General features: G+C 45.4%; 1 protein-coding gene and 1 long non-coding RNA gene across 6 annotated transcripts; one reads left to right on the forward strand and one right to left on the reverse strand.

Moving 5' to 3' along the window:
* The first annotated feature begins 38519 nt into the window (after positions 1-38519).
* Positions 38520-214660, forward strand: LHFPL2 (LHFPL tetraspan subfamily member 2). Of its 4 annotated transcripts, XM_075590912.1 has the most exons (5): positions 38520-38732; positions 81914-81975; positions 117448-117517; positions 183542-184273; positions 214087-214660. In XM_075590912.1, exons 4-5 carry the CDS (start codon positions 183853-183855, stop codon positions 214341-214343), a joined length of 678 nt encoding a protein of 225 aa, XP_075447027.1. In that variant the 5' UTR covers positions 38520-38732; positions 81914-81975; positions 117448-117517; positions 183542-183852; the 3' UTR covers positions 214344-214660. The 4 variants fall into 4 exon arrangements, with proteins under 4 accessions (XP_075447027.1, XP_075447016.1, XP_075447049.1 ...); XM_075590901.1 differs by lacking the exon at positions 81914-81975; XM_075590934.1 differs by lacking the exons at positions 81914-81975; positions 117448-117517.
* On the reverse strand, positions 101714-107036 carry LOC142469175 (uncharacterized). 2 transcript variants are annotated; one of them, XR_012788983.1, is made up of 4 exons: positions 106696-107036; positions 104723-104948; positions 103317-103571; positions 101714-102008 (listed from the first exon to the last, which is right to left on the reverse strand). It is a non-coding gene; the product is annotated as an uncharacterized LOC142469175 (long non-coding RNA). The 2 variants fall into 2 exon arrangements; XR_012788982.1 differs by having other exon boundaries at positions 106599-107036.
* Positions 214661-283631: the final 68971 nt, after the last annotated feature.

A 283631-nucleotide genomic window follows, 5' to 3' on the forward strand; every position in this document is an offset into this window, starting at 1 on the left:
TTCTGTCTCTGGCTGAAGGAGTGTCAGTGGGGGTCCATCCCCTGAAGATCTGCAGGGGATCCTCGCTGGCTGGAGGCGCTGTGCACCATCAAGAGATATCAAGGTAATCTGTCCCTCCTGTTCCCTGTCCTGGCTCTCCCCACACCACCGCGGAGCCCTCAGTCCTCCTATTGCCAGCAGGTCACAGCACCAAAACCACCTGAAAGTAGCCGAGAAGGAGTGTACCCCAATCTCACTTAGGGGGGGGTATGATAAAAGGGTTACACTAGTGTAACAAGTGGACAAGAAGACATAGAAAGTCTCCCACAGATCCCTTTTAACACTGCACAACCAGGCTATTGAGGAGTATTTATAGGGATATAGTACTCCCTGGTATATAACCATGAAAGCTGTAAGGGGTACCAAAAGTAATCGCACCCAGCTCTGTGGATGGACGGTTACCAGTAAAAGCCTGATATAGGCAAAACAATAAATTTTTATTAATTATATATCACAACGACGCATAGTAGGCATAAAAACATTTAAAACACAAGGTGTTGGGTGATGACAGAAGGGAAAATAATGTATAATTCAATGATTAATATATCAAATGAACCCTCCTGATAGTGACCGAAATCACTATCGAGAGGGAGCCTTATATGCCTTATATGCTTGATATTTGATGTGTACATTGGTGTGCAATATTCTGGATACAGATATGTGCTATACATAACATAACTGTCCCCCCTATGTAGGACACCCACCTCCTACCCTACTCCCCCCCCCCCCGTTCCGATTTCGGTCACTATCAGGAGGGTTCATTTGATATATTAACCATTGAATTATACATTCTTTTCCCTTCTGTCATCACCCAACACCTTGTGTTTTAAATGTTTTTATGCCTACTATGCGTCGTTGTGATATATAATTAATAAAAATTTATTGTTTTGCCTATATCAGGCTTTTACTGGTAACCGTCCACCCACAGAGCTGGGTGCGATTACTTTTGGTACCCCTTACAGCTTTCATGGTTATATACCAGGGAGTACTATATCCCTATAAATACATCCCTATATACTATACTATATACTATATCCCTATAAATAAATAAATAAATCCCTATAAGTAGACAAGAAGACATAGAAAGTCTCCCACAGATCCCTTTTAACACTGCACAACCAGGCTATTGAGGACAATAGCCTGGTTGTGCAGTGTTAAAAGGGATCTGTGGGAGACTTTCTATGTCTTCTTGTCTACTTGCTATGCTAGTACTATTCCTTTGCACCGGCTATCTCTTATGAGCTATCTCTTGGTGAGTGGTCTACCATTAGTTATATTTATATTACACTAGTGTAACCCTGTTTCCCCCACCCAATATCACATAGGGCCTATCTCTGGGAAACTCACTCTGGTTACATGGTATAGTGTGGTGAAACCTGCTGGTAACAGGGGGCCCAGGGTCTTCCGCATGATGGTATAGGGAAATGACAGGACAGGCTTCTGGGGTCTTTCTTGAATAGTACTCACAGGTGCAGCGCCTCCATCTCTTGCAGCCCTTCAGGTGTATGGGGAGAAGTCTCTGCATGAGAATCTCTTTCACCCTCTTCCAAATAGACTTCACTCTCAGGCAGGAGGTGTAATAAAACACAGTGTCCTTTATTGTCTCTCTGTATTCAGCAGCCCAGTTGATTAGTAGCTTGTAGGGTGTCCACCCTCAGGATGTTCCTGAACTCACTCCTAGCCAAAGGGCACCGAGAGCAGTCCCATCTCTTCCCTTACTCCCTAATAGAGTAAGAGGAATGCGGTTTCCCTCCTGCATCTTAACGGCCAATCACAGCAGGCGTTACTGATGCGCCCCCACTCTGCTTCTCCCTCATTGGTGCCTGTCTCCTTTTATATGCTCAGCTGTCACACTGGCAATTTGGCTAATCAGCTGAGCATAAACCTTTGTTGTTTCGAAGTGTTCACTGCTACCCTTGCCGCCACAGTCTTGTCTTGCTCCTCGGTTCCAAGCTCTCTGTTCTTGACCTCGACTCTCTCTGGACTCCGCTCTTCTATACTCCTGACCCCGGCTACCAACGATGATCCACACCTCTCCAACCCTGACCTCGGCAAAGTACCACGACGATCCACATCTCTCCAATCCTGACCACGGCTATAGTATCTGCAACGATCTGCACTTCTCCAAACCAGAACTCGGCAAGTATATTTGACTATCCTTACTTCCTCAAACCCGACCCGGCAACCTCGACCAACCTACACTCCAGACGCGCCCCCGCGGCTGTGGATGGCGTAATATATCTATCCCCGCCTCGCGGTCACGCCTTGTTTGTGGTGAGCACTCCGTTACACTGTTTTTGTTCTGGGAGGAGCTGAACACAAGCTGCCCCCACTTCAGTTCCACAGAGCTAAGCAAGTGAAAGGAGTTACAGTGTGCAGCTGCCTACAATCACTGTTCTTCTCAAATATAAAGGTAAGTGAGGCATACAGAGGCCTTGCGTGTTCCCCCGGCATTTTATTTAAATGTTGTGGGGAACAGCGCAGGGCCTCTGTAAGTGCCCCCCAGTTTGCCCTGGTATAGACAGCCCTATAAATCAGACTAAAAATGTCTGGGGGGTGATGTCTGTGACGATAGCCTGTCACAGGTATTAAGGTTACACAAATCACTGGGTTGAACTGAACGAGGCTTAGATATAATAAAGTATATTTATTCCTTTGGATAGGTGAACACACGAAATAATACAGTAACAGACAAGAAGTACACTTACTTTGGGGATGGGGGATGAGAAGTATGAAGCATAGCAATTCTCTCGCAATCAGGTAACAATTCAGATGATATCAGAAGACAAAGGATAAAGGGTGGACAACAGTTTATAAGCCTTTTGTGCCCTATCCTTAGCATTAAGTACAGGTGATTGGTCTTCAATTAACTCTAACCACTCATTAACGTGGGAACACATTTTGACACATGCCCCCCTGCTAGTTGGTACATGCGCAGTAGAGCTCTGGGGTCTCATTTCTGTAACCCCTCCTCTGCATCAGGAATGCCAGCTAGTCTACCAGATTGGATTCCTGGCAGGATATTCTTTGTTGTGAGGTGTGAAATGGAACACTTGAAGACTGCTCTGGTTTGAGTAATCTCCGCCCTCATGCAAACAGTGGAGGTGACAAAATCCTTTGAACCATACATAAGTCCTAGACATTGGGTCGCCTTTCTGGCCATATGCTACCCCGGTATGCAAAGGAATTTCCTCTGGGTTTTACCCATACCTTGGAACACAGTATGAAAGATAAAACACAAACATATTAAAATATCCGGGTCCGTTGGGTCCAGCAGGTCCAAACTTCCCAGTTCTCAATGCCGGAACTGGAACACCCAATGGTCCAATTTGCGACTTGCTACGACCTTCGGAACCGGAGATACACAAATACACTTAAAACCGTTTCTCATTTTAATACAAAAATCTCCGCTGTAAATTAAATCACGGTTTTTCACTAAATCCCCATTGAAAACAACGGGCTCCGCCGCCATAGACTTTCAATGGCAAACCGCCGCCGTTGGCGGCTATGGGAATCCGCCGCCATAGACTTTCAACGGGGCGACGCCGCCGTTGAAGTCAATGGGGGTTTTCCGCCATAGCCGATCAATGGAGATTGTCCGCCATTGGAGTCTATGGGAAAAGTCCCGAACTTTCAAGGGGGTCCATACTCCGTCGGGTTGGTCCAAGAGGGTCAAGGATGGTTCTGCAGCGATGCCGGAGCAGTGACTACAGATACCCCAAACCCTGATCCTCTGGACCCTCCGGAACCGGAGCTATGGATTACCAAAGTTCAGCTTTTGACACTTAGCCATTTTCCTGAGCCGTTTCTGCCGCCGCCATTGGAACCTATGGCGCGACCCGCTCTTCTCGGTTCGACCCTTATCGGGGGTCCAGGATACGGGGACCTGGTTGTGGTCGAGTGGGGGGAGGTCTAGGAACTAGGGGCAGAAAGAATTTTATTTCCAAGGGCTCTAGAACTGTTTATTCCCACGCCACTTGTCGTTGAACTTGACTTGTTAAGTGATCAAAGCTCTCCTATTGAAAATGTATCCGCTTTGCGGTTTAGCGGTTTGGACGGCAGCCAACTCGATCCTGGAAAGCTCTTTCGAGGATTCTCCATTGAAGTCAATGGGCCCATTGACTTACAATGGGAAACCGCCGCTCTTCCTCTCGGACGCCATCTGCTGGTCTTCTCAGGAAACAGGACTCAACATCAAGATTCGCCATTGAAACACATGGAGCCTCAATGGCGTCCTATGGGAGCCTGCAAAATTGTGCCTGAAAAGGCGGGAAAATTACACAAAGGGCTATAATCACTAAACAACTATTAACCCTTGTGCTCCCGGATGGATCCTAGTGAGTGTGTGATGCAGACACTGATTAAACCAGATGTTACAATAAAACAGGGGAACAGGGGAATACACATTTACATGTCATAACAAGGGTTAAATCACAGTACTGGACCTCAGCCCAGTTAACCCCTTGTCTCCCTGGTGAGGTCATGGGATGGCCAAATGGGGTGTAACCCCTTTTATCCCAGGCCACCCCCTCTCTCCCTCTACAATGTCCTTAGACGGTAGTGCAAAGGAAACAAAAAAGGGAACCCATCTCCCCAGATACAGTAGTAATAACAAAAAACACTAATGGTTCCCAGCACTCAAAAATGGCAAAGAAGTATAAAGACAAAATTGTTATGAGAAACAATATTTTACTTGTAGAATAGATCAAATAATCTGAATTACACGGCCAGTGCAATACACATCATGAAAATGTAATCAAGGCTTATAAATGATAGTATTAGTGCAATACAACAATGCACATATGCATATTGATATGCTCAATCAATATACATGCAACCCAGCAATACACATAAGTACACAGATAAATAAATAATACATATATATATTTATTTTTATTTATTTATTTTTCTCCTGTTTTATCCATAAGTCCCTGTGTGTTCATAGTCTCTCTTCCCCCCCTATTTCTCTATCTGAGGATAAGTATTATTTATTTATCTGTGTACTTGTGTGCATTGTTAGTTTGCATGTATATTGCTTGAGTCTATATATGTGCATTGATACTACTTTGCCATTTTTGAGTGCTGAGAACCATTTGTGTTTTTTGTAGGATTCAGCTTTGGGGGACAACAATAATTTCAGAACAGTATAAGATTTCTATCACTGTGCCCTTTTTACCTCTGTGTCCCCTTATGTATTTCTCTTCCGGCTTGGTCACTTTTGTTTCTTCTTTACTTGGCCCTATTATTTTGAGGCCTTTTCATGAGTCAAAAACCAAAATGACACCTCTACTGATTTGCAAAACATTGGGGAAATGTCACTATCAAGTTCACTATCATGATGAGAAAGGGAGAGTAAAGACAATGTAAAAACTAGAACAGCTCAAGGAGACGATACCCTAAAGGCGACTGTGTCTGCAATGTGTCAGCAACATTCTGAAGACAGTCCTAAAAGGGCAGAAGTATCATATATCTACTGAAACAATCAATGAGAAATGACTGGGTTTAAGCAGCAATAATTCATGTCAAACTAAGTAAATCAATCCCTTTGATGTGGCACGGGCAGTGAAACTATAAATGGATGAAAGTGAGCCCCCATTTATCCACGGTGTTCAAAAGCTTTTCATACGATGGAGATGTAGCAGATTTCACAGGCATTGTAAACGATGACGTTTATAGGGAACCATCTGGCCTTAAGAACCGAATGCGGCAATCAAAAGCTCGTAAAATAATGTTTTATAGGTTGAAGAATTATTTCTGTATTCAGACAATGGTCTGTCGTAATGTACAATTCGATACAAGGAAAAGAAACATTCAGAACTGGTTTTTTTTTTTACATCTTTATGGCAAGAGAATTATTAACTCGCAACCCCTTTCCAGCCAGATGGCCTGGGCTATGTGGTTTTCCAAGCTATTTTGATTATTAAACATATACACTCCAATTCATGATCAAGATGGTGGTCATTTCTGTGCTAACTTATTTATTTATAAAATGTTTTACCAGGAAGTAATACATTGAGAATTACCTGTTGTTTTCAAGTATGTCCTGGGCATAGAGCTATGTTGACAAATACTGTACATGGTTACAAATACAGTTACATTAAGTGAACAAGGCTATACATTATATACAGTATGAAGACATTGCATGCACAGTAAGAGATAATGGGGCCGATTCACTAAGCTACGTTAACTAGCGCTAAAATGGGTTATATCGCTTGGCCGCAAAAGGCTGAAGCCATAATCGCTATTCACTAAGGCTGGTTGGCGTGTTTACGGCCTGCCTTGGCCAAAAGGGCCATAGTGCGCGATCACCTTTCCCCCCCCCTGTTATCGTGCTAAAAGTTATTTAGCACGATAACTATTATAAACAAAGCAGCCTGTAAGAACTGCATGGAGACGCTGCGTCTCACTGCACGGCTCTTACAGGCGATCATGCTGTCCAAATATGATTTTTAATACTAGTGAACATGAGCAGGGGGTCTCCTGAGCTGAACCGCATTGGTTTCAGCACCGAGGACCCCCTACTTCAGGAGATATAGGCCCCGTTATGGGGTGCCGGTATCCCCTGCACTTTAAAGCTCCTGCGTCACGTGACTGAGACATTTAAATTCTGCAGGGGATACCGGCATCCCATAACAGGGCCTGAATGTCCTGAAGTAGGGGGTCCTCGGACCTGAAACCAATGCGGTTCAGCTAAGGAGACCCCCTGCACATCTACACTATTATTAAAAATACATTAAAGCAGCTTCATTAACTTAGCGGCTAACCGCTAAGCAATGAAGGGGTTGAGGCATAATAGCATGTTTATTGGGGACAATTGCCCCCAATAAACATAGCAATATACCACACACATCCCCCCCGCCCCCTAACACATACAGTACTGTAATGGGCAAAATTACTATTATCCACATATGGATAATAATGCATTTGCCCATTAAACATACATTAATCACAATAAATACATTGTGTACTCACCCTTGTCTGGCACCCACGATGAAGGCCACCCTCATCTTCCTCCCCGTCCATACACTGGGGTGCTGAAAAATATACACAATAAGAAAAAGTGGCAAACTAATGTCCCCTAACCCCTTAATGACATTAGCGGTTATTAACCGCTACAGTCATTAAGGTGTTAAGCCACCCTGACCCGATACCCACCCTTCACCCATTTATTTGTACAGTGGTTTCATCAATGCTGTAAATCACTTCCTTATAACCAGGGACTGTAGATTCAACAGACATAATGCGTTTATTTTGGACTTACTCCGCGTTGTGCTTACCCACAATTATTTTGTTTTTGACGGGACCTATTACCACCAGACCCAGGGTACAGCAATGGGGACAGCATGTGCTCCCACATATGCTAACCTGTACCTGGGCTGGTGGGAATATGTCCATGTGTTCAATGAAGAACTATCTATGTATACTGACCATATCTTACTATGGATCAGATACATAGATGATATCCTCCTTTTATTGGACGGTCCCCAAAATTGTTTGCTTGAGTTTGTGGAACGTCTTAATAGCAATATATTGAATTTGAGACTAACAACCGTACTAAGTACCACGTCAATTACCTTTCTTGATCTGGATATATATGTTAACGGTGACAGGAACATCCAAACCAAAGTCTTTAGGAAGAGTACGGCTACTAATAGCTTGTTATTGGCACAAAGCCAACATCCCTCTAGTCTCATTTCCGGTATCCCTACTGGGCAATACCTTTATTTACGTAGGAATTGTTCCACAACCCAACAATTTATTTTACAATCTAAAGAACTACGTGATCGGTTCCTCGGTCGTGGGTATAAAATGAAAACACTCAATAGAGCCTATCACAGAGCACTGCATAGTGATAGAGATTCTCTTTTGTCCTCCAATACACCTAAGAGGAAGGATAACATTATAAGATGTATTGGTACTTATAACAAAAGATGGTGGGCAATAAAAAAAATATTTGCCCGACATTGGCACCTCCTCCTATCCGATGTTGATCTGGTTAAGGTTATCGGCCCAAGACCAACTATCACAAGTAGAAGATCGAAAAACCTGCGTGACAAATTTTGAAGCTAGACGCCGAGGAGGAAAGACCTCCTATGAAGAAAGAAGACCAGGGCGTGGCGGATGAAGATAAGAAGACCCCGGAAGAAGACGGAGAAGACAGAAGAAGACGGAGAAGACCCCCACTATGGACTACAAATAGAAGAAAGAAGATAAAGACACTTGTGGATTGTATTGGTTTATTATTTTATGGTTACCTGGTTCCTGTTGTTGGATTAGCTGTTCCAGTGTTCATCTAATGGTAAGTTAAAAAAAATGTATTTTATTTTAATTTTACAGTTTTTTTGCCATTTTTTTCCTGACGTCCATTTTTTTGTAATGTCCATTTATTTACCCTGAATGTATGTATGTCACTATGGGTATACATACGTACAGGACAAATCAGTGGTTGTATTGTATGTTGATTTTGAATGTGATTCTATTGTTTTTGATGCTATTTTATTGCACCTGTATTTATGTCTGTAAACTATAGATGGACATACATACAGGTATAATAAAAACTTGTTGGCTTGCCTTGTTTGGATGTTTTTTTGCATTGCAATTTGCTGCTTTGTGTAAAAATGTGTTGCTAATGTACATTTCATTTTTGCAAATGTTTAGTTAAAGGCTGGTTGCTATAAATAATTTTATTGGCTTATTTTTGGAAGATAGATTTTGTTTGATGGTTACTTTCACATAGATTATTTTTCACAATGGTTTGCTTGTAGGATTTGAAGTGTGCAATTGATTTGGATTGTAATTGATTAATGATTGGATTAATTGATGGTAATTTAATTGTGTTGATGCTTTGTTTTTCTTTAATGATTGTATTTGTATCTTGTCTGGAATAGTGTATTTGATTTGGAGCATTGGCTTACATAGTATACATGATGCACAGATTAACTGTATCATGTACACATTGTCAAATTGAGTGTTTGTATTTTGATTTAGTAGATACAGATTTTGCTTGTTGATGTTTGATATTTGGAGAGATTTGTATTTGGCCACGTACAAACCCATCTAAACCCCCCCCCTCCCCCCCCCAGTCGCATATCGGACCCCTAGGGTGTACTGAGGGCTGGCTACATGTCTCTTGGTGGTGCATACCTGTGATGAACAGGAGGGCCTGAGTCTCCCGCGATGGTATGTAGGACAACAGGGACAGGTTTCTGGGGTTCTTGCCTTCATTTCTCAGTGGTGATACAGCGCCTCCATCTCTGGAAAGCCCTATCAGGTTAGGGTAAAATCCTTCCAGAGAACCCCGGTCTGGGGCGAGAGATTTCAGTCTCACTCAAGTCTTTATAAAACAGCAGCATCTTATTTATTGTACCCAGCAGCACACAGCAACAGCACTCAGGTACAGCAGATCTCCTTTCTCCAGACTGTACCCCTTCAGGATGGTCTGGGGGCTTCCAGTTGTTCCCTGCCACCACCCCAAGTCACAGGCACTCAGGGTGGGGCCAGCTCTTCCCTCACCCCCTAAGCAGGGTATGGGGCATTGGTCCACCACAGTTCTATAAGCTCTACTCAGGGCCTGCCTGAGCTCCTCCAATGTAACACACTAATCCTCTGCAACTCATTACTCAGAACTGACACTCTTGAACTGACTAAATAGGCTGTGCACTGCCCTTTATGACTTTGGCAGGCCCATCCCCTATGTCTTTTGCCTTAGACACAGAGTCAGGGGGCCTACCTCCACCAATCAGGGCAGGGCTTGAAGCGGGGGAAACCCATGATAACTACTGGCAGCCTGCCCTTAACAGGGCTTACACCAGTAGGAGGATAGACGTATAGCCCATTTTCTTACCAGGGCTACAAGTGAAATTTGCACTTAAACAGGGTAGGTGATGGGACAGAAGCCACCAGCAAGGCACTGACTCCTCCCCCACCCTGTCTGGAGAGAGCTCCACACAGGAGAGTGAAGGGAAAGGCTTGTGTGTCTGTTGAGTGTGTTTTGTGAGTGTAAAGGGGGCAGCAGAGTGTTTTATTTGTGTGTGTCTTCTGTTGGTGTGTGTTTTGTGGGTGTAGAGGGGGCAGCAGAGTCTTGTTGGTGTGTTTCTGCTGTGTGTGTTTTGTTCTTGTAGAGCGGGAGCTGCAGTGTGTGTTGCTTCAGTGTGTGTTTTGTGGGTGGAGGAGGGGTGCAGAGTGTTTTGTTGGTGTGTGTCTGCAGTGTGTGGGTTTACAGGGGGCTGCAGTGGGTGAAGAGGGGGGCTGCTAGTGTGTGTTTTGTGGATGTAGAGGTGGCAGAGTCTGTTTTGTTAATTTGTGTCTCTGCAGTGTGTGTTTTGTAGGTGCAGAGGCGGGGCTGCAGTGTGTGTTTTGTGGGTGGAGGAGGGGTGCAGAGTGTTTTGTGTGTGTGTGTGTCTGCAGTGTGTGGTTTACATGGGGGCTGCAGTGGGTGTAGAGGGGGGCTGCAGTGGGTGTAGAGGGGGGCTGCTGGTGTGTGTTTTATGGATGTAGAGGGGGCAGGTGTCTGTTTTGTTAGTGTGTGTGTTTGCAGTGTGTTTTGTGGGTGTAGAGGGGGGGCTGCTGTGTGTTGTGTGTGTTTTGTTAGTGTAGAGGGTGGAGGAGGGCTGCAGTGTGTTTTGTGGGTGTAGAGGAGGGGGGCTGCACAGCTTCGCCTCGGGCCTTCAACTCTTCCAGCCAGGGCATTATTGGCCAGTAATGCCCTGTTCTTCAGGCATTATTACTTAAATATGCTTCTGTGCATTTATTTCTAGCCACACTTTATACATAGCCCCTATTACTTTTTTTATCTCACTTGTAGAAGTCATTCATTTTGTTTTCCATTAACATTCCATTATTATTAGTAGTAGTAGGTGATAAGCATCTATTTAGGAAAAGGATATGTATAAGGAAGTCTATACCCTATACACTACCTAGGAAAGGAGGCAGATGCATTGGAACAGATAGAGGCACGAGCACCCGTTTTAACAGTTTATGATTATTTTTCTATATATTGTATAGGGATTTGATTAAAAGTTAAGTTTTATTGAAATAAAAGTAAGATTCAGCTGCGGCTAAGCTTAATCTAAAGCTTAACCGCATTTTTCTTCGGGTTTTTTTTCCGGCCGGATTTGGCCGCGTGCCAGCCGCATCACACGGCCGCGCGCGGCCAGTTCTCCAATCAGCGCCTAATGGAGCTGAACAATAGAAGCGCCTGCGGAGCCGAAAGGGAAAAAAAAAAGCCCGCGTCTGCACGGGGTTTTAAATTACCCGCGGTTTCAGCCGCTTTAGATTAAGCTTGGCCGCTGCTGTACATTTGTGGATAATTTTCACTGTAAATCACTAAGATTTTCTGTCACCTTTTTTGTGTGTGTATGTGTGTACACACACACACACACACACACATATATACACACACACACACACACACCCACACACACACACACACAGGTATGAAAAAGAAAGTTGTGTGAAAAGAAAGTACACCCTCTTTGAATTCTATGGTTTTACATATCAGGACATAATAACAATCCTCTGTTCCTTAGCAGGTGTTAAATTCAAAGAGGGTGTACTTTCTTTTTCACATGACTGTATGTATATGTATGTATATACATACACACACATACATACATATACATACAGTCATGTGAAAAAGAAAGTACACCCTGTATATATATCATTATAATATAATAATATATATAATTAACTACTTTAGGTCCCCAGTGAAGTGGCTATGTGTGTATGTTTTTTAGATGTGTATTAATATGCTGCATCGCTTTTCACTAATAGATACATGTGTGCCCTGTTCTTAGAAGGGTTTCTGCCTCTGATAAGGTGTTTAATCTGGTTAATTAAAGATGGACGTTTGGTATGCAGGCTTACAACGCTTTGGCCAAAGGGTTTAACTAAATAACCAAGTAATTATAATTATTATTGAAGTATTTAAACTTTATACTTATTACCAAATATGTTTTGTCAATTGGATGTAGCATTGGGCACCCCTGTCTTTTGTTGTATACATTTGCCACGCTCAGTGCACTCTTTTTGACATAAATATATATTCATGATGTGGTGGGTGTTGGGTTTCAGCTACCTGGGAATGTGTGTTAATTAATTAAAGATGGAACAAGATCATCTTTTGCTGTTTTATTACCTACCATTATTTGACCAGGACTCGCACATCTCACTAATGTGGGTCCTTGGGGGTTGGCACATCTCACTAATGTGGGTCCTTGGGGGTTGGCATATCTCACTAATGTGGGTCCTTGGGGGTTGGCACATCTCACTAATGTGGGTCCTTGGGGGTTGGCACATCTCACTAATGTGGGTCCTTGGAGGTTGGCACATCTCACTAATGTGGGTCCTTGGGGGTTGGCATATCTCACTAATGTGGGTCCTTGGGGGTTGGCATATCTCACTAATGTGGGTCCTTGGGGGTTGGCATATCTCACTAATGTGGGTCCTTGGGGGTTGGCATATCTCACTAATGTGGGTCCTTGGGGGTTGGCGTCTGGTAGTACATTTTTTTGTGTCTTCAAATGTGTAACCCATTCACTACCAAATTTTCTAGAGACACAAACTGTTGTAGATATTTTGGGTCCAGGTCATGTGACTACGATCCCAGAAATAATGGCTCCAAATCCCCTCCTACCCTGTAGGAGGAAGGGTCCCTTTCCATTGCCAGAATGGCATAAAATTGAGAGTCGTTTCAGGGAATAGACTAGGCGGCTGAAAAGAGCTCTAATGGTTAATTGCTATTTTTGTTAATTACAATAAGCACCTTCCACTTAAAATCTTAGGTTGTGCTTGTAAGCCACCTGTGAAGATTTACAGACCCCAGCAAGAGAAATCATCTATCTTTTACACATGCAATAGCACACATGATCAAATGAAACCAATGTCAATATATAATATTGACAGAAGATATAAGATATGTTTAACAGAGGTGATTTTTGGAAGATAGATTTTGTTTGATGGTTACTTTCACATAGATTATTTTTCACAATGGTTTGCTTGTAGGATTTGAAGTGTGCAATTGATTTGGATTGTAATTGATTAATGATTGGATTAATTGATGGTAATTTAATTGTGTTGATGCTTTGTTTTTCTTTAATGATTGTATTTGTATCTTGTCTGGAATAGTGTATTTGATTTGGAGCATTGGCTTACATAGTATACATGATGCACAGATTAACTGTATCATGTACACATTGTCAAATTGAGTGTTTGTATTTTGATTTAGTAGATACAGATTTTGCTTGTTGATGTTTGATATTTGGAGAGATTTGTATTTGGCCACGTACAAACCCATCTAAACCCCCCCCCTCCCCCCCCCAGTCGCATATCGGACCCCTAGGGTGTACTGAGGGCTGGCTACATGTCTCTTGGTGGTGCATACCTGTGATGAACAGGAGGGCCTGAGTCTCCCGCGATGGTATGTGGGACAACAGGGACAGGTTTCTGGGGTTCTTGCCTTCATTTCTCAGTGGTGATACAGCGCCTCCATCTCTGGAAAGCCCTATCAGGTTAGGGTAAAATCCTTCCAGAGAACCCCGGTCTGGGGCGAGAGATTTCAGTCTCACTCAAGTCTTTATAAAACAGCAGCATCTTATTTATTGTACCCAGCAGCACACAGCAACAGCACTCAGGTACAGCAGATCTCCTTTCTCCAGACTGTACCCCTTCAGGATGGTCTGGGGGCTTCCAGTTGTTCCCTGCCACCACCCCAAGTCACAGGCACTCAGGGTGGGGCCAGCTCTTCCCTCACCCCCTAAGCAGGGTATGGGGCATTGGTCCACCACAGTTCTATAAGCTCTACTCAGGGCCTGCCTGAGCTCCTCCAATGTAACACACTAATCCTCTGCAACTCATTACTCAGAACTGACACTCTTGAACTGACTAAATAGGCTGTGCACTGCCCTTTATGACTTTGGCAGGCCCATCCCCTATGTCTTTTGCCTTAGACACAGAGTCAGGGGGCCTACCTCCACCAATCAGGGCAGGGCTTGAAGCGGGGGAAACCCATGATAACTACTGGCAGCCTGCCCTTAACAGGGCTTACACCAGTAGGAGGATAGACGTATAGCCCATTTTCTTACCAGGGCTACAAGTGAAATTTGCACTTAAACAGGGTAGGTGATGGGACAGAAGCCACCAGCAAGGCACTGACTCCTCCCCCACCCTGTCTGGAGAGAGCTCCACACAGGAGAGTGAAGGGAAAGGCTTGTGTGTCTGTTGAGTGTGTTTTGTGAGTGTAAAGGGGGCAGCAGAGTGTTTTATTTGTGTGTGTCTTCTGTTGGTGTGTGTTTTGTGGGTGTAGAGGGGGCAGCAGAGTCTTGTTGGTGTGTTTCTGCTGTGTGTGTTTTGTTCTTGTAGAGCGGGAGCTGCAGTGTGTGTTGCTTCAGTGTGTGTTTTGTGGGTGGAGGAGGGGTGCAGAGTGTTTTGTTGGTGTGTGTCTGCAGTGTGTGGGTTTACAGGGGGCTGCAGTGGGTGAAGAGGGGGGCTGCTAGTGTGTGTTTTGTGGATGTAGAGGTGGCAGAGTCTGTTTTGTTAATTTGTGTCTCTGCAGTGTGTGTTTTGTAGGTGCAGAGGCGGGGCTGCAGTGTGTGTTTTGTGGGTGGAGGAGGGGTGCAGAGTGTTTTGTGTGTGTGTGTGTCTGCAGTGTGTGGTTTACATGGGGGCTGCAGTGGGTGTAGAGGGGGGCTGCAGTGGGTGTAGAGGGGGGCTGCTGGTGTGTGTTTTATGGATGTAGAGGGGGCAGGTGTCTGTTTTGTTAGTGTGTGTGTTTGCAGTGTGTTTTGTGGGTGTAGAGGGGGGGCTGCTGTGTGTTGTGTGTGTTTTGTTAGTGTAGAGGGTGGAGGAGGGCTGCAGTGTGTTTTGTGGGTGTAGAGGAGGGGGGCTGCACAGCTTCACCTCGGGCCTTCAACTCTTCCAGCCAGGGCATTATTGGCCAGTAATGCCCTGTTCTTCAGGCATTATTACTTAAATATGCTTCTGTGCATTTATTTCTAGCCACACTTTATACATAGCCCCTATTACTTTTTTTATCTCACTTGTAGAAGTCATTCATTTTGTTTTCCATTAACATTCCATTATTATTAGTAGTAGTAGGTGATAAGCATCTATTTAGGAAAAGGATATGTATAAGGAAGTCTATACCCTATACACTACCTAGGAAAGGAGGCAGATGCATTGGAACAGATAGAGGCACGAGCACCCGTTTTAACAGTTTATGATTATTTTTCTATATATTGTATAGGGATTTGATTAAAAGTTAAGTTTTATTGAAATAAAAGTAAGATTCAGCTGCGGCTAAGCTTAATCTAAAGCTTAACCGCATTTTTCTTCGGTTTTTTTTTCCGGCCGGATTTGGCCGCGTGCCAGCCGCATCTCACGGCCGCGCGCGGCCAGTTCTCCAATCAGCGCCTAATGGAGCTGAACAATAGAAGCGCCTGCGGAGCCGAAAGGGAAAAAAAAAGCCCGCGTCTGCACGGGGTTTTAAATTACCCGCGGTTTCAGCCGCTTTAGATTAAGCTTGGCCGCTGCTGTACATTTGTGGATAATTTTCACTGTAAATCACTAAGATTTTCTGTCACCTTTTTTGTGTGTGTATGTGTGTACACACACACACACACACACACACACATATATACACACACACACACACACACACACACCCACACACACACACACACAGGTATGAAAAAGAAAGTTGTGTGAATAGAAAGTACACCCTCTTTGAATTCTATGGTTTTACATATCAGGACATAATAACAATCCTCTGCTCCTTAGCAGGTGTTAAATTCAAAGAGGGTGTACTTTCTTTTTCACATGACTGTATGTATATGTATGTATATACATACACACACATACATACATATACATACAGTCATGTGAAAAAGAAAGTACACCCTGTATATATATCATTATAATATAATAATATATATAATTAACTACTTTAGGTCCCCAGTGAAGTGGCTATGTGTGTATGTTTTTTAGATGTGTATTAATATGCTGCATCGCTTTTCACTAATAGATACATGTGTGCCCTGTTCTTAGAAGGGTTTCTGCCTCTGATAAGGTGTTTAATCTGGTTAATTAAAGATGGACGTTTGGTATGCAGGCTTACAACGCTTTGGCCAAAGGGTTTAACTAAATAACCAAGTAATTATAATTATTATTGAAGTATTTAAACTTTATACTTATTACCAAATATGTTTTGTCAATTGGATGTAGCATTGGGCACCCCTGTCTTTTGTTGTATACATTTGCCACGCTCAGTGCACTCTTTTTGACATAAATATATATTCATGATGTGGTGGGTGTTGGGTTTCAGCTACCTGGGAATGTGTGTTAATTAATTAAAGATGGAACAAGATCATCTTTTGCTGTTTTATTACCTACCATTATTTGACCAGGACTCGCACATCTCACTAATGTGGGTCCTTGGGGGTTGGCACATCTCACTAATGTGGGTCCTTGGGGGTTGGCATATCTCACTAATGTGGGTCCTTGGGGGTTGGCACATCTCACTAATGTGGGTCCTTGGGGGTTGGCACATCTCACTAATGTGGGTCCTTGGAGGTTGGCACATCTCACTAATGTGGGTCCTTGGGGGTTGGCATATCTCACTAATGTGGGTCCTTGGGGGTTGGCATATCTCACTAATGTGGGTCCTTGGGGGTTGGCATATCTCACTAATGTGGGTCCTTGGGGGTTGGCATATCTCACTAATGTGGGTCCTTGGGGGTTGGCGTCTGGTAGTACATTTTTTTGTGTCTTCAAATGTGTAACCCATTCACTACCAAATTTTCTAGAGACACAAACTGTTGTAGATATTTTGGGTCCAGGTCATGTGACTACGATCCCAGAAATAATGGCTCCAAATCCCCTCCTACCCTGTAGGAGGAAGGGTCCCTTTCCATTGCCAGAATGGCATAAAATTGAGAGTCGTTTCAGGGAATAGACTAGGCGGCTGAAAAGAGCTCTAATGGTTAATTGCTATTTTTGTTAATTACAATAAGCACCTTCCACTTAAAATCTTAGGTTGTGCTTGTAAGCCACCTGTGAAGATTTACAGACCCCAGCAAGAGAAATCATCTATCTTTTACACATGCAATAGCACACATGATCAAATGAAACCAATGTCAATATATAATATTGACAGAAGATATAAGATATGTTTAACAGAGGTGATGTGAGGGGATGCCTTTAAAAAAATAGATATGTGTAATTATTTTTAGGTACCGCATCCTACAGAGTATCTAAATCCCACTGAAAGTTTATCGTCGCTATGTAACATTGTAAACAGCATTTTAGGATGGGCTTTACTGTCCTTACGTCTGCATTATCTCTCTCTCATCCTGCCTCTATGTTTCTACTGATATTTTCCCTTACAATGGGGGCACCTCATAGGCAGAGAAAATATTATCAAGGCTGTTTGCGTCACTGAAAAAGTAATCAGATTTATTGCCCACCCCCCTCCGGATCTGAGCATCAGGTAGGTAATTTCATAGGATGGTTAAATAAATATAAAGCTCATATAGGAGCAGCAACCCTCCCGCTAATCCTCATGTTCCAATGTTTTAACATTTTCATGAATAGTCGTGCCAATAATTATTTTAAAATAATTCTACTTGCTTGATTTCTAAAAGACATCAACCATCTATTTGATATCTGTAGACATACAGTATCACTATCATTAGTTTAATTTGGTCCCATGTAGCGGGAGGGGACTGGGGGGCGTGAGATTTTTTTTTGGGGGGGGGGGCACGGCGCTTACAGACACTCCGCGCTCTTCCCCAATGCATTTAAATGAAATGCCGGGGGATCGCACGCGAGGCCTCTAACTCACTTACCTGGTCTCCAGCGGCTTCTGGGGACGAGTGGCCATGGCAACATTGTGTGAAATGATGACGCGGGGATCACATGATGCCTCGACGTCGTGACGTCAGAAGATGCGGACAAAAGGTAAGAAAGGAGCAGGGAGGAGGGTGCAGGCAGGGGCGCGAGTAGGGGGGGAGGAAGAGCAGGCAGGGGGGCGCATGTAGGGGTGGAGGAAGAGCAGGCAGGGGGCGAAGACTAAAAAGTTTGCGCACCCCTGCCATATAGCACTGTACCTTTAAGCTTGTGTTAGCTTTCTAATGAATACACTTAAATTGAAAACTCTCACTTAGATTGTAAGCCCTTTGGGGCAGGGTCTCCTTTTGCCTTATGTTGCCATTTAACTATTGCACGTATTCCCATTGTTTGTAATGACTTTACTTTATATTGTAATTCTGTAAAGCACTATATTAGTGTAGCCAGGTCTCCCCAGCCTGTCAGCACCCCCCTCACCTTACTGACGATCGCGGTTGCAGCCGAGTCAAATGGCGGCACCGCGCGGCGATCTCAGGGGTGAGGGCGGTCAGGCCCCGGCTCGGGGGTTGCCAAGGCCGCACGCGCGTTACAGGGCTCCCGGCGCTCTCGGAGCCGGGTTGTAAGGGCGCCGCCATGTTGCGCCGGTTCGCGCATGCGCAGTAGTTCCCAGGCAGCCCCGATAGCTCGCGCATGCACAAGGAGAACCCTAGCGCCAGGGAACAGTTGCGTGAGGGCAGGGAAAGCGCAGGAGAGTCGCTCGAGAGTAGGGATAGCGCAGGAAGGGTTGCGGCGGCCATTAGGAGTTAGTGTAGGCAGAGGGGAGGAGCGCACGCGGCCCCAATGTTATTGTAAGTGCCCCGGGACTACAATTCCCATGAGGCTTAGGGCCAGGCACACCAGGTGGTACAGTGTGGCCAATGAGGGCCAAGAGTCTGAGAGGAATTGGATACATTTCACGGGCAGAGAGCTGCTTGAGTCAGTCAGAGACCGGAACAGACACGGGAAGGAGGTAGGGTGCAGGAGAGAGGGACTCCCCTGTATTAGGCCAGCACCCCCTTGGTCCAAGATAGCTCAGCTCCCCAGTAAGGTGAGTGTTGCCAGGGGCAGCCCTCAGGTTAGGGACCCTGCCACTTACATTAGTGGGAGCTGGGAAAGGAAGTCTGCAGTTAAGAGAGTTGGAGTCAGGGAGCTGTAGGGAAGGAAGGGTGCGGGGAGCAAGTGCAGCTTCTGCCCCATATAGGTACCTACACTCCAGGTAGGCCCCAACTCCCCACTAGTTGGGTGGGTAACTGCTTAGGGAGGTCCTAGAGAGGGACGCGGCCCCTAGTTTGGAGTGCTGCCTTGTCAGAGTCACAGCGGGCAGTGCTGTGAGGTCTGACAGGCAGGCACCTTGTTGCGCAGCACGTTGGCTGCAGCCTCCAGTGAGCTACAGCTTGCTGCTGTAGGCGCTGGGACTAGTTAGAACGTAGTGAGGCTGAAGGGACTTGGGTAGTTAGGGGAGTGGGACAGGTCATTACCCCCTACCAGCCATAGGAGTTCCCCAAGCCACTACAGGTTGCTGTACTACAGGGACAGGCCCTAGGTGAGGGTTCCTGTCACGTTAGTACCACTTAGATAGATAGGGACACAGCGGCTGCTGCTGTTCCTGTGGAAGCGGTTGGACCCACGTTGGGGTCCACAGAGACGATTCCAGAGTGGGACCGCCCTAGCGGTCCGCACGTGCAAGGAGTTCGGTTGGAGGATCAGACGGATTCATCACACGTCTGACCCTTTGAGAAGATTGTTGCTGACCCGAGCGCCGGAGTACTCGGCAGGTATTATACCATCATATGTGCACCAACAGGCCTAGAGGTTCTTAGTGACTGCGCAGTCACCCATTGACTATCTCTGTAGGAGTACGGGACATTGGGTGGGGTTCTTGGGACACTGGGTGGGATCACCTAGTGTTTGGGAATCGTCCTGCGAGACGTCACGGTTAGTGTCTCCTAGTGAGAGGGACACAGGTTATTAATACATGTTAGTAAAGTCATTAGTTATATAATCACTGTGTGTGTGGTTTCTGATTGGGTTCCTATGTAGGGTCATTCTACACTTCCCTAGAATCCTACATAGGTGGAGGCGCTGAAAGAAGATACGTTCCAGAGGATTCACCCCAGGCTCTCACTAGCGGAGGCTCAGACCTCCTGTGAGCCTGCAGGTATACGCACCACACCGGTAACACCGCACGTTCTACTCACCCACACTATATATGCGATTGGGTGGGGTGGAATACCCGTTACATTAATAAAATGACACATTCAGAAATTATACATAAGCATGTGTTGGTGTAGCAGTGTAACAATACAATATGTTGTCTGACAAATTGCAGACCTGTGCTTGATTGCGATATTCCAGGAAGTGGACGTAAAATTCTAAGAAAAACTAATGTGATAATGAGGAAGTAGGATCAATACTGAAAAGTCGACCAAAAAAAATATAAACACAGGAGAAAAAAAAAAGTATGGTGAGAAACAAAATCAGGCAAAATAAAGGGTGATAAATGAGAACGGAAGGAGTATAAAAGGTTTGTAACAAACTTGGCCTTCCTCAAACTGTTACTATAACCCATTTATTTATTCTTCATTTATGTGCAAACTGGAAGTAAAATTAGTGGTCAAAGTATTTTTTATATTTTTTTTACAAACATAAACGTTCACATCTTTTTATATAGAGAAAGGGATGTCATTCTTGATATAAATAAATATCTAATAAAATATATGATAAACTGTTGTTTATGATTTTATTTACATTTTTTGTGTCTATAGGGTTCGACTATTGTGGGTTGTGTTTTGCTGCAGTAACATAGAGTAATTTTTTATGGCACTTCAGACAATAAGTAATATCTGAAAGCATCTAAAACGAAAGAGCTAATTCCATAAAGAGCAAAGCTACATCAAGGGGGATTTACAAACGAAAATAGCCCGAACGGACGCTTCGGTCTTTATTGAATTAGCTGCTATGGGGCTTATTTCATAAGCTTTGATACTAGGATTGGCTGAACTTTCATTCAAGGCAATGGGGGGTTTCTGCCTATCGCGGTGTTATGGAAATAATAGAACAAGCCCCCGAGTCAGAAATTTAGATGGATATTTTTTCAGTGCCCATGTCAAAAATATCTGCTTCTGATTTGAAGTTAATTGCAATAACAATCTGATAATCTACTTTTCAGAGGAAACTGAGACATATAGCTTTAATAATAATTTAATTTATATAGCGCTTTTTTCCCAATGGGACTCAAAGCGCGTCCCCCATTTAAAGATAGCGGTCACACAAAATAAAAAGTAACCATTTAAAGCTATTAAAATAAACAAACACAAGATACAAATATAGAAGGGAATGATTGAATGTCAGCTAGGTTGTGGGTCACTCAGCATATGCCTTGGTAAAGAGGTAAGTATTGAGCCTGTTGTAAAGATTTCCAGAGAGGTGGCCTCTCGAACTGTATGATGCAGAAAGTCCCAAAGACTGGTAGCAGTGTGGCTAAAAGCTTGAGCCCCAAAAGAAGTCAGGGAGATTTTAGTGCATTGTTAGGAGTCCTTCACCTGCGGATCAAAGTGAGCGAATAGGAGTCTAAGGAAACAGGAGCTCTTTCAGGTAGCTGGGATTTACCAGTTCATAGGCAGCCAGTGCAGAGAACGGAGAACAGGTGTCATGTGGCAAGAACGGGTCTGGTTAGCTAACAACCTGGCCGCAGGATTCAGCAGCAGCTGCAGGCACTGTTGTCTCCGGAAGTCCCAGGTGTGAGGACACACTGGCATGAACCAGTATTTGGAGATTTTCTGGGGGCATCAACTGCGTATTCCTGGCTATGTTCCACTGCTGAAAGAATGAGGATTTGATCTCAACTGCCACTGACAGTTAAGTGTCAAGTTTATAGCATGAGATTTTAGATTGCACAAAACAACATTGGTATCATCAAAGGGACCTCATCTAAGATGCATAATATGGTTTCTTTAATCGTGAAAATAAATGTGATCAATTTTGATGATACAGTAAAGTAAGACCTCAGATTTCTCACCTTGGGGAAAAAAGGCCTTTGTGATATTACACTTAGAAACAACATTTATTTGCCTAATCATTATTTTGTTATGCACTGTACTTACAGATTAAACACTTCATATTATCGTCATTAAAGTTGCATTAATTGTTTTTTCTGATTATTCCTCCGGGTGGGCGTCAGTGAATATAGGGTTTAAAACCAATTTAATCACTGATTTGCTGAAAAGCTCAAATAGTGAGAGAATAAGAGATTACATTCTTAGCAAATGGCAAATTGATTTTCCAGATTTGAACTCTATGGATATAGCACAGGGACCTACTTTATAAATATTTCACCCCGATGATATAGTAGATTTAAATCTGATCGATAGCACTGCAGATACAATTCTTACTGTATATCTTTTAGAAAAGTTTTGCTTACTGACGGGATTTCGCCTTCTTGAGCCACTATATCATACTGCAAGTAGAGACAATTCTCTTTCCGTTGAGGTCACTGGAAAACGTATTAAAATGCATCTAGATTAATTAAATTCCTCAATTAATGGAACCTATAGGGATGTAGCCAACGTTACTGCGCCTGTTAAAGGGGGACAGCGCGTCACGTGTAGCGCACCTATGCTCTATAAAGGGCGGAAGAATATCACGTACTGTAAATGGTAATATCAAACAATGTAGAAGTAATAACAAAAATTCAGGTCTGGGAATGTTTGGGAAACAGTGATCATAACATGGTCACATATAAAATAAATGATCAAAAACCTTATTACTTGGGTTCAACAAAGACTTCAAATTTTAGAAAGGCCGATTTTAATAAACTGAGGACTAATCTACAAGGAATAAATTGGGATGATGTTTTTGCAGGGAAAGATGTAGAAGATAAATGGGCAGTCTTTAAAACATTGTTAGAAAAGCACACTTATCAGTGTATACCCTTGGGTAATAAATATAAAAGAAACAAGTCTAAACCAATGTGGCTAAATAAACAGGTAGGGGAGGAAATGGAAAGGAAGGCGTTTAGATTGTTAAAGCCAGAAGGGACGGAGGCATCAGATCAGAATTACAAGGAATGTAACAAAAGTTGCAAAAGGGCAATCAGATTAGCAACAATGGATAATGAAAAAAGGATTACAATAGAAAGTAAGATCAACCCTACAAAGTTCTTTAAGTACCTTTAATAACAAAAATATTAGAAAAGAAAATGTAGGAACTTTTTAGCATGAGATGTCCAGGCAAATTATTGGAGATAAGGAAAAAGCAGAGGTATTAATCAAATTCATTTTTTTTTTTAGGTTGGGCTAAAGTCGTGAGTGGAGTACCTCAGGGATCAGAACCGAGACCCCTGCTTTTAATTTGTTAATTAATGACCTTGAGGTTGGCATAGAGAACCAAGTCTCCATCTTTGCTGATGACACTAAATTGTGTAAAGTAGAATCGGAGCAGGATGTAATTTCTCTCCTGAAGGACTTGGAGAGACTGGAAACTTGGGCAGGTAAATGACAGATGAGGTTTAATACAGATAAATGTAAGGTTATGCATTTGGGAAACAAGAATAAACAGGCAACTTACAAATTAAATTGGGATAAATAAGGAGAATCCTTGATGGAGAAGGATTTAGGAGTGCTTGTAGACAGTAGGATTAGCAATAGTTCCAAAGTCATGCAGTAGCTAAAAAGGCAAATAAGATCTTATCTTGCATTAAACAGACAATAGATGGAAGGGAAGTAAACATAATTACGCCCTTTTATAAAGTGTTAGTAAGACCAGACCTTGAATATGGAGTTCAGTTTTGGGCACCTCTCCATAGAAAATACATTACGGAACTAGAAAAAGTACAGAGAAGAGCCACCAAATAAATAAATGGGATGGATAATATGATGTAAGAGGAGACGATAGCTAAATTAGATTAGTTTAAATTAGAAAAGAGGCATGCGAGAGGGGATATGATAACTATATACAAATATATTCGGGACAATACAAGGAGCTTTCAAAGGAACTATTCATCCCAAGGGCAGTACAAACGACATGGGGTCATACCTTAAGGTTGGAGAAGAGGAGATTTCACCAGCAACAAAGGAAAGGGTTCTAGGGTAGTTAAAATGTGGAATTCATTACCCATGGAGACTGTGATGGCAGATACAATAGATATCTTTAAAACAATGTTTGACATCTTTTTAGAAAGGAAAGGTGTACAGGGATATACCAAATAAGTAAACATGGGAAGGATGTTGATCCAGTGAGAAATCTGATTGCAATTATTTGGACTCAGGAAGGAATTTATTTATCCTCCTTTTGAGATATCATTAGATGATATTTTACTGGGGTTTATTTGTTTGCCTTCCTCTGGATAAATATACTGTAAGTACAAATATAGGATAAAGTATCTGTCTTCTAAATTTAGTATAGGTTGAATTTGATAGAGGTATTTCCTTTTTCAGCCTCATCTACTATGCAACTATGTAACCATCCACTTGGCTGAAAATATGAAAACAGTGGGGAAAATTGGGGAACAAGGAGGTGAAAGAGAAATAAAGAAACACAAAAAGGGGGCAACGTTTCGGGGTTTGGAAGGCCCCCTTCTTCAGGCCTGTTCCTGCGTGTTGGATCGGACGTAGTGCTTCCCTTTCTCTGTCTGAAAAAGTTCACAGAAATATGCTCAAAAAGCCGTAAATTCAAACATCCTCTGTGGATCCTGAAAAGTCAGTAGCAATCAACCAGAATGAAGGATACATGTCCTCCATCTTAAACGGTGCAGGCTTCTGATGTCTGTCACTCATGTGACCTGCTCTTAGCCAATCCAGACCATTAGCTCCTACATATTGTTAGACATGCTTGTGGAGTCTGCACAGTTTACTAGGTGTTCGATTACCACGATGACAGAAGGACTCGATCCACGCCATGTCATGTATCATGAATGGTCTGGACTGGCTAAGAGCAGGTCACTTGAGTGATGGACGTCAGACGCCTGCACCATTTAAGATGGAGGATGGATGTCCTTCATTCAGGCTGATTACTACTGACTTCAGGATTCACTAAGGACGTTTGAATTTACTGCTTTTTAAGCATTTTTCTGGAAACGTTTTCAGAGAGAAAGGAAGTACCACGTCCGTTGCAACACGCGGGAACGGGCCTGAAGAAGGGGATCTTCCCCTCAAAACATTTCCCCCCCTTTGTGTTTCTTTATTTCTCACCCACCTCTTTGTTCCCCAATTTTTCCAACTCTCTTCATATTTTTCAGCCATGTGGATACTTATGGTTAAAGTTCCTGCAGCTTGGACTTTTGTCTGATTTTGCTGCCTCTGGATGGGGGATAAGTATCCATCTTTTTTGCACATATGTACAGTATATAGTAGATTCTGTGTTTCTTATATGTCTTGACTAATGTACATTGTCTTGACCATTGTCTATTGAGCACTGTAGACCTTTATACAGATGCAGGATGTAGCTTTGTTATTAACATTACACTGCTTTCGATATCTTTTCGGCTAGTAAAGGATTCATATAAATGCTACCCGTGCTCATGATGCTTCTTGTCTGATGGGTTGTATATACATTTGATACTTTTTTTTGTTCACTATTAAATATATGTTATTTTTGGCTTATCCTGTATTTGTCGACTTATTTTTATTTGAGTGCTGGGGACATCCCTTTGTTTTGTTTTTTAAAAAGCATCTCTAGTCATCAATGTAATGTAAATTAATACTGTGTGAAGGTATATGTATGAGAAATCACATAGGCACAAGAACTATCATTATTCAGAACTGTATGTATTCTTCTCTTTTCATTTCCCTTTAAATATTTGTAAGTTTTTTTTCCCTTTTATTGAAATTATCCTATTTTCCTTTTATTTATATTATTTTCTCTGTCTTCTGTTTCCATGTCTTTTTTCTAAGCTGCCTTTTTAACCACCTTAGTGGCCTAATGACGTCTGGTGTACGTCAAGAAAAGTAGCATTCAATGAGGCCTTATGACATACACCATACAGTATGTGATTGGCATCTTCTGCTTGCTTTTTAGGAGCTGTACAGGATCGCCATCCGATCGCGTACCACACTGTGGGGTCTCATCACGTGATCGTTCCGAAGAGCAGTCACTAAATGCAGAAGTGCCGGGGTCCGTGGCTACAGAGGTAGCAAGACCCTCTGACACTGAAAGGGTGAAGTCAAATGTAAAAATTGTAAAAAAATAAAATAAAAAAATTACTAAAAAAAAAGTTTGAAAAACAAAAAACATGTAGCTTTTGATGCTGAAATCAGTGAGAATTCCTTCCAATTGGCCAAATCCACTAAATAATGTGGCAGTACGCCTGTTAAACTGACGTTGAGTAATGGAATATTCATACAAAACTTTTAGTGTTATAGTTATAGGTCCTCAATATAATAAATATCAAAGAAGTATACATGTCAATATTTTGTCTGGAGAGGCAGAAACTGAAGAGCATAATGGAGCCTAGGGCTTTCAGAAATAGTTCTTGTAAACATGACCAGGTTTTGCATATAGACACGCTAGCTACAATTAGGGGGGTTGCTAGCAGGTTTTCCAGGTCATGGGCCTGTTGTTGAGCAGGGGGGGGGGGAAAGGGAGTGCGCAAGGGTGTGCGTGAATGCAGGTAGAGTCCTGTTCTTTGGTGAGGGTGAGGAGGTGGGTAAGAGGGTTGTCCGCAGCGTTCTTGAGTCGGCAGAGGTATTGTATGTGCACAGAGTCTTTCCAGGTTCACTGTATGAGGGAGGAGCGGGGCCCAGATGAAGGAAAGGTAACCAGCTTTTTTTAAGGTTAGTTTGTAAACATGGTAAACTGTGACATGGGAGGCATTTGATATCCCCTTTTGTCTGATGTCACTGTGTACTCAACAAGAGTTTGCACAGCCAAAGACCCCCTCTTCCCTCTTCCCCTTATCTTTACTGGCTCTCAGATAAGGACAGAGTAAAGATAAGACATGATTGACAAACACTCTTCCATTTAGAGTCCCCTAAAATATGCGATTTGTAAAAAGAAACAAAATAAGCCAAATTAGATTGTTAAATTGTTTACAATAGGTGTTTTTTTGTCCGGCTATATGGGATAGCACCATCCAATTTGAGACGCCTGGTTACTAATTATAGAGATTATTCAGAGAAGGGATCTCCATCTCATCTAAATCCATATTGCATGTTTGTAGTGTGTGTGTGTGTGTGTGTGTGTGTGTGTGTGTGTGTGTGTGTGTGTGTGTGTGTGTGTGTGTGTGTGTGTGTGTGTGTGTGTGTGTGTGTGTGTGTGTGTGTGTGTGTGTGTGTGTGTGTGTGTGTGTGTGTGTCTGTGTCTGCATAAGGCTAGTGTACTGTATGCTGCCAGTGCAGATATAAGAATATAATAGCTGATACATGCTGAATGTGCTTGTCAGAAAACAGAATATAGCATGTTATGCAAATACATTGTGCTGAACCTGCAAATGATTAATTATTCATGTAGCATGAAATATCTTCAGGCAATTGAGGTTTCCAGGAATGCTACCACAGTTCTTGCTGGGAAAAAAAATCCGTTCTAAAAGCCTTGGTTTTCAAGCCACTGTGCTTAGCCACAATTTACTTAAAGCAAACTAGTTCTGAAAGAAAATATTGCCATAAGCTTAAAGTAACAGAAATCATTTCCACATTTATTATTGTATATCACTCTCACCATAGAGTGTCACAGAAATGAACAAAAATGTTTTTTCTTTTACACTGGTTGTGTTATGGGGCATACACACAATTGTGACTTAGTTTAAATCACTGATTCTGAAACTGTGAGCCCTAGACCAGGGGTGCGCGGGGGGCGAGATTTTCATGGGGGGGGGAGGTGCGGTAGTTACTGAGGTCCCTCGCTCTCCCCCAAGGCATTTAAATTAAATGCCGGGGGACCACGCGAGGCCTCTGTAACTTCTCCTACCTAGCTTCAGATGGCTTGGTAGTGTCTTCGCCATGGTAACGTGACATCACAGAACCCAGTGATGTCATTTGAAGCCGAGCGGTGGGAGGGGGGGGGGGAGCAGGGGAGTAGAGAGCAGGCAGGGGGGCGCAGTCTACCCTAGACTACTAGTAGTCCCTGAAGAAAAGGTCTTTCGAAATTCATGTCTCCTTTAGTGTGAGCATATTCTAACTGCTAAAATGCTGATTATTATGTACCGATCATGTGTATTTTAAATATATGTTTTACATATATATCAGGCTGAACAGAACTAAGTGTAATGATGGTGGTCCTCCAAACAATTTCAAATGGTGAACTGTGAAGTGGTCCACAGTTTGATAACGTGTGAGAAACCCTGGTTTAGTTGATGATTTATTGATTGCATTGTTGTTTTTAATCATTCGACATATGTTCTATGTGTACATGGGATTCAAGTGATTCAGAATCAATTTTGTCTGTTAGGATCCATTTTGACTTGTAAGGTGTCAGAATTTGTTTAGTAAGGAAATTGCAAAATCTGCTGACTTAAGATAAGAACAAGGGAATTGTTTATGGAACACAGAATGGTACAGAAAATATTTTCAAGGCTAGAACTCTTTGCCCAGACATTGTTAGATAAACGATGAAGGACAATATGTTGTTCTGCTAATATTGTGTATTATCGCGTATTGCTTCATACTAACAAAGCCAGGCATAGGTTAATTGGTAGATGGCTATACGAAGCTGTTTTTTAGAGTACAGTAGATGTGTCAGAACGAAATATATTGAGCATCAAGTCAAAAGCTTGTTAGAAAAGTCATTCCTCTACATTCCCATGGACCGTTACAAAACTTTATGGGGCATTTGTAAGTGGGAGAAAGTCCCTCTGCAAATCCATGCTGCCTTGGATAGCACAACCATCGAAGATGGAATCAGATGAAAGTAAAGACTCCACTATCTTTCCAATACCCCAAGCCAGGTGGTTAGGTGTAATTTGTGACTCCTGTCTCCTTTATCCCAAATCCTATCATATTCACCTCCGCAATATTGTTAAAATACACCCCCTCCTCACTGAACAACCCACCAAAATAAATATTCCCCCACTCATTATATCTCAATTGGACTATTGGAACCTGCTTTTAGTTGGTCTCCACCTCAGCCACCCTTATCCCTCTACAGACATTTTAAATGCCGCTGCCAGGATCATTTACCTCATCCACTGCTCTTCCTCTGCTGCCTCCCAATATAAAGCCCGACACTGGCTACCCATACCCGTCAAATTCGAAATACTTGTGCTCACTCACAAAGTTTTATATAACATTTTTCCTCTCTAGATCTTTTACCTAATTTCCAAGTGCTCTCCCACACGCAATCTATCTTCAGGTCATGATCTACATCCACCTCCCTCAATACCTCCTCTCAGTCCCGTCTCCAAGACTTCTCCTATGCAGCACCCCAACTCTGGAATTATCTACCATGCATGATCAGATGCTTCACTACCATATGTGTAAAAGCTCCCTTTCTTTTACACACACACACACACACACACGCACACGCACACGCACACATGCTTGGAAATGCCCTTTTAACTAGTTGATGTAATAAGAGGATGTCTTAAGTCTGGCTAGGAGTCCAGCGAGTGTTTCAGCACCAGCTCACACGTGACATAATCAGGAATCCTGTTTTGTTTTGCGCTGCTGGCTGATGGTCGTTAGTGTAAAATAGCATCAATGGAATCCATTGCAAGTGTACTGACCATTTTGCAAGCTAGAAATGCATAGTTTATTTTATTTATAAAATGTTTTACCAGGAATTATTGGCTAAAGCTGTAAAATTCCGGCATTATTGAAATCCCTGCTCCCTGATTGGTTAAAATTCCGGGCCTTATTCATTCAGTAATGCCCGAATTGTTGGCAGCTTGCAAAGTGTTTATTTCTAGCCAATCAGCTTTTCCTTTGTCAGAACAGCTCTGAGACAGGGCAGGGGTCTGGTCAGGAGGCAGGAACAGCTCTCGGACAGGGCAGGGGTCTGGTCAGGAGGCAGGAACAGCACTCGGACAGGGCAGGGGATTGGTCAGGAGGCAGCAGCCAGGCAGTGACTTCTCCCCCTTCCCCTGTGCACAGAGCCACACAGTGAGAAGAGGGAGAGTGTGTTTGTAGCTGCAAAGTAAGTATCTGTCAGCAGAGTTTGTTTGTAGCTGCAGTGTGTGTGTGTGTGTGTGTGTGTGTGTGTGTGTGTGTGTGTGTGTGTGTGTGTGTGTGTGTGTGTGTGTGTGTGTGTGTGTGTGTGTGTGTAGAGCTGCAGTGTGTGTGTGGTGCTGTTGTATGTGTGTGTAGCAGCAGAGTTTGGGTGTAGCTACAGAGTTTGTGTGTGTGTAGAGCTGCGATGTGTTGTGTGTGTAGAGCTGCAGTGTGTGTGTGTGTCAGCAGCAGCAGCAGCACACACACTGCAGCTCCACACACAAACACACATATACACACACACTGCACTTCTACACACACAACACATCGCAGCTCTATACACACACAGCAGCTCTACACACACACACACACACACACACACACACAAACTCTGTAGCTACACCCAAACTCTGCTGCTACTCACACGTACAACAGCACCACACAAACACTGCAGCTCTACACACACACACACACACACACACACACGCGCTGCTGCTACACAAAAACTTTGCAGCTACACCCACAAACACTACTACTAGTAGTAGTGTTTGTGGCTGTAGCTGCAGAGTTTGTGTTTAGCAGCAGCGTGTGTGTGTGTGTAGAGCTGCAGTGTTGGTGGTGCTGTTGTATGTATGTGTAACAGCAGAGTTTGGGTGTAGCTACAGAGTGTGTGTGTGGAGCTGTTGTGTTGTGTGTGTAGAGCTGCAATGTGTTGTGTGTGTGTGTGTAGAGCTGTAGTGTGTGTGTGGGGGGGGAGGGGGGTAGAGCTGCAGTGTGTGTGTGGGGGTAGAGCTGCAGTGTGTGTGTGTGTGTGTGTGTGTGTGTGTGTGTGTGTGTGTGTGTACACAGAGGGGGCGGCAGTGTGTAGAGATCTATAGATAGCTGCAGTGTAAGTGTATATAGAGGTGTTTTAATGTATTTACCATTTTATTTTAATAAAAAAATCTATATAACTATACAAAAGTGTCTATTATTTATGAAAAAAGCCTACAGTTAGCCTATAATATTAATAATCCCCTCAGAACAGGGCATTACTGGCCAATAATGCCCTGGCTGGGTTAAAGTCCCTCGACTTCACCTCAGGCCTTCAACTCTTCCAGCCATGGCATTATTGGCCAGTAATGCCCTGTTCTGAGGGGATTATTACTTAAGTAATACATTGAGAGTTACCTCTCGTTTTCAAGTATGTCCTGAGCATAAAGCTATAACAATACATGGTTACATTAAATCAGGGGTGGGGAACCTTTTTTCTGCCAAGGGCCATTTGGATATTTATAACATCATTCGCGGGTCATCCAAAATTAACAACTTAAAAATTAGCCTGCTATATTTGGTCAAACATTTAATTAACTCACCCCTAATGTGATGGCTGGAACTGCTTCTCTTTGGTGAGGCGTGTGATGTTAGCTGGTATTGATGATGTTGCTACTCGCAACTGGTTTTCCAGGTAAATCGGAACGGGGGGCGGGGGGGGGGGGGAAATCACACACTCACACACAGGGGGGGGGGGAAATCGGAGCAGGGGGGTGGGGGGGAAATCACACACACACACACACAAACTTCCAGCCCATGCCCATAACAGAAGAAAAAACCGAATATCAGCTCAAGGAAGGCAGTGAAAAATGTAGTGTGTATACAGGCTGAGTAGCGCAGCTTCCGACAGGTAGAGAGATATTGAGTCAGGAGATAGGAGATATGCGTCTCCGATAGCGATAGGTCCGGGGTCCCTTTTTTATGTAGTTTATTAAACTGATTTTATTTTTAAACGCTGGTGAGTTTCCATTATTTTTCCTACCTGGAGCGGCCGTCCATTCGATCCATCTACCTGTCGCATGCCCATAACATTTAAAAAGATTATAAAATATTGTGCACTTCTCTTTTCAATTGCATGCATATGATCCTACATTCAATGCTATCTAGAGCAGGGGTGCGCAAATTGGGGGGCGTGAGATTTTTTTGGGTGGGCAGTTGCAGAGGTCGCGCGCTCTTCCCCAAGCCATTAAAATTAAATGCCGGGGGACCGTGCGAGGCCTCTGCAACCTCTACTTACTGAGATTCAGACGGCTTCAGGACGCGTGACCATGGCAACGCAGCGTCAAATGATGCCGCGGGGTCATGTGATGGCACGGTTGCCATGGAAATGTGACGTCAAATGACATCGCGGGTCACATGATGTCACGCGAGCCAGCGGTGTCATTTGATGCCGTACGGGGGGAGCACAACAACGGAGGAGAGCAGGCAGGGGGGCACAGCTAGAAAAGTTTGCGCAACGCTGATCTAGAGCATATAGTGCATCTAACATAGGGAATGCTCTTTAACCACTTACTTCACTGTCAGAGGAGCCATTGCTTTCAAATACTTTGCTGGTCCCTAGTCGCGCATCTTCCTAGTATTGGAAGTGTACAAGTCCAATCCCATCACATATTATATGACCTTTTGCTTCTCTGCCTGTTTCTCTACTCCTCTTTCTTCTGCCTGACTGCCTTGACATAATGAACATGAGTCCAATTAAGGTCCTTATTGGTAAATTCGGTATGCGGTGCTTATGCAGTGAAGCCACTTCCCAGTGCTGGAGAAGAGTTTGGCTCCATTGAAAGTAAAAGGGACTAACATTTACTACAGCAACATATTGAATAAGGACCTTAGGTGGAGATTTACGAAGTTCTGATAACGGGTATAGGAGCTCTTTGACAAAAACAAGAGAAAGCGCTAATTGTCCCCCAAAAAAATTATAAAGTCAGGCAAGAAAAAGAGGGACGGAAATGGAGCTCCATTAGCCATTCAAGTCAAAGGCACTAACACCAATGGATCTTCGATACCAGTTATCAGAGATTTGTGAATCCCTCCCCAAGTGTACTACCGATGCAATATATACACACACACACACACACACACACACACACACACACACACACACACACACAGCTTTCTAGTATAATCTTGTAAGAGGCCAATAAATCACGTGCTTATTTAAAAACAGGACTTGGAATTTTTTGTGTGGGTTGAGAACATAGGGTTGGGTGGAAATGCTGGTGGTAGAGAAGAACAACTGTTTAAGCAGGAAATAATGAATTTCACAATAGGAAATTGCAATTGGAGGTCTTGTTATAGTGCTATCAGGAGTAGAACTGAACTGTTACAGGACATATTTGAAATAAATAGTCTACTTTTCTATCCCTCTGGTATAAACCTTTTGCAAGAGGAACATAAAGAAGCGTCTCTGCTTGTTGGCCAGAATTAAGCTCTCCAGCACTGTTGTGTCATTGTTGGTTAAAATGCACTTTAGCTAATGCAGGCCACACTGAATGAGGAAATAATGACTTTTTGAATGTTTCTGAATAAGTGAGTTCTCTTTAGGGTCAGTTGTTTCCATGGTACTCTACTTCAACAATTTAGCTTCAGTTTTCAGAGTACACAATGGCTGCCCTGTCAAAGCATTAACCCCCAGCTTGCTTGAAATAATTAATGTCTTTTGTCTAAGCCCCCAACATTCCATTGATCCATTCACACCCTCTTGCCATTTCATTTGACCACAAAAACTGATGCTTGTCCTTTATTGAACTGTAACCTAGGGTCAGTGCTTTGTTACAACATGATATTAATGGCGCTATATAAATAAAGACATACATACATATATACATATATACAGTGGTCGACAAATCACCAAAAAATCTACTCGCCGAACAAAAAAATCTACTCGCCACCTAGTACCACACGTGTGCTGCTTGGGCCAATAGGAGCTCGCCACGATGTTAAATCCACTCGCCCGGGGCGAGCAAATGTATAGGTTTGTCGAACACTGCATATATACATACATACATACATACATACATACATACATACATACATACATACATACATACATACATACATGCTCAGGCCACACTCCCAATCCAAGACATAAAGTGTACTATGAACATGATCTTTGTAGGTTTTTTCTTCATCAAGATTGTAGTGCTTAAAAGTAGCAGGAACCCTAACACAATGTATGTGAAGGTGTTTATAGGGCTTCTTACACACTGTATGACGCATGATTCGTTGTTTGAAATGACATCTGACACATTGCATCGTGTTGCATACCTTGAGTACAATCTTAATTGAAACAGAATAGTTTTTTTTTTTTGCTACTAGTAAGTATTCATTTTTAGTTTAATAGAGATATCCATACTTTGAAAATATTAAATTTTGTGACTGTACATAAGGAAACATCCGTGCAGCGTTAAAACAAATGCCATTGATACACAGCAACGTGAGAACCTCTAACTCGGCGCTAAAAACATAAGCAGACTTTGCAGGATCTATGTCAGGTTTAGCTTCCCTGACGCATTTTCGACAAGTTTTTTGACGCACACACAAATTATTTGAGTTACACTTAAAGGGGGAGGGTAATTCCACGTAGTTGAAGCGGCTGGTTGGGCCATTTTTTCGGACGCTGTAAAATAAGGGCTTTAGTATTGGATAGACCGCAACGCAGTGGGACCAACTAAAAAAACATAGGTATGTAGACATAGTCTTTGCTTGTCAAAATTCAAGCTTTTATTAACCCATTTGCTGCCAGAAGGGGGGAGAGCAACACATTGCAATGTAATGCGTGGCAAACCACTCTGTAGCCATAAATGTTCATTTTGACAGTGTGTACAAACCACTGGTTCTGGTCCCCTTTTGCATTTCCCTCACTGACCTCCTCACCTCTAGTCTTCTCTGTGAGAAGGAACCCCATCTGTCCCTCACTATGTTCCAGCACTAAACAAAATATATTGCACTTGTGATAAAGTGAAAGCCGCAAACGCATGTTCAGCCCTCTCTGCCATTTTTGACACTTCTTTTAGAAATGAAGTTGTTTATTAGTTTCTCAAACTGAACCCAAAGAAGACAACAGCAAATCCCATGGGTCATGCAGTACATATTGCATATGTTTGGGTGTAAATGAGGGATCATATCTACAGTACATGAGGTAAGAATGCTTCAAAGATGCAGTAATTTGGGCTGAATTAAGACACATTTCCTACTTTTATTTAAGAGGCCCCCGCAAAATCTAATTCCCTCTGAAATTGGCAACTGGTGGAGGTTTTGTCAGTGAAATATTGGATATTTAACAAAATAAAAATGGTAAATTATCTAAATCAAAGGAAACTAGAACCGGCACAAAATAAAAACAATAAACAGAAAATTAAAGGACTAGAATACTGAACAAATTGCTTTTGTTGTATGTAAAGCCACAATATTCTCCTGAACGATGGCTGGTTGTTGGTAAAATGCACTTTTCATTCATTGTAGTTTCTGTAAAAAAAAAAAAAAAAACTACACATATGACCAGTGTCACCAATAGAAAGTCATCTGAAGAATTTGCAACGTTGTATTGGCCGCTGAAGTGAGCCATGACTCCGTGGCCATTTAATTTTGTGTCTACCGGAAAAGAATCCTTGAAGAAGAAAAAACGAATATACAGGCATACCCCGGTTTATGGACACTCACTTTAAGTACACTCGCGAGTAAGTACATCTCGCTCAATAGGCAAACGGCAGCTCACGCATGCGCCTGTCAGCACGCCCTGAACAGCAATACCGGCTCCCTACCTGTACCGAAGCTGTGCGCAAGCGGGGAGACTATAGAGCCTGTTACACATGCGTTATTTACATCAGTTATGCACGTATATGATGATTGCAGTAAGGTACATGCATCGATAAGTGGGGAAAAGGGAGTGCTTCACTTTAAGTACATTTTCGCTTTACATACATGCTCCGGTCCCATTGCGTACGTTAATGCGGGGTATGCCTGTAACTAAGAAAGCATGGGCTGCTGCTTTCAATTTCTTTCCAGGAATCATGTGATCGACATTTTAGCCAATGTACATCTAACAAACTAAAAAAATCATATCAGACAAAACAGAAGCCAAGCAGATAGCTTGTAAGTGCTAAGACATCAATATGTCACTGCAGAAGGTGTCAACAGCTTGTTGAAAGGGCAGATAGATCATTCCATTATCAACTAATACATTTCATTTGTGAATAAAGGCAGCCATACATCTCACTGCCAGGACCAGGTAGTGTCCAACCAGGGCCGTCAGCAGCGGGGGGAGAGCCGAGACAACTCGGGCATCTGTTGCCTGTTGCTCTTTCCCCCCCCCCCCCCACCGCCGACAATCAGTTTCATTGTTGTGGGAGAGTGGGCGACGCCTGTTATCACGGGGCTCAGTGCAGTGGCACCGCCATTACGCCAGCCCTGCATGGGAAAGAGAGAGGTGAGGTAGGACCGTGAGGGGGAGAGAGGGAGAGAGAGGGAAAGAGAGTTGGGGCTGTAAGAGAGGGGAGTAAGAGAGGGAGGAGGGAGAGAATGAGAGGGAGGGGAGAGATGAGGGTGTGAGAAGGTGGGGATCTCGCAAATCCGCTGACACTGGGGGGCGGGGGCAGTGGAAACTCTAGTCCTGGTCCCCGGGAAAGCTGTCTATGCCCTGTGCCCAATAACAGGCATTAATGTGCGAATAGCTGTATACTTAGTGTATGAATGTGAAATGACTTCATTTGGGAGAAATCTGTGTCGCAAAAAAATGAAAACACTCGCAGAATTTACCTACTTTCCCTTTCTATATCCTCACAACACACCGGGATTTCAGTCCACCTAGCAACAACTTAGCAATAAATATGGTCTGTAAACACAGAAGCGAAAACTTCAGAGGAATTTATAGGGTTGCCAGGTGTCCGGTTTTCACCCGGACAGGCCGGTAATTCTGATGCCTGTCCAGTATAAAATTGGTGGTATTTCCATGTCGCGGGCTGCGGCGGCAAGCGCGAGGGCGGCAGAGAGGGAGGTGGAGGCAGCGGCAAGCGCGAGGGCGGAGAATGCGGTTGGAAGTGCTGTGATGCGATTGGAGGGCGGCCCGCAGACGGTGGCCGGGCGCATTCAGGAGGACTCGTGACTGTGTCATGTGCTGTCCCTGACTGGAGGAGAGGACGGCCAATTGGAGGACAGCGGAGGTGGAGCCAACACCCCGGCGGCCCATAGACAGGTCTGGTGATGTCTGCGTCCTGGCCCTTATGTGCAGCCTACTCACAAGATAGTAGTAGTGTAGGGGCAACAACAGGTGACTTGGGTCTGTGAGTTCTTCTATATGTAGGCAGGTTAATCCTCTCACTCAGAAGTCAGATCGGTATAGGCACAAAAGGATAAAGAAAAATCTCCATAGTGCAGATCAATGGTACAAAACAAATGCTTTATAGTACTGCTAAAAAATGCACACTTACAATATAAATATATAAAAACAGCATATATCACCCAAGGTGAAAGTGGAATGATTGGGATAGTGCAGCAGCTCACCACACCGTCTCCGTTCTGAGGTCTGCTCCCATTGGCGAAACGCGTTGAGTTGAATCGCCCAGGAAGAGAGAGGATTGGTGCCGAGCAGCTGTCCATCACAAACCATAACCGGAAGTGACGTGACGCATCAGAGGCCGTGACGCAGCGGAGTTCCACGAGTAGACCGGAAGTGACGTGTCACACTAGGAACAGCGCCGGAGCGGAGCTCTGAACTCTGCAGCGCAGGGGAGCTAACAGACGGCCAGGTGCGAGCAGACCTCAGAACGGAGACGGTGTGGTGAGCTGCGGCACTATCCCAATTAATTATTAAATTAAACAAAATAAGCACAATTAGGGGATATCGACAGTTTTTTTAAACAACCTATTCAGTAGGCTTTTTACTGCAGCGACATTTTTGCAATATTTTTAACGCAGAGCATGCATCCGAGCTTGCAAATAAATTAGTGGCTACCCAGATATTGTGCTGACTTGTATCTATCCTCTTCGATATATTGTTGCAAAGTGACGCAATTTAACCTGTTTTTCAGAACAATTCTGCTTGATACACATGGACCACAGTGAAGTGAATAAAGAATCTGGACTCTAAACACTGAGTTTCAATCAGGGGAGCCTTGTTCAATTCCTGGGGGCAGCGCCTTGTGACTTTAAATAAGTTTCATCTCCCTGTGCCTCAGGCACCAAAATTGTGGATTGTAAAAGCGCGTGGGCAGGGACTGTCAGTAAAAATCTCATATGTTGTATACTGCGCACTATACTGTAAGTGTAAAGCGCTTTGAGTCCCATTGGAAGAAAAGCACTATATGAAATACCGTTTATTATTATTATTATTATTATTACTATTAGTGTTAAAAGGCTGCAACAGGCTTTTAATGGGGACCTACTGTACTGTATATACTTGTATGGAAAATGCTATGAATCTATATTAAAAAAAAAAAACGTAATTGTCTGGACTATCCTCCCCTAATAGCAGCCAGATTGGAAGATATAACCACTGCCAGAAGAATGGATAATTATATATTTGTAAAAAAAAAATCTACAACCAAAACAGAGAGGGCACTGACTGGGAAACCCCCTGCAAGCCCAATGCAATGACTCCGTGCCCCCAGCTCCCCAGGGACTGTCTGGCCTGGAGTCTAGAGGTGGTGGAGGTGTGATGACGTCACGGGGGGTGGGCGGTGACAAGCTGGGCTGCTGCCTGCAGGACTCTCACTGCACGTTCAGCGAGTGTGGGGGGAGGGTGCGAAAACTGCAGGGGCACCGGATTTGCAGGAGCAACATAACGGGGATAATAAAGGAAGCAAGAGCCGTGAAACGCACAGCTCAGGCATTGCACGGACAGAGGAATATGCACATCACCCGCGGCGAGAAACAGTCTTCCCCAGTCACAGTGTGAAGCCAGCTGGAAGTTGGATGCATATTCTGGTAAGTGGTCGCAGGGAAGGTTTTGCCTCCTTGGATTCATTCATTTCACATGCATGTTGCTTTTTTTTTTGCAGAGAGTCGTGGGGGGGGATGATCACGTTTGCATCCATTTCATGTATCCCTCCAAGTCGTGATATGGCATTTGCATTGTCGCGATGTGCGATGGAGAATGTTTGCATGATTAGAGCTGGGTGACATCAGTTCGCGGTGATCGTGGCAGTGACATGGACAGGAGAGAACACCATGTATATCCCAGTACCATACTCATTCAAACGTATGGTGCGAAGTAGTCCCGCGAACCCACCCCCCTGGGTGCAGAACTTGCATCGTTTTTCACCCATCCTCGGAGTTTCCCAACGTGTCCTCGGGCAGCTCCCATTAAATGTGCATTGTTTATTCAAGGCCCCCTTGGAAATGAGCATTAATACAAAGTAAAGTGTGTTGGTACAATATAAATATGGAGTTCCCACTAACTTGTATCTGCAACAGTAAAACTACACAGTAATGCAAATGGGGTGTACATGAAAGTACAAATCTGCTGTCCTTGGCTGTTTTGAAATGGGGACTCAGGTCTTATTTTTAACCCCCTGTCTTCAAGGGGGGGGGGGTTCTGCACCACATTGAAGTCGCTTGACACAATTCTGCATATAAAATCATGTACAGGGGCAGTACTTTTGAAAGGTACTGTAACTAATGCAATGCCTGCTGATTGCACCACCAGTGTGCAGGGAGGTTTGCTGGGGTGAGGGAGACAGCCTGTGATTAAAGTAGGTTTCCTGGCGGCTCTATCCTCCTACTCTTTCTTCATCTTGAGCCTTTTTAAAGCAAAATAAAACTGCAAGTTCTTTTGAAACCATCGCAAGAAAAGCTGCCATCACAACGGAGGGGATTTCTTTTATGTCCACCAGGGACAGTAAAATACTGGTCTCATAATGGTCCAAATGAACTCCTTTTTGATGACAATTGGGATATATTTTATCTGCTATCCGTAACTTTGATATCATAATAATAAATGATTTGCAAAGCTCTGGCATATGGGGGACCCCATTTTGAGTTTACCCTGCAGCATGTTAGCTTTGAGTTTGATTAACATTGGAAATGTGTTCACAGAGCTAAAGCAGTTGGATGGTGATTGAACTCCAGGGCAGGCTGGACCACCCAGTGTCATATGGAGTATGGCACGGCTAGTTACATTAACCTTCAGATGGGGATTCTGCCCTCTGTGTTTATTTTTTTGCAGCTTATGCTGCTTCAAAACATTTTTATTAAAAGTTGTCCAGTTCATATTTATCAGAATTGAAAGATGGGGGAGGGGAGTTTCCAGACTTTATGGCCATATGCACATAATAATAGAATGGGGTGTCCATATGTTTCATATTGTGATGAGACTTTGCTTCCTAGTGTTCATGTTATTCTATTTTACTCTCTCTATACACAGAGCTAAACTTTTCTTGGTCCCGCCTTCCAAGCAACATGAATTTTAAAATGATGCACAAGCCCCAAATACTAACGCGTGTAGATTTTGTTCTGGTACAGTGTTCTTCGTCTAACAAATGTAATCTAATAAAAAAAAATTACGCATTGTGTTAATTTATAATTGGCATAGCTACTAATATGGCAAATATCGACAAAACAACACGCTGCAATAAACTTTTATATTCATACATGTAGCATAATTTAGCGTTCAGTATAGAACTCCATTTGCAACAACCATATTCACATCAATCTCACAATCCAGTCCTTTGTATTTTCCCCAGTAAACTAAAAGGCAAAAACGGACATGGAGTTTGCTACATTGTGAGTAATGGAGCGAAACAGAAGTTTTTCATCTTCTAATAAAAAACTGATGTCCCTAGCTGCTGCAGTGCTGTATGTACTGGAATAAAAAGGGCACATCGTGAAGTACTTAAAGCTGTGTTTTCTCAGGTCAAAATTGACATAAAGGCAGAATATTGTTCTCACTTCGCACTGTAGCATACACTTTTTTTTGTTTTTGGATTGTAGTTGTAAATCGTATGTTTCTAAGATGTAGACTTGCTGTTTTCATAACCCGAGGGATGCTGTATGACATGGGAATTCCCTCCGCGTGTTTCCTCCCTTCCTATTACGGGGGTTAATAATTTTGACCTCAACGGGAGTTTCCGTGTGGTAGTGCCCCGATTGGCACTATCACAGTTAAATGAATAAACCCCTGCATGTCTCCTGATGTCTGGTTTCTCCTTTCTTGATTAAGTCAATCCGCAGAGTAGTGCAGATAGAGGATCCTTATCACAGTGTGGCATTGCTGAGGATGGTTGTTACTGGGACTGATGTGTAAACCAAAGTTATCCAGAATAAATGATTCCCTTTTAACCAGGATTTCTCAGATCCTTCAACATTTGTAGATACTGTATCAACTTGCGTATGCCTTCCACACTAGTTACTTCTCTTCTTTGGTTCATGTAATACTTTATTTTTTACAATGGCTTTAAGATGCCTCATCCAAGTGGTAGATATCCTAGTTTAGAGAGAATAAAAGTGCAGAAGTGAAAGCGTAGGCCAATCAGGTTGGACACGCACACATTTTGTTCGCTTGTGACCATAAGGTGCGTTAAGTCTTGGCAATGTTTAGTCAATTTGGGCTTTATCTTCCTGTACTTAAAGTGGTAAAATTAGATTGTAAGCTCTGTAGGGCATTGGTTGTATTGTTGTGAAATGTCCAATGCTATGTCGGCAGTACATAAAATAAAGGTCACTGAATTGAACGTGCTGATGTAACTGCTTTAGATAGGACACCTGCAGGGCACAGCAATGTGTAATAAACCTGTTCAGAACTAAAGTGACGTCTTTACATTTTGCATTTGCCATTATTTGTATGAATTATAGGGTGTCGATATACTCAAACTCTGAGTAATTTATGGAGCAATATATTAAAGACGTGTCGGACGTATTCTAAGGGGTGACAAATAGGATACTTTTTTTTTTTTTTTAATATATCAGTACATCTAATAGATATGTACAGTACTCAATCAGGTGAAATATGCATATGAAAGTTCGGAATACTTGAAGCCATTTATATTGATGATGCAATAAAGTTCTGTTTTATGGTCCAAGTTGAATTTAAACCTCCATGGATGGAAGCAGGGGGTTCATGCAGCTGAACCTAGTTTATTTGACCTCTGGCTAACCCCCTTGTTCCCGAGATACATACTGAGAAATTTAGCACATTTTTAACCTCCCCACCCCCCCCTCGTTTTGTGGACCAATAGGAAACCTCAACGGCTGAGGTTGTGGCTTTCTGTTGGCCTGCATAACACTGCAGAATTAAACCACCATTTTGTTTCCGCTTAAGAGAGCGGCACTGCTGCTACCTTTTTACAGGTATGTTTGTCAGGAACCAGGGAATCCTTGGAGCTGAAATTAATGTGGTTCAGCTCCAGGGACTTCTTGCTTCCCATCCGTGGGAATTAAAAAAAAAAATGTGGCTCTTTTTTAACCCTTTACGTTCCATATGGGCTTCAGCTCTTCGATCATGTGACCACAGCATCACTGATGACGGAACGGAAGAGGTGTCGTCTTCCTCTCTTGTTTTACAGTAAGCCAGATCGCGTTCCACCGGAGGGCAAAATGTGGTCTCCCCTAGCGAGCAAGTAAAATATGACGCCGCTACTAATGTGCTGCTGTATGGTATATGGAAGATAACGTGGGATCAAAGTCGGTCGTATCTTAATTTTCTAAAAAATCCTTTTTTCTTTCAAAACGCATACATTGCCAAGACTTAACGCACCTTATGGTCACAAGTACAGTGTTTCAGGCGATCTGCCGCTTAAGTGGTTAATACAATTATGTTTATACTGAGAATCAGAAGTAGGCCAAATCCTAAATCTAATATCCCTGTGAATTAGATTCCCTTGAGCTGCCTGGGGCCCAGTGCAGTTGCTGAGCCGGCTCATGCCTTGCACACCACTGTTTGAGGAGGAAATGCTGGGTTTATTAAGTAAACTGTTGGTCTGGCAGAAATCCAGCCCACCAACATGAACTATCAAAACACACTGTCGTATAAACACCAACTAATAGGCTGATTGTGAATTCATGATGTGTTCTTGACCAGCGATAGAGCAGATGACCATTTTTATCACTGATTTGGGAAATGGTTAGTGCCTTTGCTTACTGGTTCTGTCAAAATGGTGTTTGATTAGCAACTGGATATAGATGAGGGCAAAAAACTCAAAATGGATTTAAACCTCGCTCTGCCCTGCAGCTTGGTGTCTCCTTCACTTTAGGCAATGTTAAGTCACCACTAGCTATACTGCAGCTACTCTTATGTTCTCAGACAGCTGCAAAGGAGCAAACAGTTCTTGCTAGTAGAAAGAAAAGACATTGGAGGAACAGGCTGCCCCCTCACAGAATAAATATTACTTGGGGAAAAATAAATATATATATTTACAGTTAATGAACCCTTTGGATGACCCATGACAAGGCCATCATGTCCTGGGGTTTGGCACGTCATAGTGATGAAGTGTCTACGTCATGGACTTGGTCATTTTCGAAGGGAGATCGCATTCTATGGAAAACTGAAAGTGATAAAGCCAACATCAGTGAAGCCTCTGACACTCAAAAGGTTAAATTGTCATTGACTGCTCTTTTATGCCGGGATTCACTAAGCGATAATGGATTGAATGGCAGTTAATGCGGGATACCCAGCAACATGGCTTAGACTTCTACTTCTCAAGTTGCTCATCTTCATTATACTAGTTCTGACATCAGTGGTGGCAACTAACACAATGCATACATTTATCTGAGGTGGAATGAGGACCGAAGAGCAGGAGGTGATCTGTTGACCAGCAGTGAGAGTGGTAACTGAGGAAGAAAGGGTCCGCCTTTTGTGGCACTACCATGCCTAACCTCATCCTGCTGCAGCAAGTGTGGTGGAGAGACAGCCCCGCTTGGCAGCCCTGCTACCCGCATGCAGATCCACTGGGCATGGTCGGGAGGGCTGGCAGCACCTGTGGTGATGCGGTCACTAAGACCTCTCCCGGCAGTGTGTTTGGGATCTGGCTCCGGAGACAAGACCGCCGTCTATGGAGGCCCGGTTGTTCCATGATGAGATGGGGACTGGCCTGCTATTTCAGGTCTCTCCATTTGTATTTTGTGGTGCTCAGCAAGATGGGGCCTGGTGTTAGGCTTCTTGTCCCCCTGGGCCTACAGTCCCAGCTTTCCAGTGCAAGGCTGCCGGTTCCCCAGACACCAGTAAGACCTTGTCAGCTGCCTAGTTCACATATCTGTTAATCTGGCCCTGTATGTGAGTTTGTCATATACACTATATATTTTACATGTTCATCCATGTTTTTTTTTTTCATTTTGAGTATGCCATGTATACAGATGTAGCAGATGTTACTTCTCCCATTGATGTGATAGACTGCACCATTCCTGGCTCAATATTTAACGCAGCTCCACTGAAACACATGATGACGCTCGTTATTTCCCTAATGCATGCAATATTTAATGGGTTTTTTTTACTCGATGCAATGTAGCGAAAAGAGTAAGACTCCAAAAAGTTGGTCAAGTGGGTATTTATTCATCCGAGGTTTTGGTCCAACACTGCAGACCTTGAGATAGGTCTTGAGGTAGATCTGCTGTGTTGGCCCGAAACGTCCAACTCTACTACTTGCTTAATTTCTGTGGGATTTCACCATTGAGTTTCAGCACCTGCAAGTATCTTTTCATTTTTGAGTGCACGTATACTTTTATATATTTTGATCTACTTACTCCATGCAACACATTAACATGTGCAATAATGTGTGCTACATCTGTACCAGTTATCTTTCTCCAGAGTAACAGTGTGATAATACAGACCAGTCTTTGCTCAGGTCTTCAGCCCTCTATTATACCAAAGTTGCAAACAGCCCATGAATGGGCATATGATGGGTACTATGACGATGGATTAAAATGGGCCTTAAAATGTTTACTAATAACAAGATGGTATCTTAAATGACCCACAAAGTGCGAGAGGGAAATACAGATTTGAGAGTCCAGAAGACTAACAATGACTGTATCCCCCAGGACGTGCTGGAATAATTCCTTGCATTAGTATTTCTTTAGAATGGCGTTTCACTCTCCACAACAGAAATGTAACACATGTAAAAATATGATTTCCTTCATCTAAGTGCTACTTCAGTTTTCAGATGTTCTCTGATCTGCTGCCATCAACATTGCCGCGCTCACTACTAACCTCTACCATTTATTTATTTATAAAATGTTTTACCAGGAAGTAATACATTGAGAGTTAACTCTCGTTTTCAACTAAGTCCTGGGCATAGAGTTAAAATGACAAATAGTACATGGTTACAAATACAGTTACATTAAGTGAACAGGGTATACATTATATACAAGCCATAGCATGCACAGTTGCAGATAATATATATTATTGGCGTATGTAACTGTTACAGACCAGATTAAAATGTGAGACAGCTTTGGTTTTGAAAGAACTTAGACTCGTGGTGGATGTGAGAGTCTCCGGTAGGTTGTTCCAGTTTTGGGGTGCACGGTAAGAGAAGGAGGTGCGGCCGGATACTTTGTTGAGCCTTGGGACCATGAACAGTCTTTTGGAGTCTGATCTCAGATGATAAGTGCTGCATGTGGTAGGGGTGAAGAGCTTCTTTAGATAGACGGGTAGCTTGCCCAGAAAGTATTTGAAGGCAAGACAGGAAAGGTGAACTTTGCGCCATAGACTCGAGTGATGACCAATCTAGTTCTTTGAGCTTCCCTTAGCATACTCCGAACATGCTTCCCAGTGAACAGGCATTTTGGGGGTAGTGAGGATAAAGCATGATACACAAACATGTTCTATTTATTTTAAAAGATTGTAATGTAAAATGATGAATTCGCAGTACTTTTGACCCATTTGAGATCAGAGGGACTTGATATGCAATTGAAAGAGTTGGTCGTTTCAAATAAATTAGTTATAGCAACCTACTGTACAACAAGAATATGCTGTTTATCCAGTTACAGTGAGGTGACAGGTCCTAGCCATGAAGCACCTGCTCTTGTAATTTTTACAGTTTCAATTGATCTGTTTTAAGGAATACACTATAACAAATCGTATGTACTAAAACACATATCTAAATTACGCAAAGACAAAAGAATTAATACCTTTTTTTTTAAATTGCTAACTTGTCGTTAAAAAGAGTGCAAGCTTGCAGAACCACAAAGGTCACTTCTTCAGCCAGATTTTGTGGTACTGAGAGCTTGCACTCTTAACACGGGTTGGTTATTAAAGGTATTGCTTTTACCTTTTTCTTTCTGTATTGTGGAAGTACCATCCTCCTATTATGCAAAATAAGTAAAAAGTTAAAATCTATTCTGTACAATTTCTGCCAAAAAGTTTTTTGTTAAAAACTAATTGGTAATAGCCATACAATTAGTGCAAAAAAAAGTTGTGTGTGCCGAGCACATGCATTTTAAGTGAAACTTCTTTGTCTTTGTCACAGAAATTGTATTTGTGGTGATGTGTTTAATAAAAATCAAAACACAATTTCAGTGACAACACAAAGAAGTTTGACTTAGAACGCGTATGCCCAGCACCCCCCCCCCCCCTGTTTTAGCTATTTGCAGTTTAATATGTACAGGCATACCCCGGTTTAAGGACACTCACTTTAAGTACACTCGCGAGTAAGTACATATCACCCAATAGGCAAACGGCAGCTCACGCATGCGCCTGTCAGCACGTCCTGAACAGCAATACCGGCTCCCTATCTGTACCGAAGCTGTGCGCAAGCGGGGAGACTATAGAGCCTGTTACACATGCGGTATTTATATCAGTTATGCACGTATATGACGATTGCAGTACAGTACATGCATCGATAAGTGGCGAAAAGGGAGTGCTTCACTTTAAGTACATTTTCGCTTTACATACATGCTCCGGTCTCATTGCGTACGTTAATACGGGGTATGCCTGTATACTAACTGTGAATTCCTTGTGTGTGTGTCTCTCTGGGGTGTGTGTGTGTGTGTGGTCTTGGTCTTTGTCTCCCAGTCTTCCAGCCAAGTTTTGTTGCTGCTGTGTCGGAGGTCTCTGCGCATGCGTGCCAGAGGTCTTCTAACCTCCGTGAGTTCTAGAATGCTGAATTTATGCGCATGCTCGCGCGACCACTTTTGTGGTGGTTTTTCGTTACAAGACATTTTTCCCATGAAAACACTGTAGGTACCAGCAAAGAAATTTCACTTCAAAAACAGCACCAGCCTATATAAATGAAATCTTTTTGAGAGCAATTGGAGTTTTATCTTTGGTCGTTATGGTGCTGTCTTTTGCACTAGTTTTGCTGCTGGTTGATTTTGGTAAATAACTCCCTTTACATTTTTTGTTAGGCCGCGATTATAGTACGTGCGGCGCGAACAAAATACAACAGCTCTATCGGGCCGGCCATAGTGCGCGCGCGAGGAAGAGCGACCGCGAGGTCGAATTTTGAACAGACAAACTGTTTTTTGTTTTTTCGCGCGACGTCTGTGTCAAGCGGGTTCAGCCAATGAGGGCGAATCAGCCTGGTGATGTCACAGCCACGCCTCCCCATCAGTGCACGGATCACTCAGGCGACAGGCGCACGTGATGCCATGTGCTCCGTCGTACACGGGCGCGCCTGCACTATAAATTAAGCCTTATTCTGAAAATGTAGTCACAGAAGCTTGACTGCAAAAAACACAGTAACAAAAATCACAACGCTCAATCCATTACTTTTGTAATTTACAAATTAGAGGCTCCTTCCTGAGAAATGAATCAGTAGCAGTTCCATTGATCGGGGCTCAGTTACAAAACCAGTTTGTAGAAACTAAGGGCATGGCAACGTTTAGATTTCAATATAAACTTTAATTTAAACCATGCAAGATTATATATATATATAAAAAAAAAAACTTCAAAGTACAACATGGCGTCTGCAAGACCATCAATTTTGGACTTAAGTATGAAGGCTTTCAGGACGTAGGTTGTAGTCAAGTACCACAAACAGCATAGCATTTTACCCTAAACAGTGTTATTTGGTGAGATACATAAGGTCATATTCCATGCAGGCTTCTTGGCGCCATCTGTCTGTATTTCGTCTGCTCTGCTGAATCTGTTACACCCGTCATGTTCTGCTTATGTGCTCAACACCGTCTCGAAGGTAGCGTTGACAGAGACGCATCATGTACTGTATGGTCAGTGTGTTTTGAAGAAGGGGGGGGAAAGAACTTTGGCCAACTGTGATAAAAACTGTTCTATTCATTGCGGTTCCAAGCCACAGAGCCATGCAAATTGAATGCAGAGCAGGATATGCATTTCATTATTTCCATATTACTACCAATTGTCTAAGCTTTCTAGACGTGTTTTGTTATAATTCTAGATGTAGATGATTCAGAGTTTAGCAAATATAATTTAAACCTTTGACAATCTTTAATGAAACTTAATTTGTTTTATTATGTATATGTTTATATAGCACCCACAGCGTACTCTGCACTGTACAAGAGAGACTGTACGATACAGGGAATTATAATACAATAAGTGCAGCAAACAAAATTTGACAATATGAAAGGATTTCCATGCCCTGGAGAGCTTACAATCTAAGCGGTATGTTGGCAGACTTAGGCTGCGTCCATAGTGCAGGAGACAACGCTAGGACGCCAATGTGCATGCCTAGAGTGCGCATGCACAAGTGTGACGGGGTAACTGGTATTTCACGTGACAACCTTGCTTCAATTTGCGGTGCGACGGCCGGGTCACGTGAGTGGTTCGCCCAATGAGGTTGCCCCCTCCACACACTCAGGCACGCCTCCCTGTCGCCTCTGCCTGGCAATGCAAGGTGTTTTTTTGTTTTTTTTTATATATAAATACGGAATTGAAGCAGGGGGTCTCTGGAGCTGAACACCATTAATTTCAGCTCTGGTGGGGGTACCGGTAGCCCCTCCAGGGTTTACTATATGTCTGCATTTCAGAGCTCCCATGCCCAGCGGGCCAATAGGAAGCTGTGACATCATCGGGTTCAGCTTCCTGTTAGCCTATGGGGCGGAGGAAGCTGAAAACGGCAGCAGATACCAGCACCCCCTTCAGAGGTAATTACCTTCGGAATCAGGGGGCCTTGAAGCTGAAATGAATGGGTTCAGCTCCGGAGATTGCTTGCTTCAATTCTGTATTAAAAAATGGAAGAAGGAAGAAACAATGAGCTTGGATTGCTTCTTTAAGAAGTTAGTTTTAAGCTTTGACTAGCATTAAAAAAAAAAAAAAAAATCAATCTTTAATGTAAAAAGATAACGTATACATTAGAAATGTATTGATTATAACCACTTAAGCAGCAGAAAGAACTGGGAGAGAAATGTCATAAGTGGAAGGCAGTTAGATGCAGTCATTAGTAAGTTAGATTTTGGAAAGACTGCCACATGTTTAGGTTCCTATTGTAACAGTATATGCTATTGTCATATTATTTAAGTATTTTGTTTTACTTTAGTTTTGTGTTTCCCACCCATTGTACTATGGAATATGATCATGGTAATGATGATAAACATAACTTTATAAACCTGGTGAACTGGAACAGTGACACTGCACGTGTGGCTGTTCACTTTCTGGAAGTACATCACCCATGTTATAAATGTGCAGCTCAATTTATGACATGGTTTTCTGGAATCACGTATTTCTTGAGAAAAGACTTATAGGCAGTTACCTGCTTTTGTAAAGTCAGCATCTTATCTGTTGGGGAAATCCATTTAGCCAATTGTTGTGGAAAGAACCTCCTGAATGCAGTGTGCATAATGTATGTACAGCAGGGCCCCGGGTATACGGCGGGTTCCGTTCCAGAGGCCCGCCGTATAGTGAAAATCGCCGGAAAGCGGATCCGGCGATTTTCAGTGCTGCGCATGCACAAACCGGTATTTTTGCTGTTCTGCGCATGTGCGACCGGCGGTCTGCGCATGCGCGCAGGGCACACCCACCCATTCTGCGCATGCACGATTTTAAATTCAACATGGCGGTCCCCTTCTCGGTGCCGCCGTATCAGCGGATCGCCGAGAAGCGGGGCCCTGCTGTATAATAATAATATCTTTATATAGCACTGTGTGTTCAGTGCTTTACAAAAGAGACAAAAAACAGTACAGGTAATTATAATGCAACAAAGTCAGACAATTGGAAAGGAAATCCCTGCCCTGGAGAGCTTACAATCTAACTGTATGTTGGGGACTTAGAGACAGCAGGTGGGGGAATAAGTACAGTAGATGGCAGTGCTTGGCCACAATTTGTCCCTGCTTCAACACCAGTGGCTCAATCAGAGACTGAGCCTCTGAGCCACGTGCTGAAGCTGGGACTGATTGAACAATCTGTGCTGAAGCTGGGATATCCTGAATACCTGACCTGTTGGGGGGCATGAGGGGTGGGGGGGGGGGCTTGAGGACTGGAGTTGAGCACCCCTTAATTACAAGTGGGATGTAGTTGTTTGCTCTTTGCTATTTTTCTTGACAATTCTGTACAGCCACAAAGCCCGACCTTTGGCACTATATGTCAGTTGATGCATGAAGCAAACAAAGTGATTCTAAGTAGCGGCTGAATAGTTGAAGTGCCAGAATCATGTTTATATTCATGTACATCATTCACGAATGTCAACAGTTGATTGACAAACACTTCCCAATTTAAATGCCCCAAAGAAAAGAAACCTTGTTGAATTTCCTAGAAACAAAGCAGAACATGCTCTGCAATGTTGCACTCGTGATCTAGATGTATGATTGCGTTAAAGCTGCAGTTCAAGCAGTATCCTTCATGTGTTTTGAAGTGAAACTTCTTTGCTGGCGCCTACAGGGTTTTCATGGGGAAAAATCCTTGCGTTGTAACGAAAAACCGGAACGCGAGTGACTTCACGGTACTAATAGGCGCGCGCCGTTGCGCGTTGCCGTCGCACTCGCGCATGTGCAAAAAAACAGTATGCTGGTTCTCGCCGCACATGCGCAGTGGTGGCGGGACTCTGGCGCAGGGGCGGCCGGACTCATGCGCGCAGGCACACGCACAGGTAGGCACACAGAGACAGTTGGTATAACTATATAAGTGCAAATACCTGAAACAGGTGTGTGCCGAGCATGCGCGTTCTAAGTCCAACTTCTTTGCGTTTTGCCACTGACGTGTTTTGAATTTTAATTAAAAATATCACCATCACAAATACAATATCTGTGACAAAACAGTGACCAAAGACAAAGAAGTTTCATTTAAAATGTGCCTGCTCAGCACACACTTTTTTTATTTATTTTTTATAAATCAGTTCTGTACTTTGAGAAAATACTTGTAGCATATAAAAAAAGAAAAAAGAAACAATTTTAAAGACAGTTAATCTATTCTAATGTAACAGGCATTTTTGTTTCTATAGAAATCCTTTACAAAGTTGCATCACCTTTTTGAGCCCTTCCCTCTCTCTAGCAGTGAATTAATTGAATCTGGTGCCTGCCTGGTCACATGACCTTCCGCACAGAACTTTGGCTGTCAGATCGATCAGCAGCTTAGCTGTTGTCAGTGTGTAAATTGTATTGATGCACATATTGAATGATTTTTTTTTTTTTTTTAAATCGACATCTTGAACTGCAGTTTTAAAACGTACATTTTTAATAGGTAATACAATAAACAATTGATGAACATATATACAACAAGCAAAAATTAAAACTAGTCTTGGGCTGGTCCAAAAATATTTATGGACAATGGACGTGGTGGCTCAGGCTGTATACTGATTGTATTCACATTCATTCTCTCTATCCGTTCAGTCGAGTACGACTCTCTGCCACTCTATGGATGAGTGTGACCCATGTCTTTCGATCTCTCACGGCTTCTTTCAATTCTGCAATGTTCAGTCAAGTATCTTTCTTGATGGTATCTAGCCAGCGAGTTCTTGGGCGGCCTCTTCCTCTTTTACCACCGATCATTCCAAGCACAACGTCCTTCTCAAGCAACTTGCATCGCATGATGTGATCAAAGTAGGAGAGCTTTTGCTTTATTTTGACCTCCAATTAGATTATCGGTTTGGTCCGTTCCAAGACTTCTTGGTTCGTTAGTCTACCTGTCCACGGAATTCGTAGCAGACGTCTCCAGCACCACAATTCAAATGTATTGATCTTTTGCCTATCTGCCTTTCAGAGAGTCCAGGTTTCGCAGCCATACATTGCTATTGGGAAAACGATCACACTGACCAATCTGCATTTAGTTGCAAAGCTGATGTCTTTACTCTTCCAGATGTTGTTCATACTGATCATCGCATTTCTTCCAAATGCCAACCGTCTCTTAATCTCGGGGGTGCAGTACCATTGCGATCAATTTTGGAGCCAAGGAAGATAAAATCTTTAACCACTTCAATTTCCCCATTATTGATCTTGATATTAGCGTTCACATTTTTTTGCTATTGTCATGATCTTTGTCTTCTTAATGTTCAGGCACAGTCCAACCATCTCACTTTCTTCTTTGACTTTCATGATCAGATGTTCAAGAGCCTTCTTGTTTTCAGCCAGCAGAGTAGTATCGTCGGCATATCGGAGGTTGTTGATGTTTCTGCCTCCTATTTTCACGCCAATCTGGGACTCATCCAGGCCTGCTCGCCGCATGACAGCTTCTACGTACATGTTGAAAGCTGCTGATGACAGGATGCATCCTTGGGGTGTGCCCTTTCCGATCTTGAGCCAATCTGTGTCTCTGTATGGCATTCGGACTGTAGCTTCTTGATCTTGATAGAGTGATCTTTTAAGTTCGGTAAGGTGTGGTGTTGTGCACATTTCCTTCAGGCAGGTTCAGAGCTTGTTGTGCTCAATTATATCAAACGCCTTTGAATAATCGATGAAACACATGTAGAGATCTTTTTGATACTCCCTGGGTTTTTCCATAATCCATCGAAGCTTGGCAATGTGATCACGAGTGCCTCTGCCTTTCCTGAAGCCAGCTTGCACATCTGGCATTTCCATATCGACGGTAAGACTGAAGCGTTGTTGCATAATCTTCAGAAGGATTTTGCTTGCATGTGGTATCAAGGCTATGGTGCGGTAATTAGAGCAATCCTTCGTGTCACCCTTCTTTGGAATTCGGATGAATACTGCTCTTTTCCATTCTTTCGGCCACTCACACGTGCTCCATATGCGTTTACATAATGCTGTTAATGTTGCCACTGGTATGGGCTTGAGCAATTCTGCTGGTATGCCATCGATTCCTGGGGCATTTCCGTTGGCTAATTGCTTCATTGCCCATATGACTTCTTCCTCCATTATATCTGGCTCGAGTTCCAGTATCTCATTCTCCGTCGGATGGTTCTGATGTTCACTTTCATACAACTTCTCTGTGTATTCCTTCCACCAATCGCATATTGCTTGCTGGTCATGGAATTCCTGGCCTTTGCTCCCACAAACGATTGCCCTCCGAGCCTTGAATGTTGACCATGCCCTCTTCACGTGTGTGTGTGTGTAGAGTTCTCGCATATGACCTTTCCCGTTTGCTACCTCCATCTTCTGGCACTGTTCAATCCAGTAGTTCTTTGTCCTTTCTAGCCTCTCTTCCTGAAGTTCACCATAGAACTCTTCCACCCTTTTCAGATGCGTCTGTTGTTGGGGAGTATATTTGCAGAACCGTAACGTCACGAGGTTAGCCTCTGATTCGGATGGCCATTATTCGGTCGCTGAGTGTCTGATAACTATAGGTGGCTTTGGCAATTTTCTTGTTCACGATAAAGCCCACTCCTTGCCGTCTGGTGTCATTGCCAAAATAATACACTGTGTGCTCGTCGGAATTGAAGAAGCCATTGCCAGTCCAATGCATTTAACTGATGCCCAATATGTAGATGTCCAGTGATTTTAATTCCCTTTTTATAATGTCCCATTTTCCTGCGTTCAGACCGTTCACGTTCCAATCTTGTATGGTTTTGTACTGCGCAGAGTGGTTGTTTTTGCTGCGGGCCACATCAGCAGATGGGCGTCCCAACGGATTTATCCTATCCGCGTCATCACTGCCCCCGCTCCTTCGACCTCCTCCTTGCTCTTCCCCAATCGCATTTCTGGTACCTTCCAGCTTAGGGATCCCACTTTCCAATACCATGTTGGAATCAATGTTGAGTCGTTGATCCATAGAATATTTTTGGGCAAAATACTGGGGTAGGTTGACAGGTCTTTCCCCAGACCAGAGCCGTTTAGACACAGTTGCCACCCTCCAACACCACAATGAGGAGAACGGTTGGACTTTGAAGGGGGTCACATTAATTGGTGACACCTAATTAAGTCATCCTGTTTTGGCAGAACATGCCTACTTGTCTCCATATCATATATAGATATAAGAAGTGTTTGACAGGGGGTAGGTATTGTACAGGTCTTTGGAATTGGTTAGTGGGTGTACCAATTCACACTGTGTAGAGACCTGAATAATGGCCACATCTTTGCTTTATATTTTATATACATTTCTTTGAGGATGGCAATTTAATGTAAGTCTTGTTTTTTCTGTCACCTAAGAGAAATTAAACGCATAACTGACAAGCAGCAGCTATTGTCTGTCATGCTGCCCAATGAGTACTGGGGCCCAACTCTCCTGGACTTGCCGCTGATTGGCAGTTAGAGGTTCCAACTGCCAATCACAGCTGGGATTTCAAAAGTGTTAGAACTCATTGTGGCAGTGGCATCACCATTAACAATGAATGGTCTTGTCGGCATGGAAATTAATTGTGCATCCTTTTTGTTTGAATGGGATGGGGGGATAGTGGTGAAACCACATCTTTGGGGCTTAAGGCTGCAGTTCAGGCAATATCCTGCATGTGTGTTTTTTTTAAAATAAATCAGTTCTGTAGTAAGAAAAAATACTTTTAGCATTTTCTATTTAAAAAAAAACAACTTTGAAAGACCAATTTTCTTGTATTCTATTTTAACAAACATGCTTGTTCCTATAGCAACGATTTACATTCCCCATATTTAAAGATGTCGCCAAACTTTGCTGATCAATAGACGGAGAACAAATTGACCAGCAGCTATGCAGTTCTGTTTAGGTAATTAGAGATTGCCCACATGAAACTATTGAAGTAAAAACATAAATTAAAAAAAAAAAAGACTGAACTGCAGCTTTAAAAGGGGAGAGGGATATGCCAGATATGTGAAATGTATGATGTGGTTGGTTGTTGAAGGGAATGCAAGTTTTACTAAGAAATGTATTGTTCCTGTAAATTGTTATCAATATTTCTGTTCAGCCTGTTGTGAGTTTCTGTATGCTTTACTTTATGACTTTTTTTGATTGTAGCATTGAGCCTATTGGGATAGAATTGAGTTTACTTTGCGATGGGCTGTTTCTTACTTTGCTTCTGTTTTGATTATAGCTTCTTAGGATTTTGTGTGTGGATTTTACTTGCAGAAAATGATGCTATAATTCGGCCCATACAAGTCTTCTTTTTAAAATGTATTTATAGGCAGACTGTACTGCCGAGTCATTATCTATTGTGTGTAGCCTTTTGTTAGCCTCACTTGTTGTATCTATCAGGGCTAAGATAAGGCACATTATGTTGAAATGTCTTCCTGATTGTGTTTGCAGTTTCGTGAAAAGGAACTTTCAACTTCCCGATTATTATTCTGGCGCCATTTCCCTCATTTAAGTTTGAAAGAGATCAGCCACGTGTCGTTACCAGTAATGTGCCTACAAGATATTGGGGCTACATACGTACGGAGACCTTTAGGCGCAAGATTGACCAGAGTAGTGTCATTTTCATCTTGTGCCTCTGGGTGTCGGTGTATCCACATCTTCGCTCCTATGTTTGGCACGTGTATGGGTCCGCTGGTGATTTGGGGAGTGTCTGTGGATGCAGTTAGGGAGGAGTTACATGATGCACTAACTGTGTGCCCGTGTGCATCACTTTTTCTCCTTTTTAAGTTTGAAATTGACATCGCTTTTTTGCTTTAAACAATCTGCATCAGATGTAAGAAACCGTTTCTTAGTGCTGTACAATCCACTTTCCCTGCTCTGAAATGGCACCAGTATACAGCCCTCATTGTCTCACCATGCATGTGGTAGCAGCGAAAGGATTAAACCACTGGTCCACTTACACTATGTGTAAATAAACACTGTTGGTGATCCAACCTTTTAACACGTTTTTGTTATGCTTTCTACAGTACTCTTTCTTTCTGTTTTCTGTCCAGATTTTAATATGTTTATTTACTTCCCCCCCCCCCATGATAGTGACTGCCATTTCCTGGAGGTTATAGGAAGGAGACCTGTGTGCCTTAATATAAATACCTATTTTCGCAACATATGTCGGATATGCAGCAAACGAACCTACTGTTGATAAATTATGAGATATACCTTCAGCTATGTTGACTTATTTTGGTAAATTAAAACCAGAAATGTTAATGCTGAACAACTACCATGAACTGAACTGGTGGGAATGTGTGAAGGATAAAAAATAAAGTTTTTGGGAAACTGTCATTGTGTAAACAAAATACACTGCTAATTGTTAGGTGAGAAATGTAGGTTGGTATGTCCTATTTGGCAGTAAAGTGAAAAAGAGAAGCACAATATCAAAAACCACAATAAACAAATGGAGCTTCCCTGTGCAGCTTTCAATAAACGGTATCTAGAATACCGTGTGTAAGTAATTAATGTAAAGAAAATAAAGCGCAATACTATAAAGCGCTAACCATACTATAACTCAAACCAAAAAATACCCAGTGAAAGTGATGTGCTGGTGATAAAGTGAACAAACCACTCATATAAATATCTGCAGGAGAATAGTCTGGTCACGCGTGACTCTCTTGAAAAATACATAAGCAGTACATGCGTAATACAGTTTAATGCACAAGCAAATGGATTCAATTGGGGAAAAGGCACACTCGCATTCTCCCAATTCTTAAATCGCAATGAGTGCTTTAAGGGCACACTCTCGCCACTCTGGGACTCCCGAAATCCTCTGGAACAGGAAAAGTCACGATGTAGGTCCCCGTTATCCGCCTGGATCCTCCGATGCACGTTGTTTGGTGGCGGCCGTCGGTACTTCCGCGTCCGGCTCATGAGGGACTGGACTCTTCCTTACCAGGTACGGAGTCTTCAGAGGGTCAAAAACCGCGAAACGCGTATATTCTTTCTTCATTTTAGGTGTTTCCAGCCCCCTCCTATTACTGGACATTCAAAGTGCATATCCATTTGTGTGTTTTTATTGCAAGCACAGTGTATTGGTTTGCGCCTTTTTGTTATATAATCTCTTTAATTTTAGCTTTCTATATCTAGTGTGTTATATTACAATATGACAATTAGTCACTTTTTTGCGTTATTAGATGATATAATTGCGGTGCCTTGAGTAAAATATCTGCCATTATTACCAAATTCTTCGCACAGAATCCCAGGACAACCTCCTGCGGTTCGGTTCCATGGAGTGCAGCAGCAGATTGAAAACCCCTAGCGTATGCTAAACCCAGTATGATCAAAAGTAGCAGATCTCTGTATATGGAATGGCTGCTACATCAGTTTCAAAGTGGCAGTGGAACTATGATTTACACAGCTGTGTGCTTTTAGACGTTTCACCATGTTACACATTCTTCTAAAGTGTGTGTGTGTGTGAATATATATATATATATATATATATATATATATATATATATATATATATATATATATATATATATATATAAAATTATATATATATATATATATCTATATCTATATTATTATTATATATTTATTTTTTTTTTGTGGCAAGACCCCAGTTCGTCAAAGAAAACAACGATCTAATTGAAAGCATTGTTATGTTTATTTTCTTTGCTACATTTGATAGTTTTCCACCAGTATTGCACCACTTTTCCCATACTGCACATTTTGGCACTAAACTATTGCTGCCATGCCGCCACTACTGTTTTTTATTCACTTTGATTTCACTTCTTTACAAATACACACTTCTTTCTACCCGCCCCATCATGTCTCTAACTCTATTCATATTCTCCATCTCTCCTTCCTTCACCACTTCTCAGTTCACATGAACTCCTATCTTACCTGCGCCCTCTGACACTACACAGCTATATCCCCTGCACTAAAACACACCCCTACAAATCATCCTCACACATCCTCTTTCTATCCATGCTTCTCCTCCTTGCTTCTGGGGATATCTCTCCCAATCCTGGTCCATGCCTTATTTCTACATTCTCTCGTCCTCTCCTCCCACATACAATTTCCACTCCTCCTGGTGTCAAACCCCACTGGGCAGGTACCTGCATTTACCTCCCTGTGGGCATTAAGCGGGGTGGTCTGCTCGGTATCCCCCTCATCTGGTTTCTTTTCAGTTACACCTCCTTTCGTGCACTTTATTTTTAGTTACAGTGCACTCACTGGCTTCAGTTTTATTTTGTCTCAATTTTAAAACCTTTTCTTTTCTGGTTGGTCTGTGACCAACCAGATGTCGTAATTCACTGATTAGTGCTTCGCCAGCCATACAGTTTTCCTCTCCTCTCCCTGTCCATGTGGTGGTCATCTATCGCCCACCTACCTCTACTCGTCCCCCTTCTGTCTTTCTCTCTCACTTTGACTCCTGGTTCTCTTTCTTTTTCTCTTCAGACTCCTGTGTTCTTCTCCTTGGGGACTTCAACTGCCATATTGATGACCCCTCTTTCCCTTGGGCATCCCGCTTTCTCTCTCAGACCTCTCCTTTTGGCCTTCAACAGTGGGCTGCAGCTAGCACCCACAAGGATGGCCACTACCTAGACCTGGTTTTCACTAAAAAAACTTTTCTCTCTCTGATTTCTCCATTTCCCCTTTTCCTCTCTCTGACCATCATCTCATCTCATTTTCTCCCGCCTTAAAACCTTCTCACTGACTGCCCCACACCTCTGGAATGCCCTTCCCCACAATATCCTACTAGCACCCACTCTCTCCACCTTTAAAACACACCTTAAAACACACCTGCTTAAGGAAGCATATGAGTAACTCCATGGCTTCTAATTAACACCTCATACATTAACCTTGGCCCCTTGCAGATGCACGTACCAGAACGCCCTCCTACTGTCGCTGTATGTTCTTCCTACCAACAAATTAGATTGTAAGCTCTTCGGAGCAGGGACTCAGTTTCCTAAATGTTACTTTTTTGGTCTGAAGCACTTCTCCCCTTTGTGTTATTTATATGATTGTCACGTATATTACTGCTGTAATGGCGCTATATAAATAATGACATACAATACAATACTTTTTATGCATGACCTTCCTGGTGTTGCATGACCTTGCAGTAGAAGGGTGAACACAACCCTCATTGATCTGCAGAGAGCGGTTGTTGAGTGAGAAGAGATGACCATTTGCCAGCAGAGTGCTACTGGGAATGACAGAGTAAAGCCGCATTTACAGGATTGATTACTAACATAGACATGTAGTGGCCAATTTATCAAATACCAAAGGCAACGTGCTAATTACCTGGTGGGACATCGCAGGTAGTTATCGAACTGAACTATGACTAGATTGGGATTCTGTGAGAACGCGTATGGCTGCCTGGGCAAAAGGAGAAGCTGTACTTTAACCGTCTGAGCACCTGAGGGGTCTGATCTCTAGCACTTGGCGATCACGTGACCGCCCCTCCTTTCCCTGTGAGTTCTTAGGAATGGAGCCATTAGTGTCACGTTTCTAGTGAGATGTGCCAGCTTTGAAATGTTAAACAGGAAAAGCACTTTAGCGTTAATACAATATAAAAACATGCTTACAGAGGATCAATTTGGTCATGGTTTTTCTTTCAGGGAAAAATGCCTAACGGCTGATCAAATGGGGATTCTTTTGTTTATTTGCGCACTTCTGGGACTCGAGGCTTTTATTTATTTTTTTAATCTTCCTGTAATACTCTATAAAGATGACATAAGTTCTTTATCCTACAATCTGTTAGTATGATTAGAGTATTTTACTACTGTACTCAATTCAATGTCAGTGCTAAATACAAATATACAATAATGTGATGGATGTTAGTGTGCATCGGAATAAAAACATACATTTGTATGACATTTGCTGAAACATCCTGTCTATTCTACAAAAATATACATTTCCTAATTAGGAGTATGTGGATATACTATATGGTTAACATTTACTTTTCATTTTCTGTGCATTTCATTAGAAAGTAATATCATTATTCCTGTTTCAGGGGTTGATGCATATTTGGTGGCTTTGTGAATTGAGCACAGAGCACTTTTTTTCCCTTGTGATCTCTGAATTTATTTATTTATAAAATGTTTTAGCAGGAAGTAATACATTGAGAGTTACCTCTTGTTTTCAAGTATGTCTTGGGCACAGAGTTATGATGACCATACATGGTTACATTAAATGAACGGGGTTATACTGTGTGTGTGTGTGTGTGTGTGTGTGTGTGTGTGTGTGTGTGTGTGTGTGTGTACATAACATAGCAGTGCATTAACAAGTTAAAGATAATATATGTTATAGTTTTATGTTACAGACCAGATTAAAATATGAGACAGCTTTAGTTTTGAAAGAACTTACACTGGTGGTGGCTGTGAGAGTCTCCGGTAGATTGTTCCAGTTGTGGGGTGCACAATAAGAGAAGGAGGAGCAGACGGATACTTTGTTGAACCTTTGGACAATGAACAGTCTTTTGGAGTCAGATCTCATGTGATAAGTGTTGCGTGTGTTAGGGGTGAGGAGCTTGTTCACATAGGCGGGTAGCTTGCCCAGAAAGTATTTGAAGCCAAGACCGGAAAAAGAGTGTATGTTAATCAAGTATTTTCTTTACCAGTATCCCACCATGTCTCTATAAAAGTAAAGGACAGGGAGCAAGGAGGAGCTTTGCCTGTGCAAATGTATGTTTGCACAGGCAAAGCTGTGACATCACACAACAAAAGGGACTACTAGCCTGATGCCTCCTATGTCTCGGCCAAGCGTGTTTACAAATGAAAAAATAAATAAAAATAGAATTGAATTTTGGTAAAAAAGTAAATCGCTGCAATGTAACGGCTCAAGCATGCCGTGGCCATTAGCACACCGGTTAGAGCAGGCCGCGGCATAGAGCGGGGTTTTACATGTCGCAGTGCCTTCATCGCAGATATACATTGCCACGTGGGATTGGGTCTTTAAGGCAGCCGGGACGGGGGAATGCCTTTGAAGTGCTATGAAATGCAACAATAAACAGACTGTCAGCAAGCAGGATCCCCCGCTGACAGTCACATGATTGATCGACTTTTTCCCGCATCTACTCTACCAACCAACACCGTTCTGCCAATGTGAATGGTTATCAAGACTGGTAACATGGGGCAGATTTGTTCCTTGTATATCTTGGTTTTGGTGCATATTGTTGGTAAATGGTAACCCCTTAATAGTCAAAGTGGCCAGTTATGGGACAGTTTAAAGTATAGATCTGAACTTTGAATTGTGGAACTCTTTGGGATGAATATGCACGTGTTAGATTCCCCACCTCTGTGTAATCTCCGCAAACTTCTAATGTAACGGCCAATGCAAGTTGGTGAACAGTTGCTTATTTTTTTCACATTCTGTTAAATGATTGTCTTTCCTTACATAGAAACATTACAGGATGGTGCTTTATGGCCACGTGAACCCATAGCAGTGAGACTAATTAAAAATGTGTTATTATTTACATATGGCACTTTAATTTTTTTATTTTTTTTAATGGAATAAACTCTATCATTACATGGCATTACACCAGCAACTACTGCAGACTTTTGGGGAGAAACTCCAAAGAGACGCAAGCACTCCTACAAATATTCCTTCCTATTATATTCTGTATTGCTTACAAAATACTCCTCATTTTAAGGCTACACACTCTTCTGCTCCTCCTTACATCTCAGCCCTAATTTCTCACTATACACCATCCCGACACTTGCGTTCTGCTCAAGGAAGTCTTCTGTCTATTCCTTCTTGTATCTAAAATCCTCTCCCACTTAAACCTTCACTCACTGCCCCACACCTCTGGAATACCCGCCCCCTCAATATCTGACTGGCACCCTCTCACCACCTCAATATCTGGCTGGCACCCTCTCACCACCTTTTTGGTGTCGCGTGAGGCCTCTGTAACTTCACTTACCATCTCTTCGGTGACACGTCGCCATGGCAACGCGGCATCAAATGACACTGCTGGGTCATGTGACGTCACAGCATGGCAATGCGACGTCATTTGACGCCGGAAAGGAGGTAATGGAGAGGGGGGGAGCGCAGGGAGGAAAGATTGCGCACCGCTGCTATATCGTATAAGGAACCGGTACATGTTTACCTAGACCTTGGCTATTATTTCCGCAACTGTTGTACTTCAGAAACCTTTAGGAAATTACTTGTAATAAAAATGTCCTGTAAGTTCAGGTTTTGTATTAGTGAACTATGTCCCATTTAATTAATTGTGACAATGTTCTGATTCTATTGATATTGATCGCTACTGTTCAAATTGCCGGGCAAAACTGCGAAGTGAGCAATTGCGTTAACAAGGAACAAATACCGATATTTATATGTAACTCTTGTAATCCAAAAAATATATTAAATTACAAAGACATGACCAACATCATAAAATACCAGAGCCTACCCAAACCAGCATGGCTCACGGTCGGAAATTCCCAAATCTAATACTTTCCATTACAAATCAGGTTATGCCCATTCTGAAATGCACTTTAAAAACAAGTCTGCAAAGTCTCACTGACTCCCAGTTGACAATAAAACGCATTTCTGACACACTGTAGTTTATTTGTGATGACTCCAGTTTACATTAGCTACTTGCTCTCTTTTTTTTCTTCTTGTTTCCTGGCAATGTTTCCAATGCTACATTAGCTGATCTAACACACACAGCATTGAGTTTAAAATCTACCAGAGGGCAAGTCTTCTACTATATCAAAGCACATAAAAATACCATGTGTGGTTCATTTGCATGTCTTTCTGCACAACCTCTTAGCAAACAGTACTAAATAGCATCCAGGGATTCTGGGTAATGACATGCAAATGAGCACAGTGTCACACTTTACTGTTCTTCTCACCCATTTTTAACATGGACCCCTATATCTAAAATGAAAATCAGATATACTAGTGACAGAGGGGCTGAAGGGGTGTTATATAACCTGAGATCTGACTCCAAAAGACTATGGGCAGTTTTCTGGTGCCTGAATGCCTTATCTGACGCTCACTCCCACTGATTAACATGGGACTCACTTTACAACGGATATATATATATATATATATATAAAACAATATTTCTAATCACATACAGAAGATAAGATCCACATATAATATCTGAGAATAGGATGAACTGAATTTTTATTTTATATGGATTGTACATTTAGGGTCATCTGCAAATCCCCCGCCCTTTCCCCCCCCCCCCCCCTTCGTGCACCATTCTTTTATATACTTTAACTTGGGAGTGCAAACGTTTGTTGCTGCGCCCCATGCCTTCCCTCCCCCGGTTATCTAGCCCCCCCCCCTTACCTTGATACGGCGTCACGTGACCCGGGCCATCATTTGACGCGTGTCACCCCGTTGTCATGGAGACGACTCCTGAAGCCGGCAGAATCAAGGTAAGTTGAGAGTTGCAGAGGCCTCAAGCGATCCCCGGCATTTCATTTAAATGCCTTGGGGAAGAGCGCGGGCCTCTGCAACTGCTGTGCCCACCCAGAAAAATCTCACACCCCCCCGTTTGCGCACCCCTGCTCTAACTATTAGTTATCTAGACATTATGCTGTCTGACCCCTTTTTTACAAATGTAATACAATATGTACTGGGTTTATTTTAAAGATATGCCTAACCAGGTGTTAAAGTCTACCTGAGGGGCAGCAGCAGCAGTCTCCTCAAAAACTATCAATGTATAAACATTTGTTTGCAAATAGACATCAAGTGGAGTATTTCACAGCAGAGTATATGGTCAGGAGAAAGGAAATTACAGGCAATTTGTTGAAAAGAAAGTTTGACTGCACTTTTAACCCCTTTTACTGCTGAAGTGCTCTGCACAGCATGCGGCCCTCCTCCTCCACCACTTCCATCTTCCCTCATCACTTTCCCATCACTTACTTTTCCATTCTTCAAACAATGTTGAAAGGTAATTGAAGGTTTGTTTTCTTTACTCCTCTCGTGTCCCTTCAGTGCAGCCTCCCAGTGGCTCCCTGCTCCTTCCACTATTAACTCCATACTTGGTATTTAAACATTTAAAACCTTTTTTTTGTTCCTCTCTCAATCTCCCACTTTATCATCATCACTTGTCTCTTTTCCACTGCTCTTTTGCCACCCAACAAGCTTTGTCCATTTAGCATGCAATCTCTTACCTGTCCCCACTGTCTTCCCTTCAGCTCCTGTTTCCAGAACTTCCCCATGATTTAAAACTCATGAACTCTGGCCTCCGTCCCCAAACTGCATAGCATTATCTGCAAGGCAGCCAGCCTGCCACATCAGCTCCCTTCCACCTTTTTGTATTTTGTTCTTAGATCACTCACAAAATATTAGTAACTAAACTGGACCTTCATAAATTCCACCTGAGATGGGGGAGGCTCTAGGTTTGTCAGGGCCCTAATCACATTTTTTTTTTGAGGGGCCTTGCCCCCATTGCTTACCACCCTGAGTCACCCTGAGCTGCCTCCTTTGTCACTTTGAACAATGCTGCAGCGTCTGATGGCTGTTGGTCTTGCACACGCGTGTGAACGCTGCAGTGAGAGCTGGAAGCAGCGTTCAAGGCTGCAATTCATGACAGTTGTTTTTTTTGTTTTTTCCAAACGTCCTTACATAACTGAGAATGTCAGGCCAATTTTTATTTCCGTCTCCTAACCCCTTCTTTGATCTCCCAAATTGGCTAAACTGGCACAAGTAGTACCAGAGTATATTATAAAATCCCAATTCAAGCGTTTTTTTCACGTGTTTAGCAGAACAGATCATTTGATATATAGCCCCCGGCAAGGAGCATTGGCTTATAAACCTTCAATCTGTTGGGAGACAAAAATAAAACACACTAGAGACACACACACACACACACACACAGATGTCCCAATGACATACAGACATATACTCAGATGCACACATTGACACACGGATACACTCGAGCACGCATACACATGCATACATAGGTGGACACATGCAGACAGACGCATACATAGGCACACACATACACATGTAAAAATACATTTCCAGAAAAAAGCTTGTGTCTAACTGAATAAATGCACAAAAAAGTATTTTATGATCTAAAATAGCTACAAAGGTTGTACAAACCACAAACTCCATTTCCCATATAGACACAAAGCAGTCTTACCAGTGGGAAAATCACTTCCTTTATCAGATCTGAGGATCCGTGACATTTCAGATCAATACATTGATCCTTATTCAGTACTATGATGTAATGAAATGTACAGAGACCAGTGCTTACTCTTTTATATAATCAGATTGCCACATTTGGTGACATGGTATTGGGGACCTCTGTCACATTGTCCCTTGGTGGGAAATTTTTGATTGAAGGGGAGGGGCATTCTGATTTATATAAGGGTAAGCGCTGGTCTCGGTACATCTAATTTCATCATAGTTCTGAAGAAGGGTTACAGTATGGACCCGAAACAGTTCATGTGGAAGTCCACCACAAGAAATGAGCAGACTACCACTGATCCTGGGATCTGATAAGGGAGTTTCTTTTTCCCCCTGTTGAGGTGACCTTCTGGGAAATATGTCCTGTGTTCAGTGTGACATGCCTATGAACTGATCAAAATTGACTCCTATTTTATATGGATTGTGCAAGCTTGGGAGCTATTTTGGATCATAATACGTTTGCATATTTAGTGCATTTATTCACGTGTACCTGAGTTTTCCTGTTTTTTTTTTTCTTCTTCTAGTCGTTAATTTGAGGTTTGGACCCAGTTGTTTCAAAGCACCCTGCATTTCAATATTTTCCACTTTTTTTCCATTTCGTTTTCTTTTCTATGTAGCTGTTGGTGTGTAACATGGAGTTTTATCATTTTCTGACTGGCACAGACATACTAGGCGAGAAGGATTTTCACATATCTCGCATATTTCAAACCTAAAAGTTATTAGATCTTAATCCAAGTCCTAATAATAGACGAATAGATAACCTGATCAAACAAATGACATACAAACATGATACTTTTTCAACATGTATTTATTCACAAATGATTCAACATTCCATATCCATGTGTGAAAGAGTATGTCAACCTTTAGATTCAGTACCTGGTGGCACCTCCTTGAGCAGCAATGGCTTCAACTAAGCGTTTCCTGTAACTGCTGGTCAGTCTCTCAATCGGGTTTGATGAATTTTGGCCCATTTCTCCTTACAGAACTGCTTCAACTCATGACTCACTTTCGTCAGCTTCAGCTCACGGATGGATGGCCTGACATTCTCCTCTAGAATCTTCTGATACAATGCAGAATTCATGGTTGTGTCAATGATGGAAAGACATCCACTTTCTGGGGCCACAAAGAAGTCCCAAACATCACACTCCCAAAACCATGCTTGACGGTTGAGATGAGGTTCTTTTTGTTCGTACGCAGTGTTTGATTTTCGTGAAACATATAGTTTCTCATTGACCTTTGACTCGTCTGTCCAGAGAACATTTTTCCAGAAGTGTTGTGGATCATCCATGTACTTTTTGGCAAATTTCAGACAGGCAGCAATGTTTTCTTTAGAGAGCAGTGGTTTACTCCTGGTTATCCTTCCATGAACACCTTTCTTGTTCAGTCTTTTTCTGATAGTTAGTCATGAACACTCACCTTGGCCAAAGCGAGAGTGGCCTGCAGATCCTTGGATGTTACTGTGGGGTTCTTTATGACTTCCTGGATGATTTGCCGGTTTGATCTAGAGTGACTGTAGTCTTGAACTTTCTCCATGTGTAGACTGTCTGACAGTGGATTGGTGGAGCCCCAAATCCTTAGAAATGGTTTTGTAACCCTTTCAAGCATCAATAACTGCTTTTCTGAGGTCCTCAGATTTCTTTTGATCGTGACATGATGTGTTTCCACACACCTGTGTGGTGACGACCAAACTCACAATGTTTCTGATCTTTTATAGGGTGGGGCCTCCCAAACTCACCCCTGAAGTCTACCTAATTATTTAAACACCTGATTCTTATTATCCCCTTTCATTTAGCAGATAAAACCTGGGTTTCACTTACTTTTGCACATGCCCTGACTTAATTACTCATTGCTTGTTCTAATTCATACATCATTTTGTTTCGAATTACATGGAATTGGTTAATATAAACCCTATTAGATATTTAAGAAAAGTCTGGTTTTGATTCAAGAAGGTTATCATGGAAAAACTATGGAATGTCTGTAATTATCACTGGGGTTCACAAACTTTTAGTTGCCACTTTAGACAGACGCACACTGCGTCCTTCACATTACTCTCCAGATCCCACCCCCCACATGTCCTCATTTTGTGCTCTGTCTGCAGAGCAGATCTGTCGCTCTGATCTGTATTAATCAGATGTGACCTCTCGGTGACTTCCAAGGAATCGCTGACTGGTCCCGTCTGAATAATAGAGGTCAGAGTGACCAATATCCGCTCTGCGGGCAGGATACAGAATGAGGAGGCTGTTTGGCCAGACGGTGTAAAGTTAATCGCAATCTGCTATTTTGTGCACTTGAACTGGAATGGGAGAGAAATGGAGGTCCCTGAACTTGTGCGGACCCTAAGAAGCTGCTTAGTCTGCTTATATGGTAGAGCCACCTATGCATTAGCATGCATTCATTGTCTGATTTACTTGAATGGGGGTCAGCACATGTTATGGCTTGGTACCATTGGGCCTGTATGATCCAAAGAGACAATGATGTCAAAGACATTTATCTTTCAAGTTATCCCTAAAGTGATTGTGGTGATTTATTAACATTATACGCTATTTATAATACGCAGACTCTTTATGCAGCACAAAACAATTACTTTGCATTCTGAAAACGGATGTTATGGGGTGTGTTGGTGCTAGGTAAGTAATGCTATTAATAATGATGATATTATGGTTGTGTGTAATGAAATTGTAATTGTTGTTTTAGACATATTTTCAGTGAAACCAGAAGCCACTGATGCAGAAATCTTCCAAGATTGGGAGAGCTTAATTGGATTAGTTGGCTCTGCCAATAGTTGATTTCCAGCAGGGACAAAGCTGACAAAGGGGGGTTGGGAAAATAAACACATGTTACTGAAGGATAAGCAAATGGAAGCATAATGCATGAAGGAGAGGACGTGGATTAACTGGCAGTTTCAATTATAATTTTTTTTGTCGCTTTTTCTTTTTCCCCCAGTCTTATTAAAACGATGTGGCTGTCAGGGATAGCTTTTGTTCCAATGGCCAATAGAAAGCTTCAACATCAGGAGATGAAATTGTGACTTGCTATTGGGGTCCCCACCTTCCATATTTGTAATTTGCCAGAACTTGGCAAACAAAGTTTCATTTTGTGTCAGCTGCACTGGAGCTCGGACGCTCAAGTTGAGCTCTTCAATCAAATTAACTTTTGTGTTGGCTGAGGTTCCTGCTTTAAAGCAGCATTTGCCCGGCACGGGGAATTTTGGTTTGTGCACAGGAAAATGATGGTGCGCATTGAGGGGGTGAGGGGATGAGGGGGACCCAGTGCCTTATATTCCGATGAACCAATTGAGAACTAAAGACCTAGTACGACAATAGAGTGGAGTTTCTTTGTTGGTGGCTCTATGCCGGGCAGCAAGATATCAATGTTGCTGGATGGGGTATAATGTGTGAATGAGTGAAAGACTTTTAAGTGACAACAACTGACCTCTTTATTAGTATGGCACCCTTCCAATACATTTAAAACTTTACACTGACGTCTGTTCTTTAATTAATAAAATAAGTGTTATGTATTGCTAGGAGTGAACCATGCACTGGTTTGAATTGTACATTGTTTTTTCTACTGGATGTGAATGGTTTGTTTTCTAGAGCTCAACCGCTTTAAGGTGTGTAAGGTTGGTGCTAGATGTGGTGTGGTGGGGGAGAGGCAGCTGGAGGCGGCGGCGGTTCCCCCCCCCCCGCGCGCGGAGCTGTGTCAGCGGCGACACTACCCGCATGCTGGCCGGGGCTCAGGTGAGCCTGGTGGATTCACTGGGGGGAGGTGAGCTGGGGGGGTGATGGGGGGGGGAGCCGACGGGGAGGTGAGCTGGGTGAAGAGGTGTGTGTGTGTCTGTGTGTGTGTCAGTTGGGTGAGGCCGAGGGGGAAGGTGAGCTGCGGGTGAGGAGAAGAGAGTGGCAGTTGGGTAACGTCATAGAGCCACCAATCTGATTGGCCAGAGGCTGAGGACCAATCAGATTCACCACATCTAGCACCAGACTCACACATTTCAATTTTATATATTAAGATTATTATTTTTTCGCCAAAGGGGGAATCATAGTATTTTGTGGTTGCAGACCTGATCTGACCAACTCTGGTACAAGGGGAACAGTCTTTAAGTATCTAGTTAAGCGCACATTTCCGTGGCCTCTTTCCCAAAGTTTATGGAAAATGAAAATTGCTATATGCAACTCAGTGTTTGGAGGCCAATGATAAAGGAGAATGTTATGGTGTATCTGAGGTCTTGCAGTGCTAGAACAGGTCCTGCTTCTGGAATCTATGGCTAGAAGTAGAAGACAAATTAGCCATTCATAGCTCCAAAAATAGCTGGACAGACAATAGAACTTACATAAGTCACACAATGTGATAGTGTATCATACATATATAGTTAGTCTTAGCAGCAGATTCAGTATGCAGGTAAATGAAGTATAATGGGGACTTGTTGAATCCAATGTTTAGAATATAGGAGATGAGGATTGACAGATGTTCCGGAATCAGTAATGCGCTTACTGTGAACACTTGGTAGGGGTATGCACCACAGAGGAAAGAGTGAATTGCCTCTGAAGCCCCGGTCCGAGTTAGTGTTCTTATTCCGTATTCTCTGTTATCGCGGTGCAGAGTATAGCGACTCTGGATGTAGAACAGTCTCCCCGAAACGAGGTATGCGTAAGTCCCGTATGTCGAAGCTTGCAGGCCTGCTCCGGGTCGCGCCAATCCGAAAAAGTAGCAAAGGATGGTCTGGACTGCAAACTCCTATGAAAGCACTCAACAACTCACCGGGGTCGTATAAAAATATATAATTTTTTATTAAACTACATGATTAAAACAAAAAAACATAATAGGACAAAAACAGGGGGATAGCACTCCCATGTGTTTCACGCTTAAACAGCGCTTTCTCAAGGAGCATGGCTTGGGTCCCGCGGCGCGCGCGGCCGCATGCACGTTACTCACCATCAGCTGGTATCCACCCGAACCGGTCCCAGTCCCCCCTCGCTGCACGGCTCACTATCCCCCCCCCCCCCCAGCTCCAACCACACCGTTCCCTACAGACCGCAGATAGCGGTCAAGTGCCTCTCCACGCGCCGCCTGAGTCAGCGGGGCCTTAGCCTATACTTGGACACAACAGAAAGTGAATCCCTGCGCTTCTCCCATAGGGATAGCAATCAATGGGGAATATATATATATATATATGTATGGTGTAAATACCTATAAGAAAAAAGGAGACTTTTGGTATACATCCTTTGATCAAATAATGCCAAGCCTGCTAACCACGTCAAGGTAAGTCTCTTTAGCAGGTCCCTACACTAAATGCATACTAGTGTTATGTGAAATAAGCCCAGAATAGCACTGTAATAATGCTATTTCAGCAAAGTAGTGCTCTATCTGTGATGACACACTGTTTCACCTTGATGAATTCAGTTTAGGTTGATTAAGTATTTATCTTTCTATCCATACATTGGGCACTTACACTATACTGTTGCCAATATGCTTATCTATAGAGATAATACTTTTCCAATCTATCCCTTTGTTTTCAAGTAAGATGACCTTTAAATGTCTTTAATTTGTGTTCAAATGAATGCTCGTCATTACTACTCATGCTGATACCTGATCACATCATTACCATCAGATGTTTTCATTGGAATATGAGGAGCTATATAATATATATATATATATATATATATATATATATATATATACACATTGTAATATATATATATATATATTGTATTGTTTCGAAGAGTATCCAATGGCAGAATTAACTTCATATGAGTAGTATAAATCACGCCATATTATATGACCAATACAATTTTCGATATAAATGCAAATATTCTTAACCATATATTGATGAATCATGCAGTATATCTTTTACCAAATAAACAAATATTCTCAGCAAACATCAAGACTGTTGATATATTTGTCATTGTCCAGTGTCTAAAAGACATTAGGAACAGAACTAGTTTATATAATATAAATGACAAATTGAAATGGCAGAAACAGATGTATTAGCCCTAAAATTCACATCAGAGTTGATAGACTGAGTTTTAGTACTGAAATATTGTAATTATATTTAATCGAGAAAGTATTTTAAGTCCTCCTCTGTATTTAACCCTTTAGGGATCAAGGTCAAAGATCCAGCATTAACTCTGTCACATCCTCTGATGTGAATTTTGATATGTTCAATGGCTATACATCTGAAATTGTGCAAAGACCCAGATTGAGATTCGGTGATGTGCTTAGAAGCAGGATGAATGACTGCTTCTGGAACCTATGGCTAGAGGTGCCTGGGTTGCATGAGCAGCACATTGGGATCAGCGCCTTCAATTCTTGCATATTCATACTTTTTACAGGGTAGGAATCTGTCATGTATCATCTAGCTCATCTTCATTTTCTCAGTTCAGTAAGCATCCTCCTCTCTGTGCTGTTTCTATTCTTTATGGAAGCAGGAACTGTGTGATCAAAGAACAGCCCTGCTGGTTTAATAGGTTTAGCTGGGTCTGTTTACTTAAGTCCCCTGACTGAAAGTACAGATGTAGCAGACATTTTGCTGTGTTGCATTAATGCAGTAGTGCTGTTGAAAACGATGGGTAAGGAGATAAAACAGGTGTTCTTTAACACGTTATTTTGCGTTAATGAGGGTAATGTCTGCTACATCTGTAATCTGAGTGTTTTGTTTTGATTAAATCTGGTACAATACATTTTTGCCCTGGTTTTGAAGCTGGGAGACTTTAGTAAGCAGACTCCAGTAATTTCACTGGTGCTCCGGCGTTGCTGATTTTCGGAATCAGTGGAGCGCCCTAGATGGCACTGAACCAGCAGGTCTGGTGTAAGTGCAGATTTTGCTAACTGGAATCAAATACTAGCCAAGAACACAATTTTAAATGGAAACAAATGCTCAGCCAGTGACTATTCCTATAAGTGATCCAACAACTGAAAGTCACGAGTTTGGGCCTCATCCAGCTCAATGAGTATATGTGAACAGTTAAAGATTTATTTTATAGTGGTACATAAACTAAAAAAATAAATACAAATACTTATGCATACATATTTATACTGTATATGCGGTGGTACATTTCTATGAATTTTGATTACCATGAAAATATATTCACTTAGTAGTATATACTAGGAGCAGGAGACACACTATGGAACGCTGCTTAAACAACGTCCTGACTTGTTGCGAAACGCATAGAAGTCACGAGAGCCAGCCCTGCGCAGTTTCCCATTGGCTGGAACGCGAGACCAGGAAGTGGTTGCTGAGAAGAGTTGTTTGTCGTGTGTTCACACTGTCCAGACAGTTTGCGTTCACGCTGAGCCCCTGCTGCCACTTTGCGGTCAGTATTTGTTCCCCTCAGTTGGGTATTTATTACAAGGCATCTTAGAAACCCCGCAGTGGGTGTTATTTTGATTATCACCGTGTTCAATTCCTGTGCTTCACTGGAGGCTTATTGGTTTAGCATCCTCATAGTAGGAGTAGCCACATGTGTTTTATATGTATTTTTGTTTGGTGTTTGTTTTATTATTGAATTTTATTTGTTTATTTGTGGTCCTACGTGACCCTATATTAAATATTGGTACAATTTACTAATCCGTGGTGCGCTGGTGTGTGTTTTTTGTTTTTCTCATTCATGTAGGAAATGGTATTTCTACTCTGCCAAACTGGCTTTGGACGATTTAACATTGGTCTTCTGCATACAATTGAATCATTAGAATCATTTCAATCAATTTAGTGGGTTTGTTTTTCCTACATGCCCATAATTTATACTACTTATTACTTCTCTTATAAGTAATTTAGTTTCAAACTTTGGTCCCCCATGCTGACGTAAGTGAAATTCCTTCTACCATTTAACTGTTGGCATTTGGCACATAGGAATCCTGCTTCTCTTCCTCCCAAGCTTTTCATGCTTTCCTCGTCTGCATTTGTCTTGGGTTAGTTGTTTAACTTCCGAATTTTTGCACATTTTGAAGATATCTCAGGTTGGTTCAATGTGTAATCTCATATCTTCAGTTGCATTAAAACAGGAGTGAGCAACTCCAGTCCTCAAGGGCCACCAACAAGTCTGGTTTTCAGGATATCTCTGTTTCAGCACATGTGGCTCAAGCAGTAGGTCTTTGGACTGTTTTGATAGATTTCCAGAGAGGAGGGCCTCTCGAACTGTACAAGGCAGACTGTTCCAAAGAGTGAGAGCAGTGTGGCTAAAAGCTCTGGCCCCAAAGGAAGTCGAGGAGATTCTGGGAACTGTTAGGAGTCCTTCACTTGCAGACTGGAGTGTAGGGAACTAGAAGCTCTTTCAGATAGCTGGGACTCTGATCATGTAATGCTTTGCATGTCAACAAGCCAATCTTGAAATAAATTTGCCATTTTACAGGCAGCCAGTGTAGAGAACGGAGAACAGTCATGTGGCAAGAACGGGTCTGTTGGTTAACAACCTGGCCGCAGCATTCTGCACCAGCTGCAAGCGGCGGAGAACTTTTTCTGGAAGACCCAAATAGAGGGCATTGCACTAGTCCATGCATGGGGACACAAAGGCTTGGACAAGCGTAGTAAGATCCTTTGGCGGGGGGGTGGGGTTAAGTGCTTAATCCTGGCTATGTTCTTTATGCAGAAGAATGAAGATTTGATCACGGCTGACACCTGATGTTTAAGAATCAAGTCACAGTTGAGGACAATACCAAGATTCTGCACACAGATAGAGTTTAGCAACTGGAAACGCCCAATGCCCAAGCTTAAGGCCTGTTGGTTGACCTAGCTACAGTCTTGTTGTCTTCTGACAGTGAGCATCCACCACAAGCACTTGTGTCTTATCAGGCTTCAACAACTAACTGGCTCTCATACACTCCAGGAGCTCAGATAAACATCTATCGATGACTGATAATGGGTCCTTAGGATCTGGTGCAAACCGCTATCTATTGTCTAAGAAAAAATTGAAAGGAGTGTCAAAGTTTTAATCGATAGTGATATGACCAACCCGTTGTGCACTATATATGAAGCATGACTCCCGCAAAGATAAAAGTTTAATTGTTTCTGGAATCATTTGTATGTATATAATATAAATTAAATGTGCACAAATGGAAAAGTGATTATGGACAGTATATATGGATATAAACGTGATGCTGGCAGACTGAATGAATTGGAGCAGTTTCTGGAGGTACAGTAGTCCAATGAATGAAAAGATGGTCCCAAAAAATGCGAATACAGAGGACCTCTTCAGGTGTGACACAAGGGCTATTTTTGTGAAATCAAAGAAACTGAGATCCTGCACAAGAAAGTCCATAAAATTATGATTAAATCATTAGGAAAGTGTACTGGAATGTTTATTTAACACTACTCAATTTTTTGCTGCTTTTATTTATTTGAAACAAGCTGTTTTATTATCGTTTTAAGTGTATATTCATTATTATTTGGTAAGGGTTTCTGACAGCTTTCCCCCCCTCCCTCCTACAAAACACCACTGATCAGGATCCTCACTAACAAGGTACAATCAAAATGAAGCTAACGAGCTGTATTTCTTAAGTGGAATCCTATAAAAGAAACAAGCCCTTTCATCACTCTTTCTGAAATAGAATATGAACTTTACGCCAGGAATACCTTTCGTGCAATTAAAACAGGAAACTGCTGGAATTCCCATTACCATTGTGCTGTGCTGGGGAAGCATTCCATAATCGGCCAATCGCCCTTCCAAGAAGCCAACGTGCTTGGTGAATGTTTGTTTTACTAAACTGGGTAGTTCCAATGAATCACCCAGCTACAAGCTGTTTGAAGGTGCAGTGTAAACACATTACTTAACCATAACACTTGAACTACGGAACTGAACCTTGGCAGTTTTTTATATAGAGCGCTTTCCCTTGAAAGGTCAAGGACATAGTGACGTGTTTTGGTACTTTTGTAGTAAGTTGCATATGTCTATGAGCCAAGTAGAAAAAAGAAGATTGGCAGAAGGCGCACTGAGCAGCTAGAAATAAAAACCTTTAAGGGGTTAACATATAAGATAAAACCAAAGCATAGGCAATAGTTTCAATGCTAAATAATAATGACAGTAATAGTGTGTGTGTGTGTGTGTGTGTGTATACAATTGCCCAAAAAGCAAGGGATAATGTCGGAGAGCTCTGGTTACAAAGCTGGGTGCAGTAGATGTAAATGGTCCGGACCAACACTGCTCACTCACACCACAGACAACCTCACTTCCCCGAACAGATCCCTCTCTGTAGTTTGATATCCACGAAGCAGCCTCACGTGACCTCTACGCGTTTCGCACGTAGTGCTTCGTCAGGAGACACGTGATGAGACTGCCCAGGGAGTTAAATACAATACTGCAGCCAATAGCATCACATTGGGTGTCATCCACTTGCTAAATCAAAATAGAATAAATAATCAGCTGCATTGGCAAGTACTGTATGATTTATTTATTTTTTCTTCTAAAAGTGCTGTTTGGGATACTCTATTAACCAATTCCCTGCTGTAGAGGCTGGTAACGCATTAACAGGGACGGAATGAACTTGTTTTTCATTATAATAAATATTGACAAACCTTTTAGGCTCTTCAAAGTTCAGTCCCACATAATACCAATTTGAAGTAGTGTAATGGCAAGCGATATGTTTCAATAGGTAAAAACGAGTTCACCACAGACATCCTTGGAACATTTTTGAAGGTATGGAGATTTCAAGAGTGTCAATCTTGTTTGCTCCATCTGATAAGTTAATTAAATATATTCATATACCGTGCATGGCAAATATAAATAGAGAGTGAGTACGATACTCGGAGGCAAAAGTCCATAGAGATCAGGAAACGGCACACTGCAAGGTTTGTAAGTCAAAATAATTGTTTTTGCACGCGGAGTACAGTACAAATAACTAACGTTTCGGTCCCAGAAAACGGGACCTTCCTCAGGGTGTTGCTGACCACTTTGAGGAAGGTCCCGTTTTCTGGGAACGAAACGTTGGTCATTTGTACTGTACTCCGCATGCAAATACAATTATTTTGACTTACAAACCTTGCAGTGTGCCGTTTCCTGATCTCTATGGGCTTTTGTCTCCGGGTATCGTATTCTCTATATTATATTGCTACGAAGCATGTACAGTATAGAGATATATAGATATAGAGATATATACACACACCGCAAATGTCAGATTTTTAAAGGCGGACGTTATTTACTTGAACACATCACTGATATTAGTTCAGTGTGGTTCTATGTGCGACTGCACCTTGAACATGTTTTTTTCATACCCATTCATTCATTGTTGCAGCATTATTTTCGAAATCCTATGTGTTTTAAATAAATCAGTTGATCTTAGAAAACAAACACTGCATTCCTCTCCCCCCCCTTCTTGATGCACTTTCTACTGTATTAAGGTTGCTATAGCAACCATTTAGAATAGGCCTGCACAACATGCGGGCCGCATGCGGCCCGCCTGGCGTCTATGTGCGGCCCGCGATGATTCCGGCCGGGCGCAAGTTAATTAATTAATTAATTAAATAAATAAATTTAAAAAAAGTTTAAGAAAAAAGTTTAAAAAAATGGCGGCGATTTTTTCCTCCCTCCTCCTTCCTCTCTCTCCGCCCCCGGGTTTTGCGGTGCGCGGGGGCAGCAGCAGCATGAGGAGGATGCGGCAGCCGTGAGTATTTTTTTTTTCAATAGCAGGATGCCGGGGGGCGGTTTGGAGGTCAGAGCATGCCGGGGGCGGGGCTTATTACCGGGGAGAGGGAGTGTGTGTGTGTGTGTCTCTAAGAGGTGTGTGTGAGAAAAACGGGCTGGTGGGGGGGTGGGTGTGAAAAACGGGCTGGGGGGTGTGAAAAATGGGCTGGTGGGGGGGTGGGTGTGAAAAACAGGCTAGTGGGGGGGTGGGTGTGAAAAACGGGCTGGTGCAGGGGGGTGGGCTGCTGACATGTGAGGGGGGGGGTGGGCTGCTGACATGTGAGGGGGGGTGGGCTGCTGACGTGAGGTGCAGGGGGGGAGAGTGATGTGAGTTGCAGGGGGGGGGAGAGAGTGATGTGAGTTGCAGGGGGGGAGAGAGTGATGTGAGTTGCAGGGGGGGAGTGATGTGAGTTGCAGGGGGGGGGAGTGATGTGAGTTGCAGGGGGGGGAGAGAGTGTCATATTCAGGGGAGGGGGAAAGTGTCATATTGAGGGGAGGGGGAGAGTGTCATATTGAGGGGAGGGGAAAGAGTGTCATATTGAGAGGAGGGGGAGAGAGTGTCATATTGAGGGGAGGGGGAGAGCGTGTCATTTAGGGGAGGGGGAGAGAGTGTCATATTGAGGGGAGGGGGGGTGAGTGTCATATTGAGGGAGGGGGAAAGAGTGTCATATTGAGAGGAGGGGGAGAGAGTGTCATATTGAGGGGAGGGGGAGAGCGTGTCATTTAGGGGAGGGGGAGAGTGTCATATTGAGGGAAGGGGAGAGTTTGTCATATTGAGGGGAGGGGGAGAGAGTCATATTGAGGGAAGAGAGACATGGGGGGGATGCTGACTTGGGGGGGATGCTGACATGGGATGCTGACTTGGGGGGGGGGATGTAGAGGGGGGGTATTGTGTGTTTGATGTGGAGGGGTGTATTGTGTGGGTGAGGGGGAGAGGGGGGTATGAGAGATAGATGGGGAGTATCGTAAAGGGTGCTGGAGGAGAGATGATGATGATGATTTAACCCGTGCGTCCCCAATTTTTTTTCCTTGGAGCAGTTTGGCCCTTCTCACTTTACGAGTTGGGCAGGCCTGATTTAGAAGAACACAGCACTTCCTCTTTTTAAATAGGCGGCCAAATTAGGACCTGGGGGAGCAGGATCTTTTGCTGATTGATCACAGGAGAACAGATTGATCAGCAGCTTAGGTCATTACATTGCATTAAAGGTATCAAACTGCTGCATTTATTTAAGCAGATGAAATACATGGCACGCAGCAATGCCCCTGGTCTAAGATGTCTAAATGGCTTCCCAACAGGGTTCTTATTTCTCTTTGCTTGTTCTTTAGGCAACACTTAATCACTGGGGTTTTATTGATCTTCTGCAAAGAGTTAAGTTTTGGGGTTTGTACTGGAAATATCTTCGAGTTAAATATTAATAGTTAATAGATATGTTCTCTGTATTGCTGAAACAGTGGGAAATTAATGGAACCGTTGGAAACTCAACAGGAGGTTCATTAATAAAGGTTTTATCTATGGGATGTCGAGACTTGCTTGAGCAATTGACTAAACTGGAAAACAGGTTTTTTTTTTCTCGCTCTATAAAATAAGGGAGAAGTAATTTAAATGGTAGACACATGGGTTCACATAGTGTTCATAAGTGTGGGAATTCTCATAATCCTATAAATAACCGTAAAGGGCCCCTCCATGTGTGGATCCAGTAGGGATGGAGGGTAAGAGGGCATATGACAGACGGCTCCTTAACTGTGTAAACCAAATAAAGGAAGGAAACCTCTAGAAGATCTCATCTTCCAGGTCCAGCTGGGAAAGAAGGGGGAGGGGTGAAGATAGGGCACATTTTTCTGTACGGGAGAGGCAGTGACATGTATGGGATACTGTACCTTCCCAGCATAAGTCATAGAGCAAATTGAAATTATGTAAAAAGCCACAAATAACGAACATTTCCCAAACTCTTGTTTTTCACTCATGCAGGGGGAGGGGAGTCTGCGTCTTCTTACAGGCAGCTGCAAAAAAAAAACCCAGCGGAAATCAAATAGGTAGTCCATCTATTCCTGACTGGCTAACTCCCAAAGAGGAATGTCCAAGGCCCAAACGGGATGTGTTCTTGTTTTTGTAATGCAAAAAAAGATTCTATTTTCAGGAAGTGCAAATAGCTCATCAGGAGTAAGCTGTGTTTTCAACAGAATAGAACAATGAAGTAAAAAAACAAACAAAAAACAGGAGTATTAAACTGTGTCCATGGTTGCATTTCAGGTACAAGTGTTATCCGCATAGCACTTTATATTGCTGGAGGGACATACATCCAATGAATGGTGGTGTCTAATGACACTTTTTTCCCAATCATTGATTACCACTACTTTTTTATTTCTTTAGGCTGGTAGCATCCCTTGCTGGGTAACAATAGAGTTTTAAATCTCTTGAGACGAAGAAGCCAATAGGAAACCACAATGCCATCCATCTTGACTTCCTATTGGAACTGTGAGAGATTTAAGAATCAAGCACTGGCATCACCTATGGAGGTACTGTATGTCGGGAAGCAGGGGGTCCCCGGAGCTGAAGTGTATGCGGTTGATCTCCGTAGACCCCCTGCTTAAATACCGATTTAAAAAACACAAACAAACTTGAATGCCCCTTTAGGCGCTGTAGCATGACTTTTCTATGGTACTATAACCATTGCATGTAATATATTGCAAACCGTTGCACGTAAACACTTGCAGAGGGACACCATCTAACTGCATGGAGCTTAAAACTTACAGTCATTAGTCTAACGATGCAGTCCAACTTACTAACATTTTGCAGGCCAAGAAAAAAAAACGTAGAAAATGCTTGGTTATCAACACACATAGAAATGTGTATTTCCTGTTTTTAAGCGTTTTATCAATAACTTTTGGCAATGGCCGTGCACATTTGGTTAAAGCCAAAGTTGCCGCGACCCGGTGTGAGTTGTAAAGCCGTTTTCAGAAACGTCACTATGGTGGCCGGCAAAGGGACACTGCATCCGTTTCACAATGGAAAACTACTGGAGAATCTCAGCCAGGTTTGTGATCAGGATCGAAAAAGAAGAGTAAACGGAGTTTGTGAAAGAAAATATTTTTTTTTGACCGTGAATGGGACGTCGCCTTAATTAAAGCTCTGTATTTACTTAAGGCTTCATTGCCTCTAGTAATGAAGACAATAGATGTATTGAAATAATTCAGTCTGTCTATAAGCACATATTTCCGTTGGCTTATACTCCACGTTTTTTTTTGCCTTCTAAAACAGTTGATGGAAAATAGAAGAATAATGGCTTTTGTTCATTTTTAGAATAACATTCCTGTCTTCCTAATAATCGCAGTATCTTCCACAAAACACCATGTTAGAGGAATAGTTACATTCTTGTTACCGGTCAGCATTCTTCATATTCTCACCCTGAGACAACAAATACGAAGTATAGTAAAGGATTATTGTTACTTTTTAATTTGCAGATCACATGATATGTGAAGAAGTCCTTTCTTTGGGCCATAAAAAGGATCAGAATTGTGTGTTGTACACACACGGGACGTTCCTGTCGCCATCATTTAAATATCATTTATCAGCTGGTCTTTTTGTGACAGTGTGCTCATCTGTACTGTTTTGTAGATATGTGATTACTCCAACTACACAGTCTGACTTAATCCCTTGGTTGCCCGTGTGTCACCAATGTAATGATCTGGTAACGAAGAGGTTAACTGTGACAGATCCATGGCCTACCATAGCATTGTTTGGTTGGACATTGGGCTGTGGGTGTTGAAATAAGTTCTTTTTTTTCGACCTTGCAAACAGACTCTAGGCTCCGATAATGACTTATTTGCGACGTGTTTTCTGATGTCCAAGAGTATCTAAAGGAAAAGCAGGAAGATTACATCTGTACGGCTGGCTCCGGGCTCCGGAGAGGAGAATCTCTGTGTCCTTGATATAGACGGAAAGTCTGCTCAGTGGATTTCATTTGTTGCTTGTTTTACATGGAATTGTCTGCTGTTAACCTCCCCCCCCACCCCCCCACTCCTTCCCTCCTTCTCCTCCACCTCAGCAGAAAAGACCCCATTGTGAAATGGAAATAAACACTGAAGATAAAAGATAAATGATTCTGGTAATGTAATAATATTTTTCTGCTTCGCATATTTTGATATGGGAAGGGCGGTGTTTCTCGTTTTCTTCTGATTAGGGTAGTTGCAGTTGTGTAGTTAGTTGTGGCTGGGAAAGAGCATGTATTGTGGTGATCCTGCACACACTAAACCACCTGTGCTGGATGAGTTTTAGCCCATTTTAAGGCAACCTATTGCTCCCTGAGGCCCAGGTCTGCAAACTCATTTAAGACACTTTACAGCAAGTAAACCCAGGGATGGAAATTTCCGGAGCGCCTAAAATATCATCACTGGTGCCTGGGCTTTGTGGTGCTGACTGCCTGTTGGTCACTGCCGCAACCGCACACAGCGTGCCCCAGCCGGCTTTACCAGCGCAACATCAACGCAGGATCAAGTGCTTGTGGCAGCTGTGACTAAGTGTGTAGTGCGTGGGGGTGGGATAGGGGGGGAAGAGATGAAGAGAGCTTCAGCACTGTGCCCACCCCTGCCCTCCATGAGGCCTACAATAAAGGGGGGAGGAGTGAGAAGTTGGGTCCATTTCAGGGAATGGGGGGGGGGGGGGGAAGGAGTGAGGTCCCTTTCATTGAGGGATGCACACTGATACACAGAGCCACTGACTGTGTGCACGCCCGGGGGTGTGTGGAATTTTTAGAAGCCAAAGTTGAGGGGGGGGTGTTGGGGAGGAGAGGCCCAAACAGCTGCACCGGGCACTGTGCGATCCGCTCCCCCACTAGTTGGCTCCTAAAAATTCTAGCAGGCTCCTAATTTGTTTACATCGTTTTATCAATAACTGATTCTTCAAAGGACAAAGTCATGTTTTCTAAAGAGCATTGCATTAACTAGAACAGGCGTTGATGATGATATCCAAATACGGCGTTCTCATAACATCACATATGCACAAAGCTGCATTAAGGTTAACGCAGGCACTTAATGGTACGTTAGTTATGTTACACCTAACTTTGGCGTTGCATCCAGTTTCGAAATAGAGCTTTTACAGTGTCTGGGTGCGTGTAACACCACAGTTAGGCAGACACAATTTAACCAACATCCTCTGTTTCTCAACACATCACGTTATTGGAAGATAACGCAACGCTGTGCTACAAAAACGTGATTTTAAACCTATGCTAATGAGATGTAGAACGGCGGTTGTTTTTGACTATAATTAGCATTGTTTATAGGCTTTAACTTCTGGGGTGATAGATTTCGTTCGTGACGTTATGAGCCCTGATTTTAACAGAACTTTGCGGATGTAACCCTAACAGATGCTAAGATCTGCCACTACTCAACGCTTCAGAAAGCTGCTATCCTTCTGTTACACATTCAGGTGAGTAATATAGCAGGAGGCCTTACATTGAGTAATGGATGTGCACCAGCATTCTGTTTTTCCTTTTGTATACAAAGTCATGTCCGTATCGTGTATGAAGTTTGGTAACTTTGTAATCAAAATTGAGGATTGTGGACTTTTCAATAAGAGACATACAGGCAGATTCACTGAGCAAAGATAAAGGGTATTGCAGTTCAAACCCTCGTTAACTGCCTGTAACATGGACTTATCCCTGTTAAAGAGACTATCTCTAAAATACAGCAGGAATCTGGTTAAGTGACGCAGGCAATTAACCAGACTCCACCTGGCCAATTAAGTTTGTAAGAAAAGCCTCCTGTTGGAAACAGGAGAGAGATTCCTTAGCTCACATTTGGGCGGACAGAAGGAGAGCAGAGACGCCTGCACACAGATACTTTATTGAGCACAAAGGCTGTGCTGAGATCAAGACACCCAGACACCCAGACACCCATATTCCTGGACACACGGAACCCAGGAACCAGCTAGAGACTGGAATGAAGGGCCACCTGCTTTATGGTACCTCTTGAGACTTTGGGGTATAGGCTGGTAATGGGATTATCACTCCAGCTGTGCAGGTAGGATCTGGGGAAATAAGTTAGCCCTTACAATTTATTTATAAAATATTTTACCAGGAAGTAATACATTGAGAGTTACCTCTCGTTTTCAAGTATGTCCTGGGCACAGAGTTAAGAGGGATAGGGGTTTATTTTGTTATTTTGTTGTTTTTGTATGTTTTGCATATTTTGCCTGGATAAAGGAACAGGCTCAATAAAGCCAAGATATAATTTCACCCAAATCGGTCTCCATTATATGTACCTCTGCACACATCTCTTACACTGCCATTGACATTTAATCTTCCCAACTTGTCATTGACTTAAGATCTGGCGAGTACACCCCTTTCTTGGAGCTTAATGAACCTCAGCCATAGATCCCTGCTCTATGTATTGTAAAGTTACTTCCCTGTGCTGGATCAGATTTTAGTCCCATACATTTGAATGGAGCTGATCTCTTCTCCAGCACTTGGGAGAGACATCACAGGAAAGCCGTAGTGCAGGAGCCTTCCATTCTTTACATGTAAACAACTTTGGTTCTTTGTTGTCTTTAGAAACATTCAATCACCTTAAAAGTAACAATATCCTTTATTTGTATACTGCAAATAAATATATATTTTTTTGTTTTCCTCTTATCTGTATGTTGTATGTTGTCTGTTTGTTGTAGAGGGGGTGAGTGAAGGGGGTAGTTCCCACAGGGTGGGTGGTAAGGCCTCGTGGGTAGTGTGAGGGGTTAACACTTTAATTACCATAGCGGTTAACCCCTCACACTACCCACTGAGGCCTTACCATCCTCCCTGGGGCTATTACTCCCCTTCACTCACCCCCTCTGCCCCCAATAAACCTGGTAGGCTGCCTTAACCCCTTCATTGCTTTAGCGGTTAGCCGCTAAGGTAATGAAGCTGCTTACATTTTATTTTTATTCATAGTGTGCGTGAGCAGGGGTTTCCTGAGCTGAATCAAGTTGATTTCAGCCTCCGGGACGCTCTGCTTCCCGAGATACAGGCCCCGGTATGGGGTGACGGTATCCCCGCAATGTGAAAATCCTCTGTGTTACATGACCGGAGGCCTTTAACATTGCAGGGATACCGGGGCCTGTATCTCGGGAAGCAGGGCGTCCACAATGCTGAAATCAATGTGGTTCAGCTCAGGAGTCCGCCTGCTCACACACACTATGACTAAAAATAAAATGTAAGCAGCTTCATTACCGTAGCAGCCACCCGCTAAGGTAATGATTTTTTTATTTGGATGGGGGTTGTTTCATACTAGTGTGCGGGAGCAGGGGGTCTACTGAGCTGAACAAGGTTGATTTCAGCCTTGGGGACTCTACTTCCCGAGATACAGGCCCCATTATTGGGTGCCATTATTGGGTGCCGGTATCCCTCTGCTTTGTTTAGATCCCACGGTCACTTGACCCACAGGATTTTAACATGGGGATACCGGCACCACATAATGGGCCTGTAACTCGGGAAATAGGAGATCCCCTGCTAGATTACTGTAATGTTAAAATTAAATAAAACCCCTGTGATCGCCTTTTAGAGGTGCGCAGGTAGAGTGACTGGCTCAGGCTCTCTTACTGCGCGTTTCTTACAGACAGGTAGACCCGGTAGGATTCACACTGCAGGGACCCCTGCTGTGTTAAACCGATGGGCCATTATAGTCTGCTTCGGTCCACCTCTCAAGATATTGCGGCATAGTGCAGTTTTCACCTCGAGGTATGGTCGAATCTTGGTGGCTGCATCAGTAGTGGTCCAGATTATTTTATAATGGGCCTACAAGTAGGCTTGTAATTGGTCTGCTTTCTATGTATATCATTTTGTCACTATTTCTCATGTAACACAGGCTCAGCCAAGGTTTGTGCATCCAAACCCTGGCCAGTTATCTCTCCTGGAGCCGGTATGATCTTCTTTGGAAGGAAACCCGATTTTTGCTGCCTTGCAGTTCCCATCTCCTCAGGAGGAAAACAACTAAATCATAATTAGAACTTGATAGAACCAAAGATTTCATTTCTAGGGGGAAAAAAAAGTGGGCGAGAAGCCACAGGGCGTCATGGGGTATGTTGCCTTGCAGCTTGATATACGGTTACAGAAGCTTGCGATTATAGTCTTTGCAAACAATTGTCAGGAAAATTCATCTGATTTCCAATGGCTGTGGAGTAGCAGATGTGGAATTAAGTTTCAAACGATGTGTATATATAATAGCTTACATGTGGGTAAAAGCATAACGTCAGGCTCCTTAGGAAGTGAGTGGCTGTTGGTTTTTTTTAGACAGATTTTGAAGGGGTTTTTACATCTCAAGGCCTGTGTTTCATCATGAATCAAGTTTTTATAGATCATATTATAAAGCATGGTGCCTCGGGCTTTCTTCCATGAATGTGCATAATGGTTGTCAAATCATGGCCATTGTCTTGCGAGCTTTCATAGACGCACATATTGCCAAAACCTCTTTGAAAATGAATTCTGATTGACGGCACTAAACCGGACATGACAGAATAGGAGCCGTCTCATTCAGAATGAGGCAAGGGGACCAGTTTACCAGGAAGGCCCATGAAGGGGCAGTGCCACTTGGCACACAGTAAATGTATTTAATAATGTGCTCATGAATGTTATTGTTTTCGTTTATAACTATGTATTCACCCTTGTAGTGAAAACTTGTTTTATTTTTTTGTGACATTTTTTTATTTTAAAGTCTTGTTAAATTCATGCTTTTCAAATATTTGTTGTATTACTTTGGTTTACTGTGGCATCATTACGTAACTTTTTCACTCGCCATAACTTGTTTTTACGTCTGGTCCAGTGGTGGCCGAAAATATAAAAATACTTGGGAGCCGGTGTTGTTAGGCGTGGGGGGAGGGGTCTTCTCACCAGTCGTCGGTTCTGTGTCACTGTATGTACATCACTGTGTAACTGTGACATACTCACACCGGCCCACACCGACACTGGCACATACTGGCTCTCGCACACAGACACTCTCACACACGGACACTCTCACCCATGGACACTCTCACCCATGTCTGCCTCCTCACTGAGCTGCGCAGTGACACTGACACACTGACATCTCCGCTCTAGAGCTCCTCCCCTCCGATTAGCCCCAGGCTTTGCACGCCTCCTGCTCTCCGATCCCCACTCTCCTCACTGAGCTGCACAGCGATGGCTTGACCTGTCAATCAGGCAACTCTTCACTGCGCACAGCACAGGCGCCAGCGGGGAATTTTAGACCAGGTTCCTGTAATTTTTCCATCCCGGGTTATACCCACTACCTGCTTCACATTGCATAGCCAGTACCTATCCTCACACTGAAGAGACTCCAAAGTATGAAACAGATGACTGTGAGTAGGTTTACTGGCTCTGCACTTCTGTAACCCTGGCTGTGCTGGAAAGCTGTGTAATGTAGCAGGCATAAGGTTAATAGGGGTCCATGTTAAAAATGGACAAGAAGCAAACTGTGACACTGTGTGCTCATTTGTGTGTCATTACCCAGATTCCCTGGCTGCAGTATGCTAAGAGATAATGGGGAATAGCAGGGTTGTAGTCGTGTCTGAGACATGTGAATGTGCTCACATGTGGTATTTGTATTTACTGCACACAGTACGGTGGAGGGTTTTTATCACTTTTTTTACTCGCCATACTTGGTTTTATGTCTAAGGCTGGTATTATACTAAGTGCTGGCGCGCGTGCACGGCAATGAAAAATACCTGTGTATCCACTACCGTCACGTGCGGCAGCTTGGGGAAATTACAAAGAAATGTTTCTAGTGGCTGCCGTGCCACGTGACACTGTGAGCCAAACACAGTGAGGCCTACCCTTATGACGTCATGGCCACCCCTCCTAGCTACGCGCATCAACATTTGGTCTACATGCACAAAACGCACACGCAACGTTGTGCGCCCGCGCTTAGTATAATACATGCTTTACTTTACAAACAGTGAACTGAAGAGGAAAATTCTGATTGACCTGTAGATTCTAGGATCCATAGTTTTATCACAAAAAATACATGCCATAGAAGTATAAATATGTTAAAAAAAAATTATATATATATATATATATACTAGCTGATAAACCCGGCGTTGCCCGTGATTGCTGGGGCGGGGGGCGTGGAGAGGCGGGGAAGGGCAGGGAGGGGGGCGAAGGGCAGGGAGGGGGGCGAAGGGCAGGGAGGGGGGCGAAGGGCAGGGAGGGTGGGGACGGGGGCGAAGGGCAGGGAGGGCGGGGGCGAAGGGCAGGGCCGGAGGGGGCGAAGGGCAGGGGCGAAGGGCAGGGCCGGGGGGGGGGTGAAGGGCAGGGAGGGGGGCGAAGGGCAGGGAGGGGGGCGAAGGGCAGGGAGGGTGGGGACGGGGGCGAAGGGCAGGGGGTGTGTGAGTGAAGGGCAGGGCCGGAGGGGGCGAAGGGCAGGGGCGAAGGGCAGGGCCGGGGGGGGGGGGTGAAGGGCATGGCCGGGGGGGGTGAAGGGCATGGCCGGGGGGGGTGAAGGGCATGGCCGGGGGGGGGGTGATAGGGCATGGCCAGGGGGGGGTGAAGGGCAGGGCCGGGGGGGGGGGGTGAATGGCCGGGCCGGGTGAAGGGCCAGGCCGGGGGGGGGGGGTGAAGCGCCGGGCCGGGTGAAGGGCCGGGTGGGGTGAAGGGCCGGGGGGGGGAGTGAAAGATCCCTTCCCCTGCGGTTACTTACCTCGCACCGGGCCGCGCTCCTCCACGGGTTCCTCGGCGGTCTCCGTTCCCCCCGGCGAGGCAGAGCTGAGATGCTCAGGTGAGGAGGTAGTGTGGGCAGCCGGCCCGTACAGCTCCCGACTGAGAGAGCCGGAGCAGCGCTCGCGGGGATGGTGAGCTGGGGGCGCGGCCTCTAGGCCTGATGGTGAGAGCGGCGAGAGCGTGCTCTGGGGGGGGGGGAGCAGTCTGTGGGAGGGAGCACCGGGGGAGAGGGAGCACCGGGAGAGAGGGTGAGCACCGGGAGAGAGGGTGAGCACCGGGAGAGAGGGTGAGCACCGGGAGAGAGGGTGATGTTGAGGTCCCGCGGAGTGGTGATAGGGGGGGGTTCCGTTGTTGCGGGCCATCCGCCGGGAAGGGCGGGGGGGGTCAAGGCCGGGCAGCCGTTAAGGAGGTTGGAGTGTGTGTGTCTGTGTTGAGGAGGGTGGAGTGAGTGTGTGTGTGTGTGTGTGTGTGTGTGTGTGTGTGTGTGTGTGCGCTGAGGAGGGTGGTGTGTGTGTGTGTGTGTGTGTGTGTGTGTGTGTGTGTGTGTGTGTGTGTGTGTGTGTGTGTGTGTGTGTGTGTGTGTGTTTGGCCCGTCACTCCACCTCAGGCCAATGAGAGGTGTGCGGGGCGGGTGGCCCAAGGGACCAATGAGATTTCCCCTAGGGACACCGGACATCCAGACAGGCATACAGTGCTTTCACTAATATAGTATAAGATATATATATCTCATTGCCATAAGTTTATTTTGATCCTAGCTTGTATTGTTAATACTTAATTTATGATGGATGTAGAAATATGTTCTGTTATTCCTGCATGCCACAAGTAGGTCCTGTTGTTGTTCAGGCTTTTTGCAGACAGCAATTGAACATGAGTTATTTAATTGAATTGTGCAGGGACGTGGGCAATGCGTTGTCTGTATGCAACTTACAAGGAGAAAGCAATTATATGGATCTGGTATTTGTACAAATACTTCATACACACCATGTGAAGAGGTTTGAAACACAGGGGTGGACACAAATATAAAATACTAAGGAGCCAGCAAGAGTTTTTATTAGCCAGCATTTTACGTGACAGAAGGGGGGGAGGAAGGAAGTGGTGGCAGTAATTTTTATTTTATTTATTAAATGTTTTACCAGGAAGTAATACATTGAGTTACCTCTCGTTTTCAAGTATGTCCTGGACACAGAGTGAGGCCGCGCTTACAGTGCTGGCGACGCGACCGATGACGTCGCCACCCGCGAAAGTTATAATTTAACTTTCAGCGACGTCGCTAGCGACGGGGTCATTGATTGGTTCAGAGACAGTCACATGTGGCGACAGTCTCTGTAAAATCAAATTTACCCGGTTTCCAAATTTTTGGTCGCCCCGTCGCGCTTACTATAAGCGCTCGCGACAGAGTGAATTGTTTTGTTTTGGAGCAACACCGCGTCGCCATCGCGGGCACTACAGGCGCAGCCTTATGATGGCAAATACATGGTTACAAATACATATACAACAGACGACAGAGAAGCCCAATGCTACATCCAACATGACAGAAATACACAGAATATATGGGTATTTTACTGTGTATTTCTGTCCATGTTGGATGTAGCATTGGGCTTCTGTCATCTGTTGTATACATATGCCACGCTCAATAGCACTCCATTTTGACACTTATATACATATATATTTTGTGGGGGCTCAGGGGTTCTGTGTTTTGTTTACAAATACATAGTTACATTAAGTGAGCAAGGTTATTGTATTGTATATCTTTATTTATATAGCGCTAAAAGTGTACTCAGCGCTTCACAAAGAATACAGTACAGGGAATTATAATTATACAATAAGTGCAGCAAAATCAGACAATAGGAAAGGAAATCCCTGCCCCGAAGAGCTTACAATCTAAGAGGTTTAATGGGAAACTTAGAGACTGCAGGGGAGGGAGTAAGTGCTGTAGATGGCAGTGCTTCGTATATACATTATATACAAAGCGTCCTGTGCGTGAAAAGCGTTAGAGGATCTGCCAGGACTTTTCATGTATTTGTTTTAATTTAATAAATCTTTAATTTTGGTTCCTGTCTCTACCAGTTCATTTTTTTGGCAAGCTGTGCTCCGGTTTTCCCTTTTTGGACATTTTCATCTACATTATATACAAGACATTGCATGCACAGTTAGAGATAATATATGTTATAGGCGTATGTAACAGTTACAGACCAGATAAAAATGAGAGACAGCTTTGGTTTTGAAAGAACTTAGGCTGCGCTTATAGTGCGCGCGACGGCGCTCGAAAACAAAACAATTGACTCCATCGCCAGCGCTTATAGTAAGTGCGACGGAGCGACGTCGCATCTGGAAAATTGGTAGCCGGGACTATTTTTTAGAGACAGTTGCCACATGTGACTGTCTCTAAACCAATCAAATTGCGCGGCCCGCCCCCTTTAGTGAGGTCACTGGCGACCGTTGCTAAAAAACAAATTACATCTATCACGGGTGGTGACGGCGACGGGTGACTTCATCGGTCACAGTGCCTTTGCCAGCACTATAAGCGCGGCCTTAGACTGGTGGCGGGCGGTAGTTATGCCACTGGTGGGCAGAGTTCTGGAGCCTTCCGACTTGTTCCTCCAAGCACGCTGCCTAGGGGTCACACTCGACTCCTCTCTCACATTCAAAACGTTTCTAAAACCTGACGCTTTTCCTCCGCAATATCACTAAGATACGCCCTTTCCTCTGTTGCTCGACTGCTAAAACTCTGACTCAGGCCCTCATTCTCTCCCGTCTTGATTACTGTAACCTCCTGCTGTCCGGCCTTCCTACCTCTCACCTGTCTCCCCTACTATTCTGAAGCCAGGGCACGTTGGTATGAATGGCTCCCGATAGCATTAACACAGTTCCCTTTTAAATCACTCCAAGCCCTGTAATATTTCCTCCACTTTATTGGGAAAAGGTAGCAGGGTACAGATGCTTGTGGATGGTGTGTAGTGGTGATTATTAGTTAGGAACCGGTAAAAAGAGATGGCCTCACCAAGGGTTATAAACAGAGAAAGGTTCTTTACTCACTGTCTCCAGGGTTGAAAAGAAAGTGAGGTGCGGTGTGGGCAAAGGAAAAGTCTAGGGGCAGACCATGTCTGAACAAACAGGAGGGGGGGCAGACTAGCCCATTCTGGTGAGGATCTCAGAGACTGCTGTAGCAGCTCACTGATGTCATGCTCGCAGGCAAGGAGTGCAACATAGTTGCAAGCCACGCAGGCACAGTATGTGTCTGCAGACTCCATGCAGCTGAGAATACAATCTGACAGGCAGAAGCTGCAAAGGAGAGAGGGGGGTGAGTCAGAAATGTGGCTCTTGTTCCATAACACTCCCCGTCTGGTATCTGTAGATACCACTATATGGCAAGCTATGTGGAACATATGTGCAATACATACAACATAACAATATACTGCAAAGGTCCATATTTCCATAGCAATGTGATACCGGCTGGTACCACTGGCATCAAAGTCCTTTGGCCAGGCCTTCCAGTAAGGGAAGCCAGGTGGGTGCACAGCTCTTGGTTAGCTTGACGCACCACAATGTCTCTTAAAAGTCCACGGCACTGGTAACCAGTTTTTCCCCATCACAGTCCGATTTGGGCATTAGAAGGATAGTCTCTGTAATGGGTCTTAGGAAGGTTTTAACGATCCCATTCTGGGCCACTCGTACTTCCACTTTGCGAACCCTTTCGTCTTCGCTTGGGATAGTTCTTATTATAAGTCCCATGGGCCATTCATTTCTTGCCACCTGTTTATCTTTCAACAAGACCACATCCCCCACTTGGATATCTGGTTTTACTGTTTGCCATTTGTGGCGTTCTTGAAGTGTCACCAGATACTCGCGTCTCCAGCGGTCCCAAAATGTGTTGGCCAAGTACTGCACCTGTCTCCACTGTCGTTTGTGCATATCCTTAGAATGGAAGTTTTCGACTGGTGTGGAGATGTTCCCTACTTTCTGGGTTAACAGCATTGCTGGTGTCAGAATACTTGGCGATTCTGGATCTGTTGACACTGGGATCAAGGGTCTAGCATTGACTATTGCTGATATTTCGGCCATGAATGTGGTTAGCACTTCGTGAGTGAGTCGAGTCAGATCGGTTTTTAGCATTATAGAATCCAAGATACGCCGAACCACTCCGATCATGCGTTCCCATGCTCCGCCCATGTGAGAGGAGTGAGGGGGGTTGAATGTCCACGTGCACTCTTGGTCGCGCAGGTATCTTTGGATACTATTGTTTCTATTGTCTTTAGTGTCCATTTGTAATTCCTTGCATGCTCCAACGAAATTGGTGCCACAATCCGAGCGTATTTGTTTAACTGGTCCTCTGACGGCAAAGAACCTTCTGAGGGCATTTATGAAGCTTGAAGCATCCATAGATTCTATAACCTCGATGTGTATAGCTCGTGTGCTCATGCAGGTGAAGAGTACCGCCCAACGTTTGCTGTTTGCTAGTCCGCCCCTAGTTCTACGCGAGATGACCATCCAGGGCCCAAATACATCAAGTCCTACATAGGTAAAGGGGGGTTCTGTATTAAGTCTGTCGACAGGTAGATCCGCCATCCTTTGGTCTTGGCTTTTGCCTCTCAGCATTCGGCACCTAACACATTTGTGGAGATTACTGGCCACGCACCTTTTCATGCCAACGACCCAAATGCCCGCCGCCCTAATGGCGCCTTCGGTGAAGTGTCGTCCCTGATGCATGACTTGTTCGTGGTAGTGGCGCACCAACAAAGTGGCGATGTGATGCCGGCCAGGGATGATGAGAGGGTTGCTTTCCTCCCTGCTCAGTTGGGACTTATTGAGGCGGCCTCCTACTCTCATGAGGCCGTCGTTGTCGATGAAGGGATTCAACTTCCAGAGTGGACTGTTTTTGTGAACACTCTTCTTTCCGCGAATGCAATTGATCTCTTCCGCATACGTTTCTCTTTGAACATGACTGAGAACAGTTTCCTTAGCCTTTGTAATTTCCTTTACGGTGCGCAGCTCTTTACAGATGTGCCAGCCGTGGCAGCCGGTAGTTTTACCATCTGGTGTCTGGCGGAAGGAGGAGGCTATATGCCCGAGACGGGCTACTGTTCGCAGAAGGGCCGTCCACTTTGAGAAGCGTTGGAATCGATGTGATCCGAATGCGTTTTTGTGCGATACATTGGTGAGTACCACGGATACTTGTGGGGGCCTTATCTCCGTATCCTTTTCGGGATCCACTAGTTCAAAATCGTCAACTGGGTTTGGTAGCGTTTCCGCAGGCTGCGCAAGAAACATTGGTCCTGTGAGCCACGACGTACTCTGCAGTTGAGATGCGGGTACTGATCTGGTGGCGTGATCTGCGGGATTTTGCTCTGTGGGCACGTGGTGCCATTGTTCTGGTTGGGTTGACTTCCTGATTCTTTCTACGCGGTTAGCTACGTATACGTAGAATCTCCTTTTCTTATTGTAGATGTATCCCAGTACCACCTTGCTATCTGTGTAGAGTTTGACGGCATCTGGTTTGCTGTCCATCTCATTCTCGATAAGCTCCGCCAGTTCTACTGCTAGCACTGCACCACACAGCTCGAGTCTGGGTATAGTATGGTCAGGTTGTGGCGCCAGCTTAGCTTTGCCAAGGATGAACCTGATGTGGCAACTTCCATCCACGTCCGTGGTTTTTAGGTAGGCCACCGCTGCTATAGCTTTGGTGGAGGCATCTGAGAACACGCAAAGCTCTTTGCTGTGTGCGGCGGTGAGAGATATAGGTGAATAGGGGCGTGGGATTTGAAGTTGCTCGAGGGCCTTCAAGGAGTGTTTCCACGTTTCCCACTCTTTCCGTTTTTCTGGAGGTAGTGGGGTGTCCCATTCCTGTTTTTCGAAGGACATTTCTCTGAGGAGGGACTTCCCTTGTATAGTGACAGGAGCCACGAATCCTAGCGGGTCGTAGAGACTGTTAACGGTGGACAGGACTCCGCGACGTGTGAAGGGTTTTTCTTCGATGGCTACCTGGAACGTAAAGGTGTCTGTTTTAAGATTCCAGCTTATCCCCAGGCTCCGCTGTATGGGAGGCGTGTCGGTCCCCAGATCCAAATTCTTGAGATCTGGTGCTTGATCATCTGCGTGAAACGCCTTCATCACTGTGGCACTGTTGGAAGCTATTTTGTGCAACCTTAGGTTGGCCTTTGCTAACATCTTTTGTGTCCTCTTGAGTAGATCTACGGCTTCATCTTCGGTGGGAACTGATTTTAATCCGTCGTCCACATAGAAGTCTCTTTCGACGAAGCTCCTGGCGTCTTTCCCGAACTCTGCTTCTCCGTCTTGGGCCGTTCTTCTGAGGCCGTAGGCTGCCACTGCAGGTGATGGGCTGTTCCCGAAGACATGTACTTTCATGCGGAACTCCGTGATTTCTTTTTCTATGTCGTCATCTTGGTACCACAGGAATCTTAGGTAGTTACGGTTGTCTTCTCGCACAAGGAAACAGTGGAACATCTGTTGAATGTCTGCGGTTACGGCGATAGGTTCCTTGCGGAAGCGGATCAGCACTCCCAGAAGACTGTTTGTCAGATCCGGCCCGGTGAGGAGAACATCGTTTAGGGAGACTCCCTGATGCTGGGCGCTGGAGTCGAATACCACTCGGATTTGGCCAGGTTTCTGGGGGTGGTAGACGCCAAACGACGGGAGGTACCAGCATTCTTCGCCTTCTTTCAGTGGGGGCGCCGACTCTGCATGGCCACTGTGGAAGATTTTTTGCATGAAGGCCACAAAGTGTTCCTTGGTCTCCGGTTTCCTTTGTAGGTTGCGGCGGAGCGAAGAGAGCCTAGACATAGCATGGTCTCTGTTGTTTGGGAGGCGTCTTCTTGGCGAGCGGAAAGGTAGTGGGGCCACCCAACTGCCCAATTCGTCCTTGAAGAGCTCCTTATCCATTAACCTCAAGAATTCTTTGTCTTCCATTGATGGCGCCTGTTTGTCGTCGTCCTTTGTTGTCTGGAACACTGTACTCCCTAGGTCGTTGGGGTATTTTCTTGCTACAGGCGCGTCTCCATAGTTCCTTTTAGTCTCGAGCTTCTCGTGGACCTGAAAGTGGTTCGGACAAGGTTTGAAGTGGGATATACGACCGTTTTCCAACAAGTTCGTATGTAGGGCGCCTACGTTGTCGGGTCCTCGTATCCTGTCTATGCATACTTCTCCAACTACCACCCATCCTAGATCGAGCCTTTGAGCGCTTGGGCCGTTGTGGTCCCCATTTCGCTGTTCGCGGATCTTGTGTGCTCTCATGATGTCTCTGCCAAGTAGCAGCAGGATCTGGGCATCTTCGTCTAGTGGTGGGATATGATCGGCAATGGTTTTTAGATGGGGATGGTGTCGCGCCACGTCTGGCGTGGGGATCTCAGTCCTATCTTCGGCCATGTGATTGCACTCGATGAGCGTGGGGAGGGGCATGCTCACTTTGCCGTCTATTGAGCATATGGTGTAGCCATTCACTCTTCTCCCTGTAGTCTCCATTCGCCCTGCGCACGTTCTGAGAGTGTAAGGAGAAGTGCTGTCTTGTATGCCGAACATATCGAAGAATTCTGACCTGACCAGCGATCGGTTGCTCTGGTCGTCGATGATTGCATACATCCGTTTGGCTCTTTGGGGTTGTCCCTCTGGGTGCACTGCTACCAGACATATTTTAGAGCAAGATCTACCGTCGTCTCCTTCTCCGCATACTTCTGTGCATTTGGATGCTACTGACGTCGGGGGGGGGGTGTCTCCCACTTCTTCCTCCCCGCCCTGCTTTGTCGGAGGGTTAGGGGCTTTGCTTGCTTTGGGCTTCATAGCTTCCGGGTGTAGAGCGGCTATGTGCCTGTCACTATCGCACTCTGTGCATTTCATAGCTTCTTTGCAGTCCTTGAATAAATGAGTTGTGGAAGCACAACATTTGAAACAGGCTCCCCATTCCCTGAGTAGGTTCTTTCGCTCCTCTATGGGTTTCATCCTGAATCCGAAGCACTTGTTAAGTGGATGCGGCTTTTTGTGGATAGGGCATTCTTTGTTAAGGTCCCTTGGTTTTTTGTCCCTGTCGGCCGTCTGGCTGGGACTCGCGTGGGTCGTAGGGGGCACGTCCGTCCTGTGGACCGAGATGGGTGTTCTGGAGTCCTTGCACCTTGCTATTGACCTTTCGTTCCTCGGGTGGCTGGTGCTGGATGTGGTTTGCGCCCCTAAGATGAAGCTGGGGTCGTTTCTTGTCTTTGCCGCTTCGCAGATGAAGCTCACGAAGAATGAGAATGGGGGGAAGACAACCTGCTTCTCCCTTTTGTATTTGGAACCTTGTGAAAGCCACCTTTCTTGGAGGTTGAAGGGTAGCTTCTCCAGGATGGGTCTCACTCCACGAGCTGAATCTAGGGCGTTGAGACCTATTAAGGAATGGTCTTTCCTTGCGGACTCCAGTTCTTGCAGCAGGTCTCCAAGATCTCGTAACTTCGAGTAGTCTTTACTCGTGATCTTGGGGAAGCTCTCGATTCTTTTGAAGAGTGAATCCTCGACTGCTTCAGGGCTGCCATAGGTCTCTTCTAGCCTTTCCCACACTAGGTCCAGACCTACTTGGGGTTGATGTGCATTTGCCGTCCGAAGTCTCTGCGCTTGCTCCCTGGATACGTTCCCCAAGAACTTAACTAACAAGTTGAACTCTTCCCTTGCTGAGAAGTCCAAGCTGTCGATTGCGTCTTTGAACGTGAACTTCCACGTCCGGTAGTTCTCAGGGCGGTCGTCGAAGCTGATGAGTCCTGCGTGCACCAAGTCGCGCCGGATCATGTACTTGGCTATGTCTGTCAGACCTGAGACGTCGGCGCGTTTGCCTCGTTCTGAGGTAGTTGCTGGGACGGTCTGTGCGGTCGCCTCTTCCTTGGCGTGGACGCGTGATGGCTGCTGGCCAGTGTGAGGGGCTGTTTTCGCCCGCGTGGGTGTACCTGGATTACGAGCCTGTTGTGGTGCATCCGTGTGCGCTCTGGCGTGTGGATCACTGTTGCGGCTGTGGCTATCCCAGGCAGCGTGTGCCATTGACGGAGCAGCGTCTTCTCCTCGTGGTCCTAGCGAGTTTTCGTTGTCTGTGGTGTCACTCCCTCCGTGTTGAGATGGTGCGCTGGTGTTTACACTGAAGAGGCTCCTTACGTAGTCTTCAGTGCGTTGGGCTGGATCCTCTGAAGCTATCCGTCTGTACGGTAGCTCCCCGCCGTCCTGTCTCGCAGCTGCTTCTAGGACTTCGGCTTGGGCTATGGCGGCAGCGGCGTCCTCTTCTTTGCTTAGAGCCTCTAGATCCGCGTCTAATTCGGCCTTTCTACGCGCATTGGCAGCGGAGGCGGCCTGCTCCTCCTCTTCTATGCGCGCCCTTTCTGCCCTTACGGCTGCCTCTCTCCGACCATATTCGGCTCTGGCACGTGCGGCCTCTGCTGTGGCTCGCGCCTTGGTAGCGCTCGCGCTTGCGCTAGACGCGTGAGATTGCACTGATCTTGCTGACCTTGATGAGTGTCTGGATGTGCTTGAGCGCTGCGATGCAGTTTCCAGCAAAAGGTCCTTTCTCTGGTCTTCGGCCTCAGTAATAGTGGTCTGCACGAAGCCGTCACGCTCCAGGTCAGTTGCCTCCTGCTGGTCGCGTTCGCTGAGGCTTTCCTCTGTGTTAATTCTTTTTAGGTAGGCGAGATATGTTTGTGACAGCATTTGGTAACGTTTGTGACTTGACCTCAATTGGGCTATAGCTTGCCTAATTTGTTTCTCCTGATCACTAGTGCTTGCAACGTTACATATTTCACGACCAGTGTCCTCCCAGGCCTTCTCTAACCTTTCGCGGTGTGCTTCAATGTCATTCTCATATTTTTCGCGGGCCTTTTGTGTCAGTGTGACTGTCCGTTTAGGCCTTGCGCCTGCCTGCGCCTGTTGCAGATGCGCAGCGGTCTCTGTGTCTGAGAGATCGCTTTCCTGCGTGATGTCTGGTGAGGCTCTGAGTTCTGCCATGCTGTAGGTGTGTGTAGGCCTTTGCCAGTGCGTGTGGCGTGCGGTCTTTTACCTTGTCAGCGATGGGCGTCTGTCTCAGATGATGCCGAGCGGTGTCCTGCAGCGTGCAGCGTTGGGGTAGCTGTACTTACAGATGTCCGTTGGCTCCTCACTGTGGGGCTGAGCAGCGGGTGGACTCAGACAGAGAAAAAGGCAATTAGGTATTGTGAGGGAAGCACTGTTAGTTGCAAGGCTGTGTGCAGTTTGCTGTATAAAGCTTGCTGCCCTGTCTGGCAGAGTGAAGCTGCTGCTTGTCCTGGGGTGCAGAGACTATTCTGTATAGCATAAAGTCTTTGAGTAGTAGCTGCTGTGTGATTCCTTTGTGCAGTATTAGCAAAGTAAGGCTGCTCACTGTCTTTGCATAAAGCTGTGGTAGTTTGCTGTGTAGAGGCTTGTGGCTCTGTGTAGCAACGTGCTTGTGCAATGTGGTGAGAGACTGCTGTTTATTTATTTGCTACGTAAGCTGCTCGCTTGTATCTTTAGCATAAAGGCTGTGGGTAGCAGCTCCTCTGTGTGTATTTCCCAAGGCACACGGTCCTCTTTTTACTATTCTGAAGCCAGGGCACGTTGGTATGAATGGCTCCCGATAGCATTAACACAGTTCCCTTTTAAATCACTCCAAGCCCTGTAATATTTCCTCCACTTTATTGGGAAAAGGTAGCAGGGTACAGATGCTTGTGGATGGTGTGTAGTGGTGATTATTAGTTAGGAACCGGTAAAAAGAGATGGCCTCACCAAGGGTTATAAACAGAGAAAGGTTCTTTACTCACTGTCTCCAGGGTTGAAAAGAAAGTGAGGTGCGGTGTGGGCAAAGGAAAAGTCTAGGGGCAGACCATGTCTGAACAAACAGGAGGGGGGGCAGACTAGCCCATTCTGGTGAGGATCTCAGAGACTGCTGTAGCAGCTCACTGATGTCATGCTCGCAGGCAAGGAGTGCAACATAGTTGCAAGCCACGCAGGCACAGTATGTGTCTGCAGACTCCATGCAGCTGAGAATACAATCTGACAGGCAGAAGCTGCAAAGGAGAGAGGGGGGTGAGTCAGAAATGTGGCTCACTGGTGGCGGGCGGTAGTTATGCCACTGGTGGGCAGAGTTCTGGAGCCTTCCGACTTGTTCCTCCAAGCACGCTGCCTAGGGGTCACACTCGACTCCTCTCTCACATTCAAAACGTTTCTAAAACCTGACGCTTTTCCTCCGCAATATCACTAAGATACGCCCTTTCCTCTGTTGCTCGACTGCTAAAACTCTGACTCAGGCCCTCATTCTCTCCCGTCTTGATTACTGTAACCTCCTGCTGTCCGGCCTTCCTACCTCTCACCTGTCTCCCCTACAATCTATCCTAAACACTGCTGCCAGAATCACTCTACTCTTTCCTAAATCTGTCTCTGCGTCTCCCCTCCTGAAATCCCTCTTCTGGCTTCCGACCAAATCCCACATCTCACACTCAATTCTCCTCCTCACTTTTAAAGCTTTACACTCTTCTGCTCCTCCTTGCATCTCAGCCCTAATTTCTCGCTATACACCATCCCGACTCTTGCGTTCTGCTCAAGGATGTCTTCTCTCTACCCCCTTTGTATCTCTCCCGCCTTAAACCTTTCTCACTGACTGCCCCACACCTCTGGAATGCCCTTCCCCTCAGTACCCGACTAGCACCCTCTATCCACCTTTAAGACCCACTTTAAGACACACTTGCTTAAAGAAGCATATGAGTAGCACCATGGATAATATACACATGATACATAAAGCTTTGCCCTCTACAGACACACTTACCAGAATGCCATCCTACTGTCTGTATGTTCTTCTTACATACCAATTAGATTGTAAGCTCTTCAGAGCAGGGACTCCTCTTCCTAAATGTTACTTTTATGTCTGAAGCACTTATTCCCATGACCTGTTCTTTGTATTATTTGTTATTTATATGATTGTCACGTGTATTACTACTGTGAAGTGCTATGTACATTAATGGTGCGACATACATACATACATACATACATACATACATACATACATACGCGCCGGGGGGTGGGGGAATTTTAGGTGTCCGGGATTTTTTCATCCCTGACAATGTATCCAGTATCAAGGCAACAGCCATCATTGTCTCAAAAGCAAAGATCACATTTAGACCATGGAAAGAAAAAAAAACGTTCTGAGCCAGTGTAGTTATTATGGGGTAATGGGCAGCTTCATCTGTGCTTCAGAAGCAGTACTTGGTGTGCCTGGTTTCTTGATGGGCTGCAGGTGAATTAGGTCCCCTGGCACCCATTATTATTTGAGACATTGTTTGAATTTAGAGGATAATATGCAGGGACATTCTGTGTCACCGTGCCTGCCTGAGATATGGGATGTAGCTGGCATGTACACCATCTGCATTTCTTTGTCAAAATAATTTTCTAATATTTGCTTCAGTGTTCATTATGGAGAATGAGGAAACAGAGCATGGACTGGAAGTCAACCTTGATGCAGGTTATTGACTGTCCACTCCATCTTTATCCCTTGTCCCTCAATGTGCTCATGATCTAACTTGAGAGATCTTTGTACCTGGGTACCATGGCTTGTCGGCCCTTCTGCACTTGTGAAGCAATGGCCCATTGACACACCACGGAGGCAAACTGTGTTGCATGCATTGCAGGTGACAGGACAAAGTGCCAGCTAACACTGCAGATCCCAACAACCCTCTTTCCATGGCATATACTGTCACTATTAAAATAACTTGAGTAGTACGACTGGTGCAGCAGTCTGATGATGATACCCAAAAGTGACAGTCTATTTCTCTGGATATGTTCTTCAAAGGGGTCTGGCAGAATTTTGCAACATTATTTTGAATGTCTTTTGTTAACTTGGCATTAATGTTATATGGCATTGTATAGTGCCAGCTTTGAGAAAAATAGCTTTTTGTCTTCTTTTTTTTTTAAATTGTTTTATTGTTTCTCCGTAGCAAAGGAGTTGAAATGTGCCTCTTCCCATATGTTTTCTTTTTGTGTCCAGAAGGCCGTAACATACAAAGCACAATGCTTTTACATTTACTGTGATTTGCTTTGTAGTTCTAAATGCAGACATTTCCACAACTATAATCCTCACAGGAATGTCTTTTGTTTACATTTTTCTAAGAGCACAGACTCCTAATGATGACAACCGAGCCAAATACATCAGCTTTATAATGTCATTAATATATATCCTAAAAGCTTCAGAAAACCAGCAGGTGTAGCATGGCATGGCTCTTGTCTGCACTTTTAAAACCAACTGTAGGTTGGCACAGACCATTGTTTGTCTTTGGTAAAATGGCATCTATTAATTTGCAAGTATGTGGGTCTGACTTAAGTGGACTAGGATATTGTAAAGTGATGTAAAGACTGACGCTCAATATCAGTGTAGTCTCAGAGTAGAATTGTAGAAATAAATGAAGCTAGGAACTTATCGTAAATCCATATCATCATATAACATCATATATACGATATAGAATTAAGGGGGGGGCAAAATAAAAGACCTAGCGGTCAGTCAAGCAGACTACCGCAGATATGGTCCAGCAGCACACCCCACTTAACAAATACACTTCCCCATATAGGGTCAAAGGTAAGAATATAGGGGCTATAGCCCATTACCTGCCCACGGGAGTACATTGAAGTCCAGAAGTCATCTGTAAAGGTAGTTCCACTGCGTGCAATCCTGGTAGTGTAGACAGCATAAACAGGAAGAGCAAAGGAGCACTGCATTTCCTATAGGATTTCTTCCTCAGGATCTTCTTGCTAGCAGTGCTCCTTTGCTCTTGTTTAAGTGGACTAGGACGCTGACATCCGTATCCTACAAGGTTTAATGTATACAGAGGTAAATGTATATGCGGTTTATTAGCACAACCCTAAATGTCCTTGCCAGTCTGTGGTAAGGCTCAGGGAAGTGCTCAGTAGGTATTACCAGTACAGAAGTGCTCCGTTAGTTATTACCAGTACAGAAGTGCTCAGTAGGAATTACCAGTACAGAAGTGCTCAGTAGGTATTACCAGTACAGAAGTGCTCAGTAGGAATTACCAGTACAGAAATGCTCAGTAGGTATTACAGTACAGAAGTGCTCAGTAGGAATTAACAGTACAGAAGTGCTTAGTAGAGGTGATGCTGTGGAATGTTCTTGCCACTAAATGAATTGCACTTTTAGGGAAACCTCTGCAAGATATCGGCGTTTAGGCCACAATATATTTGCTTATAAATGTATTTAAATAAATCGTACATAATAACCTTTCTAGGAATGTTTGTGTTTGTACCATTGGGGTTTTATTTCGCAGTAACACCTATTATTATTATTTTTTTAATATCAAGTACATTTCAATTTTTAATGTTGATAATACTTATATTTGCACATTACAACTGCAGATCAAGCACTACATGTGTTTTTTTTAAAAAAAATCAGTTCTGTATTATGAGACAATACATTTAAAAAAAAAAAACTTATCTTTTTATTAAAAAAAACCAAAACGTAATTACAATAACTGTTCACACTCCACAGAATGACCCACATGCTGCTAACCCTTCCACAGTTGTGTGTTTTCAGGCTTCCAGAAGAGTCTCTAATTTTTCTAAAACACACTTTGTGTCACGTATCCGCTTCAGCTCTGGGAGCCTACGAATAGACGACTCTCGTCCTGTTTTCCCTGAGCAGGGGCCTATGGTTTGGGATTTGAAACTTGTCAAGGCAGGACGTGAAGCCTCATGGCTTGTGCTCTGCAAACACTCCTCGACTACCCTTCCATGGTTAATTGGATTTTAACACCACTTCCTTTATACTCATCTGGAAGGCATTAGAAAGCAAACCGGGATTTGCGTAATTGATGATTTGAGGTTTTATACCTTTTAGGAAGGTTGTTGCATTATGGGTACTAAGCAAACCACATCCTTTTATGAATGAGACAAATTATCACCCTTTCACTGTCTGAGAAGCCATCAACTATTGTACTGCATTGTTCTGTAGTATTATGATACAGAATATCACTAGTTTTGAAGATACAAAATACCACTTTTACTGATCTCTAAATTTCACTTTTGTATTATTTAGTTACCCCTTGTAAAGCAGCAGTCCTGGCTAATAGCCATTTTACCCTTAAGAGATCTCTTCTTGCCCTATCAATAGCTGTTTTAAAAAAAAACACTTTAATAAATCTGATGTTCCGTTCAGGAGATATAAGTGTTTTTATCATAAGTTCCTGGGAGTTTACAATGGAACTCTCCCTGGAGCCCAGTGTCGTCTCAAGGTTACCATTGGTAGATGCTAGAGATGAAGAAAATCATGTTTTTCTTAACACAAGCAGGATATGCTCACTGGGTAAAATTCTAATATTATACACGTTAAACTCGTGTAAGGTTCTGGAGGGGATTTCTACATTCAAATCTTTTTGTATGTGGTATTGCCATGCTAATATTTAAGTACAGAACTGCTACTTTTTGTAATTCCACCTGACTATTATATCTAGGTCACACCATTCCCTGCGAAATTCCAACCGGTTTCTATTTTAGATAAATATTCGGTGTGGAAATGTGCGTTTGCTGGTTCTGAAGTACTGGTTGTGGTACAGTCTCCCTTAATTGGTCCAACATTTTTCATCATTCACGGTGTGATCCAAAATACATTTGTGTTGCTCCTGCACTTGGAAAGTGTTCTGCGTTTTCTAAACATACTGTTTGACCGGCGCTGTGGGTTTAGTTTAATGGCATATTTATTGCCACTGAAGCATTTCAGCTCAGAACTGAAACTGGAAACCCGGCAGGCAGAATGAGTCTAGCTACTATTTATTATCTAAACTATGATAAAAATTGATATCTTTGAGGAGACTGAATGTGTATGGATACAATGCCTTTCTCCGCTTGTTTCTTTTAAAGCTGCAGTTCAAGCAATATGCTACGTGGTTTTTTTTTGTTTTTGTTTTTTTTTAATAAATCAATTCTGTACTGAGAAAATACTTGATGCCTTTAAAAACAAAAACAAAAAAAACAATTTTTAAAGACATTTTTAATGTATTCCAATGTAGGGGTGTGCAAACTTTTATTGCTGCTCCCCCCTGCCTTGTCTCCCCCAGTGCTCGCACCCCCCTCCCCCCTTTACCTTAGTGCAGCATCAAATGACGCCGAGTATCCATGGTGACCCATCCAGAAGCCGGTTGAATCTCGGTAAGTGCAGGTTGCAGAGGCTTCGCGCTGTCCCCCGGCATTTAATTCTATAGCAACCTTTTACAAAGTCACATCCCCTTCCTCTTCTGAGACAGGCTCTGGCTCTTGAGCCCTGCCCTCTCTAGCAGAGCACCGGTTGCCTGGTCACATGATCTTCCAAATAGAACATTGCATCTTGGGTACTCTTCTGCTGCACTAACAAAGATTTAATGAACTCAAGCCGAATCTTTGCCAATTGAGCACAGGAGAACGCATCGATCAGCAACTTAGCTAATCACTGTCAGTGTGCAGATTGTATTGATGCAAATATTGAATGGGATTTTTTATTTTTTATTTTTAACGGCAGCTTTAAAGGTTCAGAAATATATACAGGACACAAAGATCACCTTTCCCTAGCAAATCCTTACTTTGTATAAAAATACCTTTTCTAATTTATTTTGTAAACAAAATTAAAAAAGTGATACTGAAAAGCAAGTATCTTAAGTCTCAAGTTACCGAGTAATGCTGTAGTACAGAGGTGGCAACTCCAGTCCTCAAGGGCCACCAACAGGTCAGGTTTAAAGGATATCCCTGCTTCAGCACAGGTGGCTCAATCGATTGAGCCACCTGTGCTGAAGCTGGGATATCCTGAAAACCTGACTTTTTGGTGGCCCTTCAGGATGGGAGTTGGCCTCTCCGGCACGAGTTGTTTGTTCAGATAGCTTTCAAGGTCTCCCCTACTACTTTGTCATCTAACAACCTACACTGCTCTATATCTGCTGTCCTTCAACAAAGTGGCGCCTCGAGGGGACAAGACTTACAGCAAGAGGATAGGACAGAAAGAAAGACTTTGTAATATTGGCCAATAGAACAAAAGACAGAGAAGCCCAAACTACATCCAATGTGACAAAAATACACAGGGAAATACTTCTATATTCTCTTGAAAAAGGGTCACTTAGTTAAACCCTTTTGCCAAAATGTTATAAGCCTGCGAGCCACATCGAGGCAGGACCATTAGCAAGTCCTAACACTACCTGATAACATTCTCATTTACCTCTAATTGGTGGAGAATTACCACATTGGGTCTATAGAAACACAGGTTCATGATAAAAGAACTGCTAACATAGAAAGTGGGGAGGGGCGGCTTAAACCCTGGGGGGAGGAGCCACTAAACTGATCACAGCTGAAAATGACGGTTAATAAACGCACAAAATCCCAGCAAAATCAATAGAACAATTTTAGAACCCAACATATATAGGTACTGTATATGTAATAAAAATACAAATGTATACCAGACGGGATTTGCAATCCAAAAGTAAGTAGAAGACGCATGTCTCTGTTTCGATGTGAGAGTGATCATACCTTTTTGAAGCACGAAGTTAAGGTAGTTGTGATGCAAGATCAGCGCACTGGTTGTCCATTTGTATAACGTTAAACGAGCATAACTAATATTTTAGCAGCTTTGCCTTGCGTTTTTATTACATTGTAGAGCTGAGTGAAAGCAAAGGCATGGTCCATTGAGTTCAGCTTTCTGTCTCCTGCACCCTTGTAATTGTTATGTCCGTATACAGGGAGACAAAGGAAATCCCTGTGTAGCAGACAATGAGAACAAAGGCAAATATTTATTTATGAACTTTTAAATGTGAACAATCTTTAACCCTTTCAGTGTCATATGGATGTACATTATACATCGAGGGGGGAGGGGGGTGGTACGCCAGTGGTCCTTATAACATACCCTGTACATCAGGTGGCTCAACTCCAGTCTTGAAGCCCCCACAACAGATTAGGTTTTCAGAATATCCGTGCTTCAGCACAGGTGGTTCAATTAGATCCTGCTTCAACACAGTTGGCTCAATCAGAGGCTCAGTCTTGGATTGATCCACTTGTGCTGAAGCTGGAATATCCTGACCTATTGAGGGGGGGGGGGCGGCTTGAAGGCTGAGGTTGATCCCCCCCCTGATGTACATCATAGCACTATACTCATTTGAGCACTGACTATGATCGACCAGAGGGTGAGGACATGTCTTCTCCGGCGGGCGATGACATGATCAGTGTGACGAAATGGGCAGCAGGACGGTTTAAAATAAAGGTTAAGCCCTGCTGGCCCTTTCATCGAGGTCACTGCCCAAAATCATGTAAAATGTTTAGCTTTATGTGAAAGTAGTGGTACCGTGTATGTGGTGCTTTAACACATGTAGTGCTTTAACACATGTAGTGCTTTAACACATGTAGTGCTTTAACACATGTAGTGCTTTAACCATCTCGCTAGACATAGGGGAACAGGTAAAAAACCATTTTCACCATGAGCCATGCCCCCTGATGGACACATTTTTCTAGGCTGGGGGTGTGGGGGATGTCCATATATGGGCACATAGGCCCCATTTCCGGGCTGTTTTCTGGGACATAGGAGGGTCAGGAATAAAGGGCAGTGTCCATGGAAAGTTTGGTAAGGAGGTATATGGACCGGGAGCGGGGCCATTTTCGAGATGGCCAAATCGATGCCATCTTATCCGCCCTCGCGGCACTAAGTCAGGTGATCTGCGCTGGCAATGGGGGCCGTAGGCGCCCTTCTTATTGGCTAATCCATATCTCCCGCTCGACCTTGCTTTGCAATCAACAAATGGCCAGATCTATATTCACGCCTCCTCACTTGTGATTGGCCTGTGTGTCCTTCCCCGCCACCCTCTGATTTGCTGAGCTCCGTTCTTCCCTGTGTAGCCCCCTTTCTCCGTGACTAAGGGAACTACTACGCGTGCTGAATACATGTTTGTTCGGAAAAAAATCCATTAATTAAAAAAAAAGTACTTTTAACACAAAAAAGTATTAAAATAACCTGTTGTACCCGCTCGTGGTCACGCGTCACTGTCCGCCGTCACACGTTACTGGCCTAATCCTCCGCCACTGGGAGCCTGGGGTGATCGCATTCTATCAGTGAACAGCACCTCCACCTGAGAGGGATCCTAGCACAGTAGGATAACCCTCTTCAGGACCAATGCAGTAATGAATAAAGATACACACACTGGTATGACTACTTATCTTTACTAACAAAAATCTATAACAAAATAACAATACAGTCCCACATAACAGTACCCACACCATATACGCACCCCGGTGAGATCCCCCAAAGTACTGAGGTGCCCTGGGAACCTAACCACCTGGTGTCCACAAAGCCAAGCTCACCCAAAGTGTGTGGAGTAGCGCTACCCCCCTGTGTGTGGCTGTTGGTGCATGTGGGTACCTTCCTGGTCTACGTCCAGATCAGGGTATATGGAGATGATGGACCGCAGAATCGCACAGAGATTCCACGATGCGGTCTACCGGATCCTTTTTCTCACCTGCTGCGTCTGCCTCTTGAGGGAGCTCCGGTTGGAGGGTGTCCCTTAATGTCTATATTGTGCCTGTGGTCGGGTTCATGACCGCAGGCTACCCAAACCGCGTGGCGTCCGTCCAACGGTGATACTCAATACCACTATCAGCACTAGCATAGTGACTATAGGGAAGTGTCCCTATCTGGGGCCTTCCCTACAGCCACCACAACTGGAAGGGACTTGGGGCCTATCTTGGGCCTGGGGGGTAATCTGGCCTAAATCGGGAGCCACTGGCACTGGGACACTACCTTTTCCCTTGGTGTCCCTGCTCCAACTGTCAGCAACTGCCAGCAACATTCTATCCTGCATCTGTGGCTCCTTTAGCCCTATTGGCTCTCCTGCCCATGTGGTATTGCAGCCCCTGAGGCTGCTGGAACTTGTAGTCCCTAGGTCTCCTCTGTGGAACATGCTCTAAGATGGGCACATGCCGAAGGACTGCTAGGGCGCATGCGTGAGGCAAAACAAAATGGCAGCCCCCGCTGTCAGGTGCGCCACGGAGCTCCGGCAACTCGGTCGCCACACAGGCTTGCCTCTGACAGCCGACAGCCTGCAGCCTTACCGGAGCACTCCCTGCACCTATATCGGGTCCGCCCGCAGCGCTGGCGGCACCTGAGCAGATCTGCAGCCACCCCCCCCCCCCCCGCCCCACCGACCCGAAGGTAGGGGACCTGGCTACACCTGTGTTCGAACGAGAGAGGGGAAACTACAAGTGCTTGGCCGTTGCAGAGGTCCAGAGTTGCTTGTGTGTAGTCTCGGTGATATGAGGCTGCCTGGAAATGAGAGCCACCGGTGACTGAAGAACTTTCCTAGCCATGGAGGAGGCTTGATTTTGCAGAAGACGACCTGGGTAACCCATCTTATGTAGCGCCCAACACTTAGAGTTGCGAGACCCCTGTTAACCCCTAATGTGCAGAATCTGTCCATTTAAAGTTTTTTACACTGGTTGTTGTGTGTCTTTATCTGTGTGCCTGTGCTTGTGATGTTTGTTCCCTGTTGGCTCTTGCTGGAATAAATTCCCCCCCCCCCCCTTTTTTTTTAACCCCTTACTCTGCCTTGTACTGTGATCTCTGTGTAAGTCGTCTGGTCTTCTGTGATAATCAGAAATTCACAGAGGGTTCTGTGGCAGGACCCTACTGCACTAAAGAGATTAACCCCTTTACTGCTAGAGTCCAAATGTGACGGGATCCCTTTGGTACTCAAATATAGAATTTAAAAATATTCTGCATTTCTGATTAAAACCATACATGACCGCTGGGGATCTTCCTAGTTTGGCATTATGTGTTTTACTGCTGCAAGCAGGACGCATCCTGTAGCCGTTTCCATCTGCTTTGCTGACCTTCCTTATACGTTGTAATCATTTTTCTAACAACAATAACATGTTTTTAATGATGAGTGGCGCTTCACATTGTGATATGTTCTGCAGTATCTCTTTGGAATGTGCTTAGTTAGTACATTGGAATATTTACAGTACACTTTCCACTTCATAATAAAAAATACAGATTGAAAATAAGAGTACTCCATTTTCTGTACTGCTGAAACCATACATGTGAAGCAGGTCCAGATGTCAACCCTGCATGCTTTTTGCATCAGAAGCACTGAGGTATGTACTTTTGCATCAGATGCTGAGTAACTATAAAGTCAGGAGACTGCAACGAGGGGAAGGAAGCGTAGAGACCGTTTGATGCTGAATTTTATTTACTATATTACAAATGATGTGTGATTATTCTGTCTCCTCACAAACGGACACTGCATAAAATAGGGGAGAAGGAGTGGCTCAGTGAGTAAAGACACTGATTGACACTGAGATTGTTGCAGGGGAGCCTGGTTCAATTCCCGGTGTCGGCTCCTTGTGACCTTGGGCAAGTCACTTTATCTCCCTGTGCCTCAGGCACCAAAAACATAGATTGCTCAACGGGGCAGGGACCTGTACCTGCAAAATGTCTCTGTAAAACGTTGCTATACAAGAACATGCTATTATTATTATTAGGGGCAAAGTAGTTTGAGAACATGATTGTATGCTATAAAATCCCTCTCTTTTGGTGAGAAATGGGCTTGAAATAAAGACCCCCTCATCTTTAGCTCCTTTGTACGTGTGACTTTTTGGAAAACTTTGGCAAAGGAGCCATTTTTTATTTGCCCTTCACATGGCACTTCTTTTACCCAGGCTGAGGCTCAAAATGATAACCTGGATGTGATTGTGGAAAGAAGTGGAAACAAGAGGCTCCAACAGCACCAGCCAGCCCTCCCCCCCCCCTCCCACCCCCATAGCCAAGAGCAGCACAATGAGGGAGAGGCAGCAGCTGGGGAGCGGCAACCTGCGGATGGAGGACAGCCGCATGTAGGTGCTGAAAGAGCCACATGCGGCTCGGGAGCTGCAGGTTGTCTACCCCTGACCTATATGTAAATGGGATTGTAACCGTTCATTCTTTCTGGTGTCCCTCTGACCAGTCTTTCTGGTGTCCCTCACCACTGTGGAACAGTATGGCAGTCAGGAAGCAAGGTAGGCATTGCTGTTGGTTTGGAATTATTGGGCCCGTGTCGTCATTGTCTCCTGAGGACACAGGTGGGCAGTCTTGTGGCAAAGAAAGTATATGGTGTCAGAGGGCTAAATTAGTGAATGTGGAACTCTGCTTATACTGGTACTGGTCACTTGCCCAAAGCAGTTGTTTTTAGTTATAGAGGTGCAATCCGCTCAATGTTTTCTTTACCTTTTGGAAAAGGCATTCTTCTAGATCTCTGCTCTCCAAACATAGGAAGGTAAAGAAATAACTGATTGTGCTAGGGGAAATCACATTTTAAATATAGCCACGGGGTGGTTTTCACCAATCCCCCTCACCCCCACCCCAAATCGCTTGGTTCGTGCAACTTTAATATTTTCCCCACTACAGAAAATCATTCTTATGTCCCGATTCGGTCTCAAAGGAAAATACATATTGACGTGACCGTAAAATTACTGTAGCACTGTATATATGGCCCAAAGTGTTTTAAGGCATTTGTTTGACAAGCCTGGTACCTCTGATAGGTCCTGACTGTTGAACTAAGACTATTACTTACCAATTATACAAAGGGGGGGGGGGCGGGAGAATTTGTAGGGGGGGCGCGGCAGTTACAGAGGCCCCGCGTTCTTGCCCACAGCATTTAAATTAAATGCTGGGGGAGGCGTGAGGCCTCTGTAACTCATTTGCTCTCTGCGGGTCTTCGGCGATGCGTCGCCATGGCAATGCGGCATCAAATGACGCAGCGGGGTCATGTGATGTCACACGTCGCCATGACAACGCGCGTCAGATGAAGCGGCGGGGTCACGTAATGTGACATGACCCGCGACGTCATTTGATGCTGAGTCATTGGGAGAGGGGGGCGCAAACGCTGCGGCTCCTGGGCAGGGGGGCATAGCTCAAGAAGTTTGCGCACCCCTGAGATAAGTGACCAGTTTATTTTATTTTTAAATTAAACTTTTAATGCCATTTTAATGAGTTTTAAAGAGGCAATCCAAGCGGTTTTGTTTTTTTTTTTCCCCATATTTTTTTTTTTTTAATACTATATATGTAGCCATGTCTGGTTTTGGCTACTGATCTACCCTCCCTAACATATAAGCCCTGGTATCTGTGCAGGCAGTGTTAGGCCCATTCCGGGGTTTTCAGATGCAGTACGCAGCTCCCTTGAGTGACAGGATGGCGGGTCCAAGGCCTGTGTTCTGCCCAATCCTGGGCTCTGACCTTGGATACTTAAGGGGCTGCACATGTACATTTCTTCAGTTGTCTCTCCCCTGAGACTGTCCCACGGAAGAGTGTACGCAGGGCTCTGGCCACCTTCCATCCCCTCCCTTGTGGGAGTGAGGACTATACCTCCTTCTCCTCAGGGAGCAAGGGAAGAGTTAGGACCGACCCTTGGGGCTCATGCCTTGGGGTTGAGTCCAGGGACCCTCCTGAGGCTTGGAAGATAAGTGAATCAGTTAAGGACTGGATTCTGTATGCTGTATCCTGTGAGTTGCAGAATAAAGCTGTTCTTGTTTTATAAAATATACTCCTGCCTGAGACTACAATCTATCAGGGGGATTATCAGAGGGTCCTCCTGCAGGGATTGTCTCCAGCATCCCTGGAGGCTGCAAGAGATGGAGGCACTGAACCACCAAGAGAATGACTAACCATCATCCCAAAAGCCTGTCCTGTCTTCCCCATACCACCGGCGGAAAGCTCAGCATCCTGTGAACCAGCAGGTACCCAGCACCGGAAATAATTGGACACTGATACAAGTTTTGTTATTTCGGCTGTGTACCGAAATAAATGCATGTTACAGTTAAATAATGAATATGGGCTTAAAGTGCAGTCTATCAGCTTTAATTTGAGGGTATTCACATCCAAATTGGAGGAAGGGTTTAGGAATTACATCTCTTTAATATGTAGCCCCCTCTTTTTCAAGGGACCAAAAGTAATTGGACAATTGACTCAAAAGCTGTTTCATGGACAGGTGTGGGCTATTCCTTCGTTATTTCATCAATTAAGCAGGTTAACAGAACACACCCACTTCCCAAGTTAGTTGGTCCTTCCATTCTGCTGGATATAGATCCAATGTGGTCTTTCTCCCTCCTAATAAAGGTAAATGAGAATTTGAATCCTAATAGAGGTATATTAGTATTTTATCTGGTAGTGTTAGGACTTGCGAACGGGTGTCTGCCTTGTCGTGGCTCGCAAGCTTACAACACTTTGGCCAAAGGATTAAACTAAATGACCCTTTTTCAAGAGAATATATAAGTATTTTACTGTGTATTTCTGTCATGTTGGATGTAGCATTGGGCTTCTCTGTCGTCTGTTGTTCAATTAAGCAGGTAAAAGGTCTGGAGTTGATTCCAGGTGTGGCATTCGCATTTGGAAGCTGTTGCTGTGAAGCCACAACATGCGGTCAAAGGAGCTCTCAATGCAAGTGAAACAGGGCATCCTTAGGCTGCAAAAAAAAAGAAAATCCATCAGAGAGATAGCAGGAACATTAGGAGTGGCCAAATCAACAGTTTTGGTACATTCTGAGAAAAAAAGAACGCACTGGTGAGCTCTGCAACACAAAAAGGCCTAGACGTCCACAGAAGACAACAGTGGTGGATGATCGTAGGATCCTTTCCATGGTAAAGAAAAACCCCTTCACAACATCCAGCCAAGTGAAGAACACTCTCCAAGAGGTAGGCATATCATTATCCAAGTCTACCATAAAGAGAAGACTTTACGAGAGCAAATACAGACGGTGCACCACAAGGTGCAAACCATTCATAAACCTCAAGAATAGAAAGGCCAGATTAGACTTTGCCAAACAATATCTAAAAAAGCCAGCCCAGTTCTGGAACAGCATTCTTTTAACAGTTGAAACTAAGATCAACCTGTACCAGAATGATGGGAAGAAAAAAGTATGGAGAAGGCTTGGAACGGCTCATGATCTGCATACCACATCTGTAAAGCACGGTGGAGGCAGTGTGATGGCATGGGCATGCATCACTTACAATGGCACTGGGTCACTAGTGTTTATTGATGATGTGACAGAAGATAGAAGCAGCCAGATGAATTCTGACGTGTATAGGGATATATTGTCTGCTCAGATTCAGCCAAATTCAGCGAAGTTGATTGGACGGCGCTTCACTTTACAGATGGACAATGACCCAAAACATACTGCGAAAGCAACCCAGGAGTTTAAGGCAAAGAAGTGGAATATTCTGCAATGGCCGAGTCAATCACCTGATCTCAACCCGATCGAGCATGCATTTCACTTGCTGAAGACAAAGCTTAAGGCAGAAAGACCCACGAACAAACAACAACTAAAGACAGCTGCAGCAAAGACCTGGCAAAGCATCACAAAGGAGGAAACCCAGCGTTTGGTGATGTCCATGCGTTCCAGACTTCAAGCAGTCATTGCCTGCAAAGGATTCTCGACAAAGTATTAAAAATGAACATTTTATTTATGATTGTGTTAATTTGTCCAATTACGTTTGAGCCCCTGAAATAAGGGGACTGTGTATGAAAATGGTTGCAATTCCTAAACGTTTCATACAATATTTTTGTTCAACCCCTTGAATTAAAGCTGAAAATCTGCACTTCTATTGCATCTCGGTTGTTTCATTTCAAATCCATTGTGGTGGCGTGCAGAGCCAAAATGATGAAAACTGTCAGTGGCCAATTATTCCCGGACCTAACCGTATATATACAGGATTGAAGCATTGGGTCTTTGGAATGAACCTATTCATTTCAGCTCTGGGCTCCCCCTGCTTCCGCAGATGCTCACCTCTGTTGTGGCTGCCGGTAGCCGCTCCAGAGTTCACAATATGGCTAATTTGCAAAGCTCCCGGAAGTTGTGACATTATCAGGCTTCCTATTGGCCCATATGACTGGGGCTTTAAACTTCAGAGGATACCGGCACCCCCTTCTGAGGTAAGTATCTCCGGAGCTGAAATTAACGGGGTTAAGCTCCTGCGACCCCTGCTTCAATCCTTTAAAGCATTCTTTGATTTCTATAGCCGGTTTTAGTCCACCTCCAAAACAGTGCAACATACAACACTTTTCTGTTTGTGATAATTTGTTGCCAATTCTCCCAGCAGTTTGCGCTGCAAACTGTAAACAACTATAGATAATGTTACCGTAGTAATATAAGGATACATTGTAGCTGCTATGTTACACTGACTGAAGGATTCATTGGAACTGAAAGGCGGCCATTATGTTAGGCACACAATCAGGTTGTTTACGGATTTATAACAGGAGCACCAAATGATTGCCTGCTTAGGTAAGAATGGTATACATTGTCACATGCTTTACAAATACAAATAAGCGAAAAAGAGGGGAAAGTAGTATTACTGCTTTAAGAAAACATACTTTGCTGTGTAATACTCACCCAGCCTCCCGTGCGCTTGCAAAACATGGTACCTTCCTTGTTGTGACACAGATGTAAGTATTCCATTATTTGTATCTGTATATAACGTGCATGTATACAACCTGTGTAAAAACCGTATACAGCTTAATAGGTCAAAGTGGTAGTTTTTACAGATATAGTTGTACACAAGTCTTTGACACCTGCGTCTTCCTGTGATGTACAAAGAAGAGCCTTTTAAGTGAGCATCCAACTATTTCTTTTAATAGCGATCTCATTTAAAAGCATGCCTGATGGTTTTAATACGGAGTCTGATACCACCTACCTTGGCCGCTATGTAGAGATATCTAGCTTTTATTTGCAAAGGTTCTGTGTTTTAATTTATAGTGAACAATAATACTATACTTCTTTGTAATAAGGTAATCTAAACCAGGGGTGTGCGAACTTTTGGTGCTGCACCCCCCCCCCTAAATCCCGCCTGCTCTCCCCCCGTGCTCGCCCACCCCCCTTTTTACCTTTGTGCCACATTGCCAAGGCAACGGGCGGCAAATGACGCCGCAAGGTCATGTCACATGACTCCGCAGTATCATTTGACGCTGTGTTGCCATGGCAATGCGTCGCCTAAAGCCGGTTGAATCAAGCTAAGTGAGTTACAGAGTCCTCGTGCGCCCCCTCCCCCTCCGGCATTTAATTTAAATGCTTTGGGGAAGAGCGTGGGACCTCTAACAGCCGCCCCCCCCCCCCCCCCCCCAAATTTATTTTTTGCGCTCCTAGTTTTCTCACCCCTGATCTAAACAGCGCCTGATACCTTCCCTCTGTGACTCATACATATATCTGTATATTTATTTTGATGTTAAGTTCAATATAGAAGAACCCCGCTTCAGCTAAGTACAAGTTATAATGTAGGGGTAGGGTACTAATGGGTGACGTATAAGGTAAGTAATAAAGAGGCAAGAACCCACTATAAGCACTCAATACCCCCTGATGTATAATGTGAATGTTAAAAATAATTTTTAATGCTATACTAATTAAAATAATGGGTGTTAAAATTCAACAAATGGCACACATATATGATACCCTATGATGAATATATATGATATTCCGGGTAACTAAGTAAGGCGACAATTTGAGGTTAATTGGATCAAACTGTCCCAGGGAGCCAGTATACAGTAATCCCTATTAGTGGTTAATTAAGTGTATGCTGGTATCAGTGAGGGGCTGTTCAATACCTGTCTCAGGTGTCAGACAGGTCCAGATGGTAAAGGTGAAATGTGAAATGGATCATAATATGCTAGGTACAGACAAAAAGATCAGTATTTCAAACCAGTGTGTGCTCACTTTGCAAATCATAAATCCATAAATGGAAAGTGTAGACTCCCTCTACAATCCAACATGTAGCCACCTAACAGCAACTGGTTGACTCCTGAATAGTAAAGGAGTGGGCTGTTAAACACAGAACACTATGTGCAGAGGCTCATAGAATCCTATAGGCAGTGTGGTTGTCAGTATACCTGTGCACATATTCATGAATGTGCTTCCACTGTCAGGAGTGCTAATGCCACTATAAAACTGTGTATGATCAAAAGAAACCTATCTAGTATGCAGAAAAAGGTTTCATGGTGGATACATATAGTCACGTAACAGCAGCTAATTAGCTCCAAAATAGTAAAGGAGTGGGCTGTTAAACACAGAACACAATGTGCAGAGGCTCAAAGACTCCTATAGGCAGTGTGGTTATTAGTATACCTGTGCACATATTAATGAATGTGCTTCCACTGTCAGGAGTGCTAATGCCACTATAAGGCTGTGTATGGTGGAAATTATCCTATCTAGTATGCAGAGAAAGGTTTCATGGTGGATACATGTAGTCACCTAACAGCAGCTAATTAGCTCCAAAATAGTAAAGGAGTAGGCTGTTAAACACAGAAAATTATTTTTAACATTCACATTATACATCAGAAGGTATTGAGTGCTTATAGTGGGTTCTTGCCTCTTTATTACTTATTTATTTTGATGATCTGATTTCTGGATACCCATTCTCTTCTTTTGTCTATTCTTTGTTATACATTTTCAGCAAAATAAAAAATAAGAGTTAAAAAATACATTGGAAGAAAGTGTGCCTGACAGCAAGGTGGTAGGTGAGGTGCTATTGCAGGAATGGGCAGCTACAGTCCTCAAGGCCACCAACAGGCCAGGTACTGGCTCTGACTGAGCCACCTGTGCTGAAGCAGGGATATCCTTAAAACCTGCCCTGTTGGTGGCCCTTGAGGACTGGAGTTGCCCACCCCTACACTCTAGTATCTCTTCCTCTGATCACAGTAACTAGCGTCAGCTGTGTTGCTGGTCCCTCAAGAACTGAAGGGGTTAAGCATGTGCATGGGAAAAAGAATTGTAGAATTTCGCAGGTAAGAAAGTGATCTACGGTTAAACGCATCCGTGAAATCTTTTAAAGTGGGTAATTTCCTGACACAATGTCAAAAAGGAAATCGCTCTCTCCATGCAAACTACACCCTTGTTGTAACTGTACCTCCTTAATGAGATGCTTGCAAATACCATGCTATTTTCCGTAATCCCCGGATAATCCAGCTACAGTTTCAATCGGACGCGTGGCAAATCTGTCATCTTGGAAGGGGAATGCCTTCCTACATAAATCACAGGAAGTGGTTTTCTGTCAAATCGGCAGGCTCCGCGGCACATTTTTCATTTTTTAGAATGCCCCCTTTTTCTGCAGCTTCTTTACCACCTTTTCATATGTTGCAAGCCGGAGAAACCAGGTACATGCAACCCCTTCCTCCGCCGACCTGAAGGCATCGGTTCCAAGCAGAGCATTTATACTGCAGCTAAGCCACATTAACAAAGACATATTTTCTCTGCAGTATCTTCATTATCAAAAGATGTTTTTTTACTGGCCTGCACTGGTTCACCACGGCGACTGGCTCGGGAAAGACCGTGCCCCACAATGCTTTGCATGGCACGATACACAGTGTTATTCTGTGCAGCTTCAGGAAGCAGTGGTGATTGAAAGCTCCGCTTCTGAAGAGGTTCTGCCGCCTTCCCCTCTTGCCCTCGTTTTACCACGCTCCGGCTCCCTACAGACCGCATATCGCGGTCAAGTGCCTCTCCACGCGCCGCCTGTCTGCAGAGGTAGCGGGACCTTAGCCTCACACACACACACACTCAAACTCACACTCTCGCTAAAGCAAATGGGGCAATACGGCCCTAGTCATAAAAGTAGAGGTAATTATAGTTAATTAACAAAATGAGCGAGAGAGATAGAGATCACCTGAAGTGGTTTCCCCGCACTTTGGGCTAGTACAGTGGTGTGACGCTAGTACAGTGGTGTGACGCTAGTACAGTGGCGTGACGCTAGTACAGTGGCGTGACGCTAGTACAGTGGCGTGACGCTAGTACAGTGGCGTGACGCTAGTACAGTGGCGTGACGCTAGTACAGTGGCGTGACGCTAGTACAGTGGCGTGACTCTAGTACAGCGGCGTGACTCTAGTACAGCGGCGTGACTAGTACAGCGGCGTGACTAGTACAGCGGCGTGACTAGTACAGCGGCGTGACTAGTACAGCGGCGTGACGCTAGTACAGCGGCGTGACTAGTACAGCGGCGTGACTAGTACAGCGGCGTGACTAGTACAGCGGCGTGACTAGTACAGCGGCGTGACTAGTACAGCGGCGTGACTAGTACAGCGGCGTGACTCGAGTACAGCGGCGTGACTAGTACAGCGGCGTGACTAGTACAGCGGCGTGACTAGTACAGCGGCGTGACTAGTACAGCGGCGTGACTAGTACAGCGGCGTGACTCTAGTACAGCGGCGTGACTCTAGTAGTACAGCGGTGTGACATTCCTTCTCTTTATGTTTATTTTTCAGCGATGGCTACCATTCCTGAAGCTGCTTTTCTAGAGGCTGCTGGAGAAGCTCTACATGAGGGATGTGACTAGTGAGTAATTCCATTTAATATACATCTGCATATACCACTCTACGTACATGCTACGTAATTACTACAATACTTTTTGAAAATAAATAGTAAAAGATTCAGAAATATTTACTAATTCCTCTAGATTTCAAATGTGCTCGTACAAAATGTTTATTTTGTTTTACAGAAATGACAAACGTTAGAAATGTAGGTAAGATAGATGCATAAAATAACAGAAAGCAACAGACGTTTAAATACGCTTCAATTACACAGCTTAGCTTTACTGTACTTGCTTTAGAGTTTGTCGCACACCTTTTAGAATATTTGTTTTTAAAAATAAATTCAGGGTACTATCCTCTATATATTAATAATTATTTAGACTTTACCTCAATAAAGGAATGTGTCTAAAATGGGCAGTTGATGGGTCCTTGGTATAAAACTCGAAGCTTTGAACACTGAGGAAAACAAACCACTTTACTATGATTACAGTTTTATATTGTGTCAAGCTCAATTTGTCTTGGCATAGCTACAGATCACTTACTAGTAAATCTAGGTTTTCCATCACAAAACCGTATACGTGGTCACAACATTGAAATAATTATTGTTATTTTAAAGCGGTTTGTAAAAAAAAAACAAAAAAACTAAATATATACATATGTTTTGGAAAATATACAACTGGTTAATTACATGTATAATACCAATGGATATACAGGCCAACTCCCTTACAGCGCGGTCCTCGGGGGCCACCCGATGCGACCGCGCTATTACAGGGATCGCGCTAATTTTTTTTTTTTTTAAATGGCCGCCGCGCGCCCGATCGGGAGGAGGGAGGGAAGAGGTGGCCGGCAGCCATACACGTCCCTCAGTAGCCACCGTAACTTCCCCAAGCAGCCTCACTTCCCCCAGTAGTTCACACCGATCCCACCCCCCCCAGCCAGCCCCGCTCCAAGCAACCCCCCCCAGCCAGCCCCGCTCCAAGCAACCCCCCCAGCCAGCTCCGCTCCGACACCCCCCCCTCACAATGCCAGCTCCGCTCCGACAGCCCCCCCCAATGCCAGCTCTGCTCCGACACCCCCCCCTCCCGATGTCAGTTCCGCTCCGACACCCCCCCTCCCCCAATGCCAGCTCTGCTGCGATCTCAGCAGCCGACACCAAAGGTAGGGAGGGGGAGCTGGAGGGGGGTGAGAGTGTGCAGTGAGAGTGTGCAGTGAGAGTGTGCAGTGAGAGTGTGCAGTGAGAGTGTGCAGTGTGCTGTGAGCAAAACAAAATTAAAAAAAAAATTTTTTAATTCGGGGTCCATGCTCAAACCGCGATATAGCGGATCGCACTATAACGGGGTTGAGCTGTACTATTATCGTTTATTTGTGAAGCACCAACATATGCCACAGCGTGGTACAATGGGATGTACTGATATTTCATTATTACATAAACAGTTACATACAAATAAGGGCAGACATGTACAAACCGATAGTGGTAGTGAGGGCCTGCTCAGGAGAGCTTACAATCTAGAGGGAGTGAGGGACAACGTTGAAACAAAAAATGGCTGCTCATTGTGGGATGGAGTATATACTGTACCTCAGGTTGGAGTATGGTCCAGCTGATCCCAGTAAAGTTTGAATGTGGGAGTGTTAGGGGAAGTCTGATGGTGCATGGTAGAGAATTCCAGAGAAGAGGGGGGGGGGGGGGATTCTTGCAGGCGGGAGTGCGAGGAGGCGATGAGGATGGAAAGAGACTGATGTCATGGGCAGAACGTAGGGGGCATTTAGGGATATATTTGAGGATTAGGGCTGAGATGTAATGGGGGCAACGTTGTTAAGGGCTTTTTATGTCAGAGCCGGGGTTTTAAATTTGATTCCAGAGGATATGGAAAGCCGGTGTAGGGATTCTCATAGTGGAGACGCAGAGGTGGAGCGGGTGAGTGGGGTAAATTAGTCTGGCAGCAGCGTTTTGGATGGATTGGAGTTGGGACAGGCGGACGAGGGGAATGTCAACTAGGGGACGGTTGTGATAGTCAAGGTGGGACAAGATGAGTGTGAATTAGGATTTTAGTTGCATCACTACTAACAGTTTTTTGTGATGTAGTGACAAAGCAGATGGCGGCTGAGTTTTGGGAGTCACCCTGCCCTGATGAGGTAACCTGTAACGGGTCATTTCAGCTGACTGTCATTTACTTAATTTTCCTTCTGTTCAAAATGGCTAGGCTCAATTTTATATAGAGGTGTGACAAACTCATATGATGGTCATATAAACGCAATATTTCATTTGTTAATATAAAAGCACAGAGTATTGTCTTTGTTCAATCCTCGAATACCCTCCCAGCACTATAACTACTCAGCCAAAAAGGCTAATATCAGCTAACACAAATATTAAAAATAGAGCGCATAAGGAAACATATCATTTATATTATAGTTTCCCAATAATAATGGGATCAGCGTTCCGACGTCCATATGTGGTGTACACACAACCTGTATGAGTGGTATTGCTATAACCTGTATTAGTCAGTTAATACTTCAGGTGTGCGTTGCAAGTGGGGAACCAAGTGAGTCTGAGTTTCCTATATATGAAGCCACTGTGTGTGTGTGTGTGTGTGTGTGTGTGTGTGTGTGTGTGTGTGTGTGTGTGTGTAGTTATGGTGCTGTGAGGGTATTCGACGATCGAACAAAGACAATACTCGGTGCTTATATATTAACAAATGAAATATTGCGTTTATATGACTATCGTTTGAGTTTTTACTCCTCTATATAAAATAGAAATATATGTATTATTACCTGTATGAGGGCATGCTCCTACGAGTTTGGCTCTACTATGCACATATCAGCTACCTACATATGTAATTTTTCTATGTTGTGTTTTGTGTCCATTATTTTATTTTAATACCTAATAAAGGTAAACATTTTAATTAATCATATACATCGATATTGAGTGCTGTTCATAGGGGCTCTTCCTTTCTTGTTCTATCAAGTTATTGTTCTCTATGCTATTTGCTCATGGCACCTTATCACCCACTATTAGACTGTAAGAGTGTTTGTCCCCTTCCCCTACCCCCCACTATTAACACTATTTTCCCGCCAAGTGCTTCAGTCTTTAAAATAGAGATTTCCCTTACCCAAAATTGATTTTTCTTTTCGTTTTGCATTTTTGATCATCTGAACTAGGAAAATGCCCTATTTCCCAAGATATTTAAAAAAAAAATTGTGGCTCTTTTGACAGAAAAACTACCAATACTGAGTCACAAATAGAAAGTTGCATTTTCCATTCTCTGTTGGTTGCCGGAGCAAAATTTGACTCGGCGACCATTTTATGTCCACCGGGCAAGCATTCTTTCCTGGTGGACAAACCTGCTAGTTGATTGAGATCCAGGGGGTGCCAGAGGTCGGAGGACCACCGCTCAGCTCCAGGGGACCCTCTGGTTCTTACTTTTGGTCATAGTCTTCAGCTGTCAATCTCTTGAAATCCAGTCGAGTATCATCTTTGTCAGTGATGGTAATTTCTTCTTGCGAGATGTCTGGCCCTCTGCCATTTTAATTTCTTCATCCATGTGATAATGTCCCAGACTTTTGTTTGGTTTCGAACCCATTCATTATTTTTCCTGTCTATTTGGGTAATACCCATCATACATCTCTCCATACTTCTTTGCATGAGCTGAAGCTTCTGAATTATCTTCGCATATAGGGTCTAAGTTTCACATCCATACATGAGCAGGGACAGAATACACTGGCCGGAAACTTTCTTCTTGAGGCACAGTGGAAGTTGCCCTTGAAATATTGTCTTCTTTTCTTCCAAATGTGCTCCATCCCATCTTCATTGTCCTATTTATCTAATTTCAAAAGATTTCCATCCATTGTTATTTGCCGGCCAGGGCAGACATGGTCTTTGACTTCTAGCACCATTACATTTATTTGAACATTTGTAAACCTGACACATTTCTTGAACGTCTCTTTGGTCTTGCTGAGATTCATACTGAAAAAAGGCAATGTTATCTGCAAATCGTAGGTGACACAAATATTCACCATTGATTTTTATTCCATTTTCTTCCCAATCTAATGTGTTCAACAATTTTTCAAGTGCTGCAGTGAAAACCTTTTGTAACATGGTGTCTCCCTGCTTCACTCCCTTGCTGATCCTGATCTTGCTTGTATCTAATGTCACCTAATGTTTGATGTGGCATTCTCATACATTTTCTTTATAATCTGCTTTTTCAACATTTCTTCTTAATGCATCTGTGACCGCTGAGGTGTAGACAGCATCAAATGCTTTTTCAAATCCTAAAATGAGTGGTTGATCATATTTATTACTTCGGAAAATCACTTCTCGTATGACTTGAACGTGTGTTATATCTATGCGAGGATTCGCCATTCTGGCGGTTCTGTCCCCTTAACCCTCACCTGTCCGTCAGGACCCAGTGGCACTCAAGGAGGGCATCTCAGCAGTGGTACTCATGCGCGGCGTGCGGGCTCAGTCGGTCTCCGCGGTTCCCGTGTCCAGGGTGCACTCTCCTACCTGCAGCATTGACGCACGACGCATGCGCAGTGCACGCTCTCCCCGGCGGTCTGCGGCTCCCATCTCTCAGTCCCGCCCCCGCTCTGACGTCAGAGCTACGCGGCTCAGCAGTTCCACGTGCTCCTCCCCTGTCTCCGCGGGTCCCGTCTCCGGTCTCCACCCCCGTACTGACGCGGGTGCCGTGGCACGCGCGACCGGGTCACCAACGTGATGCGCGGCGCGCTCGCTCTCTCTCTCGAGAATCCACCTGTACCCCAATTGGCTGTGTAATAGGATGCACATGCACGATCCAGTAGCCTATCAGAGAGGGTACTTCTGCTTCCTGGACGTCTCCCATTGGAGGGAGGTCCTTTAAATACCTTGTCTGAACTCTCCTTCATTGACGAGCATAACTTCTGTTTGTGACGCTGAACCTCACTGCATCCTACCTGTCTGCTTCCACCTTGCTGCCTGACCCTGCTTGTACTTCGGACTTTGCGATACTCTCCTGCACTGACCCTGGCTTTGGATTTCGACGACTCTGCTCTCTCCTGCACCGACTTTGGATTACAATGACTCTGCTCTCCCCTACACTGAACCTGGCTTTGGCTTTACGACGACTCTTAGCAAAAAAGACGGTGTGAAACAGCGCTACAGACAATATAAAAAGTGTACTAAATATAAAGTGAAAAAACACTGGCAGCCAGATAAATACTGACAGTACAGTCAGTCAGGGAGCATGGAAAAAAAGAGGATACCGGCGCCACAATAAATATAAAGTGAAAAGTCCAAACCAATAAAGTGTAAAGTCCAAATGGAGTCCTTAAATAAACTGGTGATGAAGGAATCTCACATCAGAGGGCAGTGCAATATGTGGAAAGAAGAAAAAAACAAATTATCAAAGATGGCGACCGGAGCACTCTCACAGGCGTCCCCACGTGACAGGGGTGGAAGGGGAGTCACACGAACTGCGGGATTTCCGGGCGGAAGAAACGCATGCGCACGAAACGCGTCGGGAGGTTTTTGTGTGTTTTAGAGCTGCATCTGGCCCGTGGAGGACATTGTAATACAGCTGGTGAAGCCGTGGTGAAGCCGTGGGAGAAGAGGAGTGATGGAGGAACGTCATCTCTGGGAGTATCGTGAGGCGCGACGTCATATCCGCCCGGAAATCCCGCAGTTCGTGTGACTCCCCTTCCACCCCTGTCACGTGGGGACGCCTGTGAGAGTGCTCACTTTTACCCCTCCGGATGCTTGTGATTTCAGTGACCCTCCAGGAATCCAGTATTAGTCTTAATAAATTAGCTTTGTTTTAATATTTCAGCCTTGCTAGTGTGTTCACGTTTGTCTGTCATGTTTGTGTTGTGTTGTTAGTCTGATACGATTTTAGTCAACAGTGATTAGCATACTGCACCATAATTTGTTTTTTTCTTCTTTCCACATATTGCACTGCCCTCTGATGTGAGAATCCTTCATCACCAGTTTATTTAAGGACTCCATTTGGACTTTACACTTTATTGGTTTGGACTTTTCACTTTATATTTATTGTGGCGCCGGTATCCTCTTTTTTTCTTTACGACGACTCTGCTCTCTCAGATCCTGACTCCGGCTACGTACCCCAGCGATCCGCTACTCTCCAATGGGCACCAATCTTTGCATTGAAATCTACCAGAACGATCTTGAGGTGACAATCTCCTTGGTTGTTATGTTGGTTGATTTCATGGTAGAAGTCTTCTACTTCATTGTCTGCATGACGTGATGTTGGAGCATACACTTGGATTATTTGAAACCTGTATCTTTGTCAACTGAATGACAATTCTGACTGCTCTTTCCGATGAGCTTTCTTACTCCATTATGCCATTTCTCCATCTCCATTGAATCTTCCATTATCCGTACCTCTGCAATAGAATAGGTATCCACTTTTGAGTTCAATACAATATCCCATTCAATCTTTTCAATTTAGTTTTCCATTTCTTGCAGTGCTGCTTCACTAGAGAGAGTCTGTGCAGTTATTGGTAGCCATGGTTAGGTTTGTTTAACCTGCAGGGATTTTTAGCACCATCTGCCTTCATGCCATCTTCCTGAACGCTGTTAAGCCCGGGGACATGGCCTATGGAGAATGAGGTAAAGTGAACACAGGCGCAAACAAATAAAAAGTGGACACTAATAATAAGTGACTAATCAAAAACTTAAATAAGTGAAAAATGTGATAAAAATTTAAGTAAATACAGTTTCACCCCCTGCTCTGGGGCACTCCTGAGGAAGAAAGCAGTCGCTTTCGAAACGCGTAGAGTGGGAGTCTTATTCAGAGAGGAGCATACAGCAGAGGAGTTGCAGGAGGATCCAGCCCTCACCGAGCGGCGAAACCGGAAGTGACGTCACACGCCAGTCGGAGCAGTCTAAACAGCTGACCGGAGGCTGAGGCGGAGGAGTGGGGGAACGTTGTGGGACGGTGAGCCAGCTGGCTAAAATCTTCCTACACTAATGCAGTGTGATATGCCCGTTTTTTATTGTTAGAATGTGAGTATAATATTTTATTGTTATAAAGCTATTTTTATCTTGAGTGATCTGCGCTATGCCAGTTTTTCTCTCTACATTGGGGTACGTGATCCTGGGGACCTGATCCACTTTGATGACAACTGCATCATCCACTTACCTCTGACCGTTTGAGTCAACCCTGCCTTTTTGACTCTTACATCTTGTAAGTAGTCAATTCATTAGAGCCAAGTCAATTGAAGGCTTTTTTCACATTGTCATTTTTACTGCACTTAAATTTATTTTTGTTTCCTCCCCATGCTCCCCGTGGATTTTGTGTGTTTTGCTATGGAGAATGAGGGTCATTGCTTTTTGGTGTGTTCCATATTTGGATGTTGGTGCCTCACTTGCTATGATGGCCTCATTTGCATGTTGGCAAGTATCTTTCCTACTTTAGCCTGTTATATTGTTCACCCGTTGCCACCTTCCCGACAATTTATATATATATATATAGACATCTATATATCACATCATGAAAAAAATGCATTCATTTGTCGTCATCTTGCACTTATGCCATTACAGATCAACCAAATGGAGAGGATCTTAAGCAACATACATTCCAATAAAACAGGAGCTCATATTAACATGGTCATGGGGTAAACCGAATGATAATCACTGTTCAGGATTATCTTCTACTTGTCTTTTAAAGGTCCTGTCCCATTTAGCAAGGTCCAAAACGTTATGTATACCGTATTTCCTCGATTCTAAGACGCCATCGACTGTAAGACGCACCATCGATTTGGCCCTTACAATCGAGGAAAATTACCTTTTCACTTACCATGTTCCAGGAAAGGTCCCATGTCAGCGGAGGATGAAGCGGCAGTGGTGGCGGCAGGAGAGGTCCCACGTCTGCAGATTGTTGAAGATGGACAGTGGGTGGGTGTGCGGCGGCGGGACAGGGCCCAAGTCTGCAGGTGAATGAAGATAAGAAGACAGCGGGCATGCAGGGGCAGTGGTTGTGGCAGCAGGAGTTCTTAACAGCAGGAGAGCTGAGCAGGAGCAGAACGGCATAGGGGAGCAGCTGGGAAGGAGCACACTGTAACCCCGGAAGTTGACCGGTGTCTGACTTCTGCTTACAGTGTGCACCTCCCAAGCCATTCCCCCTATGAGCTCCTGCTCAGCTCTTCTGCTATTATGATCTCCTGCCGCCACCTCCACCGCAAGCCCGCCCACTGTCTTCTTATCTTCATTCACCTGCATACGTGGGACCTCTCCTGCCGCCGCACGCTTCGTCCTCCGCTGACATGGGACCTTTCCTGAAACATGGTAAGTGAAAAGAGGGGGTTAGTACTGTGGACACTTTTTATTTTGTATTTTTTTAATACATCGATTCTAAGACGCACCCCGATTTCAGACATGTGAAAATCGGAAAAAAGGTGAGTCTTAGAATCGAGGAAATAGGGTATTCAAAACGATAAAGAGCATTTTATAAAGAGCCTTCTACAGTAAGTGGTACATACATTTTTAAATTAATGTGTGCACATAACATTAACCAACATATTGAACTTGGTGTTTGGTCTGGAACGGGATACATGCAAGAATATGCTTTTAGGCCAGATTTAATTAAAGGTGTTAAATTGTAGGGCACTTGATCTTCTACCCATCTTCTGTAGTAGCACCAGAACTCGTTGCCTTTGTACTCACATAGAATCTCTCAGGAACACAAAGTTTATCATGTTCTGTTTTCATTCATTGCAGTGTTAAAATACGTTGATCATGTTAAGCACTGGCTTAATCTTTTATTATGTTCCTAACGTACACATTCAAAATGTTATGGATACTTCAATCCCTATTTTATTTGTTCAGTGCCTCTTGTTACTGTGGCTAATGTTTCACAGCTGTGCATACACCAGAATATCAGATGGAAAATGGTTTATTTGCTATTGAATTCTTATCATGATGTTCCTTATTTCATATGATAATATCTCAATGTTTCTCTACTTGTATATTAACTATGAGTGCACCAGGCAATCTGTCCGCAATGTAGGCAGGTGGGCAGGTAAATGGCAGATGAGGTTTAATATAGATAAATGTAAGGTTATGCATTTGGGAAGCAAGAATAAACAGGCGACTTACAAATTAAATGGGGATAAATTGGAGGAAGGTTTGATGGAGAAGGATTTAAGAGTGCTGGTAGACAGCAGGCTTAGCAATGGTGCCTAAATGCAGTAGCTGCAAAGACAAACAAGATCTTATCTTGCATTAAACAGGCAATGGATGGAAGGGAAGTAAACATAATTATGCCCCTTTACAAAGCATTAGTAAGACCATAACTTGAATATGGAGTACAATTTTGGGCGCCACTTAAAAGACATCATGGAGAGAGAGTGCAGAGAAGAGCCACCAAATGAATAAAGGGGGTGGACAATCTAACTTATGAGGAGAGGCCAGCTAAATTAGATTTATTTACATTAGAAAGGAGGCGTCTAAGAGGGGATATGATAACTATATACAAATATATTCGGGTACAGTACAAGGAGCTTTCAAAAGAACTATTCATCCCAAGGACAGTAGAAAGGACTCTGAAACTCTGACTCAGGTCCTCATTCTCTCCCATCTCAATTACTGCCTCACCTGTCTCCCCTACAATCTATCCTAAACACTGCTGCCAGAATCACTCAACTTTTTCCTAAATCTTTCTCAGCATCTCCCCTGCTGAAATCACTCTCCTGGCTTCCTATCAAATCCCGCTTCTCACACTCAATTCTCCTCCTCACTTTTAAAGCTTTACACTCTTCTGCTCCTCCTTACATCTCAGCCCTAATTTCTCGCTATGCACCATCCCGACTCTTGCGTTCTGCTCAAGGATGTCTTCTCTCTACCCCCTTTGTATCTAAAGCCCTCTCCCGCCTTAAACCTTTCTCACAGACTGCCCCACACCTCTGGAATGCCCTTCCCCTCAATACCCGACTAGCACCCTCTCTATCCACCTTTAAGACACACCTTAAGACACACTTGCTTAAAGAAGCATATGAGTAGCACCGTAGATACTACTAGACATGATACATAAAGCTTAGCCCCCTGCAGAAGCACTTACCAATATGCCCTCCTACTGTCTCTGTACATTCCTCCTACATACCAATTAGATTGTAAGCTCCTCGGAGCAGGGATTCCTCTTCTTAAATGTTGCGTGTATGTCCGAAGCACTTATTCCCATTACCCATTATTTATATTATTTGTTATTTATATGATTGTCACATGTATTACTACTGTGAAGCGCTATATAAATAAAGACATACAATACAAAGGACTCGGGCCATCCCTTAAGGTTGGTGGAAAGGAGATTTCACCATCAACAAAGGAAAGGGTTCTTTACAGTAGGGGTAATTAAAATGTGGAATTCATTACCCATGGAGACTGTGATGGCAGATACAATAGATTTGTTCAAAATAAGGTTGGACATCATTTTAGATAGGAAAGGTAATATACCAAATAAGTACCAAATAAGTAAAAACGAGAAGGATGTTGATCTAGGGAGTAATCTGATTCTTGGAGTCAGGAAATAATTTATTTTTCCCTTTATGAGATATCATTGGATGATATGACAATGGGGTTTTTTGTTTGCCTTCCTCTGGATCAATAAGTATAGATGTCGTATAAAGTATCTGTCGTCTAAATTTAGCATAGGTTGAACTTGATGGACGTATGTCTTTTTTTTTCAACCTCATCTACTACTGTATGTAACTATGTAATGTGATACTTTCTGAGGGTATCGTGCAAGCTATCCATTCACAGATATTTGCAGCACGTTTCCCTGATTTGGAGTTGGTCTCACTGTCCTACCGCTCCAAATTTCAGTAGGATCTCACCAATAAAAATGTCAACATTTCTATTACTGTGACATATTTTTTTTTGGAACCCCACAGATCTCTTTTTTTTTTTTTTTTTTTGGAACCCCCCACAAGACTTACAAAGTAACTAATGAGATTTGTGGGGTTCTGAAAAAACAATTGATTTTGGACTATGGATGTTGACACTACTACAGTAAGTGCTTTCACATTTTTACAATTCTACAGTAGTTCATCTTTCTAAATAGCTGTTGGGTGAGTGTCATATATGGGTCTTACATTTTCTATACACTTGGATTGTTGCTAGCGGAGGTTTCATTTGTTCAATGGCAAAGTCTGGTATGGATACAGGGCCTCATGCAGAGAGCATAGAATTTTAAAAATGGCGAATTTCATAAAAAGTAGCTTTTTTGGAGAGTTTTATTCTCCATATGCAGAAAAGTGCGAATTCTGCTATGTTTAACATGGATGCGTGTGGCGAGTTTAAATTGGCGAGATGCGCGCTTCAGAAACGTGTAAAAACAAATTCGCGCCTTTTTTTTCCCCTTTACTATAGGCGGCGAGCGCCATCTTGCCATATTTTCGTGGCGCTGCAAAAATGCGAGAATCGCGCCTTTTTTTGGCGCGAACAGCCGCTACTTGCCGTTCGCACCTCTCTGCATTCGGAGAGTTTTAAAAATGGCGCGATTGAGGTTCTCGCCAGCCGCGAGGCGAGTTTTAAACATAGAAATAAAAAAATGGCGCGTTTTTCGCAACTCGCCGTTTTCTGAGGGAAATTGAACAAAAAATGGCGAGTTTTGAAATAACGATGCTCTCTGCATGAGGCCCACAGTCTGAACCTTGCGCTGTCGGTGAAGAGGATACACTAGTGGTCTTGTGCAGAAAACGCAATCCTATGGAAAGTATCACTTTGCATACAGAAGGGCCCCGCTTTACAGCGTTTCGCTCATTCGGCGTTTCCCAAAGTATACCCATATTCATTGGGTTCGACGACTGTTCCGTGTTTCCGGCGATTTTCAGCATGACGTGCACAGCAGCTGAGTATCCGGCTGTCACTAAGCAACCGTTTTAGTGCGTGCGCAACTCCTTGTCAGATGCTATTTGTCAGCGAAAGAGTCAGTTTGCAGCTCTGCATCTCTGTTTTCAAAGGTACAATACAGTACAGTAGGGCCCCACTTTACGGCGATTTCGGTTTTACGTTAGCGGCCTGGAATGCTAGTCGCCATATGAGCGGGGCCCTACTGTACCGTTTTTTAAAGCAGCAAAACGGGAAATCATATATATTTTTTTAATAAATCAGTTCTGTAGTATTAGATAACGTTTTTTTTTTTTTATATATATTCAACTCAATGCTATATTTAATGAGTTTTAATATACTGAGTATATTTTGATTTCTATAGCAGGTTTTAGCCCACCTCCCCATCAGTGCAAGATATTTGCAATACTTTCCTGTTTGTGATAATTTGTTGTCAATATTCCAAGAAGTTTGAGCTACAAACTGTAACAGTATTTAATGTTACCTTAGTAATATCCATTTACATTGTAGCTGCTGATTTACACTGACTGAAGGATTGATTGGAACTGAAAGGCAGCACCAAATGATTGCCGGTTTAGGAAAGAATGTAGCATTATAAATTGTCACATGCTTTACATATACAAATAAGAAAAAAAAGAGTGGGGGGGGAAAGTAATATTGCTGCTTTAAATAAAAGAAACAGAAATGGAGGAATATTTGTTTCAAATATAACTTCTTCATGTAAAAAATAAGAGAACCCTTTGATTTTAAATGCAATAAAAAAACAAAGGACCACTGCTTGGTGTCACAGAAGACTGTGGATCGTAGTGATCATTAAGTTTATAGAATACCATCGCTCGCTACTCCAACCACTGTAAAACGACAGCACTGCTGTGCTCTGCAGAAGTGAAGGAGTTAAGTCTGCACTCCTTGGGATACTCAGTTGGACGTCTGGCCCCCGGGGAAGTGCCGGGATAATCAGGACGGCTCGGCGATGATCTCAGGCTCTGGCTTCTCTCCAGCTCTTTGGCCAGTTTGCGTTCGCTGAGATATTTGGAGAACTTGAGCTCCCCAGAGCTCGTTTCACACCGTGTCACATGAGAACAGCGTGGTTGCGAGCGCCCGGCAGAAGATGACCATTTAATCACTTACAATAAATCATTGCGTTATTCTCGAAGCCCTGTTTGTGCCAGGAATTGGAATAAAGGCAATTACTGGAGAACCCTCTGCGGCAGACATTACAAATGAGGCACACATGACACATCAAAGGCACTGGCCTGCTGGTGGGGGATTGAGCATGTTAGCCAGGGGATAGTGTGGGTGTGCAGTTCTTTCTTAACTAGATAAGATGAACAAAGCAATGTGATAACCATGTTTGTCCCGTCACGGATATCGAGCTGCTGCTAATTTTTGTTGGCAACAGTTATTGAAGGGGATTTTCCCAGCATTCAGTCTCCAAACTGGCGGGTTCTGCATTGCTTTGAACTGCCTGCCTGGCATTGGGAAGCTTTTGGAGAACATGTTCCATTGACTCAGGGGGGCTCAACTCCAGTCCTCAAGCCCCCCAACAGGTCAGGTTTTCAGGATCTCGCAGCTTCAGCACAGGTAGCTCTATGAGAGGCTCAGTCGAAATTTAAGATCAGCATCCAAAAAGATGTAGTGCACAGCCAAGAGAGTGGGTCAAAATAGGTAAAAAATCAATCTTTATTCGTCCATAAAAACAGAGATGTAGAAACCTCCTACATGTTTCATGCTATTGCACTTTATCAAGAAGTAATCCTTGGCACATGAATGTTACATGCCTATTTTAACCCGCATTATTGTAAGTGTTTCTACATAAAAACCCTTTTTTACCATATTGATCTGTGTTATGAACACATTTCTTCTTCTTGCTGAGGTTCGTCTCCTCTGATCTCCTGAGCTGAAGTACATCCCTACCTGACCCTAGAGCAGGCATGCGGCCCACCTGCACTCATTGTGCGGCCCACCTGCACTCATTGTGCGGCCCACCTGCACTCATTGTGCGGCCCACCTGCACTCATTGTGCGGCCCACCTGCACTCATTGTGCGGCCCATGGCGGCTTTCCCCGTCCTCCTCCCTCCCGAGCCTGCTCTCCCGGCTGCGAGCCGCTCTCCCCCCTCCCCCTAATCTCCCGCCCGCGAGCCCCCTCCTCTCCTGCCCGGGAGCCGCAAGCCCCCTCCTCTCCCGCCCGGGAGCAGCGAGCCCGCTCTCCCCCTCCTCCTCCTCGAGCCTGTTCTCAGAACTGCATGAGTGTGCTAGTCCTGCCTGCTCTGCTGCCGTGAGGAGCCGGTGGGGGGAGGTGAGGTGCAAGGGGGGGGAGGGGAGGTGAGGTGCAGGGGGGGGAGGTGAGGTGCGGGGGGGAGTGAGGGAGGTGAGGTGCAGGGGGGGGAGGTGAGGTGCGGGGGGAGTGAGGGAGGTGAGGTGCAGGGGAGTGAGTGAAGTGAGTTGCAGGGGGGAGGTGAGGTGCAGCGGGGAGGTGTAGTGGGGTGATGTGAGGTGCAGGGATGTGATGTGAGATGCAGTGGGGGTGAGGTGCAGGGGGGTGGGATGTGTGTGGTCTGCAGGGGGTATTGTGTGTTATGTGGAGGGGGAGTATTGTGTATGGGTGAGGGGGAGAGATGGGGGTGTGAGAGGGTGAGTCTCGCAAAGGTTGATGATGAGGGGTGCAGGGGGAGATATGAGGATGAGGGGTGCTGGGGGAGATATATGAAGATGATGAGTGCTGGAGGCGATATGAGGATGATGAGGGGTGCTGGGGGAGATTGATGAGGGGTGCTGGAGGAGATATGAGGATGATGATGAGGTACTGGGGGAGATATGATGATGATGATGATGATTTTACCTGTGCGGCCCGAATCTGTTTTCCTTGCAGCAGTTCGGCCCTTCTTGCTTTACAAGTTGTGCAGGCCTGCCCTAGAGGAACACATTCACCACAGTATATTGAAGTTGCCTTAAAAACCACTTGAATCTTGTGAGTAGGCTATACATAAGAGCCAAGAATACAGCAGAATTTATTCACGCACTTTATAAAACCATCTACACTTAGATCGTTGTGTATTGTTGTTTTTTTGTCCCTATATGCTCCCCCTGGATTGTGAGAGAAAAAATGAGATACTTCAAGTACATGTTTAAAACAAAGTTTTAAATAATGTAACTCATGTGTTGCTAGATGGGATAATATAACCATTTATGAATATTAGCAATTGAACCTAATGCCAATAGGTTCTCATCTTCTAGAATTCAGATATTAGCTGGTGTCCTGCAGGGATTTGGCGGTCTTAAAATTTTTTTTGGGGGGGGGGTTATGTCCCGCAAAAATGTTTTAACAATTACAAAATGTCACGCAATATTGAAACCACTGATTGACTTTCTGGCACAATACAGCACATCAGATGCTATTCTGTGAGTTAAAGTTTCCATTGAGCATTTTTTGTTCTTCTCACTAAAGTACTCGTGATGTCTGCTTGCACAGCCAGACTTTTTGGGTCTGTTATATGTCATATAAAAAGTGCTGAAGTAGCACAGAGGAAAAGCCACGTGTGGGAAAGTCTGAAGCCGTAACCTCAATGTCACCATGCTATAAATTATTAGGGTAAGTGAAACTTATTTCACACTTGATAAGAGTGTGTTCTCTAACTTCTTCTAATAACTATTCAAAAAAGGAACTGCCCTGTTGAATGGTCGTTGCCAATTAACCTGTAACTCTATACTATTATGAATTAATGTCTCAAAGGAACTGCAGTTTAGTTTTACCTCCATTGAGACTACAGCCTTATATTTTGTTGCATGTATTTCAGGACTGTTTGAATCATGTTTATTGTGACGACTATTTCTTAAATCCAATTAGAACTTCAATTTGATGCAGACATTTATAATAACAATTTTAAAGACACAATTATTTTCATATTAAGGCTGAATGTGAACAGTGCTAACTTTTCGCTGAATTTTGTGAGCCAGCTAAAATATGCCTGTATTTTGTTGGGGGGCAATAATGGGCAAACGAATTTGCAAAAGCAGCAAGCTTTGCAAAGAAACTTCCCCGAGCAGCCACGGTAATGTTGCCCTTTATATACTACCATTTTTTCCCAATTTCTGGTAAAAAGTAGAGAAAATCTGGTGACATTGGCGAACTTCTTGCGAACGTTGAGAAAACCGCTAAATGTTTTGCACCGCTATTTTGAAGACCTTTGCACATCTCTGCCAGAAACCCCTTATTCTCTTACTATTAGAGCACCTGGGTAATCACAAATTGGGGTTGTTTAGAGAATTGTCACCCTCTTCCAAATGTCTTTCCAATTTTCCGGATTGATGTATTTATTTTCCGGGAACCCCACTTTCACACCTACCCTAACTATATTGTACACTGTGCAGCATATTCATTTTGAAGTAGCCCCAACGCACAGCTTTCATTAGAGCAGGAGTGGCCAACCTGACTGCGAGATGGAGCCGGGGGACGGAGGGGGAACACGAAGTGCCGGCCAGACCCCCAACTGAGCTAGTGTAGCTGCTGAAAGAGCCGCGGGCCGCACATGACGCACTAAAGGCATGTTCCTAACCTTCGCCCTTACCCTAAAAAACTCTACTCTTAGCCCCAAATACTAATGCTACCCCCCTACCCTAAATACCTTAACCCATTACCCTAAAACCCCTTAATCTGAGACCTTACCCTAACCACTAAAACCCCTCCAGTTAATCCCATACCCTAAAATGTACCTCCTAGTAGACAGAGCGGCGGCTCAAGGCGGAGTGGCTGCGGTGAAGGGTTCCCCCTGCGGTCGAACGCCAGCGGGGACTTTACCGCGGTGATACGGCTGCCACCAAATGTCCCATTCCGGAACAGCATTGCATTGAAAAGCCGTGTGTTGTAAGCTGTGCTTTTAAGCAATGTGATAACCTCAGCGGCAGATACTAAAGCATTGAAACACCCAACGGTGCCATAATGATGTTTTCTGGGCATAGCACCGCTTGGTAAACATGGGCCCACATTTCCTGCTGACGCATACACCCAGCGACACATGCAACACTTACACTCCACACTTTCCATAAATCTGTCATCTGTGTTAGAGCTTAATGGATGAATGTAATTATGCCCTGCGTATCTGTCATCATATTTTAATCACCTTCCCTGTAATTATTTGCACGTCCAAGTTATTGTCACGTCTTACGGCTCAATTAGGCCCCTAATTAAGACGGGAACAATTAGCAGTGCCAGAAGAGAAGAAGAGAGGGGATTGGAAGTCTTTTAACTTGTGCCAGTTGACATCACAAGTGTAGGTGCTTCTCCGGTGACGGTACATCCTCCCCCTGGAGGGAGCAGCTGAACTTTGGCTCACAACTGCATAATGAAACATAGAACCTGTCATCTCACATGAACCACAGAGAGCGCCTCTGAGATTACTCTTTCCAAAGGATTTGAGATCTATTTAATGAGAGCGGAAACTTTTAAACTGATTCCAAAACATCTGTTGAATTGAACAGTGCTATTATATGTGCTGCTAAATGTTTCCATCCGCCGACTCTGAGAAACGGGAGTGGGTAGCAGGATTGGAGGAAAGGATTCGGTTTTCCACTGGGGTCATGCATTTGAAGGTGCAGTTCCTTCAGAAAACATTTGCTTCAGCCCTTTTTCTGTTGAACCTGCAATGAGCGTTTAGCTCCACTGTTACTTGCATAAAATACATGAAAAATACAAAGGTGATGATTTGTAAGTGTTCCTGTAAAAAAATAATATATATCTTCCTCCCCCCCACCCCCCCGGCAGTATGTCTTTTCTATAATAAAAAAAAGTCTGTCATACTCGGACAGTGAATTATGGAAACAGGTTGAAACCGGCAAAGTAAAGGTAATTTTTTAGTACAAGACCATGGAATTGCATCCAGAGGTCCTATCACAGTGATAATCAGTGGGCAGCAGAACAAAATGCAAACTCTGTAGATGTACATACCGGTCCAAAAATGTGCAGCCCTGGTAAAAAAAAAAAAAAACCAATATGAAGATACAAAAAATGAATATGTTAAAAAATAAAATAACAATTTATTTTTTTAATTATTACAATTTAATGCTTATTATATTTATATTTGTTACCTCCACGGCAGCAAAAAAAGATGATGTATTTGCAATCCGATATCTGCCAGTCCGAACACCCTACATCTAAAAGAAACAAATGACTGAAGATATGCAAATGCTTGTGGAAAAGCTACACTAACAATTGGTGTGTTCAGAATAGGATGCAAAGTTGTCGGTGATGAGGAAGCCTGCAGCTTGTTGCTATGGCTTGTTGCTTGTTGGCCCCTCAGAAGATTATTCTTGATTACAATAGTCCAGACCACCAAGTTTGTTTCATTCTTTGGTGGCCTGGGAAGGAGAGAAAATAAAGTGAGTGGGCTGACAGGTTTGATATATGAGAAGTTATTCAGTGTGTTCCCTGTATGGCCGCTGTGGTTTTAACAAACTATGCTGCCTTCAACTTTCAAATACACCAGGTATTTTTCTTGTGTTTGGAGCAGAGATTATCTCCTATACATATGAAAAGCTTCTTTGTACCAACAGTATAAACTGTGATTTGCACTGACAGAACAAGTGTCTGACAGGGGAGAATAGGCAAGGAGCTTCCCTTTTAAATCTCGACACTGCCCCTTATAGCCACGCACTGCCACACACTGCCCCTTATAGCCACGCACTGCCACACACTGCCCCTTATAGCCACGCACTGCCCCTTATTGCCACACACTGCCCCTTATTGCCACGCACTGCCACACACTGCCCCGCTGTTAGTGGAGGGATTGATGAAACACTAGTTTTTTGCTTTCTTTAGACATTGTATTGTCCTTAAAATCTGAATGTGCAAATGTACACCTACTTGACACTTGTGATTAGCACATCTGTATGAAAAGCAAGTATTATGCTAGAGATGCAGCATTTCTTGGTCACCTTTATGGAGATTTATAGTTTTATATAAGATATATCTATATATAGAATCCAAAAAACAGTCGGCACTCCACTTGAAAGTAAACAAAGTTTGGTGCTTATCTCATAACACAATCATAGGCCATACGATACCGTTGAAGCACGACATCAAGGGACAGCACTCAGGTAAGTTGATCACAAGTTCTTTGTATTGAAAAAGACACAAAAAATGGCGTTTCGGTCCCCCAGTGGGACCTTTCTCACCTTGAAAGGTCCCACTGGGGACCGAAACGTTGATTTTTGTGTCTCTTTCAATACAAAGAACTTGTGATCAACTTACCTGAGTGCTGTCCCTTGATGTCGTGCTTCAACCGGTATATATATACACTTGTTCCATATACTGTGAAGTGGTCTTTCACTTGCTGGAGAAGATTTTAGACCCATTAATTTACTACATAGTTACATAGTAGATGAGGTTGAAAGAAGACATGTCCATCAAGTTCAACCTGTGCTACATTTAGACGACAAATACTTTACCCTATATTTGTATTTGCAGTATATTGATCCAGAGGAAGGCAAACAAAAAGCCATGTGAAATATCATCTAATGATATCTCATAAGGTGAAAAATATTGGCAATCGGATTACTCCCTGGATTAACATTCTTCCCATGTTTACATATTTGATATATCCCTGTATAACTTTGTTTTCTAAAAATGTCAAACCTTTTTTTTTAAACGATCTATTGTATCTGCCATCACCGTCTCCATGGCTAATGAATTCCGCATTTTAACTGCCCTTACTGTAAAGGACACTTTCCCTTTGTGGCTGGTGAAATCTTCTTTCTTCCAACGTTAAGGTATTACCCATTGTTGTTTCTACTGCCCTTCGGATGAATAGTTCTTTTGAAAGCTCGTTGTATTGTCCCCGACTATATTTGCATATAGGTATCATATCTCTTCTTAGATGCCTCTTTTCTAATGTAAACAAATCTAATTTATCCAGCCTCTCCTCATAAATCAGATTTTCCATCCCCTTTATTAATTTGGTGGCTCTTCTCTGCACGTTTTCTAGTTCCATAATGTATTTTTTATGGCATTGTGCCCAAAATTGTACTCCATATTCAAGGTGTGGTCTTACTAATGCTTTAAAGAGGGGCATAAACTTCCCTTTCATCCATTCCCTGTTTTAATGCAAGATAAGATCTTGTTTGCCTTTGCAGCTAATACCTGATATTGGGCACTATTGCTAAGCCTGCTGTCTACAAGCACTCCTAAATCCTTCTCCATCAAGGATTCTCCTAAATTGTCCCCATTTCATTTGTAAGACGCCTGTTTATTCCTGTTTCCCAAATGCATAACTTTAAATTTATCTGTATTAAACCTCATCTGCCATTTACCTGCCCAAGTCTCCAGTCTCTCCAAGTCCTTCTGAAGAGAAATTACATCCTGCTCTGATTGTACTACCTTACACAATTTAGTGTCATCAGCAAAGATGGAGACTTTACTCTCAATGCCAACCTCAAGGTCATTAATAAACAAGTTAAAAAGCAGGGGTCCCAGTACCGATCCTTGAGATAAAGTACTTCACTCACAACTTTAGCCCAACCAGAAAAAGTTCCATTTATTACAACTCTCTGTTGTCTATCCTTAAACCAGTTTTCCAGCTAGGTGCAAATATTTGTACCGAGTCCAATTTGCTTTATTTTGTACACCAACCTCTTGTGTGAAACCGTATCAAAAGCCTTTGCAAAATCTAAGTAGACCACATCAACTGCATTACCCTGGTCTAAATTCCTACTTACCTCCTCAAAGAAACTAATAAGGTTAGTTTAGCATGACCTATCCTTCATAAATCCATGCTGACTATTACTAATAATTTTGTTAGCATGACCTATCCTTCATAAATCCATGCTGACTATTACTAATAATTTTGTTTTCCACTAGGTATTCCTGAATATTATCCTGTACTAAACCTTCAATTAGCTTCCCAATATTGATATCAGGCTTGCAGGTCTTTAATTCCCCCGTTTGTGATCAAGCTTACGTGGAGTCCTTGAGTATTAAATGTAATGGATTGGCTAGTACTGAACTTCGCTCCTTAAAAACTCGGGGACAGGTGCCTTATTTAGGCCTTGGACATAGTACAGGCTAGTACTGAACTTCGCTCCTTAAGAACTCGTCCAGGTGCCTTATTTAGGCCTTGGACATAGTACAGGCGTGCGTGTGCATGATGTCACGCACACCTGTGCTTGACAAGATCCATCGCCTTCAGGTTTACGTGATGGGGGCGTGCCCGTGACGTTACGTGAACGGTTCGCCCTCATTGGCTGAACCGCACATGTGACTGGGCCGGCACACGGCTAAGACAAAACAAGTTTGTCTCGCCTCGCCGCTCACGTGCGCACACACTATGCACACGCGCATTGGCCTCCATGGGTTTGGATTTGGTGCGAGTGCCGTCGGAACCAGTATGGATGCAGCCATACTTTAATTTTATGCAATTTTTCCTCAGTTAACCAATTGTTTGTCAACTGTTTTATTTGGACTAACAGTTGATCATATAAGACAGGCTTTCGAGAGTTCTCTCTTTTTCAGTAACTGTAATTGTCCAGTTGCAATACAAAATAACTTCAAGTCCGTTCAGAGTTTGCATGACTGCAGCTAGTAACAGTGCTGTCCCCTGCGGAACGTGCTGTGACGCTTGTGAATCATTGTGGTCGTTATTATAGTCAATTCTGTATTCATTGTATTCTAATCGGTTGACATGAATAAAACGACTGTGTGTCCAGTTTGTTTCCTGAGTGAAGGTCAGGTCATTAATATTTGGGATCTTTGCAAAATGTATTTGCCTTGGGGATAAAGAAACATTGATTCTCAATCCAGGTCTTGGCCTGGCAGAAAATATTTGTCTGTGTCTCGATTTGCGCTGATGGACCTTTTTCTACTCCAAAGCAGCAATATTTACATTGGCTCTTGCAAATGTCAAGGACAAATGGGTATTGTTGTAAGATGGAAATCTCCTAATCCAAAACTATTTAATTTTAGTTACTGGAAATCGGTGTCTGCGTTCCAGACAAAAGGTCGTTCGTACAAAGGAGAAGCTTTTAAAATGGTCATTTACCAGCAAACCCATAATTCCATTTTATTCCTATGTAATGGGATTTAAGACCTTTTTACTAGGCAAACCAGACATGCCTTATCCTAGCTGCATTGCAAAGCCCTCCATTACCTGGTGGGTTAATTGTCAGATTCCTGAATACATTAATAGAAGAAAAAGAAATAGGAAAACTGCTGAATGAGTTCATTGCAAGGGCGAACTGCTGGTTCTCCATGCAGCACAGTTGGGTTGACAGCAGTAAAATATATGAGAAAAAATATAAGTTTTGGAAAGTCAAATGCACACTTTCAAGCCTGGATGGGTCAAGAAACTTAAACACCGATCCAGTGTCTAAAATCTAACCAAGAAGATTAGAAACTTTTGAATTTATTGACTTAGAAGCAAATTATATGAAAGTGTGGAAGTTCCATGTCGTCAGGAACTAATAATAGAGCATTATCTGTACTCAACATGGTTTACTCCCTGAACAGATGGTAACAGGTTAACCGAGCTATACAAATCTTGATCCTAAAATGAGGGAGATTTAAGGGTAACTTTGTAATCGAGACGTTTTCACTTCAAAGACTACGACTGTGTTAATGACTTTTATGGTATCGGTGTTCCCCATCTCTTATTTTTTTTTTAATGGAGGGCCACCACTCTCTTTTGGCCACCTGCCTCTCTGCTTTCTACTGTCACTCCGCAGGGCCTAGCTGAGTCTTCACAGTCAATGTCATGGAACCGCCCCATGCCAGTTCCAGCATCAGTTGTCCCCTGATAACATTAGATAGCCACTTGCCATGATCTGTCATCATTGGATCGCCCTCCGACAACATGACTACACTCCCCAGATTTTTCTCTCCCGCCGTTTACTGTGCATGAGTAATGTGGAACACTGATCAGTGATGCAGTTACTGAGCAAGACTTGGCTCCAGTGACCGGGACTGGCCTTCAGGGTACTGTCCATCTGCTACTGACAGGAAGCCTCAAGTGACTGATACAAAGCAGGGGTGTCTAGCTGATGGCTTGTGACCCCTAATGGAATTTAATTCATTTGTCTGTTGCTGATTATTTATAGTTGTCAGCACTGACTCAGACGCAAATTCTGTGAGTAATACATTTTAGAACAGGGGTGTGAAGCATTCCAGGCCTAAAAGGCTGCATGTAGTAGTTAGCGGTACGGAATACCCGCCCAAATAACCCTATGTAGCCTGGTCCCCCTTGGCCCCTTACCTTCGGGTGCGGCTGTGGCTGGCAGTGGAGGCTGGGGCGAGTGCTGGTGGCAAGTGGGGGAAGCTGTGGGAGAGCTGCGGCAGGTAGAGGGGGCGATCCGGTCGCCAGAGCGCCTCGGCACAGGCAGCGGCCATATTGGGAATCCTCGCGCATGCGCAGTACGGCTCACGCATGCGCATAGGGCCTCAGAGCTACGGCGGCCATTACAGAGATGCATGCGCAGTAGCAAAGGGTAGCGGCGGCCATTACAGAATAGTTCCGCAATTCCTAGCAGCTCCAGGGGTTGCGGGTTGCGGATCACATGGTGCACAACAGTCAATAGGGCTGTGGATATCTCCTGCTTACAAAGATACATTTGGCGAGCTTGGACCGCGCTAAGTTGGAAGGGGAGCTGAGAGAGAAACGTAGTGTCCAGGGAGCTGTGCTTCCCTGGACCAGGCATAGCTTGCCCCCTTTAGGCCCCAGGTAGGCCCTGAGACACTATAAGATTGTGGTTACTTCAGGGACAGCCCCTCTAGATAGGGACATTGCCCCTGTAGTGTGTATAGTGTCAGGGACACAGCAGTAATGCCGTGTATAGATTGCAGCCTGTGGTCTGGGACCAGACCACCCCCGCAAGACAAAGAGACTATCTTCATGGTGGGACACTCCAGCGGGAGGCCACCCCACGTAGAGGCGGACGCCATCGCTGACGACCGAAAGGGCTCCTTCATCAGTTGGTGGTACCGTGTGCCGTAGCACCCGGCAGGTATCACATCCCAACAAAGTGCACCAACGGCCATACATACTGTGGGCAGCACTGTCACACACACTTGGGGTGGGAGTGACAATTGTGGGCTGGACACTGGGACACGGGTGCCCCTGCACCCAAGTACTGTGGAGATACTCTGTGGGTCTATGTACATACATATGGTGTATATTGTGTGGTTGTATTGCATTCTCTGTGTTATAAGTACGTGTCCAGTAAATATTGTTGTACCGTACTCTGGTGTGTATTGCTGGGTATATTGTCTTGGGAGGGGCTATCCCACTTTGTCAGGATCCTTGTCAGGTGGAGGCGCTGTTAGCATACACGTTACGGACACCCCAGGCTCCCTGCAGCGCAGGATCAGGCAACCTGTGAGCCATCAGGTAAAGCACTGCACGTAGTTACCCTAGACACGGGGAAAGGGGCTACACCTACAAACCAGAAGGATTGGAAATGCTGCATGTTACAGTCTGCAAGTACGATGGTTTCCTAGTGTATCTGCACATAGTCCCTGCCAGTCATGGGGTTTTCTTTAAAGCTAATGGTTCTCCCATAGGAAACTACACAGAGCATGCGGTTAAAACGAGAAAATGATCACTAAAGGGGACTGGGCCGGATAATATGGAGTCACATTGTCCGTGTAGCTGTTTTAGCCCCATGACCTTGTTACTACAAGGGTGTTTTATTCTGAAAATGAAATGCTAATGTTTGACAGTCCTCAAGGGTCACAAGGAGTCATACCATACCATACATACCAAAAATGAGGTGGCTTCTATTTTCTGTAGCTTAATTTTCTTATAGGATAAATATTGTTTTTCCCCATTATCTAATTAAACTAATTATGCTGCTACTAAACAATACGGTCAAATTGTTCATCTACTCTCTTTCATTGTTCTTTGCTATAAACAATGATGCTGCTATCCCTAGGCAAACATACTGTATAAAAGGGGCAGGACATGGGCAGACCTGGAAACTTCGAAGGACCAAAATAAATTTAGATTTGATTAAAAAATTGATTTTTTTAGGAAACATTACAAGTTTGTATTTGTGAGTAGAGAGATGTTGATGTAAAGCACAGCCACGAATTCCAAATCAGCATTTGATAAAGTGCCTTGTGCATGAAACGCGTAGGTGCGTTCGTGTAGTCCTATTTTTGCTGCACCACCATGCAATAAACCTGACCTGTTGCAAGATTGGAGTGTTCACCTGTATCATTTGTTCCGGTCCCATGCTGATTTGGAATTCGTGGCTGTGCTTTACATCAACATCTCTCTACTTGCTGTATACCTTCCTGGATGATCAGCACGCCCTGGATGCATAGGAGTCCTGCAAGCACTAAGGTAAGGGCCGCAGTGCCCCTGCATATATATGTTTACCAGTGCCTCTGCTCATTATATATTGGTTACTAGGGTGGGTGTGTATGGTGACTCAGCTGTGGAGGTTAAACAGACCCCACTTAGACACTTAGCCCACACCTGATAATTGGCCATATTTTTCATGGACTCTTTGTTATCATCCAGTATTATTCACACATATTGTGGAGGATTTCTAACCAATTTGGATGCATCACATCGCTCTCTTCTATCTAAGTTTGTATTTGTGACACTATTGAATTATGGTAGAAGAGGTTCCTAGTTTGTCCAGCTGGAGATAAGGAACCAGAAGAGCACAGCAGCAAAAATTGGGGACCAAACCATTAGGAACCTCTTGTATCTTAGGGCTGGGACCCGCTGCGCCTGGCGGCGCGGGCGTTCCCCACCAGCAGGGGAATCCTTGTGAGCCGGTCCCAGTCCCCCCTCGCTGCCGGCTCACTACACACTGTGACGCGTCAGCCACCAGGGGATGCAAGAAAATTGTGATCCCGAGCGGTGACGCGTCACGTGGTGCGCTGATGAGCCAATCAGCTGCGGGTGCTGTCAGACAGCTTCCTACACAAGGTGGGGGGTGGTGTGTGTGTGTGTGTGTGTCAGCGTGTGTGAGGAGGGAATTTGTGGGGGAAGCGGGAGGGAGCTGCTTACCTTCCAGCAGCCCGCAGCAGCTCCCTCCTGTCCTGCAGACCGAGCCTGTGGAGGGAGGGGGGGGAGTAGTGGGTCCCTCCGCTCAAACCACGCCCCCCTCCCACTCCCGCCCCCTCCCGCTCCCTACAGACCGCATATCGCGGTCTGTGTCTGTCAGCGCCCCGCCTGTCTGCAGTGCGGGTGCGCTGACTGAGGGAGCGGGGCCTTAGCCTTACACTGCTGCAGGAGATGCACACGACCTGGAGCCAATACTGATGGTCACATTCAGTGAGTATCTTTCTACTATCATTATTGACTTATCTATAGCTCTCTTGGACTGTATCATTGGGCTAGTATTGCCAACAGGACTGAGAATTGTTTATCAATGTGTGCTCTGCATATCTGCATAAATATATGCTACAGAGATTCCTTATTGGATTGATATCATCATCAAGATCTGCACTACCACTTATGTACTCACATGCAATCTATGACCATCTTGCTCTGGTTTAACAGCATTTGATACTATATGAATGTTTGTGCTGTTAGTGGTTTTTGAGCACTAGTGGGGACTCTGCGGTCTCTTGTTCATCACTATTGAATTATGGTGCTGCTTATCCTAAAAATCAGTGGGACTGACTCAAACTGACTCAATCACAGTCACAGTCACAGAAAATCACAGTGGACATAAATACAGTATGCATTCCTTTAACGTCTTTGACATTGACATATTTGTGTATGTTTGCCATATATCAGCGGCACTATTGAATGCATTGTTGAGCAATAATGTAGTAGCTTTTGTATGTTTTACGTAGTGAAACGGTACAGTTGGCATACACAGGCATTTTTTAATCTGTTGCAGAAAAAAAAATTCATTCCATTTTTTGTCTAGTCACCATTTCTATCAACTTGATGAGCGGGATCTTTCCGTTCTGCTGTGAGGTGAACTTCTGGGACTGATATTAAAAGCAGCATGAACTGTTTCTTGGAGACCAGACAACAAACTGACTCGTATTGTATTTTCTGTTATTTTGTCTGGTACTCAGGAAGCTAGATCATTATCAATCTGAAATAAAGCTTTACCCTTTGGGAAAAGGGTCACGTTCTTTAATATCGCATGTAGACAAGCCGATGTATACATAAATCGGTGCACAACACGGTAAAACTGCCTCTCTGCTCTGTCAGTCTCTCTCGTGTGTGTGGGGGGGGGGGGGGGGGGAGGCTGTGAGGGAGTGAGTGAGGAAAAGAGGGAGTAAGAGTGAGACGCAGGGGAGATAAATACATCTGAGGCGGGAGGGGGGAGAGTGAGACGGATGGGAGAGAAATACATTGGTAGAGGGTGGGAAATAGAGGGGGCTCGTGAGGTGTGAAATTAACCTAATATGTGTCAGCCAAATAGGGGTTCCCTGAGATGTTTCGAAATAATTCAAGGGTTCCTCCAAACAAAAAAGGTTGGGAATCGCTGATCTAGAGGAAATATGGGGAAAATGTTGGAACAAAAGGTAAAGTGGCTGCACATTGTGGATGGGAGGGAGAATGTTTCAGGGTGGAGTATGGTCCAACCACACAGCTGATCCCATTGAGGTTTTAATGTGTGGATGTTAAGGGATGTTGGCATGGAGTTTCATCCAGAGTCTGATGGTACGTGAGTAGGGAATTCCAGAGACGGTGCAGCATGGGAGAAGTCATGTAGGCAGAAGTGAGAGGACTTAATGAGGCAAGAGGAATGGTAGAAGTCATGGGCAGAACGTAGGGGGCGTTTAGGGATATATTTGGGGATGAGAGCTGTGATGTTTAGGGGGAGGGGAGGGAAGGGAGGACAGTGTTGAGAACTAGGGTTTTAAGTTTGATTCTAGAGTATAAGGGAAGCCAGTGTAGGGATTTGCAAAGTGCCGCAGCATAAGTAGAGCGGTGAGTGAGGTAATTGAGGGGTCAATTTGGGATAAGATGAGTGAGTGAATTATTTTAGTTACGTCATGAGTGAGAAAGGGACTTATCCTAGCAGTATTTCTGAGATGGAGATGGCAGAACTTGGTGATGGAGTGAATGTGGTGAATGAAGGAGAGGGCAGAGTCAAAGATGACCCGTGGGCTGGGGGTGTTAATGATATTGTGGTATTAATAGTGAGGGAGAGTTTGGGTGTGGGGTTGGCAATGGAAGGGGGGAAAGAGTAGGAGTTCTGCTTTTGAAATGTTAAGCTTCAGATATCAGTGGGACATCCAGGGGGAGAGGTCAGGGGAGGAGTGTAAAATGGGGATGTCATTGGCATATGATGCTGAAAGTCAAAAGATTGTATTGGTTCACTAAGAGAAGAGGTGCAGAGTGAGACTAGCAGTGGGCCTTGTCGGACCCCAACAGAAGCAGGGAGTAAAGAGGAGGAGGCAGCAAAACACTGAAAGGAGTGGTTGGATAGGTAGGAAGTGAATCAGGAGTGGGTTGCGTCATGGAGGCCAGTGGAGTGTGTGGAGGAAAAGGGGGTGATCTAGAGTTTGAAGGCAGCAGAGAGATGCAGGAAAATTAGTAAGGAGAAGGCTCCCTCAAGGGTCTTATATATTTTTACGCTAGGTTAAAGGCGTCAAACTCCCAGCCATGAGGGATGTAAATGGATGGAGGGCATGGGTTTGTTTGTGTGTGTTTATTGCCATTATTTTGATCAATAAAATTACATTCTCTCAGAAATCTGCCGCCCTTAGTGATTGGATTGGCCTTGGAAGTTTTTTAAATTGAAATTAAACCATTGAAAATGACACAACCAATGAATGGGAATGCATGATTTTCGTGCAAATGTTTATTTTGGGCTTTGCCAAGAGAAAGCCACACATGATGCCACAGTGCATGTTTGTGTTAACAATCGTATTTTATTTAAATTGAATCTAGAGGATGGTGCTGTATTCCTTATATTTTCCACGTAGAATCTATCTACTTTATCTGTCCCGGTCATGATTTGCTTTTCAGACATAGGGAAAAGAAATAAAGTGCGCAACTAATGAACCATTTAACTTAAACCCACTAATAGTGAAATAGTGTTGTAAATAAATACCACCCTCAATCATAGGGTGTAGTTAATAACATACAATATCTGTGTTAACAGTGGCGGCTGCAGCTGTTAATGGGTCAGGGTGGCTCAACACTCCGACAGCACTAAACAAACAGGAAACAAAAAAACAGCGCGTACCGCATAGTGAAGTACATCAAAGTATAATTAATTTGTGAAAAAGGTAAGTATTAGGCGTACATCAGATTAAAATAACAAACGCATTGAGTGCAAATAGCACAACAGGTTACCACTCAGCAACAGGTATCGTGAAGCACTGGAAATCACAGCTATGGAGATTCGTGAGCTCCTCCTCACGCCCTCGGTGCAGGATGTTGCAGGAACCCGATCGGTCCGGTGGATCAGCCTCGTTGGGGGAAGATTCCTCCCGATGGTATCGGCATGTGTGGTCTCACCGGAGTACTGCGTCGCATCCAGATGACGTCACAGCGATGTGAGTCAGAGTCCCTTCCGTACCCGTGGTACGTGGAATCAGTCCGAAGCGGAGCGAAGTCCCAGTCGCACCAAAACAGTGGGGATATTACTAGAAGTCACAGTTACAATGACTCAATAAGCCACCAAGCAGGGAAACAAGGGCTGATATCGGACAGTATAGAAATAACTATACTATATGATAAATAATATATAATAAGTTATTTCTATACTGTCCGATATCAGCCCTTGTTTCCCTGCTTGGTGGCTTATTGAGTCATTGTGACTGTGACTTCTAGTAATATCCCCACTGTTTTGGTGCGACTGGGACTTTGCTCCGCATCGGACTGATTCCACGTACCATGTGTACGGAAGGGACTCTGATTCACATCGCTGTGACGTCATCTGGATGCGACGCAGTACTCCGGTGAGACCACACATGCCGATACCATCGGGAGGAATCTTCCCCCAACGAGGCTGATCCACCGGACCGATCGGGTTCCTGCAACATCCTGCACCGAGGGCGTGAGGAGGAGCTCACGAATCTCCATAGCTGTGATTTCCAGTGCTTCACGATACCTGTTGCTGAGTGGTAACCTGTTGTGCTATTTGCACTCAATGCGTTTGTTATTTTAATCTGATGTACGCCTAATACTTACCTTTTTCACAAATTAATTATACTTTGATGTACTTCACTATGCGGTTTGCGCTGTTTTTTTGTTTCCTTTTCAGACATGGCCCTGTTTAAGCCAATGGAAATGTTAAATGTTCAGATCCCAAACAGCATTACCAACGTTTGCTGAATTTTCCAGATTCTAGGTGACAAAACAGCAGGAAAAAAACATATGTTGCAATAACACCCTCCGACACACAGATAGCAGTACCCTATTTTGTTTAATAATACTGACATCGTAGTTTATTTTTTATCGCACCATTTTAATCACCTTTGTGTGTGTTTAAATATTGTATTTTTGTAAAATGTTCATCATACATGAACACAGATGAATGAAAAAGGAACTAAGATTTAATTCTGCATGGATCATGCAGGCAAACCATCTTCTATGAATAATTGACCATGTATGTTATTGTTGGTTAAACACTTAATGTTGCATGTTATCCAGGCACGTTTAAGATTATTTGTCATGGTTTAATATTTCTATAAACTTAAAAGAGAAACGGAGCCAATATGTATAATTATTAACAGCTGCTCATTTTATGCTGTTAGAAATGTCTGTATTGGCCAATCACAGAGCGATGGCACCTTTCCTATTCCTCGCTACAATACAGTCTTTGTCTCCATATTCTATGTTCAGAACCTGGGAAATATTGCAGTGCCTGGGTTACTGCCATTGTCTTTATACACATTTTTGTACTATACAGTATGATTTCTTCACTTGTGCATCACTAGGGATGAACTGGTGTCATATTAATTTGTCTTTTATTTTGATTTCCCCTGGTGCATTCAGTATTATATTTATAAATACATATTTTAATATATATATTTTTGTATCTATTGCATATATTACACATACTGTGTTTTAAACAGGACCCTTTTTATTTTTTTGTCATATCTTGCAGAAAAATCACTACATTTTTCCCAGTTGCATATATATCCCCTTATACCTCCCTCCAAATAAATTAGGCAGACATGCCTGTGCTGAAAATGGAGCACACCTGAGGGTACCCAGCTGAGAGATATGCTAATGGCTGCAAAGTATATTTAAATGCATCCCATCCCACACTTTCTAAAAGGATTTCCGTACCAACTATATAGAGTTGTCAAGCCTAAGGCACAACCTAATGACTGAAATGGTGTCAGACCCAACAGGACTAGAACACACACCCACTGCTTCTCTAGGTAGCAGCTCTAGCAGTGTGAGCTAAACCAGCTGATGACTAGCCGTGCACCACTGTTACTGAGCCAGGTAAGATTAAATAAAACACAGGTTTTCTGACACACCAGTAAAAATAAGGGGAAGCACAGCAAATAAAGCAGACGCAGAGAGAAAGTAATATAACAAAGTGAGCTGGTGACTTGAGTTGTTACTTCTAATCTTATAAAGGATAAAGATAGTGGGCCATATTTACCTAGCAGTGTTCTGCCATAAGGCACTTCTGGTGCTGGAATACATTATAGCCTATTCAAATAAATGGACTGTAAGGTGTCTTCCCGTGCCAGAAGGTCTCCCATGGCAGAAGACTGCTTGTTAGATATGCGTCTCTATCCCTGAAGAGGGTAATGTAAGTCTCATTAAGAGCTCATACCCATACAAAGCAGAGCTCAGTACAAAACTAAGTACACGTGAAAGTGGTGCTACCCATCAGCTGGTTCAACTCGTATTGCTAGAGCTGTCGTCCAGAATAACAAGCGGTTGTGTGGGTTCAACTTTTGATCCTGTTGTGTCTGACACTATACCTCCTTCATTCCTCATAAGGTGCCTTACACTTGTCAACCCAATAACACTATGTGCTGTGGGTAGCAAGCGGAATCACTTCCTGCAGTTCCTGGAGTTGTATTTATTGTAAAATAAAGTATTACAATTCAGTATGTGTCTGGCACTCGGAACAGTGAATATTTGTGTCCCTGTTCTGTTATACCGTAAGCATTGTTGTGCATATCCATCATGTAGCACCAAGTGAGTGCTCTGAACGCCACGGATATATACACTTAGCCTCTATCTACAGCTTTCCTTATCATCTAATAAGACCAGTGTACAGATGCAGCGGCCGTTAGTTTAAGGCATCATGGCGCCGTTTTTGTGTGCGCTGCTGTACTCCACGTGGCATGAACGCGGCCAATCGCCCCAGGCACACGTATTTATCGCGGTTGCTTTGTTTGAATTTTATGGATTGTGTGAATTATATGCAATGAAATTAATGAATTGTAATGTGTACAGTACTGTGCTACTGTGTCAATTTCAGGTGTTTAAAAGCCAGAACACTAAAATGCCATTTTCTGCACTCGCGTCTTAAGGCGGGAAGGTTGGAAGTAATCCCGCGCCATCACATGGGTATTCTGAGGTATACACCGCGTGATTTCGTAAAATTATGACCGCTGCATCTGTACAATGGATACTCTTTGAGCTCTTTGTTATATCCACTTTATCTCAGCACTATTAATATAAGTGTATCAAGTATTCCCATTGCTCTACAAGCGTGAGTTGATTTAACAGCAATGATACACTAAGTGCTTCCATATATGCACTGGTGTTGGCTGAATCAGAAAGATGGTATCGCTTTCAACATTTGTATCACGCAAACAAGTCTGAAGGTTGTTACTCTAAGGACAGTGGTATTGAATGCCACAGGTATATATATACACGTAACCTCAATAGCTTCTCCTATTAACTAAGCAGTTCAGTGACAATGGATACTTCTGTTGCCATCTTAGTGTGATCAGTGTAAGTGCTTCACACTTTTGATTTTCCAACTGGTTAACAGCACAGCGTTGGTTAATCTCAGTGAAGGCAGTTAGATTGCCTGCTATTGTAGTTTGCACTATGTCACTACCACACCAATTAGTGTTTAATAATGCATTAAAAAATTGCTAATCCCTAAACTGAAACGAACATAGTGGTTAAGCATACATCAAAACCGCTAATTGTCTATCTGCGACGTGGAGTCGATTATTTGTAAACACCATGCGTGCTTATCTAGCCTCAATAGCCTTCTCTACCAATGGGGCACAGAGTATAAGATACATTAATACCAATAGTTATATGATTGCTGTATGAGACCTAATTTTTGGTTAAACTATACTAATAATAGAATAAATTGGTCGTCTCTTACAGCTACTTATTTGCCATGATTAATTTTGAGTCCTTTTAAATATGTGTTGTTTCCAAGGACTTTATTTGAGCCGAGAGGTACATAAGACTACACATTTGTTAGGCTAATTCAATAGGTGGTTATCCTCCGACAGGAGGAGCTACACACGCGTCAACTGACCTTTGAAGACAAGTCAGTTGTACTACTCCAGAAAGGAATTAATATACAACCTGATCTTTTATTACAAGTGTTGCCCAGGTTGATACATCTGAGCACCTGTCTGGTTTATAACTACCTAAAAAAACCAGTTCGGAGGATTATCCTATCTACACAATAACTGTATATCAGCTGAAATAACTATCTCCTAATATGTGCACAACGGTCCTTTATTCAATGGTTATAGTTTGGATGTTTATGCACACCTTATTTTAATCAAATTGAAATAAAGAGTTTTTTTAACCACATTTTTGGTAATTGAGTGCTTCATTAACCGAGTTCTTTTTCTTTTGGTGGTACTATGTTATGGTGCTAACCTGCAGGCTCACTAAGGCCTGGGCCTCCGCTGATTGGGAGCTTGCGGGTGCGGGGTGCAGCGCCTCCACCCGTGGGGATCCCAGCATAGGCAGGATGGCTCCTCATGGGAACATATACAGTAATAACCACAACACACAGCAATAATAAACAATACTATTTACCAGCAGGTCCCTCCTGATACATATATAGAAATGCAATAATAACAGCACACAACCCGTAGTGTACCCCAATACCCTTGGCACCCTAGCAGGCTAGTTGTTCAGCAAGGCAACCCCAAATGTATGTGAGTGCAGCGCTACCCTCCCTAGTGTATTTGGTGGGGCACGTGGGTAGCTTCCTCACTACCAATGCCGTAGCCAGGTAATCCTTTGTAGATATCAGGAGTCGTATATGTGATCCCACGTAGCGGGGCCTCCCAACAATATGGCCCTCACTCCTTGCTTCCGGCAGCCGCATGGTAGTACTCCTTCGTGAGTTGTCCTTCTCCGTCGCTTCGCTGGTACCAGGAATGTCCCTGAGATATGGCCGTCCCTATAGTACTCATCTAGGGTGGCTCCGGGCCTAACTCGGGCCTACGGGGTTCTCTGGCCTAGTCCTGGGCCACCTACTTGCTTCCAAGTTTTGACACGCAGTCCCCAGTCTCAAGAGGATATTCTGTTCCCCTAGGGGTTTTCCTCTCCCTCCAGTCCTGTGGGAGTTCCAGCATGGCCACCGCACCTCTGCCTAAGAGTCCAAGGAGCTGCATCAGCTCCCCATAGAGGTGTGTAGGACTACCCTGCTACACAAATATATATATATATATATATATATATATATATATATATATATACATAGATACACAGCTCAACCCCGTTATAGTGCGATCCGTCATAACGCGGTTTGAGCATGAACCCCAAATAAATAAATAAAAAATTTGCAAACTGCACACACTCACAACACACTACACACACTCACAGCACCAGCACACACTGCACACACTCACAGCACACTCACTGCACACAGCACACACTCACTGCACACAGCACACACTCACTGCACACAGCACACACTCACTGCACACACTGCATACTGCATGCACACACTGCATACTGCATGCACACACTGCATACTGCATGCACACACTGCACACTGCATGCACACAGCACGCACTGCACACAGCACGCACTCACTGCACACAGCACACACTCACTGCACACAGCATACACTCACTGCACAGCACACACTCACTGCACACAGCACACACTCGCAGCACACAGCATACACTCACTGCACATTCTCACTGCACATTCTCACAGCACACTGCATACACTCACAGCACACAGCATACACACACCGCACACAGCACACACACACCACACCACACACACACAGCCCCCACCCCTCCTACCTTTGGTGTCACAGCCCATCTTTGGGTGCATCGTGGGGCTGCAGGGGGGGAGGGAGGAACGGTGCGAGGCTGGGGGGGGCAGTGCGGGGATTGGCGCAGAGTTGTGGGGGGGGCCGGTGCGGCGATCGGTGCTTGGCAGGGGGGGTGTCCTTTTGGTGCGGGATCGGCGCAAGGCTGGGGGGGGGCAGTGCGGGGATCGGCGCAAGGCTAGGGCCGGTGGGGGGGGGGGGAAATAGGTGCGTGTTTGGCTGCTGAGGGGAGTGCTGGGGAACTATAGTCGCTGCTAGGGGCCATGTAGGGCTGCCGGAGCCTCCCTCCTCCCCCCGATCGGGCGCGCGGTGGCCATTTTTTTTTTTAAATTAGCGCAACTCCAATTAGAGCGCGGTCGGATCGGGTGGCCCCCGAGGACCACGCTATAACGGAGTTGAGATATATATACATATATATATTTATATATATATATATATATATATATATATATATACACACACCTAGAGACACTACTAAATCTCTCTTCGGATTAATCAGAGTATGGATTTTTAACAATCTGGCAACGGATCTTGGATTCACTATGAAATCAGAGTTCGGATTCTTAAAAATCCATCCGGATTGTATTCAATGGCGGATTTGAATGAATTCACTCAACTTTTTTAGTACCTGATCCGCGGACTGGTTTTGGTGGGAGGGACGGATTTGGTCTCAAAAATCCGCGGAATTCCGGGAAATAACTTTGGACTGGTTCACCAACCTCTATTGTTGATATAATACAGCGACATCAGTTTAGTCATCAGTTGATTTGTCTACTTTGTGCTTCTAATATAGTGTTAATCTACAGAACAGGTACACAAATGTGCAATTTTTCATGGGGATTGAGAAAGAAATATATTAGATATGATGAAAAAAGGGGGTCCCTTTTTTTCCTGTACACACACACACACTTCCTAAAAGGCAGCATGATGTAGAACAAGTACCAGTGGTATCAGATGTTTTTACTAAGACTATTCACCACTTCTGGGAAAGCCATGATTACACAGGGCAGCTTCACCTCCAATGAGGCTACAGTTATCTGCTAGTGATTTACTTTTAAAGGGACAGCTGTATTCTTTTCTGTCCTTGTGAAAGGTCGCTAATCCTTGAATTGGACCATGTTTGGCGGAGGGCCAGAACCTAATTACTAATGATCTTTCAATGACACAACGAGGCTCCAAATATTTTTTCAAGTTGATTTGACTTTTATTTAGTTACCCGTTTTCATACTGGAAAAATTGCCCTATTGTCAAATACATCAATATTGCAACACACTATAAAACTACTCAATTATTTAAAAACAAACCCTTGTATGGGACATCCTTAAAACCTGACCTGTTGGTGGCCTTGGAGGACTGGAGTTTCCCACCCCTGGGTTAAAGGGAAGATGGTTGGTGTCCAATCTGTAGAGGCTACAATAAAGTAGAGTAGGCGAGCCACAGGTCTAGTGTTGGTCAAGTCAAAGGGAGGAAATAATTGTGACGGTGAAGGGGTAACCAGGCTCTTAATAAAGGTCAAGCCCTGTTTTGGTTACCTCTGATCCGAATATTAGGGTTCGAGTGTCAGCCCTTGAGCCCAGCAACTGTACATGTGTATTGTGTATTTTGCGACACAGAATTTTTGTATTTTTATCTTTCTAGGGATGCCAGTGAGCAGGGATTGCTAGGGTATGAGTTTCAAGGGGGGTTTTGCGGGTAAATTGTCAGAATGTGCCTAGGTAGTTGGTGTCCGGAGTTGTCGGTTCTCCTAAAAATGTACCCAAGAATCATGCTTGGTTCTCGGATGCATGTAGGCACATTGTCCCGGCAATATCTCCCCTTGAAAACACTTGTGCACTCACCGCTAGGGTTTCCTGCTTCAGCACAGCCCAGAAAGGTAAATGGGGGAAAGGGATGCAAAGTGTCCCTGTAACTATGAGGGCTCCCTAGCTTAAGGGGGATACCCAGTTAATGCCCAGGTAGGCCAGAACCTGTATTGGGGTTCATGGGCACTTCAACCATAATTATAAGGTTGTGAGGGGACTCTTAGAGTCCAGTCCAAGTCTCTGAGATAGTGTGTGGGGAATAAAGGCTATGCACGAAACGCGTAGAAGGGCTGCATCCCTTGATTTTATGATACCTCAATAAAGATTCTTCATTTTTGGCCAGACCTGTTCTTCCTTTGGATCGCGGTGCGCTACACCACTTTTCTGCACTAGTAGAAAATAAAGTGCAGCTTTCTATTCTATTCCCCAGACCCAGAGATTTAGGATACAGTAAAAAAGTATATTTTATTAACATTGGGTTTAATATTGTTATATACCAGCGGTGCGCAAACTGGGGGGCGTGGGAGATTTTTTTTGGGGGGAAGGATGCGTGGGCGGTTGCAGAGGTCCCACGCTCTTCCCCAAGTCATTTAAATTAAATGCTGGGTGGGGTGGGGGGGGCGGACCGCACAAGGCCTCTGCAACCTCTACTTACCGGGATTCAGCTGGCTTCAGGACGCGTGACTATGGCAATGCTGTATCAAATGACGCGTCACGGTTGGCTTAGTAACGTCAAATTATGCAACGGGTCATGTGATGTGACACGACCATGACACCGCGCGAGGTAAGGAGGGGGCGCACAACAGAGGAGAGCAGGCGCAGCAAGAAAAGTTTGGGTGCCCATATTATATACTGTTGTGCATGGTAAATGAGCTGGGACTTTCAGAACCAATGTTCAGACAGGCTACCGAGTTGGTGCCAGTAAGTCTTCTGGACATCGGAGATGAAAGCCGCCAGGGGTGTGAAGACCATTTTGGTAATGGGGAAGGGCTCATATTCCCACGTCCTGGAATGAATTGCTGCCGTTTGTCCTACCAAACTTGGAGGAGCCTGACCCAGCGGTGGCATCTGAATAGCAAGGGACTAAGGTGGCAAACTTGCGCATGTCCCTTGGCAGATTCAGATTCCCCGCTTACCCGGCTTTCCAGACCGGCATCGCTCTGATTGGCTGTCGAAAGTTCCCACGCTCTGATTGGCTGTAGTATTTTGTGAATGAACTCCAAAATACTATAAGAAACCCCCTAAGCCAATCACCGGAGAGATTCTGAGCGCCAGAAGTGCAGGCAGGCTTTTCAGAAGTGCTCTTGCACGAATAGCAGAGCACCGGCTTCAGAAAAGTCTGGCCGGAAAATATTCTAAGTCCATTTTTGCGACCCAAGTTCTCAGAAGGGTTGCGGTTGGGATTTCAAGGCGATTTTAGTTCCAGGATGTTTGGAGCGAAGTCCCGGTCAAGGAAAAACTCTAATTTAGAGTGCTATAGAGCTAGGAAAGTGTCGTTTTTAACCCCAGTCCCCAAGTAAGTGTTTCTTTTCGTCTGTATTTTGTGTATCATTGTGTGTGTGCCTATTTTTGTGAATAAATCTCAATTTATTTCATTATCTTGTTTTGCTCAATATATGATCCTGGTAAAAGGTGCACAATAAACCTGGTCTCGCGTGACAATAATGTCTCGCGTTGTAACCTAAAATAAAAAAGCGGACGAAATAAATGGTTATAAGACTAAGCAAAAACGCATTCCCTTCCCAAAGATGAATTGCTTAAGTCAAACAAATGAAGCAGCATGGTGGGTATAAAGTAATCCGGGCTATTGTGCCTAGGAATGAAAGTTTTCCAGTTAATGACATCACTTCGAATTTACATGCTCTGCCAAAACAACCATATTACTTCATCACAAGAAGACCCTGCTGGATAAGGCCATTTGAGTTAAATACTCGCACTCATTTTTCACTTTTGCTTGCATTATCTAAGAGATTAAAGCAAGTCTGTTCTTTCCGTTAGTTGTGTAGACCATGAGTCATATATATCTGCACATATAGCCCCCTTAGGATTTCAGGCAGTCTATCGTCTAACATGCCAGTGATTATTTCCCGCAGACAAACTACTCAGCGATTTGCTTTTGCATTGTGACTGCTAATCCCTGAGTAATAACTAGCTCTGATTCAGCAGGACATGTTTCTTGCTGAAAAAAATAACATCATTCCAGGGCTGTTTTAAGTTTTTATTTTTTTTTTCTCCGTGCATTTTAATCGTCATCCTATCCAAATTAGAAATGACACTTACGTGGAGAGAAGGTTAACCGTTACAGTGCTCTAATGATGTACTAGTTGCGTCATGGGCAGTACCAGATTTTTTTTTTTTTTTTAGGGGCCGACTGATGTGACTGAGAGGCCAGTCCGATCAAAACTGAAGTAGGGCACCCAACACTTCTGTTTCCGGCATCCGGGCCTGGTCGCGGCAGAATCTCTCTTGGAGCGATCACATCTGTAGAAATGCCAGGGGTCCGATCGCACTCCGGCGCTGATAAACCCCCAGCATTGTAGTGGTTGAAATGGGCATTAGTGACTTCCTTTGCAACACAAGAATTACTTTCCCAACGGCTTCACTCCGTTGAAGCAAAGAGGCCACTAACGGTTCAGCCCGTCTGCCCTTCTTGTTCCTGGTGGCCATGTAGTGACAGTTGTTCCTGAAAAGCAGCTGCAATTTCTCAAGGGGATGTTTTTGTTCCCCACTAACCTGTTTGTTTTATTAGTTGTCGGCTGCTACAACAATAAGAGAAACTAATCCTGTTTCACATGTTGGAAAGTCCATCATTTAGATTGGTCACAGGGTAAAAACATTTTCTCCCACGTGCATGCTCCTGGGATTTTTTCTGCCTTGTTGTTCATTTTCAGTGTTTGGCTCTGCTCTAGAGCGGTGCTGCTCAACTGCAGTCCTCAAGACCCCCCCAACAGGTCTGGTTTTAAAGATATTGCAGCTTTAGCACAGAGGGCTTAGTCAAAGACTGAGTCCCTGATTGAGCCACCTGTGCTGAAGCAGGGATATCCTGAAAACCTGACCTGTTGGGGGAGGGTTTGAGAACTGGTGTTGAGCAGCACTGCTCTAGACTATGGTAATTAGGGTTTTAGAAGTCCAAACTATTAGCAGGGCAATCCCAGAACCCCACTTTGCTATTTTATTTTTACTATCTGAACATACAGGCCTACATATGAAAGGTTTGGTAGACAGGAGCAAGACCTCTTCATCCTTCATTGACTTGCAGTGTTTTTTCCGCAGGAAATGGGATTCTCAGTCTATTATGATTATTATGAGGGAGTGTTTGTTAAATATGGAGTGTTGACCAGAATGATTCCAAACCATTGCAGCTAAAGTTTTACAGCAACAATTCCACCTTTTCATTATTGTTTGCCCCATTTTTTACATGGTGGGGAGATGGGATCCCCAGAGCCCAAGTGTCATCAATTGTGGCTTTCTATTGGGCTGCCATTTGGAGTTCATCTTACTGATTTTTAGCACAAGTTTTCTCATTAACTCCAGTGGACTTTTCCATTAAAATTTCCTTTTGTTTTGGAAAAGAAACCTCAGAATCTCACCAGTTTCAGTCCTTGGCAAAGCTCCCTAGCAGGGTGAAACGCGTGGAGTGGGAGGTTCTTGTTTTGGGCATTTTTTTGTCCGTGTTTTTTTTATCTGTCTATGATTTGAATAAAGCTGTAAAAAAACATTCATCAGTCGGGTTTCCTGAGCTTTTCTCAGAACATTGCTTGCAGTGCTCCGTCTTCTTCCATTATCTATCGTTTGTTATCTGACTTGCGCGCCCACGGAGATGTACGTGACGTACCCTCGTGGACTCCAGCTGCATTAATGAGTGCTCTCACCGCTACTAGCAGCACAATCAGAGACTGCCGGCACCAGAGATCCCAAAAAGGACTAACAAAGGAGGTGAGCACACACATTTGCCCTTCTCAGAGTGTGTCCGGGTTACGCGCGTTTTGTTTGAGGAGGTTATACAGACTTAAGTCTCCGCTACACCAACTGGATTATTATCTTAATTCCATTCATTGAGCTGTACGCAGTCTCACTTCACTCTCTAGAGCACAGGACAGTTTCTATTTTTTCTCTTCAGTCTTTGAAAGCTGACATCTTTTTAAATTTTTTATGTCATTGTTTGTATTGATTTTAACCTTTCATTAAGTAAGGGGGGGAGGGGGGACATTACATTTGCTTCCTAACTTGGGATCTTCCCATTACCAAAGCCAACATTGTGTTTATGGTCCTGGGGGCCTGGAATTCTGTTACACTGATATATTGATTTCATTTCTACAGTGAAGGACAACATATTTGGTACATTTCTTTGAAAATGCACTATTTACCCTAAATAAAGCAGCATTTCATCCCTACATTAGATAGATTTGCTTATTCTTCCAAACTCCTCCATCCTTATCATTGGGAACTACCCAGTTAAGGAGACACACTGGTGCAAAAAGGGAGAGCCAGTCACCGCAATCTGTGAAATGAATGCTGCCCGACATAGCACCAATAGTGCCATTCCCGCAATTAATTAAATGGTTGTTATGCAATAACACGGCTGGCGCCCAATTTCATTTCTCAAAGACTGGTTCGAAGTTATGAGAAATTAGCAGTTCTGCTGCAGACAACCCCCCCTGGTGCAAGTAAGATTAACAATACAAATCTATGTACATGTGAAAAGAAATTCCCCAAGAAGGGAGGATAGCTGCTTTGAGGCAGTGGGGTTGATGTTTAACAGGGTTAAAGAGTAACCATGAATGAGTCTGGGTTTATGAAGAGTAGACAGAGAAGTAGGCTGTTTCATGTGAGGTCTTGACCTACAACGTCTTCGTGGAATAAAGGCAAAAGTTATTAAAAGGGAAACTCCAGTGTGGGTTTCTCCCAGTCACTGCATTCTTTGGCACTGACACCATGCCGACCTTTCTAAAAATCCAACACTTTTTTTTTCTCTCCAGCACTCGTGTTTTTTCCCATGACCTAATATTTTCTGTAGAGATTGACACCAAAAAATACTGTGCGTTTTAGCTCCTCGTGTTTCTTCAACGTTCTAATTCATTTATGGAATTAAAGAGATCTTCATTCAATTCTCATAGGATAAAGGAATGTAATGTCGTTTTGTGAGTAACGAAATTAAAATAGTAATGGGCTAATGTTGTTTAATACGTTTCCTGAGGAGGGAGATGTCTTTGCTTTTTTCTAAAGGGACTCAAACTCCGTGTCCCTTTTTTCTCATTTCCCCTTCCTCTTGTTTTTACTGGCGGATTGGGGATCTGCTATTGTGTACTTTGTAAGCAGCATTTTATGAATAGACGTGGTTAATGAAACCGAAATCTATTTTCTTTCCTGATAGTCCTAGACATGACCTTTTAATTTCCTAGAAATGTGGAAACGTGGCTACTATCCACTTTGAAAACAGATTTATTTGTTGGTGTAGCTTTTCTTGCGGTCTAAAGCGATTTGCGTCTCGTCATTCTTGTGTAATAACAATACAGAGATATATGTATGTCGCAGACTCCATGGCTAATGTCCGTTTTCCCATTGGGCCCGGGGCTAAGGCGGCAAAATTTTGGGGCGGCAAAAATTTCCGCCCTCATATAATTTTGCTGTGCTCTCGGGCCTCTCGGAGCTAATGGGAAGGTACTTGCTTGTGTGGCCACCTACTTTCTGCCACACTACTGCTCCTTTGGAATACCAGCGCCGCGGATGTCCCCAACGTGATGTCACACGGCATCTTGTTGCCATGGCAACGTGACATCGAAATGCCAAATGGCGCTGCCGTCACTTTGGTGACGTCCGCAGTGTAATTTGACGCTGGGATTTCAAAGAACCAGGAGGATGGCAGCGTGGAGGCGGCCACACAGGCATGTGCCATGGGGTGGAAAATTTGGAAATCCACTGCTGTCCCTGGCTTACCGCAGGTAACCAGAAGGCAGCAGACGCCCGATTGCTGCCACCGCTTCTTGTTGGCACTGCGATCGGTATTATATAATAGGTTGACAATGAACAGCATAGTCTGTATAATCAGCATTTTATGATTTTCCAGCACAGTAAGTGTTTTATTTGGCTGCTAATATTTATCATTATGTGGTCTCTATACATCATTGCTTGTCTGATTTATTTTGTTAGTTATCCTATTAAAGGTTACGTTTTAATAACTACATCATTCCAAACTACCTTTGATCTGAGTGCTGCTCTAAAGGAGATCTTTCCTTGCCTAAGCAAGTTTTTGTTCATGGTGTATTCTTTGCTACTCCTAGCACCTTATCAACCACACATTAGCTACATAGATGTAGCCTAGCTACTTCTTTTCCTGGGCCCTACCAGTATAAGCCCTGTTAGGTGCAGGCAGTGGATAGGCTAATTCCTTCAGAAAGGCCCTGTGTGCTTTTGCAGCCTTGGATACATTAGATGGGTGTTACACTTACACAGGTGCCGGCTGTACTGGTATGTGTCTCTGGAACCAAGGGGTCCCGGAGCTGAAATGACCATGGTCCAGCTTTGGATACCCTCTGCTTCCCACTCAAGTTACCTATTTACTAAATAAATAAATTATATTTTTACAAGTTATTTGATTTTCTGTATTTTCCCAGAGAAGATATTTGGGGTACTGCCTGTTTTAAAACAAAAACAAAACCTCACAGGGGTTAATTTCAACGATATGTGCGGTATCCAGAATCCATAACGAGTTATATTCACTTCCTCTAAGTGCATAATGTGAAAGAATGAGTCTTTCTCTAGCAACCAGACGTTAAATTACATTGCTTTCCAAGAAATCCAAGCTGCATCTATGTGTCTTTACTGCTAGCAGTGCCACATTCTGTGCTCTATGGCTGCCATAGGGAATTCTATCCACTGCTATGTGTGTTTGCTTATATCATTCAAGAGGAGATAGTGAGAAGCTGTTTTACCATTAAATGCACTTTGTACACCGATTTGAAAAGTGCAATCCCACTTATAGGGGTATTCATGAAGGTCCGTTGGGGGGTTAACACATGTGATGCAGACTTGAGTGGCAGGTAATGTCTGATCTAGTGCCATAACCCGCAGTGACTTCAGTGAATAACCTCCTAAGAAAAGGTGCGATCCCAATCGGTTTACAAAGCGCATTAAATGGTTAAACAATTTCTCACTTCACCCCCTTATTGACGTGCCCACTTTGCTGCCCGGAGCCTGCTATGAATTGCAAAGTAGAGCAGTCTAGTTCCCTCTAGAGTTAAAGCGGCACTCCTTCTAGGACCAAATGAAACTACTACTGGAAGTGGCATAACTATATATACACGTAACTCCAGCACTGCTATGGGCAAAACGTATATACCAAGCAGCCATGTTGCTAAAAGTGTGTGTGTGTGTGTGTGTGTGTGTGTGTGTGTATATATATATATATGTAGCCAGGTCTCCCCTGCCTGCCAAGCCCCCCCTCACCTTCCTGGCGATCGCGGGTGCCTCCGAGCCTAATAGCGGTCTTGTCGGCCGCTCGGAAGAGTGGGGGCGGTCAAGATCCTGCTCGGGGGTTGCCGGGGACGCGTGCGGCCGGTTGCCAAGGCCACGATCGCGTTGTCAGGGCTCCCGGCACTCCCGCCGCCATCTTCTATGTGTTCGCGCATGCGCAGTGAGTCCCCGCATGCGGCGGCTAGCCAGGGACATTGCGCATGCGCAGTGACAGCGCGCGAGAGGCAGCCAATCAGGGGAGGGCTCACAGAAGGGACTACATCTCCCTTGAGCCCCAGGACCGCCCCACGTGACCCCAGGGAGCCAATAGGGCTACAGCATCTCCCTGCAGGGGAGAATGGATATATTTCGCGGGCTTGGAGCACGCTAGTCAGTCGGCGTCAGGAGCAGCTAGGGGAAGGAGGTAGGGTGCAGGAGTCAGTGACTCCCTGCACTAGGCCAGCAGCCCCCTAGGCCCCAGATAGCCCTGAGTCACCAGTAGTTGAGTGTTGTAGGGACAGGCCCCAGGTTAGGGACCCTGCCCCTTACTACACAGAGTCAGTTAGGGACACAGCGGACGCCGCGCATCCATCCAGAGGTTTGGGCTCAGACCTCCGCTGCAGCAGCCATCCGGGTGGGATTGCCCCGGACGGTAGTTCCTGTATTCGTCAGCCTTCGGATCCTTTGTGAAGCTTCTTGGCAGGCCCGGGCACAGGAGTGCTCGGCAGGTAACCATCAACAAGTCACCAACGATCCTACATATATATATTATTAATACGGGACTAGTGGCTGCGCAGTCACACATATCATCTCCCTTTAAAGGTGTGGGACATATTGTGTGGGGTTATTGGACACGGGGTGGGATCACCCGGTGTAGGTGGGAGCATCCTGCGAGACGCAGTAGTCAGTGTCTCCTCTAGAGAGGGACACCTGTTGATTTATGAATAAGTACATGCTATACAGTATAGTCATTGGTTATTTTACATGCGGTGTGTGGAGTGATATATATATTTATCCTGCGCGGAACCACTCCTCCTCTGGCGGGAGCCATCGCAGGTGGAGGCGTTGCACCACGAGATTGTGTTATATGTATGTACCCCAGGCTCCCCGAGCGGAGGCTTAGGCTCCTGAGAGCCACACAGGTATACACAGCAGGTATTAGCGTCTGTATTCACAGGGAATACCCGTTACATATATATACACACACACACACATCTATTTTCTTTCCTGATAGTCCTAAACATGACCTTTTAATTTCCTAGAAATGTGGAAACGTGCCTACTATCCACTTTGAAAACAGAAAACATTATATATGTATGTATAACTGTATGCTAATTTGCATGTCTTAGACAGGTCTGCAACCCTGCCTCTCACCATTATCACCCAGCACACAGTCTTTCCACAGGAGCAAGGGATTCTGGGAAATGACATGCAAATGAGCACCCAGTGCCACCTTTTGCTTCAAAACCATATAACATGGTTCCCTATAAGCTTATGCCTGCTGCATTTCTCGGCTTTTGAGCACAGCCTGGGTTAAGATGCATAGCCAGTATACCCATCCACAGACAGCCGTTTCGACCTTAATGGGTCTCATCAGTGTGGGATTGGTTATACTGGCTTTGCAAAATGAAGCAGGGATAGGTTTCGCCACACTAAGATAAGTTATGGAGGGTAAAAAAAAGTGACAAAAACCGTCCACAGTAAAGCATATAACAAATGGAAATGATGGTATGCTCATTTGCATGTCCTGCAACCCCGCCTTTCACCATTATCACACAGCACGTCCACTGCAGCAAGGCATTCTGGGAAATGACATACACATGAGTACACAGTGCCACCTTTTGCTTCAAAACTATATATATATATATATATATATATATATATATCTACCTTCCCTATCACGTAAGTTCTAGTAAGACACAGTCAGTGACAGGTTGTCCTATGGGGTTTTCCCCCTCAAGCTGACTTCCTGAGTGATGGGAGTGGTGGTGCAGATACTGGGTTCTCCCTCTTTGAGCTACAGGAAGGAAGTGCCTAAATTATAGTATGAAGTTCAGCCCCTTAGGGGTGAGTCCTTCAGAAGCAGTTAGGGTTCCAGATATCCCTTCATGGGGATAGGAGCTCTGAGCACTCCTCCCGGCTGGGAGTGAAACATGTGCTCAGTCACTCATGGGCTGAGGCACTAACCTAATCCAGAGAGGCCTCACTATCACCTGCAGGCCAGTACCATCCAGAAGCCAGGGATCGACCTTATCAACTGGAGCACACGCTGTACCAACACCAGCAGTGGCTGCTGTAATAAAGACTATCCTTTATACTTCTGGCTCCGCGGCAGTCTGTGTGGAGGGAGGTATTAGGAGTAAGGACTGTCATAGCGGCACTGCTGAAGCCCCCTATGTCTGGAGGTGCTGAGACCGAGAAGGAAAGAACCAAAGGAATCCCCAACCACACCGTAATAGGTAGGTTTAAGCAGAACAGACGTTGTGACACATTACGCATTAATGTAGCGACGCGCTGTTTGGAGGTGGGGCTCAGTACCAGGAAGTCAGCTTCCGGGTGCTCTGTGCTGTTCTACTTAAACCTACCTATTACAGTGTACTCTGGATGCTGGTCATAGCGGGTCATCTTTGGCAAGATTGTGGCAAGATTCTAGCAGCAGTACAGATGAATTGGAGCCCTGTGGAGTTACATCTACATCGGAGGAGATACGTTCCGTTTGCAGTTTTCTCCACTACAGATGAATACCCCTCAAATGGCACATGTGGTTTCTGAGTTCCGTGTGATATCAGCACTTGATCTGCCTCCAGCTGTCAGCGTCCGTTTACAGATTGTCTCAAATTAATGTGTTTTTACCTACCATGTGTGTGCAAGTCCTGGTGACTAGTCTACGTTTTAATAAAATTCCTTTTATATACAGTATTATACAAAGTAGTGCCATAAAGCTGGCACTTTTCTTTTTTGTTATATATATATATATATTGTGACAGGGTCATTGACTCCGTGTATGTGAATAGGAGATGGCAGTATGCATGCTATCCAGTAAACGAGGGGGTTAACTCAGCTTGTTAAGCAGACCACAGGTGATTTGAATTAAGCTCCTTCACCTGCTTTAAAAACAGGAAGAGGAAATGCCTCTGGGGCGGCAGTCTCTCTCTCTGAGGCATAGAGGGAAGACAGAGGAGTGTTAAGACAGCCACAAGCTGCCCAAAGTGATCCTGTCCCAAGAGGGAAGAATAAAGCTCCCAGGTAAGGAGCCAACTGCGTTTGCTGTACTTTATTGGGCTGGAATAGGTTAGCTAGCCAGCCAGATAGTTAGCCTGCACTTTTGTTTAGCTAGTACCCCGACCGGGATTAGGATTTGGTTTCATTTCAATTTTAAAGGGACAGTGTACCCATTGTTTAGTTACCGTTTTTGGACAAATAAACCCAACAGCATTATTTCACCGGAAAAGACGTTTTGTCTCCTCACTTACCACGGCCATCCTGCCACAATATATATATATTCCATCCATTAGCATCTACATTAGATTTAGTCAAATATTGTGTAACAATTATCTACATTTGGCCCAAGTGGTCTATGACTATTTTGTCACAAGACGTGGCTGAATTTTTGGATGCACAAAAAAATGTGGCAAAATCAAGAAATCAGAAGCGGATGTAATTATTCCCCAATCGGGAAGCTAGTGCAAATGAAGTTCCACTGTCTGTGATGTAGAAAGTCCTATCAACACCCTCCTCCGCCCCACTGCCCAGCACAACCCTGTCTTCCCACCCTTCTACAAAACAGCCCACAGCAAATCTCCTGTCAACAAAATGGTGCCCTTACCTGAAATGTTGTTCTATTAGAGGGGGCCATTTACCAATAAATGGTAAGCTTTTTCTCTTCAGTGGACTTGCAGAGAGTGATACAATACCGCTGCCTTTGTGTCTCTGTCCCACTTTATTTGCGAATGAGGTGCATTCACCTTTGTACAAGTGGATTAGTTATGTCTAAAACCGGTGCGACTAGCGGTCTCCAAAGACAGGTTTAAAAAGATATATCATCACCTCACTGACTGTAATTTACTTAACCCAGGCAACGGTAAAGTCCTGTATCATAAGTCGTACTTGGAAATAAACGCACACCGCCCCTGCAAGCTCAGAACCCTGGGAAATAAACGCACACAGCCCCTGCAAGCTCAGAACCCTGGGAAATAAACGCACACAGCCCCTGCAAGCTCAGAACCCTGGGAAATAAACGCACACAGCCCCTGCAAGCTCAGAATCCTGGGAAATAAACGCACACAGCCCCTGCAAGCTCAGAATCCTGGGAAATAAACGCACACAGCCCCTGCAAGCTCAGAATCCTGGGAAATAAACGCACACAGCCCCTGCAAGCTCAGAACTCTGGGAAATAAACGCACACAGCCCCTGCAAGCTCAGAACTCTGGGAAATAAACGCACACAGCCCCTGCAAGCTCAGAATCCTGGGAAATAAACGCACACAGCCCCTGCAAGCTCAGAATCCTGGGAAATAAACGCACACAGCCCCTGCAAGCTCAGAATCCTGGGAAATAAACGCACACAGCCCCTGCAAGTTCAGAACCCTGGGAAATAAACGCACACAGACCCTGCAAGCTCAGAACCCTGGGAAATAAACACACACAGCCCCTGCAAGCTCAGAACTCTGGGAAATAAACGCGCTCAGAACTCTGGGAAATAAACGCACACAGCCCCTGCAAGCTCAGAATCCTGGGAAATAAACGCACACAGCCCCTGCAAGCTCAGAACCCTGGGAAATAAATGCATACAGCCCATGCAAGCTTAGAACCCTGGGAAATAAATGCATACAGCCCATGCAAGCTCAGAACAGTGGGAAATATAAGCACTCCGCTACTGCAAGCTCAGAACCCTGGGAAATAAACACCCACAGCCCCTGCAAGCTCAGAACCCTGGGAAATAAACGCACACAGCCCCTGCAAACTCAGAACCCTGGGAAATAAATGCATACAGCCCATGCAAGCTCAGAACCCTGGGAAATAAATGCATACAGCCCATGCAAGCTCGGAACCCTGGGAAATAAACGCACACAGCCCCTGCAAGCTCAGAACCCTGGGAAATAAATGCATACAGCCCATGCAAGCTCAGTACCCTAGGAAATAAATGCATACAGCCCATGCAAGCTCGGAACCCTGGGAAATAAAACAGTCAGCTACTGCAAGCTCAGAACCCTGGGAAATAAACGCACACAGCCCCTGCAAATAGGGGTCCGGTTTTCATGGTAATTCCGTTGCCTGTCCGGTATAAAATTGGAGGTAATACCGGACACGTGTCCGGTATTCCCATTTTTGCAGTGGCGGAGGCCGGCATGAGGGCAGGCAGCGCAGAGAGTAGTACTGAGACAGGGGGGCGGGGAGGCAGGAGCACTCGTGTGTGTGTGTGTGTGTCTGTGTGCAGCCTGTCCCTGATTGGAGGAGCAGAGAGCCAATCCGAGGACAGCAGGAACGGAGCCCACACCCCGGCGGCCCAGAGACGTCTGTGTGACTGTCCTTCCTGGCAATAAGGTAAGGACACATATTGGGGGGTCAGGGTGAGATGGTGAGAGGATGGGGGGGATGGTGAGAGGATGGAGGGGGGGGTAAAATGGTGACAGGATGGAGGGCCAGGGTGAGATGGTGACAGGATGGGGGGGCCAGGGTGAGATGGTGACAGGATGGGGGGCCAGGGTGAGATGGTGAGAGGATGAGGGGGCCAGGGTGAGATGGTGACAGGATGGGGGGGCCAGGGTGAGATGGTGAGAGGATGAGGGGGCCAGGGTGAGATGGTGACAGGATGGGGGGGGCCAAGGTGAGATGGTGTCAGGATGGGGGGGGGGCAAGGTGAGAAGATGATGAGGAGGGGGGAATGAGGATAATGCGGTGGGGGGGGTAAGATTGTGATGGGGCCAGCCTGGGGAGATGAGATCATATGATGGGGGATATTTTAAATGTATTGGGGAGGAGGGGTATATTTAAAATGTATTGGGAGGTTGGGGTATATTTTAAATGTATTGGGAGGATATTTTTTTTAATGTATATGGGGGGAGGTGGGGGTATTTTTTAAAATGTATTTGGGGGGAGGTGGGGATATTTTTAAAATGTATTCAGGGGGTGGTGAGGGTATTTTTAAAATGTATTCAGGGGTGTGGGGATGTTTTTAAATGTAATTGTGGGGCGAGGGGTTATTTTTTATATGCATTTGTGGGGCGTGGGGGTATTTTTTATGTATTCGGGGGGCGTGGGTGTCCAGTATTTTTGGACAAGCCACCTGGCAACCCTGCCTGCAAACTCAGAAGCCTGGGAAATAAACACACATACAGTACTGCCCCTGCAAGCTCAGAACCCTGGGAAATAAACACACATACAGTACTGCCCCTGCAAGCTCAGAACCCTGGGAAATAAACACACATACAGTACTGCCCCTGCAAGCTCAGAACCCTGGGAAATAAACGCACCCTGCCAGCTCACAACCCTGGGAAATAAGCACACATACAGTACTGCCCCTGCAAGCTCAGAACCCTGGGAAATAAACGCACCCTGCCAGCTCAGAACCCTGGGAAATAAGCACACATACAGTACTGCCCCTGCAAGCTCAGAACCCTGGGAAATAAACGCACCCTGCCAGCTCAGAACCCTGGGAAATAATGGTAGTGTCAGTTCCCAATGTATGTTTTTGATTTTTCCAAGATTTGTTTTGATAGATTTTCTTAGCAATATAATAAGGTATCTTATTTCACCTCCCTAGTTTTACCTCTGTTCATTGATTTTTATTAAAAAGAAAAGAAAAAAATTGCCTAAACTAATGACTGCTAATCCCCTCTCGCTTGGTGACACTAGAAGAACCTTATCTGAGTAGATAAGGTGGGACATTTGTTTTCTGATAAAATATTTTTTCGTTTGCGTGGTGGGGTGGAGAAAGTGAGAATAAACAGCAGGAGTTGCCAACACTTTATTGCATGGCCTTTTCAAATTAAAATAAAAAACACGAAAACAAGGTTGGTAATCAGCTTTTAAAGGACCTCACATGGAGCTAGCTTTCAAAATAGGTAAGTGCAAGAAATGTATGTCCGACATTAAAGGGGCAGTTAGGTGACCTTCAATGACTTTCCTACCTAATATATATTTGTAAGACGGCTACAAACCCTGACACATTGGTATGTATTGTGAACAATCAGATAACAGCTTTACAATAGTCCAACTCTGTAGGCAGAAGCAACCTTGGAGGTTATTCATTAAACACTGACAGTGCCAATTGGGGCACTATCGCACGGATAATGTTTCCGAGTGGTTGTGCCACGATAAGCAGTGTAATGAAAACCCCACTTGTCCCCACTCATGATGTAGAGTAGACCAGGGTTTCCCAAACTTTTTTTTCCGTGACCCGGTTATTTTTGAACTTCTCCTTCGTGACCCACTAAAAATTTTATCGCCTATACTGGCCTATAGGGCCTGCACAGACACACACACAGCCACTGATACACACACACACACACAGCCACTGACACACGCAGCCACTGACACACACACTGATACACACACAGCCACTGATACACACACACGCAGCCACTGACACACACACAGACGCAGCCACACAGAGACACGGCTACACACACACACACACACACACAGACACTGATACACACACACACACAGACACTGATACACACACACACAGACACTGATACACACACACACACTGATACACACAGACACTGATACACACAGACACACAGACACTGATACACACACACACACAGACACTGATACACACACACACAGACACTGCTACACACACACACAGACACTGATACACACACACACACTGATACACAGACACTAATACACACACACACACACTGATACTGATACACACACACACTGATATATACACACACACACACACACACACACACACACTGATACAGATACACACACACACACACACTCGCTCTCCCCTATATGCACAGAGACACAAACAGTGAATTACAGGCAATGACGGATGTGAGTGACTGGAGGGGGGGCCAGGGACTGGGTGGGTGGGGCAGGGGGGGGACTGGGTGGGTGAGGGGGAGGGGGGACTGGGACTGGGGGGGAGGACTGGGGGGATGGGAGGGGGGACTGGGTGGGTGGGGGGGGAGGGGGGACTGGGTGGGTGGGTGGGGGGACTGGGTGGGTGGGGGGGAGGGGGGACTGGGTGGGGGGACTGGGACACTTGGGTGGGAGGCAGTGACTGGGTGGGTGTGTGGGAGACGGTGGGTGAGTGACTGGGTGGGTGGGAGACAGTGGGTGGGTGGGTGGGTGACAGTGACTGGGTGGGTGACAGTGACTTTGACAGTGACTGGGTGGGTGGGTGACAGTGACTGGGTGGGTGGGTGACAGTGACTGGGTGGGTGGGTGACAGTGACTGGGTGGGTGGGTGACAGTTACTGGGTTTGACAGTGACTGGGTATGACAGTGACTGGGTGGGTGGGTGACAGTGACTGGGTGGGTGGGTGACAGTGACTGGGTGGGTGACAGTGACTTGACAGTGACTGGGTGGGTGGGTGACAGTGACTGGGTGGGTGACAATGACTGGGTGGGTGACAGTGACTGGGTGGGTGACAGTGACTGGGTGGGTGGGTGAGTGACTGACTGGGTGGGTGACAGTGACTGGGTGGGTGGGTGACAGTGACTTTGGGTGACAGTAACTGGGGGTTGACAGTGACGGTGGGTGAGTGACTGGGTGGGTGGGTGGGTGACAGTGACTGGGTGGGTGACAGTGACTTTGACAGTGACTGGGTGGGTGACAGTGGGTGGGTGGGTGACAGTTACTGGGTTTGACAGTGACTGGGTATGACAGTGACTGGGTGGGTGGGTGGGTGACAGTGACTGGGTGGGTGGGTGACAGTGACTGGGTGGGTGACAGTGACTTGACAGTGACTGGGTGGGTGGGTGACAGTGACTGGGTGGGTGACAATGACTGGGTGGGTGACAGTGACTGGGTGGGTGGGTGACAGTGACTGGGTTGAGTGACTGACTGGGTGGGTGACAGTGACTTTGGGTGACAGTAACTGGGGGTTGACAGTGACGGTGGGTGAGTGACTGGGTGGGTGGGTGGGTGACAGTGACTGGGTGGGTGACAGTGACTTTGACAGTGACTGGGTGGGTGACAGTGACTGGGTGGGTGGGTGACAGTGACTGGGTGGGTGACAATGACTGGGTGGGTGACAGTGACTGGGTGGGTGGGTGACAGTGACTGGGTTGAGTGACTGACTGGGTGGGTGACAGTGACTTTGGGTGACAGTAACTGGGGGTTGACAGTGACGGTGGGTGAGTGACTGGGTGGGTGGGTGGGTGACAGTGACTGGGTGGGTGACAGTGACTTTGACAGTGACTGGGTGGGTGACAGTGACTGGGTGGGTGGGTGACAGTTACTGGGTTTGACAGTGACTGGGTTTGACAGTGACTGGGTGGGTGGGTGACAGTGACTGGGTGGGTGACAATGACTGGGTGGGTGACAGTGACTGGGTGGGTGGGTGAGTGACAGTGACTGGGTGGGTGGGTGACAGTGACTTTGGGTGACAGTAACTGGGTTGGTGACAGTGACTGGGTGGGTGACAGTGACACTTGACAGTGACTTTGACAGTGACTGGGTGGGGTGACTTACCTTGCCGCCGGACGCTTTCCCCTGCTGCCCCCGATATCCCCTGCTGCCCCCGATATCCCCTGCTGCCCGGGACGGGAGGTGGGCTTGGGGGTACGGGAGGTGGGCTCGGGAGGGGGTGCCACGGGAGGTGAGCTCGGGAGGGGGTGGCACGGGAGGTGAGCTCGGGAGGGGGTGGCACGGGAGGTGAGCTCGGGAGGGGGTGCCACGGGAGGTGAGCTCGGGAGGGGGTGCCACGGGAGGTGAGCTCGGGAGGGGGTGGCACGGGAGGTGAGCTCGGGAGGGGGTGGCACGGGAGGTGAGCTCGGGAGGGGGTGGCACGGGAGGTGGGCTCAGGAGGGGGGTGCCACGGGAGGTGGGCTCGGGAGGGGGTGCCACGGGAGGTGGGCTCGGGAGGAGGTGCCACGGGAGGTGAGCTCTGGAAGCGGGTCGCGGGAGGAAGCGGGCCGCAGAGGACTTCCTCCTCCGTCCCACGTTGGGAGCGGGGGGGGGAGGAAGGGAGCGGGGGGGAGGAAGGGAGCAGGCCCTGCTTGCCCTGCGCGTGCGCGGGGGGAATCGCTGCCATTTTTTTTAACTCGAGCGGGGGGGGGCGGACGGGAGACACCGCGCGCCCAGCCTCGCTGCGACCCGGCACCGGGCCACGGCACCAAAATTGCCGGGTCGCAGCGAGGCTGGCCGCGCGGTTTCTCCCGTCCGCCCCCCCCCCCCCCCGCTCGAGTTTCCATTTGGGAAACGCTGGAGTAGACCATTGATGACACTGGGTCCAGCCCCACATTGTCATCATTATGGGAATATTTTGTTTAAGGACATGCATGGTTCAAAACTTGTAGAGAAAACTGCCCTATGGGACCCCATGCAGGATGCACCAGAAAACATGTTGTACTGTACTGTGTTATATGGAGGGTGTTTGTGCTACTTTTTCTCATGCAGCGATTCTATACCTTTATTGTAAACAATAAGGCGACCGACTGCCGTACAGCTTAGACTTCATTATTCACTGCTGGTGACGATAATTCTTGCACATACAAACAACTGCATAAGTCTATCCCTTAAAAGGAATGCTTATGCCATGGTTTACAATAAAAACGGCTTGCACTAAAATAATTTGAACATTTATTTATTGAGCCATTTCTTATTTATTGTGTCAGGATGAAATGAATCGCTGATCCATTGCATCCTAATGTGTTGTATTTGCGTCGTTTACAGTGTGAAGTGAACTGTTTGGCATTGCAGCCTTCTCTCCAAATTCCCACCCAGAAAAGTAAATACGAACTTTGTTCCTGTGAGTTGTGCAAGCAAACTTCCCCTGATTTACTGTAACTGTTCTAGTTGATCTGTTACTCGTTAAGACTTTGCCTTACATGCACACAGCCCCTTTTGTAGCAGGATCTGGTATCTTTCAGATGCAACTAAGAATAACCGGGTTACTGAAATTCATGTTAAAAAAAAAATTGGCAGCAGTTTATTTGTGTATTTAAGCATATTATACAGCATGAACCTCCATTGAGGGATTATACAGAAAAAATGTAGGGATCTCCTCTCTAAAGTATTATTTCCGTCAAGATTTTAAAACGACTCCCCAATGGTCCCAGCCCACCCACATTGCAAGAGGAAAGAGAGAGGACTTGTAGTAATAACACTGTGGCTGAAGTGGGTGGAACACGTTTCAGATGTTTCGTGACCTTGGCAAGACATTCTGACTTGAGACTTGTGCACCCAAATACATTATTTTATTTTATGATGTCACTAAACAGAGATCATGTTGGTCTATTAAGCGTTACCACAAACGGCCATCAACCTGCACATCACCCAATATATTTCCTGAACACGGCATAACTCTTCTGATCACAAGTAGCATTGTCTGTATTGTGGGGCACTCTCCTTCACCAGGAGTGGCCAACTCCAATCCTCAAGGGCCACCAACAGGCCAATTATTAGGGATATCCCTGCTTCAGCACAGGTGCTCAACCAGTGCCTCAGTCAGAATGAGTGAGCACCTGTGCTGAAGCAGGGATATCCCTAATACCTGGCCTGTTGATGGCTCTTGAGGACTGGAGTTGGCCACTCCTGTCCTATACTGTAAGCTGGAGGTCAGAGGCATTGGATATCCGCAAATCAGCGTAGCAGACCTTCCAAGTGCCTTTGCTAGAGAACTAGTTTATATCCGTTTCCATTTTGAGGGCCAGCCCATTATAGCAATAGTTTTTTTTGTTTTGCACCGAACAATAGAGAACTATGTGGCACACAACCGCTTTATATGATAATGTAGATGTCAGACCTACTGTAAATGCATGATATTCTGGACCTAAAAAAAATTAGTTACTAACTTGAAGCCTATGAGGATCAAACAAGTATATCCTGTAAACTACAGGTAGTCCTCGTTATCCAACGTTTCACTTTACAACGAATGGCATATCCATGTCACGGTTGTGCTCGCCACAAACTCGGGTCGGACCGCGTGGCTGAGGTAGGGTTGTAAAAGCACCGACCTTAAACCTCGCAGGCTGATCCGGATTGCGCAGTTCATAGTCGTACGTAGCAAGATCAGGATAGGAGAAGACAGCATCGTCGTTGGGCAAGCCAAGGTCAGGACAGGAGACATCAGGGTAAACGTAGTTCAAGCAGGAGTTCAGTAACCGGTAGTCAGGGGAACCCCGTTTCAGCTTATCAGCTCGGGGTATGACTCTGCGCGTGCGGCGACCATGGCCCATGGTACTGGTCTCAGGAGGTGGAAGGCAGACCAGATTTACACACCGCCTAGCTGCACGGTTAAACCAGTGCGCCGGCGCAAGAGTCCTGAGCGGGTTAGGGAATCCTCTGTAGCAGCGCAGGAACCAGGACACGGCCTCTCTAGATTAGGGAAAGAGTAGACCCCAGGAACCAGGAAGCTGTAGATATACAGGGAAACCTCCGCTTCAGTGCAGGAATCCAGGAGACTGAAGGACGCAGGGGCGAAACCTCCGCTTCAGTGCAGGAATCCAGGAGGCTGAAGGACGCAGGGACGAAACCTCTGCTTCAGCACAGGAGAACAGGAAGCTGACGGACGCAGGGACGAAACCTCTGCTTCAGCACAGGAGAACAGGAAGCTGAAGGGCGCAAGGGAAACCTCCGCTTCAGCACAAGGGAACAAGCAAGAGCTTGTGGCAGAACAGTTGGTGACATCCGGTAAGGGCTATGCTCGGCAAGGAGCATTATGGGAAGGCAATACTTAAAGGCCAGCAGGCCAATCCCCAGCGGGGGTGTGAAGGTATTGTTCCAATGAATGAATGCAAGTCTAGGTTGCATAATAGGCTGCACAGCTGCAGTAGATACCAGAGGGAGTGTGTATAGCTTTTGGTGAGTGAATCCAGGCTGCAGCAAACACCAGGAGAGCTGCTCCAGAATTGCACCGGTCTGCAAGGTAAGGTAACCAGTAACCCGCGGAGCGGATTCCTGACAGTATCCCCCCCTTCACGTGAGACCTCCGGGCGAACATGAACACTCATAGAGTTGGAGGACCGGGAATTGTTGCTGAACCGTCTAGGATTGGGGTTAGAGTCGTGGTCCAGGGACTCGTGGTTAACACTTAGTGTACTCCCACCCCCCGGTGAGAACTGCGGCCAGACAGGGTCATCCATGGGTCTTGGGGACATTGAGTTGTTCCTAAAATTCCTTAGGTGGAAAGGACATCCGTAAACGAGCAGTTCTTTGGTGAGTAAAGTTCTAGGATATGAGATAGATGGAAGAAACATCCTTGGTACATGGCTCGCCTCGCAAAATGTCTTGGAAATCCTGGGCTGTGAAGAACCAGAGGGCTCCAGGGCAGCAACGGAAGAAGGACCCCCACTGAAAGCCCAGTCCTTAATAAAGGAATCGGAATCTAGGATCAGCGGCCCTGCTAGTTGATCGAATACACCAGGAGGAACTTTGTAACAGAAAAAGTCTTGGCTGACCACTGTATGTTGGAATTTGCGAGGAATTTTTCCTCTAGAAGGCTCCCAGGTAATGGTTAGTAAGGGTATTGGCTGGTTGGAAGCTTCTCCCGGTATAGGTATGGAAGGTGACAAGGCAAGCAGTAAACCAGGCATAGGGGCCGAAATCTTGGGATACGTACAGAGTATCTCCAACTGAGAGGAGATACCAGGGGCAACCGAAAAATCCGAGGGCCCAAACCATGGTTTAGCAGAAGCAGATAAGCAAACAGTAGCGCTCTCTAATACTGGGAAATCTTCATTGGAAGATAGTATTGTCAGTGGATCAGGAATAGACCTTGGAATTTTCCTATCAGGAACTAGAGAAAAAGGCAGAGCCAGGGTAGTGGCGGGAGGGAAACTAACATCAGAAGCTGAAATTTGTACCTCAGTGACAGAGACCTGAGAATCAACAAGCAGCAAGTATGAACTATGAAAACTCTTAATGACAGGCACCTTAAGAGTACAAGGAGTCTTTTCTGAAACTGCAATGGCCCTAACCACAGGGGTGCCTAACCTGACACAAACAGGAATAGGTGTGTTTTCTAATGCAAAATCTCTGACCCCAGGACTCCTAACAGATAGTAAGGGTGTCTGGGTTTGATTAGAGAAAAAATCAGATGTATTGGTAAGTGACTTAGAAACAATTACAGAGGTTCTAGATTTGCTGGACATGTGAGAAAAAATACCCTTTAAGACAGGAGCTATAATCTCCTCCCAGAGTAAGCCCATGTTAGCTGGGGCATTTTTAGACACAGTACTGAGGGACTGGGTCTCAGCAAAGGCAGGACAGCTAAATAGCTCAGATTTAAACCCTAAGACTTGTAATATATGCATGGTGACCTCAGACAGTACTAAGGGAGTGACTACAGATATGCTGAACCCTGAAGGATTAGCCTGGACAGAGAAATCAGGGGGACCCCCAGTCAGGCTAACCATTGTAGGAAGAGATTCAGAATCTGAAGGAAAATCATTACCTCTCAGAGTCTCAGGGCCAGTAAGACACAATTCAGGGAGAGGGGAAACAGTGTGCAGGCTTCTTACTAGTTTAAATGAAAAGGCGTCACTTTTGAGAGAAAGCCATGTGTCAGCAAACCCTCCTGGAAACACAACATGAACCCCAGGAGAGACATATAGACTACTGAATGCTTTTAATCCTAAGCTTAGAGACGAGGAGAACCCAGACAGTACACGGGGTTTAAACCTAACAGTACTGGTCTCTGAAGTAGGTATTTGGTAAGGAATGTCTGGGAAATCAAAAATGACTGCAGATTCCACAATGTGGGAACTATGCACTGAAGCAGGGATCACCGCTCTCTGGGCGACAGACTGGTTCAGTGAAATACCCGGGAGGAGGAACTCTGTGGCTAAGCTTAGGGGAAACCCTGACTCCTGAATACATTTTACAGGAACCAGAACTTTAGCTGAAGTCTCCGCAGGTGAAACTGCGGAAACTTGAGCTGAAGCAGGGGATTTATAGCAAAGAATTTCTAAGGAATCCTTAAGGTTAGGGGAATCCTTCAATGCAACCTCTGCTGTCTGACTTGTGGACTCATTCTCTGAGGCTAAAGCAAAGGCATTAACTTGGAGGCAGCAAGAATCTACAGGGGTTAATTCAGACCATACCTGAGAGTAAAACATAGCTAGCCTTCTCTCTGAATTGGGGAAGACCAGGGATCTCTCTTCTGGTGCTAGGGGCGTGACCTTAGCTGGCAGAGAACAGGGAATTACAAAAGGAAACTCAGAGAACTGCCCCCCAAGGGTTAATACAGAAATGACCCTGGGAAAAGAACTTAGGGATTCTTTCTCTGACGGGGAAAGCGCACAGGCCTGATTGGCTGGGGTTATAATAGACATATCATTGGAATCAGGGCACCCGGGCAAACAATCAGGGCTAGGGACCGTGGCAGTAACTACATTGGAGAGCAATGCTAGTGGGACAGTTTTGGCATTTCCTGGAGAGGAAGGTATGTCCTCAGGTTTAGCAACAGGACTGGCAGCAGAGCGGGGCCGCCAAGCGTCAGCGCAGCTGGCGAGGAGGGAATCCTGTTCTCTTATGCAAATGTCCAATGCCGTGGAAAGTAAGCAGAGTATCTTTTGTACGTGAGCAAGTATGAGCAGAGAATCCTCTGGTACTACGTGAATGTCCAATGATAAGGCCAGGGCATGGAGTGTATTACAGGCGTTGGCCAGTTTCACAGGGTGCACATTATCCCAGGATAAAGGGGAATCAGGGAAGAGAATACTAGCGGCCAGAAGCTGTTTTACGTCCTTGAGGCGATAAGCCTTCAAAAAGAGATCCTTACGGCATTTTTTTTGCAAAGGGGTTAAACCTTCAAACATAAACGGATCTTTCATCTGAGGTAGTATTTCGCATAGGAACTGGTATTCACACTGGGACTGGTTTTCAGACTGGGACAGGTTTTCAGACAGAAACTTACCAACCCACACCACAGGACGGTCCGAGTTTGTGGGGCCGAGCATACTGTCACGGTTGTGCTCGCCACAAACTCGGGTCGGACCGCGTGGCTGAGGTAGGGTTGTAAAAGCACCGACCTTAAACCTCGCAGGCTGATCCGGATTGCGCAGTTCATAGTCGTACGTAGCAAGATCAGGATAGGAGAAGACAGCATCGTCGTTGGGCAAGCCAAGGTCAGGACAGGAGACATCAGGGTAAACGTAGTTCAAGCAGGAGTTCAGTAACCGGTAGTCAGGGGAACCCCGTTTCAGCTTATCAGCTCGGGGTATGACTCTGCGCGTGCGGCGACCATGGCCCATGGTACTGGTCTCAGGAGGTGGAAGGCAGACCAGATTTACACACCGCCTAGCTGCACGGTTAAACCAGTGCGCCGGCGCAAGAGTCCTGAGCGGGTTAGGGAATCCTCTGTAGCAGCGCAGGAACCAGGACACGGCCTCTCTAGATTAGGGAAAGAGTAGACCCCAGGAACCAGGAAGCTGTAGATATACAGGGAAACCTCCGCTTCAGTGCAGGAATCCAGGAGACTGAAGGACGCAGGGGCGAAACCTCCGCTTCAGTGCAGGAATCCAGGAGGCTGAAGGACGCAGGGACGAAACCTCTGCTTCAGCACAGGAGAACAGGAAGCTGACGGACGCAGGGACGAAACCTCTGCTTCAGCACAGGAGAACAGGAAGCTGAAGGGCGCAAGGGAAACCTCCGCTTCAGCACAAGGGAACAAGCAAGAGCTTGTGGCAGAACAGTTGGTGACATCCGGTAAGGGCTATGCTCGGCAAGGAGCATTATGGGAAGGCAATACTTAAAGGCCAGCAGGCCAATCCCCAGCGGGGGTGTGAAGGTATTGCTCCAATGAATGAATGCAAGTCTAGGTTGCATAATAGGCTGCACAGCTGCAGTAGATACCCGAGGGAGTGTGTATAGCTTTTGGTGAGTGAATCCAGGCTGCAGCAAACACCAGGAGAGCTGCTCCAGAATTGCACCGGTCTGCAAGGTAAGGTAACCAGTAACCCGCGGAGCGGATTCCTGACAATCCAACGCTTTACAATGCCACCCTATGGGCCATTTTTCAACGCCTGAATGCGTTATCTAACGCTCACTGCCACTGATTAACATGGCCCTTGCAAGGTCTGCTACGCTGATTTGTGGATATCCAATGCCTCTGACCTCCAGCTTACAGTATAGGACAGGAGTGGCCAACTCCAGTCCTCAAGAGCCATCAACATGCCACTTTACAACGGTGTTACTATCCAACGCTACTTCCAGAACGGATTCCTTTGGATAACCGAGGACCGCCTGTATGTGTGTTTTCAATGTCATTTGCAATAACTTCCTTTTTTTTTTAATGTCCCCTTATTTCCCCCAAATTTTTTAATAATGGCCTATTTTATTTATACATAAAACTAGCGGAGGTGTACACCGCACAGTAAGTAATTTGTTACAGCCATAATTAATCTCCAAGGCGCGCACGGTCTAATTGGTTTAGAAAAGATAAGATCAACTAAACTCTGCTGGGTCCTATCACTCACAATGGCCCATTCTCTTTGACCAGTTGTCCCTCTCTTTGTTTTTGTTTGTCCTCAGAGTTTACTTTTTATTTTTCCTGTATGATTTGTAAGACTTCCAGTTTTGGAAGCCCATTGCTTTTCTGGGCATCAATTTAGTCCACAAGGCTACAGCACTACAAGCAAATAATTAGAACGGGCGTCCAGTAATGATATTGATTTGGAATTTCCCTCTTGCACAGCTTTACATTGGTGTTGTATGACCAGATGTATCAATCAACATATCTACTTGTTTTTATTCTTAAGTACTTTAAAAAGTATAGCCAAACGCTTTCCCACAAACTGGCATAAATAATGCTTTAAACTCGCATGACCATATCAATAAAGGGGCGACTGAAATGGGAGAGTGCTGCAGCGCACATGCAACAACACACGCGGGGTCTCTTGACAAGGCTTATTTATTAAGCCTTAAAACATACAGCACACAAAACAAAATAGCTTTTCTTCAGCAAAAAAAAACAAAATAGCTTATCTTCAGCATGGCAAATAAAGCAGGTTCTCTTCAGCATGCAAACAAAACAGATTTTCTTCAGCATGCAGGACACAACAGTTCATCAAAAAAATGTACTTTGCAAACAGACCTTATATCAGTAATCTCTTCAGTAACTCACTCCTGTCTCCTGACCAGCTAGCTGCATGTGTGAACATCCTGGGTTTTTTAACACACTTTGATTATGCAGCTGGTATTCAACTAATTGCCATGAGCTTCCCAGCTGAAGATAACCTCGTCACTGCTGCACTGCAGACTAAACATATGTCTGGCAGGTATATAGCTGGTGGCTTTTATTTACCCTGTCACAGAGAGGATCTACCAAAACAACGAAAAGTGTGTTTTGGTGCAATTAGTCCCGTCCTCCCTCTTTTTTTTTTTTTTTTTTTTTACGTATTGCATTTATATATAAGAAGCTTGTTTGTACGTGCAGATTGTTCAAATGTTTATTCCACCCCCAAACTGTCGGATTATTTAGCATAAATCAAAGGAAAAACACGGGGCAAATTAAGTGCAGAATTTAATCCATCCCATTATACTATGTGCATCTGGTGACTCCTCCCATGCACAATCCTCAAACTGCAAACACGTGCAAAATTGGGGCAACGGGCCTTAATATTTTGGTGCCAAGAGCAGCAAAATAAACATTTCCCTTCGCCTTATTTTTTGCTCAAAAAATCGCCATGATACATTTTCCTGGTAATCTTTTCCCTATGGCAAACCTCTCAAGGGTCCCAGTTTGTACAGCACGGCCCGTGTTTCTCACGCTCTCCTAGGATTACCTGCGTGCTGATTCGTTAGAGATGGGGGTGGCCAAGCCCAGTCCTCAAGGGCCACCAACAGACCAGGAATTCGGGATATCCCTGCTTCAGCACAGGTGGCTCAGTCATTGTGAAGCAGCGATATCCTTAAAATCTGACCTGTTGGGGGCCCTCGAAGACTGGGGTTGGTCACTCCTGAATTTCAGTGTTGAGGCCCAATAATCTGGAAAACGTCATTGTTATTGTATCCGAATATTTAATTCTGTGAAAACAAGAATTCCAACTAATATCACCTTTAGTAAAAAAATAGAAAAGAAAGTGCAAAAACGCCAATAGTGTTATCCTGTTTAATAACAAACTTGAAATAAGGGGAAAGTATTGGACAAGTATTAAAAAGTAACCGTGCTCATGCATAAAAGGGGAGTCTGTATCCGTAGCCCTCTGAGGCTTCCTCCTTGCTGCTCCCGATGAAGGGGCGAAACGCGTTGGGAAGCAGTGCGGTCCCATGCATCCGAGGCCCCGTCCTTGTGTTGAACTCTGTGAACTTTGTACCAATGATATACTCTGGGCTGGGAGAGGCATGGAGGAAGCCTCAGAGGCAGCTACGGATACACAGTAACGCCCAACTCCCCTTTTATGATTGAGTGCGGTTACTTTTTATACGTGTAAGTGCAATACTTACCATTATTTTAAGTTTGTTATTAAATTGAATCACGCTATTGGCGTATTTGCCGTTTCTTCTATTTCTATGTGACCAGCTAAGAGTCTTGAAGCCCCTCAGATGCTAATGCCAGGAACGGAGAAGGAGGTGGAGTAACCTCTGAGAAATCTAGCCTGGACAGCGGGATCCAGGGTTTACATTGGCATCTATATATTTGGTTTTGGAAACTATTAGTGATCACGTTATTTTTTTTTATGACTAAATGTACTTTTTCTCGTATTTTTTTAAAAATTATTTTCCTCAACTTTTTCTTACACTTTGAGAAGTTTTTTCATGTGTAGTCTAGTTATAAAATAACTAGAACAGCTGTGCCGATGATCACAGTGAAAATTTAAATAGCACAAGCCTTATAGCGGTGATTTGTTACAACTTTACCTTTTAATTATACAGTATATTACTTTTTCCACCCTCTTCAAAATTGGTGAAGGGTTTGTAATGTTGTGCACATATTCTCTGGAGAGTACTTTCCTTTTTTTTTTTTTTAACTGTAAATCACTTTTAGTTATGACTTCTATACAGATGATATATAGGTAAATATATCCACTCAAAGCCTCACACTTCCAATCCTGTCACAGGTGTCTGATTGCCTGTCGGCTACATCCCAATGGATGGCATGCCTTTGCCACAAACTCGATGTCTAAAACTGAACTCCTTGTATTTACTCCTTAGCCTGGCCCAATATTCTGTCTTTGTATCACAGAAAACTGAACCACCATCTATCCGGTCGTCAAAGCACTTTGCCGAAGTGTGACATCTGACTCCTCTCTCTTTCCATTCATATTCATGCTCTGGCTAAGATGTGTCACTTCTTCCTCTTTAACATTACCAAGATCAACCCTTTCCTCTGTCACACTTCTGCATGCCCGTATCCTCTCCTATATGGATTATTGTAACCTATTACAAACAGGCCTTCCCACATTACTACTTTCTCTTTTGCAATATAGCAAACATTCTGCAGCCAGAATCATTTCACTTTTTCACCTTCACATTTCCATTTTTTTCCTGCTCATCTCGTCCTTTAATCCCTCTCCTATTTCCCCATGAAGTTCTGGATCAGTTACAAAGTTCTGCTTCTTACCTTCAAGGCTCTCGTTAGATATGAGCTTTGATCTCTCGTTATCTCACTGCTTATCTCCTGTGTTCTGCGCAGAACTGCCCCCATTTCCACACCTTTCACTTCTTCTGCACTCTCGATCACGCTGTCTTTTTAAACCTCATTTTCCCTCTCTGCCCCTTACCTGTGTAACTCCCTCACACGTTGTATACGCGAAGCACCTTCTCCCACCACCTAGAAGTCAAACCTAAAAACATACTTTCTCAATGAAGCATGTCACTAGTCTGAACTCATGACTACTGTCCCACACCCTCAGTCAAACTTACCAATCATTGTGACCAAGCACTGCTATCTCCTGCACACACTCCTTCGCAAGCCATCCTTGTTAATCTCCCAACATACCACGTACTGTACTGTATGTAGGTTACGAGCGCCACAGTGAAGGGCTTTCCTATTGTCTGATCTTGTTTTGTTGCACTTTTTTACTGTATTATATTTTTCTGTATTGTACACTGTTGGTGCGATATATATATATATATATATATATATATATATATATATATATATATATATATATATAATTTGCATTTGCTTACCCTTTACATGCCTTTCTTCTATCTCTGAGGAGGAAGAGTGAGTGGTGATATATATTTTCCCAATATGTTCCTGGCTCTGTTTTTTTTGTTTGTTTTTCTTTTAACACCACCATGTGAATAACAAAGCAAAGGAAACGTGTGACCTAATTGTGTCATTCAATTAATTATTTTTCGCAGAACCCAGAGCAACAAACAACTAATATAAAATACTCTGCGTGCCAAACAACCCCCCTGTATGAATCAGAACATAGCTGGATATCAAGTATTCGTAGTTTTGGTCTCTAGTTTTCCCGATTTAAAATGACTATAACCTGAATAACATGTTCAGCGTAAACCAGAATAAGAGATGTATCCAGTCTGTGCGGCTCTGATTCATTACAGTTTGGATGTGAAATCTGTGTTTGTCCAGCCCCTGTTAAAAGTCCCGCATGCTGATTTTGATAGATTGTGGCAGTGATAAGGGGTGTAGCTGTTCTGTCAGCAGAGCTAACCCTTTTTACTCTGTTTCCCTCTCTCCTATAGGTTTGTGATGTCAGTCCTGTGGGCAGTGCTTGGGAACTCCCATACCACATCGCAGCATCATGTTTCAGTATGAATATTAGAACGGGAGAACACTGCAGCCAAAGAAGAAGGGGAAAACTTGTTCATTGAATACAAATCGCTGCCTGGATTACAAAACCTTGTGACAGTGTTCATCTGCATAGACAGTGCATTTCTGTCTCTTCCCTCCCCCCCCCACCCCCTTTATTTCAGAAAAGGAGAAGACTAACCAACTTAATTTATCTTTTATACCTCGACTTCACCACATCTGGCAGCAATCAGTGGACTCCACCATGTGTCATGTCATTGTAACATGCCGCTCAATGCTATGGACCATCCTGAGTATTGTAGTGGCCTTCGGAGAGCTCATTGCATTCATGAGTGCAGACTGGATGATTGGCAAAGCAAAAAACACCGAAACCGACAACAGGACTGGTGGCCAACACGAATCTTACCGTCCGACACTGGGCATATACGGACGCTGCATTAAAATGCCTCAAGTGCAGTATTTTAGGAAAGATACCCTCTGTGGTCCTTACGCGGAGAATTTCAATGAGATTGCTAGTGGCTTCTGGCAAGCTACAGCTATTTTTTTAGCAGTGGGGATCTCCATCCTATGCGTTGTGGCATTTGTGTCTGTTTTTACTATGTGTGTGCAAAGTGTTATGAAGAAAAGCATTTTTAATGTTTGCGGGCTGCTACAAGGAATTGCAGGTACGTAAAGTGACAAAGCCTGACCTATATGTGCTGTGTGCTGAATGTGAATAGGTTGATTTGGGCATCAATATTTATTAGCTGTTTAGTTACCCTAGGGCAGGGGTGGCCAACGCCAGCCTCCAACGGCCACTAACAGGTCAGGTTTTCCGGATATCCCTGCTTCAGCACGGGTGGTTCAATCAGTGGCTCAGTTGTTGCTGGGCCACGTGCTGAAGCAGTGATATCCAGAAAACCTGACTTGTTGGTGGCCCTTGAGAACTGAAGTTGGCCACTCCTGCCCTAGGGTAACCAGGGGGGATATCCATATATGCAAGATACATGGGACACAATATAAGGTATTATTGAAACTGCTGTATTGTTATTACCGATGCCCAGATTAAGGAAGTTATGGAAATATACATATATTTTGCCAGTTTCATTATGTCTAATGAGCAAGAATGGCTGTTGCCGTTTCACGAATGTAGCTTTCGCACCCCCCCCCCCCCCCTCCCTGGGTCGTCACCATCATGTGAACGCTCCTCAACAGTCACATGAATGTCACGTTACTGGATAACGGGAACTGAAAATCGGCGTCCCCTTCCGTTTACATCGCATTTATAGGCCTTCTAGCACGCAAGCAAAAGCTCCACGACGTATGTTTACTACCTCATTGGATCCCTGGGTGCCAGATCTCAGGACGTAGTAACGATGTCATGGGGCAAAAGCAGCAATCCCACCTACTTGTTTATTTTTACCTATGGATTTCTTTACAGCTTTTCTAGAGCGGAACTGCTGTATCTTGAGGACTCCCACAAAGATTGACCTGTTTAGTATAATATACTGTATGTAACCGTCCAGTTTGGGATGGAAAACATCATGTTACTAGCCTTGCACTGCTGGGGAAAGGAAGATGTAATTGTGCATGGCTGCTTTCTTGTGAATTTCAGCAAGGTGTAATAAGGCTCATTTAGCAGTAGGTGTGTACCACAGATTAGACCTGGTGTGTGTATTATTTACTTAACCAAAACTCTCAGAGCTGAATGTTCATTCAACACTTTGAGGGCCACGGCCCCTTCGGAAACGCGTGGTCACAGGAGCGCTCTTGAAAGCGGTTACGTGACTGCGGCAGCCCTTACCCTGGAAGCAGAAGAAGAGTCGCCCTCCTCTTCCATTTTCCTTCACTGCAGATCGCGTGCTAGACTCAATGACGCAGTGACTGTCTTGAGGTACCGAAAGGGTTAAAGTTTGAAAAGTAATGGTCCGATAAGGCGAGTTGAGGGTTTTTTTTAACGTAATACCCACAAGGTCTATGTTTCCATAAAAAATAACCACTGACCACTGAATATGGATCTATATATCAGCTCTGAATTCTCAGTATATCACTGCTCGACTCTTGCAGTCTTTTCAAAACTGACCTCTTTCCCCAACCTTTGCACTACTGCTCTCACTCCTAAAGTCTTTTTGTTATCATATCTCTCCACCTCCCCCCTGACCCCCCCACACACACACCTCTAAAACGCCTTTGCACTCAGCATCCATCAAGCACCTCTTCTCCTCATCTTGAAGTCCAGTCTGAGAAAATACATTGTGTACAAAGCATTTCAATGACTTACACTCGTACTGTTTCCAACAGTCCCATCATTTCACTTTCCAACCATCTTGGTCAGACAATGCCTTTCAGTGCACTTCCTAACACCTGTCATTGTTAAGTCTTCCAAATATCCTTTTAGACTATAAGCTCTGCATTAAATATGCATGAGAGCACTTCTTAGGTTAGGTTCTGTTGACAGATTTAGTGAGGAAGTACATGGAAATGTGTTAAAATGGCTATTTTTACCCAAAACGGTATTGTTGTTTTTTTTAACAATATCTTTACCCAGATATAAAAAAAAAAAAAAAAAAAAATTTTAAGTCAAATTAAGTGGAATAATGCAACCATGTTTAAATAAGCATAAATAACTCCCCAAAGAAATTAGGAATAGCAGATAGAAATTAAGTAGTAGCTACAGCTGTACAGCATGTAATGAAAGGGACTAACTAGGAGTGACAAGGTCTTTATCCACTGACAAGACCTCCTGTGCTTTACCTGGGCTGTCACAGAAAGTGTTATATTATTGTCTTCAGTGTGAGGTGAATAGAAAAGACAGTGATGATTACTCTAGATCACACATTACATTAGTAAACCAATACCTGAAAGGTCAGTTTGTTTATTCCATAGCAACAGTTGCTATAATGGAAGTGCATGTCAATATTTGCAGCTGGTAATCTCATCTGTTCAGTCAGCTTCTGTCAAGATTTATTCTAGTTGACTCACAGCTGGTTTACACTGTTCGTACTTGAGCAGCATGCGTTCCTACAGCTGTGCGGCTGAATCATTATTACTGGTTATGTTGCTGCTGCTGTGTGACTGTGTACTGCCCCTTTTTCTCCAGGGGTTGCCAAAAGTGTTATTTTAATAGTAATGTCATATTATGAACACTTACATTTCTTTACGGTTTCTTTAAATGTTTAGGTTTTTTAAGTCTATAGATAACATGCAATCCCTTGTATGGCCCTTTTTAATTAGCATTTCCTTAGACTTTCAAGAGAACAAAGCTGCTTCTCCTTATTGCACATACAACTAACTTGCAATAGCCCTGATCGCTAGACTCTAGACACATTTTGCCTTGTGTGTACACACTCTTTCTCAACCTCCCTCTCATTTCTTAGCAGGGGAACCCGTCTCCAACGTTAGAATGTTCCCAAACGTATCCCATTGCTACAGAGTTCTGCTAGAAACCCATAATGTTTTTGTGTTCTACTTTTTCTCTTAAGCAAACATATCGGCGGTAAAAAAAAAGAGTCCTCTGATGCGTTTCGTACCTGTTTAAGACACTTTATCAAAGAAGCTTTGATAAACAGGTACGAAATGCGTCAGGCGGCTCTTTTTTTACCGCCGATATGTTTGCTTAAGAGCAGAATACATTGATTTTTTTATCTCGTGGTCTTGCGTCCAGCCTATTTTCTAACTGCAGTGTACATCGGTTCAGTGTACATCGGTTCTTTCTTCAGCCACTATTATAACAGGTTGCAACATAATGTTGGGGCTGGACCTACGAAAGACCGAGCCTTGGTTTGTAGACCTTCCACTACAAGATCAGATTCAATTCTGTCTTCTTCATTTAGGATTTTTTTTTGCTTTGGCTCTCTGCTTTCATAAAGCAAAGTACTTATTGTTCTCAATGTTCCATTCTTATTTATATTGGTATCACTCTACTTGGACAGGATGGTTGGTAACCTTGATGGTACATGGGATGTTTGAGCTGGTGACAGGTGCCACTAGATTGGGATTGTAGTAGGCGCAGGAAATGGGTTTTGATGCGGTTTGCCTGCTGAAAGTCATGTTTAAAGGATAACAACTATATTCTTTTCTAGGATTGCATGGCTTCGAATGCACGCCGATGGTAATTCATATCAGTGAAGACCTCCCCACACAGCTCTCACCACATGTCAAAACGTAATGAGATTAGCTTCTCAAATGAGCTGGTTTTGACATTATCTAACCCGTGAGACATTTAGCAGGCAACCACTTAGGTTGTATTGGACATGGGAAACTATTTTGAAGGTGCAGTCTCTCTTACTAATTCCTAATGGGGTTTTTTTGTTTTTTTTTAACAAATTGCCAGCGTACGTTTTACTTCTCAGCCTATCATCATCCTTGGGAAATCTTCCACTGGGTTTCTGTTTGAGATATGTTGACATAAAGGTGCCCTCCAAAGTGAATGAAACTTTTTTTTTTTTTTTATTATCATTTTTAAACAGAGGTTGGAAGCCGGGGTCTCCAGAGCGGAACCTCATTCATTTTAGCTCTGTGGACCCCCTTCCACGCTACTGGGGAAATGTGCACCCGGTGCTTCCTGATTGTTAAAATTCCCACATGTCACGCAGAACATGCATCACGGCCTCCAATTGGCCCGCGTCACGTGGGGGATTTTAAACTTCCAATTGTTTGCCATAGAGGGGAAGGAAGGCACCTTCCCCAGTAAGTGTCTCGAGAGCCAGGAGACTCCTTTTTTTCCACCCATAGGGCTGGGGGAATTCTGTAAGGGGAACTACTCCTTTAAATATTTTTGTTCTGTACAAAAAAGGCACAATGTTTTCAGTTTAGGAAGTGCTTTAAAGTGCAGCTTCGAACAACACAACTTTGGGATTGCTGCTTCAGTCTTTCCTTTGGTGTAGAAGCGTCAGTCTCCCCCTGTTATTAAAGTTGCATGTCTCATACGGTGCTATGTCGGAGTGCCCTCATTTTTCTGCAGCTTCGGATTGTTGCCTGGTAGGACTTCAAAAGACATGACCTATATTGGCTGCGTTTATTATTGGCATAGTTTACTTTGGTTTTTCCCTTTATGGTAAAACACAGTAGATGGGGACATTTAACCCCTTCACTGCCAGGAGGCAATGTATTGCCAGCCTCTGTGGAAGGGGAGTGATTAAGCTGGAAGGTTTTTTTTTCTTCCAATGTTTGCAGCTTATCACATCTCTGGGCAGGATATTGTGACTGATCCAAGTCTGTGAGGTTGTGTAATGACCGCAAATGGCAATCCATAGTGCTGTTTAGGCAGACTGCTTAATAATAACACACAGCATGTAAACATACAAATGTCTCTTAACTTGTTGGCTTGTCTTATGTTTATCACCAGTGGACCTCCTCCTCCTCCCTCCATTGGAAGCCAACTGTTCCATGTTTACACTAATCTTTCAGTGAAGTACTCTTGCAAAGCAGCTGAAAAGTGCATACATGTTGGAAGGGGCTAAAACTCTTCTACCAACCAGTGGTCGAAGTGGCTTAACTTGACATCAAAACAATTCTCAACTTATTATACATTGGGGGGGAAAGCTTTTTTTTTTTTTTTTTACATATTTCTAAAATATGTCAAAGCCTATACAATACCAAGCCTATACAGAAGTTTTTTTTAAATACCTCCCCAGAGGTATAGGGAGGGGGGAGAGGAAGCACCCTCTGCCAGGTGGGTTATTGCATTACTCATTGTGAGAAAGACTAAAAGTTAAGCCAATCAACTCCAGTCATAATTCAAAACACACCAGTCTCCTAATATCTGGGCAAAGGTTTGTCCGGTATCAGCTACTTGGAATGCGTGGGCTTGATTAGAAATGTGTCTCATTTGCAACCTGAATTACCATATTGTCTTCAGATTCCACTTTTTAAAATGTACAATCAGGATTGCCTCTTCCCCCTGGAATAACGGTGTGAGTTGAGGGGGGAAGTTAAAGGAATAATGTTTGAGGTAAACCATGAAGACCTGAAAAAAAGAAAGGATTGGTACACTGCTTGATACAGAATGTTTCTGGGTCACATCTTTACACTTTTCACTGCCTGGAGCACCCGCAGTGCATTGCTGGATTCTTTGGCTGCAAATGAGTTAAGACAGATTCTCGGTAACATCAAGACTATTTGTAGATCATTGTTTTAGGCCCATGTCATAAGATACCATACAGCGCTTGACCTCAATGGGAGTTTCTGTGAAATAGTGCCCTGATCAGCTCTATCACAGTTTAAGATATAACCCCCATTGTTCTTGCAGCCAGGTAATATACAGCTCCTCCAGCTGGTGCTTTCAAATCAAGGAAAATCTATAGGCCTTCTTCACAAAAAGCAGCACTAACAGAGCCAGACACTCTGAGCCTATTGCAGTGCATTAATATTGTGAGCATGACATGAGGCCATTTTGTCATGGTTAAGTAATTAAGCATGTTGCGTATTTGGTCCCGTGTAATAGCTCGAGCAGCGATCACATGACGCGACCAGGCCCCGGATGACTAAAGTGGAAGGGGGCTCTGCTTCGGTTTTGGTCAGTGTGGCCGATGAGTCGCAGTGGCCCGCCCGATCACCCCCTAAAAAACAAGCAAGTGCCTATGATCAAACCCGGTGCTTCTTGTGTGCCTGGGCCCATACTGTACAGGTACGTCAGTAGGGCACCGTGAGGCTGCGGCCATAGTGCGCGTGCGACAAAGCGCAAGTAGGCGTGCGCGCCTGTCGCCTGAGCGATCTGTGGACTCGGATCACTTGAGCAACGGGGAGGCGTGGCTGTGATGTCACCAGGCTGATTCACCCTGATTGGCTCAATGCAGCAGTCGCGCGAAAAATCGCACTTTTTGTCTGCTCAAAATCCTGCTGCGAGCGTCACATAGCATGCAGCATGGCCGGGCATTTGTTTCTGCCGCATGTGCGCCGTCGCCTGCACTATGTCCAATGCCTTAGTGTTAAAGGATGCATTTGTGTAGTATAGAATCTTCTCTCAGAGAATGTCTCCACATTGTTTGCCATGTAGTGAGATCATGTATGCACTCATCTATTACTACTATTTATTTGTCTCGCATCATACCCTTCAATTGTAATCTCTGTGGGTTTGGGTATTTACTTGCTTTTTTTGCTTCCATGTGTAATTCTATTATTTCCTTATTGTTTGATTCTTTAAAAATGCTTCACTAAAACTTGATAGTGGTGGGCACACAATTTAAGATTACCAAATATCTATACACAGGTGCTGGTACAGGTTAGATAGTGATCCATACTGTAGATCCATCATAAATGCTAGAGAAGAACAGAAGAAAACCTGCAACACTCAAAAGAAACACGGCAGCAATGTGCTAAAAAGATGAGGAATTATTCTAATATACAGAGAGGTGTGACAGAGGAGGTCTATCCTGAGCCCCCCAGCCATCCTCCATGGCCCTCGGTGCCTGTGCCATTCCCCCTGGTCAGGCCTACCTGCTTCTCTGAACCTGCAATGGTCCCCTATGACTGTTGCAACCCAGCTTTTGCTGGTCCATTCCCCCTGCCCCTCCTGCTCCGCTCGGTATGCAGAGAAGAGGGGTAGAGGTGCAACGCGGGTCCAGCTGGTCTGCTTCTCTCCCGGTCACCTAAGTAGCTGACGCTCGCGCTGTGCCTCCCCCGGCTCCGTATCATTATATGGAGAGGAGGGTGAGGGGTAATGGCGCTAATCAGCAGCCTCCGATGGCAATACTGAAAATGGGCCACATATGCAGGGCCTCTCTCGCCTCCTGACTGGAGCTGCCATCTGAACCCTTTTTTCCCCCTACTCTCTTACTCAGCTCGGCATGTGGAGGGGAGGGGGAATGGCGAGCAGCTGTGGCGGCAAACACCCAAATTGGCTCACAAGAATTCCCCTTCGCTGGTCTCTCTGCTCCCCTGCTTTGCTCCAACAAAGGGGTAGAGAGGGGGTAGGTGACAGCCATGGCGGCGGTCCAGCTCCTGGAGGTAGATTGGCCATGTGGGAGACCTTTTGTCCTCCACTGGTTTCCCGATGTCTGGGGCTCTCCCCAGGTGGTGGGGGGGGGAGGTCATCTGGCCAGGACAGACACCTGGCTGGACACCCTCTGACTACCAGGCTCAGGAAAATTGAGCGGAGCTGTGACATCACTATGTGCTTCGCCCCTGCACCAGGCTAAAGACTTTTATACCCACCCCCTACGGACTGTAACTGAGGTTTCAGTAGGTTTTAAATAATCCTTTTCCTGCCCCCCCCCCCCACCCTTTTATTTGCTGTTGCTGGTTGTATTTTATATTAAACCGTTGTTTAATAGCTCTATTGTCGTGACTGACTTCTAGCTCACGTGATTTTGTGATAGACTGTGTATTGTGTTATTAGCTATGGGTGTTTACTGGGAATAGTGTGACCCTGGCTTTTGGGGTTCCCATTATCCCCAGTAATCCCTGGATAACAGGTGGAAACACTAGTCATTGAAGTGGGATTAACTCCTTGTGTAGTCGAGGATTACAGGAGTAGCCTGATTGGTGGCAAACTACCCCCTCGTAGATTTAGACTAGGGTGTATGTATGCACTGTATGTGCTTTGTGATTCATTTACTTTGCCGTGTGATGTTTGGGTGCCCTGGGACTCTTAAGTTAGTTGAGGTCCTGTTGCCCCTAGAGACCTCCAGGGTATATCTCCAGGGTATATGCGTTTACGCTAGAATCATTACGGTGTGTGTACGGGGATTGTATAATTTGTTGTGTGATTTCTCGGTTCACGGAGTTCCTCTTGTCACCAGAAACCACCAGGGTATAAGAGTTGTGACTCCCAGGACTGGGTGGGCGGTACCCCAGGTACTGTATGTGTGTGGCTCTTGGGGTAGGTTTCTCCTAGTGGACCTCGGTGGTGACGTTACCATCCTAGCAAAATAAGGCTAGGAATAGCAGTGTGTGCTTTAAGAAGATTGTAATACAGCCATATGTATAAATTCGGGGCGGGCATTTCTGCTGGTGTTTTGGTCGTATAAATGTTTAGTGTTAGGGTTTTGCTGTAACTCGAATTTGGTTTTATTTAAATCTGTTTATTGTTGTTTGTAAAATGACGACGGGGAAAAAACTCAAAATAATCAGGAAAATCTATTTAGAAAAGTCTGGGTTTTTGGGAGTGGGGGGGGGGGGTTGTTTGCAGACTCCATTGGTTTCATGGAGTTTGTTTGAATTTGCGCTCCACTTTAAAAGTTTATTTCGACTATCTTTTTATTTTATATATATATATATATATATATATAAGCTCTAAGGAGCAGGATCCTCATTACCTTTTCCATCTATTTATCCTTATTTGGTACTTCATTGTGTTTGTCGTTTATGCCGCTCTGCAGAATATGTTGACGCTTTTTAAATAAACGATATATATATAATATATTGAAGATATGTAACACAGGTGGGTCAGATGGTTGTGAAACTTAAGCAGAGAGCGCAGAGATTCCCGGAGCAGACCTTTTCCCTGTGCTGTGAAGAGTTTCTGGCCTGCGGCATTGGGGGGAATCTTGAACTTGTCATTTGCAGGATACAACTTGCATACTTCAATCACACGTTCACACATGCGTCAGTGGCACAGAGCAGCAGGATAACCTACAGAATTGTGAAATAGACAAACATTCTTCCTGTCCTATGTTGATGTGGTTAGAGACAAAGTTCAAGCTGAAGTTCAAGCTGCCGTTTAAAAAAAAAAAATATATATATATATACGTATATATTTTTTTTCCCATTCAATATGTTCATCAATACAATCTGAACACCGACAAGTGATTAACTAGGTTGCAGATCGATCTGTTCTACTGTAATCGATCGCTTGCTCAGGGTTATTTAATTCAGTTCTTGCACAGCATTGTGGGTAATGTAGTACAGCAGGGCCCCGGGTATACGGCAGGTTCCGTTCCAGAGGCCCGCCGTATAGTGAAAATCGCCGGAAAGCGGATCCGGCGATTTTCAGTGCTGCGCATGCGCAAACCGGCATTTTCGCCGTTCTGCGCTTGTGCGACCTGCGGTCTGCGCGCGCACCCGCCCGTTCGGCGCATGCGCGAATTCAAATTCAACATGGCGGGGCCCTACTGTACTGGATTATGATTGATTGGGCAGTTACTAGATACAATTGGTGCACTGCTAGAGAGAGGGCGGGGCTCAAGAGCCAGAGCCTATCAGAAGGGGAAGGGGCTGCACTTTGGAAATGCTTCCTACATTAGAAACATTAAAAATGTCTTTAAAACATTTTTATTTTATTTTAAATGCTACACGTATTTTCTTATAGTACAAAACGGATTGTGTTTATTAAAAACACACCTGTAGGATATTGCTTGAACTGCTGCTGTAATATTATAATACAAACCCATTCCCACTTACTCAATCCAGTTATTATTTCATTTCTCTTGTATCCAAATGACGTTATGAAATGATTTTGTTTTCATCACTGGTAATGACGTGCTCATATACCAAAGTGACAGGCCCAAATGTTTTGTTTTATTTATTTTTTATTTCATTTTTTTTTTACATGAGGTTTAAAAAATAAAAACATTAAACAAATATAATATGCAAAAATAGTGGCTATAATGAGTTCATTAGCAGAGGTTTACCATCACGTTACTTTAGGATTGCACTGCATTACCTTTAAACAATATGACGTTGTGTCTTGCCGTTGGTCCCACCTAGTCATTGAAATGGGGCTTTTGCTAAGGAGAAAGATCTCTGGTGTGTTCACGGGTATCTCACCACGTGGAGTTTAGGTGAACCTATTTGGAGGTACTGTAGATTAGTCAATGGGCCTTGTCCTAAATTTGTCTTCCACCCTCCCTCCTGTAGCAAAAGCTCTATGTCTGTGTCTGTAGTTTTCTATGGAAAAAAAGTATATATATGATTTGTCTAGGTTTATATTAAAAATGCTGGGCACCTAAAAAGTTACCACTGGCGCTTGTGTCTCTCACATAGAGGTTGTCAGACACTGCTCTCCTCCCTATCCATCGACGGCTGTACTCCTGTCTGCATCAGAGCGATAGGAAGAGAGTTAGGCTACGAGCACCTTGATGTCATGCGCTCTGCTCGGCCAGGCGATTTCTGGCCAGCTAGTTGCGCATGTGGGGGGGGGGGGGAGGGCGAACCGCTCATGTGACGCATCAGCGAGCAGCCAAATCTAATTTTGTTGTCTCGCCAAACAGCAAGCGCATGGGCACCCTCACCCTGGACGAGGGCATTCAGAGTTATCACTCTGAGCGTGCGCGGTTTGCTCCACCCTGGCCGTAGTCTTAGGCCACATCCATCGTGCGATCGGGCAGGGCGCAAACAATCTGTACCTCCTATGAGGCAGACCATAGAGCGCACAACGGTGCGGCAGAATATTGAGCCGACCACAAAATGTGAATTTGTCGCACGACTGCCAGGTCACACGAGCGGTTCAGCCAATGAGGGCATACCAGACTCGTGATGTCACGGCCATGCCTCCCCGTTGCGAGCAATCTCAGTCCACAGATAACTCAGGCGACAGCCACGCCCGACGCCATGTGCTCCGTGGCGTGCGCCCACTATATCCAAGTCCTTAGAGAGGGAAGAGGGGAGCATCTGGCAGCTCCGTCAGAGACTGTGTGCAGCAGCTGCAACAGTAAGAAAACCGCTTGACAGGCAAGGACCAGATGATCATGACCCTTGTACCTCAATTCCTACCTCCTCCTGGGACTGATTGTTACTGTGACTCGGGCCCCACCCAGGGACTGCCTCTTACTGTGACTCCGTCCCCACCCAGGGACTGCCTCTTACTGTGACTCCTTCCCCACCCAGGGACTGCCTCTTACTGTGACTCCGTCCCCACCCAGGGACTGCCTCTTACTGTGACTCCTTCCCCACCCAGGGACTGCCTCTTACTGTGACTCCGTCCCCACCCAGGGACTGCCTATTACTGTGACTCCATCCCCACCCAGGGACTGCCTCTTACTGTGACTCCGTCCCCACCCAGGGACTGCCTATTACTGTGACTCCGTCCCCACCCAGGGACTGCCTCTTACTGTGACTCCATTCCCACGCAGGGACTGCCTCTTACTGAGACTCCATCCCCACCCAGGGACTGCCTCTTACTGTGACTCCATTCCCACGCAGGGACTGCCTCTTACTGAGACTCCATCCCCACCCAGGGACTGCCTCTTACTGTGACTCCGTCCCCACCCAGGGACTGCCTGTTACTGTGACTCCATCCCCACCCAGGGACTGTGACTCATCCCCACCCAGGGACTGCCTCTTACTGTGACTCCATCCCTACCCAGGGACTGCCTCTTACTGTGACTCCATCCCCACCCAGGGACTGCCTCCTACTGTGACTCCATCCCCACCCAGGGACTGCCTCCTACTGTGACTCCGTCCCCACCCAGGGACTGCCTCTTACTGTGACTCCGTCCCCACCCAGGGACTGCCTCTTACTGTGACTCCACCCCCACCCAGGGACTGCCTCTTACTGTGACTCCGTCCCCACCCAGGGACTGCCTATTACTGTGACTCCATCCCCACCCAGGGACTGCCTCTTACTGTGACTCCGTCCCCACCCAGGGACTGCCTATTACTGTGACTCCGTCCCCACCCAGGGACTGCCTCTTACTGTGACTCCGTCCCCACCCAGGGACTGCCTGTTACTGTGACTCCGTCCCCACCCAGGGACTGCCTCTTACTGTGACTCCATTCCCACGCAGGGACTGCCTCTTACTGAGACTCCATCCCCACCCAGGGACTGCCTCTTACTGTGACTCCATCCCCACCCAGGGACTGTGACTCCATCCCCACCCAGGGACTGCCTCTTACTGTGACTCCGTCCCCACCCAGGGACTGCCTCTTACTGTGACTCCATCCCCACCCAGGGACTGCCTCTTACAGTGACTCCATCCCCACCCAGGGACTGTCTCCTACTGTGACTCCGTCCCCACCCAGGGACTGCCTCTTACTGTGACTCCGTCCCCACCCAGGGACTGCCTCTTACTGTGACTCCTTCCCCACCCAGGGACTGCCTCTTACTGTGACTCCGTCCCCACCCAGGGACTGCCTATTACTGTGACTCCATCCCCACCCAGGGACTGCCTCTTACTGTGACTCCGTCCCCACCCAGGGACTGCCTGTTACTGTGACTCCGTCCCCACCCAGGGACTGCCTCTTACTGTGACTCCATTCCCACGCAGGGACTGCCTCTTACTGAGACTCCATCCCCACCCAGGGACTGCCTCTTACTGTGACTCCATCCCCACCCAGGGACTGTGACTCCATCCCCACCCAGGGACTGCCTCTTACTGTGACTCCGTCCCCACCCAGGGACTGCCTCTTACTGTGACTCCATCCCCACCCAGGGACTGCCTCTTACTGTGACTCCATCCCCACCCAGGGACTGCCTCTTACTGTGACTCCGTCCCCACCCAGGGACTGCCTATTACTGTGACTCCGTCCCCACCCAGGGACTGCCTCTTACTGTGACTCCGTCCCCACCCAGGGACTGCCTCTTACTGTGACTCCATTCCCACGCAGGGACTGCCTCTTACTGAGACTCCATCCCCACCCAGGGACTGCCTCTTACTGTGACTCCATCCCCACCCAGGGACTGCCTCTTACTGAGACTCCATCCCCACCCAGGGACTGCCTCTTACTGTGACTCCGTCCCCACCCAGGGACTGCCTGTTACTGTGACTCCATCCCCACCCAGGGACTGTGACTCATCCCCACCCAGGGACTGCCTCTTACTGTGACTCCATCCCTACCCAGGGACTGCCTCTTACTGTGACTCCATCCCCACCCAGGGACTGCCTCCTACTGTGACTCCATCCCTACCCAGGGACTGCCTCTTACTGTGACTCCATCCCCACCCAGGGACTGCCTCTTACTGTGACTCCATCCCCACCCAGGGACTGCCTCCTACTGTGACTCCGTCCCCACCCAGGGACTGCCTCTTACTGTGACTCCGTCCCCACCCAGGGACTGCCTGTTACTGTGACTCCATCCCCACCCAGGGACTGCCTCTTACTGTGACTCCATCCCCACCCAGGGACTGCCTCCTACTGTGACTCCATCCCCACCCAGGGACTGCCTCCTACTGTGACTCCGTCCCCACCCAGGGACTGCCTCTTACTGTGACTCCATCCCCACCCAGGGACTGCCTCCTACTGTGACTCCTTCCCCACCCAGGGACTGCCTCTTACTGTGACTCCGTCCCCACCCAGGGACTGCCTATTACTGTGACTCCATCCCCACCCAGGGACTGCCTCTTACTGTGACTCCGTCCCCACCCAGGGACTGCCTATTACTGTGACTCCGTCCCCACCCAGGGACTGCCTCTTACTGTGACTCCGTCCCCACCCAGGGACTGCCTGTTACTGTGACTCCGTCCCCACCCAGGGACTGCCTCTTACTGTGACTCCATTCCCACGCAGAGACTGCCTCTTACTGAGACTCCATCCCCACCCAGGGACTGCCTCTTACTGTGACTCCATCCCCACCCAGGGACTGTGACTCCATCCCCACCCAGGGACTGCCTCTTACTGTGACTCCGTCCCCACCCAGGGACTGCCTGTTACTGTGACTCCATCCCCACCCAGGGACTGCCTCTTACTGTGACTCCAGCCCCACCCAGGGACTGCCTCTTACTGTGACTCATCCCCACCCAGGGACTGCCTCTTACTGTGACTCCATCCCCACCCAGGGACTGCCTCTTACTGTGACTCCATCCCCACCCAGGGACTGCCTCTTACTGTGACTCATCCCCACCCAGGGACTGCCTCTTACTGTGACTCCGTCCCCACCCAGGGACTGCCTGTTACTGTGACTCCGTCCCCACCCAGGGACTGCCTCTTACTGTGACTCCATCCCCACCCAGGGACTGTGACTCCATCCCCACCCAGGGACTGCCTCTTACTGTGACTCCATCCCCACCCAGGGACTGTGACTCCATCCCCACCCAGGGACTACCTCTTACTGTGACTCCATCCCCACCCAGGGACTGCCTCTTACTGTGACTCCATCCCCACCCAGGGACTGTGACTCCATCCCCACCCAGGGACTGCCTCTTACTGTGACTCCATCCCCACCCAGGGACTGCCTCTTACTGTGACTCCATCCCCACCCAGGGACTGCCTCTCACTGTGACTCCGTCCCCACCCAGGGACTGCCTCTTACTGAGACTCCGTCCCCACCCAGGGACTGCCTCTTACTGAGACTCCATCCCCACCCAGGGACTGCCTCTTACTGAGACTCCATCCCCACCCAGGGACTGCCTCTTACTGTGACTCCAGCCCCACCCAGGGACTGCCTCTTACTGAGACTCCATCCCCACCCAGGGACTGCCTCTTACTGTGACTCCATCCCCACCCAGGGACTGCCTCTTACTGTGACTCCGTCCCCACCCAGGGACTGCCTCTTACTGTGACTCCGTCCCCACTCAGGGACTGCCTCTTACTGTGACTCCAGCCCCACCCAGGGACTGTAACTCCGTCCCCACCCAGGGTCTACCTCTTACTGTGACTCCGTCCCCACCCAGGGACTGCCTCTTACTGTGACTCCATCCCCACCCAGGGACTGCCTCTTACTGAGACTCCATCCCCACCCAGGGACTGCCTCTTACTGTGACTCCATCCCCACCCAGGGACTGCCTCTTACTGAGACTCCATCCCCACCCAGGGACTGCCTCTTACTGTGACTCCATCCCCACCCAGGGACTGCCTCTTACTGTGACTCCATCCCCACCCAGGGACTGCCTCTTACTGTGACTCCGTCCCCACCCAGGGACTGCCTGTTACTGTGACTCCATCCCCACCCAGGGACTGCCTCTTACTGAGACTCCATCCCCACCCAGGGACTGCCTCTTACTGTGACTCCATCCCCACCCAGGGACTGCCTCTTACTGTGACTCCATCCCCACCCAGGGACTGCCTCTTACTGTGACTCCATCCCCACCCAGGGACTGCCTCTTACTGAGACTCCATCCCCACCCAGGGACTGCCTCTTACTGTGACTCCATCCCCACCCAGGGACTGCCTCTTACTGTGACTCCATCCCCACCCAGGGACTGCCTCTTACTGTGACTCCGTCCCCACCCAGGGACTGCCTCTTACTGAGACTCCATCCCCACCCAGGGACTGCCTCTTACTGTGACTCCGTCCCCACCCAGGGACTGCCTCTTACTGTGACTCCATCCCCACCCAGGGACTGTGACTCCATCCCCACCCAGGGACTGCCTGTTACTGTGACTCCGTCCCCACCCAGGGACTGCCTCTTACTGTGACTCCATCCCCACCCAGGGACTGCCTCTTACTGTGACTCCATCCCCACCCAGGGAATGCCTCTTACTGTGACTCCATCCCCACCCAGGGACTGCCTCTTACTGTGACTCCATCCCCACCCAGGGACTGCCTCTTACTGTGACTCCACCCCCACCCAGGGACTGCCTGTTACTGTGACTCCGTCCCCACCCAGGGACTGCCTGTTACTGTGACTCCGTCCCCACCCAGGGACTGCCTCTTACTGTGACTCCATCCCCACCCAGGGACTGCCTCTTACTGTGACTCCGTCCCCACCCAGGGACTGCCTCTTACTGTGACTCCATCCCCACCCAGGGACTGCCTCTTACTGTGACTCCATCACCACCCAGGGACTGCCTGTTACTGTGACTCCGTCCCCACCCAGGGACTGCCTGTTACTGTGACTCCGTCCCCACCCAGGGACTGCCTCTTACTGTGACTCCGTCCCCACCCAGGGACTGCCTCTTACTGTGACTCCATCCCCACCCAGGGACTGCCTCTTACTGTGACTCCATCCCCACCCAGGGACTGCCTCTTACTGTGACTCCATCCCCACCCAGGGACTGCCTCTTACTATGACTCCGTCCCCACCCAGGGAATGCCTCTTAACCCCTTGCATCTCTGTCACAGTGTCTTTGTCCCACCTAAACAGCCTCCCCCCACAATTAACAACCCCCCCAACACCCTTTCCCCAACACCCAACCTCCACGTAACAAACTTCTGGCTCCTAAGTCTTTTATCTATTTTATTATATTAATATTAATATTTAATTATCTATTTTATTCCACCCATTAAGATTATTCTCGTTGTTGCATCTTGCACATTGCTAGCCCCAAAAACTCCCAAATATCTTCAACACTCCGCGGTAGAGGTGTGCGAATTATTCACATACTTTAGACTTTGCTACGAATATGGCGTTTACTTGGAATTGCAAATATTCGAGGCTCGGCTTGGCGAAAGGGTCATCCGCCTACCTTTGTTCATTTGTATGCAATACCTCCGCACATTCGAGAGAGACCATTTTTAGTTAGTGTCAAGTGTTGCTCTCTCTCTCTCTCTCACTCTCGCTCTCACTCTCCCCCTCCCCCTCCCCCCCATATTACAGGATCTGGAACTTTTAAAAACTCCCTCAACACTTTAAAGGGTTAAAATCAATCTCTTTTTTTTTTTTTCAGTAGTCGAAGTTGCTTAAAAAAAAGTAGACCTAGTGCTTCTTTGCCTGATAAGGAGAAGGTCTTTCTAAAATAAATCCAATTTTTCCTTTGTAAGGAAATCCAATTTTTTCCTTTGTAAATATAGAAGACGTTTATTAATTATTAATAGAAATTCCCCATTTTGATCGCGACCCATTCCAGCTCCTTCCAGAGTCCTCGATTTTATTTCAAAACAAGAGAAAAAGACTTTTATGTGATTTTAAAATATATATTTCTGCTTTTTTTTTTTTTTTTTTTATATAGGAGTCCATGTAATTAAACATTCCAGTGTCCATAATTCCACTTTGCTTTTAAATGGGACTGAACCTTTATAAGCGCACGGATATTATCCACATGGTGCGGCATTAAACCAACTCGTGCTCTGCCAAAAGAAACCACATGAAAGTCCTGTGATTTCACATTGCCTGCGGTTTGTGTTACCACTCTTGAAATATTTACACCTCCTGCACGAAAGGCTAAACTCGACTGTCTGTAATTTTACTCCATTGTTTATAAAGTTCTTATGTTGGACAAGATTCTGTTTGATGTCCATGATGATTTGTTTAGTTCAGTAGATCTTGGTACATGTTGGAAAAGTAATATCTTCCACCCTTCCGCTGTCACTGGCAGCTTACTGGCTAAGGATTCTTCTGCTTTGAGGTCAGGCGCCCAAAATACCTTGTCCGGGCTCTCCGAAGAATGATTATTGAGGTCTCCCACCAGGCCTATGAATAGAGAAGCTTGTATCATGGGGAAGGACTCCGCTTGTGCTTATTGATTTGGTTTTCCCTTTTGTCGGCGGGGGGATAGCAACGTAATACTTTGCATTGCTTGCTGGCCCCCTGATATTTTAGGGGTTAAGTGACTGTTAGGGCAGCACTTGAGCCATTGTAATGGTAAGCACATTAGGGCTATTCCAACCCCTTCGTTGCCAGAGACTTGTAATGCATAGCAAACATCATTACCAAAATAAAAATAGCATTGCGCTTTTTTCTTCCCCTCGGGGAACATCTTTCTCCATTCTTTCTGTGTGCCCAGTTTATGCAAATAGTGTTGGTATTATCAGCTTGTGCAAATATGAAGGAATTGTGTTTATTTGTTTAGGTGCCATATATAATCCTGCTTGTTTTGGACCACGACCACCCACCTCTTCAATCAATTTTCTTGTATGCTACAAGCTTTAAATCTTTATCGCTGTCCAATTTAAAAAGAAAACCATTGTTTTGCTAAATGTCATCTACGGTGCAGTCCCATATTGCAGTATGGGGGTGCCAAGTGGGGAAATCCCTCAGCCATGTTATGACATCTCCGTTTCTAATGATCAGTAATTCTAAAGTTTATATCCACTTACAAAAATAAAATGTACATTGCGTTTACATTCCTTTTAATCTTTGGAATCATATTCTTCAATGTCCTCAAATCTACTTTGCAACCCCTGACCTTACACCTGCTGTGCAGACCAAAGTCTCTGAATGTCTCTCTGCTATATCATCCTGGATGGCCCTCCCCCGACTCAAACGTAACATGTCAAAATCACAGCTCCTTATACTTCCTCGCAAACCTGGCCGACTGCCATTACATTACTATTAGCAGCACTATCATACACCCAGTATCACAAGCACACTGCCTACAGGTCACATTTGACTCCCCTCACATTCCCCTTTCACATTTCCAATGTAGCTAAAACCTGATTTTTTTTCCCCCTCCACAACATGGCAAAGATACGTACTTTCCTCTGTCGCTCTACTGCTAAAACTCTTAACACTGACAGTCATTCTTTTCCGTCTCGACTACTGTAACCTTCTGTCCGTCTGTCACGCTTGTGCTCGCCACAAACTTGGGTCGGACCGCGTGGCTGAGGTGGGGTTGTAAAAGCACCGACCTTAGACCATGCAGGCTGATCCGGATTGCGCAGTTCGTAGTCGTACGTAGCAGGATCAGGAGTGGAGAAGACCGCATCGTCAGTGGACAAGCCAGGGTCAGGATCGGAGACATCAGGATTAACATTGTTCAAGCAGGAGTTCGGCAACAGGTAGTCAGGAGTACCCCGCTTCAGCTTAGGAGCGCGGGAGTGGCCTCTGCGCGTGCGGCGACCATGGCCCATGGTACTGGTCTCAGGAGGTGATAGGCAGACCAGAGTAGAACACCGCCTAGCTGCACTAGTAAACCAGTGCTTCAGCGCAAGAGTCCTGAGCGGGCTGGGGAATCCTCCATTTCAGCGCAGGAACCAGGACACGGCCTCTGCAATAGAGAATGAGCAGCAGACCCCAGGAACCAGGAAGCTGAAGAAACACTGGGGAAACCTCCGCTTCAGCACAGGAGACAGGAACAGACCGCTGCGTGAATATAGCAGCCGGTCACAGGAAACAAGGAGCTGAAGTCAACAAGGAGAGTACTCAGCTTCAGCACAGGAGACAGGAACAGACCGCTGCATGACAATAGCAGCCGGCCTTAGGAAACAAGGAGCTGAAGACAACAAGGAGAGTACTCAGCTTCAGCACACGAGACAGGAACAGACCGCTGCATGACAATAGCAGCCGGTCTCAGGAAACCAGGATAACAAGCCAGGGGCTTGTGGCAGAACAGTTAGTGACATCCAGAAAGGACTATGCTCGGCAGGGAGCATTGTGGTAAAGCAGTACTTAAAGGTCAATGAACCAATAGCAGAAGGGGCGTGTGGCAGTATTGCTTTGGTGAGTGAATCCAGGCTGCAGTAAATATCAGGGGAAGTGTACCAGGACTGCACATGTCTGCAAGGTAATGCAAACAGTAAACCGAGGAGCGGATTCCTTACACCGTCCTTCCTTCCTCTCACCTGTCTATCCTTCAATCCTAAATATTGCTGCTAGAATCACTTTACTCTCTCCTAAATCTGTCACAGTGCCTCCCCTGGCTTCCTATTAAATCCCGTTTTATTCACAAAATACTCCTCACTTTTAACGCGTTTCGAACGTCACAGCGTTCTTTATCAAGGAACGCTTCTTGATAAAGAACGCTGTGACGTTCGAAACGCATTGGATGGGTCTCATGACACATTATAGTACCCTTTTATTTATTTTTGACTCTGGGTCCTTCCTGCGCCATTTGGTTTGTGCGCTCCTCCCAATTTTTTCATCACTTCCTCAACTAACCTGAACTAATGACATGCATATGAGCGCACACTGTCACCTTTTCCTTCTTATCCATTGTAGCATGGACCCCTATAAGCTTATACCTGCCATATTACAGCTGTTCAGCACAGCCTGGGTTACAGAAGTGCATAGCCAGTAACCCTACTCACAGACAGCCGATTCAACCTTTGGGGTCTCATCAGTGTGAGGTTGGTTATACTGGCTTTGCAACGTGAAGCTGGGATATAGGTTTCAACCACACATTAAATAAGTTATGGTCGGTAAAAAAAAAAAAGTGGCAAACAAAAGAAGTCAAATATTTGCTTTTAGCATGGGTATATTAGTTTAAAGACGCCAATTAGTTTGGTCAATTGCTCACTGAAGGTTGTTTTTTGGCCGGCTGTATGGGATCACACCTTTTTTAAACGACAGGAGAGTGACTTCAGATGTAACCAGAGAGCTTCCCAGGCATTCACTGCTTTACAGAGGTCAGCCCTGAGGGCAGCAGCCTCCTCATCACTGGAGGTCACCCTGATAACATCTGGTCTTATGGAGAGAATTACTCGCTGGCTGTGACTAATAAACCTTTGTAATACTTTAACTAATGCTGATTTTCACAGTGAGAGTTCTGACTCACGTACTGCAACCACAACCGTGAGAAATAACAGGACTGAGTCAGTGTGCTGTGAAGCACATTCCCAGGTCTCTAGAAGGCTTTAGTCACAGGCATTTGAATGGTGCTGTACTCTTCTCTAGCGCTGGGAAGTGGTTTCACTACAAATGGAACAGGGGAATAGGAGTCCTTAACACTTGCAGTTCATTCATGACGTTCCCTGAATATCGCAGCATGTCGGCATCGGTGGCATTCAAGCAATCACTTTTCTTTTTTGTTTATAACTCGGATTTTATTGAAAATTTACCATCATACAGCAAGGTATATAGGGGGGGGGGGGGTGTCCGTCCGTCCTCCTCTCGCTCCTCTCTCTTTTCCTCTTCTGCGCTTAGGTTTTTCACTTTCCGCCGCTCTAGGCAGTTCCTCCCGCGTGGCCTGTTCCTCTGCTTTCTAACCTACTTCCCATTAGGCCCGATAGGGCCGGGCGACAAAAATGTCCGCCCCCATATACAGATGCCGCGCTCTCGGGCCTGATGGGAAGGCACGTACACGTGGCGGCCGCCTCCCTGCTGCCGCACCCTCCTTCCAAATCGCAGTGTCAAATGACGCAGCAGACGTCACCCACGTGGCGTCTCATTGCCATGGCAACGAGACCCTGTGTGCTGTCTGCGGCGTCATTTTTCACTGCGATTCGGAAGGAGAAGGAGGGCGGCAGCAAGGAGGCGGCCGCCACATGTAAGTGCCTTGGGGCGACGGATTTTCAAATCCATCGCTGCCAGTAAGTATCTTGGGAACCTGTGTGCCCCCTGGTGGACATTAATGCGGTGCAGCTCGGGGAACCTCCTGCTTTTCACCTATGTGGGGAGGGGTGTAAAACAAAATGTTTGCAGTGGGTACTGCTCATTTAAAATAATCTTGCTTTAAAGACTCCTTCCAATATGAAGTTAAAGATATAGGACCAGAATGAACAGATTACATTTATAAATATTTCCATGATAGATCTTCAGGGGGGTGAGGGGGGAGAATAATCTGAGGTGTTAAAATACTTTTTCAAAGGCATTAATACAGTAACTCCTGTTTAACCCATTAAACAGGTCACTGCAAGTAGTTGCCATGTGGTCCTGCAGGGACGTGTCCTTTAAAGCTGCAGACCAGTTCTGTACTATGAGAAAATACCTGTAGCATTTTTTTTTTACACAACTCTGAGTGATTTTTTTAAATGTATTATAATGTAACAAGCATTTTTCTTTTAAATAACTACCATTTACAAAATTACATCCCCTTCCTCTTCTGAAACAGGCTCTGGCACACCCCTTGCTGAGCCCTGCCCACTCTATAGCAGTGCACCAATTGTATCTAGTGACTGCCTGGTCACATGATCTTCCACACAGAACGTTGCCTCTTTGGTCCTCTTCTGCTGCACTGACAGCCCTTTAGTGAACTCCGAGTCGTATCTTCACCGATCAATTCCAGGAGAAAGGATCGATCGGCAACTTAGCTAATTACTTACAGTATCATTGTGTGGATTGTATCGATGCACATATTAAAGGGAAAATAAATAAATACATTTTAAAAAAGCGGCAGCTTGGACTACTGCTTTAAGGCTATGAAAGGGAATGCTGCCAATAAATATTATGTGAAGAACAGAATATTCTCTGCTCGCCTGGAACGTTCCTAGCGATGAATCACCCATTCTTTCTCCAGCTTTCTCTTTAATCGCCCACAGCAAGTTATAAATCTGAAGAAGTGAACTCATATTCCAGAACAGCACTACATGCGGCATTAATTGGTCATGCGGGCTAATTTGCAGATCTCGCTGTTGATAGATGGGTCTCAGACCATTTAGTACCATGGTTATGCAGCAAATTACAAATGTGCATTGTCCTTCTCGCAAATCACTTTGGAGCAGTACGACCAATCCGGTTCATTATATTAGAGGTAAAATAACATGCTAGGAACATCCCCATACATATTTGTTATAAATGGTAAGCTGATTTTGTACAGTACTCTGGTGAATATGGGATTTTTGAGCTCTCCTTTAACCTGCTTCTGATTTCACATATTACATCATTAAATATTGAGAAAATAATGATCACTACAACATACTAGCACAGGGATTAGCTGTGTTGCACATAATCCAAATCAAATGGCATTCCGAGCACAGAGATCTAAAAGGATTCACAAAACCAGAAAGTGCAGTGGTAAAGCCCAAGCTGTTTGTTGTAATTACAGCTGCAAAGTTGTGGGGAATGTATAGTATTTTTCTGGTAGTCACAGATGTAACAAGACTTGCTGTTTTCAGCACTCTGATAAACCACGAGGCCGCAGCTGCGACTGCCACGGTGCCGGAGAATTATCGCTGCGGGGGTCCGATCCTCAAGCATGGACCCCTCACAGCACGACCGAAGCAGCACCATCTCCAGCTGCGGCTCCGGAGACCATAAGTCTCGCTACATCTGTACATCTTTAGTTCTCTAACATGACCGTTGATTGTACATGAGCTTTTGAGACTCAACTCTCTTCTGATAGATCTTATTAATCAACTTTCACCTTTTATTGCAGTCGGTCACGGTTCTCAATTTCTTTCTTCAGTTTGCTCCCCCATCCCTCCTCTCCCTCCCCCATCCCTCCTCTCCCTCCCCCACTTCCAAGCTTAAATCATTTATAGAATTTCTGTCTAAAATGTTTTTTCAGTAATTAGAATGTTTTTTTTCCTTATCTATGCATCACATTTTTTAATCATTTGTATGCACAAGTGATAGTTTCTTGGCCCACAGCCAAACTGTTCCCATGATTTACTTATTCCATGTCATTTGATAACTCACCCACCCCCCCTTCCTTGTTTTGTTAAGGAAGACGTATTATAATATCTGTTTATATAGCGCTTGTGAATTCCATGGGGCTTTCTGTGGTAACATGACGGGTACTTTTGCCGCCACCTCAAAAGTGGAATCGCTTACATACTTTTTTTGGGTGGGGCAATCATGGCAACCTCCAAATGGGTGCAGCAGGAGGTAGGGTGCTATGAATCGGTCTTCCCTTTGTTCAGGAGGCAAATGATGGCTGTCTGTATTGTTATTTGAATGGATAAAGTTTCTCGTTATATAAAACTATATGGGAGTAATAACACAGTGACGCAACACCAAAATGCACATGGTATGCTAGCTAGTGGTGTTATTGCTGAGCAAGAAATTGCTGGACTGTAGCTTAGATTCACCCTTTGAGTGCCCAATGACTTGGCTACCATGTCACAAGGTTTGGCCCTCCAGGGGTCCCATGACATAATAGTGGCATGCTGGGCTTTTTGTTCGTTTTCATGGGGAGATCTGAATGGACGAGGAACGTATGAGGAGTCTCCTTTTCCGTTTGCATCACCAATGACGTTGGAATCGTAATGCCTCCCGAGAGCGATTGCAATGTATCGGCGCGCCTCTGCCCCTCCCGGCACTCAAAAGGCCGGCAAACAATGAAGATTTAATGTACTCCATGTGGATCTTAAAGGGACTCCGAAAACGGTGTCTGTGATTTAATAAAATGAGATATCCAGCCACTGTAACTTGGTTAAAAAGCCATTTGTGTGCTTGTTTGCGTGATATTATCACCATGCATTTAGAAGCAAGCCAAAGGTCCGCAAATTAAATTAGCAGCCTGAAGACCTTACTTACAGAACTGGTATCATTACATCATTCTGAAGTTCATCTCAAATACTCATTTACTTAATACTGCATGAACAAGTGTAATCTGATCCAAGCCCCGGTCTGTGTACAATACCTTACTTAATGTGCTGTGATGTTCCATTGAGATAAGTGGATGCTTGTACTGTGCTACAATCTATTTGGCTTCTATCAGAAATCATTGACTTACCCTTTAATATAATTATTTTTTGTAAGAAGTATAAACGTAAAGCAGCAAAAGGGGAAATCTTATATTGCTAGAGGCAGGCTATCTTGGGCGCAGGTAGTGGATCCAGATGGTACAATGTCCACTGTGCTGAATCAAAGCGTGTGCATAGATTTAATTTTCTTTTGCCGGTTAAGAGTTCAATAATAATAATAATAATAAAACAATTACTATTTTCTAATACTATTGATTTATTTAAAAAAGAAACATAAGATTTCACGTGGAAAAAATAGCATACACAAGCGCTAACATTATATTTATTACACCTCTAAAAGTAAATGCTGATAAATAACCAAGTGGTAACAATAAATACAAACACGTGATTAAGTGTCAAATTATAAATGAGAGTCTCTTAATTAATAAAATGTCCTGCAGGCTAAAAAAAACTGGGTTTCTCGGAGAAAACCCCTGTGGAAATTGCTAGACGTAGGTTCTTTTGAGCGCAGGTTGTGGATCCAGACGGTATTTGGATACTTCTACATTGCCAGGTATTTTTTTTCATACTCCCCTTGAGGGTACTCGATCTAGGGAGAAAGTATCTAAAAGATCAAAAACCTGCAAAAGGAAAATAAAGCTATGCACACGCTTTGCTTCAGCACAGTGGAAATTTTCCATAAACCGTCTGGATCCACAACCAAAAGAACCTACGTCTAGCGATTTCCACAGGGGTTTTTTCAGAGAAACACAGGTTTTTTAGGCTGCAGGAAATTTAATTAATTAAGAGACTCATTTATAATTGGACACTTAATCACGTGTTTTTATTTATTGTTACCACTGTGCATGTCAAACTCAAAGGCTAACACGGGCCAAATAAACAAGGTTTAAGTTTAGGTGGGCCGCAAAAAAACAAAAACAAAAACTTCAATTTTCATAGAAACGTAGGTTTATTTCAAAAAGTACAGTATAAAAAAAAAAGAACAATAAAATTAATGTTTTCTTCCTGACACTTGGCATCTCTGACTCTCTCTCTCTGACTCTCCCTGACACTCTCCCTCTCCCTGACTCTCTCTCTTCCTGACACTCACTCTCCCTCTCCCTGACTCCCTCTCTCTGACTCACCCTCTCTCTCTGACTCTCCCTCTCTCCCTCTCTCTCTGACTCTCCCTCTCTCACTCTCTCTGACTCTCCCTCTCTCTCTCTGACTCTCTCTCTCTCCCTCTCTCTGACTCTCTCTCTCTCCCTCTCTCTGACTCTCTCTCCCCGATTCTCTCTCTCTCTGACTCTCTCTCTCTGACACTCTCTCTCCCTGACACTCTCTCTCTCTCTCTCCCTGACACTCACTCTCTCACTCTCCCTGACACTCACTCTCTCCCTCTCCCTGACACTCACTCTCTCCCTCTCCCTGACACTCACTCTCTCCCTCTCTGTGACTCTCCCTCTCTGTGACTCTCCCTCTCTGTGACTCTCCCTCTCTGTGACTCTCCCTCTCTGTGACTCTCCCTCTCTGTGACTCTCCCTCTCTGTGACTCTCCCTCTCTGTGACTCTCCCTCTCTGTGACTCTCTCTCTCTGTGACTCTCTCTCTCTCCGACTCTATCCCCCTCTCCGACTCTATCCCTCTCAGACACACACACTCTCCCTCTAAGACACACACACTCTCTCTCTCTCATACACTCTCTTTCTCTCAGACACACTCTCTCTCTCTGACACACTCTCTCTCTCTCTCAGACACACTCTCTCTCTCTCTCTCTCTGACACACACTCTCTCAGACACACACTCTCTCTCTCTCTCAGACACACACTCTCTCAGACACACACTCTCTCTCAAACACACACACTCTCTCTCTGACACACACTCTCTCTCTCTGACACACACTCTCTCTCTCTCTCTCTCTGACACACACTCTCTCTCTCTCAGACACACACTCTCTCTTTCTCTGACAAACTCTCCCTCTCAGACACACACTCTCTCTCTCTCTCTCTCTCTCTCTCTCAGACACACACTCTCTCTCTCTCAGACACTCTCTCTCTCAGACACACAGTCTCTCTCTCTCTCTCTCAGACACACACTCTCTCTCTCAGACACACTCTCTCTCTCAGACACACAGACACACACTCAGACACACACACACACAAGATACTCAGGCACACACACACACAAGACACTCGGACACACACACTCAGACACACACACACTCAGATACACACACACTCAAATACACACTCAGACAGACACACACTCAGATACACACACACACACACAGACACACACTCAGGTACACACACTCAGATAGACACACACACTCAGATACACACACACACACACACGGGAAATCGGAATGGGGGAGGAAATCGGAGCAGGAGGGCAAGGGGGAAGCAATTGAAGCAGGCATGGAGCAGTAGTCACCTGACTTGCTCCATGCAGCAGGAAGAAGCGAACAGCAGGAAGAGGCGGGCCTCACTATGCAAGCTCCGGACCCAAAAAAAATTCTGGCAGCGTTCCAACACGCGCCAGCCAATCGGGAGAGGGGTGAGGTTTTTTTTTTTTTTTTCCTTTGAAGAAAGCGCGCGCAGCACGAGTTAAATATTGGTGAGCTGGGCCGCAAATATGTTCGTTGTGGGCTGCATGCGGCCCGCGAGTTTGACATGCTTGTCCTACACCCACCACATCATGAATATATATTTATGTCAAAAAAGAGTGCTACGGGGCGTGGCAAATGTATACAACAAAAGACAGGGGTGCCCAATGCTACATCCAATTGGCAAAACATATATGGTAATAAGTACAAAGTACAAATACTTCAATAATAATTACTTGGTTATTTAGTTAAAACCTTTGGCCAAAGCGTTATAAGCCTGCATACCAACGTCAAGGTATAACCACCTTTTTAACTTGGGAGGTCTTTTCACTTTGCTGCAAAGAACAGGACCTATTATGTTTTTTTCCCCTCATACAGAGGTAAAAGGAAAGGTTTACAGTGTATTGTAGGACCTGCATTAATTTTGGTTATACCTTGACGTTTGGTATGCAGGCTTATAACGCTTTGGCCAAAGGGTTTAACTAAATAACCAAGTTATTATTATTATTATTGAAGTATTTGTACTTTGTACTTATTACCATATATGTTTTGTCAATTTGATGTAGCATTGGGCACCCCTGTCTTTTGTTGTACACTTGGTTATTTATCACCATTTACTTTTAGAGGTTTAATATAGTGTTAGCGCTTGTGTATGCTATTTTTTCCACGTGAAATCTTATATATTTTTTTTATAAATCAGTAGTATTAGATTATACTAACTGTTTTTTTTAATAATTATTATTTTTATTATTCAACTCTTAATGCAATTTTTAATGAGTCTTAAAGCATCCTTTGATTTCTATAGCAGGTTTTAGCACACATCCCCAGCAGTGCAAGATATTTACAACACTTTCCTGTTTGTAATTTGTTCCAAATGTTCTCTGCAGTTTGAGCTGCAAACTGTAACAATAGATAATGTTACCTTAGGAATATAATGACACATTGTAGCTGCTGAGCTACACTGACAAGCAGCCATTATGTTAGTCACACAAGCATGATTTTTACAGATTTATAACAGGAGCCCCAAACGATTGCCAGCTTAGGTGAGAACGTAGAATTATACATTGTCACATGCTTTACATAGACAAATAATAAAAATAAGTTGGAAAGTAGTATTGCTGCTTAAAAAAGGTGGATTTATAATGTAACTTTATGATTGTTGTAAATCCTCTAACTAATAATTCAATAATGTTGACTTAAAACATTGTTTCATTATTTCCACTAAATATTGTAATTTTCCGTACAATACAAACGTAATGTGTGTGTGTGTCTGTGTCTGTGTGTGTGTCTGTGTGTGTGTGTATTGTCTTGCGTTATTTGAGAAGTAGGAAGAAAGAGTTTGGTTATTATTATTATTAAATTCCTGGTAACAGACTGGACAAAAAAAATTTTTTTTTTTTTTTTTTTGTCCAGTCTGTTACCAGGAATTTAATTTAACACACTAATTGGCTTCCTTACACAAACATAACCATGTTAAAAGTAAATATTTGGTTGCTTTTGTTGATTTGGAAATTCAGCTGGAACCCGTTTTCTTTCGGGCCTCTGATATGGAGTATGTATCTATGGAGTAATTCTCAATGGTCTCCTCTTCCTTGATCCCATGCTGTCCTTGTAAGAGGAGCTTTACCTATGCAAACTTTTGCTAAACACTCAGACTGAAGGTTGTAGCCAGAGGAAACCAAACCACTTCTAACTTAAGGACCCGCTCACCCAGCTCACTATATATATATATATATATATATATATATATATATATATATATATATATCTCACATAGTTATAGGTGTCAGATCTTGTTAAAAAGGTATCGGTCACCCAGGTTTAATACCTTTTAAACTAAATATGCGTATACCATTTGTAGAAGGTGGTGGGAAGAGGGACTGCCCCATTAAAACATGTTGCAGAAGAGTCCATTCCACAGCCATGGTTTCTGAGTTAGAGCTGCAGTCCAGGCTGCTGGGTTTTGTTGTTGTTTTTTTCCCCTTGAATATGTGCATCAATACAATCCACACAATGATAAGTAATTAGCCAAGTTGCAGATCGATCCGTTCTCCCGTGATCGATCGGTGAACATTCGGCTTGGGGGTTCACTAAATGACTGCAGAGGAGTATTGACTCAGTATCTGTGACTTTGTAAATGGTTGCTATAGAAACTAAGAATGCTTGTTACATTATTATACATTAAAATTTTCATTCAGAGTTGTTTTTTAAAAAATGCTACAAGTATAAACTGATTTATAAAAAAAAAAGAAAAACATACGTATAATGTTGCTTGGTCTGCAGCTTTAATGTTTGTATAGAGAAGGAAGGTATTTGGGAGGTCTTCAGCCTTATTAACACCTCATGGCAAGTTCTGTATGGCAGCTCCAGTTCTGTGGATGCTAATGCACGCTGTCCTATCTTCCTTTGGATTCAATGGCACACACATACACTTACTTCCCCGTTCCAGTACATTCACCATCCGTGAAGGGCGAAAATGTAAGCGTTCATTTCCCGTGTCAGTGCTGGAGAGGCCATACATCACAGCCTTCTTCAGTCCTGGAGGTTCAAGAAAGCCTTGTTACAATACAGGAATTCTCTTAATCTGTAGCCCAGCTAAACTGGGGGTGTGACAGGGGGGGGGGGGAGGGGGGTCAATTTAATTGTGCAGTCCATGATACTCCTAATAATTTTTTTTTTAAAAAGTACATATTTTGTCACATTTAAACAATATGTTTTGTGGGGGGGGGGGGGAAGGAGGGGCATATTTGCAATAGGAACAAAAGATGTCAGGAGCTTGATGGTTAATTTGAATGTTATGTGATCTCTATGGGGAAATGGAAAATAGCATTGTTGACTGATTTCATCATTGATGACTTGTCACCCAGTACACAGGAGCATATTTTAAATCCATTTGAAATTGTATTTTTGTTTTCCAGGTCTCTTCCTTATACTCGGCTTAATTCTGTACCCTGCTGGTTGGGGATCCCAGAAGGTTGTTGGTTACTGTGGAAATTATGCATCGGCCTACAAGCTTGGGGAGTGTTCTCTGGGCTGGGCCTTCTACACCGCTATCGGCGGCACCATTCTCACCTTTATCTGCGCAGTCTTCTCCGCGCAGGCCGAAATTGCCACCTCCAGCGACAAAGTGCAGGAAGAAATCGAGGAGGGGAAGAGCCTCATCTGCCTACTTTAACTGCCAAGGAATTGCCGACCTCCCCTTAAAACTTTAAAGACTTCATAAAAGGGATCAACTTTGTTTACACGGCCCGCTGCTCGCATGCATAGACTGGCGAGTTCTGCACACATTCAGACTTGATCATGCTGCCTCCTTCTGTCTCCACGTTCTCTGGCGGAGAGAGACTATGGAGCAGGGAGGCAGCCGGAAGTGGGACCTAGAGACTCTTTTGTAATACGCAGAACATGTCAATGGAGAGCAAAAAAAAGTTTGCGGACAGAACTTGCTAAATAAATGACTGAATTTCTGACACTTTAAAACATTTTTTTTTTTTTTTAAATAAACACATTTGTGATTTTCAGAAAATGGACAAATTTTTCCTGAGTTCCCAGTTTTGTTCCAAACCACTACTTGCTTGAAGCCTTTTTTTTAATTTTTTTTTTTATAGACGTTGCCTGAAGCACAGCCAGCTGTTTGGGAAATGTAAAAGTAAACCTGTGTTGCCACGAGACCTTGTGGAAGATGTCTGTAAACTGGAAAATAAGGGGTTCTTCTCTGAGGTGGCTTTTATGTGGTACAAACTGATGCTATTTTTATAAGACATGGATAGAACCACTGCAGTAAAGATATAGGAAAAATAGTGGTGCAACCATGTAATATAATCTAGGGGGCTATGGGGCGTGTGAGTAAAGTTTGCATGGTGGCCGTGCTCTGCAAAACCTAGCTAGCAATGCAGCTACATGGCTATCAATTAAGACCACTAAAACAGGATAGAAAATGCACTTGCAGTTGCCATGAAAGATCTGCACAGGGGCAAGAGGTGCATATTATGTCTTCTTTTTCAGCTGCTAAACAATGCCAATTTGTAGTGGCTTAAATGTGAACTGTACGCCATGTGCCTTTTCCCCCTAAATCTCCCAATGGTTGCACCTTTTGGAAGTCCAGCAGCTCATATCATGATAAACTAGGCCAGCCCTCACTAGTGCAGTAGATTAAAACTTTTGTAGTGTAGGACATACATATGATATCAAAAGACCTATAGACTCAAATGAATGTAATGATATATTGTTAAAATGTAAGCTATTGAAGCATGTGAGTGCACAGGACTGACCCCTCGCAGCAGCCAATCACAACTGAAAACTGACATTTGCAAACAATTAGCACCAACCAAAGCTCGCTCTCCCTGGATGCTGGGGAATGTAGAAAGTACAAAACCACTTATTGTTAATTCTTTGCTAGAGAGACGTAATAATTTAAACTGGTGCTCAATGCTTGTTCCTAAAACGGCATCTCACACTGTCAAATTACTACATTTAGAGAAGAGGAGCCATTCTCTATGTGTAAATGGTAATGCATTTCTTAAATGCCTGATTAGTTGCAGTTTATGGCCAGCTAAATCACACTATAATTCCCGACACTCACTGATGCTATAAACAGCCTTCTCTTGGTAATCTGCCCAGGGACAAACCGCACATCTGCAGCCGGCCATCACAGGGCCTCCGCATTTCAGTGGCTTTGTCTCTCACTGTGAGTTTTGAATTCTGTGATCATATGACCACTAGTGACTATGTACTTGAGTGTTAATCTGTACTAGCCAAGTAGGGGGTGAAAAGGGTAACATAATCTGTCTCTCTAGTACTACAAATCATTGTGGCCCAGATACCCAGAAGAGTGCTCAACGTTAGCACGCCTTTAGTCCTATTCTGGGAGTAAAGACATGCTCAAGCTTGAAGTGATTCCCATTGCTGAGGAGGAGAGGGGCAGCATATTGGAGATCTGTCACAAAAAGATGGAAGCTAACAGGCACTGAACTAAATTCATCCAACTAATGGAATTCTAAGAACCATCCAGGTCGTTCATACTGAGGGCTACATAATAATATTGTTAATACAACTGATTTTAGGATGGAGGATGTGAGGTAGGAAAGCTGAAAATGTTAATACAGCAATCAGATCCAAAGTGCATCAACAGCAAAGTTCATAAAACAAAAGGCGTCCAATCATCTGATCATTAGCCACTTTACTGCGGGACCCTCTTAGTGCAAAGTGCTTACGTTTTGGGAGGCTACTATTTCAGCCCGATGTTCCATCTCTTGTCCTGATTTTAATATCTTGCCCTGGTTTTAATATTCTGTGAAGACGCTTCCTAGTGCTGGAGAAGAGTTTAGCTCCATTCAAATGAACAGGACTAACATTTTCTCCTGGACAGGTAAATCGCTGAACAAGATATGTATTGAGGACCGCTGACTGCGATTTAATATACTGACAAATCGCTGCTCCTTCCCAGTGAAGATTGTAGCCCCTTTCATTGTGATCTTTGTAGCCTGTTGAATACAGGATTTGTTTCCCCCTATTGTTCTTCTCCGAAGAACAGTGTGTTTAGCTGAGTGTCAGAGGTCTCGTCTCACCTGCATTATACATTTCACTCCTCTCTCCCCCAATACACGAACCCCCCATTTGTTTTACCAAGTCGCTGCATTTTCTAATGCAATTTCCATGCAATTACGTTCCCACAGTCAGATCTCTGAGTCCTGGAGAGCTGTACAACACATCGCTGTGTCTGGTGGTAGAGTCCCCTCCACCAATGATGATATTAATTTATTAGGTATGAAATACATTGGGGTGACCCAGAGTTTACCAGGTGTAAAAATGTTGCAACAATGGCACAGACAATAGCCCTAGTTGTTCTATAATACATCTTGTCCCTGTTTAGCAGCAGGCAAACTATGATACGTGGCCCTTTAATTGCTAGAATTGAGCATGTTCTTAATGCATTTCTGATTTGTGCTTGAGAATCAGTGTCTGATGTTAAAATGTAACTTGTGCTCTGAGAATATTCACGGTAAAATGTTCATGGGTTTGCCACCTGTTCTCTGAGAACTTGTATGGTGAATTTACAAGCAAAAATAGTAACCTGCCTTCTCTGTACGGATTTCTTCTAAAACGACTGTGGTCTGGTAATCTTTGTACACAAGTCATGTATTGTCTCAAGTGCCATAGCCTTTTTTTTTTTTTTTCTTCAATTGTAGCATATTTAAATGTAAAAAAAAAACCTATAAAAATGTTTTTACACATAAATGTGTGGGTGATTATGTGCAATACCAAATGCATTTGTTGTTGTTTTTATTGTGGAATATGCTTTGAAATTCTGAATAGAGGCAATGTTTCGTATATACTCCACTAATTTTGGGAAATACACAACCCCCAATGTATTGCTTTGATACTGTGAGTTTGGAGACATTTGCAATGAAGTGAAACCGACCCTCCCTTCAAAATACAAATAAACCTTTTTTTGTTTCTAATTGCAGTGCTAATGGCGTCCTCATGAATTTCATCTGTCACTGATTCTTTGGTTATTTATTCGTAGGTTTGGCTGTGTGTTGCGTGTGCAATGAAAATATGTGTATGTATCTATTTCTTGTAAAACAAAAATATAATTACCGCGCTTCTCCTTGTAAGGAGCATGCAGCTGTCGAAGGGATTGGCCATACATATGTGAAAAACAGAAAGTGAATCCCTGTGCTTCTCCCTTTGGGATAGCAATAATTGGGGAATATATATATGGTGTAAAAATCTATAAGATAAAGGGGAAGCGCAGGGATTCACTTTCTGTGTCTATTTCTTGGACATTTTTTCCAAATTAAAATTTCTAATAATCCACAAGGTATTGGTATAGGTCAGGAGTGGCTCATTTCAGCCTCAAGGGCCACCAACAGGCTTCAGCACCGGTGGCTCAATTATGACTGAGCCATTGATTCAGACACCTGTGCTGAAGCAGGGATATTCTTAAAACCTGACCTGTTGGTGGCCCTTGAGGATTGGAGTTGGCCACTCCTGGTATAGGTAATGTTTTATAGCTACAAGATCATTAACCCGTAGGATTATGTACATGTACACTCAAGATATTTACTCAGTAAAAGTATTTATTCAATGTCTAGCTTGTGTTATATATATATATATATATATATATATATATATTAGAAAAAGAAAAAAAGCGCAATCCTATATAGCAATAGAAAATAGCTGGAAAATTTATTGTGTAAATACAAAAGCTTGGTTCCTGGACATAAACAGCTAAAAACAAAGACAATATGGGTAATGATGAAAAACACAAATTGAGGGGTAGTCCAAGAGCAAGGTAAAATGGTAAAATACCAAATAAAATGTCCAATAAATCTATTGTGGAGGAGTGACGGATGATGCAGATGATAAGTCACTTATAGCATGCCATAGGCCAATCGCAAAAATGAGGAGTGTGAGGTAACCGTGTGAATTGGATATATATATATAGATACAATGAAGTATCAGTAGCTGGCTGAAAGATATCCTCCATATTGAAAGATTGCTGAAAAACACAGGCATAAGCAGATGTGGGGATAAAAGAACGGTCTCACCAGATTGTGTATCCACGATGAACCCCGAGGGGTCCCCGCATCCCTCCGTCAGCTGCACCCGCGAAAACACGCTGTAAGGTGACCACATGATGCTGATCCGGGTTACACTAGAGTCGGTCTCCTGCTTCCTGCTTTTCCCCAACCTGCCACAGATCTGAAGTTTTAAAGTTGCACACTGTAGTGTGTAAGCTCTAATGTATCGGGAGACTCAGCTGTAATGGAAACAAAAGTTGTAGACTTCCAATTTGTATACCGGCATAGACTTGAATTTACTCCACTCCTCACTCTTTAATCCACACTCCTCCCACACACAGCTACTGGACACGGTGACGTAAACCGACGCGTTTCATCAGCTGTTGCGCCGACTTCTTGAAGAAGTGGATAAAACACTTTTTTTTGCATTATTTAAAAGTCCTGCAGTGGTTGGTTTAATATATATATATATATATATATATATATATATATATATATATATATATATATATATATATGACAAAACAGATAAAGAAAGCAGCGCCTCTGATAAGTGTGAAAACAATAATAAAGTGAATAAACTTGCTAAGAATATATAATATAATAATATATCTACACAGTGATAAATACTAATAATGAATCCCTTAATTATTACTATAGCACAAAAAAATCTTACACATGTAAACCATATGAAGAAATTCTACATATAACTAAGTAACAACATATACAGAAAAAAAGCAAAGAAAAAGTGATAAACCAGTCCTCAGAAATAGTTCCAGTAAAAATTGTGGGTGCTGGTGTAGAGGGTCTCCGGCTGCTCTCAATATGGACAAACCACGTCTAAAGGGAAAAAGAGAGGAGAGCGCGCACGCCCATAGCGTAAAATAGTAAATTTAATGAGGGGAAGGGGAGGAGGGGGTAAAAAATGCACTTACAAAAGTACAATAAAAATAAGCATTGCGTGATTATATTCACCACCATCCGGTTAATACTGCATCATTTTGGGGCAATCCCAGTCTCAGAGTATGAAGGATCGACGTCCCAGCAGGTATCCAGGGCAGGTAAATGCCGTATAAGAGTCCAAGAAAGTGGCTCCGTTTCCTTAAGCCTCTGTAGCACTCGCGCATGGATCAGTCTGCTCCAGCGCTTGGTAATGACGTAATGTCAGTGCGTCCGACGTGATGACGCTCCCTGACGCCTTTCGTCACTCACGGGTAACTTTTTCAAAGGGAAGTGTGGAGAAGGGGAAGGTCCGGTATTTAAATGCAAAATCCAATGATGTTAATTGATTGGGACGCCCCAACTCAGCTGAAAAAGTGCTTCGTGCTCTCTACTAATATACCACCAATGAATATATATAGAATACATATGATAAAATAAAATAAAACCTTTAGGAATTGGAGGAGATGAAGTATAGGGGATATACCCGCAGATTGTAAATGCTATACCTAGGGGGAATATACACATCTCATATATAGTGTAATACATATAAGCTAAACCAACTAACATTAAACACATATAAAGAAAATATTCTAAAAACATATTAAACATCCATTTAATTGTATAAAGCAATATGGGTAAATGATTAACCCTTAATAGCAAACATGTAAGGTAGTGCAGTTCCCATAAAGGACTTGTAAATATATATACAATTGCAGATATATCAAAACTGAAAATATAAAACAATATATTAGAAAATATATAAAATAAACAAATATATAACAATAAACTAAGGAGTCAAAAACCAAATACTTGAGCATTTAGATTGGATGTAAAATCCAACCTATAATATCTTATCTCATGCGGATTTTGATATATTGGAATTGATGGAGAACGTTAATGTTAGGAGTCTGTATGCCACGAACAAAGCAAGATGTCTGGCAGGACATAAGAGGATTACCACAATATAATAAAATAGTGGTATACCTATAATAAGTAACCTATAATAAGTGCAGTGTATACTGTGATGCTTATAATAAGTGTATATGAATCAGTGTAAAAATAAATATTATCTAAACTATCAATACCACTAAATAACCATGGATATCCTATCATTTATAATAGTGTAAACTTTAAGTGGTGGATAATATATAAGTATGTATGTATGTCTTTATTTGTATAGCGCCATAAAATGTACATAGCGCTTCACAGTAGTAATACATGTCATATAAATAACAAATAACAAATATAAATAACACATCATGGGAATAAGTGCTTCAGACATACTGTAAAAGTAACATTAAGGAAGGAGTCCCTGCTCCGAGGAGCTTACAATCTAATTGGTAGGTAGGGAGAACGTACAGAGACAGTAGGAGGGAATACTAGTAAGTGCGTCTGCAGGAGGCCAAGCTTTGTGTCATGTGTCCATGATTATCCAGTGCTACTCATATGCTTCTTTAAGCAGATGTGTCTTAAGGTGGGTCTTAAAGGTGGATAGCGAGGGGGCTAGTCGGGTATTGAGGGGAAGAGCATTCCAGAGGTGTGGGGCAGAAAGTGAGAAAGGTTTAAGGCGGGAGAGAGCTTTAGATACAAAGGGGGTAGAAAGAAGACATCCTTGAGAAGAACGCAAGAGTCGTGATGGTGCATAGCGAGAAATTAGAGCTGAGATGTAATGAGGGGCAGAAGAATGTAAAGCTTTAAAAGTGAGCAGTAGAATTGAGTGTGAGATACGCGATTTAATCCGAAGCCAGGAGAGGGATTTCAGCAGGGGAGACGCTGAGACAGATTTAGGAAAGAGTAGAGTGATTCTGGCAGCAGTGTTTAGGATAGATTGTAGGGGAGACAGGTGAGAGGTAGGAAGGCCGGACAGCAGGAGGTTGCAGTAATCGAGACGTGAGAGAATGAGGGCCTGAGTCAGAGTTTTAGCAGTTGAGTAACAGAGGAAAGGGCGTATCTTTGTGATATTGCGGAGGAAAAAGCGACAAGTTTTAGAAACGTTTTGAATATGAGAGGAGAATGAGAGAGAGGAATCAAGTGTGACCCCTAGGCAGCGTGCTTGGGCTACTGGGTGAATGATCGTATTTCCAATAGCAATGTGGAAGGATGTAGTAGGGCCAGGTTTGGGAGGTAGTATAAGGAGCTCTGTTTTTGCCATGTTAAGTTTCAGTCGGCGGATGGCCATCCAGGATGATATTCCAGAGAGGCATTCAGAAACTTTGGTCTGTATAGCAGGTGTAAGGTCAGGGGTTGAAAGGTAAATTTGTGTGTCGTCAGCATAGAGGTGATATTTAAACCCAAAAGATGTGATTAGGTCACCTAGAGAGAGTGTGTAGAGAGAAAAGAGAAGGGGTCCCAGGACAGAGCCCTGGGGTACCCCCACAGAGAGATCAATAGAGGAGGAGGAGGTGTTAGCAAAAGAGACACTGAAGGTACGATGGGAGAGGTAAGAGGAGATCCAGGATAAAGCTTTGTTCCGAATACCAAGAGTATGGAGAATGTGAAGGAGAAGAGGGTGGTCCACGGTGTCGAATGCTGCAGAGAGGTCGAGTAATATGAGCAGAGTGTAATGACCTCTGTCTTTGGCAGCGTGGAGGTCGTCAGTTATTTTAGTGAGGGCTGTTTCAGTAGAGTGAGCAGTGCGGAAGCCAGATTGTAGAGGGTCTAGTACAGAATAGGTGTTGAGAAAGTGTAGCAATCGAGAGAATACAAGACGTTCAAGGAGTTTGGAGGCAAAAGGCAGGAGGGAGACAGGTCGATAGTTAGAAGGACAGGTAGGGTCAAGCTTGCTGTTTTTGAGTAATGGTATAACGGTTGCATGCTTGAAGGATGAAGGAAAGGTACCAGAGTAGAGGGAAGAGTTAAAGATCTGTGTGAGCATAGGGATTATAGAAGGAGCAAGAGGTTTTAGGAGATGGGAGGGAATGGGGTCAAGTGGGCAAGTGGTAGAGGGCGAAGAGGAGATCAGCAGTGATACATCCTCCTCCGAGATAGCAGAAAAAGAGTCAAGAAAGACAGGAGGAGAGTTGGGAAGCATTGTGGGATGGGAGGAGGCAACAGATGGGATGTTCTGCCGTATGGACTCCACCTTTTTCTTAAAAAAGTCAGCAAAGTCCTGAGGTGAGATGGATGAAGAAGAGGAGGCAGCTGAGGGTGGTCTGAGTAGAGAGTCAAAGACAGAAAAGAGACGGCGTGGGTTAGACTTGTGTGTGTTGATTAGTGATGAAAAGTAGGTTTGTTTAGCCTGAAAGAGGGCAGAGTTGAAACAGGATAGCATAAATTTGTAGTGAATGAAGTCTGCGAGCGTATGAGATTTCCTCCAGAGGCGTTCAGAGGAACGAGTGGAGGAACGCAGCATGCGTGTGTGGGAGTTTAGACAGGGTCTGGGGTTAGAAGGGCGAGGACGGCAGAGAGAAAGTGGGGCATGAAGATCAAGAGAGGAAGATAAGGCAGAGTTGTAGTTCCTGACCAGGTTGTCAGGGTCTGAAGCGGAACTGAGAGAGGAGAGGGAGGAGCGTAAAGTGGAATCAAGAGCTGGTAGGTTAATAGAGTGCAGGTTTCTGCAAAAACGAGGGCGAGATGGAGATGGAGATGGAGAGAAGCGAGAGAGAGAAAATGAGATGAGGTGATGGTCAGAGAGAGGAAAAGGGGAAATGGAGAAGTCGGAGAGAGAGAAGTTTTTAGTGAAAACCAGGTCTAAGTAGTGGCCATCCTTGTGGGTGCTGGCTGCAGTCCACTGTTGAAGGCCAAAAGAAGAGGTTAGAGAAAGAAAGCGGGAAGCCCAAGGGAGAGAGGGGTCATCAATGTGGCAATTGAAGTCCCCAAGGAGAAGAACAGGGGAGTCTGAGGAGAGAAAGAAAGAGAGCCAGGATTCAAAGTGACTAAAGGTGTGTATATGGTGAAAAAATATATATATTGTGAAATGATTAAATTATATATGTTAAAACCCAAAGAACCCATACTGGAAATAAAAATATAAATATAACCCAAAATCCGGGAAATGGGGGGGGGGTGTCAGGGGGGGGGAAGGGTTGGGGGGGGGGGGTTGGGGGGGTTTGGGTGGGGGGAAAGGGAGGAAAGAGAAAAGCTTGGTTCCTGGAACTTAAACTGCTAAAAACAAATATTACTTGTGGGCACATTCACATGTCTTAGACAGGTCTGCAACCCTGCTTTTCACCATTATCTCCTAGCATACAGTGCTACCACTGCAGCAAGGGATTCTGGGAAATGACATGCATGTCTCAAGACCACATTACATGGTTAAACCTGTAAGCCAATGCATGCTGCTTTAAACACAGCTTTTAAACATAGCCTGGGATGAGATGCAAAGCCAATAAACCCACTCACAGACATACTGTTTCAACCTTGTGGGTCTCATCAGTGAGGTTGGTTGTACTGGCTTTGCAACTTGAGTCATGAGTAGGTCTTCACCACACATTATGAAAAGGTGACTAAAAACCCTCCACCGTATAGCATATAGCAACATTACTTGTGAGCACATTCAAATATATATATATATATATATGAAACAAATAACAGGGGGTGCCCAGTGCTACATACATGGTAATAATTACAAGAAATATACTAATAATGATGCTAATACTAATAAAATATGTTTTTTTAGTTAGATATTTTGGCCATAGCATCATAAGCCTGCACACCAAATCGTGAAGGTAAACCATAAGTCCTACACTACACTGCATTCTGTTCCCTATACCTCTGTATGAGGGGGAAGAACCATAATAGATTCCTTACCTGCAGCAAGATGAGAAGATCCACCATTAAAAAGGGGGAGGTGACGTGAGCTCTGGGGGAGGTGCCACAACCTCCATACAACTCCCTGGCAGTGCGCTGTTTTCACCTTTTTTGTTGCTCTGGATTTCCACTTCTACGGCTGGCACGCCACAGTGAACTACCAGAGACTACAGGAGTGGGTAAGAATACTTTGATTATTCTTTATGACCAACCATAGATGAGTACCTTTACCTCGATCATCCCCATGAGGTGCGTGTGAGGTGACTTAAGCATTATTACGCTTCCTCCAGTATTGTGGATCTTGGTGTATATTGGGGACTCACAGGCCATTTGGAAACACACCCACTCTGTCATAGTCTATTTGGAGTCCTTCAAGATTTATTGATTGATTGATAGGTTTCCCAGCGGTTGGAGCACCCCTTTCCCCCTTACCTATACAAAAAAATAATAAAACCTGGCGCCTAAAAAAATTACTAATAATCAGACCATATATAAATGTCCAACTGGATGTAACGGTGATCCTCAGTGGAGCCACAGGAACAGCTTTTGACCCCCCTCATGCTCCTTTTATGAGTGATAGAAGTAAGGTGGTGACTAATGGCCTGTGTAAGCCTATCAGGTATAGGTATAGACAATGAGCCCGCCCCGTCTTGTTCCTCCTAGGAAGGAGTGGCCAATTTAGTTAGTCCTGCTCTGGAAGAGGAATCCAAAATGCAAAGTGTGTGCAGCGCACAGCAATAAGTGAGGATAGCAGGTCTGGCAAAATGAAATCCTTTAATGAGAAGCCATAAAATAGAGGGCTGCAACCCTTCTACGCGTTTCGTGCTAGTGCACTTTATCGGAGGAGTGTTTCTTATCGCAGGGCTGGGCTTGTCATAGTGTCCAGATGGGCGCGACCCCCTGGGACTGTGGATTGGCTTGTGTATGTGGTAGGGGCTCCTCTTGGACCTAGTCGTGTGGCGCATGCGCTAGACGAGCGATGTGTATTGGTTAACTTGGATTCATGACGTCATTGGTTTGGCGCCAAAAACGGCAGTCAGCTGTATTTAAATGTTTTGTATACCGTGTATGGCACTTCTTGATAAAGTGCACTAGCACGAAACGCGTAGAAGGGATGCAGCCCTCTATTTTATGACTTCTCATTAAAGGATTTCATTTTGCCAGACCTGCTATCCTCACTTATTGCTGTGCGCTGCACACACTTTGCATTTTGGATTCCTCTACCTGGATACAGCGGCACGCTCTGGAAGGGAGCCACTGGGGGTTAAAAGTATCGTGAGTACGTTTACCTGGGGCCAACCCAATGAGGTAAGGGGAGGGTGTCTCTGGGCAACCTACCCCCACCTTCAGGGTATCTTTAGAGCCCCCTTATAGGTTTAGTACTGTGATTATCTGATTAGTCATTACCCAGTATGTGCTCCCTTTCATTAAATACATACGGACCCAAATAGCAACAGCAGCTGCTAAGAGCTCGATTTGCACAACATTAAAGGAGAACGCATATAAGGTCCTAATGAGGTGGTACCTCACCCCGCTTAGACTAACCAAATTTGTAAACGGTAGTTCTCCACTCTGTCCTAGACAGTGTGGAGAATCCGCTGATCTGCTACATATGCTGTGGTCCTGCCCCCGGCTGATTCCATTATGGAAAAAAATCATTAATTGGCTTCAGAGGCTTTTAGGCCTCGACATCCCATTTGATCCCGGTCTCTTCCTTTTGGGAAGAGCACGACAGGGCCTCTCAAAAGCAACTCTTAAACTAATAGCACATTTTGCTACAGCCGTGCGGTGCGAGATTGCAGCATTATGGAAACAAAGTGAAATTCCTGTTATCCCCAAAATCCGGAATAGAATTTGGTACGTATGCCAGATGGAAAAATTGACAAGTTTAGTTAATGACACTGGCGAAAATTTCCTAAAATCTGGATGCCTTGGCTGGCCCAGACAGACATCCCTGGGGTGGAGAGAGCCACCGTTTTGCTTTAATAGTAGTTAGATGCGTCCTCCGGTAATGGAGTAGCCCACCCAGCAGCAACAAATTAATCCAGACATCGGTCCCTGAAGCGTTGATCAGAACCGCGGCCTCCCACCCTTCCTCTCCCCCTCCCCACCCTCTTCCTCTTCCCCCCCACCTAATTTTACTTTATGATTATTTATTATTTAAGTTTATGTCGTTGCTTATAACTCTGTTTTGATGACAATGTTTGTGTTCAGCTACCATACACAAGAGATATGAATAATGCATGTCGCAGTACTGGAAATAAGATGTATATATATGCTGTATTTTCACAAAAAAAAAAAATACAAGTTATATAAAAAAAAAAAAAATACATACGGACCCCAGCACTTTTGAGCATCATTTTTCACCAAAACTCTGCTCTGGAAGAGAGAGGAAGTCCTCTTCCTGCTCTGGAAGAGAGAGGAGACAGAGAGCTGTCAGTCTCTCCTATGGCAGGATGAACATGCTCACCCTTAGTCTTTGGACTGAGGGAACATCAGATTCAGCCACAGAGGCCCTGTAAGATCAGGGGCCATCACCATCCAGAGGTCTGGACTCTGCCTCGCTGTATGGAGATCTGCAGTAGATGCCTGCCATGCAATAAAGACCCTTGTTATGACACTCCTGTCTAAGTATCAGTCCTTGGGCAGGAGGGAGAGAATGCAGTAGTGGGGACTGACTTCTGGACACCCTGGAACCCACTGCGGCTGGAGGCGCTGAACACCAAGAGAATGAACATAAGCCTGTCCAAATCTCCATTACATCACAGATCCAGCTCAGCTCTCCTGACCCTAACAGAGAATTTAGGCTTCTCAATTATAAGGAAACCATGTTGTTATTATAAGGGGAAAAAATGAAATAACTATGAAGTGTAGCTTAAACGTGATGCACTTGACCCCACCATCCCTCTTATTTTGGTGAGTCCAGATAAAAATAACTATTTACAAATTGTGCAAACGGTCCATGATTAGCCATGGGGCACCACAAATTCCATGTTCACTGCCATGTGTTCCCGCCGTTTGGTTTGAATCCACAAAAAAGGTGTTGCTTTTTGGGGGGGGCGGGGGGTGGAGAGAAAGCAGTTATTGTTAGTGTGACTTGCCCCCAGCATCAACGAGAGTGTGAAACAGAAGGATGAATTGTTTCAGCTCTAGCAGATTATCTGCTAATAACATGCTAATATCTTGTATCTCAAATCTTGCAGAGAATCCTTGTAAAACTCAATTCCACCATAAAATACAGACCCATTGGAAAGGGCCGTTCATTTTTGGTTGCTTTCCAGCAACTACTTTTCTTGATTCTTAATGCTAATGAAAAGAAAACACTGCATTTAATTACGGCAGCTTTGAATGGGACAGAAATTGTATAGATGTGCTTGGCCTTTTTGGTACATCTCTGAACTATGCATTTCAGCTGTGTAAGATATGGCAGTGATTTACAGCAGAAAATCCCAGTTCTGCAGTAGCAGTTACGGTTATTAAGAACTGGGGAGTGTTATTACTTTCTTCCCAGTCTCTCTTGAGCAAGAAAAGCTCAAGTTTCTGTTTCCTGTGGGGCTATTATGGCTTGTACAAGTGGCTGCCACTGAGCTGCTTTATTTAACGTTGGGGGGAGTACAGCTTGATCCTATGCTGAAAAGAATTGAGACTTTTAGACCTGGAATGTGGAAATAAAGAGGTCAAAGGTATATACTGTATATGTAGCCCCCTTTCCCTATGCCTAAGGGAACTACGCGCCTAAGCCTCCGCTTCTGGGAGCCTGGGGTGAGCTTTGTCTCCTTGCGTGCAGCACCTCCACCTATGAGGGAACCCAGCGTTAGCGAGATAACCCCTCACCGGAACCAATACACCAGTAGTAAGCAATACACCACACAATGTATATAATTAATCTTTACTGTCCACACACTAACCACAAATAACACAATATCAGGTACCAACAGTATAATGCCGTGACCTCAAACACTGAGTGGTTCCCCCAAAGTACTGAGGGTGCGGTTGGCCCCAACAACCCCTGGTGTCCGTCCCAGCAATCCCACCCAAATGTGAGGTAGCGCTACCCCCTGTGAATGTTGGTGCATGTTAGGTACCTGCCTGGGTACTCCAGTACCCAGGTGCTGCTTGGCGCGGTGTGTTGGAGCAGGTCCCACGCAGCGGGGCCTCCGACACAAATCCCCTCTCTCCTAAGGGTCCGATCCTCCTCGCAGTGTGAGCTCCAGCCAGAGTATCTCACACAATGTCCCAAAGTGCTGTGGCCTGGTCCCAGGCCTCAGAGCGCCGCGTAGATGTCCATCCACCGGTACAGTAGTACGGTCACTAGTATAATGGGAAGCGTCCCTACCTGGGGCCTTCTCTACAATACTGACTTTGATATGGCTCAGGGCCTAACTGGGGACTAGGGGGCAAGGTCTAGGCATAGTCCTGGAAGCACTGCTCCCTGGACACTCCCCGGTGCCTCCGTCAGACTGAAGTGTGTGCTCTAATCCCATTTGCTGGGACAGTCCCATGTGTGCAGTCCCTCCCGCTAAAGATTCTGGGACTTGTAGTTCCACTGTACTCTATGCGGAACCAAAGCCAAAATGGCCACCGCAATCCTGACTGCGCATGTGCTCCTCGCCGTACTGCGTATGCGCGCCTATCCAACATGGTCGCCCCCTCACTCCCGATCGCGGAGCTCCTAACATGTCATGTAGCTCATAACAGTGCAGTATGAACAGTGGGGCCTGTCTGACATTTAACATGATTTGTGGTTCATTTGGAAACAGATACCACATCCTGTTATGAGGAGATCAGATGGTACAGTGGTTAATGCTGTTATGGCTACAGAAGGCTGTCTGCGGGGTACACTCTGCGAACGGCATACACTCTGAGAGGTGACTTACAAGTACATATATAGATTATTATTAGAGCTATCCCAGGATTAAGGTTGGAATCCCCATTGGCAATAACACTATTGTTTTGTACATGTTTTATTTGGCCTGTTCCCACTTGTCATCATTAAACCCCCATAGCAGGTTTATTTCTTAAACCAATATTGACAGAGGAAAGAAAGAAAAAAAAGCATTTTTCTACTGCAGCTCTTAAACCTTTCTATTGTGGTCTGGCATGTAGCTAATTGATTCTATCCTCAATTAGTTAATCACCACTAATTAGCTCCTTAAAGAAATCCTGGCTGATGTCACTTCATGCGTTTCTAATTGGTGCTAAACCTTCATATTGTACAATATTTACAGCTAACTCTGGGTACAGAGCAGAAAGTCTTTGCTGTTGCTACATGTTCCCTTTTGTGTTCATGTTCAGTTAGGGGCTGCATCCTTTGTGATACCGGGTAATCTCTCCTACCATGGAAGTGAACTAACTGCAGTGGCATGTTTACTAAGTGTATTTCCTTTTAACAAGTGTGCGCTGATGTTAGTGAGAGAGTTTAAGCCTCATTAATTAAAGGGAACAGTGTAGAGTTAATGACTGTCCAGTGCCACTGACCAACATTTAAAATATAACTCTCATTAACTTGTTTAAAAACAATATACAGTATACAGCGCGCGTGTGGATCGGGCTGGAGCGGAAGCATAGTGATCCCTGGTAGCTAGGGACGCGAGCGGCGAGCAGGCCGGTTGCCGGGGACGCGATCGGGCCGTCGCTAAGGCCGCGATCGCGTTGCCACCGGCCCGGCGGCTCGGGAAGCAGGGCGCCGCATACACAGGGCTGTTGCGCATGCGCAATGGCAGTGCACAGCGCGGGAGGCTCAGACAGCTCGCGCATGCGCGAGAATAGACTGCCAGCCCCCAGGGTGCTTAGGGGCAGAGACACCTGACGCCAGGGAGCCAATCAGAAGGCCGGATTCCCCTGCTCCCAGTTAGATACATTTCGCGGGGTTTGGCAGCACGCAGGCAGTCAGGATCCGGACCAGCTAGGGGTAAGAGGTGGATGCAGGGGTCAGTGACCCTCTGCATAGGCCAGCAGCCCCCAAGGTCCCAGTTAGGTCCTGAGCCACCTAATAGCTTGTGGAGCTTAGGGACAGGCCCTAGATAGGGACACTGCCCCATTATTTGGTCAAGTAGTCAGGGACACAGTGCTGAAGCCGTGCGGCCCTGCGAGGTGGGTTCTGGGCTCAGAACACCACCAAAGACCCTAAGACTAGGAGAGACATTGTTCGCGCTGGACTTTCAACCCACGCGGTGTGGAGGACAACGTCGGATCGTGCGGATTGATATCGCGGTACCCGTGGCTGGAGCCCGGGCAGGTAACCTGCAACTCACGTGCACCAACCAGGCCTATCACCAAACATAGTGGCTGCGCAGTCACACACAGATATGCACAGTGGTATTTGACTCTGGGAGTACGAGACATTTGGGTGGGGGTTACTGGACACAGGGTGGGGTCACATTGTGGGTGGTAGCGTCCGCCGTGACGCCTAGAGGTGATAGCGTCCGCCGTGACGCCTAGAGGTGGTAGCGTCCGCCGTGACGCCTAGAGGTGATAGCGTCCGCCGTGACGCCTAGAGGTGGTAGCGTCCGCCGTGACGCCTAGTGTGGTTAGTGTCCGCCGTGACACCCAGTGTGGTTAGCGCCCGCCGTGGCGCATGATGATGTTATGATGTTATTGAGTGATATATGTGTTTCAATGCAGTAAAGCCAGTCCTGTTTTATATTCGTTCGTGTTGTGTGGTTGTTTCCTGTGAGGGCCTCCTCCCACTCCGTTGGGATCCCTCCCAGGTGGAGGCGTTGCACCTAGAGATGTATGATATGTATGTACCCCAGGTTCCCCAAGCGGAGGCTTAGGCTCCTGAGAGCCACACAGGTTGCACAGCAGGTAGTAGCGGCGGTATTCATAGGGAATACCCGTTACATTTGGAGGCGCTGCTGAGAGAGTCCTGGGGTGCCCCACTTTGTAGTACCGTTACCCTGTCAGTCAGCATGTCTGCGCTCACGCCCAAACAAGTGGCCGACTGGGCCGAAAAGCTAGGAGAGCTTCTGCGACACGTGGTCGCCGTAGACGGAGTGCCTGCTGATGTCTCCATGTTTACTGTCTGCAGCGCAGTAAGGACATTACCTGGTCTGGCGGACGCCCGCCTCATCAGCAAGCACTATGACATTGACCGGCAAGAGAATACCCTATTGCTAGCCACTGAACAAGCTATACTTCCTGATAGAGGCCCACGAGTAGTGTATCTACCAGAGACTTTGCCGCACGGATGCCCTCTAATTTACCCGGGAACTGTTTCCAGTCATGTCACTTCCCTCCCCAGACATGAGGGTTGGGACGACAGAGATATGGCCGCCAGTACACCCATCCGATCAGATATATCCCTACCCAGAGTGACCTTCTCTTCAGATGCTAGGCAAGGGGCCACCAGTTGGGCCGGCAGTCCGGCCACATCACCGGTTACTAACCGGTCCGTGAACAGTTCTACCCCAACCCCTAACAGGCAGCGAGCAGCGATAGCCAGTGGCTCCAACAATGACGGCTCCCTGTTAGGAGTGACATTCCCGCAGCTAGTGGAAGCGATAACTACGTCCGCTCAAGCCCAAAATTATAGGAAATTGAAGGCGTTCTCAGGGACGGTCCCTGTCCCCACAGGCGAAGAGAGTATCGATTCTTGGAAGGAGCACACCCTCAAGGTGATCGACGAATGGCCCTGCTCTGAAACGGTCAGACGGCAGAGAATCCTGGAAAGTCTACGACCCCCAGCGGCCACCATGGTCAGTGCACAGCGTGACCAAGACCCTGATCTCTCTGCTCACCAGATGGTAGACTTGTTAGTCCAGATCTATGGCAAGGAGGAAGAGGAGAGCGAGCTGTGGTTCAAGTATTACGCTCTCAGACAGAAGGAGAAGGAAGACCTGTCCGACTTCCTACAATGCATCCAGCTGGTCCTGTGGAAATTGCGAACTTGCGGCCTCATCCTATCTTCAGAGATGGACGAATATCGGCGCAAGCAGTTCCTCCGAGGGGCCATCCCCACGCATCACATTGTGATTATGATCAGGTGCTCACTAAAGGAGGGACCCCCCCCTACCTTCATGGACATTCTGGGAATCGTAAAAGGGCATGAGGCCTATACCAAGCTGCATGCAGGCACCAAAGCCAAAGATCCTCCGGCCAGTGCCACCCCGGGAGCGTCCGCTCGTCGGCCCAAGACACCTGTCAAAGAGGAAGATGCGCCACCCAAGTCGCCCTCAACGAAAGGGCGGGCTTCGGGGAGATCCTCCCCCACCTACTCAAGACGACTGGACCTCAAAGACGTCGTCTGCTATACCTGTGGACAGAAAGGCCATTTCTCTAGAGAGTGCCCTAATGGAGACACCCAAGAAAAGGAAACGCTCCGTAAAGGAAGCTCGGCCAGGACTATGATCTGTCAGAGGCAGACCTCAGAAGCCAAAACCACCGAGGCTACCCCCACGCCTCCCGAAGCCCCTCCTGACCTGAGCCCAGGCGAAGGAACTCCAGGGGGAGATGGCTACTGTCAGGTGGGCCCTTCGGCCATCGTACGTGTGGTAGTAGAGGGAGTCTATGCTGCTGCTCTATTGGACACCGGGTCTCAAGTGACCATAATATACCGGCACTTCTACGACCAGCACCTGAAGCATTGTCCCCTGCGGTCGGCGGAACATATGAAAGTGAGGGGGTTGAGCAACGAAGATTACCCCATCGATGGGATTGTGAGCGTTCAACTGGAGATACTTCAATTGAATACCGGCAAGAAACATCCCATGAGTGTGGAGGCAATGGTGTGCCCAAAACCTCAAGGACAGTGTCAGTATCCGGTCATCCTGGGGACAAATACGGATATAGTACGAGCTGTCATCAGAGCCTACTTGAAGGAGACTAATGAATTGCCAATGGCCGATCCCGCCTAGATCCTGTATTGAGAGAGGAGTGCAACCGAGTATATGCCCTAGAGCGTCACGGGGACCTCTACAATCGTCAACGCGGACTGACGACCATTTCACCAGGGGGAGTGAAACGCATGGCCGTCTGGTGCTGTTATCCGGATCGGGAGGAGACCGATCATCTGTTCTCTCTGGAGAGTGATCCTGAGGAAGAGATCCAGAGAGGGTATCGGGTAATACCTGAAGTAAAAGAGTGGACGACCCGAGTTCCTCTCCGAACCCATGTGTATATCCAAAACATCTCCCCATTTCCAATGGACATCGATGTAGGAGAAAGTCTGGGCAGTATATATCCCGTCAGCCCGGTGGAAACCGCGCCCCAGGTGAACGCCGCTGCAGTAGGTGAGCGGTTAGTCGACCTGGACTTCAACTTCGGGGATTCGACCCTGCCGACCGAGTGGAAGGATCGACTGACAGCCAAGCTGAAGGAAAGAGAAACAGTATTTTCTACCAGCGAGATGGATGTGGGCCGCAGTCGCAGCGCCCAACACACTATTAGGCTGAATGATGCCACTCCGTTCCGTGAACGCTCTCGTCGTATCGCCCCCAGGGATGTGGACGATGTAAGGGATGTCCGGGAGGAGATGAAGACCGCTGGAATACTGACGGAGTCGCGGAGTCCTTATGCATCACCCATAGTGGTAGTAAGGAAGAAGAATGGATCTGTAAGATTGTGCGTCGATTATCGAACCCTAAATAATCGTACGGTACCTGACCAATACAATCTCCCTCGTATTGAAGAGATCCTGAACGCTCTGAACGGGAGCCAATGGTTTAGTGTGCTCGATTTGCGATCTGGGTACTACCAGGTACCCATGAGTGAAGAGGATCAGGAAAAGACTGCCTTCGTCTGTCCCCTGGGCTTCTACCAGTTCACGCGTATGCCCCAAGGTATATGCGGAGCCCCTGCTACTTTCCAGCGGTTGATGGAAAAAACAATAGGGGACATGAATCCTCGGGAGTGCCTGGTTTACCTGGACGATATCATTGTCTTTGGGAAGACCTTAGAAGAACACGAGGAGAGGCTACTGAAGGTGATAGATCGTCTTGGCCAAGAAGGATTGAAGCTATCACTCGACAAGTGTAGGTTTTGCCACACCTCAGTGAACTACGTGGGACACATCGTGTCTGCCCAGGGGATTGCTACTGATCCAGCCAAAGTAGAAGCGGTGGTGAACTGGCCGCATCCCGATAATGTCGCGGAACTGCGATCCTTCCTCGGGTTCTGTGGGTATTACCGTCGGTTCGTGGAAGGGTACTCTAGTCGAGCTAAACCCCTGAACAATTTGCTGAAGATATACCCCGAAGATACTGGGAGAAAGGCCACGTCGGCCCGTCAACCGTTTGGTGATAAGTGGACGCCTGAGTGTGAACGGGCCTTCCTGAATTTGAAGAAAAGCCTGACTGAAGCACCAGTGCTTGCATATGCTGACCCAGAACAACCATATGTCCTGCATGTGGATGCCAGTCTCAATGGACTGGGCATTGTCCTTCATCAGAAACACCCCGAGGGTCTTCGGCCTGTAGCCTACATCAGCCGCAGTCTGACACCCAGTGAGCAGAATTATCCGGTGCACAAGCTAGAGTTCCTGGCTCTCAAATGGGCGATCACGGAGAAACTTCACGATTACCTCTATGGTGTGACGTTTGAGGTAAGGACCGATAACAACCCCCTCACGTATATCAATACTTCCGCCAAATTGGATGCAGCCGGACATCGCTGGCTGGCAACACTATGTAACTACCGATTCTCCCTGAAGTACAAGCCAGGGCCTCTGAACATTGGGGCCGATGCTCTATCACGACGACCAGGATTGAGTGCCACTCCTGATGATGATGAATGGGAAGAGATCCCTGGACCTGGGATGCGAGCAATGTGTAGTATAGCGGCCGTCATCAATGATCAGGTCGCATTCTCTGAACTAAGAGTAGCCGATTCGTTAGGGTGCCAGTCGCAAGCGATCCCTGCTGCCTACTGGGACCCCGCAGGGATGAACATAACCCAGGACAAAGTCATAAGATGGAAAGACTTAGTAGACTATCAATTAAGAGATCCAGTGAGCAGCATAATCCGACAAGCCGTTCAGCGGAAGAACCCTGCTCTATTGAAGAGTGCTCCCCGAGATCTGGTCGCGTTACTCATGCGTGAGGTGGACAAGTTCGAGATAGATAATTGTTTGCTCTATAGGGTAGTCCAATATCATAACCACCCTGATAGGCGACAACTAGTTCTACCCCAAAACTTGAGATATATGGTGTTGAAGTCTCTACACGATGACCACGGACATCTCGGGGTAGAGAAGACTTTTGGGCTAGTCCGAGACCGGTTTTTCTGGCCCAAGATGCGGGAAGCGGTGGAACAACACTGCCGCCGTTGTTCCCGGTGCGTTCAACGCAAGACGTTGCCTACCCGAGCAGCTCCCATGGCCCATCTAAAGAGTTCTGGTCCAATGGACCTGGTGTGTATGGACTTCCTGTGTATCGAACCTGATAGTCGAGGAATCGGTAATGTGCTGGTCATCACGGACCATTACACCCGCTATGCACAGGCCTTCCCCACAAAAGACCAAAAGGCTATCACGGTCGCGAAAGTTCTATGGGAAAAGTTCTTCGTTCACTACGGTCTTCCAAACCGACTTCACTCCGACCAAGGGCGAGATTTTGAGAGTACTCTGATCCGAGAATTACTTAAAATGCTGAACATCGCCAAATCCCGGACGACGCCGTACCACCCTGAAGGAGATGCTTTACCTGAACGATTCAACAGGACCCTGTTGGACATGCTTGGAACCCTGAAGGGAATGCAGAAAACAGAATGGAGTCGTCATGTAGAAACTTTGGTACACGCGTATAACTGTACTCGCCATGAGTCCACGGGGTTCTCCCCGTACTTCCTCATGTTTGGGCGGGAGGCCAGACTTCCAGTAGATGTGCGTCTCCGAGTATCAACGGACGGGATATTCAATACCACTCATTTTAAGTACGTGCAAAGGCTAAAAGACAGTCTGCAACAAGCTTACCAACAGGCTGAGAAGTCTACAGCCAAACTGAATGCTGGTAACAAGAGACGTTATGACAATAAAGTCAAGTATCGAGAGTTACGTCCTGGGGATGCAGTGTTACTTCGTAATTTGGGAATCCCCGGAAAACATAAACTGGCGGACCGGTGGAGAGATGGCGTATATGAGGTGGAGTCACAGATGCCTGGCCTCCCGGTTTATCGCATCAGAGACACCGATGGCCGGGTAAAGGTTTGGCATCGTAATCACCTTCTCCCCATCCCCCAAGTGGGAGAAGAAGAAGAGGAACTACAGGCCACACCGCTCAACGGTGAGTTCGATCTATCAGAAGTGGGTCAAGAGACTGTAACTAACGAGACTCACTCTGAAACTCCGGAAGACCCTATGGAGTGACCCTCTCAAAGGGGCCATCCCGCAGAAGGGGCGTCTCCCGAAGGAGCTACGGGTAAAGGGCCCCGTAGGCCAATGCCTACTAAGGTGGCACCAACAGGCCAGCCTTTGGATCCACAGAGCCCGTGTTTTGTACCCTCAGAGACATTTCTCCCCTCAAGGGAAGAGGCTAGGCCTCAGGACTATGCTTATTACTCCCCCGAGGGAGTTGCCGAAGAACAACTCCGACGGAGTCAACGAGTTAGGTACCCGCCAACTAGGGTTACTTACGATCAAATGGGGGTACCCCATTATGAGGCTCAGCAGTGTTCTCGTAGTAAGATACAGTCTGTGATTGTGATGCTCAACGAATTATGCAATCTCGTTTAGAGTTATCTGTGCTAAGTTATATGTTTTACTGCATTTTTATTATATAATTTGTGTACATTGTTGGGAAGTTATGTGGTCCAAGCGAGGACGTTGGAGTTTTCACCAGGGGGAGGATGTAGCCAGGTCCCCCTCGCATGTAGTCAGGTTCCCCCCCCTCGCGCACTCACCCCCTCCTTCCCAGTTGCGAGCGCGCGTGTGGATCGGGCTGGAGCGGAAGCATAGTGATCCCTGGTAGCTAGGGACGCGAGCGGCGAGCAGGCCGGTTGCCGGGGACGCGATCGGGCCGTCGCTAAGGCCGCGATCGCGTTGCCACCGGCCCGGCGGCTCGGGAAGCAGGGCGCCGCATACACAGGGCTGTTGCGCATGCGCAATGGCAGTGCACAGCGCGGGAGGCTCAGACAGCTCACGCATGCGCGAGAATAGACTGCCAGCCCCCAGGGTGCTTAGGGGCAGAGACACCTGACGCCAGGGAGCCAATCAGAAGGCCGGATTCCCCTGCTCCCAGTTAGATACATTTCGCGGGGTTTGGCAGCACGCAGGCAGTCAGGATCCGGACCAGCTAGGGGTAAGAGGTGGGTGCAGGGGTCAGTGACCCTCTGCATAGGCCAGCAGCCCCCAAGGTCCCAGTTAGGTCCTGAGCCACCTAATAGCTTGTGGAGCTTAGGGACAGGCCCTAGATAGGGACACTGCCCCATTATTTGGTCAAGTAGTCAGGGACACAGTGCTGAAGCCGTGCGGCCCTGCGAGGTGGGTTCTGGGCTCAGAACACCACCAAAGACCCTAAGACTAGGAGAGACATTGTTCGCGCTGGACTTTCAACCCACGCGGTGTGGAGGACAACGTCGGATCGTGCGGATTGATATCGCGGTACCCGTGGCTGGAGCCCGGGCAGGTAACCTGCAACTCACGTGCACCAACCAGGCCTATCACCAAACATAGTGGCTGCGCAGTCACACACACATATGCACAGTGGTATTTGACTCTGGGAGTACGAGACATTTGGGTGGGGGTTACTGGACACAGGGTGGGGTCACATTGTGGGTGGTAGCGTCCGCCGTGACGCCTAGAGGGGATAGCGTCCGCCGTGACGCCTAGAGGTGGTAGCGTCCGCCGTGACGCCTAGAAGTGATAGCGTCCGCCGTGACGCCTAGAGGTGGTAGCGTCCGCCGTGACGCCTAGTGTGGTTAGTGTCCGCCGTGACACCCAGTGTGGTTAGCGCCCGCCGTGGCGCATGATGATGTTATGATGTTATTGAGTGATATATGTGTTTCAATGCAGTAAAGCCAGTCTTGTTTTATATTCGTTCGTGTTGTGTGGTTGTTTCCTGTGAGGGCCTCCTCCCACTCCGTTGGGATCCCTCCCAGGTGGAGGCGTTGCACCTAGAGATGTATGATATGTATGTACCCCAGGTTCCCCAAGCGGAGGCTTAGGCTCCTGAGAGCCACACAGGTTGCACAGCAGGTAGTAGCGGCGGTATTCATAGGGAATACCCGTTACATATATATATATATATATAAAACACCAAAATGGTCTAATTCAGGAGTGCGCAAACTTTTCAGTCTGCGCCCCCCTGCCCACTCGCGCCCCCTCTTTATACCTTGTCTCCGGCGTCAAATGACACTGCGGGGTCACGTGACGTGATGCCGCTTTGCCATGGCGACGCATTGGCGGAGGTGAGGGAGGTTACACATGCCACGTGCGATTCCACAGCATTTAATTTAGAAGCCCTGGGGAAGAGCGCAGGGCCTCTTAAAGTGCCGCGCCCCCCCTAGAAAATCTCTCGCGCCCCCCTGGTCTAATTATCTGCACCAGACAAAATAAATGCAAAAATAGAGGGTGTTTATTGACCCATAACACACAGAAGCCCGACGTTTCGGACCTTCTTCAGGGGTTAGCTCACCAAGTGAGAATCACACTTTAAATACACAAGTTTGACACCAAAGGAGCCATACAGAGGGCGGGGGGTGGAGGGTGTTACCTAGCAACATGTAAGCATACAAATTAGCATATGTAACCCTTACTCTCCCCCCCCCCTCCCCCCCTATCTCAGATAGGGTCTCTAAGGGAGTCTAATGCTCAGGCTACGTGTCTTTGAGTGGTGTATACCTGCTGGCAACAGGGGACCCTGAGTCTCCCATGATGACATGTGGGAGAACAGGACAAGCTTCTGGGGTTGTGTCTCCGTCTCTTCTACTGGTGCAGCGCCTCCATCTCCTGCAGCCCCCAGCTGTATGGGGTGAAGTACCTACAAGAGAGTTCTCCTTCCCCTCCTCCCGATACACTTCACTCTCAGGCAGGAGTGTAGGTAAAAGTGCAAGGTCTTTATTGGTCTTCTCTATTCAGTAGACAGGTTACACTGCAGGCTGTCTTCCCTCAGGATGTCCCTGATCTCACTCCCGGCCTAGGGCACCAAGAGTGGGTCCAGCTCTTCCCCTACCATCTAGGCAGGGTAGGAGGTATGGGGTGCACACTCTCACTCCCCGCAGGGAGGCTCCAAGCCTGCCAGTCCTGGCAGCATGGTCTGTGTCACCTTTGTCCCTCTCACTCCAGGGACAGACTCTTCTAAATAGGAAGTGGCAATACCCTAAGTAGCTCCAACAGGCACCGTCCCTGTGTCTTCTGATAGGACACAGAGCCTGATGACCTGCCTTCACTGCCTCACTGTACTGCCTGAAGTGGGGAAAACCCATGATTGTTCCTGGCAAACCTGCCCTTACGCAGGGATTACTACCAGGAGGAGAGCAGACCTCTAGCCCAAACCACACAGGGCTACACATAGGTAGAACAAGACAATGAACAATGTGTAAGAGATAGCTGTGTGTGCATACATATAGCACAGTATGTATAGACATGGCCTTTAGAACTCATGGGAGGAAGAGAGTTCACTTGTGTCAGTAATGACTCATAAAACTTCGGTCTCAGTTTAGGCCACCAAGTGTCCCGAACAGTTACATAGATTTGTATTCATGCAACCGTCTCTCTTTCGGTGAACATCAGCAATGTATTGTGTTGCTAATGCTAACCCTCCCAGCACTGAAGGGCTGAAATGTTCAGTCTGAGTCCTTTTATCCTTGGGATTGAGCTGGACACTTTTTCAAGGATCATCAATTTATTTGAACCTTTTGGCTGCCAGCGGGGCTTGCAAAGCGTTCCTGGTCTCCTCCCTGGCAGTGAACGTGTCAAACCTCTTATCTTGAAGTCAGGCGATGACCTGTAACGTTCCTCTAAAGGTGTGTCAGGAAATGTTTGCCAGAAAGTGTTCTCAGGCTGCAGGCTATTGGTTACCGGATGCTATTATTTAGTTATGCAACCTTGTGAACAGTAATGCGTGTAGAAACCATATACATGTGGGGGCTTTTTACTTTTGTACATGTAAGTGTGCATGTTCAAATCTCATATATGACACTGTATATAAGTTTGTCTGTGTGTAGACTGTATCCCATCGTACTTTCAGTGTCTCGTTTACCAACACCACCTCCTCCTCTATTGATCTCTCTGTAGACGTAGTCCAGGAGTATGTCCTGGGACCTCTTCTCTTTACACACTCTCTCTAGGTGACTTTATCACATCTCTTTAGGTTCAAATATCATCTCTATGCTGATGACACACACATTTACTTTTCAGCCCCTGCCTGACCTTACACCTGCTGTACAGAACAAAGTCTGTGAATGTCTCTCCACTATATCATCCTGGATGGCCCTCCACCGACTCAAACTTAACATGTCAAAGAAGGAGCGTCTCATACTTCCTCCCAAGCCTGACACTACTGCCCCTTTCTATATTACTGTTGCCAGCCCTGTCATATACCCAGTATCACAAGCACGCTGCCTCCGACGGGTCACCTTTGCATCCTCCCTTACATTCTCTTCTCACATTCACAATGTAGCTAAAACCTGTCCTTTTTACCTCTGTAACATTGCAAAGATACACCCTTTCCTGTCGCTCTACTGCTAAAACTTTAACACAGGCCCTCATTCTCTCCTAACTCGACTATTGTAACCTTTTACTGCCCAGCCTTTCTGTCTCTCACTACTCTCCCATTCAAATCGATCCTGAACACGTCTGCTAGAATCATTGTACTCTCTCCTATATCTTTCTCAGCGTCTCTCCTGGCTTCGTATCAAATCTCATATTACACCCTGTGACGTTAGGGGTAACCATGCTACATAATAAAGGTTAAGCTCTCTGGTTACCCCTGAAACTATGGGGTCCCTGGTAGCTACATAAGCACCATAAGCCTGTGACGAGGGATAATACATGTAAAAAATAAACAGACCCCTGCTTTTTTCTGGTTTCATGTTCCCTTGGCCCTAGAACTGTGAGATTTCTTGTGTGTCAGTTTTAGGTGGGATATTTGGGTAGAAATGAAATTATTTCGTTTGCAGGAGTTCAGGGGCCGAAGTTACCGGTAGTTCTTTAATTCTCCCCGGCAAGCAGGCATGATGTGCCGGTACATGGGTGAATTTACCGGGGCAACCCAGTGTCCCCCAGACTCCTGGATTTCGAGCCCAAATATCCCAAATCCATTTCCCTTATAAATATAAGGTTTCCCAATGTGTAAACTTTATTAAAATATATTTTATAATGTTTTAGACATTTACTATAAGACTCTATACAGTCAGCCAGGGCATCAGCATAGATGCCGGCATGTCTGTCTAGAGTCCATAGTTCAAAGAGGAGAGGATGTCCAGAGGTGAGAAGACTGTTTGGTGGGTGAGGAAGGGTGAATTGCCAAGTCCTGAGAACAAAAGGAACCCTGTGGGAACACCTTTGGTATCTGCCGGACTTGGTGGAGCCTGCCCAGCGGGTGGCAATGAGTTGGCTGGGGGAGATACAGCTCGGAGGCACTTCTCACATTGGCTAACTCATATTTCTCACTCATCCGGGTTTTCGAGCTGGCTTGGCACGCCTCCTCCTCTGACGTCAGCTCAAAGACTAGCCCCTGTTTCTATTGGCTGGCGGGGAGGAATTCCCTCGCTCTGATTGGTTGCTCCTCCTTCCTCCATGCTGAACATAGCTCAGCGGAGGGTAAGGAGAAGCCCCAGTCAGAGAACCAAACAATTTTGTGGCTTGAGTCGATGAAGCTTGGATGGGCTTCTCAAAGTTGCTCTGTCCCAAATAGCAGAGCAACCAGCTTTGTTTTGAAGCTAGGAAAGTCTGCCCTGCAGAGACTAAGTCATATGCGAGTACCAAGTTCTCATCAGAGAATGCAGCGGACGCGGTCAGAAGTTCCTGCCGAAAAAAGTTCCAGGACTATCGAGACTAGGTCCCGGTCAGGAGTTTTTGCGGAATCTCGGTCCAGGACGTCCAGAACAAGGTTCCGATCAGGGTAAGCTTTTGCAAGCAGGTGCTCTGCACCTAGGAAAGGCTAGATCGCAACCCCCAGGCCCCAGTAAGTGTGTATATTTCTGTATTTTGCGTTTTGCTGTATATCCGAGGTTTTATCCGAATAAACCCCATTTTATTTCACTGCCTTGTTTTGCCTATTGAATGATCCCTGAAATATAAATGTGTTAGACCAGGTACTTTATCATAACACACCCATTCTCCTCCTCACTTTTAAGGCTTTACACTCTTCTGCCCCTCATCAGATCTCACTATACACCGTCCCAACTCTTGTGTTCTGTCTACCCCTTTTGTATCAAAAGCTCTCTACCACCTAAACCCTATCCCTCACTGCCCCTCACCTCTTTAATGCCCTTCCCATCAATATCTGATTAGCACCCTCTCTAGTCACTTTTAAGACCCATCTTAAAACCCATCTTTTTAACAAAGCATATGGGTAACTCCGTGGCTGATACTATGCACCTCATTCATCGACCTTGGCCCCTTTCAGACACACTTACCAGAACACCCTCCTACTGTCTCTTCTTCCTACTTACCATTTATATTGTAAGCTCTTTGGGGCAGCTATGCCTTTTTCCTAAAGTTATGTTTATGTCTCAAGTGCTTAAAGGCTTAACACTCCTCCCTTCTCGGTAACGCTACAACCTTGAATAATTTGAGACCACACATAACGTTGGAAGAAAAAGGTCACAGCTTTATTTGAACAACATCTGTTAAAACCCACCAGCCTGCCCGCCAGAACTACATGATCTTACCAATGGGGGGCGGGGCGGGGGGGTGAATCTTTGCCCAGCCTTATCAGCCCCAGATCCTTATCAGCCATTTTTGGGTTGCGCTCCTCCACCCGTCCCTAATGTCCGCTTAGGTCCATCCCTAAAGCTGGCACCAATCACTACAACAAATATATTGTAACCTACCGCTCACCTAGTAAATCAGTAAGGTAAGTAGAAAGACAACATGCATGAAGAAATATACAGACTCTATAAACAAAAATGGAGGTGAGGATTCAAGAAGGTCCTCCATCTACAAGAAGCCCTCATAAATTGCACTCATGAAAAATATGTTTTTTATAGGGGGATAACATTTGATCCAGGATCTACAGTAAGTAATCCTATGCAGCCATTCTAATGAGTGGTAAAACTAAAATAATAAAGTTTTATTGGTTATCTACAAAGAAATACAGGGTGTGGGATATATATACATGGGGGTGTTAAAATATTGGCAGTGGAGCATCTATAAAATGGGGAGTACTCATATGTGGGGAAGTTTCCTTTGACCACACACGGGGTTAATACTGCCTGAGTAGAGAAACTCCAGCCACAGTTAATCACAGTACAGGGAGCAAGGAATGGCAGAGAATACCTAATCAGTAAAGGTATTTAAGGGGTTAATTTTCCCTGGATAGACAAATTAAAACCATATTTGATCGTGGTATGCAATACAGTGGATACCAAAGAGTATCAAAGCCAAGGAGTGTAACAATGTCCGTGTCCCTTTTAAATTGCTTGAACATGGGACAGTCATTACCAGATAACAGAGTAACCAAATTGTTGCTAGAAGTGAAGCCTTGTAACAATTACCTACATCATATATCCTCCTAATGATGTATATGCAAACCTATATCAAAACCTATACCAAAGTTTCTGAATGTCTCTCTGCTATATCATCCTGGATGGCCCTCCGCCTTAAACTAAACATGGCTAAAATAGAGCTCCTCATACTTCCTCCCAAACCTGGCCCTACTACCTCCTTCCACATTACTGTTGGAACTACAATCATTCACCCAGTAGCCAAGCACGCTGCCTAGGGGTCACACTCGACTCCTCTCTCACATTCGCCCCTCACATTCAAAACAGTTCTAAAACTTGTCGCTTTTTCCTCCGCAATATAACAAAGATACGCCCTTTCCTCTGTTGCTCGACTGCTAAAACCCTGACTCAGGCCCTCATTCTCTCCCGTCTTGATTACTGTAACCTCTTGCTGTCCGGCCTTCCTGCTTCTGACCTGTCTCCCCTACAATCGATCCTAAATGCTGCTGCCAGAATCACTCTACTCTTTCCTAGATCTGTCTCAGCGTCTCCCCTCATGAAATCCCTCTCCTGGCTTCCGATCAAATCCCGCATCTCACACTCCATTCTTCTCCTCACTTTTAAAGCTTTACACTCTTGTGCCCCTCCTTATATCTCAGCCCTAATTTCTCGTTATGCACCATCCAGACTCTTGCGTTCTTCTCAAGGATATCTTCTTTCTACCCCTTTTGTATCTAAAGTCCTCTCCCGCCTTAAACCTTTTTCACTGACTGCCCCACACCTTTGGAATGCCCTTCCCCTCAGTACCCGACTAGCACCCTCTCTATCCACCTTTAAGACCCACCTTAAGACACACTTGCTTAAAGAAGCATATGAATAGCACTGTGGATATTCTGAACACATGTTACATAAAGCTTCGCCCCCTGCAGACGCACTTACCAGAACTCCCTCCTAGTGTCTCTGTAAGTTCTACCTACCTACAAATTAGACTGTAAGCTCCTCGGGGCAGGGACTCCTCTTCCTTAATGTTACTTTTATGTCTAAAGCACTTATTCCCATGATCTGTTATTTATATTATCTGTTATTTATTTGATTACCACACGTATTACTACTGTGAAGCGCTATGTACATTAATGGCGCTATATAAATAAAGACATATAATACAAAAGGCAAGTATCCTACTTGCACTGTTGCTGCATGACACAATGTACAGATCTGAGATAGAGTACTTTGCAGAAGGAGACGCGCCAAGCCTAAAATGGTAATTAACATCTTGCTTGATATAGGTGCAGTATGTATGTCTTGAACATATAGGTGCAAAATAGACTTCATTCAATCACTGGTAATTTTGATGCATCATAGCAGTACCTTATTAGTATGTCACAGTTAGATCTTCTATTCTAGCGCTATAGAGAGCTCATTGTATATCTCACACATAGTACACTTTAATCATGAGCATGCATTAATGCGCAAGATAGTGTTGCTAATGAACAAAATAAGCAAAGTAACCAGCGCTATACAAGCGCTATACAAGTGTTGTGTAATCCTTGCTCCCAGTGCTGCAGCTCCACTGCCGACGCAGTGATGACGTCACTAAAATACGACTGACCGTTTTGCGTGGTATATCCCATACCCTTAGTTTTTTTGTAGATAACCAATAAAACTTTATTATTTTAGTTTTGCCACTCATTAGAATGGCTGCATAGGATTACTTAGATCCTGGATCAAATGTTACACCAATCCCTAAAGCCTGCCAAGCTGTTCTTGGGGCTCCACTTAAACGGCAAACCCTAAGTTATCACCCATTCTCCATATCATTCACTTGGCTGGCGTGGCAGCTCCACCACCCGGAGGTTCCTCACTGACCACCAGCTATCCTGGGGCCGACACTCCCACCCAAGCTGTGACCCTGTGCTTCAGATCTTGTCTACTCTTGAAATATCCCCTTGATGTTCCTTAAGAAAACATCCAACCCTATCACGGACAGGTGTACATCCTCCCTTCTGTGCCAGCTGCTGTCCTTCACAGCGATCTCTCTGTGTTTCAGTATTTTATCCTCGCAAGAAAGGATGAATTTGTCCATGGCCCTGTTAACCTTCCTCCTAGCTTTCTCCTTCCCGATCAACTTTCCTGGCCCCCTCCATATCAGTCTTGGAATAATTTCTGACCATATGGCTAAGACATTGCTAAACAGACGCACTCTTGCTGTATCCCATAGATTAGCTCCAGTGTTTTGATATTGGCCAGGTCATTCCCCCCGAGGTGCAGCAAAATAACATCGGGTTTCACCTTAAACTCTGCTATCGCTTTCTCTATTGCTGGTTGCAGATGAACCAAGCACATCCCTCATTTCCCAAGCCAACGCAAATCCATCCTCTCTTTAGCCAAACCCAGTTGTTGGTTGCACAGTTGCTCCTTTCACTTTTCGTGCGGCAATAAATGAACGAATGACCCATTATCCACACTTCTAGGGTTCTAACATGGTTGACCTACTGGGGAAATAGGACAGAATGTTAATACTCATGCATTTGCACATTGCCATGCCCTGGAGCCCTGATGTAACTAACCCCTGTAGACACTGGACTTTCACCTCTCCAGTTTCCTTATTTGCTCTGGCATACAACCGTTCTCAGCCACCGCCATTGTGGCACCAATTCTAAATGAATAGTTTCCAAACAACTTAGGCCGCGCTTATAGTGCCGGCGACGCGTCCATCGCATCAAAACAAATGCATTGTGGCCGTCGGCAGCACTTATAGTACACGCGACGGCGACAAAGCGACGGAGCGACAGTGCTACCAAAAATCTGGTAGTCACCCATATTTTATTTTTTCGGCGACGTTCTCCCCTTGCGGCCAATCAGGAGCTTCTCTGTCCCTCTGCCCTCCCCTTTTTCTGACGTCACTGGCCTTGTAGCCGGCGACGTCGCCTAAATTTGAAATTTAACTTTCACAAAGGTGACGGCATCGGTCGCGTCGCCAGCAATATAAGCGCGGCCTTAGGGTCCATCGCCCCCAGCTGCCAGGCCCTGCTTAAACACGCTTTGAAACTGGTACTTTGTGAGTGGCGTTTCGTCCTGGCAGATGGGGATATTGCCCCCTGCTTTGGGCCTGCGCCTTGTGTACCGTTCTATCAATCTGACTGGGCAGAACTTCCTGTTGCTATTCATAGTCAGATGAACCCATAAAAAGAAAGGGCGCAAATTTGCACCCTTTCTTTTTGAGGCACCTCACCGGAGGATTGGTTATCTAGTCACCGGGGCAGCACTGACAGCTTAAACACCCTTTTTATGGACTTTATGGACTTTTAATGTTTTAAGACATTTGGCAATAATTCTGTAAATGTTTTTTTGCCAGGTGCAGCAGTTTATACTTGCTGAGACCCATGAGTCGGTATATTATTTTGACATAGGTTTAACTATTCATACACCGTTTATTGTGGTACCCAATTCTTGTTGGTTCTTAGCCGATTGCTACGAGGGATATTTCATATGCACCTATGTTAAGACACCCAACCGAGCAATACTGGAGTCAGCGCTCCACTGAACATTGATTCACACCCTCCTTACCACATGGTCCGCTGCTATCGTTGGGGCTACATATTGCACCCCACCACACAGCATTGGGGTTCACACCGGTTACTGTTATTTAGCGCCTGCACTTCTTTTGCTTTTCAGATGAACCCATGCCCCTTTTGCCCCCTGGTCAGTTTTTGGCATGTGGATTCTACATGCCACTGGCCTCCTATTGATTACCACATTTGCGAGCAGCAAACCTGAGCCTCTCTTTGTTTTTGTTGCAGTGTCACGGGAGACCAGGTTATTTACACCTTTTTACCGGGATCATTCATTGAGCAAAATAAGGTAATGCAATAAATTGTAATTTATTCAGCATAAATTCGCTTACACACAATGGAACACAAAATACAGACAAAAAGACACACTTACTTTGGGACTGGGATTGAAAACTAGACTTTCCTAGGTGCAGGTAACTCTATAGGAGAGTTTTTACCCTGCCCGGGACTTAGCCCGGAATCTGCTAGAACCCAAATCGGCATAACATTCCATTCGCCACCGCTACATTCTATCCTGAGAACTTGGTCCCTCCTGACCGTGAGTTAGTCCACATCTCATGGAACTCAAATCGGCATAAAATCCCAGCCGCGACCGCTACGTTCGATTCTCCGGACCCCAACCTCCTAAACACATTCTGTCAACGGTTCCTCCGCAAAATCCCCCTTGAAACTTATACCCTTGCAATCCCTGCTTGACTGCATGTCCGGAAAGGGAAAAACACAAAAAAATGGTTTTATTACAGACAGTATAATGCAGTAATACAATGCTAGTGGGCCCAAGAGCTAACTCTCTTGGACCCTCATACATGGGAGCAGAGGTAACCAAAATGGGCTTGGTCTTTTATTATAGAGCCTGGTTACCCCCTCCCGTCACATGCAGCTACTAGTTCGCCTACCCTGAAAACACCAAAGAAAGCCGCTGCAAACGCTACTTTACACAGCTCCCTTTCTGCAGTATTTGCTCACAGCTCTTTGGTCGCCCCGATCAAAGCCTCAAGCCTGTCCAGCATTACAAGCCCCCTACTGTCCGCTCATTTGGCTTCGCCCCTATCCCAGCCCATGAGGATTCTCCTCTCTATAAAATCTTTGTCTTTGCAGTTGTGGATTTTTAGGGGGGAAAAAACCCCGCTAATGTAGCCCCAACCCCGGCCCGCGTCACCCCGCTGGCTTCTGGTCTTGCACTATACTAATGAGCCAGACGCTGCCTTCCCTCTTACCCATAATCCTATCTGCTTTCTTGAACGCTAGCCAAGCATGGAGGGTAGGTTTTCCAGGTGTGTGGGGCTAGTGACCTCTGGACCAGGTCCATTAGTCTGATATCCCTATCTGCCAAAGATGACGTGGGCATATTAGATCTGTGGCATTTGCCGATGGTGCTGCTCGCTTAATTGCTGCCCAATTGAAATGTGATAAGGCGTCCACTATTAAATTCAATCTCTCCTGGACGTGCCTGGCATTGAAGTTTGTGCTGCGCATGCAAAGCGGCACCAGCTGGATCACTGGGCTTGACGTTGCAAAGAGCCTGTTCACTGCTCCCACCACCCCAAGGTTGTCAGACCAGAATATTATGTGCTTATTACTGAGCTCCTTAGCCCAAAGCTCCACCGCCACTATGATGGGGAAAAGCTCCAGAAAGACGATATTCTTTTTTTACGCTTGCATCTACCCATGCCTGAGGCCATGGCTCCACGCACCATTCCCCTTTGAGGTACGGGCCGAAGCCCAACGACCCTGTTACATCTGTGAACTACTCAAGCTCTTGGTTGCCTCGTCCCCCGTCTAACCGGCTGTGCAGGACGTACTGGAAATGTGGGTCTCTGTGAGGACTAGGCCAGGGGTAGGCCCATTCCCTGTGATCATAATGATCTAGAGAGGGTGGTTAGTGCTGGTGGGGAACTCGGTGGTTGAACACATGGGCCATTGCGGGGGGTGCACACTGTAGGGCGCCATGACTTAGCAGGGGGCCTGACCGGGGGATTATGGCTGGTTGGAGCAGTAAGGGGTGCAGTGGTGGCTGGGGCCGGCAGGAGTGAACGTTGGCTGCCAGGAGGCACTTACACTTGGCGGGGGGGCTGGCTTGGCTGGGGGATGAAGTGCTGGGATTTCTCCCTGCACCTCGGCGGACAAGGAGACATCCCATATCCTCTGGTATGGCGGCTGCAGCAGGACCCTGTGGCTCATCAAAGAAGCTGGCTGGGCTCGGAGGATCATCGTACAGGGAGGAGCTGCTGTAGTCCACGAGGCCTTCCATCCTGGTCTGGTCAAATGCAGATCAACTCCTGAAATGCAAGTTAAGGAAATTCTGTTAGCTCTGCCTCCCACCTCTGGAAGCCGTCTCTTTATATGCTCTCCCTTCTCCCCTAACAGCTTGCTCTTTGGGTTTCATGGAATAGGTTAAACCATGAATTATCATCATCATTTGTAATGTTTCAACATGTTCTGTAGCGCAGTACTTTGGAGATGAAAGACAAAATTAAGCCTAACAACCATTAAAATAAGTGTGTATGAATATCTTTATTTATATAGCAAAATCTATGTACATAGCAGGGCACAGCAGTAATACACGTGACATAGTAATATAACATAATGGGAATAAATAAGCGCTTCAGATATAAAAGTAACACTATGAGTCCCTGCCCCGAAGAGCTTACAATCTAAGTGCATAATAACACAATAGGTCAGGAGGTTCCTGCTCCAGGTTAAAATTCATGCGGTGGAAATGGTAAGGAGGACACACAAGAATCAGTGGGGAGAAAGGAATAGTTTTCTGAGGATAAATGATGTGTGCTGATCGGTATGTTAAAGTGAAAAGGATATTACGATAATATTGCATAGCCTTTTAAAGTAGTTAGTTGTTTGGAAACCTTTTACATGTACGAAGCATAGGGAAGATTACGACAGTGCAGTGTAGCGAGTTCCAGAGATAAGGTATGGCCCGGGGGGAAAGCTTTGAGACAGGAGTGGGAGGATGTTGTAGGCTGAGCGGAGAGAACATTTCAGGGTGTACCTAGAGATGAGCTATTGGATGTAGGTGGAGACAGTGTTGTTAGGAGCTCTGTAAATGAAGAATACAATTTTCATTCTCTTGCGAGGCCGAGCAGGGACGTGCATAGTGGAGCAACACTGCATGAAGTGATCAAGTCTAGTTTAGTAAGGGGATAGGCTGGAAAGAGGAAGACCAGTAAAAAGAAGGTTGTAGCAGTCAGGATAAGAAATGGGTGATTTTTTGGGGGGGCGGGGGGAGGAGATCTCCTTGGATCAGTCTGAAAAATGGCAATTCGCCTTTTGAGGATTTTTAAAAACAATTTTTTTAACACCAATGATTCATCCGCCGATTCTGCTGATGGATTTTAAGAATCCAATCTGCAGATTCAGCAATCTGCATGCGGATTGCTGAATCCGGACTGGATTCTTAAAATCCATCGACGGATGGCGGAACCCACGGATGGATTGTTAAAATTAACCAGCGGATTTGGATTAATCCACGTGGATAGAAACTGTAACAATCCGTCGGCGGATTTTACACCGCGGAACGAATTTTGAATGGCAAGTTCAGGAAATGAATTTGGACTGATTCGCCCAGCTCTAGTCAGGACTAGCTATTTGTAATGCTGCTGACTGCAAGACAGGATATAGACCCGCAGGGCAGAGGTAGGGAGTAGTACACCGACCTTGGCCTGGGATGCAAGGGTAGTCAAGTCCAATTCTGGGGCCAAGGCAGGCAGGGGTGGTCAGGTCCAAGCAGGAATCCAAACACAGGCAAGGCAGAGAGTACTTTGCATGAGCAAAGTCAGGTAGCAACTGCCTGCTATTTAAAGGCCATAGGCAGCTGATGGTAATGAGAGCCATAGAGAGGCTTACTTCCTGTCAGGGAGTGAGGGCAGGATTTGCCAGAAAGCAAGTTGGCCACGGTAGCTTCAGTAAGGATGAAATCACTTCCTGTCGGGAACTGAGGGCAGAATTGCCAAGAAGCGAGAACAGATCCCTCATAGCAGTGTTTCCTAACTCCAGTCCTCAGGGAACACCAACAGGTCAGGTCTAAAGGATATTCCTGCTCCAGCACAGGTGGCTCAGTCAAAATGACTGAGCCGCTGATGGACCCACCTGTGCTCGAGCAGGAATATACTTAAGACCTGACCTCTTGGGGTTCCCTGAGGACTGGAGTTGGGAAACACTGCCTTATAGTATTATAAGGGAATGAATGAGGATTTGAGCCGATTTGGAAGTGAGAAAAGTTCTAGTAATATTGCATAGATTACAGGGTCAGGATCAGGTGATGGATGATAAAGAGGTAGAAGTCAAAGATAACTCCGACATTGTGCGTGAGAGATAATTGGAGAATAGTTGAGTCTTTTTTTTAATTAGAATTTTAGAAAAACAAAAAGGAAGGGATACAGAAAATAGAACGGGGGGGGGGTTGGGAAGTACCACATTTTTAACAAAGGTATCGTAACATATATTGTCAAACAGCAGCAACGCACACTACACACAATAATCGACCCTCTGAAAAGTGATACAACTCTCTACCCACACCGATTAAAAAATGAAAAGATTCCTCTATGAGTACCAGGGCTCCCATACCTTATGACATATTATTGTGTTATGTCTTACATAGGCTGTTAATCTCTCCATTGATTGAACCTCATTTACGCTCGAATAGTGGAGTATTTAATAGTGAGAGAAAACTCATGCAAGGAAAAATTAGTCATTTCCGGTTTGATGTAGTAATCAGACATTTAGGAGAAGACAGGAGAAAGGCAATTAGTGACAAGACTGCAGACTAGGTGAGAGGTCAGAAAAAGAAATGTAGATTTGGGTAATATAGACATACAGATGGTATTGAAAGCCACATGATTGTAGTGGTTCGTCAAGAGAGGAAATGTTGGGGAATAAGAGCAGAGGCCCTTGAACATATCACTGTGGACATCAACAGAGAAACAGTCAGTGGGGACATGGAAGTGCCACTATATGAAACTCTATAGGAGCAGTCAGTCAAGAGAGGAGTGTTTAACTATGTAGGGGTGCTCAACTTCATTCCTCACGCCCCCCAACAGGTCAGGTTTTCAGAATATCCCAGCTTCAGCACAGGGTTGCTCAATCAGTCCCTGCTTCAGCACAGGTGGCTCAATCAAAGGCTCAGTATTTGACTGAGCTTCTGATTGAGCCACCTGTGCTGAAGCTGGGATATCCTGAAAACCTGACCTGGTGGGGGACTGGAGGGGGTGAGGACTGGAGGTGAGCACCCCTGTAGTAGAGGAGGGCATGATCAACATTGTAGGGAGAAGCAAGGTGTAGTATAGTTAGTATGGAGATCAGCACCGGGATGAGTCTGTCCAAAGATCATTGATGATTTTTTACTAAGGTCGTGTCAGTGGAGTGATTAGAAAGGAATTCAGGACTAAACACACAGATACCCAGCAAGCTCTAAGGAACCCCAAAAATGACCACATAATAATATATGTATTTAGGTGTCAATTGGAGTGCTAGTGGGCGTGGCTAAATGTATACAACAAAAACAAAGACGCCCAAAGCTACTTCCAATATGACAAAAAATACACATTGAAATACCTATATATCTCTTGAAAAAGGGTCATTTAGTTAAACCATTTGGCCAAAGCGTTATAAGCCTGCTACGACTGTTCTGGGGTTACTCCATCAAGGATCATCACACATATTGATGTGCTCTCTATGTACTTACGTCTGTAAGTGTTTTTAACCGTTATTTCTACGCATTAAATCTGTGATACTGCACTATGGGTTTTGCACTTTTTTCTTCTTTTTTTTTTCTCTATAGCTTTTTTATCTTGGACCCGAGGGTTGGATCCAGCGAAAGAAGCAGCATCACCCATATAAGTTTTGGATTGGATATATATATGTATATATATATATATATATATATATATATATACTCATATGGAGTCATATTCGTGTGTAATATTTTATATATACTAATCAATTATATTGTATTTTATTGTTTTTTACTGTGAGAGCATTAATATCTTAAAATCTGTCCACTGAGGCTAGAGCGCTAGCTGAATCTAGTTATATCTCCATATATGTAAGAGGTTGCAATATCCTCATTTTAATATTTTTCATTTATTCAGCAATTACAGGCATACCCCACATTAACGTACGCAATGGGACCGGAGCATGTGAAAATGTACTTAAAGTGAAGCACTACCTTTTCCCCACTTATCAATGCATGTACTGTACTGCAATCGTCATATACGTGCATAACTGATGTAAATAACACGTGTGTAACAGGCTCTATAGTCTCCCCGCTTGCGCACAGCTTCGGTACAGGTAGGGAGCAGGTATTACTGTTCAGGACGTGCTGACAGGCGCATGCGTGAGCTGCCGTTTGCCTATTGGGCGATATGTACTTACTCGCGAATGTACTTAAAGCGGGGTATGCCTGTATGGTATTTTTATATATCTATACACATGTGTTTTATTGCATGGGGTTCCTGTAATGGAGTAATTCCACCCAGCAGAATCCCGCTACAGGTGGAGGCGATACTGAGCACCAACTCAGGTACACTCCAGGTTCCCAGCAGCGGAGGCTCAGGTTTCCTGTGAGCCACAGGTATCGCACCGCACCGCACCACACCGCACACACTGTAGCCCCACATCTCCCAGGGGGTGGGGGAAAGTGCATTACACAAGTATAAAAGATGTCTCCCTTCCAAATTCAGTAGGTTCCGGTGTAGACTGCTTCCCCTCTGCAAAGCTGGTGTCAGCGTCAAACTAAAAGCAATGTTTAAATCAAACTAAAGATTTAAGTAGAAACTCTTAATTTGTTTTTTGCAATAATGACAAATGCCCTGCATCCATTGCCACACAAAATAGTGGGGTGTCAAAGAAACAGCCTGGCGAGACATTAAATTCAATATAAAGATTAGTTGAACAATTATGTTTCTTCAGGGAAAAACACTGATCATTATTTTCTTTTTTATACATATATATATATATATATATATATATATTATTTACGGTTTCTAATGTCTTATAATAAGAGCAAGGCATGCTTCATACGTTACAGACTAATTTAAAGCTCTGTTTTATCGGCCCAAATCTCTTGTACCATGCTGGCAGGAATCAGGAATTACTTTGTGTTTACTGTTTCATTTACACAAGCAGTGGGCAGACTGCAGAACTTTTCACATTAAGCTAAATCAAGTTTCAGAATAGCCAACGCTGATTTAGCACAGAGTTTGACATTAGGTTGGCGTGTATGTTTCTAGCCTCCAAAGATATTGTCCTGTACAGAACGCTTTCTCCTCCTCTGATGTCAGCTCCAGGAGCAATCCCAGAGCAACTGTGATCGCAAACATCACCATTTTACCACTGACTGATCTACGGCTGATATTCCTTCAGCTTCTTTTGATGTACCTTTTGACAGTGTCATGGCAATGTACATTAGACCTATGTTGGAGAAGCAGTGATTTTTCTCTTCCCAGAATTTACACATTTGATTTTGTCTTATGAATATGTACAATTAATGAATATAGACAGGAATTGCTCTGAATCCCGGTCAAGTGAAGATATGCCTGACAAAAAGAGGTTGTTTTTTGTTTCTTTGCAAGAAAGGGTTTTTTTTTTTTTTTTAGTTTGACATCTGAGGGACCAGTCAATAAAATCCCCCCTTTTTATGTGCATTTTGCATGCAACAGCCCAAGAACCCAATGAGACGATTCCAGTCTTAAAAATAATGTAAAAGAAATGCAGACACCAGTGTTAAGGATTTTACCAGGACCGTGTGGTTCATTTCCAGAATTCTTTTTAATATGTAGGGAATCTTTTCCATCTTCCCAAATTGATAACTCTTGTAGACTCGGTGTTGCACCAATGCTGTGTTTCGTGTCTCAGTTCTTTGTATATGCATACTTTTCAGATGGGGGATTAAATAAGACTACATTTATTTCGCACACACCTAGGTAAATGAAATGTACAGTAGATTGTTAGCAATGGTTGATATTATTTCACACACTGTGTAGAATTACAAGTTTATGTGAAATGTGTAGTTCATTTTTTTGTAGGCTATAGCATTGCATTAACGTTTAGGTTACAAAAGTTGCTTAATTTAGGAAAGTTAGTAGCTGAAATATTTTATTTAAAGATCTGTTGCTGCTCAACACTTTCTCAGGGTTAATAGGCAGCAATAAATTGGTAACCATCTTTCCCAAGGTCCGCTTGCTGTGGTATATACACTGAAGTAGAAAGAGGTTTTTGTAAATGAAGGGTTAACCTGTGAAAGTGAATCCCCATGTGGTAACTTTGTTTCATTGTGCATGAGGGGAAGGTGTTCTGGTTGGAAGCACAATGGCTCCAGTAAAATTCTAATTGGTACCAAAGGAGGGAGTAGGGGGTATGATACCTTTTTGTTAGATCAACAAGTAGTTGATCTGTTACGAGCTTTTGAACCTCTCAGAGTCCTTCATTGAAAGCCTCTCCTTCCTTTGTCTGAATTCCTTCAGTTTACATCTGCATCGCCCCATAGGCAGACACCTGATGGAGCTCCCCAAGAGCTGTTCCCATCTGTACAGGACTAGCATGTTAAGGGTTAACATTTGCTTGTACTTTGTGGAACGTCAACCCCACCCACTGGAATGTTAATGAGCCAAGAAGACAAAGAACTTTGAATTCGCAGCTGCATTCAATCTGAATCCCTTCAGTGTACATCTGCATTGCCCCAAAGGCAGACAGCCTTTGGCGCAGCTAAAGGGTGTGAGGCGTTTGCTGATGTTTCATGATGTTAAAGCTTCTCTATTTCAATCTGAAACTCACCAGCCCTTTATCTCCTGTACCCAATTTTCTAACTCTCTGTCCATGAAATGTCTGTGAATTGACTGTATAACCTCTGTTCTTTTAATGTAACCATGTATTGTTATAACTCTGTGCCCAGGACATACTTGAAAACGAGAGGTAACTCTCAATGTATTACTTCCTGGTAAAACATTTTTATAATTAAATTAATTAATTAAAACATAGCTACTATGTCACGGGGCCCCGGACCCCATGACGTACTAGCTACGTCTATGGGGAACCCAAAGGGGTTAATATTATCCCTTTCACTGCCTGAAGTCAGCAATTCTGTTTCTTTGTCATATAATAGAGAAGTAAAAAAGGTTTGTACAGTATATAGATTTGCCACTCAGTTGTAATAATTGGCAAACCTGCTCTTTAGCACCCTCTAGTGGGTATTGCTTAATCTCCATACTACAGGACATTGTATATTAATTACATTGGGGTTTTTTTTGGTATGAAAACAAGTTGGTTTATTTAGTTTGAAAAGTATTTTAGTAAATTTTTGTCACAAGGACACACTGAACAAAACCTCTATTAGTCTATAACAAAGCTGTCTAAGCGTTTAGTGCAATATATATATATATATATATATATATATATATATATATATATATATTTATATATATATTTATATGGGTGTCTGTACCCCATTAAGTGCCACTTCAAGTGTCTGGAGTGATCTCAGGACATTTGATATTCTTTATAGGTGTAAATGTATAGACACACACACACATTCCGATTAATTTCTTCACACATACATACGTCTCACGCACTCACCTTGACCCCTTGCTGACGCACTTACCATAACACTTTCCTACCTTCTCTCTATGTTATCCCTAATTACCACGTAGATTGTAAGCTCTTCAGGGCAGCGACTCCATTTCCTATTGTTACTTTTATGTCTGAAGCACTTACTGTACTCCCAATATGTGTTACATTATTATGTCACGTGTGTTACTGCTGTGCAGCGCTATGTACATAGATGGCGGTATATAAATAAAGATACACACACACACACACAAGCTTCTCTGGCTGTATAATTCTATAATTTAACTTCAGTGCAACAAAGTATTATCAAATGAACATCTCTTTGTTATGCTCCCCGTCTCGTCCAGCTTCGGGCGCACACCGGCGGGAGAGGATGGCGTGGGAACACGAGGAAGCAGGTGAGGACAGCCTGGAGCCTGGGCATGGAGGCAGCAACCAGAGATAGGGCTTAGCTGCCAGGCCTCTGGTTGCCGCCTCCGGGCCTCGGTTCTCCCCAGCTGCTGCCTCCGCGTCCCACACCGTCTGCACTCCCCTGCCGGTGCGGGCCTGAAGCTGGGTGCACATGGAAGTCGGGTTCAGCTTTCGGCACGCACCGGCAGGAGAGAAAGGCTGGCCTGGCATTGGAAGCAGCTGGGAACCGGCGGAGGCAAGTGTATGTGGAGAGGGGGAATTGTTTTTGGGGGTGGTATTGATTTTTGTGTGTGTGGGGGGGAATGGGGCAGGGGGTGGATATTGTATTTTGGGTTAGTGTGTGTGGAGGGGGGGAGGTATTATATTTTGGGTTAGTGTGTGTGGAGGGGGGGAGGTATTGTATTTTGGGTGTGTATGTGGAGGGGGGAGGTATTGTATTTTGGGTGTGTATGTGGAGGGGGGGAGGTATTGTATTTTGGGTGTGTATGTGGAGGGGGACAGGTATTGTATTTTGGGACTGTGTGTGGAAGGGGGGTACTGTATTTTTTGTGGGGGAGGTACTGTATTTTGTGTGTGTGTGGTGGGGGGATATTGTATATTGGGTGTGTGTGTGGAGGGGGTATTGTATATTGGGTGTGTGTGGTGGGGGGGGATTGTATATTGGGTGTGGAGGGTATTGTATTTTGGATGCGTGTGTGTGAATGGAGGGTAATTGTGTGTGTGAAAGGGGGTATGATATGGTGTGTGTGTGGATGGGGGTATTGTATTTTGGGTTTGTGTGAGAAGGGGGGTATTGTATTTTTTGTGTGTGCGTGTGGAGGGGCGTATTGTTTTTGAAGTGAAACTTCTTTACTGGCACCAACAGATTTTTGATGGGTGTGGACGGACGTTTACAGAGGTACACACTTGGAGTCGTTTATAATGTGAAATTATACTAAGGCTTTATTGTGCCTTTTCCTTTTCATCAGGAAATTCATCCAAACAAGGGGGGGGGGAACAACGCTTCTAATCACTTGGGAGTATTTCTAATGAAATCCTTGCAATCAGTTCACATCTCCATTAGTTAAGCTTCTCCCAGCCCAAACACATAACATGAAAATAAGCAGATATAAGCAGTCTCTTAATACTGAAAGTCTTATCTGTTTCTTGGAGGGAAAATCTTCACTGTCCCTGCTTCAGCTCCCTTGTCTCCAGGGTTGGTCAACATACAGGTTTAGAAGTTTTCCCTGTGTCTTGAAAATCAGCTCTGCGGTGCAGAGCTTGAGACCGGTCAGCTCCAGAGATCTGGATTTCTTTTGGTCAGTCTCTCCTGTGACTCAAGAACCTCTGCTCTGTCTCCACAGGTCAACTCACACGTTAGCAAAGGAGGAGAGACTTCCTGTCTCAAAGGCAGGCTTTTTCTACTACCTGTACTCAGTCAGGTGGTGCTAGTTAATTTGCTACCAGCAGTTAACCACCACACTGCTGGATTAGAGGCACCTTTGTGAACAGGGATAAGTCCCCTGTTACATACCTCCCCTGTTTGTGGGAAGCTCGGGCTTACCACGGCCAAAGCCCATCCTTCCACTCTCATTCGAGATCTTTCTGTGACTTGAATGAGAGTGGATGGAGGAAGAGAACCCTCTGTCCCGCTGGGATTGGAGCCCTTTCTCCAGTTTATTTTTGTCTCCTCCCGAAGGTGTTTGAGATCAGCACTCCTCAGTCGCTCGAGGAGAACTTTTTCCAAGTACCGTCTTTTTACCGAGTGCACGGGCATGAGATTTCCCTTGCGTCGGGCGCTCCTCTTTTTGTAGGCAGATTGTATGGCGACAGTTGCAGAGCGTTTGAGAGTAACCCTTTGAGTTTTCCGCTCTTGAAGCTGTCCTTCTGCACTCTTTCCACTCCATGATATTGCCAGTTCAGATTCTTTGGGATTGAGTTGCAATTCCACCTCCAGAGAATGTCCCATCTTTTCAGCTTCATCCACTAAGGATTCTTCTGATTTTGATTCTGCACGTATACCTTTCTGTTTTGCCTGGTGGCCAGCTGAAGGTTTTGCTAGTGCTTGCTTTGCTTAGGTGGTTTAGACTTTGCAACCTTGTTTTTCAGATGAGCGGTGTTCCCAGCTCTCACTGTACCCTTGTCTTCGTGGGTTTTTGAGGCTGTGGGATACTGACGCTTAGTCAGGGTCAATACTTGTCCTTGTAGGACTGTAATCTCATCCGCGAGAGATCCCTGTTTTTTGAGTGCGTCTTCAATTTGAATTGGCAGCCAAAACATATTAAATATCTGGGAGTTAACATCACCAAAGATTGTAAGGGCAGTGTGAAGCACTATGAACTTCTTTGCTCGGGCCACAGTTACTTGTTTCAGTTTTTGGACCTTCTTGTGCTCCCTTTTGTGCCGCGTCACCTGGGTTTTAAACTTGGCTTTTAGCGTTGCTTTGGTGATGCTCAGGGTAGCCTTCAGTTTCTGAGCCTTCTCACACTCCCTCTCATACAGAGTCACCTGGTATCGAAGCTCCGCCTCCAATGATGCTCTGAAGACATGCAGTGTGGCCTTTAGCTCCTCATACTGCTCTGTGGGGACGTACTGGGTATTCAGACGTTCCTGCAGCGCTTGTACCTCTTTAGCAGCCTGCAGCTTTTCTTCCTGCAGCGTTTGCTGCTTCTCCTCAGCATACTGGAGGTGTGTATGCAGACCTTGCAGTTGGTTCTGCAGTCGGTGCTCTGCTTCAAACATTTCCTCTTTCAAAAGTTTATTTGTTTCTTTAAGAGCCTGCAGCTCTTCATTCTTTCCCTTGACGTATTCTGTCAACTCAGAATTTTCTTTTTTTAATCTTAAATTTTCTCTTTTTTCAGTCTCTGTACTATTCAGGGCTTCCTTGCAGTCCACTTTCCATTTTTGCACATCTGCTTGGAGGCGGGCTGTCTCCTGGCGTGAGACATCCATCTCCAGGTTTAAGTTCTGAAGCTCCTCCTGAGAGACTTTGAGATCTAAGTTAAGATGTAGGATAGTTTTCCTTGAAATGTCCAGCTCCTCAGTGAGACTGTGTAGTTCCTTTCTGGAAACTTCCAGGTCTGTGCGGCAGCTGTTGGTCTCATGATGTGAGGCATCCAGTGCTCTGTGGAGTGTCTGAACCTCTTTCTGAGCTACGTCCACTTCTATCCGGCCACTGTTGATCTCCTGTCGTGAAGCATTCAACTCTATGTGCAGAGTGTGAACCTCTTGCTGGAAGACTGTCATCTGCTTCAGTGCCTCCTCAAGGGATCGTCACTCACTGGTTCCAGCTCCACTTTCCTGGGATGGTTGGTTGAGGGTTCCTCACTGTTGGCACCGGACAGACACTCCTTTGGGGTACACGACTTCTGCCTTGGACCCTCTGGATATTCGGTTAACCGGGGGACGAATTCTCCATTTTCTCTAGGCTGCAGGGCAACTCGGTCCCCCTTTTTCTCCACAGGATCTGCGGACGTGTCTGTTACTTCCACGGTAAGTGAAGAACCGCTTTTCTTTTTCTTTTTCTTCCTTTTTGATTTGGATGACACCGTCCCTTCAGGGATACTGGGGTCTTCATCTTCATATGAAGTTTTAGCAGTTTCATTATATACGCCAGACTTTTCTTGCAGCTGCTTTAGCTGACAGAAATATTCGGTGATCCACTGCTCCCGCTCTGTCTCCTGCTGATCATATTCGTCATCAAAGGGAGCGGTCTTTTCTGTTCGTGCCGAGTTCAGGCACCCCCACCATTCTTGGGGTGTTTTGTGGGTGTGACTCGGTTTGGGTTCCCCGTAAGAGATGTCTTCCTCTTTATTGGACTGGAAGGGCCACTCTTCAGTGGGGTAGGGTTCATTACAGGAACGCCGCATCTTGTCCTCCATTTTTAGGCTATCAGGTGTCATTTTCTTCCTGACCTCAGGAGGCGCTATTGCAGCTGTTGCCACTGTATTTGCTAGAACCCCCAATTGTGGTAGTTCTACAGGTGGGCATATCCTGCGTGTAGAGGTCGCAGCTCTCACAGGCATCTCCGTAGACTTTTCTTTCTTGGGTAATTTTTTTTTTTTTCAATATCAGCAGTGCTGTGCAAGCATTTTCTTTTATCAGGTATACAAAATGTGCAGTTGCTAGGTAAAAAAAAAGTCTATTTGCTGTACACCATTTATTTTCTAGGTGCAATCCCTCCGCTTCAGCAACAGAATTTGGTTTTCTGCCTGAGTTCAGTAATTTTCAGTCTCACCTTTGGGTATCTGTTTTCTCCCAAGATATACAGTATATAGGCAGATTTTTACTTGCAGAAAAAACTTCTTTGCAGTGGACTATTTCTTTAATTCCCGGCAGGGTGACTCAACACTCAGCAATTGGCTTTGAAATACCTTTCCTTTATAGGGCTACACACATTTTACACTCAGCAGTTGTTTGCTAAAAATACCCCTGCTTCAGCACAGTCTTTGTATCAATTTTTTACACTTTTCTGCATATACTCCATTCACAGCTGGTAGCCCTATGCGGTGTGGCAACCTTTATTTGCAAAATCAGTACCACTCATGGGTCACCATCTGTATTCACTGCTTCAGCGAAACTTTTAAAAAACAACAAACACCTATCCCTTTAAGGGCTGACTCACTTCTTGAACCCTGACTATGGCTGGAAGGCAAAACCCCTATTTCAATGACCATATTACCACAAAGCGATAGGCAAATAAAGTTTTAGCTGTTTCAGCAGTCTCTCTCCTCTTGGGATTGGGGCAAAGAGTCCATCTGTGGTTTTGTAAGTTTCAATGCAGTGTAAGTTTCAGTGGTGTGTACACCTTTAACTCTGCCTCTGCTGCATGAGAGGTTTTTTTTTTTTCCCCAAGTTGTTTAGACTGTTGTAGGTAAAAAAGCATAACAAAAAATTCACATAAAAACTCCGGTCCTTTTTAACTACAAAGACACCTCTTATCCCACTTCTGACACCATATGTGGACGGACGTTTACAGAGGTACACACTTGGAGTCGTTTATAATGTGAAATTATAATAAGGCTTTATTGTGCCTTTTCCTTTTCATCAGGAAATTCATCCAAACAAGGGGGGGGGGCAAAGCTTCTAAACACTTGGGAGTATGTCTAGTGAAATCCTTGCAATCAGTTCACATCTCCATTAGTTAAGCTTCTCCCAGCCCAAACACAGAACATGAAAATAAGCAGATATAAGCAGTCTCTTAATACTGAAAGTTTTATCTGTTTCTTGGAGGGAAAATCTTCACTGTCCCTGCTTCAGCTCCCTTGTCTCCAGGGTTGGTCAGCATACAGGTTTAGAAGTTTTCCCTGTGTCTTGAAAATCAGCTCTGCGGCGCAGAGCTTAAGACCGGTCAGCTCCAGAGATCTGGGTTTCTTTTGGTCAGTCTCTCCTGTGACTCAAGAACCTCTGCTCTGTCTCCACAGGTCAACTCACACGTGAGCAAAGGAGGAGAGACTTCCTGTCTCAAAGGCAGGCTTTTTCTACTACCTGTACTCAGTCAGGTGGTGCTAGTTAATTTGCTACCACCAGTTAACCACCACACTGCTGGATTAGAGGCACCTTTGTGAACAGGGATAAGTCCCCTGTTACAATGGGAAAAATCTTTTGCCTTGTCACGAAAAGCATGGCGGTAGTGATGTCACGCTAGATGGTTGCGCGGCCGCGCATGCGCATGCCTTAATGTTCCATGTCGTACGGAGGTTGGAGGCATAAGCCGATATTGTCCCATTGCATGAGCAATATCGACTTTCACGGCTGCCGCCGGATCAGCTCACATGCGCTGCATTACTGGCACTGGCATGTGCGGCAGACACTGGCTCAGCGCACATGCAAAGCAGACACCCTACCACACTTGGACCACAGAGACCCCACACACACAGACACAGTGACACTGGGCATAGACACAGTGACACTGGGCACAGGCACAGTGACACTGGGCACAGATACAGTGACAAGGGGCACAGACAGACACTGGGCACAGGCACAGACAGTGACACTGGGAACAGACAGTGACAGTGACACTGGGCACAGACAGTGACAGTGACACTGGGCACAGACAGTGACAGTGACACTGGGCACAGACAGTGACAGTGACACTGGGCACAGACAGTGACAGTGACACTGGGCACAGACAGTGACAGTGACACTGGGCACAGACAGTGACAGTGACACTGGGCACAGACAGTGACAGTGGGCACAGGCAGTGACACTGGGCACAGACAGTGACACTGGGCACAGACAGTGACAGTGGGCACAGACAGTGACAGTGGGCACAGACAGTGACAGTGACACTGGGCACAGACAGTGACACTGGGCACAGACAGTGACACTGGGCACAGACAGTGACAGTGACACTGGGCACAGACAGTGACAGTGGGCACAGACAGTGACAGTGACACTGGGCACAGACAGTGACAGTGGGCACAGGCACAGTGACACTGGGCACAGACAGTGACAGTGGGCACAGGCACAGTGACACTGGGCACAGACAGCGACAGTGGGCACAGGCACAGTGACACTGGGCACAGACAGTGACACTGGGCACAGACAGTGACAGTGGGCACAGACAGTGACACTGGGCACAGACAGTGACACTGGGCACAGACAGTGACAGTGGGCACAGACAGCGACAGTGACACTGGGCACAGACAGTGACAGTGACACTGGGCACAGACAGTGACAGTGACACTGGGCACAGACAGTGACAGTGACACTGGGCACAGACAGTGACACTGGGCACAGACAGTGACACTGGGCACAGACAGTGACAGTGACACTGGGCACAGACAGTGACACTGGGCACAGACAGTGACACTGGGCACAGACAGTGACACTAGGCACAGACAGTGACAGTGACACCGGGCACAGACAGTGACAGTGACACCGGGCACAAACAGTGACAGTGACACTGGGCACAGACAGTGACAGTGACACTGGGCACAGACAGTGACAGTGGGCACAGACACAGTGACAGTGACACTGGGCACAGACAGTGACAGTGACACTGGGCACAGACAGTGACAGTGACACTGGGCACAGACAGTGACAGTGACACTGGGCACAGACAGTGACACTGGGCACAGACAGTGACAGTGACACTGGGCACAGACAGTGACAGTGACACTGGGCACAGACAGTGACAGTGACACTGGGCACAGGCACAGACAGTGACAGTGACACTGGGCACAGACAGCGACAGTGACACTGGGCACCGACAGTGACAGTGACACTGGGCACAGGGCACAGGCACAGACAGTGACAGTGACACTGGGCACAGACAGCGACAGTGACACTGGGCACAGACAGTGACAGTGACACTGGGCACAGACAGTGACAGTGACACTGGGCACAGACAGTGACAGTGACACTAGGCACAGACAGTGACAGTGACACTGGGCACAGACAGTGACAGTGACACTGGGCACAGACAGTGACACTGGGCACAGACACAGTGACACTGGGCACAGACAGTGACAGTGACACCGGGCACAGACAGTGACAGTGACACCGGGCACAGACAGTGACAGTGACACTGGGCACAGACAGTGACAGTGACACTGGGCACAGACAGTGACAGTGACACTGGGCACAGACAGTGACAGTGACACTAGGCACAGACAGTGACAGTGACACTGGGCACAGACAGTGACAGTGACACTGGGCACAGACAGTGACAGTGACACTGGGCACAGACAGTGACAGTGACACTGGGCACAGACAGTGACAGTGACACTGGGCACAGACAGTGACACTGGGCACAGACAGCGACAGTGACACTGGGCACAGACAGTGACCGTGACACTGGGCACAGACAGTGACAGTGACACTGGGCACAGACAGTGACAGTGACACTGGGCACAGACAGTGACAGTGACACTGGGCACAGACAGTGACACTGGGCACAGACAGTGACAGTGACACTAGGCACAGACAGTGACAGTGACACTAGGCACAGACAGTGACACTGGGCACAGACAGTGACAGTGACACTAGGCACAGACAGTGACACTGGGCACAGACAGTGACAGTGACACTAGGCACAGACAGTGACAGTGACACTAGGCACAGACAGTGACACTGGGCACAGACAGTGACACTGGGCACAGACAGTGACAGTGACACTAGGCACAGACAGTGACAGTGACACTAGGCACAGACAGTGACAGTGACACTGGGCACAGACAGTGACAGTGACACTGGGCACAGACAGTGACAGTGACACTGGGCACAGACAGTGACAGTGACACTGGGCACAGACAGTGACACTGGGCACAGACAGTGACAGTGACACTAGGCACAGACAGTGACAGTGACACTGGGCACAGGCACAGACAGTGACACTGGGCACAGACAGTGACAGTGACACTGGGCACAGACAGTGACAGTGACACTGGGCACAGACAGTGACAGTGACACTGGGCACAGACAGTGACAGTGACACTGGGCACAGACAGTGACACTGGGCACAGACACAGTGACAGTGACACCGGGCACAGACACAGTGACAGTGACACTGGGCACAGACAGTGACAGTGACACTGGGCACAGACAGTGACAGTGACACTGGGCACAGGCACAGACAGTGACACTGGGCACAGACAGTGACAGTGACACTGGGCACAGACAGCGACAGTGACACTGGGCACAGACAGTGACAGTGACACTGGGCACAGACAGTGACAGTGACACTGGGCACAGACAGTGACAGTGACACTGGGCACAGACAGTGACACTGGGCACAGACACAGTGACAGTGACACCGGGCACAGACAGTGACAGTGACACTGGGCACAGACAGTGACAGTGACACTGGGCACAGACAGTGACAGTGACACTGGGCACAGACAGTGACACTGGGCACAGACACAGTGACACTGGGCACAGACAGTGACACTGGGCACAGACAGTGACACTGGGCACAGACACAGTGACAGTGACACCGGGCACAGACAGTGACAGTGACACCGGGCACAGACAGTGACAGTGACACTGGGCACAGACAGTGACAGTGACACTGGGCACAGACAGTGACAGTGACACTGGGCACAGACAGTGACACTGGGCACAGACAGTGACAGTGACACTAGGCACAGACAGTGACACCGGGCACAGGCACAGACAGTGACACTGGGCACAGACAGTGACAGTGACACTGGGCACAGACAGTGACAGTGACACTAGGCACAGACAGTGACAGTGACACTAGGCACAGACAGTGACAGTGACACTGGGCACAGACAGTGACAGTGACACTGGGCACAGACAGTGACAGTGACACTGGGCACAGGCACAGACAGTGACAGTGACACTGGGCACAGACAGTGACAGTGACACTGGGCACAGACAGTGACACTGGGCACAGACACAGTGACAGTGACACTGGGCACAGACAGTGACAGTGACACTGGGCACAGACAGTGACAGTGACACTGGGCACAGACAGTGACACTGGGCACAGACAGTGACAGTGACACTAGGCACAGACAGTGACAGTGACACTAGGCACAGACAGTGACAGTGACACTGGGCACAGACAGTGACAGTGACACTAGGCACAGACAGTGACAGTGACACTGGGCACAGACAGTGACAGTGACACTGGGCACAGACAGTGACACTGGGCACAGACAGTGACACTGGGCACAGACACAGTGACACTGGGCACAGACAGTGACACTGGGCACAGACACAGTGACAGTGACACCGGGCACAGACAGTGACAGTGACACTGGGCACAGACACAGTGACAGTGACACCGGGCACAGACAGTGACAGTGACACTGGGCACAGACACAGTGACAGTGACACTGGGCACAGACAGTGACAGTGACACTGGGCACAGACAGTGACAGTGACACTGGGCACAGACAGTGACACTGGGCACAGACAGTGACACCGGGCACAGGCACAGACAGTGACAGTGACACTGGGCACAGACAGTGACAGTGACACTAGGCACAGACAGTGACAGTGACACTAGGCACAGACAGTGACACTGGGCACAGACAGTGACACCGGGCACAGGCACAGACAGTGACAGTGACACTAGGCACAGACAGTGACAGTGACACTAGGCACAGACAGTGACAGTGACACTGGGCACAGACAGTGACAGTGACACTGGGCACAGACAGTGACAGTGACACTGGGCACAGGCACAGACAGTGACACTGGGCACAGACAGTGACAGTGACACTGGGCACAGACAGTGACAGTGACACTGGGCACAGACAGCGACAGTGACACTGGGCACAGACAGCGACAGTGACACTGGGCACAGACAGTGACACTGGGCACAGACACAGTGACAGTGACACTGGGCACAGACAGTGACACTGGGCACAGACAGTGACAGTGACACTGGGCACAGACAGTGACAGTGACACTAGGCACAGACAGCGACAGTGACACTGGGCACAGACAGCGACAGTGACACTGGGCACAGACAGTGACAGTGACACTGGGCACAGACAGTGACACTGGGCACAGACACAGTGACAGTGACACTGGGCACAGACAGTGACACTGGGCACAGACAGTGACAGTGACACTGGGCACAGACAGTGACAGTGACACTAGGCACAGACAGCGACAGTGACACTGGGCACAGACAGTGACAGTGACACTGGGCACAGACAGTGACAGTGACACTGGGCACAGACAGTGACACCGGGCACAGACAGTGACAGTGACACTGGGCACAGACAGTGACACCGGGCACAGACAGTGACACTGGGCACAGACAGTGACACCGGGCACAGACAGTGACAGTGACACTGGGCACAGACAGTGACAGTGACACTGGGCACAGACAGTGACACCGGGCACAGGCACAGACAGTGACACTGGGCACAGACAGTGACACCGGGCACAGGCACAGACAGTGACAGTGACACTGGGCACAGACAGTGACACCGGGCACAGACAGTGACACTGGGCACAGACAGTGACACCGGGCACAGACAGTGACAGTGACACTGGGCACAGACAGTGACACTGGGCACCGACAGCGACAGTGACACTGGGCACAGACAGTGACAGTGACACTGGGCACAGACAGTGACAGTGACACTGGGCACAGACAGTGACACTGGGCACAGACAGTGACAGTGACACTAGGCACAGACAGTGACAGTGACACTGGGCACAGACAGTGACAGTGACACTAGGCACAGACAGTGACAGTGACACTGGGCACAGACAGTGACAGTGACACTAGGCACAGACAGTGACAGTGACACTGGGCACAGACAGTGACACTGGGCACAGACAGCGACAGTGACACTGGGCACAGACAGTGACAGTGACACTGGGCACAGACAGTGACAGTGACACTGGGCACAGACAGCGACAGTGACACTGGGCACAGACAGTGACACTGGGCACAGACAGTGACAGTGACACTGGGCACAGACAGTGACAGTGACACTGGGCACAGACAGCGACAGTGACACTGGGCACAGACAGCGACAGTGACACTGGGCACAGACAGTGACAGTGACACTGGGCACAGACAGTGACACCGGGCACAGGCACAGACACAGTGACACTGGGCACAGACAGTGACAGTGACACTGGGCACAGACAGTGACAGTGACACTGACACTGGGCACAGACAGTGACAGTGACACTGGGCACAGACAGTGACAGTGACACTGGGCACAGACAGTGACAGTGACACTGGGCACAGACAGTGACAGTGACACTGGGCACAGACAGTGACAGTGACACTGACACTGGGCACAGACAGTGACAGTGACACTGGGCACAGACAGCGACAGTGACACTGGGCACAGACACAGTGACACTGGGCACAGACAGTGACAGTGACACTGGGCACAGACACAGTGACACTGGGCACAGACAGTGACAGTGACACTGGGCACAGACAGTGACAGTGACACTGGGCACAGACACAGTGACACTGGGCACAGACAGTGACAGTGACACTGGGCACAGACAGTGACACTGGGCACAGACAGCGACAGTGACACCGGGCACAGACAGTGACACTGGGCACAGACACAGACAGTGACAGTGACACTGGGCACAGGCACAGACAGTGACAGTGACACTGGGCACAGGCACAGACAGTGACAGTGACACTGGGCACAGACAGTGACAGTGACACTGGGCACAGACAGTGACAGTGACACTGGACAGACACAGTGACAGTGACACTGGGCACAGACAGTGACAGTGACACTAGGCACAGACAGTGACAGTGACACTGGGCACAGACAGTGACAGTGACACTGGGCACAGACAGTGACAGTGACACTGGGCACAGACAGTGACACTGGGCACAGACAGTGACAGTGACACTGGGCACAGACAGTGACAGTGACACTGGGCACAGACAGTGACACTGGGCACAGACAGTGACAGTGACACTGGGCACAGACAGTGACAGTGACACTGGGCACAGGCACAGACAGTGACAGTGACACTGGGCACAGGCACAGACAGTGACAGTGACACTGGGCACAGGCACAGACAGTGACAGTGACACTGGGCACAGACAGTGACAGTGACACTGGGCACAGACAGTGACAGTGACACTGGACAGACACAGTGACAGTGACACTGGGCACAGGCACAGACAGTGACAGTGACACTAGGCACAGACAGTGACAGTGACACTGGGCACAGACAGTGACAGTGACACTGGGCACAGACAGTGACAGTGACACTGGGCACAGACAGTGACACTGGGCACAGACAGTGACAGTGACACTGGGCACAGACAGTGACAGTGACACTGGACAGACACAGTGACAGTGACACTGGGCACAGACAGTGACACTGGGCACAGACAGTGACAGTGACACTGGGCACAGACAGTGACAGTGACACTGGGCACAGACAGTGACAGTGACACTAGGCACAGACAGTGACAGTGACACTGGGCACAGACAGTGACAGTGACACTGGGCACAGACAGTGACAGTGACACTAGGCACAGACAGTGACAGTGACACTAGGCACAGACAGTGACAGTGACACTGGGCACAGACAGTGACAGTGACACTGGGCACAGACAGTGACACTGGGCACAGACAGCGACAGTGACAGTGGGCACAGACAGCGACAGTGACACTGGGCACAGACAGTGACACTGGGCACAGACACAGTGACAGTGACACCGGGCACAGACAGTGACAGTGACACTGGGCACAGACAGTGACAGTGACACTGGGCACAGACAGTGACAGTGACACTGGGCACAGACAGTGACACTGGGCACAGACACAGTGACAGTGACACCGGGCACAGACAGTGACAGTGACACTGGGCACAGACAGTGACAGTGACACTGGGCACAGACAGTGACAGTGACACTGGGCACAGACAGTGACACTGGGCACAGACAGTGACAGTGACACTAGGCACAGACAGTGACACCGGGCACAGGCACAGACAGTGACACTGGGCACAGACAGTGACAGTGACACTAGGCACAGACAGTGACAGTGACACTAGGCACAGACAGTGACAGTGACACTGGGCACAGACAGTGACAGTGACACTAGGCACAGACAGTGACAGTGACACTAGGCACAGACAGTGACAGTGACACTGGGCACAGACAGTGACAGTGACACTGGGCACAGGCACAGACAGTGACACTGGGCACAGACAGTGACAGTGACACTGGGCACAGACAGTGACAGTGACACTAGGCACAGACAGTGACAGTGACACTGGGCACAGACAGTGACAGTGACACTGGGCACAGACAGTGACACTGGGCACAGACAGTGACAGTGACACTGGGCACAGGCACAGACAGTGACACTGGGCACAGACAGTGACACTGGGCACAGACAGTGACAGTGACACTGGGCACAGACAGTGACAGTGACACTGGGCACAGACAGTGACAGTGACACTAGGCACAGACAGTGACAGTGACACTGGGCACAGACAGTGACAGTGACACTGGGCACAGACAGTGACACTGGGCACAGACAGTGACAGTGACACTGGGCACAGTGACAGTGACACCGGGCACAGACAGTGACAGTGACACTGGGCACAGACAGTGACAGTGACACTGGGCACAGACAGTGACAGTGACACTGGGCACAGACAGTGACAGTGACACTAGGCACAGACAGTGACAGTGACACTGGGCACAGACAGTGACAGTGACACTGGGCACAGACAGTGACAGTGACACTGGGCACAGACAGTGACAGTGACACTGGGCACAGACAGTGACAGTGACACTGGGCACAGACAGTGACAGTGACACTGGGCACCGACAGCGACAGTGACACCGGGCACAGACACAGTGACACTGGGCACAGACAGTGACAGTGACACTGGGCACAGACAGTGACAGTGACACTGGGCACAGACAGTGACAGTGACACTGGGCACAGACAGTGACACTGGGCACAGACAGCGACACTGGGCACAGACAGTGACAGTGACACTAGGCACAGACAGTGACACTGGGCACAGACAGTGACAGTGACACTGGGCACAGACAGTGACAGTGACACTGGGCACAGACAGTGACACTGGGCACAGACAGTGACACTGGGCACAGACAGTGACAGTGACACTAGGCACAGACAGTGACAGTGACACTAGGCACAGACAGTGACAGTGACACTGGGCACAGACAGTGACACTGGGCACAGACAGTGACACTGGGCACAGACAGTGACAGTGACACTAGGCACAGACAGTGACACTGGGCACAGACAGTGACAGTGACACTAGGCACAGACAGTGACAGTGACACTAGGCACAGACAGTGACACTGGGCACAGACAGTGACACCGGGCACAGGCACAGACAGTGACAGTGACACTAGGCACAGACAGTGACAGTGACACTGGGCACAGACAGTGACAGTGACACTGGGCACAGACAGTGACAGTGACACTGGGCACAGACAGTGACACTGGGCACAGACAGTGACAGTGACACTGGGCACAGACAGTGACAGTGACACTGGGCACAGACAGTGACAGTGACACTGGGCACAGACAGTGACAATGGGCACAGACAGTGACAGTGACACTGGGCACAGACAGTGACAGTGACACTGGGCACAGACAGTGACAGTGACACTGGGCACAGACAGTGACAGTGACACTGGGCACAGACAGTGACACTGGGCACAGACAGTGACAGTGACACTGGGCACAGACAGTGACAGTGACACTGGGCACAGACAGTGACAGTGACACTGGGCACAGACAGTGACAATGGGCACAGACAGTGACAGTGACACTAGGCACAGACAGTGACACTGGGCACAGACAGTGACAGTGACACTAGGCACAGACAGTGACACTGGGCACAGACAGTGACACTGGGCACAGACAGTGACAGTGACACTGGGCACAGACAGTGACAGTGACACTGGGCACAGACAGTGACAGTGACACTGGGCACAGACAGTGACACTGGGCACAGACAGTGACAGTGACACTGGGCACAGACAGTGACAGTGACACTGGGCACAGACAGTGACACTGGGCACAGACAGTGACAGTGACACTGGGCACAGACAGTGACAGTGACACTGGGCACAGACAGTGACAGTGACACTGGGCACAGACAGTGACAGTGACACTGGGCACAGACAGTGACAGTGACACTGGGCACAGACAGTGACAGTGACACTGGGCACAGACAGTGACAGTGACACTGGGCACAGACAGTGACAGTAACACTGGGCACAGACAGTGACACTGGGCACAGACAGTGACAGTGACACTGGGCACAGACAGTGACAGTGACACTGGGCACAGACAGTGACAGTGACACTGGGCACAGACAGCGACAGTGACACTGGGCACAGACAGTGACACCGGGCACAGACAGTGACAGTGACACTGGGCACAGACAGTGACAGTGACACTGGGCACAGACAGTGACAGTGACACTGGGCACAGACAGTGACAGTGACACTGGGCACAGACAGTGACAGTGACACTGGGCACAGACAGCGACAGTGACACCGGGCACAGACAGTGACAGTGACACTGGGCACAGACAGTGACACTGGGCACAGACAGCGACAGTGACACCGGGCACAGACAGTGACAGTGACACTGGGCACAGACAGTGACAGTGACACTGGGCACAGACAGTGACAGTGACACTGGGCACAGACAGCGACAGTGACACCGGGCACAGACAGTGACAGTGACACTGGGCACAGACAGTGACACTGGGCACAGACAGCGACAGTGACACCGGGCACAGACAGTGACAGTGACACTGGGCACAGACAGTGACAGTGACACTGGGCACAGACAGTGACAGTGACACTGGGCACAGACAGTGACAGTGACACTGGGCACAGACAGTGACAGTGACACTGGGCACAGACAGTGACAGTGACACTGGGCACAGACAGTGACAGTGACACTGGGCACAGACAGTGACAGTGACACAGGGCACAGGCACAGACACAGTGACACTGGGCACAGACAGTGACACTGGGCACAGACAGCGACAGTGACACCGGGCACAGACAGTGACAGTGACACTGGACAGACACAGTAACAGTGACACTGGGCACAGACAGCGACAGTGACACCGGGCACAGACAGTGACAGTGACACTGGGCACAGACAGTGACAGTGACACTGGGCACAGACAGTGACAGTGACACTGGGCACAGACAGTGACAGTGACACTGGGCACAGACAGTGACAGTGACACTGGGCACAGACAGTGACAGTGACACTGGGCACAGACAGTGACAGTGACACTGGGCACAGACAGTGACAGTGACACCGGGCACAGACAGTGACAGTGACACTGGGCACAGACAGTGACACTGGGCACAGACAGCGACAGTGACACCGGGCACAGACAGTGACAGTGACACTGGACAGACACAGTGACAGTGACACTGGGCACAGACAGTGACAGTGACACTGGGCACAGACAGTGACAGTGACACTGGGCACAGACAGTGACAGTGACACTGGGCACAGGCACAGACAGTGACACTGGGCACAGACAGTGACAGTGACACTGGGCACAGACAGTGACAGTGACACTGGGCACAGACAGCGACAGTGACACTGGGCACAGACAGTGACAGTGACACTGGACAGACACAGTGACAGTGACACTGGGCACAGACAGTGACAGTGACACTGGGCACAGGCACAGACAGTGACAGTGACACTGGGCACAGACACAGTGACACTGGGCACAGACAGTGACAGTGACACTAGGCACAGACAGTGACAGTGACACTGGGCACAGACAGTGACAGTGACACTGGGCACAGACAGCGACAGTGACACTGGGCACCGACAGCGACAGTGACACTGGACAGACACAGTGACAGTGACACTGGGCACAGACACAGACAGTGACACTGGGCACAGACAGTGACACTGGGCACAGACAGTGACAGTGACACTGGGCACAGACAGTGACACTGGGCACAGACACAGACAGTGACACTGGGCACAGACAGTGACACTGGGCACAGACAGTGACAGTGACACTAGGCACAGACAGTGACAGTGACACTGGGCACAGACAGCGACAGTGACACTGGGCACAGACAGTGACAGTGACACTAGGCACAGACAGTGACACTGGGCAAAGGCACAGACACAGTGACACTGGGCACAGACAGCGACAGTGACACTGGGCACAGACACAGTGACACTGGGCACAGACAGCGACAGTGACACTGGGCACAGACAGTGACACTGGGCACAGACAGTGACAGTGACACTGGGCACAGACAGTGACACTGGGCACAGACAGCGACAGTGACACTGGGCACAGACAGTGACACTGGGCACAGACAGCGACAGCGACACTGGGAACAGACAGTGACAGTGACACTGGACAGACACAGTGACAGTGACACTGGATGGACAGACAGTGACAGTGACACTGGACAGACACAGTGACAGTGACACTGGACAGACACAGTGACAGTGACACTGGACAGACAGTGACACTGGGCTCACACACACATACACCGACAGACACACACAATGAAACACACACACACGGAATGTACAGTTAGTATCAATATATAAGTGCAAATGGCTAAAACAGGATGTGTGTGCTGAGCATGCGCGTTCTACGTCACACTTCTTTGCGTATTGTCACTGAAATGGTGTTTTTGATTTTTTTTTTTCAACTTGCATTTTTTAATTATTTTTTTCAAGTATAGACATACAGAAATACAACATTAGAGTGGGTGTTGAGGGGAGGGGGTAGATACATAAAAAAGGGGAGGGGGGAACAGCATCATAATAAATTGACATTTCTTAATACTCTACCTAGTATAAATTTAGTGTACATGAGCATTTTGGGGCTGTTTCTATATCTGAGGTGGGAGCTAATTGTATAAATTTGTGGTAGATAGCAATTACATGGGGGAGCGAGAGGGACTTCCGAACTGTTTCTAGGGGACACACATATTTGGAGACAGGGGGCTACAGGCTCATATAGATTTTCTACTTTTGAATTGCTGACCAATTATACTCAACCCCTAACAGCAGTTCGGGACGGGATGAGGAGGGGGCAAAATAAACTTAGGGGGGAGGGGTGTGGGGAGGAACCAGGGGAAAAAAATAAAAGTGAGCGTGGATGTGTCTCCTGAGGGACCTTCCTGATACTCACCTGCCTTTGGGAGAAAAAAAATCTGGGGAGAGGGAGAAAAGAAAATAACAAGGGCAACTGTGTCATTTAGGACACAGACATAGTTGGGGGTGGTGGCCAAGACCCAGCTGGTTTGGCCGCTCAGCTCCATCTCCTGGGCTTATTACAGAGATGGGATTAAACTGTATTCTTAAACTAAACTTGGACTTCGCTGGTAAATTTTTTAGTAACCTTGTTATAACATAAGCCCGTAAACATGCCATAATATAATCGACATTAATTACTTTTGTGTCTACTCTCGTCACAACAAATCTTTGGGTGCCACCTCAGAATAACTAAAGCTAGAGAACATAAATTGGCTCTTCGGCATATAGTCCTTTTATGCATAATTTTTTTTATTTATGATGAACCTTCAGGGTTCTCTTAGTTCAGGAGACCCCCGGACCGCCGCCTTTTGGCGCTCTGCCTTCCTCTGCTCCAGGTTTGGCCACGATGGAGATCGATCTGCTGAAACAATTACAGGGGGAGGGGGACCCAGGTCTAGATGGTTGAGGAAGCCTTCACCTGAGTTCCTGAGTATCTGGGGTCTTCCATTTTTAATTACCATTAGCCCAAAGGGAAATGTCCATCTATATTTGATCTTGCTGTCTCTTAATTTCGCCGTCACATCTCTGAAATTTCTTCTCTTGACAAGTGTGGAAGGCTCCAGGTCTGCGTATATCTGTAGATATATTTTGAAACTTGATGCCTCTGGAGCCTCTAGTCGCCGAGATGAAAGCTTCCTTGGTCTGTCTCCTGGTTGGGGTCTCATTCTTGAGGCTCTGTGGCATCTGTCCAGGGTTAGAGACTCCTCTGTATAATCTGGGAGGGCTGATGTTAGCCATTTGCCAATAAACTTCTTGATATCTGTTTCAGATTCCGGGATCCCCCATATCCGGAGATTATTGCGGCAGTCTCTATTCTCCGCATCTTCCTGTCTGTCTTTGAGCTCATGGAGTTGGGAATTCACCTCCCTGAGCTCAATGTCCATTAAAAATTGCCGGGTGGTTGTGGCATCGACCTTGGATTCCAAGGAGCTAGTGCGTTTCCCAAGGGAGGATATTTCCTCTTTAAGATCCTTTACTACTGTATGCATCAGAGATTCAATTTTATTAAAGAAGATAGAGAAGTCCTCCTTTGTAGAGAGATTTTTGATCTCCACCGCTGGTTCAGAGTCTGAACGTTCTATGGAGGGATCTTCTCCCCTCTTCACCTGCTGCAGTGTTGGTCGACCTTGATTTGTATTGTATTGTATGTCTTTATTTATATAGCTAATTCGTGCGTGATCCAGGGGGAGCATGGGAGAGAAATAAAGAAACACAATATAAGTGCAGACAGTTTGATACTGGGTGAATTAAAATGCTCTTTTATCTTGGCTCATGAGTGTTGCCTACTCACAAGATTCAAATAGGACACGGGCAATTTTGACACAATGGTCTCAGTGGACTGGATCTGTAGATTCTAGATGGGATGCGGACTTCACTCTCAGCAGAACAGCATATGTATAAAAGGATAAAAAGTGTACATAGTGCAGACCATGTGTGACTCCGATACGTCACATCCGGTGCAGTTCCGATGCGTCACTTCCGGCGGTGGGCTCCCGATCTCTGTCCCAACTCCTCTCTCTCTGAAGGCGGATACCACTCTACGCGTTTCGCCAGAGAGTGCGTGGCTTCGTCAGGAGCCTGACGAAGCCACGCACTCTTTGGCGAAACGCGTAGAGTGGTATCCGCCTTCAGAGAGAGAGGAGTTGGGACAGAGATCGGGAGCCCACCGCCGGAAGTGACGTATCGGAGTCACTCGAGCACGATTAGACGGCGTGCCTCTGCAGGGAGACACTGCAGCCGGGACACAGCGCGGAGATTGGAGTCTCCACTACCAGGGGACCCGGGAAGGACCGGAGAGAGATCCTCCAGCGGAGCAGTTTCCACCGCATCACATGCGCATCCAAGGTGGCGGGTGAGCCCTAAGATCTACAGCCCACCTCCTTCCATTCACAATTATTGTGATACATGCCTGAACTTAATTGTTTTATTGTAAGTGTTCATTTTTAAAGTTTCATAAAGTCATATTCCTTTACAATACTGGTCTGCACTATGTACACTTTTTATCCTTTTATACATATGCTGTTCTGCTGAGAGTGAAGTCCGCATCCCATCTAGAATCTACAGATCCAGTCCACTGAGACCATTGTGTCAAAATTGCCCGTGTCCTATTTGAATCTTGTGAGTAGGCAACACTCATGAGCCAAGATAAAAGAGCATTTTAATTCACCCAGTATCAAACTGTCTGCACTTATATTGTGTTTCTTTATTTCTCTCCCATGCTCCCCCTGGATCACGCACGAATTTGCATAACCTGAGGGACCAGTGGAACCAGTCCCTAACCAGCTGGGTTGAGCAGGGTTTTTTTATACATTTTCTATATACTTTTTTATACACCTTGTCATCAATTCACGTATTTATCACTTGTGTATATAAGTTTGTCACTTTTTGTATCAATAGATTTAAGTAATATCCACTGCACATTAATAGTGGACACTAGTAGAGTTAGCGCTTTATATTCACTAAAACACAGCAAGTTTATTTATATAGCGCCATTAATGTACATAGCGCTTCACAGAAGTAATACACGTGGTAATCAAATAAATAACAGATAATATAAATAACAGATCATGGGAATAAGTGCTTTAGACATAAAAGTAACATTAAGGAAGAGGAGTCCCTGCCCCGAGGAGCTTACAGTCTAATTGGTAGGTAGAACGTACAGAGACAGTAGGAGGGAGTTCTGGTAAGTGCGTCTGCAGGGGGCCAAGCTTTATGTATCATGTGTTCAGAATATCCACAGTGCTATTCATATGCTTCTTTAAGCAAGTGTGTCTTAAGGTGGGTCTTAAAGGTGGATAGAGAGGGTGCTAGTCGGGTACTGAGGGGAAGGGCATTCCAGAGGTGTGGGGCAGTCAGTGAAAAAGGTTTAAGGCGGGAGAGGGCTTTAGATACAAAGGGGGTAGAAAGAAGACATCCTTGAGAAGAACGCAAGAGTCGGGATGGTGCATAACGAGAAATTAGGACTGAGATGTAAGGAGGAGCAGAAGAGTGTAAAGCTTTAAAAGTGAGGAGAAGAATGGAGTGTGAGATGTGGGATTTGATCGGAAGCCAGGAGAGGGATTTCATGAGGGGAGATGCTGAGACAGATCTAAGAAAGAGTAGAGTGATTCTGGCAGCAGCGTTTAGGATAGATTGTAGGGGAGACAGGTGAGAGGCAGGAAGGCCGGACAGCAGGATGTTACAGTAATCAAGACGGGAGAAAATGAGGGCCTCAGTAAGAGTTTTAGCAGTCGAGCAACAGAGGAAAGGGCGTATCTTAGTTATATTGCCCAGGAAAAAGCGACAGGTTTTAGAAATGTTTTGAATATGAGGGGCGAATGTGAGAGAGGAGTCGAGTGTGACCCCTAGGCAGCGTGCTTGGGCTACTGGGTGAATGATCGTAGTTCCAACAGTAATGTGGAAGGAGGTAGTAGGGCCAGGTTTGGGAGGAAGTATGAGGAGCTCTGTTTTAGCCATGTTGAGTTTAAGGCGGCGGAGGGCCATCCAGGATGATATAGCAGAGACATTCAGAAACTTTGGTTTGTACAGCAGGTGTAAGGTCGGGTGTTGAAAAGTATATTTGTGTGTCGTCAGCATAGAGGTGATAATTAAACCCAAAAGATGTTATTAGGTCACCTAGAGAGAGTGTGTACAGAGAAAAGAGAAGAGGTCCCAGGACAGAGCCCTGGGGTACCCCCACAGAGAGATCAATAGAGGAGGAGGAGGTGTTAGCAGAAGAAACACTGAAAGTACGATGGGAGAGGTAGGATGAGATCCAGGATAGAGCTTTGTTCCGAATACCAAGAGTATGGAGAATGTGAAGGAGAAGAGGGTGGTCCACGGTGTCAAATGCTGCAGAGGTCGAGTAATATGAGCAGTGTAATGACCTCTGTCTTTGGCAGCATGGAGATCGTCAGTTATTTTAGTGAGGGCTGTTTCCGTGGAGTGAGCAGTGCGGAAGCCAGATTGTAGAGGGTCTAGGAGAGAATAGGTGTTGAGAAAATGGAGCAAGCGAGAGAATACAAGACGTTCAAGGAGTTTAGAGGCAAAAGGCAGGAGGGAGACAGGTCGATAGCTAGAAAGACAGGTAGGGTCAAGCTTGCTGTTTTTGAGTAATGGTATGACTGTTGCATGTTTGAAGGAGGATGGAAAGGTTCCAGTGCAGACAGAGGAGTTAAAAATGTGTGTGAGCGTAGGGATTATAGTAGGAGCAAGAGGTTTTAGGAGATGGGAGGGAATGGGGTCAAGAGGGCAAGTGGTAGAGGGAGAAGAGGCGATCAACAGCGACATATCCTCCTCTGTGACAGTGGAAAAAGAGTCAAGGAAGGCAGGAGGAGAGTTAGTAAGAGGTGTAGGATGGGAGGAAGAAACAGAGGGGATGTTCTGACGTATGGATTCCACCTTTTCCTTAAAATAGTCAGCAAAGTCCTGAGCGGAGATGGAGGAAGGAGAGGCAGCTGAGGGTGGTTTGAGTAGAGTATCAAAGACAGAGAACAGTCGGCATGGGTTAGACTTGTGCATGTTGATTAGTGAAGAAAAGTAGGCTTGTTTAGCTTGCGAGAGAGCAGAGTTGAAACAGGATAGCATAAATTTGTAGTGAAGGAAGTCTGCGAGAGTATGAGATTTCCTCCAGAGGCGTTCAGAGGAACGAGTGGAGGAACGCAGCAAGTGCGTGTGGGAATTTAACCAGGGTCTAGGGTTAGAAGGGCGAGTGCGGCAGAAAGCGGGGCATGTAGATCAAGAGAGGACAAGGCAGAGTTGTAGTTCCTGACCACGTTGTCAAGGTCTGTAGCAGAGCTGAGAGAGGAGAGGGAGGAGCGTAAAGTGGACTCAAAGTCAGGTAAGTGAATAGAGCGCAGGTTTCTGCAAAACCGGGGGGTAGACGGAGGTGGAGAAGGGGAGAAGCGAGATAGAGAGAATGAGATGATGGTCAGAGAGAGGAAAAGGGGAAATGGAGAAATAGGAGAGAGAAGTTTTTAGTGAAAACCAGGTCTAAGTAGTGGCCATCCTTGTGGGTGCTGGCTGCAGTCCACTGTTTAAGGCCAAAAGAAGAGGTTAGAGAAAGAAAGCGGGAAGCCCAAGGGAGAGAGGGGTCATCAATGTGGCAATTGAAGTCCCCAAGGAGAAGAACAGGGGAATCTGAGGAGAGAAAGAAAGAGAGCCTGATTTCTAAAGTATTCACGAAACTCGTTCTGGTTTTTCTTCTTTTTGATGGTTCTAATTGTTTTCGAAGCCATGATGAAAGGCACTTGCGGTGTGATTTGTTTTTTAGAGGAGTAATCAGAGCTGAAATATTTTCATAGGCTTAGAATGGTGCTCAGGGCACTACAGAATCAGGGCCTCAGAACATCAACTCAGTCAGCTCCATCCACAGGCTTTTTTCATGGATATAATTCTTTTGTAGAGGGGTGCCTATTCCCCTGGGAGTGATCACAGTATTTCCACCTGTGTGTGTTTTGTCTTGTCTGATTTGGTCTTTGCTGCTTTCTTTTAGTCTTCTGCACACAGATACAGGGGGATAGGTATAAAGGCTGTTAGAGAGCCATGGTTGCCATCTTGGTGTTGTGTGGTTCAGCTGTGCCTCCCCACCAGTGGAAGCTCCCTGTGTGCGGGGGCTGGGGGAGGGGAAATGAAAGAGTGGATCTGCGCTCATCCGCGGGACCACTATAAAGCACTTCCACCCCGATGGCTGCCCCATCTAGCATACACAAACAGGATCACTCAATGCTCAACCTTAATATTTATATATTGTGCTTATGTAAGGGGTGCATTGGGAATAAATAACTATGTAGCCAAATGATCGAGATGATCACAAAAAGAAACCCCAAAATCTGCATTTTTTTTTTTCACTATGAAAGGGCGGTATGGCGAGACAGAACCGGTTGCTAAAATTTCTGAAATCACACCACTGCCCAGAACATCATGTTATCAAAATCAGTAACAGACAACATGTTCCCTGAGTTCAACACAATCCACAAAACTAAATTATATGCAAAAACAACGTCCGTTAGTAATCTCATTAGCATAGGGTTAACGCTGTGTTAAGTTAGCACGTCCTTGCGTTAGCTTGAGATAACAGGACTGTCTTATCTAAAGATGGCAAAAGTGGGAGCAGTCTTGCATTACTACGCAATTGCTATGGAGCGCTCACACTTTGTTTATCTCTATCTCTCAGGTGTACCCTTGTGCACAAATGTCTCTCCTCCTGTTATCTGAAGATATACTTGGGGAGGTGTGTGTGTGTATGTGTGTGTGTATGTGTGTGTGTGTGTATGTGTGTATGTGTGTGTGTATGTGTGTGTGTGTATGTGTGTGTGTGTATGTGTGTGTGTGTGTGTGTGTGTGTGTATGTGTGTGTGTATGTGTGTGTGTATGTGTGTGTGTGTGTGTGTGTGTGTGTATGTGTGTGTGTATGTGTGTGTGTATGTGTGTGTGTATGTGTGTGTGTATGTGTGTGTGTATGTGTATGTATGTGTGTGTATGTGTGTGTGTGTATGTGTGTGTGTGTATGTGTGTGTGTGTGTATGTGTGTGTGTGTGTGTGTGTGTATGTGTGTGTGTATGTGTGTGTGTATGTGTGTGTGTATGTGTGTGTGTATGTGTGTGTGTATGTGTGTGTGTGTATGTGTGTGTGTATGTGTGTGTATGTGTGTGTATGTGTGTGTATGTGTGTGTATGTGTGTGTATGTGTGTGTATGTGTGTGTATGTGTGTGTATGTGTGTGTATGTGTGTGTATGTGTGTGTATGTGTGTGTATGTGTGTGTATGTGTGTGTATGTGTGTGTATATGTGTGTATATGTATATATGTATATATGTATATATATATATATATATATATATATATATATATATATATATATATATATATATATATATATAATTTTAGAGGGTGGAAGGCTGGCTCCTTTTGAAACCAGCAATTCACAATGTGTAAGATTTGAAGTTACCTGTTGGCACTTAAAAAGGCTTTAACCTAAGTTAACGTCTTGTTAAGTCAACGACGACTCTCTGTGGATCTGGGTCTAAGTCGGGAATTGCTCTCGCAGTTAGAAACCTATAGCTCTTGGTCAGTTATACATATTGCGTCTCCTGTGGTATTATTCAGTTAGGCATATAGCCCTTAACTTACAAAGCTATTACAGATGCTAAATTATGACATTCAAATTGCTGGAAAATTTACTGCATGGATAGTTTATATACTTTATTGCATTATGTTAAGCGACACTGCCCCTTTAAGCAATTACCCTTTGCATCCCGCTGACACTATTCCGAGTAGAAACGGAGCATGGGAATACTAAGAATTCCAGTAACCAAGCACCCAGTATTTGTACAAATGTTTCCAAAAGAAATATCATATACAAGAGACCTCCCTCTGTAAAAGATAAATGAAGGGAGTGTGTGAACCCATAAAATGAGCAGTGTGTGCATGGAG

This window comes from Ascaphus truei, chromosome 1 (assembly GCF_040206685.1).
Source record: "Ascaphus truei isolate aAscTru1 chromosome 1, aAscTru1.hap1, whole genome shotgun sequence".
NCBI classification, from domain to species: domain Eukaryota; kingdom Metazoa; phylum Chordata; class Amphibia; order Anura; family Ascaphidae; genus Ascaphus; species Ascaphus truei.

What these genes read in the sequence shown, in the direction of transcription:
- LHFPL2 (XM_075590912.1), top strand. Translation starts at nt 183,853, where the DNA reads ATGTGTCATGTCATTGTAACATGCCGCTCAATGCTATGGACCATCCTG. An exon ending in GCTGCTACAAGGAATTGCAG is followed by an intron (nt 184,274 to 214,086) that starts GTACGTAAAGTG and finishes TTTGTTTTCCAG; the next exon opens with GTCTCTTCCTTATACTCGGC.